The sequence below is a fragment of the Myotis myotis genome, unplaced genomic scaffold (assembly GCF_014108235.1).
Source record: "Myotis myotis isolate mMyoMyo1 unplaced genomic scaffold, mMyoMyo1.p scaffold_m19_p_3, whole genome shotgun sequence".
NCBI classification, from domain to species: domain Eukaryota; kingdom Metazoa; phylum Chordata; class Mammalia; order Chiroptera; family Vespertilionidae; genus Myotis; species Myotis myotis.
In genome coordinates, this window is record NW_023416335.1 from 186027095 (window position 1) to 186277743 (window position 250649).

Below are 250649 nucleotides of genomic sequence, written 5' to 3' on the forward strand. Positions count from 1 at the left end.
TAGGGCTACAAACGAACCCCGAGGCATAAACCATGGCCATTTGCTGCATCAGTCTTCCCTAGGATAACAGAAACTCCAAATGCTGTGCTTGCTACTCTCCAGTTTTCTGTGGGGCCTCAGCAAGTTAATTACCTGCTTTGTGTGCTTAATCCTCTTAGAGTGCAGCCCTCATCGCTTCTGCTTGCGATGCCATTCCCTGAGGATGAATGTTTCTCTTTATACTCTGGGTATAGAAATGGGCAAAAGTAATCAAAATAGAGAACAGGGAACCTAAGTTTTGTATCAAACTAATAAGTAGGTCTTGGATGTCTGCAGAATTCAAAATGTCTGCCTCAGTTCTTTAGTACATTTTAGAGCATAATTTGAGTTTTAAAATAAATATTCAAATGAAATTGACTGCTTTTCAGTTATTTCCCTCACCTACTCAAAAATAGCGCCATCTGTGCTTATTAATTGCTATTTGGGTGAGTATAAAGTGAATTTTAAAATAAGTGGAATTATATATAATTTTTCAAAGCTTTTCACATTCATTCATTCAAAGAGCATTTGTGGAGGACTGTGATAGATTAACAAGACACAACTTTTATACAGAGTCTAGTGAATGAGACCAAAGAAGGTATAATTATAATGTATCAAAAAATAATTTATTTAGTGCTACTGTGTTCCAGGCAGTGTCTTAAAGGTTAGGCACAGAGCAATAAACAAAACATATAAGCATTCTGCTTTCATGGGGCTTCCACTGTAGTGGGAACAGGCAGAGAATAGACAAATAATCAAGTCCTATACATGGTATAGAACATGGTGATGAGCTCTGCGGGGGGAGGGGAATGATGGAATATAGGGAGTGCCATTGATAAAGTCACATCTTAGCAAAGTCTTGAAGGAAATATTGGAGTAAGCCATGTGGATGCCTGCATGAACATTTCATGGGAAGGGAAACGCAAGGCGGCCGCCAAAGCTTGAGAGGAGAGATCATGTTGGAGATTGGTAGGAGATGCAGTGAGAGAGTTCGTGGAGGGGCTGCCGGGGAAGGCATGTAGGTCTGTGGACATTGTAAGGATTTGGGCTGTTAACACAGAGCGAGATAAAGGCCGACTGGACACAAGCTCGGGGCATATCCCCGAGGACAATCCCCAGGACAGAGAATAGAAACTCATACTAGAGAGGTAGCAATGGAGGGGACCAGATTCTAGATATGTTTTGAAGGAAAAGCTGATGAAATATGCTGACAGATTGGCTGGAGGCTGTGAGAGAGTCACGTTTGGTTTATTTTTTAAATGAAAACACATTTATTAAATGCCACCATTACGTTGTGTGAAACACAGCTCCCATTCTGCTGTGACTAGTGTTTGTTCCAGCAGCTACCCTGAGGTTGGTTTTTAGTTTCCAAAACCTACTTACTTATAGCTTTACGTTTCTTTGGCATCTGTTTTATCAATTATTTGCCCTACATAAAAACTTTGTCATCCCAATGGAATGCAATTGAGAACATAGGGATCTAGTTTTAGTTAGAAAAAAACAATAGAATGTAAAATCCTTACTCACCCAATTCTCTCTTGAAAGAAAATAAATCAAGTACTTTTATTTTATATCCAGCATTATGGTGAAACTGGAAGCCTTTCTTTACACACTTATTTCTACAAATTTCACAGAAGAGATCATGCCTTGAAGCATTCTTCTTGAATCTTATCACACGAAGCCATCACAACTGAAAATGCATTCAGTCATTCTCCAATAAGAGACAACCAAGCCACTACAAAAATAAAAAATAAAAAAATCTTCTGAGGGCAGCATCAAACAGACTGTCTAACTACAGGGGGAAGGCCGGGAGGGGTGGGGGAGGAAGAGAGGTAAGAGATCAACCGAAGGACTTGTATGCATGCATATAAGCCTAACCAATGGACACAAGACACTGGAGGCTAGGGGAGGCCAGGGGAAGGTCAAGGGGAGAAAAAAAAGGGAGACATATGTAATACTCTTTGTCATACTTTAAGCAATAAAACAAAATTTTAAAAAAAGAAAAATAAATCCTCTGATTTAACGAAGTCACTTTTGTGCTTCTTTCCCTATGAAGTGAATGCTTTGCTCAGAGGAAGGTTTCATTATTTTGTTGATCCACAAGTAGGCATGGCAGCAGGTGAAGGAACCTGCACTGGTTTCTTTGGGCTGCCTTAACAAGGTACCAGGAACTGGGTGGCTTTAAACAACAGAAATGCATTCTCTCACAGTTCCGGGGGCTAAAAGTCCCAAATTAAGATGTTGGCAAGGGCCAAGCTCTCTCTGAAGTTTTCTGAAGTTTTTAGAGAATAATTTATTTTTTGTCTTTTTTTTTTTTTTTTTTTTTTTTTTAACAAATTGATACCTGAGTCCTACTGCTGGAAAGTGGTATAATTGGTTTGGGATGAACTAGGTATCAGTGTTTTTATTTTTTTCATAATGTTTTTTGTTTTAATTGATCTCTTTAGAGAGAGTGGAAGGAAGAGGGATAGAGAGATAGAAATACCTATGAGAGAGAGACATCGACCAGCTGCCTCCTGCAAGCCCTCTACTAGGGATGGAGCCCGAAACCCAGGCTTGTTCCCTGACCAGAAATTGAACCTGGTGAGCTCCTGGTTCATGGGTCCATGCTCAACCACTGAGCTACACCAGCCGGGTGTTTTTTGCCTTTGTCTTAGCTTCTGGTGTTGTCAGCAATCCTTGGCATTCCTTAGCTGCAAATGCATCACTCTAACCTCTGCCTGTATTTATGTGCTGTTCTCTCTGTGTCTCCTATGTTTTAGATTACAGGTTTACTATATAAGAATATAACTCAGGAACAGCCAGATGGAAAGATGTGTAGGTAAGGTATGTGGGAAGGGCTGTGGAGTCTCCCCAGCACCCCCGCATGTCCACCAACCTGGAAGCTCAACAGTCAAGATTTTTGGTCCAAGTAATAAAATTATTAGTTAATGAAAAACTGAGTTGATAATTTTATACTGTGACATAGGCCACTTAATTTCTTTAACACCCACGTCATAGATTTCTGCCAAATAGCATGTATTTCCTCTCCAAGCCCCAATGTATATGCACACTCCATATGCCTGGTAAAGTCTCCTGTAATCTTCAGAAAAAGGACCAGACACCCTTGTTCTGTAATCACTATCAGGCTTCAACACTTTCTACCACGGATCCCACCGGATCTTTTAGATCACTTTTCATTCACCAGACCCTTATCCAAATTTGGAAATGAGCCACGTGGAAGACCATCTCCACCTATTACATTTAATCAAGGTAATTCAAAACTTGGGTGGCCTCATTCAAATGGCGCAATGTCCTAGCTGTTTCGGAGTGAGCCAGGAAGTCTTTCATCACCTACGCTAAGAGACAGTGTTGCCTGGTATTACTCGGCAGACCCTTTCATGTAAAGCAAACCTTGCCTAAACCATACAGGCATGCCCGAGTCCTACTAATTCTGTTTTAATTGCCAGCCATAAGCGTCTATAAACCAACTTTAAAATCATTTTTCGTGAGAATTTTCAACTGAAAATATTCAAGAACACCCGAATTGTGAGTAATAGATATATTTTTATTATAACATTCATTACAAATTGATTTTTTAAAATTACATTGAAAATATCGTGGCGTGTTGGGATGGTTTCCGTTTTGGACACGTGGCCGTTAACTGGTTCCAGAGCTGCTTCAAGCTCTCTGCTTTGGGAATTTATTTGGGCTTGAACCTGCAGGTGGCGCTCTCTGTGAGCAGAGGTAGCTGGGGGTGGCAGAGGCAAAGGAAGTGAGTCAGGAAGGACACAGTATTCACGGTTGTTCCTGAATATCACCTTTTTAAATATTCAGATGTCATCACCAACTTTACTTGTTCGTTAAACCGGAAAACTAGGACACATCCCTGCTACTGCCAGTCATTTCTGGGCCCTCGGACATGTCACAATTCATTTAAGGAATACTCCCTGAGTCCTTACACTGATGCTTACTGTCCCGGGGCTAAGGATTCAGTGATAAACAAGGGCTCCACTATCATGGTGCTTACATTCTGCCAGGAGAGACAAACAAGAAACAAGTACATATGTTGAATGATATCTCAAAATGATAAGGACTGTGGACGAAATAAACAGGGTGATGTAACTGAGTTTCTTTGGTGGGGGCTGAGGAGGATGGCGAGGCTTCTTCAGAATGAGTCTCTGAACAGAGAGGCAACATTTGACATGAAACCTGAAGGATGAGAAAGAAACTGTCATCTTAATAAACATTCATTTAAAGTCCAGTGTGTCTACACCTGGTAGTAGGTATTGGGAAAGGTGCACTAAGAGAAAAATATGAAGAAGACATGGTCCTAGCTAATGGACTAGTATCTAATGTGGAAGACAGACATATCTATTAATAACCAGAATTCACAATAGAAGTGCTAGAAGAAAGAGGTCAACAAAATGCCAAGGTAGTACAGGAAGTGAGAGACAATTCTCATTGGGAAGATTTGAAAGACAAGCTTCACAGGTGAAGAGACAGCTGAGCTTGGCAATAATAATAATGGCTCATAGTCATCGTGCCTGTGTGTCAGCCACTATGCTAATGGATTTACAGGAATTCTTTCATTTAAGCCTGCTATCCCTAAAAGGCAGCTGCTATTAATCATTCTTATGTCACAATAAATATGTGAACTGGAATTTGAACTAAGTATAGAACTCATTCTTATGTTACTATGTTCCTAAATAAGATAATCAGTTGGTTAGCTATGTTTTTCTCTTTGTAACATTCTTTTTGATGCTGTGTATTATCTAAACACCTCTCACCACATAATTCTGATTCATAGCAACCTTTCAAAGTATATGCACATAATAAAAATATTTAAAACTATGAGGGAAATGTCGTAACTCCTCACACTCAAGAATGCACAAGGTATTAAAATAAAGTATCTTGGTTTGTTTTCTTTCTTTTTTGATATTGTACTTTATTTTTTATGAAAGAAAAAGAAACCAATAGGCGGTTTGCTGTTTTCTAAAGAGAATTTTATTATTTTTTGATTGATTTCACCTGAAATTGATACCATAAAGTAAATGCATACGTATAGAAAAGAGAAAGTGAATCACTTTTTAAATTCTTTCCCTGTAAACCCATAAAGCCGCCAAAAGGTTTAAACCTGGGCATAGTGCTGGCCGAGAGAATTGGGATTCTTCCTGAAAACCTAATGTGTGAGCTTCAGGCTCTGGCCAATGCTTTCCTGGGAAAACAAGATGATAGTTTGTGTAATTTGTATTTGGAAGGAAATAACACTGGCACACATTATCTCTTTCTTTTCTTTTGCCTTTTATGAAACAGTAATATATTTGTGACCCTGGAGATGTAAGAATGTCACATGTTGATTTATTTGTTATTTTCTGCCTGTGATAAATGAGAGATGATCCTAAGAGTTATGTTCTGCTATATTTTAGGCAGTGATGCTGAGTCAGAGATAAGACTATATGAAATTTTTAAAATGAGATATTGAGTATTAATATTGAGGTTCTCTGGTTTATGTTTACTTCAGTGCTGACCATAACTTTTTTCAACCTTTTAAAATTTATGTTCTAGCAGAAATAAATGGAGAAGCATAAACTGAATAGCATTGTCTATTTGACGGTCTCACTTTGGTAAGACTTATTCTTTAAACATGCGTGGGGAAGTTTTAGTTTCCTCATTTCACTTCCTTTGGCCTTCAAAAACTGGGGGGAAAGATGACACTGACAGGGGTGTAGATTTATCAATCAGTATTTAACCTAGAAACTGCTATGGGACCTAATTTGATATTGTAATGCATGAAATTCTATACATGGTATTCATTATTACATTATATATATAATCATTGTCTAATATATGCATACTAGAGGCCTGGTGTATGAAATCCATGCACTCGGGGGGGGGGGGGGGCGTGTCTCAGCCTGGCCTGCACCCTCTTGCAATCCGGGAGCCCTCGTGGGATGTCTGACTGCTGTGGAGGAGGTTAGAGGCTCCCACCACCGCCTCTGCACTCGCCAGCTGTGAGCCCAGCTTCTAGCTGAGTGGTGCTCCCCCTGTGAGAATTCACTAACCACCAGAGGGCAGCTCCTGCATTGAGCGTCTGCCCTCTGGTGGTCAGTGCATGTCATAGTGACAGTTCAGTCGATTTGCATATTAGCCTTTTATTATATAGGACTAGAGGCCTGGTGCATGAACATTCATGCATTGGAGGGGGGTCCCTCAGCCAGGCCTTCCCCCTCTCACAGTCCGGGAGCCCTTAGGGGCGGGAGGCGACCCGGCGATCAGGGGAAGGCGATGCCCCCATCACACCTCTACTGCTGCCACTGCCAGCAGCGCAAGCCTCTGCTGGCCCTGGTTACCTGGGCCTCGGGTGGCCCTGGGTGTCTGGGCAGCTGCCATCCGAGGCTTGCCTGCATCTTGGGCTGGCCCTGGTCGGCTGGGGGGCTGAGGGCGGGTCTGGCCACACACTGTGCCTGCTGCCCTCCCCCCACCCCCGGCTGGGCTGAAGGGGCTGTGGGACTCTGGCAGGGCTGAGGAGACTGGGGACCGCCATCTTTGTGATGGAGTGGTGGTCAATTTGCATATTCCCTCTTTATTAGATAGGATTATATGTAGCACATTGTATCTAGTACATATAAGTATGTAATACATATATAGTGTATATTATATATCTTATACATAGAACATGTTAATATCATAATATATGATATTATAATATATAATGATTTGACATTATATGTATAAAAGCAATTTCCTCCTATCTTTAAACATCTGAGGAAAGAGAGACAAGTTGCACTGATTAGAACTGGAGAGACATCTGGTTGGCATTTGGATTATGTGGATGATCCAGAGTTAACGTACAGATAATCACTTGGTACTTTAGTCCCTGTAACAGATTGTGAATTTTAAAGACAATTGCAATGGTATCTTCTATGCCAGGGGTCCTCAAACTACAGCCCACAGGCCACATGCAGCCCTCCGAAAACATTTGTTTTTTACTTCAAAATAAGATATGTGCAGTGTGCATAGGAATTTGTTCATAGTTTTTTTTTAAACTATAGTCCAGCCCTCCAACGGTCTGAGGGACAGTGCACTGGCCCCCTGTTTAAAAGGTTTGAGGACCCCTGTTCTATGCACATGTTCTTCAAGTACCCAAAAGGTGGAGTCTAGGTCCCTTCATTTTGAATGTGAGCAGGCCATTGTAACTGCTTCACGTCAAATGAGATCATAACAAGGTCATCCACATCTACTTGTTTCCTTGGGACATTCACTATTGGAATGATAACTATGCTACTATGCTATGAAGAGGTCCAAGAGGGTCACAGAGGGACCCATGTGAAGAGGGGCAGAGGCCCCAGGCCACAGCCACAGCTGAGCTCCCAGCTGACAGCCAGAACCAACGTGCCAGGCACATGAGTGAGCCACATTGAAACTAAATCCTCCACCCCCCAGGCAGGCCACCCCAGAGAGGAGCCACCCAGCTAAGTCCTTCCCAGATTGAAGACTTCTAAGTAAGCTAATTGATTGTTGCTTTAATCCCCACTGTGTTTTGGCATGGTTTGTTATGAGGCCATAGAGAACTGATGTAATCACCTGATAATTATGAGACCATATGACCCTGAACTCCATCTTGATGGAAAGAACTCCATCTTAGAGGTCTGGCTATGATTCCTTGCTTTCAGTAAAATTCCATAGTTGAAGTTAACCTAACCATACCCTTAAAGGAAAGAATGTACAACAATGAAGTCCTTTCTTAACATCATGTTCTGCAAAATAGTTGTTTTGTCAATTAAATGGTAAGTAGAATGTTTTCTCAAGTATTATTTTATAATCCCTTGGAGTGACATCTTGTGACTACCACAGGATCAAATGCTACCAGATGACGATCCTGGGACAGCTGACCTCCTCCTCATTCCCAAGCTTTACCCCTGACCCCAAGGCTCCTATATAGGCCATCTCTAAGACCCCTTTAGGGAGCCCTACTTCCCTTTTCTGGTTGACTCCCTTGTGTCCAAGCTCTTTCCAGTAAACTCTACCTGCTTGATCTTGTACTAAGTTAATTGCTCATTTCTATGATGTTGAGACTCAAGAACCTGGTATTCAAGGTCCGGTAACATTACAACATGATTTTGGAAGAGAGCTCTGCTTGTAGTTCCTGAAAGTGGTAGCTAGAGAATATGAAGAAATTAAGTATTTCCATTTTAGATAATATTAATGGGATTCCAATATTTTGACAGTATTGAGTTGTTAAAAAATTGGTAGACATATTTTAAAACCTCCACACCCATAGAGAAGATAACAGAAGCTATAGGAGAAGAGAAATAATCTAAATTGAGAGGAATGTATGAGAAAAGAAGGCCTAGAAAAAGTCCCAAAGAACTCTGGTTTTTGAAGGCTGGAAAAGGAGGAGTCAGTAAAATTGGAAAAGAAGCTGTCTATGAAGTAACAGAATGAGCAGACAAAGTGGGCTGACAAAGGAATCCTTTGTCTTCCATGTAGCAACTAAGAAGCTAAGGGAAAGAGTGTTTTAAGGATGAGGCATCTGTCGAAGCTGATTGTGTTTTATTTTTGTAAGAAGTCAGAATTAAAAATAAAGATATTGAAAGAAAATGTAACATATTATTAGGATCAAGATAAAGTCAAATTAATTTTACAGATGAGGGAGGTAAAAGAATAGCATATATACCTGCCTTTTAAAAGTTTACAAGTAAAGTTGAGAAAGAAGCTATATGTATAGAGGAGAATATCAGTGGATTTACAAATATATGATAGTTCAAAGACACTTAAGAATCATCTTAGTTGTGGCGCGGGGGGGACTCGTGTAGTTAGATTATAGTAGTTAGAATGGCAGAGAGCAAGACAGGGATAGAAGGATGAATGTGTACATGAAATGCACAGAGATAAATAGCGATTGGGCCGAGGGAACTCATATCCCCAAAGATCAATAGAATAGGAATAAAGATTGCAGGGAATTGAAGAACCTGTAGAAGATCATCTAATGGAAGATCTTTGAAGACATGATAGCTTTCTGGTTGAATGACTAAAGGTTTAAAAAATCTAAAAAGAATTGAAACCTGAAATTTTACAAAGACATAGTCTATAATATTCAAAGGTAGTCTGCATTAGTGAAAAATGCATTATTTCTAGAAACTATTTTAAGCATTTTAACATTAAATGTTTATTAATAATTCTATTGTTAATGAACCATCTATTTGAGCAGTACCAGATCAATTAGTGTTCTTTTTTCATAGCAAGGTATTATATGATCCACACTTTCTATGAATCATTCAACCCTTTATTTTAACTGTGCATATATAAGAGTTTTACAACTTTCCATTTCTAGCTAACTTTCCATTCCATTTCTAGCTAACTTTCCATTCATTTTAACTGTGGAAAAAATAAGAGAATATTAATTTTTCTGAGTCTAGCATTTTCCCATGTATTCCATTCTTTTTCTAGATGTCAGAACTAATCTTGTTGTCCTTACACTTAGCTCAGGATTGGACTATGATCCCATGACTTGTCTGGCCAAGGAAACGCCAACTTCATTGGCTGCCTTTCAAAAGATCAACAGATGTTCCTGCTAACACTGCTAATCTCCTGAGTCAAAAGGCATCTAATAGAGACAGAATTAACAACATACTAGCTTTCTAAACCAATGCAGAAGAGAAAGTAAACAGTTCCCTAGACTGAAGAAACAAGTCCTTTGAGTAAAGGCTTATCCATTTATTTTCTTTACAGTTAAATTCTAACATCTGAAGAGATACACTACCATATCTATAGCATCCAAAGCAACAATGCTCAATTGACATTGGCCTTTATAATACATCAATAAACCTGGAAACCATATTGCTTGAATGATTCAGATGCTAGCCTATTATTGTATTGATTAAGCCATCTTGTTTTGATTTGAAGTCATACACTTTTAGATAGCATGCATTTTCTTTTGAAACAATAGTAAGAGAAACCTTAGATTATTGCTGCCTAATCAAAATACCTTCAGTGTTTGCTAAATTATATTATAATAATCAATAGGAGATGGTCAGTCAGTTTTAAAAAATGTATTTTCCATTATGTTTATGAAATATATATATATTATTATAATTTACTAGAGGCCCAGTGCACAAAAATTTGTGCACTTGGGGGTAGGGAGTCCCTCAGCCTGGCCTGTGCCCTCTTGCAGTCTGGGACCCCTCGGGGGTGACCACTTGCTGGCTTAGGCCTGCTCCCTGGGGAATTGGCCTAAGATGGCAATCAGACATCTCTCTGGCAGCCCAGCAGCCCTTGGGGGATATTCATTTGCCAGCGGGGAGCACACGTAAGCTGCAGTCAGACATCCTTAGCGCTGCTGAGGAGGCAGGATAGGCTCCCACCACCACTGCTGTACTGGCAGCCATCAGCCTGGCTTGTGGCTGAGCAGAGCTCCCCACTGTGAGAGCACACTGACCACCAGAGGAGAGCTCCTGCATTGAGCGTGTGCCCCCTGGTGGTCAGTGTATGTCATAGTGACCAGTCATTCCCAGTCGTTCTGCTGTTAGGGTCAGTTTGCATATTACCCTTTTACTATATAGGATAGAAGCCTGGTGCACAGGTGGGGGCTGGCTGGTTTGCCCTGAAGGGTGTCCCGGATCAAGGTGGGGGTCCTGCTTGGGTACCTGGCCAGCCTGGATAATGGGCTGATGGCTGTTTGCAGCTGGTCACACCCCCTTCAGGGTGGGGGTTCCCACTTGGGTGCCTGGCCAGCCTGGATGAGGGGCTGATGGCTGTTTTCAGGCTGGCCACACCCCTTGAGGGTGGGGGTCCCTACTGGGGTGCCTGGCCAGTCTGGGTGAGGGGCTGAGGGCTGTTTTCAGGCTAGCGGGTGACTGACGCTCCCAGCCTCTCCTTTTCTTCTTCTTCTTTTTTTTTTTCCTTCTGGGATTTATTTACCTTCTATAGCTGTCACTGGAGCTGAGAGCCAGCTCCAGCCCTGAGGCCGTGGCTGGCTGAAAGAAGGTATCTGGGGTTTGTTTAGCTTCTATAATTGAAACATTGTTGCTTCCAGAGCTCAGAGCTGGGCCATGGCAGGCGGGGAACCTTGGCTTCCTCCATCACTGGAGCAAGCAAGCCTCATGTTCACTTCAGCTGCGTGGCTGCCAGCCGCCATCTTTGTTGGCAGTTAATTTGCATATCTTGCTGATTAGCCAATGGGAAGTGTAGCAGAGGTATGGTCAATTTCTATGTTTGTCTATTATTAGATAGGATATTTAATATTACAAGGAATAATATTACTCAAAAAAATTAAAAAGTAGCAGAAGGATGACAAAGAGCAATATATAGGGACCCACATATTTCCGAGTAGCTGGAAAATAGAAGATATTAATTACTTAGGGCTTTGTATCACTTCAAAGATCACTCTTATCTGTGACTCCATCTCAGTGATTCATAACTTTAGGATCTTTATTGGAGGTTAATATAGCCACCCACTGCAATTTCTTATAATGATTCCATCTTTTCACTTAAAATAGTCTTTTAAAATATAAATGCAGAACATCACCACTAGAAGACACAATTTTATACTTTAGGAGTTAAACTGAATAATTTAATATTGATTTAATGATTCAAGATTTTCTACTTGAACAAAATGGCCTATGGGATACTTATCATCTCTCTCTTTTTTTTTTTTTTTTTTTTTTTTTACTTATCATCTCTTTCAAATAATTATTGTGTTAATGGAGGTGCTCTGAGAAGCAGATGCCAAAACAACATTAAATAGGGAAAGCTTTTTCGGCTGGGGAGAGAGCCATCACCAAAGGCTACCAAATAGATTAGATCTGATGCAAATCTAATATCAAGTGAAGGAGAAAGAGAGGAAAGACTGGGAAGAAAGAAGTTTGGGTGGGAACATTGTAGTCAAAGGAGGGTCCAGAAAAGCTGTTTGTGAGTCTTTGAGCCAAAGTTGGCTGACAAAGGAGTCCTTTGTCTTCCTAGGCTGATCTGCTTCACTATTTCCTCTGCACTTACTCAGTGGCTGGAAGCCACCTGGGAGATGCATGGCCTCGGTTTGAACACTGAGGTGCGTTTAAAGTGCAATGGCCGAGGACCGCATTTTCCAGTAGTGGGAGATTTGTCAGGCACATTATCATGGTGGCCACAACCACCAAATCAGTGTCTCCAAACCTGGCTTCTTTCCTGATTTCTGCTCCTAAATTGTGAACTGCCTTGTGGAAAGCTCGGAATGATCTGCTGACACCTAAAATTCGGTGATTCTGTGCATTCCAAAATGGACACATTAGTTGTCCTAACTCATACCACCATTTTCCTGAGTACGGAGGGCAATCTCCTTTGCCTTCCAGAGCCAAATACCGAATGAATCCTGTTGATCCAATCTCTGCCCCATTTTTTTTCCTTCTGTTTCTTCTGCAGGCTCCCAATGTCACTGCTCTAGTTTTGACCTCATTATCTTTATGATCCACTGTCTGCACTGTCGGCCTCCCTGCAGGTGCCCCCACCTCCCAGCTCTTCTCTCTAATCTACTTAACATGCGGCTGCCAAGTTAATCTTCTTGAAGGGCAGCCTTGCTTCTATTACTTCTGCTTTTAAAAACAGAAACCAAACCAAAACAAAACCCTTCAGTGGATCCTAATTTTATTACAAAATGAACGTCTATATCCATAGCCTGTCATTCAAGGGCCTCCATGATTAAACTCCAATGTAGCTTTTCAACTTTACCTTCGGAAAGTCCTTTTATACACATCGCAGTTTCCTGAGTTATAGCAGGGCCACAGTTATGCTCTCAACTTCCCTAACATCATGAAATTCCCCCACAGAATTGCTTCTATTTTCTCAGTCAGTCTTGTCTGTGTTGCTTCCAAACTATCCATCACATCCCAGCTCAAATTTTACTTCCTCCCTGGATCTTTCCCCAAGTCCCTTAACTGGAAGTACTCCATTTGTACTACATTTGCTGGAATATAAAATATACCTGTAGTTTACAATGAAATTTGTGTTGTGGGAGATGGGGTTGAGTGCACATTATAAAAAAGGTATTGAAATAGTTTTTGTGAAGAAAAATATATTATTTGGTTCATGCAAATACTGAGTAATGTATTTGCATGAATACCGTAAGGAAGACAAATTCGGGTTGTGCAGAACTCTTAATCTTTGACCATGAAAAACAGAAATTACAAACTTCAAAATAAATGTTTTGGTGTCATGAAAAACTGGCATACAGTAGGCAATTATACAGCAAATGTACTGCTTAATTGGAGATCACATAATACAGTATAGCAAATTCCACTACAGTATTTCAGTGAGTGCTCTAACGAAACACCAAGCCACAATACAGTGGGGCCTTGACTTACGAGTTTAATTCGTTCCGAGACCGAGCTTGTTAAGGAGCTCGTTAACTCAAATTACTCTATCAACTCAATGCAAAAAATCGGCTGAGAGACAGCTGGTATCTCAAAAAACTCGTTAGTCAGGACACTCGTAGTCAAGGCCCCACTGTATAAAGTAAACATGGCTGAGTTATTGTACAGATAACCGAAGTACCTTTAGGAAACATATTTTATTAAGAACCAGAACAAAACATAAAGCACAGTAACAAACCTGAACAAATTTCAATATCATGTTTATACATGAACTGCTTGTTGAAAACTAGTACCTAGCAAAAATCAGGAAAGAAAGAAAAAGTAAATACATCAGCTTGTGCATGATATTATAGCAACACCTTTGTTGTATTTAGCTATGGTATGCTAGTAACAAATTTAAATATGAAATGTTTGTGGAATAACTGAATCACTATACTGGATTGTGGTTTTTAAAATTTCGCAAGAAAGATGCCAAGAGGATGCAAATGCATGGGATCGACTAAATAGGCAATCAGAAGAAATAGAAAGAAAAGTAGTAGTTGACCAGGCAGACAAGGGAGAAAAGGGAATTGTAGGCAGAGGGAGGACCATGTGGGAAAGGCATCGAAGTGGGAAATGTATGTTCTGTATATGGAGGAATTGTGAGAAAGGAAACTGAAGTAGCAGCTAAACCATGAGAATTTCACATGCCATGCTAGAATTTGGACTTCATTCTTTAGGCAATGGGAAATCATTCCAGCAAATGCAAAGATAAGACTTGTATTTCAGAAAGATTCCGGCAGAGTAAAGGTTAGCTGGGAGTGTGGGAGCCGGACAGCTGCTGTGACAGAGGGGGCAGGGAGAGGCTGTTACAGTGGTTCAGAACCAGGACCACTTGAGAGAGTTGGTGCTAAAGCCAGAGCCATGGGAATGAAGCAAAGGGGAGGGATCTGGTAAACATCCGGATGCTTTAAGAACAGGACTGGATGGAGTACACAGGCCTTGAGACAGAGGGAGTCTAGGAAACTCTTAGACACTTCTGTGGTGGTGCCATCTATGACAGCAGTGCTCTAGCAAAGATGATGAATTCTGTTTGGGGATCGGAGATGTGGGAAAATAAGGGGGCTCATAAAGCAAACAGAAGAAGTTTTATTTAAGAGATACCTGGAGCCCTAACCGATTTGGCTCAGTGGGTAGAGCGTCAGTCTGAGGACTGAAGGGTCCCAGGTTCAATTTCGGCCAAGGGCATGTGCAGGAGGCAGCTGATTGATGTTTCTCTCTCATCGATGTTTCTAACTATCCCTCTCCCTTCCTCTCTGTAAAAAATCAATCATAAAAAAAAGAGATTCCTGGAGAACCAAGAAAGACTTGTTTATAATACTGTGCTTTGTGCCATATTTTTCATTAGCTTGGGCCATCATTCTTCCCTTCCAGTAATTTTTTCAGGTTTTCAGAATCTCTTAATAGTCACACTATATGTGGAAGAGCCCTTCTAGGATCCTCTATTTACCCCGCCCCTACCACCACCTATAAAGGCCCCTTAACCTGGTACATGTTCCTTGTATTTAATGATCCTACAGAGCCCATCCTACCCTCTCTGCTCCAAGTATAAAAATTTAAAAAAATATATATTTTTATTGATTTCAGAGAGAAAGGGAGAGGAAGAGAGAGACACATCAATGATAAGAGAGAATCATTGATTGGCTGCCTCCTGCATGCCCCCCCCCCCCCTCCACTGGGGTTTGAGCCTGCAACGTGGGCATGTGCCTTGACCAGGAATCAAACTGTGACTGCTTGGATCATAGATCGACCCTTAACCTCTGAGCCACACCAGCCTGGCTAAATTTTAGAAAAAGATCTAGGAGGCCACTAGGTCGTTCTAACAGGAGATTATTTTTCAAACATATAATGAGAACATCTTGGACAGCTCAGAGCCCTCTAAGAGTAACATGTTTCCTATATCTTTTGTATTAAATTGTGAACTAGTCCTTTTTGGTGTTGTATCAGTATAAAATGTTATAAAATTGAACTTTTAATTTCTAGATCCCAAAGAGAATCTCTGAAGATCTTCACTAGCAAAAGATGCCATGCCCTATAAAAAACAATGACTCTCCACCTTTGTAAAGCAGTACATTGTATTTCAGGACAAACAGAGAGTTCTTTCTAGAGGTTTGACCTCTAGCAAAGGTAGTGGATATTTAAAAGTTAAAAGAAACGTTCTTGTTTAACTGAATATTGAACTGATTCTCCATTCAAAAGCAAATGTGCCTGCTTAAAAACAAACCACCACAAACTATTTATAAACTCACAAACAATATAAAACAGCTCACTGTTTCAAAAATTTCCCTTTATTTATAAAGTATGAATTTATATCTATGAGGGTCATAAGTAAACTTTTTACATGAGTAAAAATTTGGGACATCTGACTTCATCCTGTCCCCTTACCAGTACAAACTTGAAAAGGTACCTCAGTTCATTGTTCAAACATGCTTCTAATGAAAAACAACTCTTTTCTTTATAAGGTGACTTCCTGTAATGCTCAAATTTCAACTGTAATCCTGTTGAAAGCAGCATGTGCTGAATCTTTCTTCGCTGTTGAAGAGTAAAACGTAAATGCACTTGTTTCATTCATAATTCTTGGGATCCTGAAATGGTCAAGATCACTTACAAATTTCTAAAATCAAGGGACTCACGTGGCCCACAAACATGTACTAGTGTGTGAGAATCATTCATTTTTTATTTTTTAAAATATATATTTTTATTGATTTCAGATAGGGAGAGGGAGAGAGATAGAACCATCAATGATGAGAGAGAATCATTGATTGGCTGGGCTGCCTCCTGCACGCCCCTTACTGGTAATGAGCCCGCAACCTAGCATGTGCCTTGACTGGAATCAAACCCAGGACCCTTTAGCCCACAGGTCACATTCTATGCACTGAGCCAAACCTGCTAGGGTGAGAATCATTGATTTTTAACAGTAATGTGAAACCACCTCTGGGGTTGTGCAAACAGATCCTATATAAAAGCCTAATATGCAAATTGTTCCCTAGGGGAGACCAGGAGTTCGACTGCTCGCTATAATGTGCGCTTACCACCAGGGGGCAGTGCGGAACATGGCGGGAGGCGGCAGTGGAGGGAGGCACTGCTGGCTACTATGGGCCCCGTCAAGAGCAGGATCATGGCGGGATGGTGGAGCAGGTGAGCAGGTGGTGTCAGGCCAAGGTGGGTGCGAGTGTGGGCCAATCGCCCTGCTGATCTCCCCACAGACTGCGACCAGCAGCGGTGGCAGGGGATGGGGCCGCTGCCCAGCTCCCAGGTGCTGAGGGAGCCAGGCACGGGGCCCAGCCCTGATCAATTGCCCCACAGGCGGGATGGTGGAGCAGGTGAGGGGGTGGCACAGGCCAAGGCAGGGTGCTAGGTGGGGCTGTGGGTCTGGGGGCGTGAGGTGGGGCTGTGAGGCTGGGGGCACGAGCTGGGGCCTGATCTCAGCAGGCCACCCTGAGGGACTCCACCCATGCACAAATTCGTGCACCGGGTCTCTAGTCTTGAATAAATATCAACTTGATTCATAACTTCTCTGAAAGCAGAAAATGAGAAGCTTTAAACTATAGGAGAATGCCTAAATTTCAGACAACACTTATTTACTTTGGAATGTATCCCAAAGCCTTGGAACTGATACTCAAATTATCTATGACACATAGGCCAGAATTAAGCATTTGAATTCTCAACACAGAGATTATCTTATATAGATGACAAACAAATTCATAGCTGCCAAGTTTTATGATTCAGTCAGGAGACAATTTATTGAAGTCTTTTCCATGATCTCAGTATTCTTGGACTTTAGTATGTGCAAGGCTGGGAAGTTGAAGAAACAATAAGTTTGGAATAATTTAAACTATGAAATATCAAATTCTACCTCTAAATATTAAATTCTACATGTCCCATCTGAGACATGTAGGTAAAGTTTGCAGACTTTTATTCTCTTTGTTGTTGTTCCTGGATAATCACAGATGTCTGAAGAATAGTTGGGCTGAGCACTGTTTCAGTAGACTATTGCGTGGTACTTTTTATTTGTTCTAGAGGGGGAGCAAATTTTGTTGTTGTTTTTTGCAAATGTCACTGATCACTTTGGAAATGATGGGAAAAATTCTGTATTTCAGAGGCTCATTAGAAAAAAAGTCTCACAAATATTTAGCATGTCATATGCTCCAAGTACTATCCTGGGTAATTTCACTTTTACTTAATTGAAATGACTCAACTTATGTCAACTCCAAATGTGAAAAGTGTACTAGTTTTCCATCACTGTGTAATAAATTAAATAAATTGCCACAATTTTAGCAGCTTAGAACACCTCCCATTTATTAGTATTACCTCATTGTTCTGTAGGTCAGAAATCTGGGCATAATGTCACTAGGACATCACAAGGCTAAAATCAAAGTGTCAGCCAGGCCGTGTTGTCATCTGGACTTCAGGGTCCTGTTGCAAGCAGAATCCAGTTCCTGTGGCAATAGAAAGGAGGCTTGCATTTTCTTGCTGGCTGTCAGCAGGGAGCTGCTCTCAGCTCATAGAAACCTCCTGCATTCTTTGATACATGGCCCCTCCATCTTCCAAGCCAGCCATGGAGAATCTTCCTTGTTCTGAATACTCCTTATGTTTCAAAATTCTCAAGGAAGGTCCTCATCCCTTTTACAGGCTCACCTGAGTACAAGGTAGAAAATAACTTGCTGCTAAACAAAAGAATATGACAAAAGTAATATGATGTCCATCAAACCACTATGCTCTAGTATACCTGTCACCTATGATAATCTCCCTATGTTAAAGCCAACTGATTTGAGACCTTTATTGTATGTGCAAAATCCCTTCGTGGTGGCATCTAGAGTAATGTTTGGCTTAATCTTAATACAAACATTGTAGGAAAATGTGTATACACCAGGGTCTGGGGAATTCGGGGACAATCTTAGACTTCTGCTTATCACTCTCGCAAGTCTGGAACTAAAGTGTCAGCTAAGCTATGTTATCATCTGAAAGTCTGACAGTGGAAGTATGTGCTTCTGAGCTGACTCAGGTGTTGACAGAATTCATTTCCTTGTGGCTGTATGACTGAGGACCTTGGGTTTCTGTTGGTTGTTGGGTTGGAGCCACTCACTGGTCCCAGAGGTACCGTGTAAGCCTCTCCATAGGTACTTCATAACATGGCTGTTTGCTCCTTGGAGGTTAGTAAGAAAGTTTCTTTCTCTACTCTGTTACGTGAGCTAATCACAAGGGTGATATCCTATTACTTTGGTCATATTCTTTTGTTTAGCAGCAAGTTAGTTTCTGTCTTGTACTTAAGGGGAAGAGATTATGAAAGGACTAGAGGCCCAGTGCACTCAGGCAGGGGAGTCCCTCAGCCCAGCCTGCGCACTCTTGCAGTCTGGGAGCCCTCGGGGGATGTCCAACTGACGGCTTAGGCCCGCTCCCCATGGGGAGCGGGCCTAAGCCAGCAGTCAGACATCCTTAGCACTGCTGTGGAAGTGGAAGAGGCTCCCACCACTGCGCTTGCCAGCTGTGAGCCTGGCTCAGGGTTTCTGGTTGAGCAGCGCTCCCCCTATGGGAGCACACTGACCACCAGGGGGCAGCTCCTGCATTGAGCATCTGCCCCCTGGTGGTCAGTGTGCATCATAGTAACCGATCATTCTGTTGTTTGGTTGATTTGCATATTAGCCTTTTATTATATAGGATGTGACCTTAAAGTGTGTCTTCCCAAAAAGTCTATGCTCAGAGCAACTATGGAAGAAGTTCAGATCAAAGTGGTGTTTTTTTTTTTAAGCGTTCAGTGAACAGTGCTGGGAGATACGTTAACTGTACAATAGTTGTCACCTGGGTGTCAGTTCAAAGAATTAAAAGGATATTCTGTGTTCATACTGAAGATCTAATATCCAATTGCATGGGCCTGAATCCAAAATTCATCTTAAATGAACTGTGCAATTTTACCTATCTGTGCCTCAATTTCCTCCTCTGAAAAAGGAAGAAGATACTATTTTTCTCAAGGAGACATCATTTAAAATAAGACCTGACATGGGTGAAAAGGTGAAGGGATTAAGAAGTACAATTGGCAGTTACAAAATAGTTATGGAGAAGTAATTGGAGGAGGGGTCACTTCCTAAGTTATATAAATATCTAACTACTATGCTATACCTAAAACTAATGTAATATTGAATATCAACTGTACTTGAGAAAATAAAAAAAAAATGGAGAAATTAAAATAAAATGGACCCTGGCATAGTAAGTACCCAGTGAGCATTAGACATTATTATACTAGTATATTCTTTAGTTAGCACTTGAAAATCTATATTGCATGTCATTCATAAATTTATCAAAGCCTATTCTTAAACATGTGTATTTTTTCTTCTTTTTTTAAAATATGTTTTTATTGATTTCAGAGAGAGAGGGAGAAGGAGAAAGGGATGGAAACATCAATGATGAGAGAAAATCATTGATTGGCTGCCTCCCGCACACCCATAGATCGAGCCCACAAACCTGCAACCCAGGCATGTGCCCTGACTGGGGATGGAACCCTGACCTCTGGGTTCATAGGTCGATGCTCACTCACTGAGCCACGCCAGCCGGGCTATGTTTTTTTCTTGATGTAATTATTTTGGCATATCTTCTCAACTTTAAGAGCACCTCCTTCCTTCTTTTCAAGGATTTGTTGAGATAGTCCACATTTATTCTTCTGTTTACATATTATGTTGCTGATTTCACTTTCACAAACACCTTTTTAATATTTAAAGCAGATATTTATAAAATAAGTCTCTTCTGAATGCAAGCTAACCTTCACAGTTTGAATCCACACAGGGCAGGATGCTCCGGTGCACTGGGTCAGGTTGTATCCAGAAAAGTCAGCGGCTCATCCAGGGAACCTGTGTAATAGGAACCAGACACCCTGGCTGGAAAGCTCAGCCAGGGTCACATGGGGCCCGAGGCTGCGAGGAATCCTCAAAATTTCAAGCTCTCAAGAATTCTCTGCACTCCAGAGTCCAAAAAGGAATTCCCACGTCTGAAGGGAACCCTGGCATTGCTCACCAGAGAACTGCTCCCCAGGGAAGTTTGACTGCACTGTGACTGGTGGGGATGCACCTAAGCAGGGATTCCAGGGCTAGGGGAGGGGCCAGCAGTACTCCCCCAGCTTCAGCCCCTTGAGGGCCCACTTTTAATTTTCAAACTATTAATAACTTGAGGGAAGTAAATATTAACATAAAATTTTTAACATATTTTTAATTATATGTGTGTTGTTCTTTAGCTGAGGTTGAGTGGTAGACTGTGGCTAAGGGGTGATAAAATCTGATAAGTGTTGATAGGTAAAAAAAAAAATATATATATATATATATATATATATATATATATATATAACAGCTGATAGCTCAATTTTATTTTCAAAATTGATCTATCAGCTGTTAGGTGTATATACATTTTTGGGGACATCCTGTATATAGTGGATGAGGACATGTGTGGGGGATGGGCATTGATCTCATAACCAAATATCCAGCATATCAGAGGGAAGCTGGATCAAATTCACTGAACTGAATTGAGTAGGACCAATTCTGTGCTCAGCTCTACACCAAGCTCTACACAGAACAAAAGTGAGAAACGCTCCATTTTCTATTCTGGGGCTTACAGTGTTGTTAAGGAAACAAAGCTCATACATATTAGACAGACATGATATAAGATGGCATAGGATTGCATTACAATTAGACAAGTGAGAATAGGGTATAAGTGATGTAGTCTGTCACAGCAGGGAGGAGGGGACAAGGAGGGCTTGCTAAAGGGACTTGGGAAAGGTTTGGATTTTAAGTAGAATCTGGAGATGTAGAGAGCAATGAAACATACATTCAAAGATGAGAAATGTTCTGAACACTAGTTCGCTGTGGGAACTGATTCTAACCTCTTTGCAAGACAGCAAGGAGAACAGAGTGAAGGCTTTGTGTTAGGGAGAGAGTGGTAAAGCCTTTATTTGATCTAATCTCTATGAGGTCATCACTGCTCTCACTTGGTCACAGTAGACCTTAGGGTAATGGGCAACATTTGAAACATGGAAAACAAAATGCCAAAATGTGAAATGACATGATTGGTGCCAAGATTATACTGCAAGGTGTTCACATAGGATCCAGTTGTCCAGTATTTTTTGTTTGTTTTAAACAAACAAAGAAACAAACAAATCTTACCATGATTTTTTTCAGTATTATACATAAGTTTTTAAAATTGTGACTAGCCTTACATGTAATTGCAAATGATTATCAGAGGAAACAAAACAGTATATTAACTTCTTATCTAATTAAAAATATAACAAAGTGTAAAATTCTTCACATTGTCTTCCGGTTATGTAAGTTGAAAAAATACTTTTGGGCCCCAGCCAGTGTGGCTCAGTTGGTTGGGGTTTGTCCTATGGGTTGTGGGCTCGATCTCTGGTTGGGGTCAAGGTGATTGAAGTTTCACTCTGACATCTATGTTTCTCTCTCTCTCTAAAAATCAATAAAAAATATTTTTTTAAAAAGTACTTTTGGGTCTATACTTCCTTTAGATCCCCACAACAAATCTTTGACTAGAAGGCAAAGTTTATGGACACATTCTATTGTAATAACCTATCCACAAAGTTATATTTCATTGTATATAAGGAGAATGTAATTTCAAGTAGCTATTTAAAAATTGCATTAAATCATACAGGCAATATTATTAGTTGAGAAGGCTAGTAATTCAATGTTATTATCCAATTGTTTATAACCTTCTCATTTTTCAGTGTCTCTCATAAACTAGTGTTCTGCAATGAGCTATTGGAGTAAGTGGAATGATAGTTAGAAATTCTTAAAAGCTGAAATTTACTTCTGCCAGCTATAAATTCTTTATCTAGTAAATAAAAGCTCATCTTGTGCTCATAAAGTAGGGTACTACAGTTCTTTTCAGCTATTTTAGTACATCTTGAATGTGCTTTCTTTCTAACTGAACTAAGAATTATGCTCATAAATTCTCTCTGAACTCCTGAAAGCCACAGTGAGCACTGCCTACAGAGAATCTATTCCAGTGAATAGCCCTGGGATCAGTATGCTCTGACATTGAATAAATGGATTTGATCTTCCCTTTTAAACATTCAAGGCTACGAGTAATGCAATCTCAAGAAAACACAGGATAAAAAAATCGGTGTGGAGGGTGAGGAATCCAGGCTTATATGTCTCACTGGGCCAAAAAATAGACTAATTGTCCTTTGAAACCTCTATCTATTTTCAAGTCAGATGTAAGAGAGGGATGGGGCCTCCCACGTTCACTTTAAATGTAGCTAGAGCCTGAGGGTTGCCTGGCTTTTTCACGCAGGCTGTGCACTACCCAAGGCTAACTGGCTATGGGGACAAGCGGGGTTAACTTCAGCTCTCACTTGGCTTGCCAATCTATGTGCCTACATGCGAATATCTCTCCTTGGATGATGGGGTATCTTTTTATCATTCACACAAAAGCTCTGTGTGAACTGGCACCGGCCCTACTCAATACCACCCTATTAGCTCCCCAAACAAGTGTATTAATTGTGTCTGGGGAATCCTGAACCACTGTCATAGATGTTTTCACTCTGTCTGTCCCAGTGAACATTGTGCCTCCTTTCTGTGTGAAGACCTTGTGGAAAAGCTGCAAGTTCTCAATTCATGTTTAAGACAATTCTCAACTCTCTTCAGTAGAGAAGAAAAACATTTCAACTTCATAAAAGAGTATTATTTATGTTCATTCTCCCTTTCGGTCATGAAATAAAATAAAATATTTAGCTCCAAGACAAATAGTGCCATCAGTTCCTTACATAAATCCTCCTCACCTGCTAAGAATTCTGGGCGTGACTTGCAAACATACTTTGTAATTCCATAGTCAACATTTTTATTCTAACTCAGAAAGCTCTCCTTTGTCTTCTCTGCCTTTGCAAATCTCTCTCCCTCATTCTCCAAGCTCAGGACAAATTATACTTATTTAAGAATCATTTCATTTTTCTCTCTTCTATGGTAGCATATTCCTCCATCCTATGTTCATTTCCATAACCCACAGTTGGGTTGATACAGCCCAGGGTCCAGGCTCTAGCACAAGGCCACATAGCTTTCAGCAGGTTAGCTTGGGTGTAGTAGGAATAGCAGCAGCAGCCCCAGTAGGAAGAGAGCTTGGGAGAAGAGGCAAACTTGGTGGCAGCAGCCGCAGCATCAGGACAATACCATGGAGATGAGGAGATGAAGCATTTATCATAAGGAACAGCATTGCTTCAGTCCTTAGGCTTCCAGCAGAGGCTACTGCCATTAGTGGTGCCCGTGGGCCCACTCGGAGAGTTCTTGATCCCACTGATACTGCCTGGGAAGGGAAAGAAATTCAGGGCAGCTAGGAGGACAATGTTCACCCTGTGGGTATTCATCCATACTATTATATGGATGATAGTATAGATGAGTGCCTACTATTATATTATTCTGTTACTCATAACTCCTTGATTTTCTGCCTCCAGCTAATGAATGAGGAATCATGGCATACATCATCATCACCAACATGCCCAAATTGCCTTTATGTAATTCTGCTACCCACTCAAGCTCTTTCTTGCTTTATTTTACAAATATTTACTTCTATCTCCATCTTTATACTCCTTTTTCTTTCTGGCATGATATTATCCCTTTTTTTTCCAATATCAAGAACCAAATAGGCCAAGCACACCAAAATACTCTATTGACTCTTTTTGAAATATGCCATTGGGTTTTCTCTGGTGTCTTTCTTCATATTCATCATCCCTCTAAATTAATTTTCCAATTTTATTGTTATATTAAAGTCAAACCCATCTTTTGATATGTAAGTCAAATTCTAATGCTTAGAGTATTTCCTGAAATAGGATTTTTTACTTCTTCACAGTATACATCTTACATATTTAGAAGCAATCTGAGGCATGATGAAACATTAAAGGCCAAATACACGAGCCAGGACACCAAAGTTCCTGGCCAGCAAGTAGGGGTCTAGAGGTTGGAGAGCTACATAGACCACCTCCATGATGTTAAAGCTAAGAACGTAAAGCAAGTGGGAAAGCAGGTCAGATTCAAGAATTATAGCCAAAATTTTGAATGCAATTAGGGCATTGAGGCTAATGTAAAGGATTGATGGATGATCCAGGGGGTAAACATGGAGCCTAGTACATTGGAGAATTTTTTTTGAAGTTCATGTCTACCTCTAGATAAAGCTTTCTTGTTTTCCACAGAGTACTTGTCAGGCTGTACTTTGGAAGTGCTCACCTCCCTTACTAGACATTGTATTGTACTCTTCTTTATTTCACTTGTGTTGTCTATCATAGTGCTTTTTTACAAAGGGATATATTTTATTTTATTTTATTTTATTTTATTTTATTTTATTTTATTTTATTTTATTTTTTAATCCTCACCAGAGAATTTTTTCCCCCATTGATTTTTAGAGAGTGTGGAAGAGAGAGGGAAAGACAGAGAGAAATATTGATGTGAGAGAAGCACATTGATTGGTTGCCTCCTGCACCAACCCTGACCAGGGCCTAGGCCAGGGAGGAGCCTGCACTGAGTTACATGCCCTTGACCAGATCAAAACTGGGACCCTTCAGTTCATAGGCCAGTGATCTATCCACTGAGCCAAACTGGCTAGGGCCACAGGGATATCTTTTAAATTGTAGTTTTGAAGATGAGTTGAACTTGTGGAAACTATCAAGAATTCAATTTTACACATGTTGCGATTACAGACTTGGAGGGCATCCAGAAGGAAATATCTGGCAGTCAGTTGGATTTGAAAGACTCAAGATCCAGAAGGAGTAAATGGATGAGCAGATATATTTGGATGATTTCCACCTATGATGAAAACCAAAGTAGTATTTATAGAGATAAAAGAGGTCTAAGTTAAGGATTGAATATAGGAGATAGACATTTATTTATTCAACCAACATTTATGAATTATTTAAAATGCTCCAAGCACTTAGCTACAAAAAATTATATAAATATACTTAAAGGAGTAAAAAATAGTATCTACCATCAAAGATCTTTAGTCCTGTTGTGGTTATGCCAGACTAGTTAAGAAGATGATTGCAATATATATTAAGTGGAGAAAAAAGTATATTTAAGAAAGTGGATGTGACAAGCAATGGTCTAAAATGGTTAAAAAATGAAGTCAAAAGAAAGACAATTTTATTTGCCTATAATGAGAACATAGGTCACCTTTGAATATTTTGTTTTAGAGCAGAAGTGAGGCAATGTACATGATGTTTGTTATATTGGTTCGGTGATGACATAGAAGATACATACACATTTTAGTAAATCTTGCATTGTTATTAGGTATACTTACTCGGTAAATTGACATATCTGTATGTTTCTTTTCCTTCAAACAAGTATTATTTTTCAGCCAAATGTGATGATGTGAATAATCTAAATGTTTTGACATTCATTTTTAAAGATTGGTTTTTAGTGGTCATATTAGTCCAAATCCTCTGGCTCCAGAATCCAATGTGAGTGAATTGCTTGGAGAAAAGTGTAATGAGGTCATATCTACAGGGTCCCATTTTATTCTTTCTGTATAATAACATACGTTTCATCTTCAATATAGTTTTATTGTTTTTCTTATTTTTTTCCAATATAGTTTTAGACATCTAGAGAAGATCATTCACTGAAACCATTTCAAGGTAATCACTATTTTTAAAGATTTGAGTTAAATATTGATGATCCATTTTGTTTGCTGAAATTTTGTTCCAGTGTTACTTTGTTATTTGTAAACTACCGCTAGCAGCTTGCAGTTTCACATTATTTAAAATGAGAAGGAAAACCACGCTCTACCACATCTCACCAGGAAAAGAAAATTACCTTTCCCAATTACTAAGTATTTAGAAAAATGTGGAGTCCACATGCAAAAATTTCACAACATATTGAGAAAAATACAATGAACCAGTTGTAGAGAAGTAACACTAGCCATGCGTTGCTAAGAGATTATGCATCACTTCTGAAAGTACAAAGCTCAGAGTCTGTGCATAACCTGCAAATGTTAGTTCGACTGTTTTACTCTTTAGAATATAAATTGATAAAGATTCTGCTGAAAGATATTATTAATCAATGGTTATTCTATTGACATATCAATTATAAACACAAGTGAGAGACTATCCCTGCGGTCTTAATGGAAACAACCTCAGAGGATCTGAGACCAATGCTTTCATTAGGGTAAAGGAGAAAATTAAGTAGTTTACTTCTGCACAGCTTCCTCATCTGGATTCTGGTCTGGTACACTGAAAAATTAATGATAAGTCTTTTTAAAAATTCCTTTATTAATTGTTACTTACTCTTCATTAAATGTTCATTTATATTACACATGTGGATTTAAATATAATTTGAGATTTTGATTTTCTTTTCACAAATCCTCCATGATACTGATCAACACATGATTTGACAAATATTCAGAAATTACTGGAAACATTTCTTAATGAAAGGCCCATTAACTTCATTTTTAAAATAATTTGAGTAGTGAATACCTAGCATGAACTTTTAATCTGGTATAAATAATATACTCTATGTTTTCACCAGTACACATTGACTAATTTAATGCTTCTAAATGAGGTTAATAGCAAGGTAAATCAAATTCAAATATTTATTTATTAAGTGACTCATTTAATCAATTGAATGACCTACCTTTGCTGGATATTATTCTAGGTGTTGAGCATAGCACTGTGAGGAATTGTGAAGTCTATGGAATTTTATTTTACTTTCAAGCTAACAAACTAGCCCATTACTGCATCATGGATGCTGGCAAAAGACATGAAATTGTTGAGTCAGAGATAAAGGACTTTATTACTCATGGCACAGGAGGCAGACTGAGCTTCATGTTTGCTTGTGTCAATTTCTCATGACCCCCAAATTCCACAGGATGCCACAGTGGGGCCTGCATGGATGCCTACACAAGAATTGAGTTGTGTTGCAGGAGAGGAACACTGTGCTATTTTGTCTGGGGGAGGATATTACCTCTTCCCTCCATAGTTGTTTGCTACAAACATAACCCTGAAAAAGGGCCCAGGTAAAGACCAGTGAGGGCCTTATAATCTTAGCATACCTAGCAAGACTGTGCAGGGAATCTTAGGGCCCATTAGCAGATTGCCTAAGCTTCAGATCTTTATCCCTACAGAGTTTACATTCTTATATTAGGATTCTTTTTGGTTTAAGGGATTTCATGTTAGGTTGTTTTACTCCTTCTGACCTACTGTCAACATTATCTTAAAGTTTATACCGATCTCTTCCCCATTTTTAGTTTTTATGTGCATTGATGCTTTATCTTCCATTGCTATTTATATCTTCTTTGTAAGTCACATTTTGTCTATATCCTAGAAGTCACACTTCTGTCCTAAAGGCTGGACTGAGTCCCTCGAGACATTGTCAGGCAAATTCCTCAAAGCTTCACTACCCATTCAGGGCATCTCTCATGCCTAAAGCAACTGTCCTATGTAGGCCTGAAGATTAAGGTCAGTCAATTCTGCCCAAGCCATTATTTAGCCTGGGTCACCCTGACTTGGGCCTCAAGACTCTGGGCCTGTGTCTACTATATCCAGCTAGCTGTTATACATTTATGGTTGAAGAGGGTTGTCTGTTTTCTTTATCCCTTTATTTCTTCTATGCTTAGCTCTGGTTCTTTATAGCAAGGTTGAGCACTGAAATTTTGCTTTGAGTGGAGCAGTATTAGAAAGAGAAAGGTTGGATGATATGACATAAAAATAAATATTTTGCACTATCCTCTGAAGTCCGCTTAAAAGCACTTCATCTGAATGCTATTCCAGATAGCATTGGGCACAATAGCCAGGTTACTCATCAGTACACTATGGCCCTGGTAGTGATGAACATAGTCAAGAAGGAGAAGAGAGGGAGAAAGTATAAGAGGCTGCAGCTGTGTGGGTAGGCCTGTATTGTATGTTTCAATCAGCAACAGCTAATTTTTTACGTGACTTTGTATATGCATGCATGAGTCTATACATGGCTCATGTTTAGAGGAGGTTATGTTTTATAAGTACATCTATGCATACACACATATCTACGACTGAAATAACTCACTCATGGCGTATTAGGTCCAAGATATTTTCATGGTTTTAGAAAGCTGAATTGGTCAGTTCCTTACCAGTTTCATTGTCATACAGAAATATATATTCTGTGTGGGAAAGAGACAATGTTGAATAGGCAAAGGAATTTGTATGAGAAAGAAACAAAAATTTTGAAAGAGACTTAAAATCTGTGACTAAATGAGAGAAGGAAATGACATTTTGAATACAATGCCCTTGTCAGGATACATTAGAGAAAATTTATGTCACTGACAAGCTAAAGAAAGAGGTATTTGTATGCTACTAACAGTTAGTACAATTTAAATGTGGGGGGGGGGGGAGAAAAGTAAAGAGAAAACTGAAAGAGAACAGACTATATAGAAAGAACAACCAATAGAAAAAATTAAATCTTTAGCCATATGTAATGATTCTTAAATATTGGATCTGTGCTGATGTGGCGTCTGGAATTTTAGACCAAGTACTCATATTCACTTTGGGTTAAAATCATTATTCCAGATTTGAGCCAAGAACTTACCTTCATCATGGCAACACAGCTATGAGCATTATAAAGTATAGAAGAGTGTAAGTTGATCAGGCAGACATTCTACTGGTTTTATAATAAAATGCCCAAGTTATGGAGGCCTCACGGAGATGATGCTGTAGTCAGAATTGCAAATATTGGCTCAATAGATGGTTTTGACACAAAGTTTCAAGCAGGGAACCTGACTAAGTGCTTTTTATGAGTTAACATAAGTTAAGGGTATCTAAAAATGTTTCATAAAGTTACATGAAGGGAATTAATTTTTTTTTACTACCTTCCACAAATGCCCAGTTTCTTAAGAAATTGCTTTTCTTTTTGGCAAATTAGCCACCTACAGAATTCATTCAAGTCGCTGCCTTACCCACCAGCTGAAGCTGACTCCTCTGGGGACATGGCTGTGAGTGTACAGCTTGTAGTTAGTAGGCTTTAGACCACTAGTAGGGAGAAGTCCCTCCCAGAACCCAGAGAAATTCAAGAGGGATCAGAATACTATGAGTCATGCTTGGAACATACAAAAAGGTGCTTTAGGAAGGTGGGCTTTGGAGGCCAAGAAATGAAGGAGATTAAGTGAGAATTGACATATTCCAGCTTTGGGGACTATTTGGCTAAGATATACTGAGCTCAAGTAGGCTTTTAATAAATACTTGATTGATGAACTCATCCATCAAATCCTCATGAATTGTGGGAGCTAAAACTGGATTTGTATGTTAATGTCATTACCATTTATGTATTATAAGACTGAGCAAACAAGTAAGTAACCTTTGTTGGTAAGACATAAAACTTTATCTAAAGAACATGGATAAATAGATATCATAAATGACCCTGTAATTAAGGGTTTATACCTTGGGAGACAAGACACACCCATGACGGGAGAAATACTAAGGCAAGAGAGTACCAGATTAGTTCTGAACACATTTGTTTCCCTACTTTCTCCAGAGACTTGAACTAGATTCTCTTTTCCTTTACCCTCTTTTATCATCCCTTTACCATCTTCAATTCTTAGTGTTGAGTTGGAAAATTTAGATCGTTTTTAAATTTCCATCATAATTTAATTTGAGAAATACAGTGTAGGCAGTAATTGTGGGGGCGGGACAATTGTGGTAGTAACTGTGGGGGATGGTAGTTTTCAGGCTTGTAGAAAGAGGACTCAGATAACTAGATATATGTGTGATGGGTATCACAGGAAGAAGGAAGAGCCTGAGTCAGCCATGTTTTAGGAATGAATGAGTAGCCTTGTTTTGCTGAAGTTAGTAGGAAAAGAAGACATTGGGAAAGAAAAAAATGTTGGAGAGATATAGGGCAGTGGGCAGAATGTAAACGATCATACACAGAGACTTTTTTAACCTGTAAGCAATGAACAGTCAATGTAAGTTTCTACATAAGTGTGTAAGTTATACCAAGCAGTTTTTATGGATAATTCTGGGTTGTTGTATATAGGATGGATTGACAATGTGAGGAGGTAAGCGGTAGCCAGACTACACAGTAGCCCCAACAAGAGCTAGAAATTAATTACATAATCATCTTATTCGGCTAACTCCATTTCTGATCATATAAGTGTGTGTGTGTGTGTGTGTGTGTTAGGGTAAAAGGTGAGGACATTTTGCACAGAGGTTTCTTCAGGTTCACAAGCTAATCAATAGTAGAGGCAGTCTAAAACTCAGGCATCCTCACTCACAGTTTGGGACTGTTTCCCCTATATCCCTGCTAGGAATCTATTGCAATGTCCAGAGCTAACAAATGAAGGCCTGAACTAGATACTGCCATTTGAAATTGAGATGAAAGACACTTGAGAGGAAGTGTAAAGTAAGAACCAATGGAGACCTGATTGGTGATTGGATAGTATGTTCAGTTCCTATTGCTGCTCTAACAAATTACCACCAACGTGATAATTTAGAACAACACAGATTTACAATTTTACTATTTTGGAAATTCAGAAGTCTGCAGTGGCTTCCCCTGATCTAAAATCATGGTGTTGGCAGGGCTGAATTCCTTCTGGAGGATCTAGGGGAAGATCCGTTTCCTTGAATTTCCCAGGTTCTAGAGGTTGCCACTGTTCTTGGCTTGCGGCTCCTTTCCATCTTCCAAGCCAGAAATGACCTATTGACTCTATCTGAAGCTATCACTCTAACACTGAATCCTCTATTTCCCTCTTCAGTCCTTAAAGTATCCTTATGATTACATTGGGCCCCCTATATAAACTATAATTTTGTTGTTTTAAAGTCAGTTGATTAGCATCCTTAATTCCATTTGCAGCTCTAATTTCTCTTTGCCATGTAACATAATATAATCACAGTTTCTTGGATTAGAACACGACTGTCTTTGGGGGTTGGAGGAAGGAGGTGTCATTATTCTGCCTACCATGGATAGATTATACTAAGGTAAAATAAGTGAAGGATAACTTCAAGATTTTGAACTTGGGAAACTGTAAAGACAATGACACAATGACAGAAATATGAAGCCAAGAAGGAAAACTGATATATGAGTGAATCAACTTGAGAAATGTTGAGTTTTAATTAATGTGTTATATTCAGATGAAATTTCCCAATAGACAATTTTTGAGAACTCAGTGTTAGGAAAGTTGCTATTTGACTAGTGCCAATTACTACTATGGTAAGATCTTTTTTATGTTCTTAATTTTTCTATTAGTATATTTCAGTATATTCAATAATTTCTGCAGGGACACTTAAAGATAAAGTACAGAGGGGTGTTTGCTATGCAATAAAGAAACTCACATTATGATTAATATATTTCATTATTCTAGAATTTAGTTATTTTACCTTTAAAATAATTTTACCATTCACACACAGTTTTATGTTACATATTAAAAACTGAAAACACACCTCTAAAGTATTAGCATCAGTGTTTCAATGGAGTTCTATGCAACTTCAGATGAAAATCCTTCTATGTAGCACATACAAAATCATAGCAATTGGCCATGATTCAAAACATTTTCAGATAATCACACATATCACTAACCGGCACCAATGTGTGTTATTCCAAATAACATTCCAGAACCAATGCCAAATTTATTCCGCCTAGTATATTGCTTCACAAGTTTACTTTGTGATCAAAGCAATGCTGATAGCGTACAAGAAAAACTAGCAAGATAGCAAAACTTATATGATATAGTAATTAAAAGAGTATTGTAGTAGCAATAAAAGACGAACCAAGGGGAAAGATCAATAACCATAAACAGACAAAATCTATACAGAGAACTTGATGTAGAATAGTTATGATGTATAATAGTTATTAATCAGTAGGGGAAGGGTTCTGGGACACTTAAGGAAAAGGAGAAAAGTATTTCTCTATGTCACAAGAGACAAAAAATAAATTTCAGGTGGATGAAGATCTGTAGATGACAAGGGCACCCTCCACATGTTTAGAAAAATGTAGCAGAATATGTTCATGTCACTCTAAGCAATGGCCATAAGAAAATAGTTAAACTTAGTGATATAAAAATGTAAATCCTATGTCTGACCAAGTTGTTATTTAAAAACTTAAAACCCAAATCAAAATTGGTAAATATTTTTGAAATACATGTAACTAATAGAAGACTACAATACAAAATACATGAAGAGTTTCTGAAGTCAGTAAAATAAGATAAATGAGTCAATAGGAAAACAAGCAATGGATAGGGGAAAATGGTATAGAAATAACTTCCAAAAGGCAACAAACAAACAAAAAATGTTCAACCTCACCTGAATCTAAAAAAAAAAATAATGAAAATACCATGATATATTATTTCACCACCATCACAATGGCAAAAATTTGAAATGATGATAATACCAAGTAATGGACGGTGTAAGTGGAAATAGCATTATCAACCACTGTTGATTGGCAAGGATGTAAATTGGTACAGATGCTCAGGAAATTAGCTTATACTTTCTTTAAATTGATCATGACCACTAACCCAGAAACTTTCAACTTCAGGTATATACCTCGGAGTCCGGACAAACATTTGAACGTAATCAAGGACATAGAAACGTAATCAAGGACATTTTTTCTAGTATTTTTTTGTGGTAGTGAAAGTTTGGAAACAATTTGAATTTTCATTACTAGTGTAATGGATAAATTAGTTGCTCTATTTAACACAGTGAAATACTATACAGAATTTAATGTACAATGTTTACATATGTTTTCGTGGACACATTTATGTGTTTTATACACCATACTCAGTGTAAAAAGAAAGGTGTAAAAACTATTTTTTATACCATTTCTATAAAAAGTAAAAAAAATTCAAAACATTTATTTTTTCATGAATATACACATAAATAGTAAATGGATAAAAATATACATGGGAACAATGTGCATTAACTTTACAATAGTGACTATTTCTAAGGCAAAGTGGAAAATATGAAGAGCAGGGATTCCAACTTGTAGCCTTTTGCTTTCTAAAAATATTGGTACACAAATGGCAAAGCAATATATATTTAAATGTTGAAGTTATGTTAATGGGTGTCTACTACATATCCTCAGTGCAATATGTAGGTTTTTTTCATTCCATATATTTTTTAGTAGTTTTACTGACATACAATTCACATACCATACTTTTCACCAATTAAAATTGTACAATTCAATGGTTTTTAGTATATTCACAGGGTGTGTATATGGCCATGTGCAACTACCACCATAATCAATTTTAGAACATTTTCATCACTCCAAAAACAAACCATGTACCATTAGCAGTCACTCCCCGTTTCCTTCCAAACCTCTGCAGTCCTAGGCAAATACTAATCTACTTTCTGTCTCTATAGATTTGCCTCTTCTGGATGTTTCATAAAAATTGAATTATATAATATGTGTTCTTTTGTGATTACCTTCTTTCACTTAATGTTTTCAAGGTTCATCCTTGTTGTAGCACTTCATTTCTTTTTATGGCCAAATATATTCCATTGATTGGGTATGTCACATTTGCTTTCTCATTCATCAGTTGATGGACATTTGGATTGCTTTACACTTTTGGGCCATTATGAATAATGCTGGCATGAACATTTGTATACAGTTCTTATGTGGACATATGTTCATATTACCTAGGAGTGGAATAGGCAGGTCATATGCTAACTCTATGTGTAACCCTTTGAAGACCTGCCAAACTATTGTCCAAAGCAGCTGCACCATTTCACATTTGCATGAGTAATGTGTGACGATTCTCATTTCTTCCCACCTTCACCAGCCCATTATTGTCTTTTTTATTACAGTGGAACCTCGGTTCTCAAACTTAATTCATTCCAGAAGGCTGTTGGAGAAGTGATTTATTAAAAAACGGAATCATTTTTCCCCATTAGAAATAATGTAAATTGAATTAATTCATTCTAGACCCCCAAATGATTTCCTATTGTATGTAACCTTTCATATATACATGTCTAATGTACTCTTTAATCTATAAACAAACACTTCATTTCTTAAGTTTATTGATCTTCCCCCCTCCCCCTTACTAGCCTTAAACTAATCACTTTCAGCACTAGTCACAGGGATCTCTTTCAGGAGGTCAGTATGCAGCATCTTCCCTTTTTCACATATCACAGTCTCTAGAATGCTGTCACCGCATCTTCACCATTTGTTTATCCAAATCAACAGCAGTTTTTCTACCTCTTCAATTGCCTATGATCATTGTTTCTTTCACACCAGTAGCAACATAAGCATTTTTCATGGCTTCTTTATGTTTTAAAATGTGCTAATTATTTCTCCAAGAACAAAAGCAAAAAAACAAGAAACAAACCCGCCCACACAAAAAAACACCACAAAAAAAATCACAATACAACTTCCTAAGATGTTAACAACACAAGGTTTAGCGCTAAACTGACTCATACTGATGCATTCTCTCCTTTGTAGCCTGAGAGACACTTTTTGTCATGCTGAGGTATCAACATGAAAGGCTTGTCAGGTCTAAAAATGAAGTTTTGTTGGACATTTTTTTCTGTGAAAACTTGGTAGGGAACCAAATTGTTTGAGACGTTCAAGAACCGAGATTTGACTGTATAGTTATTCTATTGAATGTGAAGTGGTACCACATTATGCAAATTAAATGTTGATATAGAGGCTGATGGCATATAGAATCTGTTAACATTGAATTGGGTATGTATTGGAAAAGAATAATATTTTAAATATTTTTTTCAGACAAATATTTGGGGCAAAACTGCACAGGACATGAAGCAAGAGCAATATTCAATCGTGGTAGAGAGAAAAGCTGTTAGTTGATTGTTAATATAATTACATAAAAATATAAAACCTCCATTTCACAATTAGAAGGAAGAGATATGTAAGGGTGTCAGCATCACTGATGAGTCATTACCCATATCTATTTTTATGCAATGAAATACTAGCAAAATAATAGCATTGGAACACAGTGAAACAGAAAGGCTAGCTGGTGCTTTCCCTTGATAATTTAAAATAAAGAGATAAAATCTGGGACAGAAACTTCTAGCAAAAATAGTCTGCTTAGTAAATATTAAGGTAATTTAGGAAATATTAAGTTAAACGGCAAATTTGCTTATCTATTACAGACTGTTGTAATTCAAATTCATTTAAAAGTTTGATGAACTTTGATTATTAGGTCAAGAATCAGATAAGTACATTTTTTTACTTCCTGGATAGAATAACAGTGCCAGAAAATAACATGATGGTGAAAGACTTATTGACAAAGAGCTGGGAAGTCATAGTTGGTGTAAGTTGGGAGAATGAATCAAATCTTAGTTTCCTAAACTACTCTCATTTCAAATATCATATATTATTTAAAGAGAAAGTATATTGTTTTTCTTTTTTTAAATAAGACAGGAGCATTAGAAAAGTGTTCGTTATGAGAAAATCCACTTAGGGAGCACATAAAAATATAGATATGCCTCCTTTAGCAGTCATGTTGGAAAAAATAAATAACATATCTATATTTTAAGCCTTTGGATATGTTTTAAGTATCATTTTTTAAATTCATACAGTAAATGAAAATCAGTAATAACTTTAATGAATATATTTAGTTATATTTAGTGAATATAACAAGGAAGAAAAGAAAATACTGTCAAATTTTCTTAAGTCTTTTCCTGCCTTCTTCACTAATTTCAATTTTGGTCAAATATATTTGCAAATGAAAGGAAGAACACTCCCCACTCCTTCCAGACTACAGGACTTTCACAAAAGAAAGGGCACATGCAAATACCCTAGTATTAGAGCAGTGGCTATGCATGATAAGAAGGTTCCTGGCCATTCATTCACTCAATAAATATTGTTGCATCTTAACATAGGCCAGGTATTCTAGGAGCTGCATGGTATAAAAAAGAAAGCAGATAAGTAAACATCATAACAATACAGAGTGATAAAGTGTAAAGTATAAGTTTCCATAGACTTTAAAAAAATTTCTTTTATTGATTAAATTATTACACATGTGTCCTTATCCCCATGTTACCCCCCATCACCCCCACTCATGCCCTCACCTCCCTGTTGTCTGTGTCCATTGGTTAGGCCTATATGCTTATGTAATGATAGATCCTCCCTTCCCCCAACTGGTGGGCGGAGTATGACGTAACCTGCAGCCCAGAAATACCTGAGTGACTAACCATGTACCTTATATGGACTATACATTGGACCACCAATCCACACCAGCCAAATACCCTAAGCCCTTGTCCTATATGGACAATGCAGTAAGCCAGCAATCAGTGTGCGCCGAGTACAATAAGCCCCCCACCCCTTCCCATTCCGCCCCTCAAAAGGCCTCCCATCCCTGCATGTGCTGCTGTCCTCCCCTTGCGAGACAGCCAGGCAGGTCCTTCTCCTCTAATAAAGCCTGTAGTCCTGGTTTTTGGCTTCTGTCTGATTTTTCACATATAAGTCCTTTGTTTGATCTCTCCTCCTTACCCCCACCCTCCCCTACCTTCCCTCTGAGGTTGACGGTCTGATCGATGCTTCTCTGTCTCTGGATCTGTTTTTGTTCATCAGCTTATGTTGTTCATTATATTCCATAAAACGAGTGAGGGACCAGAGAAGGGTACCTAAGATGAATTCTAATCAGGAAAGGCTTTTTAGAAAAGACAACTCTTGAGCTGGGACCCAAGAATGAGTTTCAAAAACAGAACCAGGTAAAGAGTTTGGAAAAGTAAATTATATACAAAGATGGTACCATGTGTCCAGAAGCAAAAGAAAGAACAGTATATTTAGAAAAATGCTCATAATAAAGTTTACTTGAACTTGAGGACCTGTGTGTGGTGGCAGAAGACACATTAGCAATAGAGCTGTTCATCAATTACCTTGTTTGTGCCATGCTAAGGAAGTTGAGTTTCTGTTTGAAGATAGTAGAGAGGTACTTAAGATCTTAAAGCAGGGTAAGAATCTGATTAATGTAATTTAAAGGTCTAGGCTCCACAGCCTATGATTAAAAATAAGATCCTATATACTTTCAATGGTCAAATTATGCTGGTCATAAAGACATAGGAGGATGTTCTAATTTGGGACTGATGAGTTAGAAATTCCTTAGGGTGAGCAGAGAGAAATGATAGCTTTACAGGTATGGAACTCATAGGCAGTTTGGGCTAGAGGTAAAAATATTCGGAGCTGTGATCAGGAAACGTAGAACTATAATACAAGGGGCCCAGGAGAAACACTGCAGACAGTGACACGCTCCAGGTAGAAAGAGAACAAAGGACTGTTGAAGACTGTGAAGAAGCCATTGACTAGGTACAATATAGCCCAGGGGAGAAACAAAGTAGTACCATCAAAATTTTCAAGGAAAAAGTGGTCCTCTGATAATACTAGAAACTCTGAACAGCTTATCCTTGGAAGAAAAGATGCTACCACTACAAATACTTACTCATTTTTATTACTATCTCACTTTATTGCTTTGACTGCTCATGCCTACCCTTGCACATTGTTTTGAACAATAAGTGACAAACAATTAATGATGCCTATAAAACTAGAGAGCATCATTTTCTCACAAATCAAATGCTTAAAATGGCACCCCTCTCTACAGCAGCAAAATGACAAATAGAAAAAAAAAATCACAAGATTTATCATTTACTGTGTCATGAAATTTTTTAATTTTTATAAAATCCAAGCACTTCATCTCATGGAAATAAAAAATTAATTGAAAACTACCTCAGGGTGCCTTGTGCCTTATATCGAATTAGCACTATTTTTAAGTATATATAATAGTTTATCATCAGAAGTTGTCTGCGCAGTTCTATTTAACTCAAGGAGGACTTGGAAAGTATGAGTGTGTGTGTGTGTGTGTGTGTGTGTGTGTGTGTGTGTCATTTAACAGAATGACACAATAATTATCATATTTTCTGGTAGTCCTATTTCTGTTTTCACTTTTGGAGCCCACTATTGAATACTATAATTCTAACTTTGACTTCAAGGTGGAAGTTACATAAAAAAATGTTAAAGTCATTTGTGATATCAACTAAAATTCCTCTTAGGACAGAGAGTAGAAGTCAGCCTAGTTTCACTGGAGGTCAACAACCAGATTCCTGCCGAAATCTAAACTTTTTGTCAGACCAGTTTATTTATTTATATATTTATTGGCAATTGTTTTGTGGGTTGTCAACAACGGTTTCCACAATGATGATTATGATACAGTTATAATAATACAACCCAAGTACAAATTCTCTTTTTAAAAAAAAATATATTTCTTTATTGATTTCAGAGAGGAAGGGAGCAGAAGAGAGAGAGAGAGAGAGAGAGAGAGAGAGAGAGAGAGAGAGAGAGAAACATCAATGATGAGAAAGAATCATTGATTGGCTGCCTCCTGCACACCCCCCACTGGGGATCCAGTCCGCAACTCAGGCATGTGCCCTTGGCCGAAATCGAACCTGGGACCCTTCAGTTTGCAGGCTGATGCTCTATCCACAGAGCCAAGCCGGCTAGGGCCCAAGTACAAATTCTTATCCAAGAAGATGAGGGATGGTTTCCAGTGAAGAACAGAGCAGCAGATCAGATATGACATTGCTCTTTTTAATTCAATTTAATTGGTGACATTAGTTATAACATTGCATAGGTTTCAAGTGTACAGTTCTCTAATGCATCATCTATATATTGCATTATGTGCTCACTATCCAAGTCTAGTCTCCTTCTGTCATCATATATTAGACCTTCTTTATCCTCTTCAATCGCTCCCCAACCTCCTTTCCCTTTGGTAGGTAACCACCATACACTGATGTCTATTTAGACCAATTTAAACTTGCTGTTTTATTTATTTATTTATTTATTTATTTATTTATTTATTTATTTATTTATTTATGTTTATTTATTTATTTTAAATATGTTTTTATTTTAAAGAGAGAGGAAGGGAGATTGAGAGAGAGAGAGAGAGAGAGAGAGAGAGAGAGAGAGAGAGAGAGAGGGAAACATTGATGTGAGAGAAACATTGATTGGTTGTCTCCCACATGCAACCTGACTGGGGATTGAACCCACAACCTGGGTATTTTCCCTGACCAGGAATTGAACCAGTGGCCTCTCAGTACACAGGACAACATTCAACCAACTGAACCACATGAGCCAGGGCTAAATTCATTGCTTTTAGTTACAGTAATTGCAGTAATTTCAGAGACATTTTGGCCATAAAACCAGGTAATTCTAGACTCTCCTAGCTTTTTAATATTGGGAAAGAATAGTTACCTGATAAGCAATTTTTCAATCTCAAAATCTTAAATATTATGAAGCAATGAGATGCAAGATTTGATAAAGGGAAACCAGGCTTACTTGGCTGAGGATAGCTGGAGATATAGACCAAGGCACATTTGTCCTGGATGAAAGAAGGAGTGTTCACAGCAGAAGTTTTTGGGGTTGGTTGGGATGGATAAGTCAAAGGGTTTTGGCACCAAAAGTTAGGTCATGAGGGGAAAGAAAAGAGCTAATCAATTCTATTTTTAAAGCTTTCCTTAGGACAAGCCACAGAGAGGGAAATGGGAAAGAAAGGCATTTGTATGGGTCATGTTTATCTTTCAGACTATTCAAAGAGGCTGTCTTTGGAGCTAAATAATTTGCAACTTTCTCCCTGTGTAAATTTGGATAAATTACTTTCCTCTTTCCCTGAGTTTCTGCTTTCTAAATTCGAAAATGGGGATAATAATAATACTTTCCAGAGTTCTTGAGAAGATTACATGAAATATATGTGTGTGTGTGTATGTGTGTGTCAAATTACTTAACATAGTGCCTGGGGACATCATATACACACACCTCCCCCCACCCCAAGCAAATGTTAGATTTATTCGAGAAACAGTGAATGAGTGCCTACCAGCAGCTCTTCTTTAGGCACTGGTAAGACAAAGGTGAACAAGATGAAGCTTATTCTAGGGGACAGATGAAAAAAATTGGTTATTGGAAATGACCAACTTTAGCATAAAAGAATATTCAATATGTTGGTTCCTAATTGAGAACTTATGTTTAATATGATATAAACATATCAAAAATTGGCATATATTTATAAGGGAAAATACATACTGAATTTTAATACATAATAGGTTTGTTCTGTTTTATTTAGAATTTACTTTTAAAAAGTGGACATGAGGATTTCTTAAAAGGAGGAAAGGAGGAAATTAACTAGAACACATAAAAGAAATGAAGAAAGATTTAAATTCAAACAAGGTTAGGAAAAAATAGCACAGAGTGAAGTCAGTAGGTGTAATGAGGCAGAAAAAAAAGAAATATTGTATTGTTTGGCAGTTGATCATGGTTTTTTAGCAAATCAATTTTTGAACCAGAGCACATCAGAAAGGCTGCAGTGGTTTAGCGCTTTCAAAACCTCTGGAAAGTTATTCAGCAAGTAGAACAAAACAAAAATAGTGTCTTTTAAATTATACAAACATTGAACAAATGAACAACGAACAGCCAATAACAACAACACAGTACCTGCAGGCTAACTAGGAATGAATAGCCAGGTGAGAAGCTAAAGGAGGATGAACAAGAGATAATGCAAAAACACTTTTCATGTTTTTTAGCTGTCCTTAAAGAAAGACAGATAAAATATATGCTGGACATGCTTATATCTCACCAGGTTATCATTTACTGAAAATCAATAAAAAAAGCTGGGAAAATGACAAAGGAGCATGAATAGTCTCATATTAACAATTAGTTCTATTAAGAGAGTGGGAATAATTTTCTATTCACATTTGAATCCTTTCTAAGACACTTTGTGTATGCATGTCTTAGAAAGAAAAAGAATCTATAAAACACCACCAATCCAAGGCCGTGTCTAAAATATCCTGTTATTATGGATTGGTTAAGAGGAAAACTTTTGTTTTCATTTATGTCACAGACTTACATATTTTCTTAGCAAATCAATTTTTGAACCAGAGCAGACCAGAAAGGCTGCAGTTGTTTAGAGCTTTCAAAACATCTGTAAAGTTATTCTGCAAGTGGAGTCAAACCCATTTGCAAAACAGATGTTTTCCTCTGTGGCAGGAAAACACATCTTTTTTTATATGTCTTGCATGTGGTCCAAATCCATTTCAGAAATAAGATTCCACCTCTTAAAGGGTCTTGGGACCAGAGTGCACGCCTAGACTCCGCCAATGAAAGCATGGCCCAGGCCATTTAGGTGTTTGAAAGTCATTATTTTACAATAATCTTTTTATCTCATGTTTTATAAAACAAGAGAAGGACGTCATAAAAATCTGTGTTGGCTCTCCAAGGCCTCCGTTAAGAAGTTGGAGTTGGGGTAAAACCAACCGGTAATCTTTGGCAAGGCCCCTGGGAGCTAAGAGTGGGGCAGGACAGAAGGTCACTAGAGAGAACAGTGGCCTGAGCGTTGTTCTGGCCTTTCTTCCCAGAAAAAGGCAAAGAAAGCTTCTGCCCACTGACCATTAGGAAAAAGTATCAGAAGCGCTAGCAAATAATTGTTTTAAAAAAATATTCATTTAAAGAAATGGTTATTGAATTTATTGGGGTGACATTGGTTAATAAAATTATATAGGTTTCAGACGTGCACTTCTATAACATATCATCTGTATATTGTATTGCGTGTTCACCACCCGAAGTACTAGCAGATGGGTTTTATCAAAAAGCCAGAAACTGTTGTGCCCCAGGAATACAGGAAATGGGTCCATTCAAACACTCATTTAGAGGTATGCTAGCTCTCCCTCCCGGGAGCGTACTCCCGCCTTTCCCTTCACCATCTTCTTCCCCCACAGGCCTGCATCTCCTAAACTCTAAGGGACCCCACGAGGCTTATACCAGGGGAGCAATGGGCAGTGGCAGCTCTTCCCAGGAGAATCCCTTGAACCTGTCCCCAAGGCCCCCTTTTCTCTCACTCTCCAGTGAGTTGACAGCAGCCCTGCCTTGGCTCTCTTTCCCATAATGTGTCTACAGAGCCAAAGCAGCCCCGCCTCATCTCTTTTGTTGCTTCTTCTATCCTAGACTCTTCTGTATTTCACTGTCCTCAGCAAAAAACAAACAAAAAACTCATTTAGGGAAAAAATTTTCTTTTGCAGATGACTCAGATGAATACAGACGAATACCGATGAATTCTCATTATTGGAAGGCATAAATCATATCCTCGTTGTTTTTAGCCTTTGTAAAAATAGATATGAAATGTTAATAGACAGAAAGCATTTGCATCGGTCATTTGCAAATTAATTGTTTCAGGCTGAAAAGTTCCCTATTCTTAGAGAATGGAGCATATTCCTGGTTTGAAAATTAGGTGTTTAACAAAGAAAAAACAGAAATAGAGAAAAATGGAAAGAAGGAATTACTTTTTTATTGTATCAAATAGTTCAAAAATAATTTTTACCAACAATAAAATAAAAAATTTGCTTGATTAAGCTGCTTAAAATGGTTTGGAACCATCGGGGTTGTTGATATCTGAAAATGTTGCTCAACTATATAGAGAAGAACATGGACTGTCCCAGATCACTGCTGAGAGGTCTACGTTTATAGTTTCAAAAGCATAGCCTGTAAAGATAAAGGATGCAAATCATTGATTGGATGCAGAAGTAGGGAAATTTCTGTTATTTCTAGAGAAGGATTGTGGATGCCACAAAATGTTTTAGGTCTCTTTATAATGAGGTGCTATCATGGTATAGGCTACAACACTGACAGACTTTTTTTGGTCTTTTGTTCATCTTTGCTTGGTGCACATGCCAACCAAAATAATAACTATTATGAACAATGGGATTTGGATTCACATGTGTTAGGGAAAATGAGAATAGAGTAGATTATTGACACCAAGCAGATGTCTTATTTTCAACTTCTTATTAACATAACCTGATTCACTTATGATGTAAAACTCCTCTGTTTACACTCATTCCTCCCCGAAGCTAGCTCATTAGAAATTTTAGAGCGAACGCCTTTGAGCCTGAAACACTTAATTATCACTTTGCTCCTTGGAATTGTGAGCTAGAAGGACACCATGCTCTAGAGAGGAAAATAAAAATCTCTCTGTGAAGATCGTTTGCATTTGTCTAAGAGATCACAATATTCATCTGTTGCATGGAGGGGTGCCCAGAAGAGAAATGCGCAAGGAGCAAAGATTTATTAAGTAGGTAACTTTCTAATTCCTTTTGAGACATGTTTTCCAAGGATAGCTTTACTTTGAAGTGTTGTGATATACAAAAATTGGGTATACACCAATTTTGGTTAAGTGTGAAACCTATCCCAAAGGCAGGAAAGGAATGAGTTCTCTATTTTCTGCAGCCAATCTCTCTCCTAGCCTTACAGTCAAACTAGGGGATAATTGAAAACTGACATTGTTTGGCTAGGAAAAGGAGCAACTGAGATAGGAAAGTTCTTCAAAGGCATGGAAAAAATAAGAATATGTGTAACTGAAGGGTGTGTGCTGAGAAGGGGCTTTGAGCAGTGAGTATGGAGGTAAAATAAAGTTCTAGTGTAATTTCTGAAGTTGATTTGTGCTCACTGGAGCGACCAGAGGGAGAGGAGGAAAGAAGTTTAGCTTAAGAGAAATCTGGAAGTTTGGGAGAAAAGCTGACATGCTTTATGGGATATTTAGTAGAGAGGGAATTGCAGGAAACAACACTAGTAATTATATTAGTTTAGGACATCTTGTGAAAGAAACATTATGGTGTTTTAAGGCAACATGAACGCAGATAACCTTGATTCCTTCTTTCCTAACCCTAGAAAAGGAAGAAAAAAAGAAAAGAAAAGAGAAAAAAAAATTAGCCCTAGACGGTTTGGCTCAGTGAATAGAGCATTGGCCTGAGGACTGAAGGGTCCCAGGTTTGGTTATGGTCAAAGGCATGTGCCCAGGTTGTAGGCTGGATCCCCAGTAGGGGGTATGCAGGAGGCAGCTAATCAATGATCCTCTCTCATCATTGATGTTTCTATCTCTCTCTCCCTCTCCCTTCCTCTCTGAAATCAATTAAATTTTTTTCCAAATAAATAAATAAATAAATAAATAAATAAATAAATCACATCTCTTTAAAAAAAGAAAAGAAAAATTAGGTCAAGTCTAAACAGATAGCAACAACTCTAGGTCTCTCATAGGGATGAGAAATGTCACAGACCAGGATGCCAGGATGGGCAAAATTAAAAGCTCATGAATTATAAGGAAACTAGAATAGACAAGCCCTTAGGCTTCTATTTAAATGCCTCTTTAACAAGTGAGTTAAATTGTTTTTCCAACTATTTTTATTGGTGACATCTTCCATCTGGCTGCACTGAGAAAGAATTCAAAGTTGTGGAATTCCAGAATCAGAGCTGGAAGTAACCTGTCTTTTCACCCACCCACCTCCTTTTTCTTTTAGCAATTCTAGAGTGTGATGTAAACAGAATCTACCGACTCCACACGCTCCAGACTTGCTCATTAAAAACACAAAACAGCTTCTGTTGCTCTTGGGTTTCCTTCCAGCGACTAGTCTCTCCCTACCTAAGCTCCAACAACAGCCCTCTGCATTTGCTCTCTCCAACTCCTCGCCCTCTTTCACCTCCCCGGGCCAAGTTCCCCCACAAAGCACACTCTGTGTAAATGTGGGCTTCCCAGTAGGATGTCTGGACTTCAAATCTTGCCTTTGTCACTTACTTCCTGTCTAATCCTGGGCAAGTGTGCCTCATTTCCTCATCCATAAGGTAGAAATAATAATAATAATAATGCCTACTTCACAAGGTTGTTGTGAAAACTGAATGAGTTAAGCCATGTAAACTGCTTAAAATGGTCTCTGGCATGTTATAATCCTTTAATAATATAAAGTTGAGTTCTTAGCTATCATTATATTTCTTTTTTTAGATTATTATTTTGTAAAATATATTTTTATTGTTGATAGTATTACAGATATTTTCCATCCCCCCCCCCCCCCCCCGCAACCCCTACCCACCCTCCAGGTCTTTACTACCCTATTGTCTGTGTCCATGGGCTATGCATATCTTATCAAATAAAGAGGGAATATGCTAATTGACTCTCACACTGTCACAAAGATGGCAGCGCCCACAGCCAATAAGGAGGGAATATGCTAATTGACCACCATGCCCTCAAAGATGGTGGTGCCCACAGCCACAAGATGGTGACCCCACTGGGGCAGCAGGCATGAGGCAAGGCCGGGCCCGCCCCCAGGCAGTCCTGGCTGCTATACACGCCTGCCTCTGGAGTCTCCTAGTCCCCTCAGCCCCCAAGCCACCCAGGGCTGGCCCAAGGCACAGGCAAGCCTCAGATGGCAGCTGCTCAGCCACCCAGGGCCACTCGAGGCTCAGGTAACCCAGGCCAGCTGAAGCTTGTGCTGCCGGCAGTGGCAGCAGCAGAGGTGTGATGGGGGTGTCACCTTCCCCTGATTGCTGGGTCGCCTCCTGCCCCTGAGGGCTCCCAGACTGTGAGAGGGGACAGGCTGGGCTGAGGGACCTCCCCTCCAGTGCATGAATTTTCATGCACCAGGCTTCTAGTCTATATATAAAAGGCTATGTGATCATCCAACTGTCTGACCATCTGACTGGTGGTACATGTGATGCGCACTGACCATGTGGGGGGCAGACGCTCAACATAGGAGCTACTTAGCTGTGTTGACTTGGCAGCAGCAGTTCTCGGGTGATGTACCCTGGAACCAGAGAGGAGGGAGCCTGATTCCTCACAGGGCCATGTGATTCCACTGGCCATGGGTTATGTTGTTGCTGGGACACTGTCGGTCCTGAATCTGGTTTACTGCTGAGCTGTGGTTCTTCTAACTAATTTCCTTTCAATGTGCACAAATTGGTGCACTGGGCCACTAGTAAGTATATAAGTTATTTGGTCTATCTCTTCTCATCCCCTCAACCCCACGTTGATCATTATCTTTCTTGATACCTTTGCAGTATTGTTAACCAATTTTCTCCTTCCATGTTTCCTTCCATAGCTCCTTATTTCTCCGTTTCCCGATATCAATTTACAAGTATTCGAGTCTCTACTCTGCCAGGACACTGGGGCTGTACTGGTGAGCAAGCTAGCACATGCTTGTTCTCACAGGACTCATACTCCTAGTTTTACTCTTATCCCTCTATTAGATGCTTTTCAGTTTTCTATAGAGTATCCTTATCTCTCTCTCTGCATCTTGACTTCTTGCATTATTATTAAATTTTGTTCTTATTTGAATATATTTTCCTGAAGATAAAGGCATCCATGCTATTTCAAATCTGTCTTATGTCTTGACTTTACTTTTAGGTCTACACTTTCAACTACACATTAGTTGTCTCCACCTGTTACAAAATCCTTCAATTCTAAGATGTCTAACGCAAAAGAATTATCCCCCCAATGCTCTCCACTCACTGGACTTGGTTTTACCGTATGGTCAGCCATCCATCTACCCATAGCAGAATCTTCTTCCACATTCAATCATATGACAATTCTACTTGTTTCTCAAATGTGGCCTCTCTTTATTCCCACTTGCTTAGTTCAGGTCTTCGTTATTTTTCTATTTGTAGAAGACTAGACTTCTAAGCTGTATTCACTTCTTATCTTCTGTTCCACCAATCTACACTCACACATTTTCTAAAACACAAACCTGGCTATCAATTCAATCATGCATTCACTAACACTCACTCACACACTCGCTCACTTATTTACTTAATAACATTTCATGAAAACCCACTGTGTGCCAAGCATTGTATTTTCCTATACATTTTTTCAAAGGTATTATTTTTGTGCCTGTGTCTGCCCCACCCCCCTCCTTATTCCCTTGACAAACTGCTATATGGTCTTCATAACTCAGCTCAAATTTCTCTTTATTCATACATTTCCCTCTGTCTAGCCCTGGGGATATAGCGATGAATACGACTGACAAATTCCGCTCTCACAAAATTTAAATGAGGAAAACAGACACCAAATAACTGAACAAGATGATTTCATATTGTGAGGTTAGTGCTGTGAAAAAAAAGGAAAAAGAGGGTGGTGGGAGAGAGAGAGAGAGAGTGGAGTTTGTGTGTGTGTTGGGGGAGGGGAGTGCAGTTTTAAACAGGGACCACAGGGACCCGTCAGAGAATTATTTTCTGATGTAACATTTGAGCTGAGACCTGAATGAAGTGGGAGAGTGAGCCGTGTAGTATCTGGAAGCAGAGCATTCCAGGGGAAGGGAACAGCAAGTGCTAAGGCGCTGTGCTGGAAGCGGGTCAGCATGCTCCAGGAACAGCAAGGAAGGTGGAAGGCCGTCAGTGAAAGGCAGGAGGGCACATCTCCATGATGCCAGCCTGCTTTTGCACAGCAGCGTTGGGCATTCATTTCCCTGTGCTCAGATAGTGCCTGGTATTACCTTGTGCTGTCACAACATGCCATATGGCTGTCACTGTGTCATTCTGCCTAATTACTAACACTGCAAGTCCTCAAGGATGGGGACCATTTTGTACTCCTTCTTGTATCCCCAGGGCGTATACCTGGGCATGGCAGGTACTTGGACCTCAGCTGAATGGATGAGTCAGAGATGCTTTCTTATGCTTGAGTCACCAGATTGGGTGTCTGGGCTCCCACCACTGTCAATAATCTCCTTTCATCACCTTTCTCTCTTAGCATCTGTTATTACTCCTTTACCAGCTTTGGCCACTTCCCGCCTGGAACCTTGACTCACAGCATTTCTGTGCTGATTTCCAACTGTGACCCTCCACTCTTCCCTGGATTTCCTACGTGTTGCAGAGGTAAGTAAGGCCTGTGTGGGCAATGCCAACAACAGGCTCTACATATTGGAGCTTTGGGAAGGCTCCCACCAGGAGCACTAATAAATGAAAATAAATGCATACGGTGGGGGCAGAATATGAGAGGACATGCAAATTGAGCAGAGGAAAAAAAATAGCGACAACTGACTGTGATTATTTAGTAATGTCATCCTGAGATTTTACTTTAAGGTTTTATCAATACTTTAACATTTATTGTCATAACCTATTTTTTGTGCAAGAGTAACGAAAGTTTAGACATTAGCTTATTTTCATCTGACCAAAAAAGTCATATATGCTTATATTAGAACTAGAGGCCCAGTGCATGAATTTGGGGTTGGGGGTGGGCTGGTGGGGGGTGGGGAGTAGGGGCCGGCTGGCCCCATCCCCTGGGTGAATTCTCGGTTGAACTCCTGGGCGAGGGGACAATTTGCATATTAGCCTTTTATTATATAGGATAACATGGTTTCACAAAATGCAAGTTCTGAAAATAGGTGACATCTATAAAATGAGATACTCTTTCTTTTGTTTTCTTTTTAGAGAAAGAAGTTGAAGTTGTGTGTGTGTGTTTTTTAATGTGTCTGTATTGTTGAAAGTATTACAGATGTCCCTTTTGGTGTGTTTTTTCCCATTGACCCCATCCACCCTGCACCCGCCTTCACCACATTATGTCTGTGTCCATGGGCTCTGCATACATGTATATAAATTCCCTGGTTAATCGGTTAATCTCTCCCTACCCACACCCAGCCCTCTCCCTATCCTCACTCTGAAATTCCCCTTTTAAAGGATAACAATCGCAAAATTGTGAACACAGGTGATAGTCATTCCCGAACTAAAAAGGTCTCTACTTGTTGCAATAGATGCTATAAAGCAGGGGTCCTCAAACTACGCCCGCAGGCCACATGCAGATACAAATATTGTATTTGTTCCCATTTTTTTTTTTTTTTTTTTACTTCAAAATAAAATATGTGCAGTGTACATAGGAATTTGTTCATAGTTTTTTTTTAAACTATAGTCCGGCCCTCCAATGGTCTGAGGGACAGTGAACTGGCCCCTTGTTTAATAAGTTTGAGGACCCCTGCTATAAAGGATGTGAGCAAAATTTACATATCTTGTCATAAAATAACTTGTAGTCCCCTTATGTAAAACCTGCTTACTTTAATTTCATACATGATTACAATAATTTGGTTATCTACTTTTTAAGTCCCAGCAGAGTAAAAGTAATCCTATCTAATAAAAGAGAAACATGGTAATTAGTGTATGACCGCTACTCTTCCCATTAGCTAATCAGGGCAATATGCAAATTAACTGCCAGCCAAGATGGCGGACGGCAGCCAGGCAGCTTAAAGTGAACATGAGGCTTGCTTGCTTCAGTGACAGAGGACTCCAACATTCCCTGCCTGCCGCTGCCGGCCTCTGAGCTGCAACTCTAAGCAACTATGTTACAAATATAGAAGCTAAACAAAACTCCAGAAACCTGCTTTAGTCCGTCGGGCTTCAGCCAGCAGGATAGCAACATTGTTTCAAATACAGAAGGTAAACAAAGGCCAGAAATCTGCTTTCAGCGGTGGAGGCCTAAGAGCTGGAGCCAAGCCTCAAAGCTAAAGTTGGCCCAGAATAAAAAAGAAAAAGAAAAAAAGGAGTGGTTGGGAGCTTCAGTCACCCGCTAGCCTGAAAACAGCCCTCAGCCCCTCACCCAGACTGGCTAGGCACCCCAGTGGGGACCCCCACCCTGAAGGGTGTGTGACCAGCTGCAAACAGCCATCATCCCCTCACCCAGGCTGGCCAGGCACCCCAGTGGGGACCCCCACCCTGATCCAGGACACCCTTCAGGGCAAACCAGCCGGCCCCCACCCATGCACCAGGCCTCTCTCCTATATATAAAAGGGTAATATGCCTCCCTTTTACAATACCAGCACCGGGATCAGCGGAGCCGAGAGGCCTCCCAGCACCGGGATCAGTGTGACAGGGGGCAGTGCCCAAACCCCCTGATCACCCTGCGGCTCTGTGTGTGACAGGGGGCGGGGCCACAACCTCCCTATCCGCCCTGCTCTGTGCCTGATAGGGGGAGCTCCCCAACCCCATGATCGCCCTGCGGCTCTGTGTGTGACAGTGGCAGCGCCCCAACCCCCTGATCGGCCCTGCTCTGTGTGTGACAGGGGGCAGCGCCCCAACCCCCTGATCGGCCCTGCTCTGTGTGTGACAGGGGGCAGCGCCCCAACCCCCTGATCGGCCCTGCTCTGTGTGTGACAGGGTAGAGCCATAACCTCCCCATCGGCCCTGCCCTGAGTGTGACAGTGGCAGCGCCCCAACCCCCTGATCTGCCCTACTCTGTGAGTGACGGGGGGAGCTCCTCAACCCCCTGATCAGCCCTGCTCTGTGTGTGACAGGGGGGAGCTCCCCAACCCCCTGATTGGCCCTGCTCTGTGCGTGACAGGGGGTGGTGCTGCAACCTCCCCATCGACCCTGCCTTGAGTGTGACAGGGGGCAGTGCCCCAACCCCCCAATCGGCCCTACCCTGAGCATGACTGAGGGTGGCATCGCAACCTCCCAATCCGCCCTGCTCTGTGCAAGACAGGGGGCGGCGCCCCAACTCCCCAATCGGCCCTGCTCTGAGCCCAACCAGGGGCTGCACCTAGGGATTGGGCCTGCCCTCTGCCACCCGGGAGCAGGCCTAAGCCAGCAGGTCGTTATCTCCCGAGGGGTCCCAAACTGGGAGAGGGCACAGGCCAGGCTGAGGGACCCCCCCCCCCCGCCCCGAGTGCACAAATTTTTGTGCACCGGGCCTCTGTAAATTATAAGGGCAGGAAGGTGGTGGAGGAAGTCACAGTAATGCAGTGGGTGGAATGTGCCTGGCTGCATGGAGGAGGCAGAAAGGCTTACAGAAGCAGAAGAAAGCAGTCGGGGAGTATTCAAAATGGGAGCCATGTAGGGCCCTAAAGCCAGAGAAAACAAGGCAGTTACCCCTCCAGCACTACCTTACAGGTGCATAAAGCTTTATCTGCAATGTCATGTAAAAGAACTCAGAGTTTTCAAAAAAGTTGTTGCTTTTCAAATTGCATTCGGTGACAAAGCCTGACCTGATTTTGTCTTGCATCACAGCAAGTCTGAACTGATACACGGCTACTTACGAACTGCAGTCTAATTTGTGTAAATATGTTTTAGTGCAGAAATGATGTGTTAATTAAAGATTGTACTGAGGGTGTTATGAATATATGGTACAAGCCCCACATTTCTTCACAAAACCCTAACATCTGGTTGCATGGGTTTGGGATAAAGGGTTGTGCACCTGTGTAGTACAGTCATGAATGCACCTAGCGATAATCAGAGTTGCTATGCTTAATAAGATAAGAAAGTGTGGAAAATGCTTTGCAAGCTTTGCATTTTTAAAAAGTGCTCATTAAAGGAAAGGAGAGTTGTAGTGTTATTTGGAAAGTGAACAAGCATTTATGGTACACTTTAGAGATTTTCTGTGTGAGTGTGTGTGTGTGTGCACATGTGTGTGTTTGTACTTTAGGATGAAATTAGACTTGAAATCTAGGGCATATTTTTGCTCTTGTCTTGCCATGACTTGGAATTATGCATTGTTATCAGGGAAATTATCTTTAAGATTGTTGGAGTTTTCTTGAGCACTAGGGATATTTGAGTGAGAAAATTATTCAGATATGTGAATTTGTTTTTTAACGCCTGCCAATTTTGTAATAGAAGTTTTTTGTTTTGCTTTATTTTGTTTCCTCTGAGCATTCTGCTGTCAGTGAATAAAAAAATTTGGATGCCAACTTAAGGAAACAAAGTCTGTGTTTGCAATGCCAATGAGTATCCCCCAAGAGAATTGTTAAATAGGCGGAGGGTTATTCTAGCTCAGTAAATCTAAAGACACAAAAAAAGCAACTGTAGACATAAAGATGAACATTTTTTAAAATCTAACTGAGTTCTAGCAGGAGTAAAGAATTTAGAAACACACAAATTTCACAGTTGATAATAAAATATTACTATTTAATTTCCTCTGCTACAAAATAATACAGGTCCACAGTTAAAAATTCAAAGAATATAGAACTACAATAACTAAATAGTGAAAATAATTGCCCCTCTTCTTAAAAATACTGTTAAAAATTTAGCTTATATTTGTTTAGCTGTTATTACATAAGTACGTCATACTACATCATTTGCAACTCACCTTTTCCTCTCCACTTACAGCTTTTGTGATGTCCATTCAAATCAGTGGTTAATATCATCACCTCATTCTTTTCAATGAGATAGAATTTCATTTCACAGCTATACTAAAATTTAAAATTGACGATTTTTTGGAGGTTTACTTTTTCCCATGGTTATTTTCTTTTTTTAAATTTTTTTAAATTTTTTTAATTAAATCTTTATTGTTCAGATTATTACATTTGTTCCTCTTCCCCCCCCCCCCCCCATAACTCCCCTCCTCCCAGTTCCCACCCCACCCTCCGCCCTCACTCCCCACTCACTGTCCTCATCCATAGGTGCACGATTTTTGTCCAGTCTCTTCCCGCATCTCCCACACCCCTTTCCCCCCCAAGAATAGTCAGTCCATTCCCTTTCTATGTCCCTGATTCTATTATAATCACCAGTTCATTCTGTTCATCAGATTATTTATTCACTTGATTCTTAGATTCACTTGTTGATAGATGCATATTTGTTGTTCATAATTTGTATCTTTACCTTTTTCTTCCTCTTCCTCTTCTTAAAGGATACCTTTCAGCATTTCATATAATACTGGTTTGGTGGTGATAAACTCCTTTAGCTTTTCCTTATCTGTGAAGCTCTTTATCTGACCTTCAATTCTGAATGATAGCTTTGCTGGATAAAGTAATCTTGGTTGTAGGTTCTTGGTATTCATCACTTTGAATATTTCTTGCCGCTCTCTTCTGGCCTGCAAAGTTTCTGTTGAGAAATCAGCTGACAGTCGTATGGGTATTCCCTTGTAGGTAACTGAGTTTCTTTCTCTTGCTGTTTTTAAGATTCTCTCTTTATCTTTTGCTCTTGGCATTTTAATTATGATGTGTCTTGGTGTGGTCCTCTTTGGATTCCTTTTGTTTGGGGTTCTCCGCGCTTCTTGGACCTGTAAGTCCATTTCTTTCACCAGGTGGGGGAAGTTTTCTGTCATTATTTCTTCAAATAGGTTTTCAATATCTTGGTCTCTCTCACCTTCTGGCACCCCTATAATTCTGATGTTGGTACGCTTGAAGCTGTCCCAGAGGCTCCTTACACTATCCTCGCATTTTTGGATTCTTTTTTCATTTTGCTTTTCCGGTTGGGTGTTTTTTGCTTCCTCGCATTTCAAATCATTGACTTGATTCTTGCGCTCCTCTGGTCTGCTGTCGGGAGTCTGTATAATATTCGTTATTTCAGTCCGTGTATGCTTAATTTCTAGTTGGTTCCCCAATATAACATCAAGGGTCTCATTAGTTTTCTTGTAGATCTCATTAAGTTTATCGGCGGCTTCTAAACAGTTCTTGAGAGACCTTAAAAGTGTGGTTCTGAACTCTACATCTTCCATTGACAATTTTGTCCTGTTTCTTTGTCTCCGCATTTTGTTATGCTTCCTTGGTGCACCCCCTAGTGGTCTTTGTGTGCAGTCTTATAGTTAAACCTTGATTGTTGTAGCTAATACCAGGGAGGGTTTGACCTCCAGGCCAAGTGGCTATGAGAATCAGCTGTGTCTGCAGTGAGAGAACTTCTGTCCTCTAGGGAGGTGCTAATCTAGCCTTTGCCTGAGGCTATCCGGCAAATGCCTCTGTGCAGGGCTTGGGCAGGGCGGGTTGCACAGGATCAACAGGGTGGGCCGGAGAGAGCAGTTATGGCGGCTCTCAGTCCTGTCCCCAGGGGCTCTGCCTCTCTGAGTCCCAGCACCCACTGCAAAGCTCGGAGAGAAAGCTGCACTCGCTCTGACCGAAGCCAGACAGTCCCGCTTCTCCTGTTTGAGTCTGGGTCCCTAAAGACTCCCCTGTATCTGGAGCTCAGAGTCTGCGACTCCCTCCCGATTGAAAACGCCAACTGCGCCCTCTGCCGCCAGCCCGCTCCGCGCACTCCGCACCTTAGAATTTGACTTCAGCACTGTGCCTCCTCTGAGTGTCCGTATGCATTTCTCTTTCCTCCTAGTTGTAGGACTTCCACTCAGCCAGTGCTCCTGTGGTTCTGGGTGATGTCCGTTCCGTTTTTTAGTTTCACTTTTGAAGCAGTTGTTCAAGGCAGCAAACTCTGGCGTTAACCTATGGCGCCATCTTGGTTCTCCGATGCAACGGTAAGCTCCAGTGGCCGAGAGAGGCTCTTTTTCTTTTTTAAGTCTCATCTGCTTTCTTGCTTAGACACAAGTAGAAAAATAAAAAGCCTAGATTTGATTAGAAAAATCTGCAAATAGTAAGACAAGTGCTGGTTTTAAATGCCAAATTTTCAGTTCTGTGGAATGAGCAGTATAGTTATCTCAAAAAGATAAAACATATAAATGTCTCTTTTGTATTTTAAAGAATATTCAGGTGTTACTAGTAAATGAATCAATAACTCTGATTTGGAAATCAACTTTCCCTCAATTATACAAAAGCATTAGATTTTCTGGGGAAAATAAACCTTGTGAAAATAAACTTTCATACATAAAAGTAGGAACAGAGTATCTGTGGTCCTGCTCAGAGGGACCTGTTTTTTTTTTTTTTCTCTTAATCTTTATTGTTGAAAGGATTACATATGTCCCCTTTTACTCCCATTGACCTCTCCTATCCCACCAACACCTCCCACCCTAGGCCTTCACCACCCTATTGTCTGTGTCCATGGGTTATGCATATGCATATGAGTTCATTGTTGATCTATTCCTGCCCGACCGCCCCCTCTCCCCCATCCCCAACCTCTCCTACCTTCCTCTGAGGTTGGACGGTCTGTTTGATGCTTCTATGTCTCTGGGTCTATTTTTGTTCATCAGTTTATGTTGTTCATTAGATTCCACATATGAGTGAGATCATGTGATACTTATCTTTCTCTGACTGGCTTATTTCACTTAGTATAATGCTCTCCAGGTCCATCCATGCTGTTGCGAGTGGTAATAGTTCTTTCTTTTTTTTTCAGCTGCATAGTATTCCATTGTATAGATAAACCACAATTTTTTTTTTTTTTAAACCACAATTTTTAATGCACTCATCTGCTGATCCACATAGGCTGTTTCCAAATTTTAGCTATTGTAAATTGTGCTGCTATGAACATAGGGGTGCATATCTTCTTTCTGATGAATGTTCCTGATTTCTTAGGATATGTTCTTAAAAGTGGGATCACTGGGTCAAATGGGAGTTCCATTTTTAATTTTTTAAAATTATAATATCAATGACATATTTCAGAGACCTAGACCAAATATTCCAAAAATTTATATGGAAGAAAAAATGATACCAAATAGCTACAGCAAATCTTGACAAAGAACAAAGTTGGAGGGATTACAATACCAGATATCAAGTTATACTACAAAGCTGCTGTACACAAAATAGCCTGGTATTGGCACAAGAACAGCCATATAGATCAATGGAACAGAAAGAGGATCCAGAAATTGACCCAAGCTATTATGCTCAATTAATATTTGAAAAGGGAGGCAAGAGCATACAGTGGAGTCAAGACAGTCTCCTCAATAAATGGTGTTGGGAAAACTGGACAGATACATGCAAAAGAATGAAACCAGACTACCAGCTTATACCATACACAAGAATAAACTCAAAATGGATAAAGGACTTAAACGTAACTCAGAAAACCATAGAAGAAACCATTGGCAGCAAAATCCAAGACATCTCTCGTAGCAATATGTTTACAAATACATCTCCTAGGAAACTAAGGAGAAAATAAACAAAAGAAGGGATGTTTTATCTACAGAGCTATAAGCTCAGTGATGGTAGGCAATTTGGCATTCCAATCACCTGTATTCAGGTAAACACGAGAATATGACGGGATCACCTTCACAAAAAATTAAAGCAATGATTGCTATTCTGTCTTATCTCTTTCAGCCTTTCCTTATCTATGGCTAACTCCATGATGACTGCAATTCAACATTCTTTTGCTCCTGCAAGTGCAAGAATAGTAGCTAAGATGAACACCCATGACCCACCCTACAAGAAATACCATTGCAATTTATTTGATAGCCTCCCATTTCATTTGTTTCCTACTCCTCAGAGGTAATCGCTATCCTGAGTTTTATGATAAACATTGCTTTGTTTACACTCTAGATTTTAGCAAATATGTATTCCTAAATAACATATTAATTAGTTTTGCTTGTTTCTGAGCTTTGTGAAAAGGGTGACTTATTGTACATAATCTTCTGGGACCTTGACTCAACTTGAAGTTTCTAAGAGTAATTTACGTAGCTGTTTTTTCCTCATGTTCCATGGCTACAAAATATTTTATGATCTGAGCATACAAAAATGTATTTATCTTTGAGTTCTAAGTAGTATTTTAAATTTTCATTATGAATTCTTATTTGATCCATGAGTTATTTGGTAGTCTATATTTTTGTTGTTGTTGCTAACCCTTACCTGAGTATATTTTTTTCCATTGCTTTTCAGAAAGAATGGAAAGGAGGGAGGGAGGGAGAGCGAGACAAGAGGAGAGAAACATTGATGTGAGACACATTGATTGGTTGCTTCCTGAATAAGCCCCAACCAGGTCCCGGGATTGAACCTGCAACCCAGGTATATGCCTTTGACTGGGAATCGAACCTGCAATCCTTCTGTGTGAGGGCTGAGTCTCTAACCACTTAGAAGCACTGGCCAAAGCAATTGGTAGTCTATTTTAAAATCCCACTTATTTAAGTTAATTTTTTAGAAATTAAAATGTGCTGTTATTTAAAATTCAAGTTAAATTTAAATCTTTAAAAGTTAGTCTGCGGGACAGAAACCAAGATGGCGGCATAGGTAAACACTGGAAATTGCTGCCTCACACAACCACTTCAAAAATACAACTAAAGGACAAAACGGACATCATCCAGAACCACAGGAAGGCTGGCTGAGTGGAAATTCTCCAACTAGAAGGAAAGAGAAAAGCACACTGAGACTCAGAGGAGGTGCGGAAGTAAAGTGCAGAGGTACAGAGGTGCACGTGGAAAGGGCTGGCAACTGAGGACTCAGTTGGCTTTTTCAATTGGGAGGGAGACACAAGCTCCCAACTGGTCTGAACTCCAGTTCTGGGCGAGTCTCTGGGGACCCAGACTCATACAGGGAGAAACTGAACTGTCTGGCATTGGTCAGAACTTGTGGGTGGCTTTCTCTCAGAAGTGCTTGCAGCGATTACCAGGACACTGAGACGCGGGGCCTCTTAGGGTAGGACTGAGGATCAGCCATAGCTGTTTGCTCTGCCCTGTTGATTCCCTGAGACCCTGCCCCACCCAAGCTGTGTGCAGAGGTGTTTGCATATGAAAGGCCTGGCCCTTTGCAATCTGAAAATTACCTAACAAACTGCAGCTGGGTCAGAGAGGCCCAGAACTTCCAAAAGAAGGCCCAAGGCCCCACAGCAGCTTGCATTGCTTCACAGTTGGGCCTCATCTAGGCACCTCCAAACTCCAAACAAAGAAGAGGAATCTGGAGATCTCTCCATAACTACTGCTGGGTAGCCCCAGGCAGAGGCTAAATTAGCACCTCCTTAGAGATCCAAGAGCAGTGTACCCAGTGGTCAGAGTGGGACCATCCAGATTACAACTCCTCAGATCCATAAGGGACACACTCAGGGGGCAGACTCAGTGAGCACCAAAGCCCCACTGAAGCATGTCTTGCCCCAGAAGGGTGTCTTCAGATTATTATTGTAGATCACCCAGGGAGAACAAAGGGTAAATATTTAAATGCAGCAGTGTTTGACTATATTCTGTGCAGTGACAAAACCTGAAGTCATTTTCAAGGTCCACCATTTCTTACTTCTTTTCAGTTGGGTCAAGTTCCTAAGCTTTCTAAATCTCCATTTTCCAGCTAATGAAAAGAAAATAGGATTCCACTGAGTCTCCTATATACCTACTTCAGGACTTCTGTGAGGATCAAATGAGATGAGGCAGGGGGAATCGCTTCACAGACATTTGGTTAAAGTGTAAAATGTTTCCACCTGGCTATAAAGCAAGCCATGTTCCTGGGCTGAAGAAACTGCAAGGAGGCTAGTCACTAGGGAGAGGAAGCCAGGTGTTGCTATGTCACATCATTACCTGGACAGACACTTAGCATATTAGCCTTTTATATAGATAGACTATGTAAGGTTTAATTGTAGTCTATGTATAATAGGTTTGGATTTTTTTACTCTAGGTAATATGTTTGTTAAAAGAAAAACCTAATATAGGAATATAGGTTTGGGGTGCCTTACATGCAGAGTATACTTAATCAAAGGGACTATGATCAATCTATGACTCAGTTCTTGGCACACTGTGTTTGAATATTGTGTTTTTTTCTGAGTGCACGATTTTAGAAGGAAAATGAAAAGTCAAAGTACATTTAAAAGAGGGAAAAGAGTGCAGTTTTGAGGGCTCAGCAGGCCATTTGAGGAATAGTGTAAAGTACCAGAGATTTGAAGAAGAGGAAAGTATTAGAAGATCTTCTAGTAGTTACTTCATAGTTTGCTTCCAATAGTTCGAGGCTTGCAATGTCTGTAAAGAATGATATTAATTTTGTGCAGTTCCTAGGGCAGAACCAGTGCCAGTTGTGTAAGGTGAGGGAAGTTGATATGATGATCACAAATCATGACATAGGCTTTAGAGTTAAGCAGACCTGGATTTTAATTCTGTCATCAGCATTGGCTTTGGTAAAAGGAATGACTTTTACGCTTCATTTTCCTAATGTGCTAAATAGGTATAATAAGGCCTATCTCATTTTAAGGATTAGACATAATATATAAATGTGCTTAGTTCTTGGCATAGGTTAGTATTTAATAAATAATCATGATTACACATAAATGGATAATAGAGATTTCTAACACTGGAAAAATTCAAGTGTATGGTGCTGTGGTAGGAATATTGGAGAGAGGATTCCTACTTAAGACAGGGGACTTAATTTAAGATCTATTCCCACTTTTAGCACAATGCCTTTAATTTCCACATTGGTCTGAAATCTTTCCCCAGACTGCTTTTCCCTTGTTGCACAAAGTAATCCGTTGCAATCTACTGCCATCAAGTTGATACTCTCTGGTGGACTTCTGGAAGTCAGCTTGAAAAAAGTCAACAGGTTGTGGGCATAGCTATGACGAAAGAGGTCTGAGAGTAAGAAAATACAGTGTTCACAGGCAAGGGTCTTCTCCTTTAGTGTCTCCACTTGCTACTCAGGGAGCAGGCGAAGGTTTCAGGATTGATTATGCTACTAGAGGCACTAACTGAAAGAAGCCTCCACTGCACACCACATCAAATTCCTGGCAAGAAGGAAGCGAAAAATGTGATCCAGGTCAGGCGTGAAAAGCGGGTCTGGACTTGTTGGCTGGAACTAAGGGCAGGCAGTGTAGAAAGTCCCAGGGACCGAATGGAAGCCCTTAGATGCCATCAGTTTACCGCAAAAGTTGAGGAGACAAAAAAGAGGAAAGCGACAGGAGGGGGGAAATAGGGTGGAGGGCTCCAGAGGGAAGAGGAAGGCTGGCAAGGTCGTGGACTACTAGAGTTGTGAACCAGAACCTTGCCGGGGGGCGGACCTCTACCGAGTCTCCCAGCTGCTAGTCCAGCTAGGTCACTTCTGCAAACCTGTCTGTGGCCGGCAATCTCCGGCCGGCTTCGATCGCAGCCTTGATAACTTCCCTGCGGTCCCTCTCACGTCCACTGGGTCCCACCCGCCTATTTGCCTTTAGCGCTGGGGGTCGACCAGATAGTCCGCGGCTCGGCTGCAGGCAAGACCCGGAGAGCGGATCTCGCTCGGGGCGGCGCGCGTGTGCGCGCGCGCGCTCCCTACGAGGATACTGGGCATGCGCGGCGCGCGGCTGGCTCGGCGGCGAGTGGTGAGCGGGCGGGCAGATCCAGACTTCGCTGGCAGCGGCAGGCGAGGCGGTGTCGGCGAGCGCCAGGTCCGCGCGGGGCTAGTCCCGGAGATCGCTTCTCTGCAACTGGGCGCAGACAGCGGCTGGGCGGCTCGCGGAGGACGGGGAGGGCGCCGTCCAGGTCGGAGGCTTCCTCTTGGCCACCTCCTGCTCGTCTGGGCTGGAGGCGCCTCCGGGGAAAGCCGCGGCCCCGAAGGCGGATCCGAGGTAAGAACCCCTCGGTGAGAGGCGCCCGCCGGGATCCGACGGTGGGAAGTCATCCTGGATGTTAAAGACCCGCCTTTGTGTGCTTGGAGGGAGCGGTGCCCCGCGCCGCGTCCGCCTTCATTCACTTTCACTGCTTTCAACTGGTGTCGGGAGCCAGGTGTGCGCGCCCGCGCGTCGGTCCCGGTGCGCCCGGGAGCCCGTGCCCACCCCGGCCGCCTGCCCCGCGCCGCCCGCCGCGCCCGGGCTCCGGGAAGGTGAGCGGGGAAGATTCACGGTGTCCCTGCAATATTTCCTGGTAACCTGAGCTTCCGCAGATCCACCTGCGCTTCTCTGGGCGGCGGGGCGGCTACAGAACGACTGTTCTTCTCTGGGTTCATCGGCTACTCTCCCCACCTCCAAACGGGGAGGGGGTCTTTTCAGATTGACATTCTGGGACAAGGTCTCGCCAGCGCCTGTCTCCTCAAATGAATATAACTCTTTATATTCGAGGAGTTGTCACTTCTAATTCCTGTTGGCTGACTCCCCCCCCCCCCCCCCCCCCTTTTGAAAGCTTGCTCCGCTTTATTCATCATTTTACTTTTGGGAAGATGGCCTTTCTGGTGCCTGTCAGTTAATGCCTTGGGAGTGGATTTCCCCACCTCTGCAGACCCTGCTGGCTCCTCAGAAGCTCACTGTCTTTCCTTTCCTTTCCAGGACTACCTGTATGCAGAATCTTTGCACCGATTGTCCTCTTCCTTTGCATTGTTTCTCAAATTCTTCTTTTCCCATAGTACTGCTGGAATCTCTAAGGGCAGGACGCTGCGGTATTAGGATTTGAAATGCATAGATGTTGAGAGCGGTAGAGCATTAGGAATCGGAATCCTCCTTTATAAAATATATTTCAATGACATGCATTCTGGCTTTTTTTTTTTTTTAAAGGTTTCAGTTCTTGCCTGAGATGATAAGAGGAATAGCTAATATCTTAAGAGTTCAGATAAAACTTGGTTCTCGAGGTATGTGAATAGCTTGATTTTGGCTTTGTTATTCCGGGGAGATAGGAGAAAGGATTTCCAGAAGGCTGCTTTATATATGTATCAACAACAGAGCAACTGTGTTGTGTATTGCTTGCAATTTATTTCCGTGGAAAGGATACCATTCTTCTTTCTACAGCGACTTGGGTTTTTGCAAAGTGTGCGCTAGTAATTTAGATCATGTGGTCTTTGAAATTAAAGTCAGTGTCATCCTCTCTCACCTTAGTATAGATTTTCAATTTGAGTTGTAGTTTTCTGGACATATTGCTACAGTTTTTAAGTTGCTGGTCTGGAAAATTTTGGGTCATGGGTTCAAATTTTTACTTACAATTTGAAAAAATAATGCACTTTATAAATATGCCATGTAAAGGGTAGGTTAGGATATATCACAAATGTAGTAACGTTTTATAGAATGCCTTTACTGCAGAATTCATAGAGTAAGACTTTTTAAAATTCCACAAGCCATTCATTTCACAGCAGACAAAAAAGAAAACTTGCTTTTTAATTCCACTAATCTGAGAGATACCACTTTTTATAATATTTGATACATACTCTTTGAAATCTTTTTTTTCTTCCATCTCCAGTGTCATTCAATATGATTATATAGTGATTTTCAGCTTTGTAGTGTGGGAATACTTTAAATTAAATTGTATTTAGGGTGATTTCCCCCCCCAAAATGGCTTAATCTTGTTCCCTATCAGGAATCTAATGTCTAAATAAAAGCAACATTTCCTTTTGCTTTAATCTTTAGCTTTTCTTGCTTTAAAGTTTTTATCTATGCTGATACTTTTTGGATAGTAGTCCTTTTCTATGCTATGACATAGGTTTTCTGTTCTTTGCTTTCAATATTTTTATTTGATACATTTTAAGTCCTAGTTTTGTCTACTCTTTCTTTTTCCTCTACTGTTTTCTTCACCTCTAATAATTTTGCGCTAGCTCACTTGAACCATGATTTATATAAGAAAATTTAGTATTCAGAATAAAAGATGATAGTTTTTCTCAAGTCTCTCTTTAGATGCTTGAAGTTTTGTTGGATGAATATTTTAGCACTGATTTGATTTATATAGAATTTAGGTTAGCTTTTCTGAGTTGTATGGCTCCAGCATATTTGGTAGTTATTTAGATCATCAGAAAACAACACAAGGGAATGATTGATAGGTTACAAATTTTCAGACATCTGCAATGGTCTGTAAAGGGAAAAAGTGGAATTTTCGTTAAAGTACTTCAGCTATAATACACCCCTTCTGGGAATTACTGCATGAAATTGTTTGCAGCTGTTAGTGATTGAAAAATATTTTCTTAAAAAGAAAGTCCTATAACAGAATAGTTGTAAACATTCTAAATTTAATATATGCAAGGAAGTTGTGAAGTTCTTCAGTGTTTCACTACAACATCTTCAATATTTTCTAGATGCATTCTTAAATGAGATTTTAAAAATATATTTTATTTTTTAGATCAGTTTCATATTTACAGAAAAAATTATAAAGTTAGTGATTTCTCATGTATCCCTCTACCCAGTTTCCCATCTTATTAACATCTCACATTGGTATTTATTACGGTTAATGAGCCAATATTGCTACATTATTATTAACTAAAGTTTATACTTTATTTAGATTTCCTTAGTTTTTATCTAATCTCCTTTTTCTGTTCTAGGATCCTATCATAGGCTATTACACTTAATGATCAAGTCTCCTTAAGCTCCTCTTGGCTGTGACAGTTTGTTTGTCTTTCCTTGTTTTTGATGACCATCGTAGTTGTGATGAGTATTGGTCAGGTATTTTTTAGAATGCCCCCCTCTCCCCCCCAATGAAATTAGCCTAATGTTTCTCTGATGATCAGACTGAGGTTTTGGGTTTTGTGGAGGAAGATCACAGATGTAAAGTGCTCTTTTTATTACATTATAGAAAGGGTACATACTATCAACATGACTTATCGCTGTTGATATTGATCTTGATCATATGACCGAGATAGTGTTTGTTAGGTTTCTGCACTGAAAAGTTGTTTCTTTCAGGCAGTACTCTTAAAAGGAAATCACTGTGCACAGCCCATACTTAAGGAGTGGAGAGTTACGTATCTTTTCCTCAAGGGTGGAGTATCTGTATAAATTACTTGGAATTCTTCTGCATGTCTTTCTCTCATTTATGTATATACTCAGTTATTTACTTATATTTATCTGGACTTTATATATTTAAAGGCCCGGTGCATGAAATTCGTGCACTGGGGGGGGGGGGCGGGGAGAAGGGTCATCCCCAGCCTGCACCTTCTCCAATCCGGGAGCCCTCGGGGGATGTCCAACTGCCAGTTTAGGCCCAATCCCCTGACCAGCAGTTGGACATCCCTCTCACAATCTGGGACCGCTGGCTCCTAACTGCCTCTCCCTGCGGGCCTGGTTGCCCTCAACTGCCCCCCCACCAGCCTGATCGCCCCCCCACCCCGCCAGCCTGGTCATTCCACGCAGCCTGTTGTTCAGTCGTTTGGTCGTCCCTCACTAACCCCCCTGCCGGCCTGGTCGCCCCATTCAGCTTGTTGTTCGGTTGTTACTGTGATGGTGTCCTGGACAATTTGCATATTCCTCTACTATTAGTATAGATTATTAGTATAGATATATCTCTGATGGAGCCAACTGTAAAATATATATATGTATATATAAATATATAAACACACACATGTATACATATACATATATAGTATGTATATAACATATGTATCACAATTACACTTTGGGTTATAATCTATTACTACTTTTTTTTCTTGCTCAAATTGTCTCAGCTTTGACCATTGGGAGCTCTTTCAGTTGCCTCCATCATTTTTTAAAAATCACTTACTTTCTACATTAAAAGATGATTCAGGCTTATATTGTATATTTCTATTTCCTGCCCCAGTACTAGACTTAGCCAGAAAGAATCTGGCTCATTTTCTTGGGAAATGGTATTAGAAACTAAGATGTGGGTGCTCGGGGTTCTTGTGGCTACTGGTGTGTCATTTCTTTTAGGCCCTCTCATTTGACACAGCAGGAAATACATGTGTGTATACAAACCCATGGACATGCACTTATCTATACATATTTCTCTGTGTAACCATGTGTATCATGTTAAGCTAATAATGAGTTCATATGGATGTCCCTTCTCTACCTAATCCATTACCACCTATATCACTCTGGCCTTCTCCCCCTGCTTATCTGTAAACTCACTCCAACAGTGAGAAGAAAGCTGGCTCCCACCATTTGCCATCCATTTACTTAATTGTTCAATTCCATTATATATGTACAGCAGTATTGAAATCGTTAGCCTATACTCCCTTTACAGAGAGTGGAAACACTTTATCAATTAGAGTGCAGTTCCTTTTGCTTTTAGCCTTACAGGCTCCTTCTCCTCCTATCTCCTTTAGTGAGGTTGCTACAGAAATGTACTAGTATAATACAGTTTGATCTTTTTGTCACAATCTGCATTCCATCCTGGGATCTTCTGACCTTCCAAATTATTATTTTTTAATTTGAGAACATTAAGGTTCATTCTTTGTTCTGTAAAGTTTTATGGATTTTGACAAATGCATAATTTCATGTGTCCATCATTACGATATCAAAGTATCATACAGAATAATTTCAACATAGTAAACATCTCCTGTGCTTTACCTATCACTTCCTTATCCTTGGCAAACAGTAATTTTTTTTTTTTTTTTTTTTTTTTTTTTTACTGTACTTATTGTTTTGCCTTTCCAGATGTCATATAATTGGAATTACCAGACTGGCTTCTTTCACTTAGTGATATGCATTAAGGTTTATTTATATATCTTATTGCAGTTTGATAGAGTTCCTGTTGCTTCTTCATCCTTGTTAGCATTTGGTATTTTCAGTTTTTTTTATATTATGCATTCTAATAGGTATGTAGTAATATTTTATTACTGCTTTAATTTGCCATTCCTTAATGATATTTGATGTTAAGCATCTTTTCATACTCGATTTTCCATATGTATATTTTTTTTGGTGAGATGTCTGAACTTTTGCCTGTTTTTTAATAGGGTTGTCTATTTTTTTATTGTTGAGTTTTAAGAATTCTTTATAAAGTTTTTGATACAAGCACTCTGTCAGATATGTGTTTTGTGAGTATCTTTTTTCTTTTTTTAAAATATATTTTTTATTGATTTTTTACAGAGAGGAAGGGAGAGGGATAGAGAGTTAGAAACATTGATGAGAGAGAAACATCAATCAGCCACTTCCTGCACACTCCCTACTGGGTATGTGCCCACAACCAAGGTACATGCCCTTGACCGGAATCGAACCTGGGACCCTTGAGTCCGCAGGCCGATGCTCTATCCATTAAGCCAAACCAGCTAGGGCCCCCCTCAGTATTTTTGATTATTTGTTGGTTAAATCCATGTGTGCAGAACCTGTGAATATTGAGGACAAACTGTAATTTATTTTCTTCTTCCGCACTAACCCAGCGATTCTTCTTTGTGGAAAATGGAATGTTAATATGAATAATATCTGTCAGTTCTTTTAGATATAACCGTAGGAAATAATGAAGTTTTCTTTTTTTATGAAGAGTATCTGAAATAATGGATTTGCAGGGTGTATGCTGAGAAGAAACAGATAATGTATGTATTATCTAGAAACTTGATACTTAGCAATATCGTCTTTAATGTTACCTATGCCATTACTCTTGCAACAAAGGGCTTTTTTTTCAAGTACCTTTCTTTTACTAAACACTTTGTATTATTGGTATTGGGGCCAGAAGTATTTATATTATAATACTATAGTTAGAATCAGCCTTCAAGAAGCATCTAGAGAGATCTGACATAGTAAAACTAGCACCTAGTTTTATAACTGTTAAATCATATTGATCTTTTTTAATTTTTACAAGAGAGTTTTAAGGCAAGTCTCCTTATTTCCATATTGCAGGTAATAAATAGGCTCATAATCTAGATGGGAACCCTGATCTTTCTGACTCCAAAACCCACCATGCTCTTTTTACTTGGCTGTGTCTCATAGAATAAAAGTACCAGGATAGTATCAGGATGTCCTTGATTTAAAAAAAAGAGAGAGAAAAAATTATGGACACAGACAATAGTGTGATGATTGCTAGGGGGAGGGGGAGGAAGAGGGTATAAGGGGAAGGAAGAGGGTATAAAGGGGATAAGTGGTGATGGATGGAGACTTGACTTGGGGTGGGGAATACACAGTGCACTGTAAAGATGATGTGTTGTGGAATTGTGCACCTGAAATCTGTATAATTTTGTTAACTAGTGTCACCCAATCTATATCTATATATATAAAAGGCTAAGCGACCAGCTGACCAGCCGGTAGGTATGACATACACTGACCACCAGGGGGCAGATGCTCAACGCAGGAGCTGCTGAGTGACAGCAACTTTGCCGAGTGCTCTCTCGCACTCCGGAACCCCTCGGGGGATGTCGGACTGCCAGTTTTGGCCTGATCCCTGCAGGCCAGGCCAAGGGACCCCACCTGCGAGAGGGACCCCCACTCACTCCGCAGATGCCCTTCGAGCCCTGGCGCCACCCTAGGTGCGGCAGGCCGGGGAGGGACCCCAGGAGGTTGGCTCCAGAGCATGTCCGGCCTGTCTCGCCCAGTCTTGCCCTACCGGCCACCTTCTATTTAATTTACTTTTAATGTGCACGAATCCATGCACCAGGCCTCTAGTAAATTCAATAAAAAGACAACAACAATGAAAGGTATAGAACATCAGCATCATCCCTAGAAAGCGGAGGATGAACAGTTCTAAGTTATCTGCCTTGCTAGATATCTGTTTAGATATCCAAGTGCCTTTAATCACCTGCCCCTCAAATGGGCATACAACCTTTTTATTTTTCTCCTTCAAATAGTTTTGGACCTACTTTTATTCCAATCTTCAAACACACATCTCATTTTAATCCCTGTTGATAGAGATTCAGGTTAGAAAAAAAAAAAGAATAAGTTTTCTTGAAAGAGGAAATGAGGAAATTGTGGGGGATTAAGAGAAATAAAACAAATAATGGTAGTATTAGGTAGTTGTTTTTTCCTTTGCCCCACTGAATTATAAGTTTCTTAAGGGCAGGAACTAAGTCTCAGTTTTCGTTAAAGAAAGCACATCACATGAGACATATTCACAAAATGTTTGTTGAATGAAATGAGCACTTACTGTCACTTTTAACACATATGTTTAGAATGGTTAGAAGGGGATGAGTTTTTCCTCACAGAGGAGGTTGAATTTATATTTCCCTCCCTCCCTCCCTCCCTTTCTTCCTCCCTTTCTGTCTTCCTGCCTTCCTTCTTTCCTTCCACATTTGGTGAGCATCTGTTCTGTGCCAGACACTGAGACTATAAAGATGAATAAGACAGGGTTTCTTCATTCCGTGATCAGGGAACCCAGAAAATGGAGGGAAGCAGACATTTCAGTAGAGTATAGAACTAAACAGAGTACATATTAAACAAACAAACAAGTAATGGATTTTGAAATCAGAGAGATCTTATCTGCCTTACTTTTCATATCTAAGAAGTGGAAACTATAATACTACCTACTTTGACACAGTTGTTGAGGGGTAGGTTAAATGAAAAAAAAAAAGAAGAAAAAAAGTATATCCCAGCACATTAATGAAAAGAGGTTCACTGTGGCTGAGGCAGTCAGAAAAGTCTTTACTGTAGGAGGTGACATTTGAATTTTATAGGATGAATTTTTGAGACCCAGAATGAGAGTAGGAGTTGGGACTCTGGGGCATTCCAGGCAGAAAGATGAATATGTTTGATGTGTGCACAATGCGGGGAGGGACATGATGGGAGTGGTGGGAAATTCTGTACTTTCTCACATACAGAGTCTACAGGGTTATTAGAAAGAACAGAATAACCAGTTATTTTTCATTTTTATAAGTAACAATACAATAGAGTATTCACTACATTGTAGTAGGAGAGAATAAAGATACCAAACCTGTTTTAAGAGCTGCATGAGTGTCCGAATATTATGACTGACTAAAGTCCTTATGTAGTTGATGAATTCTTATGTTCTTTTTTAGTCCTGTGATATTCACGTGATTTTATTCATGAAGAGGACTTGTGTGCTTTTGGGTGAAATCAGAGGTCCTGTTCCAAACCATTGTTATATTTAGAAGCATAGAACATTAGAATGTAACATCCCACAAAGGCATCATCTAGTCCTATTCTAACCAACTAAGAATTCTAAGAACCATGAACAGTTTTGGACCACAACCTGAAACTTAATACTCATGAATGTGCTAAAATAATGTGTTAGTGAATGAATTATGTACTTGATAAGAGGTCAGTTTTCTATAGTTGAAAAATTGTGTTTTTGATATAAGAAGAGAAGAAAAAAAGATGATGATCAATAGAAGGAAAAAAATTAAACTTAAAAGAGGGAAATATTTTTAAAGTCCTTTATTGGAGACTGTTAATATATAAATTTCATTTTATTTAGAAGATTTTATTAGCAACATTAGAATATTACCTCTCTGTACGAATATTATTTCTTATTCTAGAAATACATGTGCATTACTGATGTATTTATTGGGTTAGTGCAACAATAGAATGTTTCTATTGAAATATTTGTGATCATTAAACACTAACTTGTTTCTATTGATTCTAATATGTCTAACGTTTTGTGATATTGTTTCTGTTTTTTCTCTAGAAAATAATATGTTTAAAATAAAGTACAGGTGGCAAAACAATCCTATAAAGAAAAGTGGGTGTGAAATTTGTCACATTTGAAGGACATTGAATACATTGAATACAATTTATTTAATATTCTACAACAGTTTTTACATTTGAACTTGAATAGTAATTTTAGACTTGAAGAGAAAGAAGAGGGTTTTTAGTAGGCAATAAGACGGTTTTAATTTTAGACATGAAGAGACAATAAGGTAGTATTAAACATGAAGAAAGATGCACTTATCATAGAGAGGGAAGATACATTTAACTTTCATAAATGGAAGGAAAATGGAACACTATTACATGTAGCCCCCCTCCACCCTGCCCCATGACAGCTTGCTCAGTTTGTTTGTAATTTCCAATTTTTCTTTCCAGTGTGTTTTCAAAACTTTAACTGTTTTATGACTAAGGGCATAATGAGATTTTAAAATATTACTCTTTAATTTAGAAATATTGATTTAGAAACCCTGTCTCAAGGTTGACTTGCCTTATGATTTTAGTGTGTTTACCTACATTATCAGAACTTCTGATGTATAGTGTGTGTATTTTTAGTACTGTGTACTACAACTAGTGTTAAAAGGTTTTTTTACACCTCAGGATCTTTTTAGTCTACAGACAATATTAATTTTTTTGTTAGTTCTTTTATTTAACTCTTTTGTGGGGCCTTGTTAGATTCTGAATAATTTAAAAGCCGTGGAATTCGTTCTGTGATAAAAATCTAGTCATTGGTCCAAATCTTGTAGCATATTCACGTGATACTCATGCATGTAAAGGTTTAGAGTTAATATATATGCCTGAAGAATGTATGTTAAAGATAATGTTTTTAATTATTGAGGAAAATACCTTATAAAGATTTTAATGGTCATTAATTTGCAGATTTGCTTAAAGTTTCATCTTCTATTTTATTTATTACTAGAGGCCCAGTGCATGAAACTCATGCACTGGTAGGGTCCCTAGTGGCTGCTGGCCGCTGGCCAGGGCCTCCCTCCCTTCCCCCACTGGCCCTGCCCCTCCTGGTTGAGGGGACAATTTGCACACTACGTTTTTATTATATAGGACTAGAGGCCTGGTGCATGGATTCATGCACCGGTGGGGTCCCTCGGTCTGACCTGCAGGGATAGGGCCAAAACTGGCTCTCCGACATCCCCCGAGGGGTTCTGGATTTCTAGAGGGCACAGGTCAGGCCAAGGGACCCCACCAGTGCACGATAAGGGCCCGGGGAGGGACCGCGGGAGGGCATATCTGGCCCATTTGCTCAGTCCCGATCAGCCGGACACCAGCAGCAAGCTAACCTACTTGTTGGAGCGTCTGCCCCTGGTGGTCAGTGTGCTTCATAGCAACTGGTCAAATGGTCGAAAGAACGGTCGAACACAGCATATTAGGCTTTTATTATATAGGATTATTGTTAGTTTTGGTTAATCCTCACCTGAGGATATCTTTTCCATTGCTTTTTCAGAGAAAGTGGAAGGGAGAGAGGAGAGAGAGGTAGAGTGAGGGAGAGAGAGGGCAGGGAGATGGGGTGGCGGGGGGGGGGGGGGAGGGAGAGAGAGAGATCAGTGTGAGAGAGACACATTGGTTGGTTGCCTCTACTGGGGATCTAGCCCACAACCTGATCATGTTCTCTGATTGGGAATCGAAACTTGGCCTCCTGGTTCATAGGTGGAAGCTCAACCCCTGAGCCACACCAGCCTGGCTCATCTTCTATTTTAAAATGAACAATCTGTGATAGTCAAACCTGAAAAACAATATATAAAGAATGATATAGCCCTAGCTGGTTTTGCTCAGTAGATAGAGCATTGGCCTGCAGACTGAAAGGTTCCAGATTTGATTCCGGTTAAGGGCACATGCCTGGGTTGCAGGCTCGATCCCCAGTAGGGGGCATGCTGGAGGCAGCCAATCAGTGGTTCTCATCATTGATGTTTCTAGCTCTCTGTCTCCCTTCCTCTCTGAAATCAATAACAATATATTAAAAAAAGAATGATATAAAGAATTATCAGTTCTATATTTTATGTATAATAGTATATTTGCTATCTTTGTAGGAAAGATATATCATCTTTTCTTTTCATATTATTTTACTTTTCTATATTTTTATCCAAATTATTGAAATAAAAGGTTTAAGTACCATTTTTACTACAACATTCATGTACTTGGCTGTATTTCTCATTTCCCCCACACTATCTTAAGACTTGCTACTTCCATGGTCTCATATAGAAAATAGACTGACAAAAATCTTGAAGCAAATAAATGATCATGTGGATTTTCCCTTGACACTCCTTCTCCCACCTGCTGCTCTCCTGCTTGCTTATCCCATCCTCTAGCCCCAGTGTCTGACAGTTTTATTCAGTCCTCAGACAACTTGAGTTGAAAATGTATCTTTCATAACTTTGCTATCTTTCCATTTACTGTTCTCTTTCTCACTGCCTGTGTGAGACCTCAGTTATGGGGATTAAAATCGGAATAAAAGACATTCATGGTGGTTATGACAGTGGAGGTTAAGTTTAGGCTGCTAGAGGGCGTGAAACAAAGGAATGATTGAAACTCTCATTACCTTCATTTTATTTGGGTAGTAAGTAAATTATTTTGGAAGTAGTAAAGTCTCATTATGAAGATAATAAAAATCTTGATTTGTCTGGAGTAAATACATTAGCAGTGATTAACTGGAATATCTTAACACCATTCAGTTTTTGTGCTAATTAGGAAAGATCCACCATGGTTTTATTTCTATATTAGAATTTATGCTACTGACTTTTTGTTAACCTTTTGTGTTGTAGGAGCCCGTTAACAATGTAGGGAATTAAAGAATTTGAATTATACATATCTCATGTGAAGTCATATGATACAAAAAAATAATTGTATGTGGAGTACTTCATGACCTCCTAAGGGGTCTTTGAATAGGAACAAAAGTCTCATCTTACCTCCAAGGCCTCCTCCCCTCCACTTATATCTGTTACATATAGTTATTTCCATTTTCTCTCTCTGCTCGGTAGTTAATAGAATATTTAAAGAGTGAAGTCATGAGCTATCCCTGTGCAACAGAATAGATGTGAGAATACTGCATAATTTAACTCAGTGGCTACCAATTATATTTTGTGTCCTATTTATTGTTTTCAAAGGCATTTTTATAATCAAACTAAAAGATCCCAAACTAATGGATGAAGTGGTAAAATGATGGGGAAACTAGTTGTGGTAGTAAATGGTAGATAATGGAAATAGTTTGGTGGTAACCAAAGGAGAAACTCAAATACTTCTCAGGAAATCTAGAAGCCATTTTAATCACTGCTGTGCCATTCGTGATTTACATATGAGGAACTTTGATTATAAATATTGAAAAGTGTAATGTATTATTCGATAAGAGTATATATTAAATATTTACTCAATAATTAGATACAAAATAAAAGGTTTGGGTTCCAAATATGGACAGTCTTATTGTAAGATTTAACAGCCAGATCTTTCTAGCTAACATTGATTTCTTTAGGGTAATGTGGACATTAGTTTGAATTTTAGACATTAAGCGAAACAAATGCTTGCTCTTATTGGAAGCTGGTCTAGCTAACTACGCGTTTGAGAGAGCAGTTGTGCATTTGGGGGAAGCATTTTAGATCAGGCAGCTGATCTGAGCCTGCTGAGTTTTCCTCTTCCAAAGGAAGACAGGAGTCCGTAGAACTTTGCAAGGGGTTGATTTGAGAACATGGCTTCATTCTTAAGACCAAAGAAACTAATTCAGCCAGAAGTGTGCTTTTTCTCGAAAATAACTTTTTAAAGCTTCTAGCTGTGATCATTTCAGCTTCCTATACCCCCCTTTCTAATACTCTTAACTAAGTTTTTGCTACTGTTGTCAACCATAGCAGTGGCTGGAATGGATAAAGTTTCTTTAAAAGAAAACTGTAGAAGAGGTACACAAATGCGTATGAATACAATAAAATACATATTGAACTGTCCTTTGTATATGAAGGCGTGTTTTGTTTGTTATGATGGTGATAGATCCATTTTAGCTTCTCCAGTGATCCTTCTTGTGACCTGAGATAGTTGTGTGAGATTAGAGATTTGGCTAAACCAAAGCAGGCCCATCGGCTTTATTCAGCCCGATCTGATTTCTTGACCTAACAGTCCTGGACATATACAGCTTTATTTAATGGAAAATAATTTTTTTCAGTTAGTGAAATTGATCTCTTAATAAAGAAATATTAAATAAGTGCCGATTAACTGCTAGACATATTACTAAATAATGAAATATTATAATTAACAAAGTTAAGATTCCTATCTTTATTGAGTGTACCATGTCAGAAACATAAATTAAAAGAAGCATAAAAACGTAAAAGAAGCATCAAATCTAGTTAAACAATTAAAAATGTGTAAAATAAAGAATAACCTTTCTGGCCTCTCCTTTATTTCCTACTTCTTTCCCTCCCTCCTGCCTTCTCTAACTTCTAAGAGAGTGAAGATATTAACATTTTGTATTATAATTTTTTACATGTACATATGTATAGCCCCATTTCCAAATTAAGTATAATTTTACAATAATTCCACAAAGGAATATTTGTTATTTAGGAACAGCTTCAGGAAATATTTTAGTTTACCAGGACTCCTTTTGAAAGATTTTCAACTATTAAGGTCAATTTATGATCAGGTCAGACTGGAAACTTAGGAATGAAGAAGCCATTATTCATAACAGAGGATCATACTGGAGATCTCAGACTGGTTGTAAAATGTTAATCTGTAGAGATGTGGAACTATCTCTTATCTTGAATTTGGAATGTGGATAACTTTCAGACTGCCATATGAAGCAATACTGCACTGTACTTTACTTACAAGAAAGAAAAATGTGAATGACTCCTCCCTTAGTGGACCAAGTACTTTCTAACACACCTCTCAGATTACACACCATTGAAATGATCCCCACAATGTATTTGGCTCATGTGTTTGTAGTGAGCTACTATGAATGAAAGATTCATAACTATCTATTTCAAAAAACTTCTTTATTTGCATTGCAAGGAGCTTAATTGTTTGGAAACAAAACCAAGAATTGCTTTTAAATCATAAGCCTGTATGGATTTGGACCATGATTGGCACTGAACTAACAAAATAATTATTTCTCTGCACAAAGAAGGTTCTGAATTAATATTTATCAAATCATTGATAACTATGTTGACTATAGAAGGATAACAGTTCCTGAGTTGTCCCACATTCTTAGTGATTTGGACCAAAAATTTTTGTAGCTATTATAGAATGCCCTTGGAACCTCTCCCTTATCTTGCCTATCGGACAGTGTATAATAGAATCACAGGGAGGAGGGAGCCATGCAAACTTGCCAGATAGATGATTTGGAGTCCCAGTGACAACCTTGTGACCTAATTTTCCAAGCTCTGTCTACTTAACCAGAGAGTTATAGCTATATGCTATTAGCTTAAACAACACAGGGCTTGTATACAAGTTGAGAAGTTGGGGAGAGGAGGGAGGGGTAAATATAAATCCATTTCTGCAGTTTTGCCAAATTCATAACATAGAAGCACTTTTGTTCTAAAAGAAAACTTAATTTAGTTTTTCTCATTTTGGCTATTCCTTCTTACATGTGTCTCAAATAAATCATTACCAGAGGATCTGATTTTAAAAAAATGATGGCATACTAAAAGTTATTTTTGAAGACTTTTTTCTTTTCTTTTTTAAAAAAAAGGTAGTATGTGAATGTATTGGTAAGAAGTGGTGGCATTGTTTCTACTACCTCTTGTGCAGTAAATTAGTTTGTGCATGTCGACTATCCGAATAAGCTGAGGCTGTTTTTCTCTCATTAAATGAATATTTATGAATACGTGTAGTTGATTATATTTATTAAAGTCACATAAGACTTCAGGCTTTGTTATACATGTTATAAGTTGTTACTGCAAAAATGAGAATTTTAGATACCAGTATGAATCACTTAGTTTTGTTTGGTCATATATTAATGTCTAATTGCCATTTTGCCTCTATATATGCTAGCTAGACATGGATAGGAACTTTTTCTCTTGTATGTAACTCATATGTTGAAATATGTTGTACTGAGATTATTGGCTGCAATAATTAAACAGATACAGACTTCTGTCAGCTAGACTTAAACCATACTCTTTTTTCTAATTAGGACTTGTACTTAGGTAGGGTACTTATTTACCTCTATGATATATCTCTCTCTCTTTTTTTTTATATATATATATATATATTATTAATTTTTTACAGAGAGGAAGGGAGAGAGATAGAGAGTTAGAAACATCGATGAGAGAGACACATCAATCAGCTGCCTCCTGCACAATCCCCACCGGGGATCTGCCCGCAACCAAGGCGCATGCCCTTGACCGGAATCAAACCTGGGTCCCTTCAGTCTGCAGGCCGACGCTCCATCCACTGAGCCAAACCAGGTAGGGCTATTGGTTGCTTCTTGCATGCTCCTGGGCATATGCCTTGACTGAAATCGAACCAGCAACCTTTTGGTGCTTGGGACGATATGCAACCAATTGAGCCACACTAGCCAGGGCACATGCATATCTTTAACTCTAAACTGCATCAAGGTATCGCATTCATTTTCCTTCTTTCTCTGAGGATGATCAAAGTTCTTTGGCCTGATGATTCCCTTCTAATTTTCAACTTGACTTAAACCAAATTGAACTCAGAGAATCATTAATAATTAAAAAGTCAATAACATTGGAATGTAATTTTAATAATTTAGGTTTTTGTCTCATAAAATGTATTTTGGAGTCTAAAATGTAATTCCCCTTCTTACATGTACCAGTCTGTGTCAAAGTGTTTATATAGTAAGTAAGTCTTGGGGTTCCTGTATCTCTTGGTGTGGTATTACACATATCTGGAAACTGTTCTCTTAATGTCCTCTTGCTGCTGCTTATGTCTGTCTTGTTAGCCGAATTAAGACTCTTGGCAAGAATCTTAGGCCTGTTTCTTCTCCCTCAACTGTCCTGCATTATTCAGCCCACTGTAGTCTAGTGCCTGAGCTCATGTCTCATCTGTAACCTTCCGAAAGTCAAACCAAAAGAAAGATAATTTTTATCTCTTGATAATCTTTATCACCTGTCAGCTCTTAGAGGCATGGACTGTGTTGTTTTGTTCACTGTTAAATTTTTATTGCCTAGAGTTTCTAGTGCTTTGTAGATTGTCTATTTGCTGAATGGCTACATGTTTGTAATGACCTTTTTTTTTTTTTTTAAACAATGTTCTCTTCCTTTGGCTTCCATGGTGCTATCCTTCTCTGGTTTACATCCACCTGCACTTGATGTTAATTCAGAAACTCTGCTCTTTGGAGTTGGACAGGTATCTAAAAAGTGTCCAAAGTGTTCTTATCAAGTAAGTTCTAGCACCATCTGTTGGTAGCAGGGAGAGACAGTACTTTTTTTGGCCTCAATTCATGGTTCTGTTCATAATCTGAACACTCACAAGTTGAGATATTTCTGAATTTTCCACAATTCTTTTCTCAGCCTTCGAATCATTTTATGTTTCATTATCTTCCAAGTGACTTCAAGCACTCACATTATTTCACGAATTCTTTATTTCCAGTTGATGCGGTTGTTCTCCTGAGCTCTAACCCTTTATTTCTGACTGTACCTGAATATTGCATGGATTTCTTAGACTTTATTTGTCCCAAATATATGCTACTTAGGAAGACCTGTGCACTGAGAACTGTAAGACATTGATGAAGGAAACTGAAGAAGACTAAGTAAGTGGAAAGAATCCTGTGTTCATGGATTGGAAGAATTAATATTATTAAAATGCCCTTACTACCCAAAGCAATTTATAGATTCGGCGCAATTTCTATTAAAATTCCAACAGCATTTTTCACAGAAATAATAAGAACAATTGTAAAATTCATATAGAACCACAAAGACCAGAAAAGCCAAAGCAATCCTCAAAAAGAAGAATAAGCGAGAGGCATCATATTTCCTGATTTCAAACTATTACAAAGCTACAGTAATCAAAAAGCATGAAAACAAACACATAGACCAGTGGAACAGAACATTTGTTAGAATGGCTATCATAAAAAAAGACAAGAGATAAGTGTTGGTGAGGATGTGGAGAAAAGGGAGCCAATCCTTGTATACTGTCGATGGGAGTATTGATTGGTATAGCCATTGTGGAAAATATGGAGGTTCCTCAAAAAAAAAAATGAAACTAGAACTAATATACAATCCAGCAATCACACTACTCAATATACTAGAATTAATATAAATTTAGGATCTCAAAGAGATATTTGCATCCCCATGTTCACTATAGCATTATTCACAATAGTTAAGACATGGAAATAACCTAACTATTCCTTGACAGATGAATGGGTAAAGAAAATGTGATATATGTGCATTTATAGAAACAGTAGAATGGTGGTTGTCTGGGGATGGGAGGGGGTAGAGAAAATGGGAGATATTGGTCAAGGGGTACAAACTTCCAGTTATAAGATGAATAAATTGTAGGGATCTAATGTACAGCATTGTGACTATAGTTAACAATATGTCTTATACATGGGAAGTAGGTTTATAGTTGTGAATATGTGAAAATACAGTTGTATTATTATTTATTAATTATTGTATTTATTTATATTACAACTGTAAACCTACTTTTGCCCACCCCTGTATAATTAAAATTTGCTAAGAGAGTAAATGTTCTGACCATATAAACAAAAAAGTAATTATGTTAGGTCATGAAGTTATTAACTAAAGTTATTGTGGTAACCATTTTACAATATATACATATGTATTAAATTATCACATTGTACACCTTAAACTAACAATGCTATATATTAATTATATCTCAATAAACGTGGATAAAAAGAGAAAAGGTTATGTTATATTCAACATTATGTAGGAAGTTTGGCAAATAAAGGCATTAATAAGATCGTTTAAGTGATTAAGTAAAAATATCTTATAAAATACTATACAAATATGTCATTACAATAGTATATTTTAAATTTGTATTAAAATGGAAATAAAAGTAATCAAAATAATTAAAACCTTTTTCTTTTAAGAGGTACTCTGTTATGTGGAAAAATCATTTATGTGCAAAAGCTGCGTGCTATAACAAATGGATTGAAGAGTGATCTAATATATCATTTCTGATACTAAGAATCTATTTTTAGTTTATTTTTATTTCTAGTATACTAGATGTATTAGTTACTATTTTTATAATATATTTTTGTATTATATTTTGTATTATATAATATATTATATAATTATATAATATATTTTTGTAATAGTATACTATTTTTATTACTAGTATACTAGGTGTATACTAGTACATAAAATTTTGAAGAGTAGTAACTTTAAAAATACATTTTTGTTCAATGCCAAAGTTTAGGTCTAGCTTATTGTAGAGACACTGTAACAGTGTTGACTGAGTTGAAGAAAAGTCTTATGCTTAAAATTATTTTTCCAAACATTGTAAAAAATGTTATATTCTCAGGTGAGTTTTCAGAAATGTTTTTAACCCTCAATAGAGCTGAATTATAGTGACTAAAGTTTCCTATTTTCATAATAGGAGCAAAAATCATACAATCCACCTGGGAACCTGAGAAACATATCCCACTCTTATTGTTGCCAAAAACTCTTGAATAATATTCTCTCTAGCCTTTTCCATGTGCTGAAACAGTCTTTGTTTTCCCTGGGAGAGGGGTTTTCATCTCTCTTCTGTTGCTGATTCAGGGGTGAAAGAATAACTCCTCTTGCCAAAAGAAGATATGCTTTTCTCTGTGATAAAGTGATTAAGTTGGTTTATGTCATTTCAGCTAGCTTGTTATTAAATTGTGTTTCAACCGCTTCAGTTTGTGTTGTGTCAGTATTATTTTTATCATCTTAAACTATTCTTCAAAGTCTTAACATGCTGATAAATTGATTACTTTTTCATATCCTCTACTAAAGTGATATGACTGAAATTAAACTTAGTTAGGGACTAAAATACTCTAAAATTAAAACAAGAAGGCAGAAAGCATGAAGGACAAAAGTTCACTCAGCCATGGTTCATGGGATAGTTTTGCTCTTTCTGGTGACAGAGGTTTACTGTGGATTGCTTGGGCTAGGACTTGCATGTTGATTTGTGTCCAAAAATCAAGTTCCCTTGTCTTGGTATGGAGTGGATTAGATCCACAACTCTCTAGAGAGCAAAGCTTTCCCATTCCAGAGTGCTAACCCTGTACTTGTTCCAACCCTCACTTGATGTTTGGGCAAAGCTTACTCTTCTTATATTCAGTGGCTTATTGCCTGGAGTTCGAAAAGAAAGTTATGATTGATGACACTTGACTTTTGTGTTTTCTTTGTCACTTGAATGACTTGTATGTGACAGGTATGTTTACCTAATTCATATCCAAAGGTTTAAAGAACAAGTAAGGAAGAATGAAGGGACTTTGGGATAACTTCTTATGACATTTCTTTTGAGTTCATGATTAAATCATACAAAATAGGGTTCTTTCCGTTTGTTTGTATTTTGAAATTAGCTCTTAGTAATAGTACAAATAATCTTTACAGTGAGTTAGCTTCAGAAATAATTCAATTCTAGGGAAAATTTCTAGACCCTTAGAAGAACACATCTTTGACCCTTCTTTAACTGCCATATCCAATTTGTTGCCAAATCCTGCTAGTTTTACATTAAAGTTAATCCTTGCCTTTGTTCTATCTGCCCCATGTTCACTATTTTCAGGCCACATAACTGTTTTCTTAGACAATTACCTCCTAAATGGTCTCTACAGTTGCCTTGCTCTTACTTCAGTTTATTTTAATTACTACTTCCAGTTCTGTTTTGTTAAAGCCAAGCTCAGATCATGTCAGTCTGTTACTTAAAAAACTGCCACAGAAGATTCAGTTTAGGCCTCCATAACCTGATTATTTCTTTCCACTTTAACTTTAGCCTCACTACTCTCTTTCTGTAAATGGTCGATTAGCCAAAGTGAAGTACTATACATTTCCCCCAGAATATTTTAGTCTTTCCAATTTCTCTGCCTTTAATTTCTCTCCTTCTTCGCTTACTTTACTTGGAAAGTCTTTCAACACTATCTGCATATACAAATCTAATCTATCATTTGGCAAATTTATTTTATGCCATCATGGAATTATCTTTACCTCCCTCTCCTGAAAATGTTTTCTCAGGATCTTTTGGTACTTCTTTCTACCATGTACTATTTTATACCTGCCACCAGGTATTACACTTCTCCAAGATAGGCTCCATATCTGATTTTTCCTTATGGACAGGCCACAGGCCTAGAGTGTGATTTTATGTGCATTAGAAACTTAATATATGTTTGTTAAATGATGAAGTAAATGAGTCTCTATCTTGTATATTCCATCATGAGCTTTGTACCAATGACACCTCAATTCTCAATCTGAATTGAGAAAAGGAAAATTATAATACTGCCCACAGTTTTTACTGAGCCTAAATTGAAATACTCTGGAAAAGTTTAATGAGAGAGACAATTGGAATGTACTCTGTTATTTAGGATAAAACCTCTGGCAAACGTGCCTGTTTTTCAAGTTCTTCTTAGTCTTTTAAATGTGGACTATGATTATTCCCTTTAAACTTCGCACAGGTTTAATAAGTGAGCCATTGTTTTAAAGTGTTTTATAGCTTACTCCATGAAGAAACTGAACTCTTGAAATAAAAAGCGAGTAAGGGTGAGAGCATTTTGATTTCACACTTTTCTTTCCCATCTATTCCTGTCATCAGAATACAGTTTTCAAGGTTTGTGCAGAACACCAACCTATGAGTAAGACAATGAGATTTTTCTGATACTTTAACCAAATCCTCATGAAAAGGTCTTAAAAGGCTTGCTGCAGTACATCGTTTTTAGTAAGTTCTATGGTAGTTATGAATATTTTAAAAGGTTGAATAATGCTATCCATTCTTTTCCAGGCTTTTTTCTGATTTATTTTGCACTTTTTTTGAGGGTAAAAATTTGATTCAGTGTTGCCTGTTAGGGTATTATTTTTTAAGTGATTATTAATTCAGGTTTTTATAAAGAATAAAATCCAATTAAAACATGAAAATTATAAATAATTATGATACTGGAATTATTTTGGGTTTTCAGCTGTTGTGAATAAAATAAGTGTAACTGCAAAAAAATCTGAAAAATAATGAAACATAGCTTTGGGCAGAATACTCAGGATATTTTTGTACTGTGTGCAATTTACTTTGCTCTGTACTAAGATTCTGGTGTATACTAGCATTAGACAAAGGGTTGAAAGTATGGTTACTATTTAGAGATGTTCATTGTTTGAGAGAAATTCAACAGAATCTTGAATATTTTCATCATTTTATAGAAACTATTTTAAATCATAAATGTGTTTTGTATGTTAATATCTTAAAGTGTGTTTTGCTTTCTAGATATGATACTTAAAATTTGCTTTGAAATTGTTTTATTGTAATTTTTGCCAACAACAGTATCTTATGCCATATTTGTTAAAACATTTGAATGTTAATTGATAACCATGATGCTAGTTTTCTTATTTTACTTAGAATTCTGAACAATTTTCTTACATGTTTCCATGAAAATTCATTTTTTATTTATTTCTTCCTTGTTTTATGTATACATCAGGTGTGGCAATTATTTTAATAAGAAAATCTGTCAATAAATTCACAGAAGTAGAATTTCTATTTTGTATTAGTGATGTAAGAATGACTTGTAACATTTTCCTAATTGTATCTTTTATTTTGTGTTCTTTTTGATAAGCACAATCAATTTATTTTGCCAACATTTTTCTATGGAAAGAGAACTCCTGTCCTTTTCTTTGAAGTTAGTTCATGCAGATTTGGTTAACGGAAGATAAAGTGAGATCTTATGGGGTGACAAAGAGTTTGGTTTACCTTGGGCGGGGCATAGGGAAAAAGATAGGGGATATTTCTTCACAAGGAATTTAATGGAGAACTGTTTGCCACTGCAATTATGAACAACCATAGTTGTGCCTAATTTATGTTTTATTTTTTACATGCCCAAGTGATTTTAATTTCATCTAGAAGTGTTATAAGTATAGTTGGGTTAAAATAGTATTTGTCTAATAAATGTGTTTTTGATTTCTGTAGTGTTTCCTTTATTTTCTACTGAATCAAAAAAATGTGTAAACCTAGAAAATCTGCAGAGAGTGCCAAGCCTTCTTCTTCTATCTTCCTCATTTGCATTATATTTTCTCTGCTATCATCTGTAAGATAACTTCATGAGACAACTGTCATTATTGTTTAATGTCAGCCACCCACCTATAAGGGTTAGGAAAAAAGTTATTTTCTGTATGGATGTATGTAGATAGCCAAATCATTACTGTGATGGAAGGAGATTAAATCCATTTGCTTGATATTAATATTGAAAACCTATTTTTCTCCCCCTTTAAAAAACTGTCTTCTGATAATTCTGAGACTTAAAGTATAAAGAACCCAACTCTTAAAGTAGTGTTCTTTAATTAATATTTGGTAAATATTAATTAAATACTACCCGTCAACTTTGTGTAACCTGGTGGGAAACTTTTGTTTTACCTCTGCTTTTAAAATTCATAAAACCAATTATCTTCACTTTCCCAGGATTATATAATAAATAATTATATAATCCAAAACAGTCTTTAAAAAAATAGATATCTCAAAGGCTCCTTCCAATTCTAATATTATATAAGTCCTTGATTTTAAGTTAGGTTCGTTCTCAGCTCTAATGGAATAATACTGTGATTCTATTTTTAAGGCAGTAATTAAAATTTCTTTAAATTACCTTAAACTGCATAGAAAACTTTATTTGTAAAATAACAATGAAAAAATAGCTAGCTTTTAGTCTCTGGGGAAAGATAATTCCATCTTTTTGCACTTGAAATGTTTTTACGTTGGGAAATTCTTTTGGGAAAACAGATTTCCAGATAGCTTAAAACTGACAAATGGGTATTTTGACAGGTATTCCTGGAAGGAGAGCTATAGCCATCAGACATTTAAATTTCTTTAGTGTAACAACTTTTTCAGCAAACTTTCATTGCAAAGTCTATGTTGGGATTTTCTCAGAGTAAAAACACTTTCTGTAAGCCCTTCAGTCAGGATTGGTTTCTACTATTTATTGCTTTAATGCTCTTAACTTATAATTACAGGTTTACTTAGGCTATTTCATTGTTGTCTCTTTCTGGTGAAACTCTGTTGGTTAGACTAGGTTAATGTCATCAAGGACATTTTCTTCCGTGTAACTTGGTTGCAGGAAAAATTCCATATGAAAGTGAAGGGATCAATCAACAATTTAGAACAGTAAATCAGAGTACAACTCTTGCTAAGTAGCATGGTGTTGTATCTTTATGGGGGCGGGGGGTGTGGGGGGGAGAGGTGGTGATCACAGCTGCTTCAGAATCATACGAAAATACACGAGTAATACTACCTAGCTGGGGAAAGAGCAATCAAAATATAAATGAGTTCTGGAAAGTGTAAACGTCTGAGGCATGTGGTAGTAAGAAGGCTTATGTGTTGGACTCTGGGAGTGTGAGATAAATGTGAAAGAATATGGGGCTATTTAAGAAATGGAGCAGAACTGAGTACAGAGTCAGTGGAGGGGCAAGGAGGGACTATGAGGGGAAGCTTGAATGCTGCCAGAAAGGAAGGAGAAGACGGGAGAGTAAGCTTGTTGAACTCTGAAGTGGAGGCCTGGGCCTAGGTGCTTAGGAAAGGAGCTAGTTTAAGGATGTACTGAGCAGGAAACACATCGAATGAGACGCCACTGCTTCGGGTGGTTTCAAGATGAATACTTCTAAGAGTGAAGGAGGAAGGACTTGTTTTCCAAAATCTTTTTTTTTTTTTTTTTTATAAACCAAGAAACTTAATCTTTATTTGTAGAGGACATGATAGTCTGTATACCAGAGAACATCTGTATGCTCTTTTATCAGTTCAGAGTCTGAATAGTTAGTACACAGTTTGCAAATTTTGTTGGAGAACCTAATTAGCAATGTAATAAACTAATCCAAAACAAAGGACTATTTTTGCTTTATCTACATCTTAAAATAAATATAAATAGCAGTAAAACCAAACAAAGTGAAATACTTAGTGGATACAACTGCATATAGTACTATTTAGATCTACACAAGTCATCAGGGGATACTGAATTTCTGTAGAAATGATGGCTATAAAAGATAACTTTCAAAAGCAACCTTTTACAGGTAAAATTCAAGATTTGATTTCCCAATTAGGTTTTACCTTGTATAATTTTTTTTTCTTTTTTTTCCTTTTTTTTTTTAAATTTATTGCTTAAAGTATTACAAAGGGTATTACATATGTGTCCATTTTATCCCCCCGCCCTAGACAGTCCCCTAGCCTCCCCTATCCCCCAGTGTCTTATGTCCATTGGTTATGCTTATATGCATGCATACAAGTCCTTTAGTTGATCTCTTACCCCCCTACCTCCTGCCCCCCAACCCACCCCGGCCTTCCCGCTGCAGTTTGACAATCTGTTTGAGGCAGCTCTGCCCCTGTATCTATTATTGTTCAAAAGTTTATAATGGTCTCTATTATCCATGAATGAGTGAGATCATGTGGTATTTTTCCTTCATTGACTGGCTTATTTCACTTAGCATAATGCTCTCCAGTTCCATCCATGACGTTGCAAATGGTAAGAGTTCCTTCCTTTTTAGAGCAGCATAGTATTCCATTGTGTAGATGTACCACAGTTTTCTAATCCATTCATCTACTGATGGGCACTTAGGCTGTTTCCAGATCTTAGCTATGGTGAATTGTGCTGCTGTGAACATAGGGGTGCATATATCCTTTCTGATTGGTGTTTCTGGTTTCTTGGGATATATTCCTAGAAGTGGGATCACAGGGTCAAATGGGAGTTCCATTTTCAGTTTTTTAAGGAAACTCCATACTGTCTTCCATAGTGGCTGCACCAGTCTGCATTCCCACCAGCAGTGCACAAGTGTTCCTTTTTCTCCACATCCTCTCCAGCACTTGTCGTTTGCTGATTTGTTGATGATAGCCAGTCTGACAGGTGTGAGATGGTACCTCATTGTTGTTTTGATTTGCATCTCTCAGATGATTAGTGACTTTGAGCATGTTTTCATATGTCTCTTGGCTTTCTGAATGTCCTCTTTTGAAAGGTGTCTATTTAGGTCCTTTGCCCATTTTTTGATTGGATTGTTTATCTTCCTTTTGTTAAGTTGTATGAGTTCACTATAAATTTTGGAGATTAGGCCCTTATCAGTTATGACATTGGCAAATATGTTTTCCCACACAGTGGGTTTTCTCGTTGTTTTGTTGATGGTTTCTTTTGCTGTGCAGAAGCTTTTTATTTTGATGTAGTCCCATTTGTTCATTTTCTCTTTCGTTTCAAGTGCCCTAGGAGCTGTATCAGTGAAGAAATTGCTTCGGCATATGTCTGAGATTTTGTTGCCTTTGGATTCTTCTAGAATTTTTATGGTTTCCTGTCGTACATTTAAGTCCTTTATCCATTTTGAGTTTATTTTTGTGTATGGTGTAAGTTGGTGGTCTAGTTTCATTTTCTTGCATATATCTGTCCAATTTTCCCAACACCATTTATTGAAGAGACTATCTTGGCTCCATTGTATGTTCTTGCCTCCTTTGTCAAATATTAATTGAGCATATTAGTTCGGGCCGATTTCTGGGCTCTCTATTCTATTCCATTGATCTATATGCCTATTCTTGTGCCAGTACCAGGCAGTTTTGAGAACAGTGGCTTTGTAATACAACTTGATATCTGGTATTGAGATCCCACCTACTTTGGTCTTTTTCAGGATTGCTGCAGCTATTCGGGGTCTTTTTTTATTCCAGATGAATTTTTGGAGAGTTCGTTCTAGATCTCTGAAGTATGCCGTTGGTATTTTAATGGGAAGTGCGTTGAATTTATAGATTGCTTTGGGTAGTATGGACATTTTAATGATGTTGATTCTACCAAACCATGAACACGGTATGTTCTTCCATCTGTTTATGTCTTCCTCTATATCTTTTTTCAACGTCCTGTAGTTTTCTGAGTAGAGGTCTTTTACCTCTTTAGTTAAGTTTATTCCTAGGTAGCTTAATTTTTTTGGTGCGATGGTAAACGGGATTGTTTTTATAATCTCTCTTTCTGAAAGTTCACTATTGGTGTATAGAAATGCCTTAGATTTCTTGGGGTTAATTTTGTATCCTGCTACATTGCCAAATTCATGTATTAAGTCTAGTAGCTTTTTGATGGAGTCTCTAGGGTTTTGTATGTATAATATCATGTCTTCTGCAAATAAGGACAGTTTTACTTCCTCTTTTCCAATTTGGATGCCTTTTATTTCTTCTTCTTGCCGAATTGCGATGGCTAACACTTCCAGTACTATGTTGAACAGGAGTGGTGAGAGGGGGCATCCCTGTCTTGTTCCTGTTCTTAGGGGAAATGGTGTTAGTTTTTGTCCATTGAGTATGATGTTGGCTGTGGGCCTGTCATATATGGCTTTTATTATGTTGAGGTATGATCCTTCTACTCCCACCTTGCTGAGAGCTTTTATCAAAAATGGGTGTTGAATTTTGTCAAATGCTTTTTCTGCATCAATTGATATGACCATGTGGTTTTTTTCTTTCAATTTGTTTATGTGATGTATCACGTTTATTGATTTGCGGATATTGTACCATCCTTGCATCCCTGGGATAAATCCTACTTGGTCATGGTGTATGATCTTTCTGATGTACTGCTGGATCCGATTTGCTAAGATTTTGTTGAGGATTTTGGCATCTATGTTCATGAGAGATATTGGCCTGTAATTCTCTTTCATTGTGTTGTCTTTATCTGGTTTTGGTATTAGGGTGATGCTGGCTTCATAGAATGAGCTTGGAAGTGTTCCTTCCTCTTGAACTTTTTGTAGTAGTCTGAGGAGGATAGGTTTTAGTTCTTCCTTGAATGTTTGGTAAAACCCCCCTGTGAAGCCGTCTGGTCCTGGGCTTTTGTTTGCTGGAAGCTTTTTGATGACTGCTTCAATTTCTCCCATAGTTATTGGCCTGTTGAGATTATTAGATTCTTCCTGATTGAGTTTTGGAATGTTGTATTTTTCTAGGAATTTGTCCATTTCCTCCAGGTTGTCTAGTTTGTTGGAGTAGAGCTGTCCATAGTATTTTTTAACAATCATTTGTATTTCTGTGGGGTCTGTTGTTATTTCGCCTCTATCGTTTCTGATTTTGTTTATTTGGGTCCTCTCTTTTTGCTTCTTGGTGAGTCTGGCTAGAGGCTTGTCAATCTTGTTTATCCTTTCAAAGAACCAGCTCTTGGTTTCATTGATTTTCTGTATTGTTTTTTTGGTCTCTATGTCATTTATTTCTGCTCTAATCTTTATTATCTCCTTCCTTCTGCTCACTCTGGGGTTTTCTTGTTGCTCTCTTTCTAATTCTTTGAGTTGTAGAGTTAGATGATTTACTACCATTTTTTCTTGTTTTTTGAGATAGGCCTGTAGAGCTATAAACTTCCCTCTCAGGACTGCTTTCATTGTGTCCCATAGGTTTTGGATTGTTGTGTTTTCATTGTCATTAGTTTCCAGGATGTTTCGAATTTCTTCTTTGATTTCATTGGTAACCCAATCAATATTTAATAGCATGCTATTCAGCTTCCAGGTGTTTAAGTATTTTGGGTTGTTTTTATTGTAGTTTATTTCTAATATTATGCCATCGTGGTCTGTGAAGACGCTTTTTATGATTTCAATCTTCTTGAATTTGGGGATACTTTGCTTGTGACCCAATATATGGTCTATTTTTGAATATGTCTTATGAGCATTTGAGTAGAATGTATATTTCCTGGCTTTGGGGTGAAGTGTTCTGAAGATGTCTATTAAGTCCATCTGATCTAGTGAGTCATTTAGGATTGCTGTATCTTTGCTGATTGTTTGTTTAGAGGGCTTATCCAATGTTGTCAGTGGTGTATTAAAGTCCCCTACTATGATTGTATTGTTGTCGATCTCTCCTTTGATATCTTCCAGGAGTTTTTTTATGAATTTGGGTGCTCCTGCATTGGGTGCATATATGTTTACCAGGGTTATATCCTCTTGTTGTATTGATCCCTTTAGTATTATGAAGTGGCCTTCCTTATCTCTTGTTATGGCCTTCACTTTGAGGTCTATTTTGTCCGATATAAGTATTGCTACCCCAGCTTTCTTTTCCTTTCCATTTGCCTGAAAGATATTTTTCCATCCTTTCACTTTCAGTCTGTGTGAGTCCCTTGTAATGAGGTGGGTTTCTTGTAGACAGCAGATGTATGGGTCATGTTTTTTTATCCATTCAGCCACTCGATGTCTTTTGTTTGGAGCATTTAGTCCATTTACGTTTAAAGTTATTATTGAAAGGTACTTGTTTGTAGCCATTTCTGTTTTTGTGTGGCTGTTTTCTTTCTGAGCTTTTTATTTCTTATTTTTATACCAGTCCCTTTAGCATTCCTTGCATTGCTGGCTTGGTGGTGATAAACTCCCTTAGCCTTTTTTTGTCTGTGAAGCTTCTTATTTCCCCTTCAAGTTTGAATGATAGCCTTGCTGGATAGAGTATTCTTGGATTCAGTCCTTTGCTTTGCATCACTTTGTAAATTTCTGTCCATTATTTTCTGGCCTGATGTGTTTCTGTTGAGAAATCATTTGACAATCTAATGGGAGATCCCTTGTATGTAACTTTCCATCTCTCTCTTGCAGCCTGTAAGATTCTCTCTTTGTCCTGAACATTTGCCATGGTAATTATGATGTGTCTTGGTGTGTGTCTTTTCGGGTTCACCTTGTTTGGGACTCTCTGGGCTTGTGTGACTTTTGTCTTCCCCACCTCAGGGAAGTTTTCTGATATTATTTCTTCTAATAGGTTTTCTAATCCTTGTTCATCCTTCTGTTGTTCTGGTACCCCTATTATTCGTATGTTGTTTCGTTTCATGTTGTCCCAAAGCTCCCTTAGGCTCTCCTCCTGTCTTTTCATTTTTTTCTCCAATTGCAGTACATTTTGGGTGTGTTTTGCTTCCTTGTCTTCTAATTCACTAATTCGGTCCTCCGCTTCTCCTAGTCTACTGTTGATACTTTCAATGGAGTTTTTCATTGCAGCTATATCACTCTTCATTTCTTCTTGGGTCTTACTTAAGTTGTTGATTTTTTCATCTGTTTCTTCTAGCTTCTTCCATATGTTATTGATTATTTCATCTGTTTCTTCTTGCTTCTTGCAGAGGTTGTCGATTTTTCCCTCCATCCGGTTTATGCACTCTAGGACCCTTATTCTGAATTCTTTTTCTGTCATGTTGCATGCCTCTTTATTACTTAGCTGCTTTTCCGGAGAGTCCTCCTTCTCTTTCCTTTGGGGGTTTCTTTGTCTACCCATGTTTGATCTCACTGACATATCTAGACGTTGAGTCGTTCAGTGGTTGCTCCCTTGGTGGCAGTGACTCCTTGGTCTGTGGTTGCTCTTCGGGCGGTTGCGGTAGCAGCAGCTCCTCTGGTGGGTGCTGTTCACAGCTGTGGTGGCTCTTCTGGCTGATGGGGTGAGGTTTCACGTACAGCTGCTGTTCCTCAGCAGAGGGTGTGGTGCTCAGGAGGTTGCTGTTGCTTGGATCTGCTGCGTTGATTTAAAGGCACAAAATACAACACAACAAGGCACCATGTACCAGGCACTATACACAAATATATTCACGATATTAATAACCCCAAATAAAGGTGACCACCTGAATTAAGAGAATTAGGGGATAAGGAAGAAGGAAGAGAAAAAGATAAAAGAGAAAAAAGAAAAGAAAAGTAGGGACCAAAAAAAGGAGTGCAAAAATGAAATTGGGAAAAAGGAGGGGGGAAAATAAAAGTGAGAAAAGAAAAGAAAAGAAAAAAAAAGAGCGAAAAGAGAGATTGAAGTGGAAGAGGGGAAGAGACTTTTTTATATGAGGAGAATACTCCTATAGAACAGCCATTAATCCCAACAAATTCCAGCAACAGCTCCCTGGAGATGAATGCAAACTAGAAACAACCAATAATATAACGATGAAAATAGAATGGAGAACACTAATCCCAAAATAAAATAAAGAGAAAATAAAATGGCACTTTAAAAAAAAATGGTAAAATGGTAGCAGTAATAATACTGGTTAAAAATAAGAAGGTAGTAATTAAAAGGGTAAAATCAGGTGATGGAAAAAAGAAGAAAAAAAAAAAGAAGAAGAGGAAAAGAAAAAAAAAAAAAAAAAAAAAAAAAAAAATTGGTTTCTTAGTTAAAAGGTGAAAAAAGAAAAAAAAAAATATTGCAGTAGTGAAGGTCCTTCGGTTCTTCTATTCTTCAGTGTGGCTCGCCTTAGACCTGCCAGGTATTCAGGAGAGTGTTGAGTTTCCCTGCGATACACTGTTCCTCTGTGTGTAAACCACAGTCCTTATTTTAAAGCAAGCCGCATTTGTTTCCCAGACTGCCTTATTTTGTGTTTAGCAAAGAGTCAGTTTGTGGGTCAGCCTCTGGGTGGCAGTGTTCTGGGGTTGGCCTCTGAGGCTATAGGCCCTCTCTGTCCAGTGGAAGTTCACTGCCCAGAGCTGGCTGCGTAAGAGTTACTGGCGCTGTGTTGTTGCTGGGATTGAAAATCCCTCTATAGGCCAGACCCTGTTAACTGTATAGGCCAGACCCTGTTAACTCCCAGGGACTGATCAGGTTATTTTAATCCTTCATCTCCTACAGGGTGGAATCTGGGTATGGCTGTGCTCCTTGCCTGGGGGCTGGGGGGAGGAGTCTCACTCTCCTGAGAGAATGGCTGCCCCAGTCCTGGGCTCAGGGGTGTCTCAGCACTCAGTTCGCTGCCACCTCTCCCGGCCCCCCTTCTCTCCTCAGTCTCTCCCCAGATTCCACTCCTCCGCACCCTCTCCCTCTCTTCAGCACAGGTGAGTGTCTGTATCCGAAATGTCCCATGAACAGGATTCAGTGAAAACAAACAAACGAACGCCGGCCGCCGAAATGGGGAAGGCTTGGTTTCTGTAAGCTTCTTCTCTTACCGGGACTGTATGGTCTGGTCAGCTCTTTAGGCTGCCCCCTTTAGGCTCAGTCCTCCGTGATCACAGAACCCAGCTCTCAATTCCCCTGGCGGCGCCAGGAATCCCGCGGTTCTCCTTTCCCCCGTCAGGGGCTCTGCCTGTCCCAAGGGACGCGGCTGTCTGCCACGCGGTCTCCCTCCGACTCTCTGGGCTCAGAGGTCTGGCAAACTTTCCTGCCCAAATCCCTGGTTTTTTTTACCTTTCCAGGGGAGTTCTGCTCTTCCCGGCTGCAAACCGTCTCACCAGCTGAGCAGTTTCGCCAATTCGGGGTGGATGTTACTAGTTTCAGCTGCTCACTCCATTTGCTCCAGGACACGACCTGGGACGCGTCTGCCTATACCGCCGCCATCTTCCGTCCTGTTTTCCAAAATCTTGAGACAGAGAGTATTGGCCGAAAGACTGGAAGGCTGAGAAAGGGTTTCATGTGAGTGATGGCATCTACATGTACCTTTGATAGATGTCCTCTCTATGCTGTTGCTCTCCAGACATCTTTAACTGGCAGGATCAAGCAGACTTGACCTCGGGACAGCTCTCTGAGTATGTGCACTTCAGGCTAGTGTGGTATTTTGGTGCAAAGGTTATTCAAGGAGAGGAACTGCAGTCCCAAAGGCTTAGGCTTTAGAGAGGGAGCAGCACTCCCTCCCCTCATACCTTGGAGAGGTGGAGTGGGAAGTGACTGAGTAGTAAAAAGGCCCGTGGAGCTTAATGATTGGCCTGGCTTCACGTCACATCATATCACATGTTGCTTAACCAGCCTACATCCCTCTCTAATACTTCTGGGAAAATAAAACCAGGATTGTTATTCATAGAGATTTTTTGGGAGGTTCTTTCACATATTTCATTCACATTTTTTTTTTTTTTTTGCTAAATTGTATAGACAGTTTGCTTAAAATGCATGGGTTGGATAGTCAGGGAAAGAGGTGATAATTTTCAGTTATGGGAAAAGGGCCTGAGAATTACTGGGATTGCTTTGACTGTGTTAGCATACATGACTGTTGCTCTGTTTGCCCAGGATCTAAAGAAGAACACCTATTCACTTATTTGCCATTTGCTATCAAGCCATGCCAACTACTATATCCTCAGATCAGCTACTAAGTAAGAGAGGGATGTGTTATTATGTGACTCCTCCTTCTTGAGTGGTTTCCCCTGTATTTCCTATTTCTATGGTGCGGTGTGAAGAGATTCAGGATTTCCATTCCGGCTCTTCTCTTTCCTGCCAAGCCCATGACCCTTGCCAACTGCATCTTTTCCTTCTGCCTGCAATTTTGGTTTGGGTTCTGGACTCTTTGGGAATTTACAGAACAGAATTCATTTAAACTCTTTTATTTATTTATTTTTTAAACAAATGGGACCAGTATCTTAAATGAGGTCAGGCCAACACCTACTATGACAGAATCTCCCCCTCATCCTCCTGGCACAGGGAGAGAATTCATACAGTAGAAGAATGGCTTGAAACTGTGTACCCACAGTGTCCATTGGGATAAAGCTAATGCCCAGGTGGAGGCACAGCACAGTGACTCCTTTGCCCAGCTCTGTTGTTCTGCTTGGTCCCAAGCCAGATGGCGACCAGGTGGGTGAGCCATTGCCTTTGGCCTTTCCCCAACCCCCTCAGGTTGAGGATAAAATACCCAGCTGTCCCTTCCCTTGCAGGATTTACCCTGTGGAAACAGTAAATGCCCTCACTGTTGTTTGATATTTATATAATTTTGTTTAAACTTGTTAGTATAGTACTACCAATATAGATTTATTGGTGTATGAAAGCTTCACATGCTTGATAAAACTCAAGAATAGAATCCATTTAACACGAGACTGTTTTAGTATTAAAAGATCTTCTGGAGTGAGCATGGGAGAGGAAGTGGAAGATTTGAACTAGACTGAACAAATGCAGTTCATGTACTATATATAGAGTTATTTTGATCACTAGAAGTACTTCTAATGAGGCTTGCATTAATTAGTTGCAGTACCTTTATCTTTTAGCCACATTCTGACATCTGTAAGGCAGAAATGAACATCCAAGGTCTTCTTCAAATAGAAACATATCCACTGCATCTGATAGTACTTACACTTTTGTGCCTGGATTATACTATAGTATTAAGTGTGCCTTATCGGAATAATGGGTATAGAATTTACAGTTGTTATGATTTGTTTTCAAGTCTCAGATGTAGTTGGAGACATATGAAGAAGTAGAGAAGGAATTCTGAAAAAAAACACCACACAACAAAAAACCCCCACACAAAACAAAAACCAAAACCACAACCCCCCACCCCCCCAATACCTGGTCATTTTATAGAGCTTCATCTGTACAGATCCTTCATTTTAACACTAGCTTTGCTTTCTATGATTATGATACTTTCCTAGTGGCATTCTTACAATTGCATTTTATTTAATTTTTGCTTGTTTTAAAAAATCTTCAAAAAAAATAACAGAAAAGTCCAAGAACTTTATTGATGATGTTTCTGAGACATATACATGTTTCTTAAACCTAAATGATTCTGGTAAGTGGTGGGGGTGAACACTTTTTCCTGCTGTCCCAGACTGGGGTCTCTTGTTTACCACTGGATTTGCAGCTTGAGGAAATACCCTGATTTCTTAAGGATCCAGTTACAGCCTGAGTCACATTTCCATAAGACATAATGCCGTAAATAAATGATAGTTATCCTACACATGCCTTTTGCACCATAATATAATTGGAATGATACAACTAATATTGTTAATATCATTAGAAAAGTAATGATTGCCTTGTCTTCCTCTACTGTATCAATGAAATGATATAGTAGATTGAAAAGTATTTTTTTAAGATGTTAGGTGATCAATAAAGAGACATCATGATGATTACTATTATTACAGTTAACTTTTATCTGATTACTTTTATCACTACCAACATCACCATTGTTACTTCTTTGCTGTTGGAGTATAATTTCTTTGACCCATCTTCTCTACTTCCTGACTAACTTACTAGGAAAGGGAAGAGAAATCATGTAAATTAGTATTTGGAATTTGTTAATTAGAGACTCAAAAAATTTTGTTTTTCTTGGAGAATCTGATGCCTCAATATAATATTCCTGACTCTGGGCCCTTAAACTTCTTCCCCCTGCCCCAAATGTCATTTAGGTGTAATTAAAAAATAAAAATGGTATATATTTAATATGTACAATGTGGTGATTTGATATACATATACATTGTGAAATAATTACCACAATCAAGTTATTTAGCACATTCATCCCCTCACATAGTTACGTGTGTGTGTGTGTGTGTGTGTGTGTGTGTATCACATTTTCTTTATCCACCCATCCATTGATGGACACTTAAGTTCTTTCCATATCTTGGCTATTGTGAATAATGCTGCAAGGAAAATGGGAGTGTGTCTCTATGAGACACTGATTTTATTTCCTTTGGATATATACCCAGAAGTGACGTTGCTGGATTCTACGGTAGTTTCATTTTTAAACTTTTGAGGAACTTCCATACTGTTTTCCCTAATGGCTGTACCAATTTACATTTCCACCAACAGTGAATAAGGGTTCTCTTTGAATAAGGGTTCTCTTTTCTCTACCTCCTAGCCAACACTTGTTATCTCTTGTTTTTTTCTTTTATTATTTATTTATTGGTAATGGCCATTCTAACAGGTGTAAAGTGATATCTCAAAGTGGTTTTGATTTGCATTTCCCTGATGATTAGTGATGCTGAATATCTTTTCATGTATTTGTTGGCTATTTGTATGTCTCCTTTGGAAAAATGTCTATTCAGCTCCTCTGCTAATTTTTATAATCTGGTTATTTATTTTTGCTATTGAATGGTATGTATCTCTTATTAATTTTTTATATTAACCACATTATCAAATATATCATTTGGAAAGATATATTTATTTTAATTCCATTGTTGAAAAAGTTGATCTAAGATTAAAGGCTCAGAACAGTCCAGAGGGTCCAGCTGTGCTCTTTGAAGAATTTCGAGAGCTCTGATTCATTAGCTTCTTACTTGATATCAAGCACCATTGCTGCTGGTTCTGTAGTAACTTTGAGCCTCAGTCTAGTAACTGGGTTTCCGTCTTGCTTGTTTGATAAAATCCTCAACTGCACTCCAAGCCTCATCACTGATTTCCTGTCCAGAACCCCTTAATTCTCTTTGATTTTCTAAAGGTAGCTGATCCTCCTTCTCTCTCAGGACTTTCCATCACCCCACACTCCAGATTTAAGTCTTGCTTGAGTCTCAGTTTCTTCACCAGCAAATTAGTTACCATCTAACATGTTATCTGAACTATAGTATAAGTGGAATTTGGAAAAGAGAAGGCATTGAAAGGTAAAGAGAGGGAGGGGAAACTGACACAAACATAACAAAAGTGCAAAGGGACAGGCACATGTTTTCTTCATTTACAAGGTTGTGAATTTTGTAAAGGAAGGAAATCTTGTCCCTTTGTTTGATCTAGTGTCTGAAAATGTGCCCAGTATTTAACCTATTCAGTAAATATTTGTTGAATGAGTGTTTGGGGAACACCCCAAATTGCCTGGCTTGCTTGGAAGATACTTGATTGTGATGTTTGAAGGACTAGGATCATGGTAGCCTTGTTTATTGCTGTAGCTCCATATATTTTTGCTGAACGAATGAATAAGTAATGGGATTAGTGGAGTTGAGGCCGGAATGTTAAAATTGATAATACAGAATCTTGAATGCTAAGTTAGGGATTTGAATCTTATTGTGACATAGACAGAAGCAGAATTCTGGATCTTATTGTTTACTTTTACTGTTTAATGTAATAGGAGTGTTGTTCTCTTATTTGAGTGAAGGATTCAGAAGGAAAATTTTTCTGATACTAAGGAAAAGAAGCCATTATTTTTTTGGTAAGATGTTCCTTTATGAGTTAATTTAAGTCCAGTATCTAAATAGGTAGGTATGTTTCTAAGATATGCTTTTGAAATTTTGCCTGTATGGAGTGTCATGTTTATATTAATCTATACCAGAAGCATATTTCTATTTTATATCATATGAATAATATGTACTCAGAAAAGTGATGAAAGGCATCCACTGTTTTCATTCTTGCTGGTCTTTTGGGGCATTGTGTAGTGTTAAGGAATCATTCACGGAGACTCTTCAAATCTGGGCCCCAGAGTGAGTGTTTCTAGGTGTCAGATTCATCTCTTCATCTACCTTTATCTCTGACTCTGGCTTGGACCATTTTAGGCCATAAGGATGTATGCTTTTCAAACACGAGTACTCGGGGAAGTGAAACCTATCCAGAGTATAAACCAATTGATCAAATTGAGGAGAACTTATCTTGATAGATGCACTTGGAGGAACCTCTTCTTGAGGTTTTATCTTCATTGAGTGCTTGGACTGCTTATGGGATCAAATCACCTCTCGATTGTGATACACATAGTTTCAGTATAAATAGATTTTTTGGGGGGTAGGGGCGGGGGCGTGCATGAGTGTCTGCCAGAGGATAGAGTGTAAAGGCAGGCTTGCTAATCAAGGACAATTGCTTCTGCCAGCTATGAACTAACCCTGGAGTTGGAATTAGGGCAGGGCCATGGCAGTCGCATGCTGAGCTCCAGAGTGGCAGGTGTGTCCTCTACAGGGTGGGAGATCATTGTCACTCTAAACTCCCTGCTTTCTCTTTCTCTTCATCCAAGCACCCAACGGTTCAGAAAGATGGAGTCCAGTTCTCAGGCAGTCGTCCTCAGCAGGAGGAAACAGAGGGAAGTTAATCATCTGACATTATGCAGATTGAAGTTTCTGAAACGTACATATCCTACAGTAGGAGATTCATTTTTCTTTGATGAATTACTGGAGTCAGACTAGATTTTGTTTGTATTAGGAACTCATTCATTTTAGGCTTACTAAATAATTTATGCACAACTAATATTTCCTAACCAATATTGGAAAATTTAGAAAATAAAGAGGAAAGTAACCATTCATAATCTCAACATACAAAGATAATCACTTAATATTTTGTATTTGATTTTGAGGATGAGTAATATGCTACATGTTGTTTTGATGAGGATAATCCTACCACTTCTACTGTCATTGTTATTGTTTTCATTATCATCATCATTATAATAATAAAATATTTATTAATTCCTTCCTCTGAGCAAAGCAAGTTCCAGGAAGAGTGTAGAAGATAAATAAATGGAAGATGTGAGGTAAGGTGATAATTTTCTATTCAGGGCTCAATATATGTCAGGGGAGGTGATAGACAAGCAAATAAGAATTTCAGTAAATTATAATATGTGAATTGTCAATGAAGTGCCACAGATAGCAAGTGCTATAGGAAGATATTGTATTAAAATATATATTGAATAACATATAGGATAGTGTTGGAAACCAGAATAAAAACATTGTTTTAATTCTTATTTTCTATGGTGGCCTTCAGTGAGAAGACACAACTTAAAATAGTTAAGGAATAAGTATATTCTGGTGACAATGAAAATAATACAGTTCAGGTGCACTACATTCTGATCTTCCAGAAGAAAGACTGGATCTTGTGAAAGTTGGTTAAATGAAATTTGCTTAATTTCTCTGTAATATTAATTGCTTTAAGATAAGCTTTTGTCAAGAGTCTAACGTTAACATTTGATAAGTGCATAAAATGCTGATGGTCCATAGTATGGATTGAAGGGAAGATTATATGTTTTATATTCTAGATTGGCAGCTGTCAAGGTTAGTATTTCATTATGAAATCTGAGAAATCTGACCTGAATTTCTGTTTCTTTTGCCTAGGCAATTGTCTCCATGTCTGCCAGGAGGGAATCTGAATGAAAGAGCTTAGGTCCATTATACCTTGGATATTTTGTCCTTACCTGCCATAAAATTTGTTGCAGAATAGAATTTTAAACCAACTTGGTACATTTTATTTTCTTTGTATCAGATGAAAGAAATGAGAACCTACTTGTTCATGCCTCATTTGAGTCGTTCTATTCCAAGTGAAAAATGCCAAGAGAGCTGTGAAATTTCTGTCCCTAGAGAGCCTTAAGAAAAGGTGTTCAGACATTTAACTGCCTGAAATTGTGTTTGTAGAGTTTTGTGTGTCCTACTTCAAAAAACCAAGATGTATAAAAACCCAGACTTAGAAAATAATATTATTAAGGATGATTCTTCTCTTTCTAATCTTAGTTATTTAGTTTTCCTGCTAAGTGAATTTATTTGACAATAAACAAATACTTAAAATTAGTGAGCATTTGACTTACGAATCTTACTTACGTAATATATTAATTTGTGTTTGTGAAGCACTTGTCAGTTATCAAAACACTGAAATGATATCACTTGAGCCTCAGTGGTCTTACATAGTAGTCAAGGCTGGTGCAATGATTATCTTACTTTGCTGATGAGGAATCTGAGGATGAAAGGTTATGAGACTTGACTTGTAGCGGTGAGACATTTAGTGGGATTTGGCGCAGGCCTTTTGAAAGCAAATTCTTTGATCTTTTTAGTATGTGTGAGGCCCTCATTATTGTCTTAAAGGAGTTTTTGTTCTGTTTTAAGTCAAAGTTAGATCAGTGCTGATTCTGGAGAACTGGATCATATCTGGGCCATGATTTCTCCTTTCTGCAAGCTGAGTGACCAATGGGGGAAGGAAATGTATTTGGGGCTCCCCCAAGTTATTATTTCATCAGGTGCCACTCTCTTACCAATGAAGTGTTGTAGAAGGCAATTGGGTGTTCTCAGATCAGTTCAAAAAGTAATTGTACTTATAAAATGATCAAATAGATATTGGAATTAACTTGCTGCTTAAAATAATATGGCTTGTTATTTAAAAATAGGTAGAGTTCTTAGGAAACAGAAAGCATAGCATGTTTGCTCACGTACTAATCAAGTGTTTTCACATAGCCACATTAGCTAAATACAGTACCCCCTTTACTTGAGCACTGATAAATTAGACTGTGCATTTAAGAGAACCAACATAAAATCAGTTCATTAATTATTGAGTCATTACGTTGGAGCCACAGTTTACATAGATTAATTTTTGAACTTAATGGGATCAAATGTTTGCATAAAATATCTAGGGAGAAAAAGATATATTAGTAGTGAGCATTACTAGGTTAGATTTCATATGTCGAGGTAATTTTACCTTGTACTTCGGTTTAGGAAATTTATTATTATTTTTTTCTGAACATTTACTTGTACCTACATAGTGACTGTAGAAAATTGGCAAATGTCAGAAAAGGACAAAAAAGAAAATAATTCCTTGTAACCTTCTGTTTGAGAACGTTTTTTTGGGTGAGAGAAGAAGGGTGAAGTCATTTAGAAGAAGGAATTAGTGCGGCACTAGAATGACTTAGCAAATTCAGGAGCAAGCAGAGCGGAGCTGGGAGCAGGAGCATGTGCACTGGGGATAGTTACATGTGAGTTTGCTTGGCTAGAATATGTGGACCATGAATTCCCAGAAAAGAGATTTGTTGTTCTCAGAGTAAAGGCTTGTAGAGCTCTTCCAGCCCAGGACTTGTGTCTTCCAGGTAAGGAAACCAGATTGAGTTACTCAAATTAGTTAGTGGAGGAAGAATTGGGGCTGGAATCCCAGCTTCTTGATTATTATGTTGCCATTGCTTCTGTTTTATTATCTCTTACTAGGGGCCCAGTGCACGAATTCGTGCACCTTGAAAGGAACTGTGGGCTGTGAGGCTGCGGTGGGCACAGGGGCAGGTCTTGGCCCATCCTCCACGCCCCTGCCCAACCCCTCCCACCACGGCTCTGGTCCCTTGTCTGCTAGCAGCCCTCTCCCGCCACTTCACTCCCATGCACTAATGGTGCTGGCCCACTCTCACCCGCTGACGGCATGGAGTGATTGGGGCTGGCACTGGCAGTGGGTGTGAGCGGCAGCTTTGTCACCGGCAGCGGGTGCGAGTGGGGCCAGCACCAGCAGCAGCTGCGAGTGCCGGGCAGGACCGTGGTGCACAGGAGTAAAGAATTTTTAGTAACCACCAGAGGCTTGCCCCGATGACAGCCACGGTGCCCCTCCTTGATCTGAAGCCCCGCTCACCTGCTCCACCATCCTGCTGCGGCTAACGCCCACCATGTTCCATGCTCTGCTGCCTGCTGCCGCCGCCGCCATGTTCCATGCACGCCCCCTGGTGGTCAGCGCACATCACAGCAACCGGTTTGGTTGTTCCGCAGTTCGGTCTATTTACATATTAGCCTTTTATTATAAAGGATGTTCCCATTGTTGGTACTGGGACTGAGGACAGCAAAGTAAAAGCAGAGCTTTTAAAAAATATTAAATTTATTGTGGTGACATTCCATGATACATCATCTATATATTACATTGTGTGTTTACCACCCAAAGTCAAATCTCCTTCTGTCACCATATATTTGATCCCCTTTACCCTTTACTACCCCTTTCCTTCCTTCTGGCAACCTTTATACTGTTGTCTGTGTCTATGAGTTTTTGTTTGTCCTGTTTGTTCATTTGTTGCTTTCAGTTTTATATCCTACATAAGAGTGAAATCATATGGTTTTTGACTTTTTCTGTCTGACTTATTTCGCGTAACGTGATATTCTCAAGATCCATCCTTGTTGCAAATGGCAGTATTTCATCTTTTCTTATGATTGAGCAGCATTCTGCGGTACTTATGTACCACATCTTCTTTATCCAATTATCTGTTGAGGAACATTTTGCTTGTTTACATATATTGGCCACTGTGAATAATGCTCCAATGAACCTAGGGGTGCATATATCTTTGTGAATAAAAAGCAGTACTTTTTAAGAGTAAATTGTCAGTGTTAGGAAAAGGATTAGAATGGGAAGTTATTTGAAATAGGAAAACCAGTTAAACTTATTTAGATAATTCAGGCATGAGGTGATACAGAGTGAAAAAGATGGAGGAATCAATCATGACTGGAGTTTCAAGCTGGATGATAAGGAGGAAGGAAGTGCCATTAAAATAAATGAGTTTATTTGGTGAGTAAACTTGTTTTGTGAAGATCAAGTTCAGTTTTGAATAAATAAGGACATCAAGGAGAAATGTTATAATAGGCAGACAAGGATAAAGGGCTGATATTATAGATGTTAAATTATAGTTTGCAAATAATGAGGCTTGACTAGTAGAACAGCATGTAATATAGGACCAATTTCTTTATACAGTGCGGGTGGTTGAATTCTGGAAAAGTGTCTCTAACACTGTTGCTTCAAGAAAAATATACCTTATCTATTACATGTGTCACTGAATGAAACATCTGGTTAATTAACTGGTATGGGCACACTCACCTCAAAAAGTCCTTTACTGTGCGATTGTATGATGCTTCTTTTTCTACAGTTAAAGTTCTGTAAAATCTTCCGCCATTGCAGAGTGGCTTTGTGATAGGTTATGATGTGATAACATGTGATTGTAATTCATTTTAATAATGTTAACTAGTTTCATTTGGGCAATATATTTGCCCTAGTCACTCATCAGTTGTGGTTTTTAAACTTATGTGTATGGGTGAATTTGTTCACCTCCTCTTTGTGGATTTCTAAGGGTTTCTATGACTTTTAAACATAGAGGGTGGGGCAAAAGTAGGTTGTTTGTTTGAAAATAATACAATAATCCTATATAATAAAGAGCTAATATGCTAATTAGACTGGAGGGCAGAACGACCTTCTGGAATGACCTTCCAGAACCACTAGTGGGCGAGGGGGTGGGCCACAGGGCCAATAGGTAGCCAGGGGGCTGTGAGTGCCGAGTTAGCCAGGGCTGCGAGGGCCTACCCTTGTATGAATCTCCTGCATTAGGCCTCTAGTTAATAAATAATGATGCAAGAATAAACTCTGTGTTTTGCATGCTCACAACTGTAAACCAACTTTTGCCTCACTCTGTATTTATTAATTTTATTCATTATTAACCAGTTTACTTAAATTCTTAGTCCTAGATGTTACCAAAACCTGTGTTCTAGCCTTTATCACATTATGTTGTCATCATCTGCGTAGGTTTCAATCCAAAGTTAACTGTTTAGTAGCTGCTTGAATTTGCAAGTTATTAAAATTCTTCATGTTTCAGTTTCCTCATCTCTAAGACAGGACAGTATGTGTTTCTACTTACCTCTTGGGCCTGTTGTGAGAATGAAATTATTAAATATGGCAGCCACTTGTGAAATAGCCTGGCACATAGCAAGCACTCAGGTATTATTGCTGTTATTGCTGATCTGCTTCACTCACTCTCCTGTTCATGGGTCACCCTTGTATACCTTGGACCTAGATAAGTGTCTGCACTTAATAATTTTTAAAACTAATTGAATAAGGAAGGCGGCAAAGGAAGGTCTCGCAGTGTCTCATAGGATAAAACAAGAAGAGACCAGCTCTTTTATTTGACAAGTGCTATTTATTTCCGTTCTTGCTGAGCTGTACTGTAGGTGAAAACTTTCCTTAGTCGCTGAGATTTAATGTTACTGATCCCAATATGGTGTCGTAAAGAAAACAGTTTGGTCTAATCTGAGTTGGGCGTGGGTAATAATTTCCCAGTGGCTTAAAAAATGTGCTAACCAAACAGCTCTCTTGTTGATAGTATTTTTGTTGCCATCATAAAGTGAAGGACAAGACAGGCTAGATAATTTGCAGGGCCTGGAGCAAAATGTAAAGGTGGAGGGGGAGGTCCAGGTTGGGTGGGAGAGTACATTTTCTTTTCCCATGGGCTGCCACCCCAAACTGCAGATGGTTGACCTGCAAGTGCCCGGATTTGCTTGGTATCTGAATTGGAGGTGAGCAAGAGGGCCCTGCTGAGTCACCCACCTGGTGGACTGTGGTGTTGCCAGCTCATCAGCATGGGATGGCCAAGGCCTCTCCAGCCCCTTCCTGAAATCCAGTGACTGCAGCCCACTTCTGGGCCTGGTGGGGAGGCAATGGGCATGGGACTGCACATGAACCAAGGCCCTGAGCCATATTCATAGTCCTATCAGACTTCATGTATGAAGCACAAATTCAAATATTCTGTTAAGAATTTCAAAGACTGTTACTTTTCCCTTATTATTATCAATCATTATAGATGTGCTGTACTTAATGGTTTTGGACAACATGATGTTTTAACTATTTTCTCAAAGTTTGCTACCAGTAGGTATTATTTCTGTTTTACATACCTGAAAACAGAGGTTCGGAGTGGTTGATAAGTACCTTTCCTAAAACCACGCAGGAATTGGCAAAGCTGAGATTTAAACTTGGGAGAAAGACTGTCTTACTCATTAGCCTGTACTGTTTCCATTGGCTCTAAAGAAAATTTTAGTGTCTAATCTACATGACATGTAAGTATCAGCTTTCTGGTGCCTCAGGAACTTCCCATTTAGTGAATTAGTATGTGTATTTTTAAGTGCTCTGTGGGTTTTAAACTCTATAAAATTTTTAGTTATTAATAGGGATCTAGTCCTCTATGCAATAAGATTGTGTATCTACCAGTTTGGTATTTTTCCCAAGTCTTCTGTTCACAAGACTTCTCTACAGCTCAGATTTCCTTCCTTGAGCATGATTTCCAGCCTCAAGTCTGTCTGCTGTCATCTCTGAGTAGCTTCTGTTGGTTATTGTTCTCTGCATTGATGGGACCGGTCCCTGTGTGTGAGAGAACATAAGAGGAAAAAAAGGAAGGACTCTCAAAGGGAAACTAACGTCACCTTTTATATAAGCTCATTAAAAAACATCTAGTGACCTCAAGGGACTTTTAGAGTCTTTTTTGAAAAGCCTTGTTTACTAGTAGCCTTCTCTGTTCAGAGACTCACTGACTAAGAGCGTAGACTGCAGTCAGGCAGACCTGCCTCAAATCCTGTCTTTGTTCTATGACCTGGGGACTTTGGACGTGTGTCTTAACCTCTTTAAGCCTTAACATTTTCACCTGGAATATTAATATTAATACTTACTTCCAGATTACTTTAAGATCACATGAACTCAGGTATGTGCTGTGTTTAATGTAGTACTTGGCACATGGAGTGCTCTCAGTAAATGCTAGCTAGCACTATACATTGAAGGCTAGGCTTGGAAGAGTAAACCAGCGATATAGTCTGTGCTGAATTAGAGTGATCTGCAGTAATGCGCCCTCTGTAGACTAAAGGGATCCTGATAAGACCACAGTGGAAGTTTCTTGAGCTCCTAGTCCCATGTTTGGTCGACTCAGCTTCATCACGAGTGTTTAACTATGGGATACTTGATGATTTCATCCAGTAGTCCTTGGAGCGAAGGTGTATATACTCATACTTAATTCAATATTTACCAAGCACCTGCAACTGCGAGGCACCATGCAGATGCTGGTGATACAGAAAGAAAATGTGTGCCTCTGACTCTTTTGAAGCTCACATTTCCAACTGTGGACAAATAGGTAAACAAATGACTGGTAAAACATGATGTGCTTTAAGTTTCATGCAAAATGCTCTAGGGCAGGGGTAGGAATGCCCTAGGGCCATATAAGGCCTGTGAAATCATTTGGTCTGGCCTTGCCAAGGCATTAGGGGTGAGTTAATTAAATGTTTGACCAAATATAGCAGGCTAATTTTTAAGTTGATAATTTCATATGGCCCCAAATGATGTTATAAATATCCAAATGGTCCTTGGTAGAACGAAGGTTCCGCACCCCTGTTCTAGGGCATCAGATGAGTTGGGTAGAAGCTTGTCTTTGTTGATACGTTTTCTTCAAGAGTAAGAATTTTCTTACAGTAAAAGCATTATCAGTAAGTTTAACCAATTATTTATTATTATTTTTTTTCAATTACAGTTTATATTCAATATTATTTTGTATTGGTTTTAGGTGTACAACATAGTGGTTAAACAATCATATACTAGTACTGTACAAAGTGTTCCCCATCATATTTTTAGTACCCAGCTGGTACCATGAATAGTTATTAAAGTATTATTGACCATATTTCCTATGCTGTATTTTATATCCCCATGATTGTTTTGTAACTACCAATTCATACTTCTTAATTCCTTCATAGTTTTTGTCTAGTCACCCAACCCCTCTCCCTCTGGAAACCATCAGTCTGTTCTCTGTATCTATGAGTCTGTGTCTGTTTGTTTATATTGTTCCTTAGATTCCTCATATAAGTGAAATCATACAGTATTAGTCTTTCTCTGACTGACTTATTTTACTTAGCGTAATATTCTCTAGATCCATCCTTGCTGTTGCAAATGGTAAGATTTTGTTCTTCTTTTATGGCTGCATAATATTTCATGGTATATATGTACCACAGCTTTTTATCCACTTGTTTACTGATGGGCACTTGGGTTGCTTTCCATAGCTTTGTTCTTGTAAATAATGCTTCAGTGAACATAAGGGTGCATATATTCTTTAGAATTTAACGAATTATTTTGATATTTTTAAATGTAATTGATCCCTCACCAAACATATTTAAAATGTAACTTAACTTTGGCTATTTAACTGAAAACATCCTATCTGTAAACTTTTCTAATAATTTTATTTATCCAAAATATTTACAACTTGGGTAAATAGGAGTTACAGGCAAATTTTTGTCCTGCCAATTACATAATGAAACTCATAGTTTTAATGTATAAATGGTTTCTTAGCCCAACAGAGTGGATGTATATTACAAATGAACATTTACATTCATGGGAAATATTGTTGGCATTTGAGGAGGAGTGAGTCTGTTAAAAGCTAGTATAACAATGTTAACGAGCAGAATAATGACTAGACATTGACAATTAAGAATATTAGCTACATTGTATTAAATGTGATCTAATAGGAACAATGCTAAGGAAAGATATACACTTCTATAGCATATATAAAAGATTAAAATATATTCAATATATCGTGTATATAATAATTCAAATTGAATCACAACATTGTATGGGATAAATTATTTTCCTCATTTTACAGATGAAGGAACTAGAACTTGCTTGAAATAATATAAAACTGTGTGATAGAATGAAAATTAAATTTTAGAGCCTTTGTTCTTTTCACCTTTTTATGTGGAATAGGGCTCTTTCTCACTTAACAAAATTCATAGTACAATAACAAATTACAAAAGCATTATCCAAACTTGAACAGTTTGAGCCAAAATCTGTGCTACCATTCTAGCTCATCATGAGTCTCCCTAGTGCTAGTTGAAGTGAATAAAAAAGTTCGGAAGTAAAAGTAGCTAAAGTCTGTCAGTTTGCTTATATTTGTAAATAGTCATTACTTCTTTGTTTTCAAATAAATTGCTGTTTTCAGTGCACTAGCAGTACTTAGTAAAGAGCTCAACCATTACAAATAAGATGTGACATTTTAGGTAAGCAGTTGAGAGAAATATCTACTAGTTGAGATATTAGTATTATTAATTACTCAAAAATTTTTCCCTATGGTAACATGCAGTTAAAATTTTAGTTGTTTTTTTATAAAATATATTTTATTGATTTTTTACAGAGAGGAGGGGAGAGGGAGTTAGAAACATCGACGAGAAAAAAACATCGATCAGCTGCCTCCAGCACACTCCCTGCTGGGTATGTGCCCACAACCAAGGTACATGCCTTTGACCGAATCGAACCTGAGGTCCTTTAGTCCACAGGTTGATGCTCTATCCACTAAGCCAAACTGGTTCGGGCTTAAGTTGTTCTTAAAAGTACTTCTGTTATAGTACTTGAAGTACCATTTTTGATGTTCTATTTTTCAGGTGAAAAATTAGTGTTGTGGAAATTTTGAAATATACAAAGTAGACAGTATAGTATGATGAACCTTCACATGTCCATTATCTAGCTTCAGCAGTTACCAACTCTTGGCTAATCTTGTTTCATCCATATCCCCATTTTCTTATCTTTCTGTGAAGCAAAGCAGATCTTAGACATACCATTTCATTTGTAAATATTTCAATACGTAATTCTAAAAGATAGAAAGACATTTTAAAAGACATACCATAACTTATCATACCTGAAACTAAAAGCTAATAATTCTTTAATATAATTAAATAATTCAGTTAATATTCCATTGGCCAGTGGTTTTATAAAAGTAATATTTTTACATTTTGTGTGAATCAGGGTCCAGATATTGCCCTTTACATTTAGCTACTATGTATTTTATCACCTCTTTTAACATATAGATACTTTACGCCTGATGCATGAAATTCATGCAAGAGTAGGTCTTCACAGCTGCAGTGGCTGCCTCGATCCTGCGGCTACAGCCCTGGCTTCCACCGGAAGGTTGTCCGGAAGAATGTCCAGTCTAATTAGCACATTATTCTTTTATTATTATAGATTCTCCTCCATCTTTTTTTCTTCTTGTAATTTATTTGTTGAAGAAACTGGGTTATTTGCCCTGCAGAATTTCCCACAGCTAGATATTGCTGATTATTCTATGGTGGTGTTTAACCTGTTCCTCTGTGCTGTGTTTTTTTTTTTTATAAAATGGTAGAAGGATCTAGAGCAGTGGTTCTCAACCTTCCTAATGCCGCAACCCTTTAATACAGTTCCTCATGTTGTGGTGACCCCCAACCATAAAATTATTTTCGTTGCTACTTCATAACTGTAATTTTGCTACTGTTATGAATCGTAATGTAAATATCTGATATGCAGAATGTATTTTCATTGTTACAAATTGAACATAATTAAAGCATAGTGATTAATCACAAAAACAATATGTAATTATATATGTGTTTTCCTATCCCCTGTGAAAGGATCGTTCGACCCCAAAGGGGTCGCGACCCACAGGTTGAGAACTGCTAATCTAGAGGCTTAATCAAGTTGCGATCCTCTTCCTCTTTCTTCACACTTGCCTTCCTTTCTCCCTCCTCCCCTTCCTTCTTTTCTCCTTTCCTTTTTCATTTCCTTTGTATACCCTCTCCATCCTCCTCACTTCATATTATATGAATGGTATATCTTCTTTCTTCAGGAGACATATAATACATGCTTATCGTTCTTTCTTTGCTGCTAGCAGCTGTTACACCTAGATACTTTGATTCATTATGAGTTGCAAAGTACAATATTTTAATTATCATTGCATCTCAACTCATTATGTAGACTATTTCTACAAAGAGAAACTTCTCATCTACTATTTGTTTAGCTAATTGTACAGTTGGTATTAAAAATTTGGATAAATGCTTGATTTTTTCTCAGTTTTTGAATTCTTAATGATAGAAGTAATTGGGGAAATTTTGATGTATTTACAAAAAGCACCTAGAAAATATAGAATAGTTACAGAACCAAATCCTAAACATGTATTGATAAACTAGCAAAAAATGTAAAATAATTGGGTTTGAAGGACTGTGAAGCAGCTTTAATGAAAGTAGCTTTAAAAAAACAAACATGCAATGCTTTGAGCAACAGGCCTTCTGTAGGACATTCAGTGATGAAGAGCACGGGCTCTGGAGCCAGACTTCCTCTATTAGAAGTTTGGTTCTTCACTGACCAGTAAAACTTTGGCAACTTATTCAATGTGTCTGTGCCTCAATTTTCTCATCTTTTAAAACTGGATAATAATAGGGTCTCCCTCAAATGTTTGTTGTTGAGGATTGAATGAGTTTATACATGTTAGACACTTAGAGTAGAGCTTAAGTGTAAGCTCTCAGTTAATGTTCGTTGTTGGCTCTGGTCATTATTTTTCTTTCTCTTACGGCAGAAAGAAGGACGGAGGGAGCTTCCGATGCTTATTTTATCCAAGTCACAGAGTCTTTTGATAGTTTTTTTTCCTCCTTCATTTTATATCTTCTGGACCTCTTAAAGTCACATTTGTAAGCCCTACTAAATAAAAGTGTCAAACACTGCACATCAATCAATAGTGATAGCATCATAAAAATAGAAACAATCAAACATTATGTGTTTCTTGCTTTTACAGCTAGTATGCAGCTAAATAGGATTAAAAATTTACTTAGATATGTGGTGGTGTTTTCTATTGAACTGTAAGCTTTTAGAAGGGAGGGACTTACTTTATACTGATATATCTAATGCAGTGCTGTTATTAGTTATGAGACTTAGGCCTCTAAGATTTGCTTTGTTAACTATACTAACATCTGTTTTATTAGGTTTGCCTAGTAATGTGCTTTTCAAATTCACAAACAAGTGAGTTTCCTAGCTATATATTACTTGAGTTAAAGTATAATTAATCCTTTGAATTTAGTATTTTTAAAATTTATTTTTAAATTATTATGATGGTAATATTTCTTATAAGCACCAAGTACTTTCCATCCTTCTTAAACAGAATATAATTCATCATTATGCATACTATTTATTTGGGTTGTAGTACAGTATATTCTTGGAGGCATGGTTATTTGGTGCTATATCATATATTCTCAGGATGGTTTAATTTAATGCGTCTGACCAGTGCTTCTAACCTGCTAGAAAATTATTTGATTACTGACTTCATTAGAACTTTTTAAAAACTAGGATTAAACAAGATCTAAACCAAGCTTGAGGGCGTCTTCTCAAGAGTAAAAAGCAGCAGGTTAGCACATAGACCATGTGGTATCTAGTTAACTAGCTCTATACCTTTTTAAATCACTTTATCACATTGCTGAGGTTGATGTGTAGCCTTTAGGCAAGTGAGATCTTATTATATTTGGATCTGAACAGAAGAATGAAATGCTGAGCTCCAGTCTTTCCATACTTGATTGAACGTATAGAGTTGGGGTTCTGAGTCCGAATTCTCATTACTCCAGAGTCCATTTCCATTGCTGCTCGACTCGTGTGACGAAGAAATCAGTGCTGTTAGTTATTACAGTTTATACAAATTATGTGGTATTAGTGATAGTCTTTTAATTTCAAACACAAATTCTTTGTCCTTGTCTTATTATTGGCATTATAAATTGAATTTGAATTCTTTAAACATCTAACAGATAGGTAGATATTCAAAATGTATTTTATAACATTGTAAGTTATAGAGTAACAGGTCATTTAATATGTGCTTTTAATGGGTCCACATTTAATATCTTGGTTACTATGGTTTTTTTCTATGGGCTATGAGCTGAGTATACAAGTTCATTTACGTATAGGAAATGATTGAATGTGCCTCTTTTATTTACAGATTGTAAAATGATAGAAAACAGTATAAAATGTAAAATAAAGTACCTTTGAGGGACTTAGGGTTAGACATGGATTCACTTCTAGTTTGTCTTAGAATCTTAGTTTGTTTACAACTGCCCGGTATTACAAGGATTAAATCAGATACTGTGTTAACATGCCTATCACAATATTTGATTCTTTACGATCTCCTTTCTCGTTATCTTTTCCGCCTATATAATTTTGAATTTAGATACAAAGAAGATAAAAATGTAAGTAAAAAAGAACAAGATGCATTTATTAAGCAAAAGCAACTATTGCTTTCATATTGTGCTTCACAATGAAGGATATTTTACTTTTATTCACTTATGTTTATGCAGAGGTTATCTTTACAATGGCTTTCATTGGATTGAAGTAGAAACATAAGAATTAGAGTATATTTTCATTTTTGAAGTGACTTCATTTGTAGAAAAATTTAGTATACTTGGAACTATTTCCTGTTTCTTAGGGAATTTTGTCATTTGCATAAGTTCAGAGAAATTACAGTTACCCATGATAGGCATTAGTGTGGAGGGATGATGGACCCCAGGCTGTCTAGAGCTCCCCTCCCACCCCCCAACACTTGACTCTGCTGCAGGTGCCCTTGGTGTTATGACTTTGAGGCCCCAATTACTTAGACTTCTTTGTGTCAGTTTGTTTATTTTTAAAAATGAGAATGATGTGTCTGTTGGCTCTGCTTCCCTTCCAGATTACTGTTGTGAAAATAAATTGAGGTCATGGATATGAGTGTTTTATTTTTAAAAAAAGCAAGGTAGAGTATTAATATTGTGAACTGTTAAAGGTTACTAAATGGAAATTAACAGTTACATGTAGAAGATCTTTTTAAGTATGAAAAATTTGCATGTGATTATAGCTTAATACCCCTGGAACAGTAGTAAGACATGGCCATCTTATATATTGTTTCTGAAAAAACTGGCAAGCAGAAAAGAAGTAGAAGCACAAGAAAAGAGAAAGAAGAAGTGGTGGAGGAAAGAAAATAAAACCAATTAGATGGTCTTGAAAGCATTGGAGTTTCTGGCACTACAGATTTTTTTTCTCGGAAATATTTTAAAAGAATTATTAATCTATGGATTACTTAGAATGTAGTTTCTATTAAAAGGTGTTTACATTATTTTTAGTGTTTTCATACCCCAAGTTTTATATTCTTGCTGTGGAAAAGAAAATCTAGTTCTGATTTTTCCCTTCTCTAGAATTTTAGCCACTCATGTGGATGCCTTGGTGTGTGTGCCGTGAGGCGTAGGATACTGTCAGTGTTTCTTCGAATTCCGTCAGGTTGGTTGGTTTTCGTTTTAACTCTCTTGCTCTTCAACCCACCAAGTGCATGTCATCGTCTTATCTCTGTTTGGGCTGAGATTTTTTGCATAGCCTTTTATTCTTGGTCTCCCAAAATGTATGCCTCGGCCTTTTATAAGTGCCAGGATAGTATTGAGCAAATGTGGTTACTGTATTTCTTTCTAGTAACTATGTTTTGAGAGGATTTTCCTATATCTTGAAAGAGAAATACTGGTTAGATGATAGTAAACTTACTATTTTTGTGTACATTCTGTTGTTTTAGGTGTTATCTGCTTCTAGTGTGGTGGTCGTTATCTGTAATTAGATGATTTGGTCATCTTTTGTCTAATGTTGCAGCTGCCGACTGTCTTTGTGTCTTAGTCTAGTGGAACGCGTTATATTTTCCTCGCACAATTTACTTATTCATTATTCAGTTCCCGGCTAAGTGACTGAGGGGGCTGTGTTCATGGCCTTTCACAATGATTAGTGACCTGTCCTTTAATCTTTAGAGCTAGCTCAACAGTTTTAATTCTCTGGCAGCCACTTTAACCTCTCATTTATTGCTTGACTGACTCATCTGGAAACTACTTTTGTGTTCTCTTTATAGAATTGCAAATTATATTCTTTTGTGTCTTTAAGAAATGTTGCTTTTTACTTTGTAAACAATCGGCTTATTTAATTTCCCCTATAAATAATTTCTTTGATTTCCCAAAAAGGAATTGACCAGTCAATCCAAAGAATAGCTGTGGGGGCATTTGCCATTATTTTTTCTTTTTTAAGATATTGAGTGTAGGATGTAGCAGAAAGACCTGGGTTCATAGTCTTCACTATCTAATTCTTGTAAAATTATCCTCTCTGTGCTTCAGACCTCATAGTTATAAAATGGCTGTAGTATTACCTATATTAGAATTAAATGAGAGCATATAGGAAGTGCCTAGTATAGTATGGGGTATAAATATAGCAAGTCCTTGAATAGCCTTATTTCATTATAATGTTGACAAGATGCCTTAGGAACTTACCAGTTAGCCTATAGTAAAATTGGTTTGGTTTTATGTTGTTTCACTTAAAGAAGCAGTTCTCAACCTGTGGGTCGTGACCCCTTTGGGGGTCGAACGACCCTTTCACAGGGGTCGCCTAAGACCATCGGAAAACACATATATAATTACATATTGTTTTTGTGACTAATCACTATGCTTTAATTATGTTCAATTTGTAACAATGAAATTGGGGGTCACCACAACATGAGGAACTGTATTAAAGGGTCGCGGCATTAGGAAGGTTGAGAACCACTGACTGAAAGTCAAAGAACCTATCAACAATGTAAAGTTGGACTTACTATATGTGCTTAGGTAACTATTCTTATTGTTGAGTTCTTCTCCTTCACTTTATTGTCATCATTGTTACAATTATGTGGTAAAGCCCAAAGGGAGCTTGTACAGGTGAGCTCAAACAGAATTCAACATTGATAAGGTCCCTTGGGGTTCATGTAAACGGACCACCTTAAGAAATTGTGTGTAGTTTATAGGTTCTTTGAGACACCATCCCTCTTCTTTAAGATGAGAAAATCCAGGCTTAGAGATAGGTAATCTCTAACCGAGATTACACAGATTTATGGAAGTAGGTTATAGTAATTGGTTACTAACAAGCTATTTCTGGGAATATTGTTAGAGGTTTATGAAATACACAGTTTAACTTCAGACTTAATTGCTCTTAGAAGTAGGCAGTTATTTATCTCTGCAAAAAAACAACATAAAATGTATTAACCACTTAAAAAAATTTTTTTTCAGTATGTTTCTATTTTATGGATATGATGAAAAAAATTTTCCTATGAAATCAGATTTTAAAGAACAGAAAGATATAGTGATTCATCATCCAGCTTCCTTTGCCTACACACAGACTCACTTTATTGTCTGTCTTTCATTTCAGAGTATGACAGCTGTAGGGGTTGGATGACAGCACATGAGGTAGCTTCTTGCTGTCACTTTGGGGATGCTTACATAAAACTGAATGAAATCTTTTTATGCAAGAATACTAGAAAAAATGTTTCTATTCAGAAACTACTCCAGCTCCTTGAATCTTTATCACGAAGTTCACATGAGGTGAAAACGTCCCAAGTGAGTGAAATATTTGAAACAGTGGACAACATTTAAACATTTTATAATCTGAATTTAACTCTTCTGAATAGAGAATAAACATTTCCAAGAATACAGGATTCTGTTTAGGGGATTTGATTAAATCAGTAAAAACCATAGATAACAGTTGCTCAGAATATTTTGATTATTCTACCCAAAAAGGATTTATTTCCAGGTCATATAAATATACTGTGAGATATACATATGACTCAACTTTTTGCCTGAATGCATTTCTGAAATGAGTAAATGAAATATTTTATTATTATTTTTAAATCCTCAGCTATGATATGTTTTTTGATTTTAGAAAGAGAAGAAGAGGGGGTGGGTTGGGGAGAGAAAGAAACATCGATGTGAGAGACAAACATTGATCAGTTGCCTCCCATAAACATCTGACCAGGGATCAAACCCACTACCTAGGTATGTATCTGATCAGGAATTGAACCTGAAACCTTTTTTTGTGTGTGTGTATGGAATGACAATCCAACCAACTGAGCCACCCAGATGGGGCAGTAAATGTAATACTATTTTAAATGTCATATGGAAGCTTGTCATTTGTGAATCCATCTTTAAAGCAATATTTAACATCTAATATATCTTTTGTGCTATTGAAGATTTTCTTATTCACATGTCGATAAGGGAGGTCATGCAGTTCATTTCTTTTTTTAAGTTAGGATATGGGAGATACAGTTATATTTTGAGGAAGGGTAAAGAAAAGGAGTTTGTATTATAACTTGAGAACATGGTTATTGTGGGGAATATGTTATAGAACCAATAAAAATAGAGTGTTGATGAGCATTAATCAGAAACCAAATAATATAGATATAAATTTATAGTGTGCCTAATTGTCAAGTTTGTAATTCTCCTTAGTAACTCAGAAGCAAATGTAGAGAAAATTGAGTATTTGTAGGTCAAAGTAAAGATAAGATTCCTATCCTCAAAAAGTTCATGATTTCATTATATAATTAGAATTATCTATTGTAAAACCCATTAGTGTGTAAGCTCCCTACAGACACAAACAATCTGCTTCCAGTGTATCTTATTAGATATTTTTCAAATCGTCTTAGAGTATTTAGCTCACTGCCTTAGAATATATATTGATTAAATTAAGTTGGCAGTATGGAGTCAAGTGCTTAAGGGAAAGACTGGGCTTTTATTCTTCTTACTCGAGGCCCAGTGCACGAAATTCATGCATGGGCAGGGGAGGGTTTTGTGGAGGGCAGGGGGGGGCGGTCCCTCAGCCCGACCTATTCCCTCTCCAATTCAGGAGACTCAGGGGATGTGCTACTGACAGCTTGGGCCCACTCCCCATGGTTCTCTGCTCTCTGTGGGGCCTGCCTGCTCTACACCACCAGGATAGGCAAGCAGGCCCTGTGGGTGCTGCCTGCAGGCTGCTTGCCTGCTCGCGGTTCGACACTGCCACTGCCCAGCAGGCCCTGCTGGGTGCTGCCTGCGGCCCTGCTTGCCTGCTCCCTGGTCTCCGCGGCGACTGCCCAGCAGGCCCTGCTGGGTGCTGCCTGTGGCCCCACTTGCCTGCCTGTGGGTCACCACCGCTCAGCAGGCCCTGCTGGGTGCTGCCTGCGGGCCCCGCTTGCCTGCTCACAGGTGGCCACCGCCCAGTAGGCCCTGCTGGGTGCTGCCTACGGCCCCGCTTGCCTGCTGGGCTCACGTTGCCAGGGTGATGCCGCCAGCGTCCTGCCCAGCCTCTATGGGCGCCGCCATATTTGTTGCAGAGTGATAGTTAATTTGCATATTACTCTTTTATTAGATAGGATAGTGAGTGGTTAACAGCTCCTGACACACCTTACCTATAGAAGAATTATGTTCTTTTTCTCTTCAGAAACCATATGAACAAGAAAAGATTTCAGAGTGAAATATTTAAAGTCTGATAAACTCAAAACCAAAACCACCAACCTAAAATTCTGTATCCAGCTTAATTATCCTTCAAAACTAAAAGAGAAATACTTTCTCAGATAAAACACCACAACTGGGAATTTATCACCTGTACACTTGCCTTGAAAGAAATGTTAAAAGAAATATGATTTGTAAATATTCCAGTCTGTGGCTTGTCCTTTTATTCCTTAAAAGTGTTGTTTAGCACATTTTTATTGGCTCAAATATTTTGCTATCAAAGCTTGATATCAAAATATATTGTGCTTCAAATAATTCTGGAAATAGTATCTCTGAAATGATCATTTAATTTAAACTTATTTTTAACCTTGGAGATGTATTGTTCTTTTATATTCAAAGTAATCACAAGCATAAATATTGGACTTGTATTTTCATGCAAAAGGTATGTGACCTTCCCAAGTAGATGTAGTTGTGTTAGGAGTAATGCCTGACCTTTCAATTTGTTTTTTTTTTTTAATTAAATCTTTATTGTTCAGATTATTACATTTGTTCCTCTTTTTCCCCCCCATAACTCCCCTCCTCCCAGTTCCCGCCCCACCCTCCGCCCTCACTCCCCACCCACTGTCCTCATCCATAGGTGCACGATATTTGTCCAGTCTCTTCCCGCATCTCCCACACCCCTTCCCCCCCGAAGAATAGTCAGTCCATTCCCTTTCTATGTCCCTGATTCTATTATGATCACCAGATTATTTATTCACTTGATTCTTAGATTCACTTGTTGATAGATGCATGTTTGTTGTTCATAATTTGTATCTTTACCTTTTTCTTCTTCTTCCTCTTCTTAAAGGATACCTTTCAGCATTTCATATAATCCTGGTTTGGTGGTGATGAACTCCTTTAGCTTTTCCTTATCTGTGAAGCTCTTTATCTGACCTTCAGTTCTGAATGATAGCTTTGCTGGATAAAGTAATCTTGGTTGTAGGTTCTTGGTATTCATCACTTTGAATATTTCTTGCCATTTCCTTCTGGCCTGCAAAGTTTCTGTTGAGAAATCAGCTGACAGTCGTATGGGTATTCCCTTGTAGGTAACTGAGTTTCTTTCTCTTGCTGCTTTTAAGATTCTCTCTTTGTCTTTTGCTCTTGGCATTTTAATTATGATGTGTCTTGGTGTGGTCCTCTTTGGATTCCTTTTGTTTGGGGTTCTCTGCGCTTCCTGGACCTGTAAGTCTATTTCTTTCACCAGGTGGGGGAAGTTTTCTGTCATTATTTCTTCAAATAGGTTTTCAATATCTTGGTCTCTCTCACCTTCTGGCACCCCTATAATTCTGATGTTGGTACACTTGAAGCTGTCCCAGAGGCTCCTTACACTATCTTCGTATTTTCGGATTCTTTTTTCATTTTGCTTTTCCGGTTGGGTGTTTTTTGCTTCTTCGCATTTCAAATCTTTGCCTTGATTCTTGCGCTCCTCTGGTCTGCTGTTGGGAGTCTGTATAGTATTCTTTATTTCAGTCTGTGTATGCTTAATTTCTAGTTGGTTCTTTATCATAACATCGAGGGTCTCATTAGATTTCTTGAGGATCTCACTACATTTATCGGCGGCTTCTAGACAGTTCTTAAGAGACCTTAAAAGTGTGGTTCTGAACTCAATATCCTCCATTGACAGTTTTGTCCTGTTTCTTTGTCTCCGCATTTTTTTATGCTTTCTTTGTGCACCCCCTAGTGGTCTTTGTGCGCAGTCTTGTTGTAGTTAAGCCTTGATTGTTGTCGGCAATACCGGGGGTGATTTGACCTCCAGGCTAACTGGCTATGAGAGTCAGCTGTGTCTGCAGTGTGAGAGCTTCTGTGCTGGATCTCTAGGGCGGTGCTAATCTAGCGTTTGCCTGAGGTTATCCGTCAAATGGCTCTGTGCAGGTCTTGGGCAGGGCGGGTCCCCGGGGATCTACAGGGCGGGCCGGAGCGAGCAGTTATGGCTGCTCTCAGTTCCGTCCCTAGGGGCTCTGCCTCACAGAGTCCCAGCAACTTCTGCAAACCTCGGAGAGAAAGCTGCCTTCGATTTCTGACCGAAGCCAGACAGTCCCGCTTCTCCCCTTTGAGTCTGGGTCCCTAGAGACTCGCCCGGATCTGGAGCTCAGAGTCTGAAACTCCCTCCCGATTGAAAACAACAACCCCGCCCTCCGCCTCCAGCTCGCTCCACGTGCACTCCGCACCTTAGTATTTCACTTCAGCACTGCGCCTCCTCTGAGTCTGGGTATGATATTCTCCTTCCTCCTAGTTGTAGAATTTCCACTCAGCCAGCCTTCCTGTGGTTCTGGATGATGTCTGTTCCGTCTTTTAGTTGTTTTTTGAAGTGGTTGTTCGAGGCAGCAATCTCCGGCGTTAACCTATGCCGCCATCTTGGTTTCTCTCCTGACCTTTCAATTTGAATTAATGACTCAGCACCCAGAAGATGTTCCTGATTATTGTTGCTTTGTTTTTGTAACATCCTGAGGAACAGGTTACCTTTCCATCACATTAGGGATCAATATTATTAAAAGGGCCTTAGTTTCATCTCTTGGACTGTTCTTAGTTTGGCACAGGACACTGTATAAATTACATACATACACAACCCCCCAAATCACTCCTTGGTTTGAAAATGGAATCTATGAATTGGCTTCTGTGTCCGTTTTTAGAGTTATTACCATGGTGATGAATAGTCTGCTTAGTTTTATGGTTGGCATGATTCTTCCGGGTTAGGTCACCTGTGTTTTCTTATTACCCGTTGCCTACACTTTGGGTTAATTTTTCCATCCAGTTAAATTTCACTAAAAAGCAAGTAGTTAGAATGCAAGCTAGTGATTTAGTAGAATTAGCTGTATCCATGCTTTTAATCTGTTGATTATTTCCTTTCAATGCTAACTAGCATGAGCTTACTCATTTCACACAGCTTTAAAACTGCCCGTTGCAATCAGAACTGGTGGGGGATTATTATCCTATACTGCAGTTGTAAGTTTTTCATCATTTGTTGAGCAATATGGGAGAGGCAGAAGACAATGAACAAAATCACCTTAATAAGGGAAATTAGACTTATCCATTCTTGATTTTAATAAGTCAACATTTCAAGTACTTTGCCTTACTATATTTACATAAGCTGTGGCAGTGTGTCAGCTGTCTTAAAAGTTAAACCTCTAGGTATAGAAAACATTAAAAGAAATGTTAAGGTGTTTCAGTTAGGTTTAAAATATAACTGAAGAATGAGGAGGGATGAATACAAGCAAGACAATGAATCTGGGGTAATAAAATGAGTTGTTGATTTGGAGATATGTACTATATGCCAAGTGGTCAAACTGGATAGAATGACAGTTTCCTACTTGGGGGTTAATGCTCCTATTGCAAACCCAGCTGTATAAAGGCCTTCCTAGATGTTTAGAAATTAAATCAAGTAGGAAAATAGAACCCCAGATGCTACAGGCCGCTTGAGCAATTTAGAACAGTGGTTACTAGTGTATAACTCTGTTTTAACCAAACAAAATAATCATATTTCGCAAGTGGAATGATGAATTGAGAGAGCTAGTGAATTTCAAACCCTGAAAAAATACCACTTACTGAATTACAGTCCTTGTTATCTTTTTAATAATTTAAAACTAAGGAGTCATATTAGTTTAAATTAGTTTAGTGTCTTTTCTAACTCACAACTCATAATCAAGATGGTTTTCCATTTAATTAGTCTAAATTAAAGAGATTTTTCTTTCTTTTTTACTTCTGCATTATTAATAAAATTGTAATAGTTATTTCTGCTTCTAGGATGACTGTGATTTCATTTATACCTAATAAGTACACACTACATTGTAGGCACCCAGTGATCTTTATGTTATTCTTTCAGGAGGCAGAGGGAGCTCAGGATCACATACATTAAGTTAAAAAAAGATAAAGCTACAGAATGACACTTCAAAACTTTATTGCCATCTCACTATTTTGAGGAATGCCCACTGTATCACTCATATCTCCAGGAAGAAAGCATTGCGTGTATATGTAGGGATGTGTGTGTATATGTATGTACGTATATCTGTTTACTCTTTGCTGTCACTCTGTAGCCATCCAGGCTTTGGACAAATTTGGCACTACTCTCTTGACTGTTTTTCACAAACCGGGCTGGCATTTATCACTGTAGAACTTTTGTTCTAGTTCTTTTACTTGGACTTTGGCACGTGCAGTATTTGAATTCTACTGAGCCAGTGCTGCCTTCTCCAGTTGATTCCTCCCTCCCTCCCTCCCTCCCTCCCTCCCTCCCTCCCTCCCTCCCTCCCTCCCTCCCTCCTCCATTCCTCCCTCCCTCCTCCCTCCATCCCTCCATCCCTCCATCCCTCCCTCTTTTCCTCCCTCCCTCCCTCCCTCCCTTCCTCCCTCCCTCCCTCTTTTCCTCCCTCCCTCCCTCCCTCCCTTCATTCCTCCCTCCCTCCCTCCCTCCCTCCCTCCCTCCCTCCCTCCCTCTTTTCCTTCCTCCCTCCCTCCCTCCCTTCCTCCCTCCCTCCCTCTTTTCCTTCCTCCCTTCCTTCCTTCCTTCCTTCCTTCCTTCCTTCCTTCCTTCCTTCCTTCCTTCCTTCCTTCCTTCCTTCCTTCCTTCCTTCCCTGCCAATCAGAGACTGGAGTTTTTAATCAACAGATAATTACAAAATTCTCAGTCCCCTTTCCAAATTCCATCACTCTGTGGTCCTTGATAATAATCATCCCTCTTGTTTCTTGCTGTTTTTTTTGCTTGTGATCTTTTTTATTTTTTGTCTTAGCAACAGGTTGCTTTGTTTTATATTTTTATTTATTCATTCTATTCTTGTATTTTAAATCTTTATTGTTGAGAGTATTACCGTTGTACTCCCCGCTCCCCCTCATTGCTCCTCCACCCAGTTCCTGCCCCATTCCAGGCCTTTACCACCTTATGGTCTGTGTATCTATAGGGAATACCCAAAATATGCATACACAGTATTAGGCTGATGGCCCAATTGATGTTTCTTTCTTTTCAGATTTAACCTATTGGAATTAATAATTATTCAAAGTGTGTATACATTTTTGAAGACACCCTGTATATCTATAATCCAGATTAACTTTAGGGGCAATTTCTGTGTTTTATATATGAACCAATTAGCATACTCATGTATGCTAAATGAGATAAATTTCAACAAATGCGCAAGACACAATAAATTTATAATAAATATTTGTTTATTGACAGAGTTTATTAATTTTTTTATCCTTACCCAAGGATATGTTTTTATTGATTTTAGAGAAGAAGGGGGAGAGAGAGAAACACCACTGTGAAAGGGAGCCATCAGTCAGTTGCCTCCCTACGTGCTCCAACTGGGAAACAAACCCAGAACTTCTTGGTGTACTGGGGACGCTCCAACCAACTGAGACAACCGTCCGGGGCCAGAGCTCATGGATTTAAAACATTCATATTTTTTCTTTATTCATATATTTTTTTTCTACATTCATCGCTCTGTTCTTTAATGACGAATCAAGGCTGGGCTTGGCTGCTGTAATGAGATTCTACAAGTCTAATGTCCAAGGTCAGACTGTTGTAATGAATGAGGTGTCTACAAGTCTGATGTCCAGTCTGATATCCAAGGTTGGTACTGAGTAGTGGGTGAGTCACCACATGACTAAGAGTCATTGGTGTGACCTATTGTCTAATTTTTGACAGGGAACAAAAGTATGAGAACGAAGAAGCACAGCAAGTGGAGCTGTTGTGTAAACTATACAGTGTGTGTGCACATATACTCTCTGGGGGTGACTTCAGGCAATGCACATTTAGGGCTATGAGGTAAAGTATGGCTGTTAGAATTACTGACAGTCCCCATAAATGAGTAGAAACAGGTTTAGAGATCTAGGAGGTAGGTATAAAATATGCTGGCTTATTCTGATTTATGGGCATGGATTCATGGGCTGGTGTTATCCTAATGGGGGCTTTATATGCATTAGCTCCTTAAAGTCACCCTTAGTTTCTTAAAAATGTATGGTCATGTCTGATTCTGTGTATGTCATTCTCAAATATGACAGTCTAGTCCAGCCGTGAGCAAACTACGGCCGCGGGCCGGATCCGGCCCGTTTGAAATGAATAAAACTAAAATAAAAAAGACCGTACCCTTTTATGTAATGATGTTTACTTTGAATTTATATTAGTTCACACAAACACTCCATCCATGCTTTTGTTCTGGCCCTCCGGTCCAGTTTAAGAACCCATTGTGGCCCTCGAGTCAAAAAGTTTGCCCACCCCTGGTCTAGTCAAAGCCTTGATAATATAACTAATGTTTATAATTGTGTTCTATTAAAAGAACAGATTATTATTGAACTTATTCAGATAACTCTATTGCCATGAAAATAAGAATACTCACTAAGAGTTTACGAATTTTGGAGGGATCAGCTGGAAAAAAAGATAAATGCTTCAGTTCTGTTTATAAAGGTACTAGAGGACCGATGCATGAAAATTCGTGCAAGAGTAGGCCTTCCTTTCTCCGGCTGCTGGCGTCAGCTTACCTCTGGCACCCAGGACCCGGGACCCAGGCTGGCTTCCCTTGGGCTACCCACAGGCACCTGAGACCTGGGCTGGCTTCCCTCTGGCCACCCGCAGGACCCAGGACCCGGACTGGCTTCCCTCCGGCTCTAGCTTTGTCAGGAAGGACGACTGAAATGACGTCTGGAAGACGTCCGGTCTAATTAGCATATTACCCTTTTATTATAATTTATCAAATTGCTATAAGTTATAGGTGGCTTAAGAGAAGAGAAAAAGATTTTCTCAAATTTGGAAAACAGAACATTAAAGAACCAGTAATGCTTCAAACAAAAGTCATAAAAATTATAATTATCCACATCAGCTCTATGTAATTAATTCTTGCGCTGCTCAATTTTTGATTAGCAGTTTTATGAGTCCACCCGCTTCTTTATTAGTTCTGGAATTCTTAGTCCAGTGGCATGGTCTCAAAGTTATAGAGGTGATGCCATCATGGAGCTTTCTTGCAGTGGCTGATTGTCAATATTTTCAAGGAAAAATCAGTAAATCAATAACTGTGATGACAAATGACTTAAAAGTAATCATGGTTAAAGTTCTGATGAGAGTTCATTTGATAAGGGGGTTTAGTTATTTCTGTGGCATACAAAAATTTAAGAAAATAATTGGACAACAAGGATATTGGCAGATATCTATGAACTTCATATATCCTAGAATACTTAAATTAAAAAGAATATATATTTTATTGATGAGAGAGAGAGAGAGAGAGAGAGAGAGAGAGAGAGAGAGAGAGAGAGAGAGAAACATCAATGATGAGAGAGAATCATTGATTGGCTGCCTCCTGCATGCCCCCTACTGGGGATCGAGCCCATAACCCAGGCATGTGTCCTTGGCCAGAATTGAACCTGGGACCCTTCAGTCTGCAGGTCAATACTCTATCCACTCAGCCAAACCAGCTAGGGCTAGAATACCTAAATTAATATGATATAGCCGTACATATACAATCTATAATGGTTATCAACACTATTTATTTGAAAGTGCTTCCCATGTAATTTAACATACCAAATACATCTAATTATTTTAACATCTTTCATTTATAAGGTGAAAGAGATTTTCCAGGGTCCCTCTGGGAAACCTCAAAATTAGTTTGAGTTGAAACAGATTTTATTTGGAATTTGATGTTAGAAAATTTTCCAAAAATATAAAAAGGTTTGGACACTTGACCAAATAGAATCACAGATCATTATGAAACAAGGCTTAATTACTTAACCTAAGTGAAAAAGATTTTTAAAGCAGATATGGAAGGCTATATAGTTGTGAACAGAACTTAGCTCTTTCAATATTGAGAAGACTCAGTTTCCTTAAGTTATCAAAGACCTGAAAATACAATGTGAAGCACAGAAACTTATTTTAAGGAACAGCGTCTTTTTTTTCTGAGACAGATTTCTTAAAAGCTAGAGAAAACTCAGAGGAGTAGTGATGTTTTTTTTAATATTTATTACTTAACATTAATAAGGTGCTATGCTCGTTACATGCATTATTTTATTCAGTCTCTGAGGAAGATACTATTATTTCATTTCACAGATAAGCAAAACACTTAGTGAAGTAACTTGGCCAGAGTCATCCATTGTCAGTAATGGCGCCAGTATTTGAACCTGTCTTGCATTGCACTTGAGTTCTTTATAACTGTGTTTTATGGCCTATATGAATGACTTGTTTAAGGTCGTGTAATTCTAAATTGTAGAGCCAAGGAAAAAATTTAAGGTTTTCGGTTTCAAATCCATTGCTTTTTTGACCACAACTTGCCACCTCTTGACATAGGGTTATTGAATCTATTTCCCAAAGCTCCATGTCAGGAATACTGACAAATTAGATACTGTTGTTAGGATTATCATTAAAAGGTCTTGAAACTGCAAACTGAAAGGTTAAGAATTGGTTTGGAGAATTAACATTTTGTTGACTGAAAATACACTTGAAAGATGTTATTTGATATTTTGCCTAAGCCAGGGCAAACCTTCATTATATTAACACTTTTCAGCCAAAGGCCATATCTAAATTCTGCTGCCTGGGCAGGCGCTAGTTCAGTGAGATTCAAAGATGGTTTAAGTCACTTTTAAAACTGATACATCCTCTGGCAGTTAATGTCAGTGCATCTCTGTAGCGTTCAGCTCAGATCATGTCGAAGTGTTGCCATAATGGCTTCAGTTATGTGACCATAGTTCTCAATTTCATTGACACAGCTTGTCTAGCTTAGCCACCTCACCATACATGTTTATTGGTAACATGTAAGCTTCAAGGATCATTTGATGTACAAATTTAATTGCAGGTTTTATTTTTAAGTGATGACATAAGCTGTATCATTCTAACAATTATTTACACAGTTTTTTCTAGACTGCTGCTCTGAAAACAGGCCTTTCATTCTGATTTAATTGTTCGGAGCTGCTTGCTCAGTATTAGCTTGTTAAGGTAATATATAATGAGTCTTCTAGTAGAGTCAGGCTTTGAAATGAAACTTGGGCATTTCTCCTGATTTTTTGGTAAGATAGTACCTTATCAACATTCACAATTCATTTTCTCTATTGCTGATTGTTCCCCTCCCTTTCTTCCTTCCTCCCTCCCTCCCTAGTGCCACAGCGCGTGATTATATTTAGGGAGGTTAAGCCTCATTATCTGTCTAATGTGATATTTCCTGAATGTATTACAGCGTTAAGGTAAAAATGCCCTGGGAAGCTTTGGTACTCTTATGTGAAATGCCGTTTTCTTTCCAAATGGCACTAAGAGCCTAGAAGTCCCCATGATTTTAATAAGCGAAAATAGTCCAGTCCTTTTTTTTTTTTTTTTTTTTTTTTTTTTAAGGAGCTTAACCTTTCTATGGATAACACAGCTTTTGGAGATGATGTTATGTTCAAAAAATGCTGTTTTATAAAGAACATCTTGTCAGTTCTTTTGGTATGCATTCAGCAAACCAGTTATGCCGTGTGCTAGCACTATCTTGAGTTAGGTGAAAGGCGAAATCTTAACGATGGGAAATGTTGGTAGTATATGCCAAAAGCTTCCATTTTCAATGTCTCTAAGAAATTCTTTGTATCTATTGTGTTTCAGCAGAGTCTGTATTTAAATGGGAAAATTTCAGCAGAAATTGGAGGTTCTGTCAAAGTGTTGTTTGATAATTTGTGAGGTGAATTTACAGATGTCCTCCTAGCAACGAATCATTTCTCCTCATTTATCATTAGGTTGTCTGTTTGGTAAGTTAACTTTTCTGGAAATTTATCATTGTATGTTGAAAAGAGTAAAACTGACATTTACTGTGTTTTAGCCAAAATCTAATTAAGTAGTTTTTCTCTTTTTAAATTTGAATTTGGAAAGTCTTCTAGAGTATTAGATCTGAATGAGATCTTTTTATTTATAAATTTGTCTTATTGATCTCATTTTACAGGTGAGGAAATGGAGGCTGAGGGAGGTTAGGTTACTTGCTCAAGGTTACAGAGCTATTAAGTGGCAGACTTGGTGCGTAAAACAAGCCTTGGGCTTCCTAGTGCTAAGGTCTTTACACTTTACATGAATAGAAATGAGAAATCACTCTTTTCTCTTTCTGCTACCATTTTCTTCAGTTTTTTTTTTGACTTTTTGATTGACATTGCCAAATAAGATTGTGATATATTGTAACAATACAGTGATTCCTAGGTTGAAAATGATATTTAAAATCTATAATCAAATGTATTTGTTTGGTGTTTCTGTTAGTATAGGCCTAAACGTTGTCAATTTAAGGCAAAATTACATTACCATTTTGTTCACTTTTATACCCTGTTACACCATTTTGCAGTTCATCTTTGTGAAATTAGTATTTCCCTAACTTATAAAAGACTCAAGCCAGTTGTGGACATGAAGATTTAATTATGATCTCACTCTCCCACTCTGTGGGAAGAATGAATAATGTTGGCCCTGATGTTTTTATTTATTCACCCCAAGCAGTGCCCATTTGTATATTTTTTGTTTTCTGTCTTTAATCCAGTTTCTATGACCAAACAATAGCTCAAACCCAAAGTGACTCACTTAATCTTTTTTTATATTAACCAATTAGTTCTTCCTCTCATTCACATACCATACATGTTTGCCCTTTTGTATACCTATAATATATTAGTAGTTAGACATGATTCTCCCAAAGTAGGAATTAATATTGCATCTCCTATTCCTTCTCCAGATAAGTTGTTAAAACATTTGGTTGGTCATTCTACCCAAACAAATTTAGCTAGCTTAGCTTATATGTAATTGAGATTTGGTCATATGTAGTTCAGAGTTTCTTCTAGAAACCTCGTTTGGATTTTGTCTTGTTAGTAGCTCATTAATTTCTTATTCCTATTTTTTAAAAAAGGTTTTAAAGTTAGAAAGATAAGAAGGGTTGGTTTAGAGAAGAGAAAGCAGATAGTGAATCTTAGGAGAGGAAGGAACGATATATAAATGAGGAACTGAGTTTGAAGTGTACAGGAACTGAGAGTCAAGTTCTGCTATATTTCCAAGATGAATGGATTGTGACATTGCTGATCCATTATTCTTGGCTGTCCTAACGATTTATGTGAATGACTTCATGTCATTTTGGGTCCATTGATCTTAGTTGATAGGTTTAGCTACAGCCTGTCCTATCTGCCAGCATATTTGTGGTTACAAAGTGTGGAATGTAGAGCAAGGTTACTCATAGAGATGTGAGTGTGTGTGCATGTGTGCTGTTTGTAACTTCCTTCAGTGATTAATGGAAAAATGTGTGGCAATCAAATCTATAATGTTACAAACATATAACGCGTATGGTTAGTTCTGTTAATTACCCTGTCTTAGAAAGGTGAGGGAATAAACACCCCATGAGCATTGCTTAGATTGTGCCATGTCACTGGTGTCCTGAGCATGCATATGAATGATTAAGGTGTTAGTCATTGCAGCTTTTTGTGAGTATTCTGCATAATGATTAGTCATATATCAGCATGTACCAGATTAGCCTTTTATGAAACTACTAGAGGCCTGGGTAGGGTCCCTAGACTTGGCCGATCAGGGCCTTTCGGCTGCCAGCCAGGGCCTCCATTCCCTCGCTGCCAGCTGCCGGCTGGGGCCTTCCTTCGTTCCGCCCCCTGGTGGTCAGCACACGTAATAGCGAGCATTCAAACTCCTGGTCTCCCAGTCGAACTCCCACAGGGACAGTTTGCATATTAGGCTTTTATATATATAGACTAGAGGTCTGGTGCACGGGATTTGTGCACTGGTGGGGGGGGGCATGGCCTGTAGGGATCGCCTAGTTGTGGGAGCACCGCTCATCCCAGTCAGCTGAGCGGCCATGGGTCTGCCCTCTGAGCAGCTGCTCCCGCTGTGGGAGTGCTGCTTATCCCTGTTAGCTGAGTGGTGCTCCCACCATGGGAGTGCACTGACCACCAGGGGGCAGCTCCTGTGTTGAGTGTCTGCCCCCTGGTGGTCAGTGCACATCACAGCAACTGGTTGACTGGTCGTTCTGGTCATTCTGCCATTCTGTCACTGGGCTTTTATTATATAGGATCATTAACATCTTTACCATTGATTCAGAGCCAAAAAGTGTATCAGAATTCTGTTATTTTAACAGTAGGGTATTAAATATACTTGTTAACTTATTAGGAAAATGACGTCTTAGAAGAATAAATGGGTCTATTTCTAAACAGTAACATTTCTGACAGTTAGCAGACCCATTGTCCTAAGAGATATTATCTTCAAAATGACAGGGGTTGGAGTTGGGATACACTTTAATAGTCCTTTCAGTTCAATGATACATTGAAATGTCGGGTTGGAATTTTGTGATTATATTTTTCATTTTGAAAAAGGCTTTCCCTTGTATTAGTACTTTATATTGTTCTCTACATTGGTTCCAAAACTTTATTATTTTTCTCTTCTCACTCCCTTGATAATGCTCTCCCACATCCTGCCCTTTTTTCCTGATGTCCTTCTGTTGTAGGCAGCCTGGGATACAGACCCTGAGGTGGAAATTAGTGTGCAGGAAGTATGTTGGGAGGTTCTCTTAGGAGCAACCCCTGTGGAAAGAAGGGAAGGAAGAAACCAGAATGGGCAGAGAGGAAGTTAGGCTGCCATGCAGTCTCAGTGGGGATCTGACCCCTTGGGGAGCTCTGAAGCGGGACTGGCTCTTCACCATTGTCTCTAGCTGAGGAGAGGATCCAAGTCTTTACATTCCCCATGTCAGTCTGTTATTGGCGAAATTGGGGTATCCTCTTCCAAGTGCTGGGGGTGGGGTTGTTATGATATCTCAAGAAAAATAATTTTCTGAGACTAGCATGGGAGGATGAGTGATTTTTATTTGCATGGAATTACATCCCTGGGTTTCCAAAGTCCCATCCAGTCATAGAAGTGCAGCTGGGGTTTCAGTAAAGCTAAAAAAAAGCCAGTGTCCAGAGTTTCTTTTCCATGTTGCAGCCGGGTCCAGTTCAGCATCAGGCCAGTTACATTCCATTAGTCCATTGTGTGTGAGGGTCCATATGGCCATGGGCCATGTGGGTGAATGCAGGGAAGCACGCCCCAAGCAACCACAGTCCCAAGGGTCCCCAAAACACAAGAGCACAAGAGAGTGAATTTCTTTGTTCAGGGAATTAAGTACCCCAAATTTTCCCCCCTTGCAGTGGCATGCCAATTCTGGCCAATGACCTGTTCCCAGGTGTGACTGACAGCAAGCACCTTCCCAACATCACCCCAACTTTAGTGGGCATGTGTCTATTCTCCCTGTCCAGTCCCTTCCCTCAGTGATTTGCTGAGAACAGACTGTGGCTTCCTGGGAAGTGTAAAGCTGTAGTTCCTGGTGAAGCTGCCCCAATGACATGCCTATAATATCTGGCCTTTCCTTTGCTCCTTTCTTGTTATTAATAACTAGGTTAATTACAATGGTATCAAACCCATCTTTGGATGTGGGCTGCCCTGAGAAAGGCGCATGAGCTTTTGTGAGCAGACTCTTTAGCCAAGGACATTCTCAAGAAAGCTGATGGCTGAGGGCTGTATGCTGGTAGCACTGTAGCAACTGGTGAATAAACCTTTCAGTCCTGAAAATGGTATCTTATGGTACAACATTGTTTCCACTCCACCTTTTTGCAAGAGTGCTGGAAATGGTTCAGAATGGCCTGGGGGATGGGTCAGAATTTCCCGGATGGGGAGTTGGAGGACATACTGGTCAGGAGCTTGAAAGATGGCAGAGAAAAGTTGGTGTGGAGTAGCTTCTGACAGATAACTGAGTTCTGGCATTAATTATTGTTCTCCTAAAAAGATTTTAAATTTCTATCTACAGTGACACTGTTCCCTTTTTAAGTTACAGAAACCTGATGAAAACTCTGGGTGGTCATTTCAGAGCAGTGTGCATATCTGTAATTATATAAATCCTGTTTGGTTTTTTAAAACCTATCTATTTATTCAGTTTTCTAGTCTTTCTCTCTCTCTTTCTCTCTCTCTCTCTATACACACACACACACACACACACACACACACACACACACACACACACACACACGTGGCCCGGTGCACGAATTCATGCACATTGAAAGGAAATTAATTAGAAGAAATATTTTAATATCACTATTTGCCCTTTCTCTATAATAAAAGTGTCAACCAAATTCACTATCGACAATGACAGATGGAAACACATGTGTGCGATTAGCGCCAGCGAGAGCTTTATATGTATCACGCATGGGCAAGTCCACTTAGCCTTTTATAGATATAGAACTAGAGGCCCAGTGCACAAAAACTTGTGCACTCGGGGGGGGAAAGGGGGGGGTCCCTCAGCCTGGCCTGTGCCCTCTCGCAGTCTGGGACCCTTCGGGAGATAATGCCCTGCTGGCTTAGGCCTGCACCTGGGTGGCAGAGGGCAGGCCCAATCCCTAGGTGCAGCCCCTGGTCGGGCTCAGAGCAGGGCCGATTGGGGAATTGGGGCGCCGCCCCCTGTCATGCACAGAGCAGGGCGGATTGGGAGGTTGCGATGCCACCCTCAATCATGCTCAGGGTAGGGCCGATTGGGCGGTTGGGGCACCGCCCCCTGTCATACTCAAGGCAGGGTCGATGGTGAGGTTGCGGCGCCACCCCCTGTCACGCACAGAGCAGGGCCCATCAGGGGGGTTGGGGCTCCGTACCCTGTCATGCACAGAGCAGGGCCAATCAGGGGGTTGGGGAGCTCCCCCCTGTCATGCACAGAGCAGGGCTGATCAGAGGGTTGAGGAGCTCCCCCCTGTCACTCACAGAGTAGGGCCGATAGGGGAGTTGGGGCACCGCCCCCTGTCACACTCAGGGCAGGGCAGATCAGGGGGTTGGGGCACCGCCCTCTATCACCCACAGAGCAGGGCCGATCAGGGGGTTGGGGCGCTGCCACTCTCACACTCAGGGCAGGGCCGATGGGGAGGTTATGGCTCTACCCCATCACACACAGAGCAGGGCCCGGGGGGGGGGGGGGCATCGCCCTCTATCACCCACAGAGCAGGGCCGATCAGGTGGTTGGGGCGCCGCCACTCTCACACTCAGGGCAGGGCCGATGGGGAGGTTATGGCTTTACCCCGTCACCCACTGAGCAGGGCCCGTTGGGGTCGGGGGTTGGGGCACCGCCCCCTGTCACACTCAGGGCAGGGCAGATCAGGGGGTTGGGGCGCCGCCCTCTATCACCCACAGAGCAGGGCCGATCAGGTGGTTGGGGCGCCTTCCCCTGTCACGAACAGAGCAGGGCGGATAGGGAGGTTGTGACCCCGCCCCCTGTCACACACAGAGCCGCAGGGCGATCAGGGGGTTTGGGCGCTGCCCCTGTCACGCTGATCCAGGTGCCGGGAGGCCTCTCGGCTCCGCTGATCCCTATGCTGAGAGGCCTCGCGGCTCTGTTGATCCTGGTGCTGGGAGGCATATTACCCTTTTACTATATAGGATAGAGGCCTGGTGCATGGGTGAGGCTGGCTGGTTTGCCCTGAAGGGTGTCCTGGATCAGGGTGGGGGTCCCCACTGGGGTGCCTGGCCAGCCTGGGTGAGGGGATGATGGCTGTTTGCAGCTGGTCACACACCCTTCAGGATGGGGGTCCCCACTGGGGTGCCTGGCCAGTCTGGGTGAGGGGCTGAGGGCTGTTTTCAGGCCGACTGAAGCTCCCAACTGCTCCTTTTTTTCTTTTTTTTTTTTTTATTCTGGGCCAGCTTTAGCTCTGAGGCTCCAGCTCTTAGGCCTCCACTGCTGAAAGAAGGTATCTGGTTTGTTTCGGTTCTATAATTGAAACAATGTATAACTCCAGCTCTGAGATCCCGGGCTCGCTGAAAGCAGGTTTCTGGGGTTTTGTTTAGCTTCTATATTCGTTACAATGTTTCTTAAACTGCAGGCTCAGAGGCCGGCAAGGCAGGCGGGGAACGTTGGTTTCCTCCATCACTGAAGCAAGCAAGCCTCATGTTAGCTTCCAGCTGCCTGGCTGCCGGCCCCCATCTTGGCTGGCAGTTAATTTGCATATTGCCCTGATTAGCCAATGGGAAGGGTAGCGGTCATACGTCAATTACCATGTTTCTCTTTTATTAGATAGGACTAGAGGCCTGGTGCACAAATTTGTGCACAGGTGTGATCCCTCTGGGTGGCTGCAGGGATCCGGCCAAAACCCACAGTCCAACACCACCTGCCGCTCCTATTCACCCCGGCTGCACTGTGCCTGCCGTGATCGATCTGGAGAGGCTCGTGCTGCCACAGCAGCGGTTACCAGCCATGAGCCCTGCATTTGGCGCCCTCCTAAGGGGAGTGGCCTGCAGGATTGCGCTGAAACCAGCTCTTCGACATCTCCCGAGGGGTCCTGGATTGCTAGAGGGTGCAGGCCAGGCTGAGGGACCCCACTGGTGCACTATCGGGCCGGAGAAGGACTGAGGGAGGACTCCAGGTTGTGTCTAGTCCAGGAATGGGCAAACTTTTTGACTCGAGGGCCACTATGGGTTCTTAAACTGGACCGGAGGGCCGGAACAAAAGCATGGATGGAGTGTTTGTGTGAACTAATATAAATTCAAAGTAAACATCATTACATAAAAGGGTATGGTGTTTTTTTTTTTTAGATTTATTCATTTCAAACGGGCGGGATCCAGCCCGCGGGCCGTAGTTTGCCCATGGCTGGTCTAGCCCATCTTGCTCAGGCCAGACTCCAGCAGCAAGCTAACCTACCAGTCAGAGCATCTGCCCCCTGGTGGTCAGTGCATGTAATAGCGACTTGTCGACCAGTTGACTGCCCCCTGGTGGTCAGTGCACATCATAGTGAGCGGTTGAGCATCCTTAGCATATCATTAGCATATTACGCTTTGATTGGTTGTTTGGTTGTTCAGCCATTCGGTTTATTTGCACATTACCCTTTTATTATATAGGATAAACTTGCTTAATTAGACCTGCTTTCTGATTTAGCTAAACTTTTTCCAGCCCAGTGGAGCACCCCAACTTCTCTTTCAGGTAGTTGTCAGAAACCTAGCAGTAAATATCCACACAAAGCAGATTATTATTGTAGATCACACAAGGAGAAAAAAGGGTAAAATATTTAACTGCAGCAGTGTTTGACTATATTCTGTGCAGTGACAAAACCTGAAGTCATTTTCAAGGTCCACCATTTCTTACTTTTCAGATGAGTCAAGTTTCTAAGCTTTCTAAATCTCCGTTTTCCGGCTAATGAAAAGAAAATAGAATTCCACCAAGTCTCCTATCTACCTACTCCAGGACTTCTGTGAGGATCAAATGAGATGAGGCACAGAAAACACTTCATAGACGTTTGGTTAAAGTGTAAAATGTTTCCACTTGTGTTCCTATTAACTCCAAGTAGGTTAGCTAGTCGCTAGGGAGAGGAGCCAGGCATTGCTACGTGAGGTCATTACCCAGCACCCACAGGGACCATTTCCTGGCTGGGCCTGGCTATGGGCTGCAATTTGCGTCATGGGGTCTCTGCAGCCTCGGCTGGGATTGGTGGGCTGTCGCTCCAGGGTGGTGGTGGGGCCCATGTCCCACTTGGGGGAAGCTGTGTGTTGCTTTCTGGGCGTCAGGTCCGTGGTGCCATTTCTCTGTGCTCATCACGGCAGCTCCTACATTGAGCGTCTGTCCCCTGGTGAGCATCATAGTGATCATTAGGAAGGTGGGAAGGACACTTAGTATATTAGCCTTTTATATAGATAGATTTTATTGTTGATAGTAATATGGATGTCTTCCATTTCCCCCCCTTTACTCCCCTTCTCCCAGTCCCTACCTGCCCCACCCCGCAGGTCTTTACCACCTTATTGCCCGTGTGTCCATGGGCTATGCATATAAGTATATAAGTTCTTTGGTTTATCTCTTCTTGTCAAGTTTTCTATTCTTTATAGGCTTTTTTCCTTCCTCCATCTCTTTAATGTGCTTTTATTTTTGCATCTTCATATTAAAAAATAGTTGAGTGCTAAGTTTTGTTTGATATATCTATTAACGCTCAATCACAGTAAATCATTTCCTCACACATTTTGTAATTCCTAAATTATAAACTCATCTTCAAGGGGATTGTTTTTTTGTTTTTGTTTTGTTTGGGTTACTTTTCTAGCTTGTAGACATCCCATGTGGCCTTGTTTATGGAGTGTTATTTATAATGGTTTTCTGTTTTGTTTATTCCAAATAGTCCAAGGATATCACTAGCCCAGGACCCAGTTTATTTAATTTCTTAGCTTGGAGATTCTCGTACAAATAAGATTCAAACCTCAAAACTGTTGTGTCACAGGTGTAGGCTTGTAATTTCTGGATGTAGCATTTCCGCTGCCCTCTCATCCAGACTCTCAGGGACAAGGTCCCTTGAAGTCTTTCTAAGACAAGGGTGGGTTTGTTCTGCTCCACTCACCATTTTTAACTGCGATTACAGCCCTTTGAAGAAGGCTCTGGTTTTATGGAAGACCTCGGTACCAACTTTATACCTGCCCAAGACCTCTTCTGTCCCCTGCTGCTACCTACAGTTGTTCAGGTTGACAGTATTTGCTTTTGTGTTTACCACTTTGTCCATGTTCTATAATTTTCTTTACAGCAAGTACCCTATGTATTTAATTTTTAAAATTTGTTACACTCCTTCTCATCTTTTCTGTTTATAGTGGAAAGTCTTCTTCATTAGCCTAGTTGGCCCAATTGCTATATCCAAAATTCCTACAATTTACTGATTAATTTCTAGTACTCAGATTCCACCTCTTTAAAATGGGAGTAATAATAGTGTCTATCTGTATAGTGTTAGTTTAGAGCACGTAGTAAGTTCTCAAGCAGTGTTAACCATCATTATTTGCATCATTTAAAGCTTTAATCTGCCACCTTAGGGAAGAGTTAGAAATGCAGTAGTGGCTGTGTTTACTTACTTAACAAGAAGAGGAAGTCTTAGTTAACTCCCTAGAGAAACCAAAGGAGAAACTTTGTTCAGCATGGTACATTGCTGAGACTGAAGCATCCAGCTCCACCCTCTCTGTTGATAAGCCAAAGGTCATTTGGCACCAAGAGTGAAGTGAGAGAAATGCCCTCTCAGTATTGCCTGGAGGACTTCGTAGCGGAGTTTTGCCTGGACTGTGTGGGCTGGTAAGTTGGAGTTTGTGAAATATTTTCTTTGCTAAGGAGGGCTCTCAAAGGCATAATTATTATTGAGGATATTTGTAGACCTTTCAGTCTCTGTAAGCTCTTTAATAATCTTTTAAATTCCCATTTGGAATTCCAAGTGGATTCTGAATTTGGTGAAATCAGGTCCTGCCTCCTGGCTTCTTGCTTATGGAGATGGAGATTTAAAGGATTTTCTCCCCGTAGGCCAGGGTGTTTAAGAGAATAAGTTCTTCCCCAGTATAGCTAAGAAGATATCTGTTGGCTGTTAACAGTTGGGAAAGTACAGACATATCAGACTTTCAGAAAGTTATTTTTAAATTAATATGATATGCAAAAGACTGTGATTATCCCATAAATATTAACTGCTTTGGGTTGTTTACACAATGTTAGTTGTACTATGAAAATTTGCTTATTAACTGAGTTCAGCTTCTTAGGTTGTTATTGGCTTTGATTCCACAGACTTAACACTGCCAAATTTCTGTGTAAACATTTTCTTGGGCCTGAAATGTGAATATGTGTATTTAAAGTTTTTTTTTTTTTTTAAAACCCTGTATATTAATGGAACTTGTAAACGTTTAAATAGTCAATTAATGGAAGTTTTAAAAGACCAACTCTTTAAAAAAATCCAATTTTGTACTTTTGATGTTTTAAATATAAAATTTGACCTCAGTGACAAATATATGTAATTCTTAATATATTTTTGTAGTTCTTATCAATTTGTTAATTTAATTTAAGTCAGAAAGAGCCTTTTGGTTATTGCTCAGTTACTAGGAATTGGGTGCAAGGCTAAGTTTTAGTATTTAGAAGTAAATATTATATCGCTAGATAGAGAACAAAAGTAATAACTGGTTACATCCATGTTTTGGTGCTGGGAAATGTAATACATTCTTGAGTTCAAGTGCCATGGTTATGGCTTTATTGATCCTTTTTGAAATACAGTCTTGAAAATGTTGATTTTCCTCTGAAGTGTTTGTTTATTATTAAGACTTCCTACATCATAGGAGAATTATCAATGTACACAAATTTTTAATGGCACTGAATGCAGCTTTGGTAGCATCAGTAGGTGAGGTGGTTTGAGATGTTTATGGCCTGATTTCGTTTTACCCTGTGACAAAGCTTTGGTCGGCTTTACAGGCCAAATTTTAAGGCATATGCTAGTTGAGTATGAATTTCCTATGTGCCCTGGGAATGGTATATAAAATATTTGTTCTTTGCCCACCCTATTCTCACCTAAAGGAGGCCATTGTACCTGAGTGCTTTAAAAGTTTCTGTTTTTCAACAGCTACCTTTGGAAACAGTTCTTCAGTTTAAGTAAATTGCACATAAGAGGAAATGACTATAGAGAGGATAAGACATTTAGACTCATTTTTTATGTACATAATTCTGAAATAAATTATCTAGAGAAATCTCCTTTTTAGTTTATTTTTCAATGAAATTGTGTCATTAATTCATCAAGGTAGGTGGTATGAGATTTCCTTAGGGGAATTTCCTTGGAGTTTTTTTTTTTTTTAAATATATTTTATTGATTTTTTACAGAGAGGAAGGGAGAGGGATAGAGAGTCAGAAACATTGATGAGAGAGAAACATCAATCAGCTGCCTCCTGCACACTCCCCACTGGGGATGTGCCCGCAACTAAGGTACATGCCCTTGATCGGAATCGAACCTGGGACCTTTGAGTCCGCAGGCTGAAGCTCTATCCACTGAGCCAAACCGGTTAGGGCATCCTTGGAGTTTTAAGGGGAACATAAATCAGCTCATTATACTTTAGTCTTGTAAGTAATAATTTAGTTGAATTGTATAAAAATTTTATGTAGGTGATAATGATAAAATAGGTGATCACGTGCTTTTGATTATTTATCTTACAGGATAGTTCTAATTTAATTAAACAAGTATTTTTTAAAATTTATTTTAGAGTTAAGTTTGTGAATGTGGTTTTTAAAAAAAAAATAAATTTCTATTGATTTCAGAGAGGAAGGGAGAGGGAGAGATAGAAATATCAATGATGAGAGAGAATCATTCATTGATTGGCTGCCTCCTGCATGCCCCCTTTTGGGGTTTGAGCCCACAACCTGGGCATGTGTCCTGACTGGGAATTGAACAGTGATCTCCTGGTTCATAGGTTGACGCTCAACCACTGAACCACACTAGCAGGCTGTGTATGTATTTTTAGTTGTTTAATTTGATATGTAAGCACTTAAAAACGGACTTTTCAGCTATGTGAAGAAATTACGCTCTTTTATTTTATTTCAAAGTTGTGGCATTTGTATACAGAATCTTGTGTATGGAATATATTAACTAGATTTGGGAATTTGATTAGAAGAAACTTGTGATAGTTTTAATTCTTAATATATTTTTTAAAATTTAAGGCAATCTGTGAAATATTTTCTCTCTGTACTTGCTCGTGTAAAATCTGAGCTGAATTGCTATGTGTGTTTCTTAAACTTGCCGTCGATCTCACACGAACGTTTGTCCAAGAAGGCTTTGCTTTTAGGAACATTTCTATAGTTTCTTGAATATTAAGAATGCGTTATGGGAGATATTTATGTAATTCAGGGTCATATTATTTAGCTCTACTAATTATGCAATTTGAACAGTCATATTTAAAAATCTGACACTATTTATTACTATTAGTATTACATTCTTTGTTTTTCTTCATTGTTTCTAAAAAAAAATACTTTTCCCTCATTTGCAAGTAATTTTTCTTTATTCCACTGTTTTATACAATTTACCGGACCATGCAACACAGTTAGTATCCATTAAGTGGAGCCCATGCATATCAATCTTGGACACAAAGCCTGGGATTGTAGTTGGAAAAAGCCCTCCTGCTGCTCTTCCCTCTCCTTCCAAAGACTTGAATGTAGTCTCTCAATTTATTCAAAGCCTGGGTTTGTGAAAGCCAGTTGGTCTCCTTTCTGCCCATTCATAACCGATGTTGCACTCTTCTGGATAAAAATTGTCACTGGCGTTCCCATTTCTCATCATTTAAAACTCAAGGTCTGAGATGTAACTTATCATTTGTAGCCACGTAGCTCATTTTATGGCTTAAGCTTCTTGGTTTTTATGCTTTACACCTCCCACTTCCCATCTTTCTCTTTACCTATACCACAATTGGAGTTTCTGCCTCATATCCAAAATTTACATCATCCTTCAGGTCTACCAATTGCCCCCATTAAATTTCTTCTGGCCCTCTCTTCCAACATTAAAAGTAATCTCTTATGTATTTTCTGTGTTTTCTTCAAGTACTTCCTGTTCTGTCTTGTGTTAATGTTATTTTTACATGGTTACAATGTTTTACACCTCCTATGTAACATTTCTGACTTTAAATGATCCACTAAGTTAACTCTCTATCTCTTATTGGATGTGGGTTCATCTTGTATCTCCCATGCCGCCTTGTATTCAGTAGATGCTCGTTGTAAATACGGGGTGACTGAATAAATAGAATGACTGACATGATAGTGAGTTATTGACCGTAAGACTTTTCACTGCTCTGTTGAAATGGACATTTAGGAACAGAGAATCAACTAGAGATCTAAACAAGTATGGTGTGGTTCTCTGAATCAGAGCTGCTGCCCACAGTGAAAGCTGAAGAAACAAAGAGTGATCTTAGATGATGTTTAGTGGCTTAAGACTGACAAGGAAAGAATGACTTTTTCTAGGTAAAAGCTTTGGGCTGAATAGGTAATTGAAGAGTAACATTGGCTTTGTAACAGTGACTACAGTTTTGAGTCAGAACATTTTTCAAAAGTTTGTAGTTTTGTAATAGTACTGTCAGTTCTGCTATCATGCTTGCTTTGAAAATGAGATATTGTTGATATTAGGGAACAATTTGAGTATAATATAAATCTTACATTTGTTATGCGTGATTTTATCTGAGCGATTGTAGGTGAACATAGGAAACTTCACCAAGCCACGTAGGATACACAAGCACACACCTTAGATATCTTCTAGCTACCTTACTTCACTGCATACTGTAAGCTATAGCCATCATATCTCATTTTATAACTTTCCCTTCCATTTCAGGTAACTCTTCTCACATCATTTCACAATAACTCACCAGCTGCAGCCCTTTGGACAGCCAATTCTAGAAGCAAAGTTCATGTCTTTTTCAAGGTAAGGTGCCATATTGTAGTTTTTTATTTTCTTTTAACCATTTAACACAGCGGTTCTCAACCTGTGGGTCACGACCCCTTTTGCGGTCAAACGATCCTTTCACAGGGGTTGCCTAAGACCATCCTGCATATCAGATATTTACATTACGATTCATAACAGTAGCAACATTACAGTTATGAAGTTGCAACAAAATTAATTTTATGGTTGGGTCACAACATGAGGAACTGTATTTAAAGGGCCAGAAGGTTGAGAACCACTGATTTAACATATGTAAAACTCTTCTATGGTCTTTATTAGGTTCCTTTCTTATTTTATGTGTCACACCATTTCCCCCATAAGCCCCGAGGTTTTAATGATATGATTTGCATAGCATTGTGGTTTTCTGGAATGCATATGTTGCATTATAACAGAACTGACTGTACTAATTGATAACATACAAAGTATGAGCTGATAGTTTTTTTTTTCTCTCTCTCTCACTCTCTTTTTCTTCTTCATTTCAACTCTCCCTCTCCCCTCTCTTTTATTGCTGAAATACACTAAATAGTCCCTGTAAGGAGGAACCCAGTACCACAGAGCAAAATGTCAAAGAACTTGTTTAATGAGTATTGTAAAAAAAGGGGGGGGGGGCATACCTTTACCAATGGAAACATAGATAGGCTCAAATGCTCAAATGCAAGTAGAGACGGAGAAGTTAATAATAAAAGGCCTATGGCCCCTGGAGTAAAAATACATCTTACCCTTAAGTAATAATAATTACGTTTAACATTTTTGGAGCCTTTGCTATGTAGTAGGTACTATGATAAGTTCTGGACATGGATTATGCCACGTAATTTTTATAAACACTATAAAGTAGGTGTTATTACTGTCTTTATTTTACAGATGAGGAATAAATGGCTTAACAGGGGTTAACTTGCCCAGGGTGGATAACTCATAAATATAAATGGCAGAGCCTGTTCTTAAATCAAGTGTAACGTCTATAGACCTTCGTGGTCTCTCAGCGTACTTTGTAGATTGTAAATAAATAACTTCCACATGTGTATTTCCTCTGCACTTAACTGTGTCTGGTTGGCATCGCTATTTTAACCCCTATTATAGATGAAGAAAGAAAGAAAGGTACTCAGCCTAAGAAATACCCAGATGGTCAAAGGTAGAGCTATAACAGAACTAAAAACACAGTTTTATCCCATTGGGATTATACATAAAAAGGGAGAAAAATTGGATATTTAGCAATAAGGGGGTGAGCTGAACTAAGGAAGAAGAGAAGAAATGATTGCGTTGGAAGTTGGGGACAAAAAGGTGAACTTATCAGAATATGCTACAGTTGGAAGTAGGGAGCTTACTAGAGAATAAGCAGGAGGAGACTCCAATTCTATAGCACATGAAGCCTAATCAGATTCTCATAAAGAAACTCAAGCTAGCACCAATTTATACACAGGAATATGATAAGAGAAATTTGAGGTCATGAGCGTAATAAGTTGATTATGTGGTAAATTCCGATTTGTAGTAGGCTCAGGGGAAAAAAAAAACAACAGGAAAAAGAGAGGAAAGACTTCAAAAGGCTTTATTTGTTCTTTTATAGTACATATTGCTATTTCTTTAGGTAGTCAGTTACCTCATATGTAAACACATGTTTAATCAGTGTTTGTTAAAATGGAGGTTTGATAAACAGTAGAGAGAATAGTTCTTCAATTGAGTGTTAAGAGCCAAATATTATACAGGTAATAGGATAAGTAATGGTGAATGTTTAAGGATTAATGAGTGTTTTTGAACCTAAAGCAGGGGGTCAGCACACTGTTTTCTAGGGGCCATGAATGGTTTTTACATTTTTAGTAGGTTATTAAAAACAAAAATGAAAACAAAGAATAACAACAGGGACCATATGTGGCCCCCACACCCCCAAACTGACCCTTTATAGAAAGTTTGTCAGCCCCTGACCTGCAGTATAGCCCATGAGCAAAAAAAGTTATACTGCATATTTTTTAGGTAATGGAAACTGGTTTATATTAAATAGAGGGCTGCATTTTCAGACACTTGCCCCCCCCCCCGCCCCCCCCCCCCCCACACACACTTGTAGGAAGGAATTGATACTTATTTACTATGATATTTTGCTAGGGGTTTTGTGTACTTTGTAACCTTGAAAGAGTGTAACTACTTTACAAAGGATGGAACTAGGGTGGCAGGGGCGGGGCCGGGCTGGAGGGGGTCCTGAGGGGGGTGGGAAGGAGACATATGTAATACTTTCAACAATAAGGAATTATTAAAACAAAACAAAGGATGGAACTAGGCTCATAGAGGCTAAGTTAGACTAAAGTTTCACATTTAATAATGGGACTCATGTTTGCCTGAGTCTCCCAGATAAGAAAATGGTGGAGAAAATTTGTTTGTAAAAATTGGGTATGTCTATTCACAATTCTGGCTTGAAATTATCTAAATAGATATCAGATGTAAACATTTGTAATAACTTTAGCTAGTTATTATAAGATATATAAACAATCAGTTAAGTTTTACAAGCAAAAAATAGGATGGGTTGGAGAACTGTAATTTTATTATAACATTTACATATGAAGGAAGATCTTTGAATACATTGTATTTAGAGTTATAAAGAAAATGTAAAGAAAAATTTAAAGAAATCTGAGATTTAAAATGTTTTCACTATAATGTGCAAAATAGAAAAGTGAGTCTGCATCAGTAGAAGATGTGCCAGGCAGCAGTGGATTTTTGAAAGCAGATATTAAGCAAATATTGGCCCATGTGTTTAATTGTAAAGTTTTATGAAGAAGATTTCAGGGTGCTATGAAAACATGTAATGAGGGATCTAATATAGATTGGTGGGCCAGGTCAAGACTTCCCCTGAGGGGTCGTTTAAGCTGAGATACAGGAGTTAGGCAGCAAAGACAAAGAGGATAACTATTCCAGACAGAGTGTGATAGGCCTCCAGGATGGAAAGAGCTTGGCAAATTCAAGGGAATGTCAAAAAAGGTCATTGTATCTCCTAACAGCTCTGAGGACAGGATTACATTTGTTTTGCGCATCACTGTAAAGCCCTCAGCAAGATTTACTGAATTCATAGAAAATGAATGGACATTTTGCTTGACAATTCCTGGTATGATTATGAGTACAGGTATTGCCTGGGTGAAAGCTACTATTCTCCTTTCTGAAGACTACCTAATTATATTAAGCTACTCAGATTGGTCATAATCCCTTGTTACCATAGGCCACTTAACAGTTGTCAAGGCATCAGAATGGAGCTTGACCTGCAGACAGTCTGCACAGAAAAGTCAGGAAAAAAGAATGGAGAGCATTTTACCTGGATATGATTCTGAGAAGGAAAAGTGAATTTGCATTATTGCAACATCAGGAATAAATCTGACAAAGAATGAATATAGCCACTTTTCTAAAAATGACCAGTTAGGGTGAGGGTGTTTGGTACTAAAACATGTGATCCCAGGTTCTCTGGGTGACAAGTATCATGACAATCAGGCTTAGAGGCTTAATTAAGTTAAAAACTCAAATACTTCCTATTTGTGGGGCTTATTTCTTCATATTTAAAGTTGAACTTCTAAATTAAGATACTTTCATTTATAAGTTTGGTTGCATTGAGGAATTTATAACATAGAAAGAGAATGGGGAAAGGGTTGCATATTTGCCAGGTGTGTGTGTGTGTGTGTGTGTGTGTGTGTGTATGCATGCCTAAGCGACCATTGGACTGTTCGACTGTTCACTATGACACGCACTGACTACCAGGGGGCAGATGCTCAAAGCACAGGATTGGGAATGTGGAACAGAACGATGAGTCTCTGAGAGAAGGGGGGAGGGAGGGAGAGAGGGAAGAGATTAACCAAAGATCTTATATGCTTACTAGAGGCCCGGTGCATGGATTCGTGCACCTGGGGTCCCTCGGCCTGGCTTGCAGGGATTGGGCTGAAACCAGCACCCAAACTCCCCCCGAGGGGTCTCTGATTGCAAGAGGGCACAGGCCAGGCTGAGGGACCCCACCAGTGCACGAATCCACTTGGCCTCTAGTATGAAATAAAGTTGTAGTAGATGTGGAAGGACTATTTCACAAGATATTTACCATAAATTGGAGATGAAATAGGGGTTTACAACAATTAAGGAAAGAGAGAAGATAACTTTAGAGTAGGAAGGCAAATGGAAATTAGAGATAGAAGGAAAGAAAACCTTTCAGGATTATTCTTGAATGTTAACCTTTGAGTTAAAAAGTAATAGCCAATAAAGTAGTAAAAACAATACCTGTACTGCTGATTATAGAAGACTTTAATAATGACACTTGTGTATGCTTTACTTAAGCTTGAACTATAGTAAATTTTAGTTTAATGCTATCAGATTGTTAGGAGTTTAATGTGAAATTTGAGGAATTTTTCACTAGATGTCATAAATCTGTTCCATTACAAAAAGAGTCATACAGTCAAGGCTAGCATATGAGGTTAAGTGTTTAAGAGTTGTTTTGTTTTCATCAGTGAGGGGTGAAGAAAGAGCCCCTGCCCCAGCAGATATTTAAGGTTTTCTGAGGGTGTGTTGGGAAGTGCATGCAGAAAAGTCTTATTTATTTTAAAGGTTTCTTTTTTAGGTTAAAATTACTGAGTTAGATATTATCAATGTCACTTGGCTTCTTACCAGGAACAGAGGATATTTTAACTATTGCAGTTAACAATTTATTTTTCAGAAGACATCAAGTTAATAACTTTTTAAATGAAAATTACAGACATTGTTATGCCTTTAAAATTTTTAAAAGTCTTAACTTTTGTTAACACTCTTTTGTAATTCCTATAGATATTTGCTGGAAACTTTAATAATGGATTAATTAATTATAAAAGCAAGATCTAAGTCTATTCTTCTCTTATGACTTTAAAAGTTTGACCTTAGAAGCCATCTTATTGAATATACTAGAGGCCCAGTGCATGAAATTCGTGCACTTGGGGCGGGGTGGTGGGGGAGGGGGGGAGAGTCCTTCAGCCCCGGCCTGCTTAGCAGCTCAATTAAGAAGTGAAAAATGCAGAGGAATTTACAAAAATTATTTGAGCCTTTTCATAAGCTCTTTCATTATGATCTTTTTGTAAAGGAACATACCTATTCCAAATCATTTTATATTTTTAAAGTAATTTTTGATGTATATTGTCTTATTTTATCCCCTCCATATACTGTGAGAATGTTGTGTGAGGGTGGAACACAGTCAAACAGAGGGCCCTACTCCGTTTGACTCATGTGAATGAATTAATTTCCAGGGGTAGAATTTTATCCACTATGTTGATTGGGTAAATTATATACTTTTAGGAAGCAGGATGACTGTTTTGGCCCTAAAATCACACTGGCAGGCTTTCAAGAGCCCCTCTGAATCTTCAGCACCCCCAGAGTGGTGCTACCACTAGGAAATATTGCATTTCCTTGGGCTGCTGCTTTATGGGTTTCACCTTTCTGGGATAACTTTGCCCTTCTGTTAAACTGCTCCTTAATAATAGGAAGGTCAGAGTGACTGTGGCTGATTTCAAAGTGCATAGTCTGCATCATTAGCTAACCTGGAATTTCTTTTTCAAATATTAAGAACTAGAAATATGCAGTCATTTAATATTTAAACTAGTTTCTATGAATCAGTTATAGATATGATTGAACACTTATTAGCTGACTTGGCACATGAAAGGATGGTCTTTCTACTGAAAGCAAAATACTGCGAGAGTCAGGTGTTTGAAATCCCTCCAGTCTAGATTACTCAAGAGGAAACAAACAGCAAGATTCAGTGTAATTGCTTGTTATTTTGAAGAAGGAAATGTTATGTGTTATTTTTCTCCCCTAAGGCCTGTGTCCAGGGCAGAATCATTTTGGTGTTTTTTATAATTCTTTGAGATGTTTCCAATATTTTAGAACTAAAAAAACAAGTTAAAGTGACATAAACGTATCTGGACAGTGGAATGTTTCAAAGCTTATCTAAGTAATTGTTCTTCTATATTAAAGGTTTGGTTTTACTCGTACCCAAATCCTAGTGATATAATAGTCACAGTAGAATTAATAAACTAATATATGAAAAGGACATACATAAATTTTGGCACAGATTTTGTTAAATGTGAAATGTTTATACATACATACATATGTAATTATACATGTGCATGTGTCTCTGTGCATAAGTATGTTTAAGTTTTAGCAGGCATCCCAGTGTGGGGGTGGGGAATCACAGACATACTGTGGAAACAGAGTCTGGGCTCTTCCATTGGTCTGTTTGGGTTTGAGGCTTTACCACGTGTGATAGTGGGGAAGGATGGGTCTGCGCCACAGTTTCCTCATCTGTAAAATATATATACTAATAGAATCTGCTGTTTGGAGGAATAGTGATTATCATTTGAATTAATGGGGGCCAAGAATGTTTAACAATGCTTGGCCTATATAAGCACTGAGTGTTATTTACTGTTTTTGTAAATTATTATGAAATATTGGCCACACAGAGAGGAAAAAAGAATTACCTTGAAAAAAGTGACTGTTTCAAAAGCCTAAAATATTAGTTAATTGTGCAGATTAAAATCATAAAGTTGTTTCTTTATTATTAAGAGATTATGGTATAAAAAGGGATATGTGTAAATCTTCAGTGGTTTATTCATTATAATATACCTTGGATTATCTATTTTTTTAGTGTATTTAAAGTTTTCACTTTTATGGCCAGATAATATAGGTCTATGGGATGGTCTCCACTTTGGAACCTGGTCGGCTTAGGGAAATTGGTATCTTTTGTCCATTTTGTTTTAGACTTCAATTTTGTCTAATCAGTGTTTGAAAGAAATGCCACTTGTTAGACTTCCTTCCAAGAAAAACACTGGGTGTTTCAGGAAGTGGTCCTAGTGAGTCAGAGGATAATACGTTTTCCTCTGAGTCAGTTCTGAGCCTCCTTGATATAAATAGGCGTACTTTCACCAAAGTTCTGCTTTTCAGATCAGATGTTAAAATCATAACTGATACATGACCACACCAACAGCAATACTTAAATTGGTACTTCAACTCAATTATTACTGGGTTTTTTTTTTAATCTAATTGGAACTGTAGAAATTCTGCTAAGTTAATTTTTAAAATATTTAATTCAATTTTGTACCTCTGAATAAGTTTCTATTTCGCAAGTTTTGCTTCAGATAAGAGTCATTTGTGTCGGTGGGGTCATTTGTGTCCATTTTAGAGGACATTTATATTGATGATAATGTTCCACTTTGGTCACTAAAATTCTATGGACTTTCTTTAGCACACACATGTAAAACTATAGCGTAACTTTAGTACAGGATTTATTTTGCAAAACACTGTGTTAGTTTGCCAAGTCCTGGAGCTGTGTTAGAGATACAAAGGACTAAATCAGAGTGGCTCTTCATAGCCACACTAAAAAACACGAAACACAATAAATAATTGCCAAAGGACTAGAAGTTGTTAATGTTGAGTTGGTCAGGGAGGACTTTAAAAACAGGGTGGAAATTGAGGAATTGATAGATGTAACGTATAAAACTGCTAGTACGACGGATGTTTAGGGTAAGAGCAGAGGCCTGCAGGTCAGTCAAAAAGGAACTGATAGATAGAGGTGCAGGCAGTACATCTTAACTGATCTATGTGTGATTTTGCTTATAATCCAGCTAACAACCTTCTCATTTTTACAGGTGAGTAAATAGGGCCTTAGAGAGGATATGATCTGTCTAAAGTCACAGGGAGATGGTAGAGTCAGGACTTATGTTCAAGGCTGCCTATCTTCACAACATGTTCCTTTTACTGTGAAACAGTTACACAATGAAAGCATTGGGGTATACTCAGTAAGTTTTTATTGTTTCCAGTAGCTCTGAAAAAAACAAAACAAAACAAAACATCCACAAAGCATTTTCCTTCTTGGCAGAAATATTGACTTTTTTAGGGCTCAGGAAGTTGTCTTTGGGTGTTAGGAAATTGCCTTATGGGCAAGTTTGCTCACCCCTGCTCTTAGGGAGCAGCAAGTAGGACTGTCCTTTTTGTAAGAGCACATTATTGTCATTGAGCCTCTGTAAGGTTCTCAAGGTCAATAGATATGTTTGGGGATAATTTGTGGGTAGTGGTGACCCGTGCTGTGAATCCTTTGTCCACTTATATTAGTAGACTGATAGCTGGTCATTTTTCTTTTTTTTTAAATCTTAAGGATTTAAGTGGTTGGAGTCTGGTTTTTTGCCTTGGCACCTACAGCCATTACCAGAGCATGCCACTTTCTTTCATCCTATTTCCCTCACAGCAGGGAAGCAGCCATGTGGCTCTTGGCGAAATTGGCCTTCTTTGAAGTGACAACAGTGGCAGTTCAGATCAAGCGCCACTCCTGTAAACACTGAGTCTCATGTCACATAAAATTCAAACACTTGTTTCCTGGAAAAATTTTTGCTTTAGCATCTCAGAATGAAATCGCTTCAGTTCCTGGGAGAGCAGGGAAATCGATCTTTTCTTCCCAGCTAAATACCTGGAGTGAACTACTGTGTGCTGCCACGTGCTAGTCCCAGGGATTCTTAGCAGCTAAATTGTAAAAAAAGAAAAGTATGAAACTCCTCATGTCATCACATGCTTTATTTGTAGGCAGGTTTGGAGTTTATGAGGGTAACTTCCAGTCATCAAAGGGACTTCAGTATCTCTCCCTCCCCACAAATGACAAGATAGGGTACTTTTCTGCTGTGTTCTGTTCCGTCAGGTGGCCTGTATGGGTAAATGTATCTGACAGGAAGCAGGTCACTGAGCTGATATGCTGGCCTTTGTCACTGATGTCACTGAGCGAATGCACCAGGACTTCACAGCTGCAAAGACCTCTTGGAGAGACCCTGGTTTCCAGGCTAACCAGTACTAATGGGGGACCTACTAGTTTAAGTGACATGTCCAAGGCACAGAGTTAGAAATAGTGCTGGCAAAGCGAGGAATAGTATTGACTTCAGCATGGAGTGTTCTTTCTAAATTCACGACAAACCTAAGTCAAGTTGACATCTAGGACGTCCAAGGAATGATGTTTTCTCAACACTCACGGAAAGTGGGTGGGTGCTGGTAGAACTGCTGGTCACCATCAGAGAGTGTCGGGCACAACTGGAGAGGTGAGAAGATAGGATTAGAAGAGGATTTCATTTCCCACTCCATTTGGGGAAAATATGGAAGATAGCTGGTAATAAGAGAAGTCAAGATGGAAGGCAGGAGAAAGGAGATGTCTGTTTTACAGTGTGAATGGGAGTGACTTGGAGAGACTTTTGGGGGGTAGGGTTGACATTCTCTTTTCCCTAAGTGGCTCTTGTGAGAAGTTAGTGATGCTAAGTATTTTCCGTTTTTAACTCTTTAACTAGTTAACATATTTCATCCTAAGTTTTCTTGCTTTTAGAACATTGTTTCATTTTGTCTTTTCTTAATAAGAAGATTTGAAATAAACATCTTAATTTGCTCAAGTAAAAAATATTTAAGGGCATACTTTTTTATTCATTGAATAAGTATTTATTGAGAACTTACTTCATGCTAGGACCTATGCTTAGCACTTGGTATTCACTAAAATTATTTAGCCCTGCTCTCAAGAAATGTAAAATCCTGTGTGTAAACAAGGAAATAGGAAGTTCCTGCAGCATGACACGTGCATCTTAATGTTAGACTGAAGTGTTAATGGGAACATGTGAGAGAGGCATCTGTCCTGCTGTAGAGCAATCAGGCCTCCCAGCTCGGAGATCTAAAGTTGGATTAGGAACTGGCCAGGTGAAGGTGGCAGAGGTTCGTGGGTGGAAGGATATTCCAGACAGACGATGTCTCTTTAAGGCAAGAGTCTGAAAAGTACTTCAGTATGGCTCATGCATAGTGAGCTTGGGAGGGGTGCGGATGGTGGGTCTGGAGGGAGCAGGGGAAGCGGCAAGAAGGAAGAAATGGTGAAAGAAGCAGCTGTCAGCGTATGAAGGGCCAGATCACAGGAACACCATGCTGTGCAATGGAATTTGATGTGATCTTGAGGGCAGTAGGTTACTTTGATAGGATTTAGATAAAAGAATAATAAAAAAATTAAGTTTTAGAAGGGAGTAGTATTAGATTGATTCAAATTTTATGTATAAAAACTTCTGAAATGATTTGATTTTAGCTCATCAGAAGGCCAAAAGATCACTTAACATCCTGATACTCTTCATTCATGGATTTTTACTGCTTACATAACACAAAATGTATGGACTTTAAAAACTACTTTAAGGTGTGAGACCAAATATAAGAAAATATGTATTATAAGGAACAACCATGTTTCTCTCTTGACATGTAATATAGTGAAGCTATTAAAAGAGGTTGCTGAGTTTAAGCTATGCTGACAGCTTAGTAGATTGAGGAAAACTGAAATCTTTCCCCCTCACACTCAGTAAAACTAAACAATGTTTTGTTAGCAAAAGCAGTGCATGTTTTTAAGTTGATTTGTTGAAGTTTTTGAGAGAATGTATTTCCCACAGAAGTTGGAGGAAAAGTGTCTACTATGTATTATTCTGTTTCATAGAGGTAAAGTGGAAAATCCCTACAGTTTCAGTCTGTTTTTTACTTTTTGATATATTTCTTTCATAATAATTCTTATGTCCCCTTGTGTTTAAAAGCCTGTTGCTTCACAGTTGGGTGTAAGAGTCAGCTCTGGTTTTCTTGATTGCCATTACACAATTGGAAAAATGTTCCCATAGGTAAGTATTCTGTAATAGACGTGGACTCGGCTGAACAAAAATCAAGGCGATGCCACTCCCTTTTAGAATTTCGAGATCCTTTTGAAGCGCTAGGGTCCATTGTCTTGATTCTGGTACTACCTTTGCCTTTATCTTGATATTATTTCTAATAATCTGGTTATCGCCTGCCTTTACTTCATAAACTTCCAAAATCCAATGTCTTTCCTTTCTTGTCTATAAGTAAAAGCTAGACTGTTAGTTCTCTTCTATACAAATGTATGTGCTTTCATGTATAATACATTTATAACAAAAGAAAGAAATCCTTTAGATGCTATGTGACCTTGTGAGTTGGGGTAAAAAAAACCCAACTTTATAACTATTATTTTCCTCTGTGGCAAAGTGGTTGGATTTCATTCCATATCTACTATTTATTAGCTCTTTGACATTGGGCATGTTATTAAACTCTGTACCTAGCTTAACTCATCTGTAAAGTGAGGATAATGATTCCTATGTCATAAGGCTGTTGTGACAATTAAAAGAAAATAAATAAATGTAAAGCACTTAGAATAGCACCTGGCACATAGTGTTATCGAAATGTGAGCTGCTACTGCTTGCTTTCTATCACTACTTATCTTTCCTCCTATCACTACTATTAGCAATCGAGGTAGTAGGTTAGTTTTCTTAGTGCATTGACTTTATAAAATCAGGTGCCTTAAAATGGGGACAGCAGTTAAGCTAGCTGAATTATACCCAGTTTATTTAATAAAGAGCTGCAATTAAATTTGGGGGCTATGTAGAAATATTAAAATAAACTTATTCTTTTTTTAATATATTTTATTGATTTTTTTACAGAGAGGAAGGGAGAGAGATAGAGAGTTAGAAACACTGATGAGACAGAAACATCAATCAGCTGGCTCTTGCACACCCCCTCCTGGGGATGTGCCTGCAACCAAGGTACATGCCCTTGACCAGAATGGAACCTGGGACCCTTCAGTCCGCAGACCGACGCTCTATCCACTGAGCCAAACCGGTTAGGGCAAAATAAACTTATTCTTATGAGCAATTCATTTTTTTATTAAATCAGATCATGCTTCTGCCCCCAGTTTTCCCTACCTCAGTTTATTATAGGCCATCTCCCAGGTGCTTAGAGATGGGGACTATGGGAATGGGAAGAAAGAAATGCAAATGTGGCCTTCCCAGCCTTCGTGATAATTCCCTCTTCAAATTTCCTCTTCCTTCTGACCTCAAATATCCTACTTACCCAAACAAATTCATCTTAGTTTCCCAACAAAAATCCACCCAATATGATCCAGGAACATGAAGGTTTCTGGTGATTCTCCCATTCCCTGATTGATCCAAACACTTCCCCCCCACCCCTCCCCTTATTAATTCACTGTAGAGAGTTGTTTGCCCTTTTTGAATTCCAGGTGCTCAAGTCCGGGAATATAATTATTGGCAAAATAAATTTTCTTTTTTGGTGTATAAATTGACACTGGCCCGAAAGTGGGCATGCTACTACAAAAAAAATCCCATTGCTGCCCAAGTGGATAGTAGTTCGGTTGTTCTTCTCTCACTTTCCTATTTCTCATCAAATCCAGGTTCTTAAACTTGAAGTGTCTAAAGTTAACATTTTACAGATTTTACTGCTTTTTTTGTAATTTTTTATTCTCTTTCATTTTATTTCACTTAAATTCAGAGCATTACCTGAAATAGGAAAACAAGAACAACATTCTTATTCAGTTATTTTTGCATAGGCATCTTTTCAACAGAGCACTCTTTGTGCATTAGTCTTAAAACATAGAAAGCACTTCGAAAAAAATTCATAAATTCTCTGTTTCGGTGTTTTACTAGTTATCTTAGATTTTAAATGAGGAAATCCTGAAATAACATTTTCAGAATGAATTGCTCAATGTCATACTTTTTAGATGCTAGATTTGCCTCAGTCTGATGTTAGGTCCTCACAAATACTATCTTTTCTTTTAAGCAAGTAACAGAAGTTGTAATATTATATTTATTACTAGTAGCCCAGTGCATGAAATTCGTGCACATTAAAAGGGAATTAATTGCCCTAACTGGCTTGGCTCAGTGGATAGAGCATTGGCCTGCAGACTCAAGGGTCCCGGGTTCGATTCTGGTCAAGGGCATGCACCTTGGTTGTTAGGCAGCTAATCAATGTTTCTCTCTCATTGATGTTTCTAACTCTCTATCCCTTTCCCTTCCTCTCTGTAAAAATTCAATAAAATATGTTTTTTTTAAAAAAGGAATTAATTAGCGGAGATATTTTAATATTGCTATTTGACCTTTCTCTATAATAGAAGTGTGAGAGATGTAAGGAAATTATTTATATGTATATGAAAATAATATATAAACTTATTAATAAATAAACAGTAACAAAAGGATATAACAACAGAGGCATGATATAAAAATGACAAAAACATGATATGAAAACAACAAAAACATGATATGAAAACAAAAACATGATATAAAAACAACAGTGATGCAAACAATGACTGATAAAGTGATTAAACTTATTCTGATATCTACCTGTACACCACATTAAGAGTGAAAACACTTTCAGAGTGCTTGACTAATTTCCCTTGTGATGAAGTATTTAGAACTTTAACTGTAACATCACATGCTCTTCAAACTTGAGAGAAAGCAACATATAACTGACCATGTGCAAAAATGGGTTCATGTAGGAATATGCCTACTCTGTCTAGAGCAGTGGTTCTCAACCTGTGGGTTGCGACCCCTATAGAGGTCGAATGACCCTTTCACAGGGGTCGCCTAAGAAGATCCTGCATATCAGATATTTACATTACGATTCATAACAGTAGCAACATTACAGTATGAAGTAGCAACGAAAATAATTTTATGGTTGGGGATCACAACATGAGGAACTGTATTTAAAGGGCCAGAAGGTTGAGAACCACTGGTCTAGAGTTTGTCCTTGTGATTTATTAATAGTCATAACAAATGCTGGGAAACTGTCGTCAAATCAATTTAAATGGGAGGCCAGTGTCAGATGGGGATAAATTGATTCTTGGAATCAGAACAACCTCTCCCTCTGCAGATCCTGTTAATACTTCAGCCTTAATAATGTTAGGTCGTAATCTTTTGATAATAAATCTGATACCATTACAAAGACCCCATTTACTATTGAGATTTCTCAATAGCATGATGATTGTACCCACTTTCAATTTTAATTTATGACATGGCATTCCCAAGGGAGTAATACTATTAAGAAATTCGATGGGAAAATTTTCCTTTTCAGCATCATCTGTGGAATCAATGGAATCATCACTCAAATATGTGTGAAAATCTCCATCAAGTATATCCAAAATTTCTTCATTTAATTTTTGAACATGCTGATTTTTTGGGCAAAGAATTGCACATTTAGATATATTTTTTGTATTATCTATAGATATAGTATTTCCAAAGGTAGCTTCAATAATAGATCCATTACAAATCATTTCACTTCCACCCTCCGCTCCGAGGGCAGGTTCCTGCCTGAAACCTTGTCCTGAGAGCGGGTTCCTGCCTGAAACCTCACCCTCCAGGAAACAGCTGGGGGAGGCCACAGCCATTTCCTGCAGGACTGACTTCTTTCCGGTAGGTTGCGTTTCTGGCCATGATGTTACACCCAGGGTTTTTATATAAGTAGATTTTAATTATTTCATGTTGGTTCTTCCACTAGATTATAAGCTCCATGAAGCTAAGAACCATGTCTATTTTGTGAATTGTACTCTGTATCTAGAGCTATCTTGTTTAGTATTCTAGCCATTAGCCACATGTGGCTATTTACACTTAAATATAAACTAACATAAATCTCACAGAATTAAAATTTTGGTTTCTCAGTGGCACTAGCTGCACTTTAGGTGTCCAACACCTGTACTGAACAGTGATGATACAGTAAGCTTTCATTATGGAAGGAAGTTACTTTTGACAGTGCTCTAGGTGATGTTCACATAATGGTTACATAGTTAGTACTTGTCCAATGAGTGAATAAGTGAACCAGTACAGTTATTGGCTTGGGCCAAGTAATATTGAATGAATCTTGTTTGAATAATCATCTACAAAGACCATTTTGGCTTTTAATTAATCAGTGTTGACATATTCCCATCCAATTGCAAAATACTGGATTTATCTTTAGTTAAAGGAAAGTATACAATAGTGCAGCAATTTTTACCTGGAGTACTGCAAGAATTTTTAACACATGCAATAACTGACCAGTCAGGGACACTGACCTTTTGTCCCTTAGATTGTCATGACAATGATAACTGTCCAGTGTGAATGAATTAAAATTATATCTACTTTTTTTTGGTCAGATTTGTAAAAAATATAACATTTCTTGGTTTGCTGCAGAATTTCAGTAATTAGTTTGTGTGTGCCATGAGATGAAAAAGGTTAAAAATTGCTACCATCTATATATATAAAAGCCTAAACGACCAGCCGACTGGCCGACCATTCAACCATCCGACCGGTAGCTATGACGTGCACTGACCACCAGGGGGCAGATGCTCAATTCAGGAGCTGCTGAGCTGCAGTGACTTGGCAGCTGGGGTTCTTGGGTGATACACACGGAACCAGAGAGGAGGGAGCCCGATTCCGGGGTGCATCACCTGAGAACTGCCCTTTCCCAATCCGGGACCCCTTGGGGGATGTCGGAGAGCCAGTTTTGGCCTGATCCCCACAGGCCAGGCTGAGGCACCCCACCGGTGCATGAACCCGTGCTCCGGGCCTCTAGTAGTAGATAAAACCACAACTTGTGGTCAAATCTTATGATATATAAGCATCATAGCCAAGTTACCCTCACTTATAACTTTTATAATTCCAAGACTTCTCATTAAAATGAGGATAAATAAGCTCTTACAACTCATAAGGTGGTAAGAATTGAGCAAAGTCATGCACATAAAGTGCTGGCATAGAGACTGATACACTGAAATGCTTAACAAATGAGCATTATATTTTTACAATAATGAACACAGATATGTCTAAATTTACCCCAGTTCATAGATGATTTCAGGATTAGAAAGAACTTTACTGCTATTTTTGAGAACATCCATTGTTATAATTTGGCAGACATTTTTTAAAGACAGTACTACCCACAATCAAAGCTTATTATACTTACTATCTTTTAAATATGAAATTTAATTGCCATAATTAAAAAGATTGGACTTAATTTTTCTTTTCTTTTAACATATATATATATATATATATAGTTATTGATTTTTTACAGAGAGGAAGGGAGTGGGATAGAAAGTTAGAAACATCAATGAGAGAGAAACATCAATCAGCTGCCTCCTGCACACTCCCCACTAGGGATGTGCCCGCAACCAAGGTAAATGCCCTTGACCGGAATCGAACCTGGGACTCTTCAGTCCGCAGGCCGACACTCTATATCCACTGAGCCAAACAGGTTAGGGCTTCTTTTAACTTCTATGACTATGTAAATATCATCTTAGGGAAAGAAAGTTTCACAATTTTTTTATAGGCAGCTTGACTTGTAAGACTAATGCACAAATATCTCTGACTTTTGTTTTGGGGTAGCTCAAAAAGTATTTGTTCCCAACTCTATTCATTTAAATGGGCTTCTCTTTGGAAAAAATGCTGAATAATTAAAGTGAATATTTACCCAAGGACGAGTTTCATTTAGGCACATAACTATTGTGCATTTAAAGCTATGATTTAATTTCCAGAAAAACAAGGCATTTCTTATTAACAATAATACCTAATTTAACAGGGGATATTGCCTCCAAATTAAGTACCCAACTCAGTTGTGCATTTAAAGCTATGATTTAATTTCCAGAAAAAGAATTAAAGCATTTTTCATTAATTATAATGCTGGCATTGCTGGAGATATGCCTCACTTTTACACACGATAATGTTTTTTCATTTTTTGGATTTGAAAACAGCGTTTGTTGTTACAATAACAACAGGTAATTAAACATTTACCACCAAAATATCAGCTGACTTTATGTAAGGTAAATTTCCTTCATTTTTTTTTTTTTGTGTGTTATTATCACTCTGGCTGTTATGGTACTTTTATTTTTAGTATAAACTTGTACTCATATCTCATAGTTCAACTTGACCTCTCAAGTTCATATTAAAGGTGACTGTTTTTTTTCTTCTCTCTCTCTCTCTCTCTCTCTCTCTCTCTCTCTCTCTCTCTCTCTCTCTCTCCCCCTCCCCCTCCCCCTCCCTCCCTCCCTCCCTCCCTCGTTTGTTAACTCTCACTTGAGAATATTTTTCCCATTGATTTTCGGTGTTTTTTTTTTTTTTTTTTTTTTTTACAGAGAGAGTGGAAAAGAGTTATGGAGGGGGAGAGGGAGACACATCAATTGGTTGCTTCCTGCACCCACCCCTACCAGGGCCTGGGATTGGACCTGTAACCCACGTATGTGCCTTTCTTTGACTGGGAATTGAATGCATGACCCTTCAGTGCTCTGGCTGAGGCTCTAACCACTTAGCAACACCAGCCAAGGCTCTCCTGAGTTTTTCATTAATATTTGCCAATGTTTAGAAAATGAAAATCATTATAGAAAAGGGCAGATTAAGCACCGTTATTTTTACTCCCTCCAAATAAAATGTCAGTAAAGGGATTTAAAAAAGGACAGCATAGGAATCATTGTAACTCACCTAGAGTCCCGAGAAACTGAAACCCAAGCTGTTAGTGAGAGACCTTGAGAAGCAACCTGATTTTCACTTCAGAACCTCAGAAAGGCTCAACCATGAGGGTGAGGCTGAGAACAGGAGGACTAGGAGGTAGTGTGTGTAAAGGGGCCTTGCATCCCAGATGCTTCCCATACTTGGCGAGGATGGATGTTTCTTCTGTGGAGAATGTGAACTGCAGAACTCTTGAGTGGGGGACACAAGGCACAGGCAGGTAGAAGATTAAGTGAAATTGTTACTGAGCAGTGGGACAGCCTAGCCCACTTCTACTCATCACCAAGATTTTGGCAGTCAGGTGTCTATCTCCAGGTGTGAGATTGGAAGATGCTTCCTGAAATATGTGCTCTTGAAAGATAAAAAGTAAAAGTAAGGAAAAGGGAGTCTTGGGATACAGGAAACAAGGATCTAAGACAGGAGAAAGATGATAGGAATGAGGAGGATAATGTGGAATTTGGATACCATGATGAAAACTGTTTAGGAGGCCTAGAGAGTAGTCAGTTTAGATTTCAACAGGAATATAGTACAGGGGTCCGGGAGAGATGACTCTTGAAAGATAAAAATGATGGTGTTTAAAATATTGAAGGGAGACTTCACTGTGGTGGAGACTAAGGGATGAAATTAATAAAAGTACATAGGAAATCTAAGGGTTTAGGGTAAGCTAATTTTTAACTCTAAAGAATACAAAAGATTAAACAAAAAAGAAAATGTAATCTTAGTATATGTGAATAGCAGTTACACAGAAACAATAAGTAACACTGAATTTCAGTCTAACAACATTTGATATAAATGTAACTTTATGTATTCTGGTTTTATCTCCAGCTTCCTCCCTAATCACTTTCTACCTCTAAGTTATTCTTCAGTAGCTGAACTGTTGGTGGTTTCCTAAATGTTACCCAGCTGTCTCATGTCTTGGCTCTTCTCTCTTCTGGTTTATTCAGCTCACACCTTGCAGCCCGAAGCCTGAGGGATTTTATGAACGGGGTGCCCTCCCAGCGTGAGGTGCCCACCTTGCATTTGGTCTTTCTACTTGCCACGTTGTACCCTTTGATGCTCCCCCCCCCCCCCCTATACTATACATTTCTAAAGATTTCTCTGGCCTTCTCTGGTTCAGTCCCGTGAGGGAGATTTTGTTCTCTAGACCCACCCCGCATCTAGCTTCTCTTTTGAACGTTATACTATGCTGTTCTTATGTTGCCTGTAATGTGCTCTTTTCCTAAATATGTCTTTTCTTTTTTTCTAAGAGAATGGGAAGCCAAAACCAGTTTGGCTCAGTGGATAGAGCATTGGCCTGTGGACTGAAAGGTCCCAGGTTCGATTCCGGTCAAGGGCATGTACCTTGGTTGCCGGCACATCCCCAGTAGGAGATGTGCAAGAGGCAGCTGATCGATGTTTCTCTCTCATCGATGTTTCTAACTCTCTATCTCTCTCCCTTCCTCTCTGTAAAAAATCAATAAAATATATTAAAAAAAAAAAAAAAAGAGAGAATGGGAAGATGGGAAGGTTTTCAAGGAAGATTTTGTTCTAGATCTTGTGTGATTTTTGTATAAGTATCTACTGACAATCAGTTATTTTTGTAGTCATACAAATGTAGATGGTTACTGGAATGGGTTTTTTTTGGTTGTTGTTTTTGTGTATTATTTGTTGCATTACTTTCTAACAACATATTAGGATTGCCTCTGTTTTTGAAGATAAATGAAGGGTGGTACTGTGAAAGGATTGCATTTTTACTCTGTCAACAAACTGTTAAGTGGTTTAGAATAATAGGAATAAGGAGCAGTTAAGAATGAGTTGAGAGTTTGACCTTATGTGCCCAATCATGAACTTTCCTTGGGCTTATACATTTTGACCTTGATATACTCTGGTACCTAAAGCAATACACGAAATATTCCATTCGCGCAAAACACCTGTTCCCTGTAACTATTTGGCTAGATCTGTAAGACCTTATCTTGCTAAAGTAGAACAGACAAATGGCAACAATGAATAATCCTTGATACGACATTTCTTGTCCTCTGATTTAATGACCAGTGTTTGAGTAGTATGGCAGACAAGAAGAGAAGGGTTGAGTTGAGTAGTATCTACACTAATAAAAGAGAAACATGGTAATTGGCATACGACCGCTACCCTTTTCATTGGCTAATCAGCGAGATATGCAAATTAACTGTCAGCCAAGATGGCGGCCAGCAGCCAGGCAGCTTGAAACTAACATGAGGCTTGCTTGCCTCAGTGACGGAGCATTGTTGGAGGAAACCAACGTCCCCCGTCTGCGGCTGCAGGCCTCTGAGCGGGCAGTTTAAGAAACATTGTAACAAATACCGCCGGACTTCAGCCAGCAGATTCACAACATTGTAAGCAAAGGCCAGAAACCTACTTTCAGCCGCGGAGGCCTAAGAGCTGGAGCCAAGCCTCAAGGTAAAGCTGGCCCAGAATACAAAAAAGAAAAAAGAAAAAAAGGAGCGGTTGGGAACTTCAGTCACTCCCAGCCTGAAAACAGCCCTCAGCCCCTCACCCAGACTGGCCAGGCACCCCAGTGGGGACCCCCACCCTGATCCAGGACACCCTTCAGGGCAAACCAGCCAGCCCCACCCATGCACCAGGCCTCTATCCTATATAGTAAAAGGGTAATATGCCTCCCGGCACCGGGATCAGCGTGACAGGGGGCAGTGCCCAAACCCCCTGATCGCCCTGCGGCTCTGTGTGTGACAGGGGGCGGGGCCCCAACCCCCTAAGCAGCCCTGCTCTGTGCCTGATAGGGGGGAGCTCCCCAACCCCCCCACCCCCCCACGGGCCCTGCTCTGTGTGTGACGGGGTAGAGCCATAACCTCCCCATTGGCCCTGCCCTGACTGTGAGAGTGGCAGCTCCCCAACCCCCTGATTGGCCCTGCTCTGTGCGTGACAGGGGGTGGCGCCGCAACCTCCCAATCGACCCTGCCTTGAGTGTGACAGGGGACGGTGCCCCAACCCCCCAATTGGCCCTACCCTGAGCGTGACTGAGGGTGGCATCACAACCTCCCAATCTGCCCTGCTCTGTGCATGACAGGGCGGCGCCCCAACTCCCCAATCGGCCCTGCTCTGATCCTGACCAGGGCCTGCACCTAGGGATTGGGCCTGCCCTCTGCCACCTGGGAGCAGGCCTAAGCCATCAGGGCATTATCTCCCGAGGGGTCCCAGACTTCGAGAAGGCACAGGCCGGGCTGAGGGACCCCCCCCTCCCCCCCGAGTGCACAAATTTTTGTGTCCCGCGCCTCTAGTCTATAATAATAAAAGCGTAATATGCTAATTACATCAGACAGCCAAACAACCTTCCGGACGTCCTCCCGGATGAAGCCGGGTCTGCGAGGGCTGGGGCTGCGAGGGCCAGGGCTGTGAAGGCCGAGGCAAGCTGCTGCAGCTGTGAGGGCCAAGCCCCTTGCATGAATTTTGTGCAGCAGGCCTCTAGTGTTTTTATAAAATATCTGGGAAGGGTGATATCAGCATGTGTGCTATAATACAGTAGAAAGCTTAACTTTAAACAAAATCGCATGGCTTAAAAAAATTCTGTATATTTTAACAATTAATCATTTTTACTTGTAATAATCTCAGAGAGATGTATTTGTGATTTAGAAAAGTAGGATGAATTTAGTGCCACTGTTGGTTAAAGGTGGCGTTTCCCACTTTGTAGGTTGTAACCATTTATAAAAATTATGTTGTACAGATTGGAAACCATTGGTCCTCTTAAGGAGCTGTACTGGAAATGCAGAGTGAACCACCTGCAGTATTTTGTTTACTGCTTAGAGTCCTCTGCTCAAGGTAATACAGAGGAAGGTAGTTATGTGGCAGCAGGGTAGTTAAATATTAAAATGTTATAGCTCATCTGTGGGTTACAGCTCTGCTCATTGTACCTACAAGGTTTTATGATTTACTATTTTTAGAGGCCATTTAATGTCATAATGAAATTTGACTTCAAGAGTTTTTATTTTATTAAAGACAGTTTTAGAACCTGTGTTCCTGTCTTTACCTCCAGCTGGATTACGTCATGCCTAGAGAGCTTTACCCATTTGCCTTTGTGAGTATGTTGAACTGTACTAATTTAGCATTTGGCACACATATGGACAAAGGATATCTAGCAATAAAAAAGATATCATATGAGATGCTAATTTCCTCAGTAATTTTTGTTTGTATTAGTTAATAGAATATCAGTGAATAATAATTCTCAAGGCTGATTTATAAAAAGTAGACATTAAAAAAAATAATTAATGGGGAGTGGGAGTGGCTTGGGGTAGGTGGAGTGGTTTTCTCCCCTTCTTGTTCCAAAATGTTGTTCTCTGAAATGTATTCAGTTGAGAACTGAATTGGCAGAAAAAGTTAAACTTTTATTCTTATCCTGGGAGAAAATGGTAACAGTGAATATTCTTCTACCCCTTCTGAGAATTCATACTCAACAACTTTTTGTTTCTGTGAGGATTTGAACTTCTTAGGTAACGTTGACTTTTTAAAATGCTGATAATTTTTTGGTGGTGTTAGCCAAGGTTTTTGTTAAGGTCTGGGATCTCTTTCATGTCCGTCTTCGTCTCCTCCTCCCCCTCCCCCTCCCTCTCCCCTCCCTCTCCCCCTCCCCTCCCCCTCCCCTCCCTCTCCCCCTCCCCTCCCTCTCCCCTCCCCCTCCTCCTCCCCCTCCCCCTCTCCCATCTTCCTCCTTCTTCCTCCTTCTTCCTCCTTCTTCCTCCTCCTTCCTCCTCCTTCCTCCTTCTTCCTCTTCTTCTTCTCCCTCCCTCTCCCTCCCTCTCTCTGTCTCTCTCTGTTTCTTTCTGTCTCTCCTTCCCTCCCTCCTATACCCAGCATACAACCAAAGCATAACTCAGTTCTTGTCTGAACTACCCAAAATAGGAGTTTTGCAGGGGTGAATAATCAGGAGTTTCTTTTTGATGAATCTGAACTTTTACTTTTTGTTTTCCCATCTTTTCAGTTTGAGTCAGAAACTTCCACTGATAAAGAATATGCCATGTTAAGTCAATATATATAGCAGTCACTGTATGAGGCTATCTGTAAGTCCACTGTTAATCATGGAAATAATACAATCAGAGAGACATATATTTAAGTCTATATAAGCAAGGTATATGTAAGAAGGAAAATTCATACATAAATAAATATATGGAGATTTTAATGAAAATTTCTCAGGTCACGTGTGAAATTGAATGGAAACCTTGCTGAGAAGTAGCTCAAGGCATGATCCAACCATGATATCTCCCCACACCCAACCGCAGCAGGATACTGAGCCTGGTAATAGAGAGGTTGAGATAATTTCTTCTCTCTAAAATTTAGAGTCTGAATCATTCCCTTTCCTGCCATATTTTTATTGCTGTTGGAAGATTCCAGCTAAATTGGAGTCTTACTTCCTTTTCACCTTTAATATGTATTTAATTATAATTGAAGAAATGCAAATGACCCTGGTAAATTTATGGGTATCATGTGCTATTTACATAGGGATAAAACAGTCAACAGATCCACTTTCATATTTGGGAAATTGTCTCAACTATGATAAAAAATTAACCCACTAAAGTAATACAAATAAATACTTAGATATTTAGCCAGTGGAAAGTAATTATTATTCAAAGCCAGATTCAGCTTAACTTATAATACAACATTCTAATTAAAAGTAGTTTTTAATATGTGGTATTTATAGACCTGATGGCATTTTTTTCCACTTTCTTCAGTGAACATAATGTTAAGCAATAAAGCCATTTCACAAAATAGTGACACTATTGTTTTCGTACTATCCCTTTCACTAAAGTAAATCCCCTCCCTTTCCACTTTCACACTAGTATTTTTAGTACCTTCTATTAAGAAAACTTGACTAAAATAAAGAGTATCATTGAGGAACCCAGCATGAAAAGAGCTGAAAACTGCTGGAGAGTACACAATGGTCAAACTAGCAGTGTCACTTACTGGAAAGAAAATTGGATATAAGTCAGCCAGGTCAGGGTTTAAATCCTGGCTCTAATTCTAGCTTCTTGTGTTACCACTTAGGCAAATGACGGAACTTATTTGAGGCTGTCTTCTAGCTCTATGAGGTAAAGCTAATTACCACTTCAAAATGTTGTTCTCAGGATGGAATGAGGTGAGGTTTACAAAATATCATTTGAAGTGGGGGCTCATTGAACATTGTTTGCTTTTCCCCTTGTTGTCCTCTGCCTGTGATTATATCTGATACAAGAAACAGATAGTACATGCTGTTCAATCATTCATGGCACTAGATGATTTTTAAGAGTTTCAAAGTAACACACAAATGGCACCTAGGCTCTTTAGCTCACTTTCTTCATTTATAAAATGAGAAGAGTACTTCAAAAATTAATGTGAAGATTAAGATAATGGATAGAAAACATTTACCACAATAACTTGGTACGGGGTAAATGGTGAATAAGCAGCAGCTGTTCTTTTAAAAATTAGGATATTTTCTCAAATCAGCATGGTATTAACCATGTTTTGAACTGAGATAGTAGTCATTTTCTATCTATAACAGCCAAGCAGTGTATGTGTGATGATGATGTCATCATAGCAACAAGAATTAGAAGGAAATACTGAAGCAGTAGTAATAGGGTGTATTTGGCTTTTCTCTGTGTTAGGCCTTTGAATAAATTCTGTCACAATATTGAACATATAATTAGTGTGAAAGTGTTTCTTTTTAGTTGGTTATTGAATTTTAATAATGAGTATTCTTCTTCAGCTAGTTGTTAAACCAACATTCTGCTTTGAACATAGATTCTCCGCCAAATTATGTTCCAACTTACAAACAACCTAAGAATTTTCTCATAATTATAAAAAAGAGGAACCTAGATAATTGTTTTTAAGTGATTACAGTGTATTGATTTAAAGACATGAAATTATTCTCCCTACATTTATATTGGCCTTGAGAAAATATTGTTTCTATATAGCCTAGAACTTATTGCAATACCTTCACAAGTGTTAACCACTATTATCATTTTTATTATTATTACTATTATAGCAGTAATAATTATATTATTACTATTACATTAGTTTTCCAAGTCTATTCATATACAAAAGTTCTTTATTTTTAAATATTAGGCCAAATGACAGAGGGAAGTAGGTGGTAACATCTCTACCAACAATATTGGTAAGAGTTATTGAAAAGTAGTCTTTCTAGAAGACCCTGTAGGAGACACTGTGTAATGATTCAGAAGGTTTAAAGCAAATTGTTTGTGTTTTTATGTTTTAAGCACAATCATTAGTAGACAATATCACAATGTATTGCTTAAAAAATGAATCTCAATGGTCTTTTAGTTAAAGTCTCAAATAATGATAATCACCTCCATCTTGTTTTAACTTAGATCAAGAAACATACATTAAATTGAAATTGAAATATATATACTTCAAGATACTTTGTCAAAGCCAAACAAACAAGTAAATAAAACCTTAAATAAACAAAAATGTCTGTGACATTTTCTCAGGGAACAAATTATTTTTAAGGACAGCTTAATATACAAAGAGCTACTAGTTGTGTGTTAGCCAGATTGGGCAGGGTGTTCTAACATCAAGTCACGACTACATACTCATCAGTTTGAAAATTGATATCAGATGCAAGCAGGAGTAAAGAAAGGGGAGTCTAAATTCTATCTATCTATCTATCTATCTATCTATCTATCTATCTATCTATCTATCTATCATTTATCACCTATCTACCTACCTGTCTATCTGGGTCTTAAAACTTTCTTATACAGATTTAACTTGCTGTTTTAGCTTACTATAGCCTTCTTTACTTCTTCTTCAGTGATTTTTATACATTCTGTTTACTTTCCTTTTAAAATTTCAGTGTTTAACATTTTTGTTGTGCTTTAACTTAGATATTAAATTGTTTTATTTTTATCCTTGTAATTGCCAAATATTATTTTCTGTAGAAGAGGAAAACTATAGTATCTATGACTTATAAAAGGTCTTTTAATAAGGAAATCGATGCTCTATTTCAAATCTTTTAGAAGCTATTATGACAGTTTTAATATACACTTTTAGCAGAATTAAGTAGATAGTTTAGTAGAGTTAATTGAGTAGAGTCCTTAAACTTGTTGTGATAAAGAAAAACTTTGTCTCCTTGGCTTTTAAGTTGTTTTAACAGCTAATAAAAATTAAAACACCTTACTTTAAAAAAATAAAAATAAAAAAATAAAACACCTTACTTTTCAGTAAGAGTTGAAGGTTCTCATATATATGATTCATATAGGTATAAGTTGGATGTCTTCTTAAGGCCTAAAGGAAAACAAACATTTGTAATTGTTTTCTTTGCAAGGTGTGTGTTGTAATTGCTATATTTAAATATTTGCAAACCTCTATATTGCTATATGAACATTGTGACAGGTGAAACTATGATTGCTAAATAACGAAAGTTTCTATGTATTTAAAATTCAGTTTAGCAAATCAACATTTTGTTCTCTTTTCTAATGCTCTCTTATTCTGACATCACTATTTAAAAAACAAAACAAAACACAAACCATGTATTATTTGACTGTCATGAAGAATTAAACATGAAAAAGATGAGATACTGTGGCTATCACTTTTCATTAAAGCCAGCCGCTGTGGTTTTAAAATGCAGACCAGATCAAAATCAGTACAAACCCTGGGGGTTTAATTCTGAATGAACCAGCTTATTTTGAAAGAGTACTTCTTATTTTTAACTTTGGAAGTTAAACTTGCATATGCATCTGTCTCATTTGATGTTTCACTAGTCCTGTGAGCTAGGAAGACCGGGAATTATCTCTATTTTACTGATGAGAAAATTGGTACAGAGGTTTAATTGACTTGGGTAGACTAGTCTGTGCCAGAGAGTGTCAGAGTTTTAGCCTTTCAACTATGCTATGGAGGATATGTTTGCTGTTTCTAATTTCATAGTGTTATTCCCGTCCTCGGTCCTGGCCAGACTTCTGGAATGATGTGCTCTACCTGGACTCTCTAGGCTTATGAGTTCCAATTGTAAAACATTTAGGAGTTTTGTAAACTGCTGTTAAACCATTAACAGCTTGAACTGGGCCACAGTGTGAATATTAATACATAGAAATTAGCAAGCACTACAAATCAGGGTTTCATTTTCCCCCCTGAGAAATGGCTTACCTGTATATCACTGTATCGAAGTATAAATTGAAGGAAACAAGAAAAACAGAATAGATCAATTCAATATAAATATAATTTTATAAATGCAGTACTTATCTAGGATAGAGGTCAGTATTTCTTTGTCCTTAATTTAGAAATTTGCTTCTACGCTGCAAATAAATATGGGCAAGACTATCAAAAGAGCTTGAACTAAACTTGAGTGTTTATAAATCCTAACCAGTTTTTAAGATCTAGGTCAAGTTCCAGCCCTCGAAAAAATTATGCAGTTGGTATGACTTTTCCTTCTTCTGAACCTGGGTTTCAAATAGAGCCACATACATGGAGACTTATTTACTATGTGTTTCATATGGATTAATGTATCTCCTTAAGAACACAATAAACTCTGAAGAGCGAGACATGGATTTTCCTTCTTTCTTTCTTTGAATAACTATTTAATGAACACCTATTTTATGCCTGCTGCTATCCTTACTGCTTAGGAAACACCAGTTATCAAACAAAAGTGTATGCCTTTATGGATCTTATATTCTAGTGGAGAGTCAGGAATTAGTTTAAACAAATGAAAAATATCATTCTGGTAAGTACTTGGCAAACTTGTTTATAGTGTAGAGAGTGACTGATGGTGGGTTTTCATCGATTCATAGAGGTCAGTAAAAGCTTCCCTGAGGACACTGATTGAAGTAGCATCTGAAAAGCAAGAAAGAATTAATTTGAAGTTACTAGTTTTTTTTTAATCTATGAATACAAATATTATTCAAAATTTATACTAATATTTAAAAAGTTTATCTTTTTTGAAAGATATACCTCTTTTTCCCCCCATTGACCCCTTCTAGCCCCACCCACCCTCACCCCATGCCTTCACCACACTATTGTCCATGGGTTATGCATATCTATAATAATAAAAGCATAATATGCTAATTAGACTGGACGTCCTTCTGATGACCTTCTGGACGGAGCCAGGCTGCAAGGGAAGCCGGTGCCGGCAGCCAGGGGAAGGAAGGCCTACTCTTGCACGAATTTTGTGCATCAGGCCTCTAGTATACATATAAATTCCCCTGTTAATCTCTTCTCACCCATAGACTTATTATGCCTTTACAATCTGAATCAAGTTCCCTAATTATATGGCCTGTATATCATTCTGAATTTTCCCTTTTAACAACATTTTAAATTTTATATTTATTCACTAAGTGTCTGTTTTTTCCACTAGACCAGTGGTCGGCAAACTGCGGCTCGCGAGCCACATGTGGCTATTTGGCCCCTTGAGTGTGGCTCTTCCACAAAATACCGACTTCTGTGCATGGGCCACGAAGTTTCAGTCGCACTGTACGTGCGCGCCCGCACGTGGTATTTTGTGGAAGAGCCACACTCAAGGAGCCAAAGAGCCGCATGTGGCTCGCGAGCCGCAGTTTGCCGACCACGGCACTAGAACATTGTCCCAAAGCTGGGACTATGTCTGTTCTGTTTACCTTGCTAGTACCTGGCACATAGTAGTCACTAGTAGTTGTTAATGCTCCTACTCCCTTTGCCAGTGTCTTATAAGAAAGCTGGGATATGTCTTACCTACCTCTCTTTTATCAAGAAGACATAGAAATAGGATGTGGCAAAAGTAGGTTTACAGTTATTCATATGGAAAATAATACAGTAATTACTAAATAATAATAATACAAGAATAAGCTTTGTGTTTTGTGTACTCACACTGTAAACCTACTTTTGTCCTACCTTGTATGTGAAAGTGAGGAAAATAAGACAATGTCTAAAATGGTTTAGTGCCACCAAACACAAGGAATACCAGTGTATCCAGGAGTGAATCGAAATAAATCAGGGGTAGCAGGATTTTCTCAGAGAAAAAAAGTAAAGGCCATTGGATTTGACAGTAAGGAAGTTTTACTTATTCATCTTGTTTGAAGAAAATTTGTTCAATTTGTGAAACAAATTAAAAAATTATTTCTGAAGTTAAATAATCTGGCATTAATTTTTAAATTTGTTTTCTTGTGAAAAGTAAAAGGAATGTTCAAATGAACACATCTTGTAAAAAAGATGTATTCAAGCATGTATGTGTAAGATATTGTCCAATGTGCTATGGAGGAAGGAAGAGAAGGAGGGAGGGATGAAGAAAAGAAAATTCGATGCAGGGAAAAGAGTGGAAGGAAATTGATGGGATTGTGAAATGATTATCTTTACCTGTTAGGACTCAGGGTGATATTTTTCCCCTTTGCACTTTTATCTATTTTATTCTTTTCTATTTCTCAAGTTCTTAAATTGAATTAACCTATACTAGTTTATAATAAAACAATAAATGGTACAATTTCATGAAGCTGACAATTGATTATGAGTGTGATTTTTTTACTTGCCTAAATTTGCTAAGAATTTTAGTTTATTAATGTTCAATGTTAATTGGATCTTTATGTGTCCATTTGTACTTCTTGTGCCTGAGCTCCTTGAGGGTGGAGATATTTGTGTTTATATTTCCAGCATCACCTTGGCAATGGCAGATATTTGTTAAATGGATAACTTTGAAACTGAGGTGCCATGATCCTTTTATTGCCTTCAGTCTTTGTACCTTTCATTTTGTAGAACACATGATTGAAAGCCACGATGAATGGTCATATTTCTAATCATCCCAGTGGTTTTGGAATGTATGCACCTCAAATGAAGTAAGTTGGGAGGTTTATATTTAATTTGTTGTTGTTTTTTAAAAATATTATTTGGTTTGTTTTATCTTTTTAATGAAAATATTAGTTTTATTTTCTTTTGTAGTTAATTTCTCCTTAATATATAATGTCTTTGTGACACTAACATATGTTATGTTTGCTGATTCTGATAATTTGAAAAGATGCTTAAGTAATATCAACTCCAGGGGTATTATAACAAAATATAAGATGTTCTGTTCTAGTATTTTAAATTTTATTGTTTCCTATGGCTGAGTATATACTCTCCTTCAGAGCTTTCAGTTTCTCTGGAGAAATTTATTAATGTTCTTCATAAGATGTTGGCATTTGAGGAGATTTAAATGTCATCTAGTTCAGTCTACAAAGATATTAACCATTGTGTAAAACAAACAAACAAAAAAATAGATCAGACAGACAAAACAATCCCTGTGGCTCTAGGTACAACTTGAGATCACCACCCTGACTCAAGTAGCCATTGCCTTACATATTGTGGTTAATATTGTTATTTTATATTGGCCATTGTGGTATATAGTTTGCTCATCATTTTTCAAAACCAGATTATTCACATTGTAAAGAGTTATTCTTCCCCCTTTCTTTCTACAAAGATTATTGCAAATCTCTTTACTTTTGACTAGTAAGAAATAGCCCATACAGGGCAGGAGGGCTATGTTAGGTACCACCTTTTCTTATACATCAGAGAAAGCTTGGCCACACCCTTGATTTTTTTTTTCTATTTTCTTACAATGAGTATCCACTTAATCATGAATTTATAATAATTTCTTTTATTAAAGGACCCTTGTTTCTATCCCTTTCTTCTTTCTATTTTAGCCCTATTTATGGTCATTATCTCCTACCTGAATTTTCACTGCATCTTTCTATCCTGTCACCTTGCCATTAGTTTCTGAATTGTCTTAAAAAAAAATTGGATCATGTCACTTCCTTGTGTAAACATATTTACTATACACAGAAATAAAAATTTAATTATTAAGCCCTCTACTTGCCTTCTCTACTCCTTGAGCCACTCGTCTGACAAGGCACATCACATGAGATGCATTTTCCCTCAGACACCATGCTTGTTCTTGAGCCAGGTCCAGGCGCCTTTTCCTCACTCAGTTCTCCCTTGTGTGAAGACCTTCTTCCCATTATTTTAGACTCTGCTTTAATGTCAACTTGGCTGTAAATTCTTGGGCATCCTGATAAAAATGTTAGCCTTTCTGTGATCTGACATGTGTTAGCTATTAGTTTTACCCAGATATTACATTCTATTGTAACTATTTTACTTGTTTCACTAACAGTACCCTGTTCCCCTAACCCCTATGCCACTTATTCTTCTAGTTTAGGACTTAATAAATGTTTACTGAATAAATGGAAAAAAATAAACAATTTGAATAATATATTATGTTTGCTTCATGTAATGTATTAGGAGGAGGAGGAGGAGGCTAGTTTTAAGATGAAGCTGATCAAATTTAATGATAAAGTGTTATTTTGGTTAATTGCATTTACGTATTTGTGAAAATAGGGAATAGTCCATTACATCTGGAATCATTGAGAGCTTTTTATAACTGGATTACTGCTCAGTATGGCAAACTTAAACTCTTCTAAGAATTTCAACCTTGGTGAATCTTCTTGGCTACAGTTCCACCTTGACATTTTAGAGGAGGCGTGATTTGCACCAGTTTCTATTTCCTGACTACTTACCAGAACAGGATCCGCCTCATTTTGGCAAAACTAGGTAGCATAAGTTCAGTATGTTTGTTTAAAGCACATGGTGATGATGGTGCATTGGAATTTTTATTGACATTTTTGAATTTTTATGACTGACTTTGGACTTTAACCCAGCACAATGACCATTTTTTTATTACAGTGGCTACGGATCACCACCCACCTTTCCCCAGATGGACAGAGAACAAAGTTCAAAAACAAGTGCAAAGGCTCTTTATGGTATGTTTAGTTTTTTGATAATGGGTTATAATTCTATTTCTAACCCCTTATTTTTCTACAAATGAACATTTCAGAGTCATAGTTTGAACCCTTGCTTTGTTCTGTATTCTTTGGAATGAAGTAGTGATAGATAAGAATTATTTTAAAGAGTTTTTACAGATACTACCAAAGCTGTGACCTCTGCTGGCTGGCATACAATTTAGAACATTTCAGTGCTTTCTAAGGAGCCTTTTGCATGGCACCAATGCTTTAGGTGGAGTTTCCCACCTAATTACTTATGATATGCTTGTTGATCTTCATGCCTGATCCAGTTGATTGAGAGATAACAGTTGACAGAGCTCCTTCCTTATAGTTCTTGAACTTTTTGGGTAGTGTTACACTATGACCAGTAGCATTTATGTATTTCATTCTGCATTGCAAAACAAGCAGGCTTTCCCCCCGATCCTTCTATAACTTCCATTGTTCTTTTTACATAGACTCACATTATAAATAATGTGTTTTAAACTTCAATTATAAAAGGTATTACTGAAAAGAAGTTAAGGACTACATATGTTTTTACAGAGTCTTTATGGCCTTTTAATATTGTACAATAATAAAGAATCAGAATATGATTGTGGTTAATAGTGAAGACTCTGGAATCAGATTTCTTGGGTTGAAATCCATTTCTACCATTTATTAGCTGAGTGATCTTGGGCAAATTACTTTGCCTGTCTGTACCTCATTTTTGCTTATTGATATAATGGGAGCTATCTCAAAGGGTTGATATGAGAATTAAATGAGTTAACAATGCCTCGCTAGTAGAAAACATTATATAGTTGCTCTTATTATTATTGACATTATCATTATTATTATCTGGGAACTAACAGCATTTTCTAAATTTGGATTTTTTTTTTTTTTTACATTATCTAGATCTACAATGTCTTGGCTATGATAATGAATAATTCTAAGATTTTGTGATTCTTTTTCTGCTTATGTATTCAGTGACTACACTTTAAGACTCAAATTATACATTGAGAAAATGGATTTTATACCATACATTTTCTTCTGGCCTTGTCAATCTGATTTGTGTTGGTTTCTGTGTTCTCAAGTGCTGTGTTGTGACATCCTTCCTGTGGTCTAGTAGTTGTGAATTGTAGATCTAGAGAATATATTCAACAAATACTTACTTAGTGATATATGGCCCTTGACTTTAAGGCACATCTAGAGAATGACGTGAAGAAACTGGAAAAGGAAAACATTTTTTTTTTTTAAATATATTTTATTGATTTTTTACAGAGAGGAAGGGAGAGAGATAGAGAGTTAGAAACATCGATGAGAGAGAATCATCGATCATCTGCCTCCTGCACATCTCCTACTGGGGATGTGCCCGCAACCCAGGTACATGCCCTTGACCGGAATCGAACCTGGGACCTCTCAGTCCGCAGGCCGACGCTCTATCCACTGAGCCAAACCGGTTTCGGCAGGAAAACATTTTTTTGTAAGAATAAATAATTTCTTAAGTTTCTCATTTCTAGACAGGTACTTATTTTAAGTGTTTCTCTGTGCTAGGCCTTGATCATCATAGTCTCTATTTCTGTGTTCTTTCATTCATTTCAAAGATGAGTAAGAGCTGGTCATGCTTGTACATCATTTTGGTGAGGAGGTAGCCTGGTAAATAAGCTGTTATAATAAAGAGCTAAATTAGCTGGACACTGTATTTAATGTGCACTGGGGGGTGGTCACATTAGTCAGGTGGGGTTTTGTGGAAGAGTTGAGCCTTGAAATGACCTCTAAAAATTAAGTAGTGTTCGCCAGGCATTTGGGAGGCAGGAGGGATCTATAAACATCAATATAAACTCTTTTAAAACTTAGCTGTATATTCTATGAAGGTAGGCCATAATTACCATGTTCACTTCAGGATTCCCTAAGTTTAGCACTGTGGCTAATGTACAGCTTATGCTCAGTAAATGTCTATAGCATGAATATAATGAATTAGCAAACTGAAAATAATTTGCTGTTAACTGTAGAGTACAAGGTGGTACATTTGTAAATTAGATTGGTAAAATAAACATGGTCCATATTAGGAAGAATTATACTAATGAATTGGATATTGATTACAGGGAATGCCCAGCTATTGAAGTGTTTTAATCAGGAGGGTAATAGGTCACATTCATCTTGGGTCTCCTTACCTAGTAACAGTATTGAGGGTAGATTTGGTGCATATGGATAGAAACAGGTGAATCAGACATTAATAGCCCTAAGACTTTTGTTAAGCAGAAAGAGTATTAATCTTCTCACAACAAAAGTGTGTTTTCAGAGAGCTAAGAAAGGAATAAGGCAGTGATGGCGAACCTATGACACCCGTGTCAGAGGTGACACACCAACTCATTTTTTTGGTTGATTTTTCTTTGTTAAATGGCATCTTACCTAATAATAGACAAACATGTAAATTGACCATCCCTCTGCTAGGCTCACCAGCCAATCAGGAGAGCATGCAAATTAATCCAACAAAGATGGCGGTTAGTTTGCATACGTTGGCGTGAAGTGGTGGAGCGAAGACTGAAGGCCTGGGTCCCGGGTGCTGGAGGAAAACCTGTGCCGGCAGCCATGGGAAGGGAAGGCCTATTGCACGAATCTCTTTGTGCAACAGGCCTCTAGTTTAAATATAAAATAAATATCAAAAATATAAGTCTTTGTTTTACTATGGTTGCAAATATCAAAAAATTTCTATATGTGACACGGCACCAGAGTTAAGTTAGGGTTTTTCAAAATGCTGACATGCCGAACTCAAAAGGTTCGCCATCACTGGTAAGGGATAAAAAATTAGGACTCATCTGTAAATTTTAATATTTATGTTCTATTAGCAGCAACTTTATAAAACCATAGATTCAATGATTGAAAATCTTTAGCTTTTAAGCAGTAAATTTTTATTTTTCCCTTTTTACATATAAAGCAACATGAAGCCCCTTATTAAGGTGAGGTGATTTCTCAAAGTCACATAATTTTAAAAGTCTTGAATGTAAGAAATGACAATTTTTATGTCATGTGATGAAAATGAAGAGTGATAAGGAGAATAGAGGATATAAAGAGAGGGATAGAAAGAAGCAAAATAAAGAAACATTTATAAGGAAGAAAAAAAACTTAGCAATGTATTGGGCTTACAGGAAAGAGGGTTTTAAGTTCCTGGAAGTTGCAGATAATGTTTCCTTCTCCTTGTGTCAAATACCTACCACTTCCTCCCAACACACTGTACACGAACACAGACACATGCCTTCTCTCTTACAGACTCTCAATAAATGCCTATGGAATGAATGGATAGATTGATGATGGCAGTAGTGAAATGTATGCATGTTTGAACAAACCTTTGCAATAAACAAATTCTAGTTGAAATGTTAACTACATTTAGTTAACATTGGGAGTGTTTGACTTCCTAATCTGCATAGTTTTAACTTTCTTTTTGTAACTAGAAAGTTTGTGAAGGAGAGATTTGTAACATAGTTTACTTTGGCAAAATGTATACAATTTCTTAAAAATTTCTCCTTTCACAATTATTAAACTAGTTGAGTAAATCTTTCAAGAATTAATTGGCTTCATGGATGATCTGTTAACTACTTTGGGATATGAGGAACCAGTTAATGTACTGGAACATGGGTTTTACACGAAGGGCTGCTGTTTTTTACGCACTGACCACAGGCTAGATGCTGTATCAAGAGTTTCATGTAGTTTGCCTTTTTCATGAAGGCAGTTTTCAAACCTGACACCATAATGTCAGTGACATGATCAGAGAAGAAGCATGGGGTTTTGATGCCAAGTTACCATAGGGCTGCCATTTTGAGCAAATGATTTAACCTATGGGCCCGGTTTCCTCATCTATAAAGTATAATAATAATAATAATAATGATAATGATAATGTGATAAGTTTATATGAGAAAATAGAATGAGCCTATCATGAAGCAGTGGGGATGGGTATAGGAGAGTCACTTTTAGTTCTGAGTCTTAAGATGAATCAAGGCTCTCAAATTTAGTATTTTAATACATTTAAATGATGCTATGCATCTAATCACAATGATACCCTGATAGGATCAAGAGGTAATTTTCATGGCTGGCCAGTGTGGCTCAGTTGTTGAGCATCCTCCCATGCACCAGAAGGTCTCTATTCCAGGTCAGGGCACGTGCCTGGGTTGTGGGCTCAACCCCCAGTAGGGGGTGTGCAGGAGGCAGCAATGAGTGTTTCTCATTGATGTTTCTATCTCTCTCTCCCTCTCCCTTCCTTTCTCTGAAATCAATAAAAAACATATTGAGAAAAATTTTTAAAAAGAGGTACTCTTCGTGCTATATTTTAAAGCTTCTGTTCCTCAGATTATTTTATAAACCTATAACTATATTGAGTAACACAATAATGACAATAAAATTACTTCCTTTAGTTGTGTATTAATTTAACTTATTTAGAAAAACAGTTAAAATATGCTGCAGTTTTAACAACCCTAATTTGTCATTTCTTCACTATTATACAAGAAATGTCAAAACTGGTATGTGAGAGGCTCTGCATCGCTGACATCCCTGACAACATTAAGGACTTTTTGCTTCGGAAGATAAAGTTAATTTTTTTCTTCTCCACTTCTGTTAGTAACATATCGTTTGGCTACTGTTATCCAGGAATGAAAATTGTTATATATATTTTTTTCTGGCTACCCTGTTTGTCAAAGTCTTTAAGCACTAAAACTTAAAAATTGTCTTTATGGAAATACTTCTAAAATGTATTAAACATTCCTTCCCTTCAGGGTGTGGACCCTGTGACTGGTCACTGACTCAGGGTCATAGATGTGCCCACTGACTCATGTACTGTGATGTGTTTAAAGGCCACCTCCTTACCTTTCCACCAAATGCAGAATCTTTTCACTTTTGAGTATTCAGGGCCACTTTATCCATGTGGCTGGGCCCCCAATCTGTCACTTTCCCCTGTTGTTAACTTGCCTGCTGCTAGCATTGCTTCTGTTATGCATTGGTTGAGGAACTAGATAGAAACTCCTATTAGTAAACAGATTCTGAGTGAGGAATTGAGTCTTGCTCGTTAAAGCTATACATTAGAACTTGCAACTTTTAATGTATAGACATTGTGACATGTATGATATTCAGAGGAATTATTTAATGTTCTGAATAGCTGAACTTCCTAGAAAAGTAACTTCCCTTTAAATTAGAGTTGCTGAATTTGGAAAATGACCATTTACCATAAGTAATCTGCTGTCATACTCATCCTATCTCCAGAAAACTCAAGTCTCACAGAATTACCAATGAATAATACTCTGTGGTCATTACCAACACTTAGAGTAATTTTGAAATTTATATTGTTGGGAGGCCAGGCAATAATGGATAAATATGAGGGACAGGCATTCTCGTAAGTTTCACTTCACCTCAAACTTGAACTTTTTTGTAATATTAGCAAGAAGGAAAATATACTTGTGTTTTTCCTACTTATACTCAATTCTTATAATTACAATAAGAACTGAGTATAAGTAACCTGTGAACTGCACAGTTTTTGTATAATTGACTTGACTACAAACTTCAGTGTATTTTTACACAGTGTTTGCCTCACCTTTCTCAGTAAAATTTCTGAATATGTCACTTTAACTAACAGATACCTACCCCCACATGTTTTTCTTTTAGCCTATCTTTCACTTTTGTCCTTCTCATTCTCCTGAGCTTGGTTGAAGCGGTTCTGAACCTGTGGGTCGCGACCCCTTTGGAGTTCAAATGACCCTTTCACAGGGGTTGCCTAAGACCATCTGAAAACACATATATAATTACATATTGTTTTTGTGATTAATCACTATGCTTTAATTATGTTCAATTTGTAACAAAGAAATTGGGGGTCACCACAACATGAGGAACTGTATTAAAGGGTCGCGGCATTAGGAAGGTTGAGAACCACTGGTTTAGAGACAGTCTATGTCATTGTCAGAACTGAAGCCCAGATGACCTCTTACACATTTAAGTGGCACTGAAGAGTTAAAACCCATTTCTCTTTTCTCTATCCTCATTATTTACAACTATACATTTTAATTATTTTACATGGAGGAAACATTTAAATATATTTTTAAGCAATTTTTTTTTTTAAATTCTTAAGAGGAAAATGGTCCAGAATTCCTTATTCCCAGGAAGCTGGGCGATGGTAGAGTCAACACTCAGCTCATAGAGCGTGCCAGTGCGTGTGACTCACAAGGATAGTTGGCACTTTCCCCCACGTATCTGGACATTTTGAAGCTTCGTTTCTCCTCAGGGGATAAGCTCTTTTAGCAGTTTGCTGAGCAGGCAAGTAAAATTCTTAAATAATGTAACTCTGTAAATTGACCCTGTTTGTTTCTCACAGCGGTGTCTTGGTTCAGATACTGATTTGTCAGTCAGTGAAGATAGCTGCCGGGATAGTGAGAGCTTGTCCTTGCTGCTTGCACTCCTCACAGACTCCCATTCAGCACCTCTCCTGATGGAAATGATACACTATGATAGCGGCAAAGGAATTCTCCTTTACTGGTGGTTGAGAGTCTTTTAATGTAATGTAATATGAGCTGTAGTTCCTTGTCTGATTTAAAGAGAAAAATACTCAGCAGCTGCTTTTATGTTAAGTTTTTTCCTTTTTAATTTCCAAATCCTTACTTTATAAGCAATTCTTTGTTTTTTTTCAGAGAAAAATGCAGGGCAAAAGGAGGTTTACAGTTGTTCATATGGGAAATAATACAATAATACAATAATTAATGAATAATATTACAAGAATAAACTTTGTTTCACATAGTCACAACTGTAAACCTACTTTGCCCCACCCTAACAATACAGCCTAAAGTAATTAGGTCGGAGTACTGAGCACTGCATATTGTTATCATTGTATTAATTGAGAAGTTCAATGAAACCTGATTTTTTTAAAAAATATATTTTATTGATTTTTTACAGAGAGGAAAGGAGAGAGATAGAGAGTTAGAAACATCGATGAGAGAGAAACATCGATCAGCCGCTTCCTGCACATCTCCCACTGGGGATGTGCCCGCAACCCAGGTACATGCCCCCGACCGGAATCGAACCTGGGACCCCTCAGTCCGCAGGGCGACGCTCTATCCTCTGAGCCAAACCGGTCCTGGCGAAACCTGGTTTTTTAGTATGATTATTTTTTAGAGCAGTTTTAGGTTTCACTGCAAAATTGAGGGAAAGGTACAGAGATTTTCCATATATGCCCTTGCATATAAATAACCTCCTCCATTTTCAACGGCCCCCACCAGAGTAGTACATTTGTTACAGTTGATGAGCCTTCATTGACATACGTCTTATTCACCCAAAGTCCATTGAAAGCTAATTTACTGTTCCTGATCTGGAAGTTGAATATCAGTTTTTATTGCAGCATATCAATTCAGTAATGTTAAAATGATATGTAAAGACTTTTCATCCTTGGTTACTGAGTTCACCCAGTTTCGTGTCTTTGGGTTTGTATATTCTGGTCCATTGGATAAAAGCTATTGGGAAAACTAGTGAAGCACAACCAGGGGTATTACAATCAAGAGAAGTTTATTCCTGGTACTAATTGATTCAGAGAGGACAGAGGCCGAGACTTGCTCTTAGATTGGGAGTTGAGCAGCTTATAACAGTAGAAACCCAAAGCTCTGCTGCCAGATTCATTGTTATTATTTAACACACAACTTGACTATGATTTACACTATTAATTTGGAAAGATAATTTTTCAATTTAAAGAGATAAGATATAGTAGATGAATTGGCATTTGCACAGATTCTGAAGCAGTGGTTTTCAGCGTTGGCTGCACATAGAAATTGCCTGGGGGCTTCTATAAATCCCAGTGCCCAGACTGCACCCCAGACCAATTTCGTTGGAAACACTAGACGGTGGGACTTCAACAGTATTTTTTAAAGTTTATTTTAATTTGAAGCCAGAGTTGAGAATCTTTGTTAGAGAAAGTGATGGACGTCATTGGATTCTTTATCTTGAGTTATCATTGAGACTTAATTTAGGATTTTCACACTTTTAAGGCTTTTGGTGAGATATTCAGCTTAGGAGCATAATTACTGTTTACAATTGTACTTCAGAGTACAGACGATTCTCATAAAAAAGAAATGTAATTGCCTTTCAAAGCCTTCTTTCAAAATTTCCCATTAAAATGTTAATAGTAACCTTCATTTATTCATTTACTTAAATCATTGAAACTACTTATTTATTTATAAATATATTTTATGGCATTTCTACATTTTTGGGGTATTTTTCTCATAACACATACATCTTATTTATTGTATGATATCAGAGAGAAGGCAGCTTTTGAATTCCTAAAATGGATTCTTAATGTGGAATATTGGAAATGGCACCAGCTCTTCTAGACAATTAGAATGTTCAGTTAACATCATACTATTTACAAATGCTGCCAGGTAGTCAATGTTTTCTATTTCTGTAAAATATGTTTCTGTGAGATTGAGAAAATCTGTGTTAGAAAATTTGGGGAAACAAATTTTACTACTTCATAATGAGAATACTTAATTACAAAAAATACAGTATTTTTTGCCTATCATGTAATGAGCATCCTAGGGCTACCATATCATAACTGGATGCCATGGCAACCATTGCCATTGCTTTTGCTGTGCTTCGGTCACACCACAGGAAATAGTGCCGGGGTCCAACCCCAGCAGGTCCAGGGGTCCCCAAAGGTGTGGACGGAGTCGGTGAAGAAGGAATGACATGGATACAGCGTTCAGTTGATCAGAAGCCTAGCCAGGACCTCTAGCCAGGATCTCCAGCCAAGTTCTGGTCTGGATTGCCAGAGAGGTTCTGCTTTGGATCTGCTGCCAGGTTCTGTCCAGGTTATCCAGCCAGGTTCAGTCACCAGGTTCTAGTCAGGTTCTCTTGCCAATTTCTGTAGTCAGGTTCAGTCCAGGATCTTTTGCCATGTTCTCTCGCTAGGTTCTGTCTCTAGGTTCTGAGGCCAGTTTCTGTCCAGTATCTTTTGCCATGTTCTCTCCAGCGAAGTTCTTCTGTCTCTAGAGAACGTTCTGTGTAGGTTCTGTGCCTACGTCCCGTCTCTCTTGGTTCCGTATTCTAAGTTCTGTGTTGCTGTCTTATTACATCTGTATTTATACCAGTTGATTCAATCCTATCAATCTCTATTACAAAGGTTAGGGCGTTTCTTATCTCCATTCCAGGGAGTAAAGATTATGTAGCTTAAGCATGATTGTTCATAGTTAAAGTGATTAATTACCCGCCTGGCACTTAGTTAAGAGGTTTTATTCCCTCCCTAACTTCAGGGGAAAATCCCTACCTGGGGAAACACCCTTTCTCAGAGACCTTGGTTAAAATACATAGTGCCAAGAAGGTGAGCAAACATATTAAGAACAGTATGCCATATATGCCAGGTCCCTTGAAACAGCAAGCATGGACCGGCTCCCGGCAAAATAGAACTGCCTTCATGTTCTGAGTCTGCCATATAGAGTTGTCTTTGAAGATGATGAGCCAGTGATTCTGAAATAGTGATTATTTCTAGAAGTTCTTTTCTTAGATATGTCCTTGAGTTACATATTGTATTTCAAAAGTTATAATGTTTTCTCCAACAATTATCCATTGGTTAATATCTCACATTGATTAATCCTTAGCTAACAATCAGAAAAATCGTATTTGTTCACTTTTTAAAATATGTAGAATATAGTCACGTAAGTGAAGGTTTATGTTTTGTCATATCAAAATAGAAAATTTAAGGTGAAACCAGATCTTTCTTTTTGATCACGTTACTTTGGTAGGACCAGATGGATCATACTTCTTCAGGTCATCATCCAAACAAAAAAAGAAAGGTAGCAGATACTGAATTTTGTAGTGTGTGTGTGTTTTTATTAAGTAACTTTAATGCTGCAAAAGCAAAAATAGAATATATTGGAATAATATCAGTGATGTAATATAAGACATATGAATATTTTCATTTTGGTTTTAAGGCAAATATAAATGAAAAGATAATTAGTTTTATATGCATTAGGAAACAAGAATTTATTGAAATTCTTAAATAATTCCACAAGTTACCATTCTGAGTTTGTATATGTGCTTTATATATATATTTTTTTAAAATATATTTTATTGATTTTTCACAGAGAGGAAGAGAGAGGGATAGAAAGCTAGAAACATCGATGAGAGAGAAACATCGATCAGCTGCCTCCTGCATACCTCCCACTGGGGATGTGCCCGCAACCAAGGTACATGCCTTTGGCCGGAATCGAACCTGGGACCCTTCAGTCTGCAGGCTGACGCTCTATCCACTGAGCCAAACTGGTCAGGGCTGTGCTTTATATTTTTGTACTTAATTTACTTTTATGTTTAGCAGAACTTTCAACTCCTATTGTAGGAAGAGCTAAAGGTTTCTATAGTAACTGAAATAAACATTTTTTATATTCCCCAAAATTTGGTTATAGGAAAGCTAAGGAGTGTGTGTGTGTGTATGTGTATGTGTGTGTGTTAAGTTTAATACTGGAGGAGTCTTGTGGTTTGATCTTGTTTAACCCTTTTGCTTTAAAATAAGGGTGCTAAGACCCAGAGTTAAGTGTCTTGCCCGAGTTTAGTCCCTTTCTTAGTCACTAGAATCACAAATCTGGTTCCCTTTTAGAGTTGTTTTTGTTATTGTTTTTTTAAATCATAGCATTCTGCTTTAGAAGAAATAGGCAACTTTGAATTTACAAATAAGGAACGTCCTTGATTAGAAAGTAACAGATGCAAAATATTGTCTCCACATATTTTATATTTTATTTTGGTTTTGCAGCATTTTACAAAAGAAAATTAAAGATTTATTTTTGTTTTTAAAATAGTTGGTGCAGTAACTTTCTACCTGACTTCTTATTTTCTCTAACAGCTTATATCTACAAGTCTGAGTATCACTTTGTGTCTGTAGATGTGTGAAAATTGTTAAAATTTATGGCAATCAGTATGATTGGTTATGTTTTGAATCTCCTCTAACATTCTCCATAGTTTGGATATTGTGAAAGGAGATGTTTCTTGCAGTGCATATTATTTTAATAGTCTAACTCATATAATACAGTATCTATGACAGTATTTATAGTTCTCTTTTGCTTTCAGTGTACTAACAGATGAAATTTGCAAACCATTTTTTATCCTTTTCCCAAATAGTAGGTCCTTGATCAATAAAACCTTTAGATAAAATACCCTGTGTTTTTACAATCTTAATAATCTTGTTAACCTTGGGGATCGTGAAAATTTGCATAGGGTCAAATTGTTCATGCATTTCATTTAAACTTTCTGGTAGCTTTTTCAATTATTGTGAAGTATGAGTGTTTTCAGAGATAAGACCCAATGGTGACTTGTCAACTACTGTATTTATATGTGAGATAGACTGGTTTTAGAGATGGCTATAAGACACTGACATATGAACTTCGGCCTTAGTGGGTAAATAACATCTTTTAAACTTCTCTTTCAGAACAAAGGAAGAATTATGCACGCGACAGTATCAGCAGTGTATCAGATATATCCCAATACCGTGTTGAAGTAAGATGCTTTCATGTTTGCTAAAATTTAGAATGAACCTTTAAGGGTTCATTTTACTACCATTAAAAATTGTGTTTTATTTCATTCCTGTGATGTATTCTATATCGTGTTGACTTTTTTTTTTTTTTTTTAGATTTTTGGAAAATAGATGTTAAGTGTAAAAGTATTTTGTTAGTCTGGTGTCTATTTTCATATAGAATAAATTAAAATTGCTACTCATTTATCATTGTCAGCCCAATTTCTGTTAAAGACGGGACAAAGACTTCTATTTTATATTAGAGAATTTTCTTAGAATTAAGCCTTTGATAGCTTTGTTTTTATTTTATTTTTATCTAGTTATTACTGGATCTACTTAAACAGTGTTTTTAGTTTTTATTTTTTCCTCTATTATCTTGGAAGGTATTTGCTCTTAATCAGAATCTAGGTGTCCTTTGCTTATAATAGAAAATATTTAAATAGGAAAGTAATTTTTATTTTTTTAAGTTGAGGTAACATTGGTTAATAATATAAGTTTCAGGTGTACAACATTATAATCTGACATATGTATACACTACATCAGACTCACCACTAGAAGTCTAGCTTCCCTTTGGCACCATACATTTCACCCTCCTCCCACTCCCTGTCTCTGGTAACCACCAGTCTGTTGTCCGTATCTATGAGTTTGTTCTTGTTTTGTTTTGTTAGTTTCTTTCTTGTTTTATATTCTACATGTGAGTGAAGTCGTACCATTTTGTCCTTTTCTGGCTAATTTATTTCAATGAGCACAATACTCTCAAGGTCCATCCATAATGTCACAGTGGCAGTCTTTCAACTTCTTTTATGGTGAAGTAATATTGGATCATGTGTGTGCGCGCGCGCGCGCGTGTGTGTGTGTGTGTGTGTGTTATGTATATGTATATCTATATGTGTAGGTATATCTCACATCTCCTTTATCCATTCATCTGTCTATGGTCACTAGTTATTTCCATATTTTGGCTGTAGTAAACAGGGGTATATCTATCTTTTTGAATTAGTGATTTCATAGCTTCAGGTAAATACCCAGAAGTAGAAGATCATATGTAATTCCATTCTTAATTTTGAGGAACCTCCCTACTATTTTACATGGTGGCCACACCAATTTATAACCCCACTGACAGTGTATGAGGGGGAAAGTGATGTTTAAATTGCTCTTATTTTTAATTTTCTGCCTATTTCAACCTTGTTTAATCAAGTGGTTTTAGTAGGATGAAAGTTTGACCGTGGTTACAGACTAGCATTGCTGTTGCTGCTCAGTTATGCGTGTATAGTTTTCAAGCTGCCACGCAGCTTGCCCGCTGTCCAGCATTCAGATAACAACACGGAATAAAGTGGGCAGGGTGATTTTAAGATAATGTTATTTAAGCTGTTTAGAATTTGTTTCTATGACATGTTTATGTAGTTTCATATAGCTCAATATTAAACAGATTTAGTTGTTTTTTATTCAAGGCATCATTTCCTCTCTTCTTCCAAACATGCTTGACTTTATTATCTCAGTAAAGTAACCGTGAAGTTCTTGAGTAATCGGTTTGTCCTTCACCTCTTTGCTAGTTGACTTCAATTAGGTTAACTTTGCTCTCTTTTGGAAAATGTGTACTAAGAGACTGTGTGTGTGTTACACATACTTTTTCTTTTTGCCTATCATAAGCACTTAACTACCTTCGTTCTGGATCGGAAAGATGCTATGATAACTATTGATGATGGAATAAGGAAGCTGAAATTGCTTGATGCCAAGGGCAAAGTGTGGACTCAAGATATGATTCTTCAAGTGGATGACAGAGCTGTGAGCTTGATTGATTTAGAATCAAAGGCAAGTTTGTAATGTTTATACTGTTTTATTTTTAAGAAAATTCTACAAATATGTATGCTTACAATTAAGATAGTTTGCAAATTTGTGTGAAAGTTTGACCAAATAAAATATGTTTGTTAATGATTTTTAAAAAATACCCTATGTACATTATTTATGCAAAATCAGTTTTTAAACTAGAGTTAGAGGCATACTCTTTTTTTAAAAAATCACAAATGATAAGATGGAAGAAGGGAGGAAAAAATACACAGTCTAAAATAAGGCCCCAGTGGGGCATAACACTTTATGGCATAGATTAATTACATGTTAGGCTGAACTACATGCTGGTAAATGAGTGAATTGGGATGAAAAGGTTGCGTGTGTATTAACTTTTCATCAGATCCACAGGAGGCACCTTTATCTCACAAGCACGGGCAGGTTAAGAAGCTGGAGCTCTTAAAAGAGGACTTTTCTGAGCCCTGTCACCTAATGACATTCGAGCTCCTAAGATAAGGAAAATAACTATTGTGATCACATTAGAATATTCTGATAGGAGTGGGGGTAAAATTTGCCCTTTCATCTCACCCATTGTATACTGTAGGAGAAGAGCAACTGACGGCTTCTCTGATCCTCGTGGTTTCCAGTAATTACAGAGAAAGGATATTATTTAGTTTCCTTCAGGAAAGAGAGAACATGTGTTATCTTTCTGGTATGGCTTAGACATTACATTCTATTGTAAAGGAGCCTGCATTTCTTGTTTCACATTTGCTGGATCTCAGGGATTAGGATTTAGCATAAATTTATGGTGTGATGTATATCTATGGGCATCCATAAAATAAGGTTATTTTTTATATTCTAGTTATCAGGGATATTGTATTTTATTGTAAAAAAACCCCCACAATTTCTACCATCAGTTACATCCTGACACCACTCACAATTTGTGTAAAGCCATTAGTGTCAGGATAGTCACCTTAAATATCTCATTAAGTCAGTGGTTCTCAACCTTCCTAATGCTGCGACCCTTTAATACAGTTCCTCATGTTGTGGTGACCCCCAAACATAAAATTATTTTTGTTGCTACTTCATAACTGTAATTTTGCTTCTGTTATGAATCATAATGTAAATATCTGATATGCAGGATGTATTTTTATTGATTAATTGCAAAAACAATATGTAATTATATATGTGTTTTCTGATGGTCTTAGGCAACCCCTGTGAAAGGGTCATTTGGCCCCCAAAGGGGTCGTGACCCACAGGTTGAGAACCACTGCATTAAGTATAGGATTCTTATTGTGAGCAGAAAGTTCATTTATTTTAAGAAGTACTGAAATTATTTAATGTGTTGGTATTTTATTTGGATGATTCTTTAAAGGTTACAGAGTATTCACTCTTATACACCCAAAACCTTAATCATTTTGCAGAATGTATTTCTTGTAGAGATCCTTCTGATCCTGTTTTACATTTTTGGCTGGGTTTTATCTATATAGTGAATTTTTGCATTTGAGATATTCACTGAAAATGTACAAATGATATATTATTCTTAGCCTAACATTTATATGTATATATGTGTGTATATGTGTATGTATGTATGTGTGCATATTTGTATGTCTGACTATACAGTGTTCAAGTTAAAAAATATTCTGACATTACATAGCCAGAAGGAAAAGAATACCATGTGAGATAGTGAATTATTTTGAAAAGAGCCCTCATTTTACTTTTTTTTTTGCTGTTAAAGGTACCATCTCTACCTTATAATCTGAGGAGATCAAGAATGCTAAATTCAGTATTTTGTTTATTAAGAGAATAACTGCATTTCTCTACTAAATATCTCCATTTTTGTTGCTTTTTCTCCCACCCATTATCCAGCCCAGCCTGTACCTACTCATCCTCCGTATCTACAAGTGTTTACTAATGTTCAGTGTCAATATGATTTGTGCACTTCAAAATATCTTTAAATGCCTAGATTTTATATATACAATAGATTTTATATATACAATAAAAAGTAAGGCAAATTCTATTTTGCTTTATAGAATGAATTGGAGAATTTTCCTTTAAACACAATCCAGCACTGCCAAGCTGTGATGCACTCCTGTAACTATGACTCAATTCTTGCTCTGGTGTGCAAAGAGCCAACTCAGAACAAGCCAGATCTTCATCTTTTCCAGTGTGATGAGATTAAGGTAAAAGAACCGTGAACTTTCTTTCCCTTTACACAGATGTTCTGTCAGCTTTTGAATTATTTACTTCAATCAAATGGCTTGTGGGTACTAGATGTTTAGTTTCTTATAATTTTGTAAGGTAAACAAATAACTTAGTGTCTTATTTAAGGTTTCCAGGTAAACAAATAGGAGATAGAATGGTATTAAAAAAAAATCAGATGCATTCTATTTATTAAAAATGTGTAAATAATATATTAAATCCTTCATTGAATGACTTGGACTTATAATTAAACATTGATTCTACAGAAATCATGCTTCATGGGCAAAAAATAATCACACAGTATTGTTTTATTAAACACCAGTCATAAAGCATGGGTTATTACAACAAGATGTTTTCCAGGATATTGATTTAAAGTTTCCCATTTAATTGTGTGATTGGAATAATTGCTCAAGACTTGTAATCCCTAGTGGTAATGCGAAAATAGTTGAGCATAGTTTTCAGTAATAACAAACTATATCCTGAAGATTTGTATTTCAGAGTGCACTGTAGTTTTCAAACGATTATAATTTGTGATGATCTATTGGACATTAGAAGCTACCCTGAGCCTTAAATATCTTTATTTCATGAGTTGATTTCTCTAAAAGAGAAATCATTTTGGGTTGAGTTTATTGGTACTTTTCCAAAGCAGTGATGTATCACTGTATATTATAAAATATAAGGTAATTTTTATCTTATAAAGAAATGCCAAGAGATTAGCATAAAGTGTCACTTGATCTTTTCTGTATTTCTTTTACATCAAAATATAATAACATTGATAAGTTAAGATTGACTGTAAATAGTGTATTTTATAATTTTACTCTTATTTCAATTGATGTCATGGATAACTTTCTAAAAATCTTACCTTAAAAGAACGGTGGCATTTAGGTAATTTCTATATGAAATGTTTTAGCCGATTTTTGTATAGTGCCTTTGGAAAGTCATAAAGTGTATTAAAAATTCTGCAAGGGTGGATTTAAATCAGTAAGTATTAAAGTGACTATTTAGCTCTGAAAATCTAAACATTTTAAAAACAGAGGACTAGCCTAAAAGACATGTTACATCTGGTGTTTGCCTCATTGTTCCAGAAGCCCCTCTGGAAACCGAGTTATTGTGCTGACTAAAGTTTCTGGATTTCACTTTTGAGAATAAAGGGCTTGCTTTATTTGAGGGGGATGTGATATTGATGGGTTTGAAACTATGCACTGAACACTGTGTGTCCTAATTAAAAGCTCAAGTACCACTCTGTAGCTGAATGCATTTACTCACTGGTGCCATATTCCACATATGAGACTTTTTCCCCCTGGCACCCTTAAAAATATTAATACAATGAAATATGATGTGGTTTCTTTTATATGGGTCACCTTGCAATGTCATTTTTGAACTTTAAACTTTCTTTGTTATGGGACTTTTACAATATTCCTGCCCACATTTGTAGTAAAATTATTCTTAGAAATCACCCCATATGGGAAGTTCAGGGTTTCTGGGCATCTTCAGTTTTAATCTCCGACATAACAGGAAGCCTTTGGCATGGTGTTTGTAGTGTCTTCCTGAGAGTAGGATGTTCTTATGGCAATAGCACTGGATTGGGCTGCTTTAGCACTCTCATTTAACTAGCAATGTGACCTTGACCACACCATCAAAGAAGTATTTCTTAGTTTCCTAAATTATAAAGCAAGGAGAACAGATTAGATAATCTTTAAGTGTCCTTAGCTCTCTAATTTTATGATTACCTGTGCTTATGGCAAAAGAATATTTTATGTGTACATATTTGAGGAAAACATACATAATTATAGAGAACAAGCAGGAACAAAAGTAGGAGATGGTTACATGCCAGCAAGAGTCTAATACACAGTAATAATCATGGGTTATATATAAACTTCACAATCAAACAAAATAAACTTCTTTGCTGCTAATCTCATATCAATTCCCAAGAAAAGAGAATCAAATGTTCTTGTTGGAGAAGTTAATTGTTTGGAGGATGTTAATTTTTACCTGAAATGATAAAATAAAGTGGTTATTGAAAAAGGTACATCTGTGATTATAGTGGGGTCATCTGTGATCGGGGTCATCTGTGATTATAGTGACTTTGTCCTGCACTGGGAGCAGTTCTGTTGGGACAGATCACTCTGTCTGTGGGCGGATGGGTGCCTAGTGGATACTGAGGATGAGAAGGGAAGGAACTCCACCATACATATGTGTGCTTCTAACATCTTCATTTCTTGGGAAGATATTTACTTAGTTATACTTTCCTTTTTGTTGTTTTTTTGTTAGTCCTTACCCAAGGATATTTTTCCATTGATTTTTAGAAAGAGTAGAAGAGAGGGGGGGAGAGAGAGAAAAGAGAAACATTGATGTACGATACATCGATTGGTTGCCTCCTGCATGGGGTCCAGACCAGGACTGGGGATGGAGCCTACAACCGAGGTATATGCTGTTGACCGGAATCGAACCGAGGATCTTTCAGTCCGCAGGCTGCTTCTCTGTCCACTGAGCCAAAGCAGCTAGGGCTACCTGGTTACATTTTTAGCATATGATTATACTTATGTTAATTTTTTTCTATTTGCAAATTCTTTTTCTAGTTGCCTTTATGCAAGGATGGCTGTTTTTAAACTAAAGGAATCAGTATTTAAAAAATTTAAACACTATTTAAAAATTCCTTCAGTTTTTAAATCTTGTCATTGTAAAGTTCACCATCAAAAGGAAGAGTGTGCTTTGAAAGCAGATTTAAAAAAACACACACCTAGTTCTATTTTGCATCAAGGTACTCATTGATTCAGACAGGGAACATAACCTCTTTTTCTGTTTTAACCTGCATATCGAGACAAGAACATCTATAACCTCTGAGGTAACTTGTCTTTCATCGCAGGCAAACCTAATTACTGAAGATATTGAAAGTGCAATCAGCGACAGCAAAGGAGGGAAGCAGAAGAGGCGGCCCGATGCCCTGAGGTAAAAACAGGAACAGGAATTAAGGGGTAGAATTGATTTGTTTTTAAGTCTTTTTTCCTCTAAGGCAGTGGTTCTCAACCTTCCTGATGCCACGACCCTTTACTACAGTTCCTCATGTTATGGTGACCCCCAGTTTCATTGTTACAAATTGAACATAATTAAAGCATAGTGATTAATCACAAAAACAATTTGTAATTATATATGTGTTTTCCGATGGTCTTAGGCGACCCCTGTGAAAGGGTCGTTCGACCCCCAAAGGGGTCGCAACCCACAGGCTGAGAACCACTGCTTGAAAGATTTATAAGAATTACTTTCAATGACAGTATAGTTTACAGATTACAACCTGTAATCTCAACCCCTTTGCCTCCCAGGTTTGTCGGAGTGTGAGCAGTTTCTGTCTATGTTCCCGGTCTGTCTCTGATGTGGCTTCTGCCACCTGTGCTGTCCTAGAGCCACGAAAGATGAGAGGCATTTCGGGGAAGGTGGCTCAAGGGAGTCCAAATGGACATGAGGACTACAGTTAGTCCACAGCCTTTCCAAATCACAGGAGACCGGAAAAAGGTTAAACCTAGTTTTCAGCTGAATTTTAAAAAGTTGAACCTAGTTTTCAGCTGAATTTAATTTTTTTATTTTTCATACATTTACAAATATATGTAATAAGGAAGAGTTAGGAAATCCTTACTGTTCTGATGCTCGACGTAGTCTTCTTGAGGTTAGAAACTAAGACCATCCACTGAGAGAATTGATGTCATAGAAATAGAGATGGTAAAGATTCAATTTGTTTTCATCATTTTTAGGATGATTTCCAAGGCAGACCCTGGTATACCGCCTCCACCCAGAGCTCCTGCCCCTGTGCCCCCTGGGACTGTTACCCAGGTGGATGTTAGAAGTCGGGTGGCAGCCTGGTCTGCGTGGGCAGCTGACCAAGGGGACTGTGAGTATTTCTAGGAATTGATACTTAATGAACATTTACATGGGGTTGTGATGTAATTCTTGCTTTCAAAACCTGATGTTAATTTATGAGCTGAGGCTAGAGATTAGTTTTCAAAATTTAAATCTTAGATAAAGGAATGTTAAGCTTGAACACTATTAAGATTATTGTATATGAGGAATTCAGACCAATCATTTAATAAATAAGGTGTTAGGATTAGAGTATTTTTTAATGCAATCAAAGGTGGAAGGTTTGACTCTACTAACAATTAAAAGGATGGTAACAGAACATATACCAAACAAGAGACTATGAGGTTTTTTATTTTATTTTTAAATATGTTTTTACTGATTTTAGAGAGAGGAAGAGAGAGGGAGAGATAGGAACATCAGTGATGAGAGAGAATCATTGATCAACTGCTTCCTGCAAGCCCCCTAGTGGGGATTGAGCCTGAAACCCAGGCATGTGCCTTACCAGGAATCAAACCCTGACCTCCTTGGTTCATGGGTGGACACCCAACCATTGAGCCACACTGGCTGTGAGGTGTGTTTTTTTTAAAATTTAAGGTTATACTTCAAATTCTTTCCATTATTATTATCTTACCACTGTCTTCTTTTGACCAATTTAGTTGTAGTTACATGGAAAGGATGTCAGGACAGGGGTAGGACAGTGGAAAAGAGGTAAAAGGCATCTGCCATCTGCCTAACCTTGTCAAATGGACCCTTTGTATGTTAAAAGGACCATTTCAACTTGACAGTCATTTTGTAAAAACAAATAATCATAAGCATAGAACTTAATGTAACTTTTTATATGTGAGAATGTTTTACCAAATCTGAAATTGTTATGACTAGAAAATGCCTTAAAACGTGCTTGGTCCAATCTCTTTATTTTAAGGGTGAATAAATTGTGATCTAGTAAGTTTGAATTTAGTGAGGACTAGAGCCTCACTCTTTTGCCTCCTAGTTCAATGCAACTTCTTAAATCACTTATCTTCTATTGAATGAAGCATTATTTGTAGAGTTTATCCAAACAGTAGAACTTGATTGCCAAAATGAGTGACATTATACTGTACTTTGAATCTGGTGAGTCAAATATGGGAGCAAGACTGGAATCTACCTGTGTGACCTTGGACAGTTTATCTGCTTGTGCTTCAGCCTCACTTATGGATAATATAATCTATCTATCTATCTATCTATCTATCTATCTATCTATCTATCTATCTATCTATCTATCATCTATATAAAAGCCTAAGCGACCAAATGACCGGTCGACCGGTTGCTATGATGCACACTGACCATCAGGGGGCAGACGCTCAATGCAGGAGCTGCCCCCTGGTGGTCAGTGCACTCCCACAGCCAACCTCCTGCAGTCCCTCCCCCACACCCACCAGCTGGCCGGCCCCGATAGGCCCCCATCACCGACCAGGCCGAGGGACACCATCTGTGCAAGAATTCATACACTGGGTCTCTAGTGGGAATAATAATAACTCATGGGTTGCTGTGAGTCAGAAAGCAAATAATGTCAGTAACAGTATCTCGTTCAGTATAGTAAGCAGAATTTGTGGTGGTTCTCTTTTTTACCAAATTGAGATCATTTTATTTTCTGAAATGCTTTCCACTTTATTTAGATTTCTCTTATCCTTAAAGTCATTTTCAGAGGTTTACAAATAAGCCCATTTACCAAATAGATGAAAGAAAGAAATCTTCGAAGCATCCATTTTTTCAAAAATAAAGTAACAGAATTATTGCTTATTTTAACTTTATAACAGTTTCTGTTTTTAGGAATTACATAAATTTCTATTAATTCATTTTTGTTTGTAAAATTTTGTGCATAAAAAACTAGTTAGGATGCCCAGCCGGAATGGCTCTGCAGATGAGCGTCAAACTAGAGCAGCCGTGGGCAAACTATGGCCCGTGGGCCGGATCCGGCCCGTTTGAAATGAATAAAACTAAAAAAAAAAAAGACCGTACCCTTTTATGTAATGATGTTTACTTTGAATTTATATTAGTTCACACAAACACTCCATCCATGCTTTTGTTCCGGCCCTCCGGTCCAGTTTAAGAACCCATTGTGGCCCTCGAGTCAAAAAGTTTGCCCACCCCTGATAGAGCGTCAACCTATGAACCAGGAGGTCATGGTTCAATTCCAGGTCAGGGCACACGCCCCTGCTGCAGGCTCAATCCCCAGAGTGGGGCATACAGGAGGCAGCTGATCAATGATTCTTTCTCATCATTGATGTTTCTCTTTCTCTCCCTCTCCCTTCCTCTCTGAAATCAATAAAAAAATAATATATATATATTAAAAAAAACTAGTTAGGAGTTTATAGTGTTTTCTACTTTTTATGTATTTATGATATTTTGGTTGTTGCTATTGTTTTCGTGGAAGAATAAACCTGCAAAAACATCTGTAAAACCTAATTTACAACAAAAAGAAAATTGAGCTGCAGGAGTTCCTAGGCTCATTAGATTTTGTCTAAATTACTGTATGCAACCTCATATATATAAGATCAGGTTTACAAAACTAATTTACTACTAGGTTAAGCAGAACACAATACTTATGTGAGTTTCTGTTTGGATCCAGGCCAGTTTTTTGTTTTTTAAATATTTTTGTTGATTTCAGAGAGGAAAGGAGAGGGAGAGATAGAAACATCAATGATGAGAGAGAATCATTGATTGGCTGCCTCCTGTACGCCCCCTACTGGGGATCGAGCCATAACCCAGTCATGTGCCCTGACCAGGAATTGAACCTCGACCTCCTGGTTCATAGGTCGACGTTAACCACTGAGCAATGCCAGCCAGTTTTTACTTGGAAAGACCCCCAAAAGGAGTATCTATCTGTTCCCGCTGAAGGTTCTGGTTGACTCAGTTTGAAAAATTCCTTTGAATCCTTGAGGTAGCTCTACCCTTGACTGCCAGAAGTAATCTCTGTAGAATAGAGATAGTGGCAGTGGGGTTGCACAGGCCCTTAAAAAGTCTGAGAAATACCACATCTCCCCCTCATCTCAGCCTCCCATCTCACCTATCTGGAGTTCCTCATAGCTTTATTTCAAGTACAATGTGCTGCTTTCTGTAGTATAAACCGTAGGAAGATAGTAGCTACCCACAGGTAAATAGCAGTTCACTGGCAAGATTTTATATATATAAGTTCTCACTATCTTAAACTACTTAATAGCCACTAATTATGTTTCATAAGACTGATTCCCCTCCCTCCCTCCCTCCCTCCCCCTCCCTCCCCCTCCCTCCCTCCCTCCCTCCCTCCCTCCCTCCCTCCCTCCCTCCCTCCCTCCCTCCCTCCCTTCCTTCCTTCCTTCCTTCCTTCCTTCCTTCCTTCCTTCCTTCCTTCTTTTTTTGATGAGTATTCCATTTATAGTAAAAGTTAGGCCTAAAAGAGACATAGCAATATCAAATTTTCAATATTTTTTTGTAGTTCTCTATATCAAACATCATGAGTCACAATGATATATCAAGAGTTGTGTTTCCATTGGTGATGATATATTTTTCCTGTTTCATCCATACTTTTTTTTTCCCCATTTCGAATACTGTGAAATATTTGTACAAGTATCTGTGCCAGTGGTAGTTTTAACCTACTCATATCAGAAATGAGTTCATGATAATGATCTTATGATTAACATCATACTTTAGCCAAATGAGCTAACTGAACATCTTGAATGCTCTTAAGAAATTTACTCTTTAATTTGAAATTTTCTATAGGTATTTATACTTTTAAAGCACATAGCTTAAAATTAATGAGCCCAACATTGTGGGTTTTAAGTTTAGTGAAAATAATAATTTTAAGAAACACTTTATTCTCAGAACCCCCAAAGCTTATTGAAATCACAATGTTGGAATATATGAAAATTACAAGCTCTGTTGCATTAGAATTAATTGCCCACTATTTACGATGTAGGTGTATAACTGTGGGTTTATATTTCTTGGGTGGGAATTATAGGATGCTGAGTTAGGGTTGGATTCATAGGCAGCTGACACAGGGAAGAGGGAAACTAGTGGGGAAATTACAAGGTAAGTCAACATAAAGGTAGAAAGCAGGTACTTCCGCTCTGCCCAAGTGCTTCTGTTAGTGATGGCAAGGATGCCTGTCACAGATGACGAGAAGAGTTTTGATTTTGTACCTAGCCAATTTTCTAGCCAATGTTTAATTGCCTATATTGGTATTACTTAAGCAACAGGCTGAAAGAGTTATGATTCCCCTTTCTGTAGTTGAGAAGCTCAGGCAGTATCATGGGCATGAAGAAACACCCGAGATGACGGCAGCCCGAATTGACCGAGATGTGGTAAGGACAGCATTCATCTTTAGACCACTGCCTTTATTTTAAAAGAGGAAGTTGATTCAATAAAGATGTTTTGTGGAAACTATATTTTCTCTTTCTACTGGTAGTTATGCCCTTTGAATTATTTCTTTATTAACTTTTTTTTTCCTTTTGGCAATATTTAACTAGAAGACTTTATGAAAATCATTAATTAGTGACAGAAGAATTACCATATTAACTAGCTTACAAGGGAATTTAAATGGAATGATCAGATTTGAGGTGTGTTTGTTTTTTCATAGTTTGTAATTCATAATTGAAGTATTTTTAATATGTCTTACTGTCCTTTATTGAAAATATTGTATAATGCCTGAAAGATAAAAAGTTAAATGACATTTTAAGAGTAGATATGTCAATTTTAATTTCTTATAAAGATAAGGCTATTTTTATTTTTCCATAATAATTTACTTGCAGAATGACAATGCCCTGTGGTATAATCATAAAATACGATGCCAATATAATTACTTTTTATACTGCACTCATGTTCAATTTGGAAACAAACAGAGGAATTTGATGTTTGGAATTTAATTTTTATATCGCACTATTACTTATTGTACTAAAAAGTTCATTTAATACCAGTTTCTAGTCTTGAATTGAACAGTGGTTCTCAACCTTCCTAATGCCGTGACCCTTTAATACAGTTCCTCATGTTGTGGTGACCCCCAACCATAAAATTATTTTTTGTTGCTACTTCATAACTGTAATTTTGCTACTGTTATCAATCATAATGTAAATATCTGATATGCAGGATGTATTTTCATTGTTACAAATTGAACATAATTAAAGCATAGTGATTAATCACAAACACAATATGTAATTATATATGTGTTTTCCGATGGTCTTAGGCGACCCGTGTGAAAGGGTCATTTGACCCCCAAAGGGGTCGCGACCCACAGGTTGAGAACCGCTGAATTAGAAGAATGTCAAGTTTCACACAAACTAGAGAAAGTCAGCTAACGTTTATACTATATGAGATAATCAAAATTGATCTGATGAGCCCCGAAAGCATAATTCATCATGAATTTTATTTCACCATGTAGAAACTCTTTTTAATGCCTATAATTGTAGATTATCTATGTCTTTATTAGTTTATCACAACATTTTATTTACCTTTAATTCCATGAAATAATATTGTTGGTGATTTATTGAGACACTTATTAGAAAAAACAAAAATGCTCAGTGCGTGTGTAACAATATTTCTTAGAATTATTTTCCCCTAAATTTATGTGGGAGAACACTATGAGAAAATTAGAGTAATTGAAAAATAATTAATGTTCTGAATAGTTATTGTGAATGCTTTCTTGATGGTATTAAAAATAGAGCAGAATTAAGCTAAAGAAAAATATAAATGAGAAACTAAGATGGCGGCATAGATAAACACTGGGAAATTGCTGCCTCCCACAACAATTGAAAAATATAACAAAAACACAAAACGGACATCATCCAGAACTACAGGAAGGCTGGCTGAGTGTAAATTCTACAACTAGAAAGAAAGAAGAGCACACTGAGAGCCAGAGGAGCTGCGGAAGTAAAGTGCAGAGGTACTGGGGCTCGCGCGCGCGGAAAGTGGCTGGCACCTGAGGACGCGGCTGTCTTTTTGAATCCGGAGGGAGACACAAGCTCCCGACGGCTCTGAAATCTGGTTCCGGGAAGTCTCTGGGGACCCAGGAGTCATACGGAGGAAAACTGGACTGCCTGGCAGCAGGCGAACTTGAGGGCGGCTTTCCCTCAGAGGTGCTTGCAGCCGTTACCGGGACACTGAGACGCGCGACTCCTTAGGGCAGGGCTAAGGATCCGCCATAGCTGCTTGCTCCGCCCTTTGATTCCTTGAGACCCCGCCCCACCCAGGCTGTGGCAGAGGCTTTTGCATATGAATGCCCTGGTCCTTTGCAACCTGATAATTACCTAACTGCAGCAGGGCCAGACAGACCCAGAACTTCCAAGAGAAGGCCCAAGGCCCCACAGCGGCTTGCATTGCTTCACAGCTGAGCCTCATCAGGGCACCTCCAAACTCCAAAAAAGGAAGGGGAATCTGCAGTTCTCTTCGTAGCTCCTGCTGTGTAACCTCAGGCAGAGGCTAAATTAGCACCTCCTTAGATCCAAGAGCCACTGTACCCAGTGGTCAGAGGGGGACCATCCAGATCACAACTCCTCAGATCCATAAGGGACACACTGAGGGTGCAGTCTCAGTGAGCACCAAAGCCCCACTGAAGCAAGTCTTGCCCCAGAAGGGTGTCTCCAGTACAGAAGTTCTCCCACTGCAGACACAGCTGATTCTCACTGCCAACTGGCCTGGAGGTCAATTCCTCCCAGTGATCCTACAACAACCAAGGCATAACTACAACAAGACTGTGCACAAAGCCCACAAGGGGGTGCACCAAGAGTGTCCACCTCAGGTAACTGGGGAGACTGAGACACAGCCCTACAGGACACCTAGCACACAAAGCCACTCTATCAACACAGGGAAGCAGCCAAAATGTGGAGACAAAGAAACAGGTCACAAATGGCAGAAATGGAGGAAAGCAAACGACCGGATATAGAGTTCAAGGCCACGTTTATAAGGTTTTTCAAGAATTTTATGGAAACTGCCGATAAATTTAGTGAGTCCCTCAATAAGTATGGTGAGACCCTGGAGGACATGAAAAAGGACCAACTAGAAATTAAGCATACACTGACTGAAATAAAGAATAATTTACAGAGATCCAACAACAGACAAGAGGATCCCAAGAATCAAGTCAAAGATTTGAAATACAAAGACACAAAAAATACCCACCCGAAAAAGAAAAAAGAAAAGAGATTCCAAAAATATGAAGATAGTGTAAGGAGCCTCTGGGACAACTTCAAGCGTACCAACATCAGAATTATCGGGGTACCAGAAGAAGAGAGAGGGCAAGATATTGAAAACCTATTTGAAGAAATAATGACAGAAAACCTCCCCTACCTGGTGAAAGAAATGGACTTACAAGTCCAGGAAGCGCAGAGAACCCCAAACAAAAGGAATCCAAGGAGGACCACACCAAGACACATCATAATTAAAATGCCAAGAGCAAAAGATAAAGAGAGAATCTTAAAAGCAGCAAGAGAAAGACAGTCAGTTACCTACAAGGGAGTACCCATACGACTGTCAGCTGATTTCTCAACAGAAACCATGCAGGCCAGAAGAGACTGGCAAGAAATATTCAAAGTGATGAATAGCAAGAACCTGCAACCAAGATTACTTTATCCAGCAAAGCTATCATTCAGAATAGAAGGTCAGATAAAGAGCTTCACGGATAAGGAAAAGCTAAAGGAGTTCATCACCACCAAACCAGCATTATATGAAATGCTGAAAGGTATTCTTTAAGAAGAGGAAGAAGAAAAAGGAACTCTTACCATTTGCCACAGCATGGATGGAACTGGAGAGCGGATAAATACCACATGATCTCACTCATTTGTGGAATATAATGAACAACATAAACTGATGAACAAGGACTGATCCAGAGACGGAGAGGCATTGATTGGACTGTCGGGCCTTGGAGGGAAGGTAGGGGAGGGTGGGGGTAAGGGGGAAAGATCAACCAAAGGACTTACATGCAAGCATATAGGCCTAACCAATGGACACGGACAACGGGGGGGGGGGGGGGGCGTGTGAGGGCATGAGCGGGGGGGAGGGGAGGGAGGGTAGAGGGTAATGTGGGGACAAGGACACATATGTAATATCTTAATCAATAAAAAATATATTTAAAAAAAAAGAAAAATATAAATGTCACACTTTGGCCACAGGCATATTAGTTCAATCCTTAGAATTAGTGACAAACTTGATATTTGCATGTAGGAAGTGTTTCTTTTTTATAACTTCCCGATTTTTCTTTATTGACTATGTATAGCCAAGGCAAAAATAGGTTTGTTTTATATTTAATTCTATAATTTCTAATTTCAGCAAATCTTAAACCATATTTTGGATGACATTGAATTTTTTATCACAAAACTCCAAAAAGCAGCTGAAGCATTTTCTGAGCTTTCTAAAAGGAAGAAAACTAAGAAAGGTAAAAGGAAAGGACCAGGAGGTAAGCTGGATATTCTTTATCTTCTGAAGTCCAATCAGAATTCCAGTGGTGGGCTGTTTCTGCCCTTGTGAAGAGCTCAGCAACATATACTGACAGTGAGCCCAGGCCCCTTTTCTAGTTCTGGGAGAGCACCAGACTTTAGGCAGAGACGAAGACGAGCCAGGGAAGAGTCCAATCCGGTTCCAAGTTGGAACAGTAAAGACTCTAGGATACTTTACTTAAATCACAGACTGAAATTCAGGTAGTGGCTGTGTGTTTGTAGTGATTATAAAATTAATACTTGTTAAGCAAACTCATAGCTCTGTTCTTCCATATTTGGATTTATTTTATTGTAAATATAGAACCTCACTATTTTGATAAATAAAAGGATTGACTTTTCTCATTACAACAGATACAAATGTCAATGGGTTTGAACTTTTTCTTATCACAAAATTCCAAATAGTATATTCAGGTCACATACAAATAACATACAAATAGTTTTTTAGTATTCTGTAGTTCAGCTATTTAAAATGGTGCCAAAATATATAAAATTATAATTATGGAACAAAATGCTATAGACTGAAATATATAAAAGAATAGCAAATAAATATCCCTTTCATTTCCTGTGACTTCCAGATCTTTCTCTAGCTTATGTCTACCTCATAAGCATATGAACTGTAGACTTGTCTTCCAGATGTGTATATCTGAATGTACCTCACCTCTAAACAGGGTGGGACAAAAGTAGGTTTACAGTTATTTGTATGGAAAATAAGACAGTGATTAATAAATAATAATACAGGAATAATCTCTGTTTCCCATACTGACAACTATAAACCTACTTTTGCCCCACCCTGTATATTCTGAAATTCAGTATTATTATTATTTCCTGATGTCACAAATCACTTAGTGCTCCTGTATCCTTTGAAGGGTATACTATTCTCTTGATCACTGAGATTCAACACCACAGATTCTTCTTTGACTCCATTCTATAGTTGATAACCAACATCAACTTAATTTTTTCAGTGTTTCTTTTATCCATTTTTTTCCCTTTTCATTTTCATAAACAGAATGTGCTTCAAGCTGGCATCAGTTTTTACCCAGCTTTCTAAGCAGTTTTCAAATCTCTAGTCTTACTCTATGAGGATAGTTGTCTTAAAGCACTAGGGTAGTCACTTCATTCTCTGCTAAAAAGCATGTTAATTCCATGTTCTGTTGCTTAAGTCCACCCCTCCCTCGCCCTGGTAGTCAAAGGTTATCCACAATCTAACCTGATCTACTTTTCCATTCTCATGTTTTTTTGCTTTATTGTTTGTTATTTCATGTACATTCAATTTCCTTTTTTCCATGTTTTTGCTCATGCTGTCTGGAACAAACCTTTCAAATCCCATCTTCAAAGCTGCTTTCCCCATGAACCATCTCTTAGGTTTACATTTCTCTGCCTCCCAACCAGCTGCAGTGTCTTTCTCACTTGGTACATCTTTGTTATTTATCTCAGTCATGTCTTCTATTACATTTTAAGGCCCTTAAGAGCAGGGCTTATAAGTTATACATTTTTATAGTCTTCACAATGACAAGCATAATGACTCCCATTTAGAAAGGCTATAGTGAAAATTTGTGGAATCAAATGAGGATTTGGTGGTGCCTAAAGGTAGAGGAATCCATTTCAAATGTTGGGTCATCTTAATTTGTTATAGTCAGACTATGAGATGTGGTAGGTAACTAGATAGCATGATACCTGGTATAATCATCAAACTTTACAGACATAAATGTGGACTTTTAAATTTTTTTTTTCATTTTATGTTTTGGTTGTTATTTATTTATTTATTTTTTTGACAATGTACTCTCATCTACTCCTCCTCCTACTTATTTCTTTAGAGGGTGTTTTAACTCTGCGGGCAAAACCTCCACCTCCCGATGAATTTATTGACTGTTTTCAAAAGTTTAAACATGGATTTAACCTTCTAGTAAGTGAAACTTATTTATGTATAGTTAAAAGAGATAAATAAAAGAGATCAAAGTCTAGCCAGGATGTTCCTAATTAAATTAAGAGATAAAATTATTCTTGTAGATTTTTATATGGGTTTTTATTTGCCTTTAATTAGAACAACAGATTATAAAATATGATCATCTAAGAGACTTGATAAAAAAATGACTCCTTTTTTAAAAGTAAATTTTCCTAATCTGACTCACCCATGCTAATTAATATGCTAAAAATGAATGTAGTAATAAAGAACTCTTCGTCTGGGTCATTTTCAGATGTCTGTCTTTTGGTCAGTTACATCATAGTAATATGTTTGTCTGTTCTCTTAATGTTACAGGCCAAATTGAGGTCCCATATTCAGAACCCCAGCGCTGCAGATTTGGTTCACTTTTTATTTACTCCATTAAATATGGTAAGATTTTATAAATTTAAGAACATAATCATTCTTAGTATGTTTTTGAACCCCAAGTGTCTGTTAGATTATATAGACAGTTTTTCTTTATTACCTCATCATCTGTGTAAACATTGAGAATGTGAAATTTAAGAGTTTAAAGGAACCTTAGAAATCATATATTTCACTTACTTTAGAGCTGTGGAAACTGTCGTCTCTGACAGATCTAGGGGAATGAAAAGAAATAAAGGTTTATCGGATGCTAGTGTTTCAGTAGATACTAGTGTAATATCAATGACTTGAGCAATATAGACATTTTTCTCATTGTCACACAATAGGCTAGGCATGTCGAGTCTGGGGCTATATGGATGGCTTTTCTCCATGATGTTACTCAGAGACTCAAATTCTTTTCATTGAGGTCTTCCTCCATCACCTCAGCTGTCTCAGAGTCAGTCATTTGGGTGGTTTTTTTGTTGTTGTTTATTTATTTATTTAACAAATACTAATTGATAGCCTGCTATATGTGCTTGGCATTATTAGTAGCTCATAAGGCACAAAACAGATACATTCTTATCCTCTCAGAACTTATATTTTAATATGGAGGAATAAACCATAACCTAAATAAATTCATAACTAATACAGTTCACTAAAAGTAAGTGCTATGTGAAAAAATACAGCAGGGAAGGTGAACGGGGAGTGTTTCAGGTGCATGTGTGCATGTGTGTGTGTGTGCGTGTGCGTGTGTGTGCATGCTACAATTTTTGAATAGCAAAAGGGTGCAACTCACTGAAAAGGTGTCATTTGAGCCAACAAATTGAGGAATGAGTCACATGGATTTCTGCAGAAAGAAAATTGCAGGCAGAGAATAGCTAATATAAATGCTCTTAGGTGATAATATGCAAATCATGGTCTTGGAATATATTGGTTTTGTAATTGTAACAGAGTAAGGGAGGAGGCCAGCAAATTAACAGGCAGACATGTGTCGTTGGACCTTTTAGGTGATTGTAAAACCTTTAACATTTTTGGAGAGTTTTCAGCAGAAAAGGAAAGGATTGCTCTTTCTGAATGATTAGAAATTTGGGGGAAGAAGGGACTGAGGTGGCTGTTAAAATAACGCAGACAAGAGATTATGGTGTTTGGACCAGGTAACATCAAAGGTGATGAGAAGTCAGATTTTGGTTATAAACCATAGAAGCAACAAGATCTGCTGGTAGATTAGATGTGCTGTGCAAGACCCAGTAATTTTTAGCCTGACTGGAAAGATGGACTGATTATTAACTGAGTTGGTGAAGACTGGGTGAAATGGAGTTTTGGAAGAAGATAAGGAATTTGGTTTTAGTCATGTGAAAATTGAGTTATATCCAGATGGAAAAACTTGAACTGGTAGTTGAATATTTGAATTTGGAGTTCAGTGGAGAAATCAGGCCTAGAGATATAAATTTGAGGGCCATCTACATAGAGAAGGCATTTGAAGCCAGGAAATTGAATGATGCCACCAAGGGAGTGATTATAAGTAAAGAAGACGGACAAGGACTGATGAAGCCAAGGCAGTTTCAGGGTCAAAAAATGGAAAAGACTAGCAAAGAAGATTGAGAAGAAGTAGAAAGAGAAACACAAGAATATTGTGGAATTCTAGAAGCCAAAGGAAGAAAATGTTTCCAAGAGGAAGAATTGAGCATTTATGTTAGACTAGAGGCCCAGTGCACGAAATTCGTGCAAGAGTAGGCTTTCCTTCCCCTGGCTGCTGGCACCGGCTTCCCTCTGGCACGCCGGACCTGGGCTTCCTTTGCGGCCCTGGCTTCATCCGGAAGATCGTCTGGAAGGACGTCTGGTCTAATTAGCAAATGATGCTTTTATTATTATAGATATCTAGAGTGGAAGCTCATTTACCTCCATATCCTTTTAATAGCCGTACAAAGGCAAAGAGTGTTGTCTTTAAAGAGGAACTTTGAGCTTAGACAGATAATTTCTGCTATTATCCAGTTGGCCTGAACTTCCTCATGGGGCCAACACCTAACACTGAAGCAATAGAGTTTCCATTGAGTGTCTCTGTGTCCATCTGAAATGCAGAAGCTTCTAGGAGGAAGAGGAGGAGAAGGGACACTAGGGGACAGTTGGCAGTCTTTGGCCTGCACACTGTGTTTGTGGTGTGGTGATGTGCACATAACACAATTTCCCCCCCAGAAAACTTCCTTCTCCACACGTATATTTTGAATGAGGTATAATTTTGAAGCTAACAAAATGGTGTATTGGACATAATTCCCTTTATGAAGCAGCTGGAATGTTGGCCAACAAAAGGTTATACCACTTGTGTCCTAGGCCAGGATCCAAGATACACATCTTCATTTTCTAGATTTTTAATACACCGGTGTGCTCTTTCCTTATACCTTTAATGAAGTGGGCACAGTAATGCACTTCCCTTCCCATTTTATATTTCTCATATTTACAAATAATATAGCAGCGGGTTTTCTAAGCTGGCTTTATGTACAACCCCTTTGTTCTGCAGGAGAGCTGGCAGAATGAGCTGGAATAATATTTAAGGGTGCACAGAGGAAAGTGCTGAAGTTTCAGAAAAGCATGGCAATAGCAAGCAGATGGAGCAATTGGCCTCATGCGTAGACAGATCCTAAGGAAACTGGGCTACAAATCACCCTTTTCTATAATTCCACAAATTTGACATAGACCATTCCCCTTTTTGTGGGGAAGACAAATGAGAGAGAAGTGGGAAGAAGGCAGAACCTCTTTTAAAAACTTTCAGGAGGACAGAGTTTCCTATTTTGGGGGCTAAGGCAGGAATGTTTGGAGTATCTGTGAGTGATTCACCCTGTCCAAGAGCAAATCATTACTTTGTAGAATGACAGTAGCAATAAGAACCGTTAGTGTTGCTTTGTGTACCGCTCCTGTGATTTTTTTGAAGAGTAAGAATAGTAATTATATGAAGCAGATACATTTCACTATTTTTTATTTAGAGCATATGAAGACTACGGTCATTAACTTCTTTAATCTTTATAAAAAATGGAGCAAATTCAGCATTTCTCATAGCTTTTACTTGACTATTAGGGAAGAAATGGGGGAAAAAGAGAATCTAAGTAATAAAAAGGAATAAATCTCATTCTTCTTTCACCAAGGGTAACTAGACAAGACCTGAAGTAGAATATGAAATGGATATTGCTTTACAGACAGGAAAGTAAGTGACATTATCAGCATGAAGTCAGAATTGGGCAATAAGAGATTAGAAGATGAAAGTCCAAGGCTACGTCAGTAATTTATGAATGCTTCCATATGTTGCTGCTATATATAGAGCATCAGGTTTCCACTTGTCTATTTATAGTTGAATAATTCTTGCTGTATAAGCATTTTTAAAATTAGAGGGCCATTCATATGCAAAGAAACTGATTCTAGCTCACTAACAAAATTTGTATTCTTTATTCTTTAACACATTTGATACTATCTCATTTTGAGTATTTGGAAGTATTGTTCATGATGCAGTTTTGCCACCTCCTCTCATTTATTTCACACTTTCACAGATTATAAGTAGCTATTGAGTCATTACACAAAGTTGGAATATAAAATAAAGTGACTAGTTTCCATAACATACAAAATGTAGTCTTTCTAATTAGGCTAGGTATCTGAAAACATTGATATATTTTATATTTTTTTCCTCAACAGTGACTCCTTGTTAATGGTCTTCCCAAACATAATATTTCTCTTACTCCATTGTAATGTTCTGCCCCTAGAGCCCAGACATTTTATGTGGAGATGGGAAGGAATATTTATTAGGGCCTGACTTTTGGCCAGACAAAGTTTAGTGGCTTTAAACCTTATGAGTTTAAACCTGTACCCTCAGCATCTGAACGCAAGCATATCCACAGCACACATGTATGCACACATGTCTACTCACATTCTTGAGAGGGATCTTTGGCCCATAGCCTTTTATTTACCTGCTTTAGTTTTATTCCCTCTTCCCTCTGTGAAAATAAACTCTTTTTTTAAAATATATTTTATTGATTTTTTACAGAGAGGAAGGGAGAGAGATAGAGAGTTAGAAACATCGATGAGAGAGAATCATTGATCAGCTGCCTCCCGCACATCTCCTACTGGGGATATGCCTGCAACCCAGGTACATGCCCTTGACCGGAATCGAACCTGGGACCTCTCAGTCCGCAGGCCGACGCTCTATCCACTGAGCCAAACCGGTTTCGGCGAAAATAAACTCTTTAATATTCCTCTACTCCTTTACTCTTTACTTTTTCCTTATGTATTTACTGGAAGTACTTGTAAGGCTTGCAAGTAAATAATGACTGTGCCGGTTGTCAAGGTAGATTTTGTTCTCAGTAAGAGCCCACCTCCCTTATCCTTCATTTTTTCTTTAGTTTGTTCTCATTCATTCCCGTAACACTGTGTCTATTGCAATTCAAAATCAGATAAGTCTTGGTCAAAGTCCTCAAGGGAGCAGAAACTAAAAAATAAGCCATAAGCTATAATGCAATTTGTTACTGATATGCACAAATGATTTTGGGGACATAGAGGTGCATCAGAGTTACACTGAGGAGTTCAGAAGGGCTTTCCAGAAGAGGTGGTACCTGATGATGGAGGAGGGCCTTCTGGGAGGCTGGGAAACAGCATGTCAAATACACAGAGGTCTGCACAGCACAGCAGGCTCAGAACACCAGGACGACTGGGGACAAGGTGACTGTTAGTCTGGCACCATTCAAAAACACATTTCTTTCTTCTTGTGCCACATCTCTGGGAAGGTGAGATTTCTATAAAAGGGCTCTGGTTTCTGCTCTAGGAGATAATAACTGCCATTCTTTAGCCAGGAAATAGCCCCTGAGAAGTAAATATGGAACAGTTTTCAGAAATTCTCTTATCATCACTTTGTTTATCAGGGAGTTACACCTGTTTATTTGTTTGTGCTAGTCATTAAATTATCCATTTCAAGTCAGGACAATTTCCTTGGATTAAATTCTAGGGAAAAATACATAGATTCGGAGTCCCAGTTCTCTTTCTTTCACTTTTCTCTTTAGGCCCTTTTATTTTCGTACATCTTTGTAGACGCAGCCACAGCCTGTTAGCTTGAGCATAGCCTTCCTTTCTATAACCATATTTTTCAAGTTTGGCATAATAGATTTCCAGTGAAGATCTTTTTTTTTTTTAACAAACCAAAATTCAGAGTTGGTTAAACCATCTGACTTAGAATTCTTTGTAAAGATATTAGTATTTTCCAAGTAAAGTACAGTGATATGCAGCCAATAGACAGAGCCCATGAAAGCTGTTAAATTATTAACTTTTCATTTTAGATTATTAGTCACCACCAATCTGGACAGATCATCTGGCAAGCTGTTTTTCATTCAGTAGTGCATTGCACAACATCAAAAGTTAATTTGAGTTTATAAAACCAGTGCTTGTTTTGGCATGGCTTTTGAAAATATACAAATAATCGTCATCGTCTTGCTAAAAAATGATGTATTGTGTTTTTAGGTGGTGCAGGCAACAGGAGGTCCTGAACTAGCCAGTTCAGTACTCAGCCCCCTATTGACTAAAGATACAATTGATTTCTTAAATTATACTGTCAATACAGATGAAAGACAGCTGTGGATGTCATTGGGAGAAACTTGGATGAAAGCCAGGTAAACATGAGTTTAGCATCTAATACCTATCATACTTTAAGTATTGTTCTTTGTTTATTGTATGGATCTAACAAGACATTTATTTAACCTTCTAAGTATGAAGACTAGGTGTTATAGATGAAAACCCATGAAAGGCTAAAAGTCTGGGGGAGAACATAGAGGTATATGGAATATAAGGCATGATAAATGCCAAAGTGACATAAACAAACTGCTATTGGTTGGCAAGGTGGAACAGTCAGGAAGAGGATTTAGAGAGGAGGGTAGTTAGTGTTCAAAGAAGAGCTGGCATTTAAAATCAATAGCTAAAACCATTAAGTAGAGAGATGCATGTTTCTATATAGACATACACATGCAGAAGAGTTTGCTAGTCACTTTCATTCACTTTATAGAGGTACGTTACTGTTCCCATTTTACAGATTAGGAAATTGAGGCATAGAGAGGTAAACTAATTTGCCCAAAGCCAAACAACTCATATGTGGCAGAGTGGGGATTTGAACCTAGGTAATCTGGCCCTGTAGTCAATGTTCATAATTATTTCTCGAAGCTGCCTGATAGCAGGATGGATAGGATTTCCACAAATACATAGCAGAGAAAGGGCCTTCCCAGCAGAGAGAGAAGCTCGAGGAAAGGCATGAAGCAGTAGATTGAAGTATGAATATGTGTTCAATTAGAATATAGACTTTGGGTAGTAGGGGATTGTGGAGAATTGGGAGGAGGAATGGTGTTAAATGAGGCAAACAGAAACGAGCAGGGCTGGGTTATGAAGGCTCTCAGTGCCATGCTGTGGAGTTGGAGCAAGGCTCTATAGGCTGTGGAGAACCAATAACTTTGTGAAGTAGAGTGTGACATAAACACATGTGTTTTTAGAAAGATCATTCTTGTAGTTGAGTTTAAAAACAAGAACAGAAGTAACTAGAGGCGAAGAGGCCCCTTTGGATGATAATGCTGTAGTTCATTATTTTTTTAAATTTTCTATTAAATGTATTGGGGTGATATTGATTAATTAAATTATATAGGTTTCAGTTGTACAATTCTATAATACATCATCTGTATATTGCATTGTGTTTTTACCACCCAAAGTCAGATCTGGGACTAGAATTGTGGTGTGGAAATGGAAAGGAGGAGGGAGAAATTTTAAGAATTGTATCTTGTCAATAAAGTGATTGTGGAAAACAAATCATTAACAATTGCAGTGTTCAAGTTTGCTGAGCAAAGCAAGTAATAAAAATGTTTCTCTTTTCATTATACATGAATAAATAATTTTTGCTTTCCTTATTTTTCCAAGTCTTTTTTTTAAAAAAATATTTTTATTGATTCAGAGAGGAAGAGAGAGGGAGAGAGAAATAGAAACATCAATGATGAGAGAGAATCATTGATTGGCTGCCTCCTGCACGATCCCCACTGGGGATCGAGCTCACAACCAGGCATATGCCCCTGACCGGAATTGAACCCAGGATGCTTCAGTCTGCAGGCTGACGCTTTATCCACTGAGCCAAACCAGCTAGGGCTTTCCAAGTCTTTTTATTTCTGTCAATACTTAAGGAGAGAATCACTAACTATGGTCACTTACTAGCTTGTCTTCCTAATGCTTTTGAAAGGGCTAGCCTAAAAGTAATGACCCAGTTCACTATTTTGTTTTCCTTTTTCTATTGAAACATATAAACCATTCCCAAAATCCAAACCATTTGGACTTTGGCAACTGCTTGTGTTAGGATATGGTTTACATGTTGAATGTTTTACCAAGCAGAAAGCTCTTTAAAAGCACGCAGTTGTTTTTATATTGAAAATACTAGAGGCCAGGTGCACAGATCCGTGAATGGCGTGGGAGGGGGCTGGTCCCTCAGCCTGTCCTGTGCCCTCTCACAATCTGGGAGCCCTCGGGGAATGTCTGTCTGACTGCTGGTTTAGGCACGATCCCCACAGGCCAGGCTGAGGGACCCCACTGGTGCATGAATCCGTGCACACACCAGGCCTCTATTATTAATATAACCCTATATCATACTATATATATATTATATCATGTAAAAACTCATTAAATAGATTTCTTAAACCTACTAGATTTATGTATATTATGATTTTATAAGCCTGAAAAAGCTATTTTAATTCTAAGAGTATTAGGAAATGAATACACTGACTTAAAAACTCATAAAGATAAAAATAATCATGAAGGTACATAATAATCTGAATACAATGGCTAATTTCATTAAAGTAGAAATATAAGCTGAAGAATTAAATCAGGTGTGAAAGATAAACAGATTTTAGCAGAAATGAAGCTATAATTTCTGTCCTAGTTATTTTTATGGTTCATGAGTGATTAGGGGCTTGTAGAAATAAGTGTCACTCAAAGTCATTAAAAAATGAATGGATAATGATAGTGATTACAGACAAGTCCTAACTTGATTTTACTTATTAAAATGTTGCTGATACATTTAATTTACAAAATCAGCAATGTTTCATTTTTGGGGACTTCATAACTTAAAAAATCATAAACCTTAAGAACATTCTCTGCTGTTTCTCTTTTGAAAAATATATCCCATATCAGGAGGTTTCAGAATGATGGGAGAGAATGCAGGGAAAGATGACGATCGGAAACTACTTTAGATACTAGAGAAGTTTATGTTCTAAATACTTAGCACATTTCTAGTTTCACGTGGGTCCTTTCCCAAATTTTCGAAAACATATACCCATGTTTAAAAGTTGAATGAATGGGGATTTGAGGCATGGTGTAAAAACAGGTAATAAAGCAGAATTCAATCTTCCTTTCATTTTATATGTATTAAATATGAGATGAACATGTTTACCTTTTTGGTGAAGGGAAAGCAGATTATTTATGCACCGTTTTTGTTGTTTTGTGCATTTGTGTTTGTGTTTTATAGCTAGCATTACTAAAGATAATCTTGAGCATGAATACATTTCTTAATTTTATTTTTTGTACACCTTAATGTCCTACAGAACAGAGTGGCCAAAAGAACAGTTTATTGCACCATATGTCCCACGGTTCCGCAGTGGCTGGGAGCCGCCCATGCTGAACTTCATGGGAGCTCCACTGGAACAAGACCTTTATCAGTTGGCTGGCACTGTGGCAAATGTAGCAGAACATCAACACAGACATGAAGCAAAAAGATATTCCACAGAGGTGAAGGTTTTTAAACATACCTTTTGCAGAAAATACCATGATCTGTGCATTTTCTTAATATTCCACTGAGTTCTCTTTTTATCTGAAGATATTCTAGAATCAGTGATGAAATGTTCTGCCCTTAGTTACCTCTCTCTCTCTCCTCTTTGTTGTGACAGTTTCTGTTTCCCTGTGAAGCCCAACGTGAGTCCATATCATCCCTTCTAGCCTGCCAGCTGCCCCCCTGCCCATCCTGCCAGTGCCCCCCATCCTGCTGGTGCCCCCTCATCTTGCCAGTGCTCCCTGAACTCCAGGGATCCCATCTTTTTGAAGTGTGTTCTCTTTCTCCTTATCTGGGAATTGCCCTCCTACCACTGCCTTATTCTTTCTATTTTCCTCTCCCATCTTTAGACCCTCAAGACATTTCCCAGAACCCAGTTTCTCTAAGCTCGTCCCAAACAAGTCTTTCCTGAAAGCCTTAATTCTTACCTTTCTTCTCCCTCATTTCTTCCTCCCTTCCTGTCCCTCCTTCTCTCCCTCCTTCCTTCCATTTTTCTTTTTTCGTTTTCTTTTTCTTTTTGTCTAGTTTCAAACCTCTGGGGTCCTATCAGCCTGGCTAGGAGAAAGTCCCAGCTTCAAATGATCATTTATAACACTATTACTTATACCTTCAGGAGGTAATAAAATCTATTGTATCTTTTATATATTTAGTAAGCTACAGAGTACACCTATTTGGGGAGCAAATTAAAAGATTGAAATTGGGTATGTTACCTCTTTATATTCCTTAAAAATGATTTTTCTATGACTCTTCTTGTTCTATCAGAAAATAAAGTTGAACATTGCTTAATGCCGAATCAAACCGAATAGGATGATTAGAAGTAATGAGAGGAATGAAGCCTAGCTTGGAAAAGGTCTTCCTTGAAGTCCTACTCATTTTCTTTCTTTAATTTCTTAGATTAATGTTCTTGGACTACTGTGCTATTTATAATGTGGTAGATATGATATCAATGAATGAATTAACCAGAGTAAACCCTTACTTTTAAAGAGAAAAATTTATGTAAGTTTAATTTCTTAAAATTATTCCCTTAGACAATAACCATATTATAGAGAGTTGGTTAAATTCTGAAACTTTAAAAATAAAGCAAACTGCCCTGGCTGGTTTGGCTCAGTGGATAGAGAGCCTTGGCCTCTGGACTGAAGGGTCCTGGGTTCGATTCCAGTCAAGGTCACATGCCCGGGTTGCAGGCTCAATCCCCAGTGTGGGGCATGCAAAAGGCGGCCAATCAATGATTCTCTCTCATCATTGATGTTTCTATCTCTCTCTTCCTCTCCCTTCCTCTCTGAAATCAATAAAAAATATATATTAAAAAAAAATAAAGCAAACATACTGCTTTGAAAATAATTTTTTTCTAATGTGACTTTTTCCTCTGGCTGCATATAACGGTTTAGGTGGAGTCCGTAACTGCCCTTCCCTCCAACTGAGTGATTAGAAGATGACCTCAGAGTTCTGGGCAGTGGTTGGCAGGCATACAACCCTGTCTGTAATTTCATAGTTTAGACCTCATCACTATGAGTTTTTTTCCTCATAGAGAGCAGAGTTTTTAGAGGAATAAATGTAATCAAACATGAAATTATGTTACTCTTGCTGTTGCTATAGTTACAGCTGACTGTTTTCAAATTATAGAAATTTCCAGCTTACAGTCTTCATATATTAAATAAGAAAATATATCTACTTTATAATTATGCCTCAGAAATTCACTTTTGTGAGTTCTCTTCTGTGAGTTCTTTTTTAGTTTGTGCATGTATTTAAAGAGAGGGTAATGTATTTGGGACTTCGAGTATAAAAGTTACTTCCTCTCATTTAGTAAGTAATTTTAAAACAAGAATTATTGACAATCCTTCCTTATAATGTATTATCTCATTTTCTGGTTATAAGTGATTTTTCAGAGATTTTTTTTTTTTTTTTTTTTTTTTTAAAGAAAGGCACCTGCTAGCATTTCTAGGAAATTTTATACCCTAAGATTTTGTTGAAAAGCCAAGTACTGATGACTTAAAATGCGTAAGGAATGTAGTCATTCCCAGAAGAGAGATTTTATTACACTTTATTGCTACTTTTATGAATACATTCAGGACAAGCCTTGGCTGACTCAGGTTTTGTTTGGAATCGAAGGCATAGGTGAAGTGGAGTGACAAATACGGTGGCAGTGCCCACCTTTACTTCCACTGAGCCAGCAGCAGGTCCACACGAGGTTGTGTGGTCTTCAGAGTCACTTGGCATCATTCCTCCTCCTCCTGACATTCCCGTCACTCTCAGGGCCCGGTGATCTCATACTGGTTGCTTCACTCTGTGGGTGACTCTAACAGGTTCTTGAACTCCTCCCTATATTTATAACAGCCTTCAATGAAAAATTGACTAATCATCTAATTCCTCTGCTCTGTCCTTGGGAAATGATAAACTGAATTAAGCTATTTGTTTTCTATTGTATTTTTCAGCTTTATTGAGGTATAATTCACAAAAAATGTAAGATATTTAAAGTATCTTTATGTAAAGCATCACTACCATCTAGTTAATTAACATCAACACATCCATGACCTCACATATTTATTTATCTTTGTTGTTGAGAACATTTAAGTTCGACTCTTTTAGCAAATTTGAATTATATAGTACAATGTTATAAATTGTAGTCACCATGTTTTACATTAGATCCTCAAGCCTTTCATAGCCGAAAGTTTATACCCTTTCACCAACTTCTTACATCCCCCAGCCCCTGGCAACCATTTTTCTGTTTCTATGAGTTTGACCTTTTTTTTTTTAAGGTTCCACATGTAAGTGATACCATGCAATATTTGTCTTTTGCTGTGTGGCTCATTTTACTTAGCATAATGTCCTCAAGATTCATCCATCCATGTTGTTGCAAATGGTGGAATTTCCTTATATCTCATGGCTGAGTAATATCCCATTGTAACATATATTATATCTTATACGCATACATATACATACCACATCTCCCTTATCTACTCATCTATTGATGGATGCCTAGGCTGTTTCCATATCTTAGCTATTGTGAATAATGCTGAAATGTACATCAGAGTGCAGATATCTCTTCAAGACCCTAATTTTGTTTTCTTCAGTAATATACCCAGTAATGGGACAGCTGAGTCATATAGTAGTTTTATTTTTGATTTTTGAGGAACCTCCATACTATTTTCCATAATGACTATACCAATTTACATTCCCAACAACAGCACAAGAGTTTCCTTGTCTCTACACCTTTGTCAACATTTTGTTATTGTATGTCTTTTTTTATAATAGCCATCCTAACAGGTGGAAGGTGGTATCTTATGTGGTTTTGATTTAGATTTCCCTGATGATTAGTGATGCTAAGTGCCTTTTCATGTACCTGTTGACTGTTTGTACGACTTGTTTGAGAAAATGTCTGTACAGTTCCTCTGCCCATTTTTTAATTGGATTTTTTTTTTTTTTTTTTTGGCTACTGAGTTGTATGAGTTCTTTATGTATTTTGGATATTAACCCCCATCAGATACAGAATTTGCAAATATTTTCTCCCACTTCATAGATTGTCTTTTCACTTTGTTGATGGTTTGCTAAGGTAATCAAATGGTGGAAATTGTTTAAATTTATTTGTGTGTTAAGTGCAGCATCCTCATATAGTTCCTAGGAATAATATGATATGGGTATTTAAATATCAACACTGGACCGTGGAGACACCTCATCTGCTCAGTCTGTGATAAACTCAGCCTACTCCTGCCAACTTTGTCATTAGAAATAACTATATTAAACATGTGCCCAGTAATTTTTTAAACCATTCCTGGTTTTAAATATTTTACCCCAGGGATTACATAAACAATTGAAATAGCCAAGGAATCCTAGTGCTTCAGAGTCTGTCATGTATCCCCCATACCTCACTTTACAAAAGGTAGCAGTACAAAATCTTTAGATGAATGTGTGTGTGTTTTTTTGTTTTGTTTCTTTGTTTTTCCCCATAATTTTAGAAGCATGCTGTTCAGTGAAACCATAGTCCTCAGTCTCCCTTGGTTAGTCCAGTAAGCCCATGTCCGAACTGTGTTAACTGCAAAAGGAAGTGACTCTGGCATTGTCTCCTTCTGGACTATTGACTGTTAAGATCGATGTGTTTCTGCCTTTTTATGTTCTCCTCAACAGTAAATCTGATAATAGTGCTGCCATTTAAAAAATAATACAAAATATTTTCTGTGTACATTTTAAATAATAAGAAAAATGAGAAGGTGGTATAATTTCAATGCACAGAGTTCAGATGATTTTCATGTGACAATATTTACCTTGCTAGTGGTAAAGAACTGCTTCTTAAACATAGAAAGCAAGGGTTAAGGGTTTTGTTGTTATTTTTAAACCACTTTTATTTAATATAAGCTCTTAAAGTCTGCCTAATCCTAAAATCACCTAGTACTGAAATTCCTGAGGAAGGAATGTATAGGCATAATTCATTTTATTGTGCCTCGCTTTATTGCTCTTCACAGATGTTGTGTTTTTTTTTTGTTTTGTTTGTTTGTTTTTTACAAATTGAAGGCCAGACCATTCAGCAGCAAAAATATTACTAGTTGCTTTATTGGGTACTGGCTTTATTGCAGTGGTCTGGAACCAAACCCGCAGTATCTCCGAGTTATGCTTGTATTGTTTTTATACCTGGACATTTCCAGAATTAAGATTTAGCCTTTGCTCTAATTACTTTTCTTATTATAAGTAGGTCTTGGACAAAATGTATCTACCTTGTTTCATAATTTATTCACTTAATGGTTATTAACTTAATGGGCAACCACTTGAAAATGAAACTGATCACAGTATAGCGGAGTGTTCGTATTGATTGAGGTCAGTGCTCATTCAGTTAATTAATGTTGGTGATTCTTTAATCTCTCCTTCCCTGTCTTTCAGCAATCCAGTGCATCAGAGTACTTTCCACCTCCACCTGAGGGGTATGCATTCAATAGCATTTACACAAGAGGGCCCCATCTGGACCAAGGGGACACTGCTGCTGCTTTTAAGCCAACGCCTAATCGCCATGTAGATAGGTAATATTCCATGGGCATCGTTGGGAGAGCTGTGGAGGACTATCTCTGATTTAGTGCAAATAGAGATGCCAGTGTCTGCATTGTTCACTACAGCTTTAAACTGTCCATCTCTCAGTCGTTTGTAAAGTTTCAGCTGTTCCATCATAGAACTGGCTTTGATGAACAAAACCTCCAGTCCACAATTCTAACGTAGCATAACTGCCTTTGGATGACTTTCTCTTCTTAAGATGATGTTTCTGACAAAATATGTGAATTAAGAAGAATGGCTTTAACATTCTCAACTGTTTGCACCAGATGGTCTCTACCAGCTCTGTATCTTTTAGAGGAAATAATTTTCATCTTTTCTCTCCAGAAACAAACAAATCTTTCTTTATATAGAAATAGTTAAACTAAAGATAAACTAAATATGTTAATGTAGTCAATGCCTTATTTACCATTTTACCATTTTGTCTTACTGTATTCTCACTTTCCAGTTTTACATTTTATTAATGGAATAGGTTCACTCTTTCAATCTTGTTTTCCAGCCTCGACAAGTGAGGTTGACACAGAGGCCAACCCATATAAGACAAAGGAAAGGTGAAATGTTGGTAGCAAGGATATGGGAAAATAATCACTCCTATGAAGTGGGGTAGAGAGCTTGTTCTGTGCTCTCCTATCTCAAAGCCTCACTCACCATGAGTGTCTTATTTATTTATTTATTTATTTATTTATTTATTATTTTTCCAGTATGCTCTTTTCTTAATAGAATCTAAAGAAGGTGATATTCTGTTGGGAATGGTGACATAGATAATATTTAACTAAAAGGTGTGAAAATTATACAGGTATTATTATAATTGAGTGCAAAGAAGAGTCAGGAATGAATAACACATTTTGAAAATGTCAACATGAAATACTTTTTAATTTTAGGTGCAATTTTAGTAGATATACATGAAAATCACTTTTGAAGTTTAAAAATTTTTTCATTGAAATTCTTCTTGACTAATCATTACTCATCCTCATATTTTCTTCTTCCTTTGTTTCTACCTTAGTTGTCAATAATCAAGAAGTTATTTCAGATTAGTGATTCTTACCTTTTCCTTTTGTTTCATAACTCCAGTAAATTGGGATGGTTTTTCACTGTTAGGTAACTAGAAAACAGCTTCAGTTTTCTCATGGAATTTTATATATCACAGATGATGTAAGGGACATCCTTTTAAAAGTTATTACATATTTTACCTCATTTAGAGAATACTATGGTGAATTTCATAAGGTTTATTTTAGTAACCTTTCTGAATAATAAATTAAAATGGAATTTAGTGATGAAAATTTCATGAAGGGATATTTAATAGACCTTAGAGTTACCATAATTTAGCCACAGAAAGAATGTTTCAAAAACACGGTGGGTAGTGGGTAGACCATATAACTCAGTTGTCTTTATGGAGCCCACCTCTCAGCTGGGCTTTTATAATAGGGGCTGGATGGTTGATAGACACCCGGGTCATTAATTATCTGTGTTGCTAAGAAAATTTGTCATCACTTTTGTAAAAACTGAAAGTTCTCATCTGATATGAAATACACAGAGGGTTGGAATTTGTTTTTATAATAATAATTATTCATCTTAAACTCTGTTATATGCCAAGAATACAGTAAATACCATTTGAAGTATATTCACTGTTCAGTGAAATTACTATGTCATTAGGGAAATCACCTGTTGAATTTACAGCCCTCACCTTTGAAGGATTATAGTTTACTGCCATTCAAAAGCAAGTAGTGTTTTAGAGAAGTCTTGGGTCATTGCTTTCTCCATGTCTACTCTATATTAAATGTATATCTATTACTCCAAATCAGAAACAGAGACCATATCATTTTTATACATTCCAGGTCTTTAAGGAAACTTTGGTACATTTGAAAAATTACAAGGTGTGATTTTTCAAATTGATAGCTATAGTCAGTGTATACCCACTTTTAATCTAGAGAAAGCGAGAAACTGAAGATTTGTAAATTCTGAAGTACTTTGTAAGCGCATGCTGGGCAATTGCTTCTGAGACACCCAAGATAGCAAAAACTTAAAGGAAAAATGCAGCCAAAACCTCTTCAACCTGCAGACTCAGTGCACAGTGGCAGAGTTATTTTACCTGTGACGGTACTCAACTCTGCTTTGTCAGTTGTGCTTATTTTCCAGATCGTAGGAGAGAAGAACAGGAGGGAGGAAAGATAGAAACTGTTTTTGTAAGTTTGGGAGTGATTGAATCTTATCTTATCCTCTTCCCCCCACTCCCAACGAAATCTTAATAGTTAGAATCATATAACTAGAGATAAGGATGGGAAATCCATGGAACACAATTTAGAATTCTCATTATTAATAATATATAATAATGATTTGACTTTTTCTCATTTTTTAAGTATACCAAGAATAGCCAATAGCATATCTTACAGCTCATCTTTTTTCTTTGTCCCTGAACCTCTTGTTCTGGAGTCACAATCTAAGAAGAACCATTTACCTATGGGGACAGAACATATTGTGTCCGTAGCTATCTTACAGTTCCTGCTGTGACTCATCATTTCAGAGGATCTTGGTTGGCAGCAAAGAGAATGGCCACGTTAAGGGGAGAAGGATGATGAGCCATTTTAGTCCCTGTTGCTTTTCATCTTGTAGAGATGTGTGAGGAAATGTGGGGATGTAAATGGAGGAGAAGATTAGGGAGTAAAATTAATTCACAACGGGTAAAGTTGTTTTATTATTAAAATGAAGAAAATAATATTAGTTCATTATTGATACATATCAGGTTTTATTGTATTATATACAAACGTATTTTAATTATGTTAAATCTGTTAATGGTAAGTTAATGCTTAAAAGAAGTATTTGGTTTATTAAGAAAGTTTTATTTTTTTAAATACAGAATTCTTATGTTCTTCCTATTAAAGTTTATAGTAAATTATTTAATTAATTTGGAAGTGTTATTGGTTTGTATTTAATCCATACCTTTCCTTGCAATTTAGATAACTGGATAAAGCTTTCCTAAAATTGGACAGTCATAATTCTTAAATATATATTTGGTTAATAAATTGAAAACGTTACTTGAATAGTGAAATCAACATATAATTGAAGTTACCACTATGAAAACTATTTTCAGTCTCCTTTAATTTTATGTAAAATGCTAACATTGATCTTTTTTTTTCCAACTTAAAAAAATGTTTTTATTGATTTTTCTTTAAAATCTAAAAATTTAACATTGATCTTTATCCTAATTCTTTCATGGTAGAAGATAATTAACAAAGCAATATCCACAATGTATATTTAGTGGTTTAATAATTCAGACTTGCAGTCTAGATTTGGCTTAGTGCCAACTAGCCTTGTCAGTTCGCATTACATATTTTTGTCCTAGCCATAGTTTGTTCATTTTAATAATGAAAAGTCCAAAGTTTCTTTTAATTTTCATATTCCATCAAATATCATAAAACTAAACTACGGTCAAAATAATGTCAGAATGTTTCCTGGTAGGAATTGACTTGCCTTAGTGTTTTACTTCTGTTTTCACACTGTAGGAAGAGCTAGCAGAATAATCTTTTTTCTTTCTTTTTATAGAAATTATGATCCACAAGTAACACAACCCAAGAAATATGCCAAATCCAAGTATGACTTTGTGGCAAGGAACAACAGTGAGCTCTCAGTTCAAAAGGATAATATTTTAGAGGTAGTAGCATTTTACCTTTACATACTCTTAGTAAAGTGGATTTATTCTATTCCTCTTTGGGTATTTACCTAAACCTTTCTCAAAGAAATGTTGAGGTCAGGCAGTTATTCTTCAGTATCATTTTATTTTACCAAGGGTAGAGCAGATTAGGCACCTGTGTCTTTTTAGGAGGGCAAGTAGTTTTTCTGTTCATTATTGGTCAGTTGGTTTCTTTTGGGTGGTCAGGTGGGGGTGAGTTTCTGGGCTTACTTTGCCCTCTTCCTCCTCCTGGGCTTTATTCATTTTAGAATCAAGGCTATTTATCAGGTCACATGTATATGTACCCTATATTTTAATAAGAGAAAACATTGTCCCTCTTCCTGTCCTAGTTCCCTGGCACAAATATAACCAGCACTGAGTGAAGTAAGGGTTGTGGGAATAATCTACGATGACTCCCAAGTCTCTTTTCTTGGTTTATAACTGAGTGTTTAAACTAAAAGTTTCTTGGTCTAGAAGAAAAAATTGAATTTCCTTCATAGATTGGTTTTGGTACAGAAATGATGTCTTTATTTTCTTGCATAATGACAGATCCTGGATGATAGGAAGCAGTGGTGGAAAGTTCGAAATGCAAACGGAGAATCTGGATTTGTGCCAAATAACATTTTGGATATTGTGAGACCTACAGAATCTGGATTGGGGCGTGCTGATCCACCATACACACATACCATACAGGTAATTATGATTTTTGAGCAAAACTTAACTTTAACAAATTTTACAATTTATTACTCTTAAGAAGGATTTAAATATTTTTTTTTGTGTTAATCATTTTGAGGTTTAATTGGTTGTATAATTTTTTTCTAGGGTATTTCAGGGGCAATGGTGAGAAACATAAGGAAGAATTATACATATGTTTTATGGTTCAAATATTTAGGATATTGCGCAAAATGTTTTCCAGGAAATGACTGTTTCTCTTAATGCTACTTTTTCATTCTACAGTGTTTTTGACATTTGAAGAAGCAGTATTTCTGCCTTCAGAAATACTCTTACCTTCTATTCAGTGGCTTCCTCCTGTTAAGCGATGGCGCTGAGACAGTGGCTGGAGGATCCAGCAGTTCATCTGCACCAGCCTTTGCCCTCCTTCTCTTCAATGTTCTGCCACTGGCCAACCTTGAACTTGCACTTATCTCCACCTGAGTGTTTATTCATTTTCCTCTCAAGATTTTAAGATTACAGTGTACTTATGCTATAGGTTGCATGTGACAGGCTTTCTCTTCTTGATCACTGAACAATCCTTGAGTCCTATGTCCCATTTCCAGAATTGAAGTGATGCTGGTTAAGGCATTCACCTTCACATCTGGATTCACTTGCTAGTCAAGTATTGGGATGTTTGGTCTGACAGGATCTCTAGAGTGAGATCTGCCAACAGAGCCAGAATGGATGGATTGTCCCATGTTTAGCTTCTGAGCCTGAGGTGGCTCCCCATGTCCCAGGAAGAATTCTTTTAATTTTCAGAATCGTGAGCAAAAGATCATATCTGACCATGTAAAAATGTCATAAATTTGAGTAGAAGCTACATAGACTATGCCGTGAAATAGTTAATTTTCATGCCTAGACTTAGTAAAATACAGAAAGTCCAAACTGAGATTGTGCTCATGTGCTGTTCATTCATGGCTATTCATTCAGGCACTTCTGGCTCCTCGTAGCATTTGAGCCTCTTGGGTTCCTGCACTTGTCCAGATCCATTCCTGTCTTATGGGAATCCAAGAATCAAACAAAGTTAAAAAAGAAAAAATTAGTGTACAATGTATGTATCTTAGTAACCTAAAGGGACGACAATGGAAATCCTGTGTGCTGGCCTGATGTACATCTATATTACGTACTTATTTTATGTTCATTATTTGTCATTAGCTGTTGATGCCAAAGAAGGAGTTTGAGTTATTCAAGGTATGGTCTTTTCCATTTCCTGTGGGTTTTTGAAGTGAATTTTCTGACTTGGTTTTATTACCTTTTTCTTTCCTAAGTTCTTTCTTTTCTGATTTTGAGGTGTGGTTACTTGACATAATAGAGGCTTCTGTCTGGTTTATAAATGTGAATTATTCATGTTCTTTCCTATAGAGGTTTTGACTGAATTCCTTAAACAGTGTTAAAGAGTGTATGCTTGAAATGTATGCCAAAAAATAGGGATAGAGTCTACCCGCTTTGAGCTCTAGGGACTGTTTTTAATGTTTAACCCATGATGGACTGTTAAAGTCACTATTCATAAGGATATCCCTCGTAGCTGTATGTGAGCAGAATCTGAGAGTTTATATTTTAGGTGCTAAAAATAATTATCCAAGTTTATTTCTATTTGTGTGCATGGTTGCTAGACATGGGCAAACTTTGATAAATATCAAAAAGTTGCAAATAATGTAAATTCTAAGTATTCCCCCTGCCCCGAGATTTCCTCAGGAGTTTAACTTCTCTTACCTTTTCCTGTTTACTGTTTAGGCCTCTCTTTTTCTTCAGTTTTGATTCCTGACTTGAGCCATAGTTGGCTTTTCTGTTTCAAGGTTGCTTCTGTCTAAAATTGAACCAAAACTATAAATACATATTTTAGGCAGAGAGAGTACGTTATGAGAACATAAAATCTGTCCCTCCTGTTTTGAACAGAGCCTCATCTTATATTTTTTTCAACTTTGGCACAACCAAGAAGTTTTTTAAGTGCTCACAGGTTTCAGGAGTTTGTTTTGCTACTTTATGTAAATAGAAGCTGTGGGGATTGCCTGTTTGGGCTTCTCCCTTTTAAACTTTTTAACACTATCTGACTGTCTTCTGAAAATTTCTGGATGCAGCTCCGAATGTGGTGAAGTATGTGGGCTTGTGTACAAAAGTTCTGTGTATGTGTGTGTGTGTGTGTGTGTGTGTGTGTGTGTGCGCACGCACACCCTGGTATTAAAAACAATCTATTTTTTTATCACCTGCTAAAAATTTGGTGCTGAGCCCAACAAAACCACCAGAATCTTGTAAATTTTAATAAGCAAGCTTGACAATATGCCCTCTGCTTTCTGACATAAATACTACTCTAAAAGGATTTCTATTCTGAAAGCCTGGATGCAACACACACACACACACACACACACACACACACACACACACGCACACGCACACAATGATTAGAGTGAGATAGAAAAGAAAAAGCATCCTTGGAAATATATGTCCATCATTTTATATCTCTACAACTGTGCTGCCAGATAGATACCTTTTATAGAAACCAACAAGAAACCTTGCAGCTCACTTCAGATTGACAATAGAGATTGATGTAGATTCCAGTGACTCTAACACCCTAACCCCATAGAACTCCCCTGGATTACAAACATATCAAAAGCAATTCTATGTCCTATTCATCTTCTCATTCACTCACGCCACAAACATTTACTGAATGCCGGCATCTTGCACTTGATGAGGAGGAAGACAGAGCCTGGCATTGAGCAGGTCCTCCCTAGAGCCCTGCTGTCCCCCTTTGTGCTTGTGTGTTAGGAGCAGTGACCCTCACTCTCCTCAGACATGGCCCACACACTTTCCCCCATCTCTTCCTTCCAGTGATATCAAAATGTTGAAGTTTAAAGAAACTTCTTACAGAAAACGTTTTGTATCCCTCACTGTACTGCACAAAGATACCTTAAGATTCATTGCTTATGCGTCCTTCACGCTTTCAGAGAGCAATGGCATTATGCTCCAAGGGACGATGCCAGTGATGGTGCACCTGCTGTGTGCCGGGCATGGTTTAAACACTCACAATTCTAATTTCTAATCCCCACCACAACCTTAAGAAATAGTCACATTTAATATCTGAGGAAACAGGCGCAGAGAAGTAACTTGTCCACAGCTACATAGCTGTGTGAAGCCAGGATTGGGACCCAGGACCATGGATTACACCGACAGCCCAGGCTCTGATGTACTCAGCTAGTGTGGGAATAGTGCTTAGAAAAGATTGGCATCTCACTTTGTATAGACATAGAGTTTTTCTCCGTTTGAGTGCTTACAGGGGTGTTTTCTTAGAATAGCTTCACCGTGAATTATACTGTGATAAAAGTTAATCTGATCATTTCCCGACTTTGGGATTGGATTTTTGCCTTATGCATCATTTTTTGGATTACAATTCTTTAATTATTTTATAATTTACAAAAATAATCCAAATTGTGTAATTTACTTAGAATGTAGACATCTTGTAAACGGTGGGAATAAGGGAATTAGATGTAAACTATTTCCGTAGATAATCTACAAGTCACCCAATGTGGGAAGTACGCACAGTCCTGACTCTTATTTCCGTACCCTATGTTGCCTTCCTGTGAAGAAGTGCATATAAATAAAGGCAGCTCCTGGGGGAAGGGCACAAGGGCAGCCCTGGCCTGTTGTTCACACGCTGGGTTAGAGACTGTCTTCTGATGGCAGGGGTGCTGGTACCTGGTACCAGTCGTGAATAGGTGTTGAATTGCCACCTAATGGCCCTGAGAATCAGCCTATTTAATATCCTCACCTTTGGAGTGATTTTTAACAGCTCTGTAAAGACAGCCGTTCCCACCTAATGTGTTTCCCCCATGGCTTGAGTAAAGTTTTGAAAATAAAAGGGAGGGAGGTAAAAAGAATTTATGAAAGATATGGACCATAAAAACAGATTGAGTGAAACCACAGGGAAAGGGAAGTAAGTACTTATGAGGGATGATGGAGAAATGAAGATAAATAACATATCTTTTGATAGAAATTGTGTTGTAGGGCATTGCAGGGCTTTGCAATATTTTAGCTGTACAACAGGTGGACGGACACCCAGGGTGCTTTGTCCCCACCTGGAATCTGCTTGCTACGTAATGTTTCCCATATTTCTTTTGACTTGATTCCCAGATCTCTAACTCTGTGACTGTTCATCTGCTAGAATTACCCTTTTGCCCGTACAGATTCTCAAGCTGTATGCCAAGAGGAGAAACCAATCTACCCTCTATTATTTCTGATATACTCAAAGGTGTTATTAAAGAGGTCTTGCATTTACTATTAATTATTAAGTCTATGTGCTCTATATGATTATTATTATAGGTATTCTGACTTTATCAAGATACACATAATTATGAATGTCTGGTCATTACCATCCTGTGAATTTAATAGAAATTGTCTTGTCTTCCTGTTTCTTAGTAAGAGATACTATGATCCTGTGGGAAAGCCCCAATCTAGGTTTCGGTAGATGAGATTCTAGTCCCAGTTCTGCCCCTAACTAGCTGTGTGACCTTAAAGAAGGCATTTCATTTTCTGTGCTCCAATTTGCTCAGCTGTGAAATGGAAGAGGTCAAGTTTCATGATCCCCACAATCCAGTCTAGATAGAAAAGTTTATTTTCTATCTCCATGTAAAAATAGCCCTCAAGTGAAAGTTGAAATATTTTCTACTGGTAACTACTGAACCACTAGCCCTTCTAATTTCATGTTATGAATGTTTTGAATGCTCTTTTTCACGCTCAGTCCAGACATTCAGATACAGCAGGCCAGAGTGACCATTTTAGTAAAATGCCTTCATATTCATTCCAGCAGACCAACTGATAATATTCCGTTATTTAAAAACATTTTAAATTACTAGTAAGCTCAGAGCACTCTAGTCATCTGTTAATTAGAGGCATTGCTTTTAGTCAAGGATGGTTACTTTGTATTTTGCCTCATGTGTTGACATTTTCACAAATAAATTCTATCTATACAGGGGTTGGCAAAAGTAGGTTTACAGTTGTGAGTACATGAAATACAGTTTATTCTTGTATTATTATTATTTATTAATTATTATATTATTTATTTGTAGTACAACTGTAAACCTACCTTTGTCCACCCCTGTGTATAGATATGTATACAAATTACTACCCAGTATGCACATTTACAGAATTATAAAATTTCCTGTTTAGACTGCTTACAAGTTCAAAACTCAAGCTCACTAAAAATAGATATATATTTCCTTTTGTAAAATCATCTTTACAGAAGAATTAGTCTTATATTTAATGTACTCTGTGTGTATTCTTTATAAGGGCAAGAATAAGATGAACCTATATCTTAAAATTTAAAAACATAATACTCTAATACACAAATAGTTACTGAAATACTCTATACTGTTTGCACTGTCGTGTGAGTCCATATAATTAGTTTTCCATGGCTGGATCAGAGTGGTGGAAGTTAATTATATTTTTACAAGCTCCTTCACTGGTTGATTTGTGGGCAGGTAATTTTACTGTCACAAACTAATTTGCTAACACTTTCTGATATTTGATGTGAAGTGTAACTGATATTATTTTAGTTCTGTCTCCCATGTTAACTTTCTCCTGTGATGTGATTTGCTCTACTTTTCTAATAGCAATTACTTGGGGAGCTCTCAGAGGTAACCCGCATTTGTTCCCTCGTGGCACTTCTCTTTAATATAATTTTTGGATTCCATCTCTGGACTTAACACCCTCCAAATGTTCCAGCTGTGCCTAGTTTTCACCACAGAGTTCCAAAGTGACCAAATTTAGAAGAAAAATGTGTAGGTTAAGTTTTTAAGAATAGTTCAGTTTTAATGGCTTTGTTGGGCTTGCTTGCATAGTTTCCCCTGGGAAGCAGTGTCTTGCATGAATCAGGAGCTTATCTCCAAATACCTTTCTTTAATCCTGGAGAATTCCTACTGAGCTTTAGTGGCTGAAGAAAAGTGACTCATTCTGACTTAATTATCAATAGGAAAGTAAATTTTCCATGGAGTCTAGTAATTCTGACTTATTTCAGAGAAAGAAAAAAAGACAGATTTTGTTTTAAACAGAACTTTAAATATGTGTGTGGGAGATAAAAGGCAAGAGTTGGGAAGCAACAGATATGGTGTAAAAATAGGTCAACACCAAGGTGACCAATCATCCCTGTTTGCTGAGAACTGACGGATTTGTAGGGATGTGGGCTGTCAGTGCTAGTACTGAGAAATTCCTGGGCAAACTGGGAGGAAGCAGCCAAGATTTCTTTTTTGGTTTTGAAGTTCCAGCACCCTTGGTTCAGGAGGAGAAAGCACAGGGTGCAGTTCTGCTCTCTAAAACGTTCCATAAGCTGAGGGTACATTGGAGTCATAAGTTCTCTACCTCCGACCAAAAATAGCCAAGAGACAGAAATAATGGAAGATCAGTGCATTGGATGGTACGTAAAGCAGAGTGGAGAAGATAGGAAGGAACTTAGAAAAGTGAGCCTGAGGGTCAATAGTGATTCTATTTCCTCCACACCAAGGACAAGTCAGTTTCCAAGGAAAAGCTGACGTGGTTGCCATTTCAGAAGAGGGTGTCATGATTTGAGGAAGGCACGTTTCCCCCTTTTCATTTCAGGGGTTGGAAGCTTGAGGCAGGAAGAATCAAGAGAAGGGGAAAATAGCCCAGCTGGTGTGGCTCGGTGGTTGAGCATTGACCTATGAACCAGGAGGTCACTGGTTCGATTCCCCGTCAGGGCACATGCCCAGGTTGTGGGCTCGATCCCCTGTGTGGGGTGTGCAGGAGGGAGGCAGCCAATTGATGATTCTCTCTCATCATTGATGTTTCTCTCTCCTTTCTTCTCTGAAATCAGTAAAAACATTTTTTTAAAAAAAGGGGAAAATATGCAAGTGAAAATGTATGGCATAATTTATGAAAAGTTTTCATATGGTTTCTTTGAATATACATTTATGGTAAATTGAATATACATATATGTGTACTGTGGAAGCCTCTGGTTCTGTTGGGAAGCTGCATTATGTAGCAGTGACAGGAGAACGAAGTGAGGCGCAGAGAGCTGGGAGCCTGTCTCCAGGCTCGATTGTGACAGTAACACACAGTGTACTCAGTTTTCCACAATATTATTTTGATAGCAGAACACTAGCTGTTCTTGTTTTTAGGAAAGCCGAAAATATGAATCATATTATGGAATGCAGAGCTGATAGCACTTTTTTTTTGTTTGTTTGTTTAAGCTTTAAAAACAGCAATTTAAACTCTGACATTTTTGAAATTCTATTGTGAGAACTCACTAACCCTTCATGTTATTATGTGCAAAGGACATTCCCGTCAAGGGAACATTGCATATATTTTAATCAGATGACTTTGGTGTGTGCTAAGTATTACATTTTGGTGACGTTTGCTGTATTTGGTTTGCTTTAAATATTTTATTGGCCCAAATATAGGAACATTGTTTTGTGGGGAATAATTATCATAATAAAATCAACTCTTTTATTTAATATATTAGAAATGTTTCTAGGCCTTGAATCTGAAAGGGTCAGCGATTTCTGCTTCTCTCCCATCTAACTCCATGGCGTGCTCCACGAATCGCAGCCTTGCTCCTTCCCCCTTCCAGTACCTCGCAGCATGATAAACACCTCTCCATTCTGCTTTCATCCTTGCTCTGTACCCTTCCCACCTTCTCCACCCACTGGCTGGTGAGTCGCAGCTTTTAAAGAGACAGCAGGAAAGAGCCAAGGCCTTGCCACACTGGTTTCCACAGGTGTCACTCATTTGCTGTGCAGCGGACTATGATGGTGGTTGGTGTGTTGCTTTTTTGAATACTGATTTAATTAAAAGTGATATTTGTGTGTGGTGTGTATTTTTATGTTTTTGATCTCTGTGGAAATTGGGGAGGCCTCTAAAAATCACCATTACCTTATATTTGGGCCAATTTAGAAATTAAAAGTAAATAGCACTTTTCTAACCAAAGGACCAGATTACCAAAAGGCCTGCATTTTGCATGTTATCTGCTAATCCTGGATTTAGAATAACTAAAATTGTTTGAGTGCAGTATCTAAACTTTATGCAAAGTACACGTCCATTGCTCTGTATATTTGACTCTACAACAAAATAAGTGCCTTTTGTGAATTTGGAACTGGTTTTAATGCAGTTTTCTATTAGTTAAAATTATTTTATTTAAAGTTTTAGCTATTGTGTGTGGTTTAAGAGGGAATATATATGAATACTGTTTTATCATAGCCTATAATGATTTGAAAGTTATTGAAAGTTAATTGTATATTTTATCTCATCCACTTTTTAAAAAAATATATTTTATTGATTTTTTACAGACAGGAAGGGAGAGGGATAGAGAGTTAGAAACATCAATGAGAGAGAAACATCGATCAGCTGCCTCCTGCACACCTCCTACTGGGGATGTGCCTGCAACCAAGGTACATGCCCTTGACTGGAATCGAACCTGGGACCTTTCAGCCCGCAAGCTGACGCTCTATCCACTGAGCCAAACCAGTTAGGGCCATCCACCTTTTTTAATACAAATCCCCACATGGCCTTTGTTCTCATATATGTTTTTGAGTTTCAGCCATCACCATATAATTAGACGTACTATTACCCTCAGCACTATCCATCCACAACATTCCCATTTTAACACTGAAAATATCTAATTGTAAGAAGTTAGCATTAGATGATGGCACAGAGTTATGACTTGAATAAATTAACATTTAAAAATTGCTTGCTTACTTTACAACAAAGTTTTTTTAGCTACCGAAATATTGCCCTCTTCTTAACATATTACTTAGACACAAAATTAAACATTTTTAATATAACATACATTTAAAGTAAAGAATAGGTAATGCTCTGTGTTATTGATATTTAGACTTCCAGTGCAATGAGAAGTTTTTATTAATGAAAATTATGAAATAATCAGAAATCCTTTGACCTACTCTGGTTATGTATGATTCCAAGTTCAAATTTCGTTTTCTTAATATTTGTTATTAATATTAATACTTCTATTTCCTATTGGTATATTGTTTTGACTCCTTAATTTACATTTTGATTTGAACAAGTACATAGAGTATTCATTTTTTAATGATTATTATACTATACAGGACTGGGATGTGTGTGTATATGTCTGTGTATAGACACATGCATATATAAATTTGCAATTAAGTTTACAAGTAAATTGCCAAAAATGTCCTGTCAAAGTACATTTTCCTAGGCTAGGTTTATGTTTTTACACCTTCAAATTAATTGTTTATCTTTTTACAGAAGCAAAGGATGGAGTATGGTCCAAAGCCCACTGACCCTCCCTCTGCTCCATCGCCTCCTCCAACGCCAGCTCCTGTTCCTGTCCCCCTCCCACCGACCACTCCAGCACCTGTTCCCGTGTCAAAGGCCCCTGCAAACGTCACCCGTCAGAACAGCAGCTCCAGTGACAGTGGTGGCAGTTTTATGCGAGATAGCCAGAGGCACAAACAGCTGCCCGTGGACCGTAAGTTCCCCAGGGTGGGGGTTGGGGGGAGGAGCGCACAAAAACTGCACAGTGCATTCTGCAAGTTAAAAGCACTGCTAGGTAAAATATTGTTTATTATTGGTTTTACTGGCACTAAATATTAAATATAAATAATAGTCCTTTATATGTGCATCATGCTTGGTAGATTGCAAAGATTTTCACCTCATTTTTTTTATCCTCCAAGTAATTTTGAAAAACAGGAAGCTCTGTCCTCCAGTGTGTGTATTTCTACACATATTCCAACACTGTCATGGTGGTGGGTTGAAGACTCTGGAGCCACACATACTTGACTGTGCACACTGACACATCACTTACTGACTGTGTGTCCTTCAACAATTTAATAATCCTATGTACTTCGATATCTGAAAAATGGGGAGAAATAATGGTTTCTACTTCTACGAGTGATTGTGAAGATTCAATGAGATAATGTATAGGGAGCACTTAGATCAGTTGTTCTTGGTCAGGGGTGATTTTACCCTCCTCCCCCCAGGGACATGTGGTATTGTCTGAAGATGTACTTTGATCACCGTTGGGTAGATGCTACTGGCATCTAATAGTTAGATCCAGGGAGGTTTAGCAGTATCTTAAAATGAACAGGACCCCCAACCCCCAACAGAATTATCTGGCCCAAAATGTCAGTGGTATTGAGGTAGAAAAGCCCTGGTTGATTTTGACCAATATGCCACATTATAAGCAGTCAGTAAATATTTGCTGATATCATCATCTCTATCATCACCATAGTTTTCCTGCTCCTTTTCCTTATATTTTCTATTCTTGCATACATATATACTAGAGGCCCAGTGCACAAAAACTTGTGCACTTGGTGGCGGCAGGAGGGGGGGGGGACCCCTCAGCCCGGCCTGTGCCCTCTCGCAGTCTGGGACCCTTCAGGGGATGACCACCTGCTGGCTTAGGCCCGCTCCCCGGGGGATTGGGCCTAAGATGGCAATCAGACATCCCTCTGGCAGCCCGGAAGCCCTCGGGGGATGTCCACTTGCCAGTGGGGACCAGACCTACCCTGCAGTCGGACATCCTTAGCGCTGCTGAGGAGGCAGGAGAGGCTCCTACCATCACCGCTGTACTGGCAGCCATCAGCCTGGCTTGTGGCTGAGCAGAGCTCCTCCCATGTGAGAGCGCCCTGACCACCAGGGGGCAGCTCCTGCATTGAGCATCTGCCCCCTGGTGGTCAGTGTGTGTCATAGTGACCAGTCATTCCCAGTCCTTCTGCTGTTAGGGTCACTTTGCATATTACCCTTTTACTATATAGGATAGAGGCCTGGTGCATGGGTGGGGGCCGGTTGGTTTGCCCTGAAGGGTGTCCTGGATCAGGGTTGGGGTCCCGCTTGGGTGCCTGGCCAGCCTGGATGAGGGTATGATGGCTGTTTGCAGCTGGTCACAGCCCCTTCAGGGTGGGGGTCCCCACTGGGGTGCCTGGCAAGCCTGGATGAGAGGATGATGGCTGTTTGCAGCTGGTCACACCCCATTCAGGGTGGGGATCCCCACTGGGGTGCCTGGCCAGTCTGGGTGAGGGGCTGAGGGCCGTTTTCAGGCTGGTGGGTGACTGAAGCTCCCAACCTCTCCTTGTTTTCTTTTCTTTTTTTAATTCTGGGATTTACTTACCTTCTATGGCTGTCACTGGAACTGAGAGCCGGCTTTATCTCTGAGGCTCGGCTCCAGCTCTGAGACGTCGGCTACTAAAAGCAGGTCTCTGGGTTTGTTTGGGTTCTATAATTGTAACACTGTTTCAACTCCAGCTCTGAGGCCCGGCTGGCTGAAAGCAGGTTTCTGGGGTTTGTTTAGCTTCTATATTTGCAACATTGTTTCTTAGAGTGCAGCTCAGAGCTGGGCGGCGGCAGGCAGGGAACCTTGGCTTCCTCCTTCACTGGAGCAAGCAAGCCTCCTGTTCGCTTCAGCTGCCTGGCTGCCAGCCGCCATCTTGGTTGGCAGTTAATTTGCATATCTCGCTGATTAGCCAATGGGAAGGGTAGCGAAGTTACGGTTAATTGCCATGTTTCTCTATTATTAGATAGGATGCACAGGAATACTAACTTAATATGACCATTTTACCAATAGCAGTTTCAAATTTGGTCTCTGGATTCAGATTTCATGTAATTTATATTTTAACTTTAGTCTTTCATAAATTTAAATGTGAACGGTTTCTGTGAAAACCAGATTTAAATAAACAAAAAAAACAACAACACTGTGACCAACTTTGGATTATCCTTTTTAGTACTGGGAATAGCAATGTAGATAATTTGAAAACTAAAGATAATTCTAACATAATTTTTATTTTGCTATACCTGATTATGTATTTCTGGTCCATTTACTCTTTAAATTGTGTTTTATAAGCATTATAAAATTATTTTGCATGATCTGTATTTGATAGATAAAAATTCTTGGAAAACTGGAACCAGGAATGAATTTCTTCACTCTGGTGTGTGTGTGTAAAGGATATGTAATATATAAAGGGTGTGTGTATATGAAGGGTACTTAGTATATAAAGGGTCTCTGTGTGTGTGTGTGTGTGTGTGTATGTGTGTATGAAGGATATCTATATATATAAAAGCCTATGTGACCGTCTGATCGTTCGACCTGCCGACAGTAGCTATGATGCACAATGACCAGCAGGGGGAAGACACTCCGACCGATAGCTATGACATGCACTGACCACAAGGGGAAAGATGCTCAACACAGGAGCTGCTGAGCTGTGGTGATTTAGCAGCTGCGGTTTCTGGGTGACGCACCTGGAACCAGAGAGGAGGGAGCCTGATTCCAGGGTGTGTCACCCGAGAACCATCCTCTTGTAATTGGGGACCCCTCAGGGGATGTCAGAGAGCCGGTTTCAGCCAGATCCCCATAGGCCAGGCCAAGGGACCCCACCAGTGCACAAATCTGTGCACCGGGCCTCTAGTTTAGTATATAAAGGGTGTGTGTGTGAAGGATATTTAGTATATAAAGGGTGTGTGTGTGTGAAGGATAGCTATATATATATATATATATATATATATATATATGCCTAAGTGACCATTACGACCAAACAACTGGAATGACCAGCCGACCAGTTGCTATGACATGCACTGACCACCAGGGGGCAGACGCTCAATTCAGGAGCTGCCCCCTGATGGTCAGTGCACTCCCACAGCCAACCTCTCGTGGACCCTTCCCCTGGCCATAACCTCCCCCTGATTGGCCCCAATTTGAGGGGTGGTGGCCACCAACCTCCCATGGCCCCTCCCCCCAGCTGGCCAGCCCCCCTGATGGCCCCATGGGGGGGCCAGCTGGCCAACCTCCCGCAGCCCCTCCTCTCTGCCAGCCGGCCCCCCACCCGATAGGCCCCAATCGTCAGCCAGGCTGAGAGTCCCCACCCATGCACAAATTCGTGCACTGGGCCTGTAGTTTAGTATATAAAGGGTGTGTGTGAAGGATCTTTTTCATTCTCTCAATATGGCCTCTCTTGGGGCTCCATTCTGGGTTCTTTTCACCTAGGCTGGCCAAACCTCCTTAGGGTGGGGTCCCCCCTGGGGGGGAGGCTTGATCAGCCTGCAAACAGCCATCAGCCCCTCATCCAGGCTGGCCAGGCACCCCAGTGAGGACCCCCACCCTGAAGGGGGTGTGACCAGCTGCAAACAGCCATACACCCCTCACCCAGGCTGGCCAGGCACCCCAGTGGGGACCCCAACCCTGAAGGGGCTGTGGCCAGTCTGAAAACACCAATCAGCCCCTCACCCAGGTTGGCCAGGCACCCCAGCGGGACCCCCCACCCTGATCCGGGACACCCTTCAGGGAAAACCAGCCAGCCCCGACCCATGCACCAGGCCTCTATCCTATATAATAAAAGGGCAATATGCAAATTGGCCCTAACAGCAGAAAGACTGGGAATGACTGGTCACTATGACACACACTGACCACCAGGGGGCAGATGCTCAGTGTAGGAGCTGTCCCCTGGTGGTCAGTGTGCTCCCACAGGGGGAGCTCTGGTCAGCCACAAGCCAGACTGATGGCTGCCAGCACAGTGGTGGTGGTAGGAACCTCTCCCGCCTCCTCAGCAGCACTAAGGATGTCCGACTGAAGCTTAGGTCTGCTTCCTGCTGGTGGACATCCCCCGAGGGCTGCCGGGCTGCCAGAGGGATGTCTGACTGCCAGCTTGGGCCCGATCCCCCAGGGAGCGGGCCTAAGCCAGCAGGTGGACATGCTTTGAGGGGTCCCAGACTGCGAGAGGGCACAGGCCGGGCTGAAGCACCCCCCCCCCCCGCGAGTGCACAAATTTTTGTGCACCGGGCCTCTAGTCCTATGTAATAAAAGCCTAATATGCTAAGTGTCCGGTCAGCTGGTCGGTCATTCAACCAATCAAAGCATAATATGCTCAACCACTTGCACTGACCACCAGGGGGCAGATGCTCCAACTGGTAGGTTAGCTTGCTGCTGAGATCCGGTCGATTGGGACTGAGCGAGATGGGCTGGACACGCCCTGGAATCCTCCCGCGTCCCTCCCTGGCCCCGATCATGCAGGGGTCTCTTGGCCTGGCCTGCGCCCTCTTGCAATCTGGAGCTCCTCAGGGGATGTCGGAGAGCCAGTTTCTGCCCAACAGTGGAACAACTGGTCACTATGATGTACACAGACCACCAGGGGGCAGATCTTCAGCGCAGGAGCTGCCCCCTGGTGGTCAGTGCGCTCCCACAGGGGGAGTGCCGCTCAGCCAGAAGCTGGGCTCATGGCTGGCGAGCGCAGCATCAGTGGCGGGAGTTTCTCCCGCCTCTGCGGCAGCACTAAGGATGTCCGACTGACAGGTTAGGCCCACTCCCTGCGAGAGGGCGCAGGCCGGGCTGGAACGCCCCCTCCCCCAAGTGCATGAATTTCATGCACCGGGCCTCTAGTTAACTTTATAGTTGTGATTTAATGCTTAAGATTCAAATTCAAAACCAAATTACTGAATCTTTCACTCCTGTTTTATCCTACTGTTTTTCTCACCTCAGTAAACCCCAGCTACTTCTATTCAATTGTGGCCAATTTTGATACATTAAAAAAGAAACAAAAAGAACAAGTAAAACTATTACTACTTAATTGTTCTAGAAATTCTGGTTAAGTGGGTGAAGTGTAAGCCTATTTTATACATTACCCTCTCTCCCTAGGGGTGAGCCAATTTAAAATCACCTTCTTATCTTCATCTTGATCTCACCAAAAAAACTAACGGAAAAACGAAGTTTTGGAAAAACAATGAACTCTGTGCAGCTAAAACCAATGTGTGTGTGTGAGAATGTGTGTAAGTGTGTGTAAATATATGCTACTAAATTTAAAAAAATATTTGTGTATTTTTAAAAGATGTTCATATTTTTTCAAAGACACCAAAGACATAGTTTTGTAATGAGAAAGTTCTATAAATGTTTTTATTGATTTCTCTATGGGAAAGACATTTCCTGTTAGAAAGTTCTGTTCTTTCTTCATTCTGCCACAAGTTTATGACATTTCCCTCATTGGATACGTCAGCACAGTAATCTTCGATACCGTGACAGTCTTTCCAGGCCTAGGATCAGAGTTCATAGGCATCCAGCCCCCATTTGGACGGTCTGTGGGTTGGGACAGTTTGTTCTTTGTCCTAGCCTAAGAAACTAAGAATAACCTAATGGGAAAGAGGATAGTTGGAATACTTTAAAGATAGAGAACTCTCTTGGTAATTGTGACTCATCATTTTCAAGTCTGTTTTTCATAAGTAAAAGAGGGACTTTGCTCTATAAAATACAGCGTCTCTCCCAAAATTAACGCATGTGCTTGTTTCCTTAAAATAATAAAAAATTTATATTTACTCACATAAAATTCCTTTTAAAGATATCTCAAAAATATGGTTTGACATTAAATAAATATATTTCATTTTACAAAATAAGTATTTTTGGATAGCTTCTTCTCAAGTACTTTTGGAGAACAGTTTATTTTCTGAATGGCTGTTGGAGGGTTTCAGCAGTCATTTAGAACCAGGTAGACATGTGCATTCACTGATTGCCTGAGTTCTGTCAAAGTACGCGACTATGCTGCCTCCAATATTCTCTGCTTACTGCCTGGACTTGTGATAAAAAGAAAATGGAAGGAACCGCAAAGCCAATACTCCCGCATAAAAATGTTACCAAATAGCCATGAATAAGGGGAAAGGTCGGCATGGCAGTTTGTAAAATGCAGCAAGAACCAGACTCCTTTTGCCTAGTCACGCTATCTGCTTGGAGGCCCGTGTCATATAAACTTTTCAAATAGACTTACCGGAGGGTTCAAAAAGGCTTTTCTCTCCTCAATTTGAAGATATCAGTGCTTTAGTTGTTTTGCATTTCTTCCATGCCTTTGAAATGTTAGCCCTTATTATTTGGGTTTAATCATTTGTAATCAGAAGTGTCATTTTAGAAAGAGTTGTAAAGTTAGTCTGGTTTGTTGTTGTGTACCAGAACATCGCCAATGGAAACCAAAGTCAGGGCACATTACAAGAGGTGTTTGTACTCCCTGGAAAATGGCCATGGTGTGGACAGACCACAGGTGATCACGCAGTGGCCGAGTCAACAGACAAGAAAATAAATCTCTTAGTGTAGTGATCATTTTTCTTTTTTATTCCTTTGAGAAAGTATGATGTGATTTGAAAGAGTTAATAAATGAAATGCATGCAATGAGTTACTTAAATGTGACAGTCCATAATAGTTCCTGTCACTCCTTCTAGCCCTCTCATCCTCCCTCCCTCCCTCCTTCTCACCCTTCTCTCCCTCCCTGTCTCCCTTCCTCCCTCGCTCCCTCCCTCCTTTCTTCCCCCCCTCCCTCCCTCCCTTTTTTCCATCTCTCCCTCCCTTTGTCCATGTCCATCCCTTCCCTGCTCTCTTCCTTTCCCCTATTTTCTTTTGATGACTTCTTCAAAACGTTTCCTGAATACTTGAATTGAAGCATTTAAAACAAAGTAGACTGAAATAACACTATATGAGTTTTGTCATACTTTCACTTATTTCTCAGGGACACCAAACACTTTCTAAAACACTCTCCTTGGGGGAGGATGGGGAAGGGAGATCATAGTATAATGGTCACAAAATGCTCTCTTTGTGACCTGGTCATTAATTAAGTGGATTACTACATATCAGGTCTTTGTACTTAATCCTTGAAGGTGATATACAAATAATATATCTGTATTTTTTAAATACACAAACATATTAGTCCCCTTCCCATGCATTTATTTCTTCCCCATTTTTCTCATAAAGAAGTGTTCATGTATGCATTCTTCCCTTAAGCATAAAATAAGTAGGGGAGAGTCATAGTAGGTAAGTCAAACAAAGGTAGTTTCAATGACTATGGCCATAAACTCGCTGAGTCTAAGTCAGAAACCAGTTCTTGCTAAATTCTGCTACTAATTAACAATGTGGTTACGACACATCATTTTTCCTCTTTCGGCATTCATTTTGTTATCTAGTTATTTTAGAGCTTTGCTAATAATGTTTTTCAAAGTCTCAGTGAAAACGGCAGCAGAATGCCTCATTCATTCATTTAAGTCAGAGGTTATTTATTGAATTCCTACACTGTTCCAGATAAAGCAAACAAAACAGCCAAACTTGTTTTTCGCCTCAGGCATCTGTTTTAATGAAAGGCTATAGGTAGGTAGGTAGGTAGGTAGGTAGGTAGGTAGATACTAGTAGGTGGATAAATTGATACTGAACATTAGAAGGTGCAAAGTGACTAAGAATGATAAAGCCTGTGATGGGGAGGAGGTTGCAATTTTAAACAGGGGAAATCTTAGGGAGGGAAGGAGAACCATAGGGCTGTGTGTGGAGGAGGCATTCCAGGCAGAAGCTCTTAAATGGGAGGAGCACCAAGGAAGCCACTGGGAACGACAGTGGAGGGGTTGGAGGTCATGGAGGGCCTTTTCCTGGGAGTAATTGGGAGAAGAGTTGCAATATCCGACTTACACTTTTAAAAAGATCATTTCAACTGTTGTATTGAGAAAAGAATGAAGAGCAAGAGGTGGGTAGTGGAGAGGAGAAGCAGGGCGAACTGTGAATAGGCTGGTGGCTTAGACCAAGCTGGTAATGGGAAAAAAATGGAGTGGAGTGGTTGGATTTTTGTTATATTTTGATGGCAGGATTAACAGGATGTGCTGATGAATTATAGAATTATCTTTAACTAGGTTGGGAAGTCTAGCATAAAAGCAAGCTCCAGGAAGAAGATAAGCAGATAGGATTGGACATGTTATATTTGAGATCTCTAGTACACATCTAAACGACGCCATCAAGGAGGCCGTGGGCATGTGGATCCAAAGTCCCAGGAGCGTCTGGACTGGAGAAATCATTGCCGACATTAGCTTCTCAGTGGCATTTACAGCCCTGAGCCTAGTCCCATTGGTCACTGATGGCGCGAGTGCAGGCAGAGGGGAGGTCCCAGGGTGCCCTGGGCTATTTCCATGTTACTTAGTTGGGGAGATGAGAATATTCAGCAAAGTGTACTGAGAAGGAGAGTCCCAGGGAGACATAGCAGGAGTGTGGTGTCCTGAAGGCCACAAGAAGTGTTTCCGGGAATTGCCTCCCTCAGTGTTGCTGATAGGTTAAGTGAGACAAGGACTGGGAATCTCCCATTGGAGCTGAGCAAAGTGTCGTGGAGGGAGGGCCAGGAGCCTAATGACAGTGAATGTAAGAGAACGTTGGAGAATGGAAGTGGGGTGCGCTCATATAGACAGCTTTTCGGAGAGTTTTGCTGAAAGGAGAGCAGAGAAATGGGCAGGAATGGAAGGGACCATGGGGTCAAGAAAGGACTTATTTAAAGGTGAGAAATAATAAGACAATCATAGCATGTTAGTGTGCTGATGAAAGGATTTAGTGCAAGAGGGAAATTGGGGACCCAAGATAAGTAGAGGAGACATTACCGTCCAATATTTAAATGGAGGACAGGGGGCCTGTGCGTGTAGAGGGGTGGCCCGAGGAGCATCGTGTAATAGGAAGGAAGGAGGAAGGCAGCAAGTGCGGGGAACGTTCTGGGTGGTGAGGAGAGCTGTAGAGGAACTTAGGGAGATTCTCTTCTAACGTTTTAAATATTTTTTCAGAAATTAGGAAAATGAGATTATCAGTTTAGGGTAAGGATTGGGTAGTAAGGTGCTGGAGGTTTACAGAGAAAGAAGATAGTAAATACCTGTGGAAAAGTGGACAATTATGTCTAGCACAGCATTTCTCAACCTGAGCCCTGTTGACATTTTGGGCTGGATAATTCTGCTGCAGGAGACTGACCTGTGCATTGTAGATGGTTCTGTGCATCCCAGGCCTCTACCCATCACCCCAACTGTGGCATCCAAAAGTGGCTCCGGCCATTGTCAGACGTCTCCTGGGGTCAAACTTTCCAGCCATAGAGACCACTGGCCTAAGGAAATGTAGTGTGATTGTCAGAGGGCGTTAACAACCCAGTTGAGGTTCACAGTCATGAATTTAACATGAGACCATTCAGCATTGTTGTGTTATACTCAGTGGGCAGGTGCAGGCACAGAATAAGCAGAAAGTTAGGTTTAACAAGCGTTGGGGTTCTGCCAAGTGAGTACAATAAAGAGAGAAAAGAAAAGCTAGGGAGTGGTTTTAATAATTGATCACGGAATTTGTGCTGAGTGAGGATGAAAGTGAGGAAGGATGGTTGGAACACTAGGTAATATACGTTCTATGGGGTGGAAGGATTATTGGCATTGGGGTTCTGGAGAGTGAGATGTGTTAGGAGTTTTCAGAAATAACCTACTCGGTGTCGGTGTCTAGGAAGGAAATCGCAGATGGAGGAGGTGCAGGACGAGCTCATCCACAGGCTGACCATTGGCCGGAGTGCGGCCCAGAAGAAGTTCCATGTGCCACGGCAGAATGTGCCAGTTGTCAACATCACTTACGACTCCACACCAGAGGACGTGAAGACGTGGTTACAGTCAAAGGGCTTCAACCCTGTGTAAGTCTCTCTGGGAGTTCCCCACAGTTTTGTGTGTAAGCATGCATTGTTTTCACTCTCATCACCAAGATGTCACAAATGACTCTAGAAATGCAAGAGCCCAAACTGCCTTTGTTAATCTCAGGAAATGGCTGTAGCTGTTTATAGCTAAAAAAAAAGACTTGGAAGAAGCAGAAATAACTCTCCTTTGAGGGCACCCTGTTTTCTGAGTGGTGGTGTCGCATCCCTGGTCCCTTCAGTGAACTGTCTGCAGCTTTGAGACTGCGGCTTCCCGTCTCCCTTCTCAGGCCACTCGAGAGGGACTGTCTTAGGCAGACTCCAGACCATGCAGGGCAGAGAGCCGACTCTCTCCTGCTGCGGGATATAGTGCCAGGCAAATAAAAAACAGGTAACATTGCCTATTGTGAACCATAATCTAATCGGTCTTTTCCTTTAGTGAACCCATGTTAAAGTTTCTAACGTACCTATTATTTTTGTGAACAGCTTATGTGTTTGTTTGTTTTTTAAACTCCCTTTACTTGATTTTGAGTCTCTGTACACACTCTTTTTAAATGATTAAAAATTTTCTCAAGTACAGTTTACATTCAATCTTATTTTGTATTAGTTTCAGGTATTCAGCATGGTGGTTAGACAATCATATACTTTACAAAGCGTTCCCCCGATATTTCCGGTACCCACCTGGCACCATGCATAGTTATTGCAGTATTATTGACTGTGTTCCCTATGCTGTGCTTCACATCCCTGTGACTGTTCTGTAGCTACCAGTCTGTACTTCTCAATCCCTCCACCTTTTTCACCCATTCCCCCAACTCCCTCCCCTCTGGCAACCATGTCTGTTTCTGTTTTGTTTATTTATTTTGTTCGTTAGATTTCACATGTAAGTGAAATCATATGGTATTTGTCTTTGTCTGACTGACTCATTTCACTTAGCATAATACCTTCTGGGTCCATCCATGCTGAAATGGTAAGGTTTAATTCTTTTTTATGGCTGTTTATTATTCATATTTTTAAACCTTTTTTCTTATTATTACTTAAGAAGATCCCTTAACATTTCTTGTAATACTTGTTTGGTGGTGATGAACTCCTTTCAGCTTATGTGTTTTGACACAATAAATTATTTAACTAACACATATTCAAGAAAACTTGAGTATTATAAACTCACTTGCCCAGCATGACTTAAAAGTGAGATTCACTGGTTAGTCAATTACCTTTTACTAGAAAGTTCTCTCTTCTTCCTATGAAACATAAAATTTCAAGGAATTGGTCCTAAACAATAATGATACTACACCAATTGGCTCCTTTCTGATACTTTATACTCATATAGCAGGGGTGGGGAACGTCTTGCCTGTGGGCCATATAAGGCTGTTGAAATCATTTGGTCTGGCCCTGCCAAGGCATTAGGGGTGAGTTTATTAAATGTTTGACCAAATATAGCAGGCTACTTTTTAGGTGTATAATTTTGTATGGTTTGAGAATCTATAATAATAAAAGTGTAATATGCTAATTAGACTGGACAGCCAACAACCTTCCAGACAATCTTCTGGACGAAGTCGGGGCTGCAGCTGCGGGATCGAGGCAGCTGCCACAGCTGCGAAGGCCTACTCTTGCACAAATTTCATGCATTGGGCCTCTAGTGATGTTATAAATATCCAAATGGCCCTTGGCAGGAAAAAGGTTCCCCACCCCTGTGATGTAGCCTCCGGGTCATATCACGCATGTCCCTGTCCTTATCTGGACTTAGCAGTGTAGTACCATTTGATGAGTTCCAGTGTATGGAACACTTAGAAAAGAGGTTATAGCAGGACCAGAAATGCTTTCTTTTCTTTTTAATAGACAATATTTCTAATCCTCTATTTCTTTGTCCTTTTTTTTAGGACTGTCAATAGCCTTGGAGTATTAAATGGTGCACAACTTTTCTCTCTCAATAAAGATGAACTGAAGACAGTCTGCCCGGAAGGGGCCAGAGTCTTTAACCAAATCACCGTCCAGAAAGCCGCATTAGAGGTAGGACTTGTCAACCTGAGGTGGTGGTGTGCATTCGTCAGGAGTGTAGATCCTAATTGAAAGCTCTGAACTCATCTGTTTATGTCCATATTGGTCAGTTTCCCTTCCAAACAGAGCTGCATTAAGTTTGACTCAGCATTTGTAATTTGTCACCAGGGACCACTATTGACCATTTGCAGGGAGATTAATTTGTTATAAATGCTCATGTAACAGGAAGCTAGGGCATATACTTTTGGACATTTAATGAAAACATAGTGTTCTCATTTTATATGCATTAGCTATTTCTGTAGGAATTTCCATTTTGACACAGTAACGGACATTTACTTCTGAGTGAGTAAATGCCTTAAGAGGCCAGAACTCTTTTGCCTGTTCTTAATGTTTAGTTTGCAGACTCCAGTAGGTTAGAGGTTACAAGTTCTTAAAACCGTGGCTGTGTGTCTCAGGCCTCGTTATACATCTAAACAGTCAGAGGGAAAATACCAGCGAGGCATCATGAACATAGGGAGCCTCAGGGTAGTTATTTAGTCCTGGTTGTCTGTGGAGAAGCAGAGTAGATAATTTCTAGATTGTACGTATTTAAGCTTCCACTATCCTACTCCACTTAAAAATGGGCCTTGGAGGGGCAGTTTCCAACTTTACATCTCACAGCACTTAATCGCCTTCGTTTTTTGTTCTACTTGGACTCAAATGAAAGGAGATAGGCTTTGGTGTGAAATTGATACATGATTATCTCCAGCAGGTATATTATGCAAATTCAGTACTAAACTCAGAGTAAAATAGCTTCATGCATACAACCCTGTAACTATTCTCATTCAGGAAAATTCTACTTCCCTTGGAAATTTTCCCACATTGATCTGTACGTATCAGGCTCCCTGCATATGGAATATGAATAAGGAAGTATATCTTTGCCGAGGCAGTTTTGTTAGCATTATAATACATTCTAATTTTATTGAGAGCGTATACATACTTCCTGAGGGTATGATAAAAGTGCCGTATTCCTAGCGTTGCTGGATTCCTTTTGTCCAGACTCCCTATCATTGTCATTTGCCCTGACTGCCCATGTCCTCCTGGTCCCTCGCTCCTGTTCCTCTGGCTGTGAATTGAGGCAGAGACTGACTACCTGAGGTTCTTCATCCTCCTCAGCCGCCTTCCCACCACGCCCCTCTCTTGCATCTAGTTCATTTATTAGATTACTTACCTATGTTTCCAGAAACTTTGATTGATAAGCGCAGGATAAGGAGGATGCACAGGGGTTGCAGGAGGACTTGGAAAGGAGAAAAGCTGAGCTGACGTCAGAAGGTCAGCACCGTGTGGAGGGAAACTCGGTGTGTTCTGAGACAGTCTTTGGGCCTGATTTAGAATTCCCTAAAGGGGTATGAGTTATCTTCTTAAAGCTAACAAGGGTTCTTTGAGAATTTTCCATCCTATTATGCTTAATGTACACGTATCTTCTTTCTCCCAGGGGATCTAGAGCTGTCAACATGTATTATTATTATTATTATTTATTTATTTTTTAATCCTCACCCGAGGATATTTTTCTCCATTGATTTTCAGAGAGAGTGGAAGGGAGGGAGTGGGGAGGCAGAGAGAGAGAGAGAAAGAAACATTGAAGTGAGAGAGACACATAGATTGGTAGCCTCCTACACTCACCCTAATCAAGGCTGGTGATCAAACCTGCAATCCAGGTACATACCCTTGCCCAGGAATAAAACCTGAGATCTGTCAGGCCGATGCTTTAACCACTGAACCATACCAGCCAGGACTGTCCACATGTATTATTGATATGTCCTCATCATGTTCAAATGAAAGTCATGATGAGCGAGTGAATGCCCTAAGACACTATATAAATAAAAAAATATATTAATGTGATAGTGACACCCAGAAGCATCACTTACATGAAGGGCAGCCTTGAGGTTTCCCTCTAACAGATATTAGAAGTAAAACACAAAGGGTTTTTACCCTGAGCTGTTTGATGCTGTGCCCTTCAGCCTGCACAAAGCAGTAACCACCTTGTCTGAACCGTGTTTACTTTTCAGGATAGCAGCGGCAGCTCTGAATTGCAAGAAATCATGCGAAGACGACAGGAAAAAATCAGCGCTGCGGCCAGTGATTCAGGAGTGGAATCTTTTGATGAAGGAAGCAGTCACTAATTTCTTCGTTTGTTTTTAAACTCCATTTACATTTTTGGCATTATTCCAATGTGCTTTGTTTTAAGAAGCCATGAAGGGAATGTCAGTTTTATCTCCTGGTACACTTTATTTATCGCCATAAAAAATAACAATGCAAACATAAGTAAGTAGAGGACTTGGCTTCTGGGCCCATTATTTTTATTAAAACTGAAAAAATTCTCATTGAATTTTTTGCCCTTGGGAAATATTTTCTTAACCAAGATGAGGTGGTTTTTTTTTTTATTGGATTAATTACTTCATCCTCATCTCAGTGTAGAGGCAGGCATTTTTGACGGTGGTGAAGTTATGTATCGCAGCAAAACAAAGACACTGCCCATGATTTGAAATCTAACAATTCCAGATTTGCCTGTGAGTTACTTTAGGCTAGCTTCTGCGTACTTGGGTCTCTTGTTTGACATACTCAGTGATAGAATATTTTGCTTTATTTAAAGTTCTCAATGCCAACACTTTTTAAAAGATAAAAACATTTAATGAACTGTAAAAATACAACAAGGCCTTGGACGTGCAAATATAAACCTATGGAGCATTCCCGAGACATTCTCTTTGTCATGGCTCTGTTGCTTACAATTCCTTGTACAGCTTGGATATTGATTTAGCTTCTATCCTGCTTATTATCTGTTCTGTGTTCTTATATATGAGAAAGCACAAGTGGAAAAGAGGTCATATATATTCAAACTATGTCCCAGGAAGTAGCCTGCATTGGTGTGAGTTACAGTATTTTGCTTAATAAAGGTCTCAGTTCTGAATATTCATGTTAGTTGTTAAAAGGAAATTGGGGCCATTTTATGTGTTTATCTGTGTCAAGTTTTTCTGGTAATAAGAAACACTTAATTTACACATACGTTAATCCTGTGAAAGATTCTAGATCTAGAAAAGAAAGATACTTAACCTTCAACAAATGTTATTTTTGGAAACACGATTTTTGTCATTAAATGTTATATTATTTCACATATATAAAACAGATGTTATGTAAGAATGTTGTATATTTTAACATAAATCCATTTAGAGAGATTATCTAGATTCATTAATTTTCATAGTGCCTTTTTCACATGCGTCAGCTGGAAAGTCTGCAATAAACAGTATTTGCTGTATATTAATAAATGGTTTCTGCATCATTGGCAAAATGATTCTTTGGTGTGTAGACTGGGGATCAAGGTTGAATGGAATGAGAAAAACAGAGGCTCACTCTTATATTTTTAAAACTGATTTTCAGTGTATTTTTCAGTCTGTAGAAACCACTCTAGAATACTTTCTTTAATCGTTTCTCTTCTTTTCACCTCTCTTATTTCATTAGCTCTTCCTTCTACTGTCTAGTCACAGTTGGTCACAGTAGTAAACACAAATTTATATAGCACTTATGATTACTAAGTGCTTCACAGAAATGCTTTGTTAGCTATCTATTATAACTCTGTGAATTGTATTTTATAGGCAAGGAAACTCTCCCCAAATCATGAGGGATATGGGAGTTTTCCATTTTCCATTTCTCAATGTCTCCATAAGATAAAGTGAAACAAATGTAAGGATGATAGAGAATTATTGTGGGTCTTGTTTATTTCATAAGCATTGATACACATTTATCACTAAGCCCTTACTAAAAATATCTGAAGATGTAAGCATGAGACAAAAGAAAAATTAAAACAGTGTAATGTAGCATATCTGATATTAAAAGAACTGGTATAATTTATAACTACATGTTTTTTAAATATATTTTTATTGATTTCAGAGAGGAAGGGAGAGGGCGAGAGATAGAAAGATCAGTGATGAGAGAGAATCATTGATCAGCACGTCCGACACTGGGGATTGAGCCTACAACCTGGGCATATACATTGACGGGAATCGAGCCTTGACCTCCTGGTTCAGAGGTCAATCTCAGCCACTGAGCCACGCCGCCCAGGGCTATAACTATGTCTTTATACTAGAAAATTCTAAAGGAAACTATCACAGGAAGCAGTTTCCTCCTTCAGGGTTGTGGGGACAAAGAAAAGAGTTGGGATGGATGGGATTTAGAATCTTGAGAGAGAGGCCTTACAGAGATTGGATCCAGACATCTGAGGGTTTTGGTCACCGGTGCCTGTGAGGTTTGGAGGAAGGGCCTACCCACAGCTGATAAATAAACCTCTGAGAAGGGGGCACAACCTAACTGGTGCTGTTATGTCAGGAATTCAGAAAAGATTTCATCCGAGAGAATAGCTCAGCAGATCCATAGAGCTGGGACTCAGACCTCCGGGGAGAGCATGCCAGCCAGCTGGTCCTTGAATTTCTGACGGCACAATAAGGCTGCTTCTGGGAACGTGGGGGAAACGAAACCAACCGGCAACTGGAACCGACATGAAGCCAACGGCTGCTCATAGAATGAAGAACCATTAAGGCTGCTTTATCATCTTTATCTAGCATTGGGGCCATCTCGGGCTCAGTGTTTGTCGATTATGTTTTTCCTCCCTCACGATGGGTCTCAGTTTCCTCTTTCTTTACACGTGTCATCATTTGTATTACGTATTTGATGCTTTTGATGTTTTAGATGCTCTAGAATATGTTATCTTCCTTTGAAACGTATTCTTGTTCTAGCAAGGATTTCTACATGGCTGATCGCTTTGAAATTGCACACCTTTGCTTCTATGCTTTGTTAGGATGGTAACCATGGTAAGCGCAATGTGTTTTAAAAGGCCTGGTCACCTTGTTGGGACTCTGTCTACAAACTCTAATGCCTATCTGGTCAGGCTGGATTTTAGGCTTTGTCTGCACCTGTCAAAAATAGTTCATACCGTAGAGTTTTTACTTCTGAGGGATACCCTTTTTTGGATGAATTCCCAGAGTAGTTTGTATCTCAGCTCGATGCCTAAAGTGCTGAAGCAGGTCTGTTCACTTTTGCTGAGCTGAATCTTTGATGTCCCCCAGCACGGCCACCTCTGGTAGTCCTATTCCACTCTCAACCTTTAGCAGCCACTCCCTGGTAAGCTTTGGGTAATGTTGCTTTTGGGTAATGTTTGGGTAACCATCAGTGGTTCTCAACCTTCCTAATGCCGCGACCCTTTAATACAGTTCCTCATGTTGTGGTGACCCCCAATTTCATTGTTACAGATTGAACATAATTAAAGCATAGTGATTAATCACAAAAACAATATGTAATTATATGTGTTTTCCGATGGTCTTAGGCGACCCCTGTGAAAGGGTCGTTCCACCCCAAAAGGGGTCGCAACCCACAGGTTGAGAACCGCTGCTCTACATGAACTGGGTGGATTCACTTAAGAGATTTCTGCAGCTTCTCCCTGCACAACTGCCTACACTCTGGTGCCCTTCTTTGGAAATCCCAGCCACTTCCAGTGTCCCGAACTCTGGTCTGTACTCCTCCGTTCAGCGGGGCTCAGCTGCTCTGCTGGGATCCCATTGCTGCACTGCAGTTGGGGAACTGTCCCCAAGCAAAGAGCTGTTGAGTTTCCTTATCCCAAGATGATAGTCTTGTGTTGTTTATAAAAGGTGAGCAGTGAATTTCATTTCCCCCACCCTCCACCCCTTAGGAGGCACTGAGTCGTGGGGAGCTAATGTGAGAGACACTCTAATCACTTAAAACTTTTCCTTTTATACTTTTCTCTAGGAAAATTTGAGATTCACTTGTTTCCTAGGATTAAATTTGTGGTGGCTGCATTGGGGGTTGGGTGGGTGGAGATGTCATCAAGGTTGGGTCTTCTCACTTTCTCAATGCTTGCATAAGGAGGCTTGCATGAGGAATATTATTACCAAGTTGTGTGCTCAGTTAAGGGGTTTATATAAAGACTGGTGGCTTCTGAGTAGGAGCAGACAACTTCCATTCAATAAACATTTAGTAAGTGTCTACTTTAAGAACTGGACATTAAAGAGAATCCTAACTGTATCCTCTGCCTTTGGACTGTACAATCAAAGGAACTGTACAGCTTGCTTTACTTCCCCCAAGTGCTAGTCTTACAGATTTCCTGAAGCAAAATTACACCCCAAAACCAGCACTGCTGATGGCCTGGAAGCTGTGATTTTATACTTGTTACATTTAGTTTTTCCCAAAGGGCATGCCTTTAACAGTTCTGGTTCGAGACAGGAATTTCAGTCTGTACTCATCTTTCTCTCCTACCCATGTTCTTTCCCTCATCTTGGTTTCTTAATCCCCTCTCTAAGACCTGCTCCCACATCACCCCACAGCCATCACCCCACAGCCTCCTTCCTGGACTCTTTGTTCCTTTTTTTTTTTTTGGTTAATCCTCACCCAAGAATATTTCTCTATTGATTTTTAGAGAGAGTGGAAGGGAGGAGGAGAGACAGAAACATTGATATGAGAGATACACATCAGTTGGTTGCCTCCTGCATGTGCCCCAAGCAGGGTCTAGGATTGAGCCTGCAACCAAGGTGCATGCCCTTGACAGGAATTGAAACCAGGACCCTTCAGTCTGTGGGCCAATGCTCTGTCCACTGAGCCAACTAGCTAGGGTCATTTTTTCCTTTTTATCTTCAAAGTTGAGGACAAGAAAGAAGCTGAAGAAGCCAGTTGCCTTAAACTCAGGGTTTTTTGGGGTGGAGGGGGTTACAGTTACCAGAAAAAAAAAACCAAACCCTATCTTTTAAATTTATTGATTTTTTTTTTTTTTTGAGAGAGAAATGTCAATCCATTGTTCCACTTATTTGTGCATTCATTGGTTGATTCTTGTATGTGCCCTGACCAGGAATTGAACTTACAACTTAGACGATTCTCTAACCAACTGAGTTACCCAGCCAGGGGCAAAACTTCCTTCTAATACCCAAATGTTCAGGTTTATCTCATTACAATGTAAAAGAAAGGTTATAAAATGAAAAGCTAGCAAAATTCCAGTAAGATAAAAGGAAATACTAAGAACTATACTGTTAGACTCTGAATTGGCGTAAGATATGGCTATCAGGGGCTCTGAGGCAGCTGAGGTACCTACTGAACCTGAATTTCTGTATCAGTGGGGATATTTGAATCGCTGAGCTGCTGCCTGAAGAGCCTGAGGCTCGTTACCTTTACCTGGTGCTGGGCTGAGGTGGGCAGGGAACCAGGGCTCCTGCCAGGCCCAGATGGTCCTGATCTGGGCTAGTCCCAGGGCTCTGTCCTTCCTGACTTTAGTCCCAGGCACGTGGCCCAATTCCTGCTTCTTTTGGGGGCTGCCCTAGGTCGCCCTTGGCAGCAGTCCTGTCCCTCAAACCTGGCTGTGAGAGGAACACAGTTTCTCCGACTTCAGTCATTCCTGTCCCTACAAATGAACACACAGTCTCAGGTCATGGAAAAGTAAGGAATCACACACATAGGCACACACATGATGATAAATTAGTACCTGTAGGTCTTTCACAGCTGTCTCATTTTAACATTTCTTCCTCTTAGCTGGTAATACATTAGGCAGTGGTTCTCAACCTTTCTAATGCCGTGACCCTTTAATACAGTTCCTCATGTTGTGGTGACCCCCAACCATAAAATTATTTTCGTTGCTACTTCATAACTAATTTGCTACTGTTATGAATCGTAATGTAAATATCTGATATGCAGGATGTATTTTCATTGTTACAAATTGAACATAATTAAAGCATAGTGATTAATCACAAAAACAATATGTAATTATAGATGTGTTTTCTGATGGTCTTAGGCGACCCATGTGAAAGGGTCATTTGACTCCCAAAGGGGTCGAGACCCACAGGTTGAGAACCGCTGACATAAGGCCTTCTGCCCTCCCATCTATTCTCAAAGGAAGGGGAACAAGAACTGAACTCGTGTGCTGAGAAGTATCACAGGTACCCCCACTTTTACAGATGAAGGAATAGAAGCTTGGATATAAGGAGCTTATACAAAGTCACGGAGTAAGTGGGACAGCTCAATTTAGATTCAATGCTCTGGAACTTCTATATAGCCTACCAATCTCTTCTCTCAGATATCATAGGTTAGTGTGTGAAAAAATTTTAAGCAGAACACATTTTTTAAACATGAAATTTTTACATAGTGTTCCACCGTATAAGTTAGGTAAAATCAGAGTTTCTGTCATTGAAGGGGCAGAGCCGCATGGGAAATCACTGGTCCTTCTCCCCAGGTGGCCTCCCGTGAAGGCCCTCCAGGCCCATGAAGGTAGATGGGCAGCTGACCATCCATGGCAACATCAGACCCAGAAATGCAGTTCTCGGTCTCAACAGCCACTGACAGCTGTGGGGGATTTCAGAGGCTGACCACCGCTTCAAAGCACCACCTGGTGTAGACAAGAAAATTACCTTTGGACGTCTTCTCGGAGGTCCACATTTATGCTTTGAAGTAAAAATCATATAAAATACTAATAAATCAGGGCCAAAAATTAGCTGATCCTGGTGCCAATCTTCCCCGTGATAGCCAGGCCAGACCAGGAACAGACATGCATTTGCTGTGTGTTAATCTGCTTGTGGCTTATTCAGTAAACATGACAATGGTGGAGTCTCCAGCTCCTAGAAGGCTTGTGCTAGTGATGAATGCAAGCGGCAGAGCCGTGGGACCACAGGCTAAGGCAGTGGCCACAGCCTGCAGTCCCGCTTACAAAATGCAGCCCTATGCAAGGTGAGGAGGTCTGGAGTGGTAACAACTGTAGCAACCCAGCATCCCGCAGCCATAAGTGAAAACACATTTTACATTAGGAAACCAGCACAGAGAAGTTAAGTTTATTGCCTCTTCTCTACAACCAATCTTACAGGGCAGCATTTAGACATTTGGGTAATTCATTTCATTTGTCTTGCAGCAATAGAAAAAAAATGGGGAAATGACTTCTCATTTTATGCCTTGGTGACAGCGCAATGGATTTACAAAATGCAAATTAAAATAGCGATCTGGCATCACTTGGATGCTTCCCACTTCTTTCAGCATTTGTTAGATTGAGGAGTTGCCCGTAACTCACTCCATCAGACGTGTGCAGGGGAGGCCGCTCGGACCGCGTTGCTGACTCCAGGTTTGGCAGCTCTTAGCAGGGAAGGTGGTTACCACTATACTGGGGAGCAGGCCTCATAGACGGCGTGCTCCATGCTCGTTAGTGTGCCCAGGGGGGATCCCGTGTGAAACGGGCATGCTCACTCTGGGGATGTCTTGGTGCTGGAATGAGTGGGAAGGAGTGGTGGTCTAATCGTACCGAGAGAGACTCAGAACCCTGCATCGTTTATGTATTCCATGCCGACGCTGCCTGCCCTCCGCGAGTGCTTCACACAACCAGTTCTGCGTTTTACCACAACTCCACAAGGCAGATATGCCTTTTCATTTCTTTTTGTGGGAGATGGTAGGTGACTTCTCAAGGAAACACACCTCAGTGTCAAAGCACAGGCTGCTGTGACTCAAAAGTCTGTGCTTTTCTGTGATGTCACCCTGCACCCCCAAACCACCAAGCACCATGCCAAGGGCTTTACACGTCACCCCAGTGCAACCCTGTGGAGGAATCGCTTCTAATTCCCCCCTTCGAACAAGGACACCCGTGCGCAGAGGGATTCAATGGTGCTCACTGAATGTGACTCAGGCCCTGGCACTGCTTTGCTGGGAAACCCTCTAGCACAGCTCATGAGCAGGAGACACGAAACTCACACAGAGTCCAAGCAGAAAGCCAGGCCGGGGCAGCCCAGGCCTCTGGGTAGAGGGTCTGCTCCTGCTTTGGCACCACTTGCCTGAGACACAGCGTCCACGCTGGGTCACAGGCTGCACCTGCTTTCTATTCTGAGGTCTGAGATGGGGGGGATCAGGAGGGATGGAGTTTCAGGCGTCACCATGAAGAAACTGAGCCAGTCCCGCTCAGGGACCAGCTTCAGATGCTCTTATGAAATTTCTTCAAAGATCCCAAGATGGCCCTTGGAGACGGTGGGAGGTTTGCTTGTACCAGGGAGCCATGTAATATAATACGTTACTCCACGTATTATTTTCAGCCCCTGACACATTATCTGTTTTATCTTCTTAAAGCCCTATGAGAAAGCTGCCATCACTAAGCCCATTTCACAGATGAGATGACTGAGTCTCAATCAGGGGCAGAGTCTTCTAAATTGCTCTGCTCTGTACCGCTGCTGGGCCCTGCGCTGTACTGCTGCCCACATTCATTGGTTAAGGGAGGACATGACCTAGTTCAGTTTTGAACATGAAGGAACCCTTCCAAGACCATTCTGTTTTGTATTTGTAGCGGTGGCAGCTAACTGTTCCTAGTTGAAGCAGCCCTTGGATTTGTGGTGTTCTTAGACCTGCTTGTGTCAGCTGCTCTGAGCTCCTATCCACTGCCCTGGAATTCATCATGACACACACAAGCCAAAGACCTGGCTAGCTCAGCAGCATCCACATGCCAAGCCTCCTGGCCTCCTGGCCGTTGGGCTTTTATTGATGGGAAACCACTGTGGGGCCTATTGTTCATAGGAAACCGGGACTCTGATTCAGAGCCAATAGCCTTGCATAAGACTAAGACATCCTAGTGAGTTTCTTAAGTAATGGTCTTATTATGGGGTTTGGAAAGAGACATGAAAAAAAAGAGAGAGAGAAAGAGAGATCCAACTTGGAGGAAATCTACCTCTGGAGAAGCCTGCATTTATTTTAATAGCAAAGTTTATTTATTCAAAGAACCATCATTGTTCTGTGGCTTTTCCCAAGTCCTTGTTCGCATTGTGGGTTACCCTGGCTCTGATCTGTTTCAACGCTCACCTGTTCTCTGGGAATTTTATCGGATAGTCACACACCATTGACCGAAGAACTCCCACTGTCTCTGAGACCGAACCTAGTTGTAAAGGTGTCCTTTAGCTGCCAGATTAGCTAAGGGCAGACTGACAGCCCGAGCTGGCAAGACCAGCATCTCAGTGCCAACATGACAGGAATGTGTTCCTTGATCACGTCATGGCTCAGCAGGCAGCTCTTCCTCCTGCAGGTGACTCAGGGACCCAGCTCTTTCCATCTTTTTGGCACCACCATCTCTGTGGGGGGTGGGGAGGTGGGAGAGGAGGGGACAGAGTGAATTGCAGGGGCAAGGGGCCAGGGGCCAGGGGCCAGGGTGTGAAGTCTTACTCTAGCTTACCTTCCACTTGCCAGAAGTAACTGCAAGTGGCTGGGAGAGGTGGCCCCAATGTGCGCTATTATGTTTGCAGTCACAGTAAAAAGCCAGGGAGGGGGTCTGCAGAGTAACACATGAGCATCTGGGGAGGCCGGAAAGAAGTTGTCCCTCTGGTGTCAGCGAGGAAGAAAAGCCTCATCAGGCAGGGCTGACGGGTTGGTCATCCGCAGGGCCCGGTGCCTGGGAGGTGGCTGTTCTGTGAGTGGGTGCTGACGGCAGGAATGAGTGCATCACTGGCGTCCTTTAATGCGGCTCCGTAGTCTTTCACACTTGACTGTGGCAGGACGGCCTTTCCTGGACCTTCCAGAAGAAACTCGCCGTCCTTCTCTCGGGCCTCCATGGGATGCTTTGTGTGTTTCTGTCGCGGCATCTGCAACACTTTGTTGCCCGTGGTTTCACTTCTGATTTTCCTATGAGGATGCTAACTCCTTAAAGCTAGGACCCTGTCTCACCCATCTTCATATCCCAGCCCCTCCTACAGTCCCTGGCATAGGATGTTAAGTAAAATTACTTTCTTAGAGGGTTAGAAATGTAATATTTCTAGCATTGAAAATGACCCTCTCTATTAAACACACTACCTAAAATGAAGCTGTTCTATTTTAGTTCATCAGTGGGAACTATGGATGAGAAGCAGCATGAAGTGGGGAAAAGG

The 250649-nt window shown here is 38.8% G+C and overlaps 1 protein-coding gene across 11 annotated transcripts; it reads left to right on the plus strand.

Moving 5' to 3' along the window:
- Positions 1-59866: 59866 nt before the first annotated feature.
- On the plus strand, positions 59867-242074 carry EPS8 (epidermal growth factor receptor pathway substrate 8). 11 transcript variants are annotated; one of them, XM_036296979.1, is made up of 26 exons: positions 124475-124617; positions 133231-133329; positions 137962-138051; positions 159355-159396; positions 161358-161448; positions 167019-167098; positions 168978-169054; positions 180483-180550; positions 182214-182375; positions 184382-184531; positions 187417-187499; positions 188297-188433; positions 192645-192718; positions 196671-196797; positions 198652-198740; positions 199095-199169; positions 204630-204778; positions 207731-207914; positions 212824-212960; positions 216526-216634; positions 217202-217345; positions 218522-218557; positions 226595-226817; positions 236577-236757; positions 238632-238761; positions 240798-242074. In XM_036296979.1, exons 6-26 carry the CDS (start codon positions 167040-167042, stop codon positions 240909-240911), a joined length of 2508 nt encoding a protein of 835 aa, XP_036152872.1. In that variant the 5' UTR covers positions 124475-124617; positions 133231-133329; positions 137962-138051; positions 159355-159396; positions 161358-161448; positions 167019-167039; the 3' UTR covers positions 240912-242074. The 11 variants fall into 11 exon arrangements, with proteins under 11 accessions (XP_036152876.1, XP_036152869.1, XP_036152871.1 ...); XM_036296976.1 differs by lacking the exons at positions 124475-124617; positions 133231-133329 and adding an exon at positions 59869-60133; XM_036296978.1 differs by lacking the exons at positions 124475-124617; positions 133231-133329 and adding an exon at positions 59869-60133 and having other exon boundaries at positions 161358-161401.
- Positions 242075-250649: the final 8575 nt, after the last annotated feature.

Excerpts from the sequence above, each read along its gene's own strand:
- EPS8 (XM_036296976.1), top strand. The coding sequence starts at position 167,040 with ATGAATGGTCATATTTCTAATCATCCCAGTGGTTTTGGAATGTATGCA. Across the intron at positions 198,741-199,094 it reads AACATGGATTTAACCTTCTA|GCCAAATTGAGGTCCCATAT; the intron begins GTAAGTGAAACT and ends TTAATGTTACAG. Across the intron at positions 212,961-216,525 it reads CCTAATCGCCATGTAGATAG|AAATTATGATCCACAAGTAA; the intron begins GTAATATTCCAT and ends TTCTTTTTATAG.